At 41.5% G+C, this 288,358-nt stretch overlaps 2 protein-coding genes across 2 annotated transcripts; both read right to left on the bottom strand.

Annotated features, from left to right (window-relative positions):
* Positions 1 to 14,481: 14,481 nt before the first annotated feature.
* Alkbh3 (alkB homolog 3, alpha-ketoglutarate dependent dioxygenase) lies at positions 14,482 to 48,021 on the bottom strand. The gene is made up of 10 exons (XM_052183059.1): positions 47,894 to 48,021; positions 45,906 to 46,054; positions 45,497 to 45,600; positions 44,156 to 44,190; positions 42,020 to 42,067; positions 39,910 to 40,013; positions 38,279 to 38,367; positions 33,360 to 33,569; positions 15,587 to 15,685; positions 14,482 to 14,938 (listed from the first exon to the last, which is right to left on the bottom strand). The coding sequence occupies exons 2-10, from the start codon at positions 45,982 to 45,984 to the stop codon at positions 14,846 to 14,848; spliced, it is 861 nt and encodes a 286-aa protein (XP_052039019.1). The 5' UTR covers positions 45,985 to 46,054; positions 47,894 to 48,021; the 3' UTR covers positions 14,482 to 14,845.
* Positions 48,022 to 70,417: 22,396 nt separating this feature from the next.
* On the bottom strand, positions 70,418 to 205,873 carry Hsd17b12 (hydroxysteroid 17-beta dehydrogenase 12). The gene is made up of 11 exons (XM_052183061.1): positions 205,658 to 205,873; positions 159,366 to 159,412; positions 156,833 to 156,908; positions 123,340 to 123,447; positions 107,537 to 107,601; positions 106,690 to 106,734; positions 91,508 to 91,542; positions 84,635 to 84,716; positions 83,223 to 83,288; positions 71,646 to 71,795; positions 70,418 to 71,372 (listed from the first exon to the last, which is right to left on the bottom strand). The coding sequence occupies exons 1-11, from the start codon at positions 205,815 to 205,817 to the stop codon at positions 71,268 to 71,270; spliced, it is 939 nt and encodes a 312-aa protein (XP_052039021.1). The 5' UTR covers positions 205,818 to 205,873; the 3' UTR covers positions 70,418 to 71,267.
* Between the last annotated feature and the right edge of the window lie 82,485 nt (positions 205,874 to 288,358).

Consider the following 288,358-nt stretch of genomic DNA (forward strand, 5'->3'; position numbering starts at 1 on the left):
GATGTCAAGAAAGGGTGGGGCTTGTGGGAGGCCTGTGGGGTTCGGGTGAAGATTTCGAGATTCATCAGAGCCATCCACCTTGGAGACCTAGGAAAAGACTCTTCAGGACAGGCCTATGCTAGGAGAAGGGCTCAGGACAGTCAGTGAACTGCTTGCCAAGCAAGCATGAAACCCTGAATTAGAGCCATAGAACTCATGAGAAAGAGCCTGATGGGGTAACGTATGCTAGCAATCTCGGGACTAGGGAGGTGGAGACAGACTGACGACTGGTCGCTGCTGAGTGCCGGGTCAATGAAGAGCCCTGTCTAAGAGATAGAATACAACAAGGCAGACAGCTCCTGAGTAACCAGTCTGGGTTGCCGGACGAGCTACACGCCAAAGAGAGAGACCAAGATAAAACGTCAGAATCTAAGAGAGGGGTTCTCACAGGACGAGAGCCCAGAGGCCTATCCTAGCCTGGTTCTACCGTAAGCCACTGTGTGGCCTGACATAAGCCACCTGTTGGCCAAGGCACAGCTCCAATTGCCACCTCGACAAGGTGAAGCCTTTCCTGTTCACCTTTCTCAAGGTGGCCCCTTGGTCCCCCTTTTTACTTTGCAATGCACCCATCTCCACGTCAGAGCTCTTCACATTTGCCCTGTGTGTTGTTTCTCCCTGGACTTTCAGCAACGGTCACCGCCTTTCTCCAGCACGCAGGACGGAGCTGGCACACACAGGGGCGCACAGGCGGTTGAATGGACAACCACTATGCTCACCATTTTCTGGGGCTCCCAGCTGGCCATGCTGTCCCTGCCAAGTCTTCCTTTCTAACAGGAAGCTCTCCTGGCTTCAACTTGCTAGCCAGGGGGCAGCTGCCCTGGACTGTCCCTCTCCACTCTCAGATGGGGATTTCCTGAACCCAGCCCAGGGCAGCGAGAATAGGAAGTTTGTGCTTCACGGTAAGCAGCCCAAATTAGCCACAAGGTCATCCTCCTTGCCTGGGCAAGAGCAGAGAGGGCAGAGAGATGGAATTTGCCCTCAAAAACTGAGGGCTGTTGTGTGGCTCAGTAGCAGGCTTTGCCCAGCATGTTTGAGTTACGGGGCTTCATTCCAGCACCACCCTAACCAAACGGTAAGAATAAAGTAACCACTAATCTGAGCTCCCACACTGCTGGGTCACCTGACCTGCACTGACCCATCTCGTCCATAAGCCTCTCCAGTGCAGAGTGGTTCAAGAACCAGACCCATCAAAAGTGGCCTTTTTGCATCTCTGCTCCACCCATAAGAGCCTGCCAAGAGTCACTGTCAGGTTTGGAGGAGACACAACTACATTCTAGGCCATGGACAGGTCACTTTGATTCCTGGATTCCCACCTGGGAAGCTTATGTAAAGTCTGGGGGCCGATGGTCTAAGTGAGCAGCACCTCAGAGATGCAAACGTGTTAGCATGGAGTCAAAGCCCACTTTGCCCTTATGATCTCATGCCCGAGTCTTCCCAGCTCCCCTCCCCGCCTTGGTGGAGCATAATGTCAGGGATCTGGGAAACCCCGACTCCACAGGACACCTAGGGGCTCAGTGTCTGTCTGTCTCTCCCTGCCTGACTCACAGCTTCAAAGAGGTCATATTAAGCCACAGTGAGCTTGAAGTTGGATTTCTAGGTGGGAGTCCTGATGCTGCACTGAGGACACAGGATAGTCATCATCTTGTCCCAAAGGAAGGCCCAGGAGGCCACTGGGGACATTAGCTCAGTATTTAATATATTCCCATCTATCCACCTTCCACGGGTGAAAGGGAAAGGGCCTTCTGTTTGTTCATGAATTTTTCTCCACCTGCCCTGCCCTGGAATTACAAGCAAGTGCCTCTGTGCCAAGCTTTTTGCATGGATGCTGCGGATCAACCTCAGGTTCTTATCTTGTGGGGCAAGCATTTCACTGCCTCAGCTCTCTCCAGCCCACTTTGGTTTTGATACGGGATCTCATACAACCTAGACTGGGCTCAGAGCCTGCTGGAGCAAAGGATGACTTTGATCTCCCGATCCTCCGGCCATTGTTTCCCAAGTGCTAGGACTATAGACATGTGCCACTGTATCTGGCAAAGCCTTCCATTCTGTGGTGACCATGGTGGGGCAGACAAACCTGGGGGCGGGGGCTACATACTGGAGCTGCTCAGGCGCTGGATTCCTGCTGTCCACTGGGCTGAGTTTGTGGACTTTGGGGCATTATCCAATTTTACACATGGCCTTGCCTGGAGGCCCTGGGTGGCGGATGGCCACTAAAGAGGACGCAGGATAGTCATCTTGTGGTCAGGGCTGCAGCCATAAGTATAGAGGGCCATAGCAACGTGCTCAGTAGAGCCATTTGCCCAGTGAAGACTCTGGGCCAGGTGTACTCAGTGTATCACCTCACTAAACAGCCCCTGGACTCCTCTGCAGGGTCCTCACACCATACCTGCTCTACACACGTGACCAGGGAAGCTTCGTGTTTTGCCATAGCCACCCAAGTCCTGAGGCAGGAGCCCCAAACCAGGTGTATTTGACTCAAGAGCATGCTCACCTGTCTCCTGAGGCCTCCCTTCTGACCGAACCAGAACCAGACCAGAAGTCAGATGCCTGGATGTCTGAACCCACTCAGTCACTCACAACCTGTGGCCTTGAACCTGCCTTACTTCTCAGAAGCCCCAAGCTGCAGTGACCTATCTGTGAGGCCAGGAGGCCACTCCTAGATTCTCTGGACCCTCTGAGTCTGCAGTCCTGTCGGGGGAGGGTACAGGGTTAGAGAGAACTCCTTATGAGAAGCAGGTGCTTCCTCTCAGGCAAGAGTGGTCAGCAGGCCAGGCTGTGGCCGAGGGAGAGGGCCCAGTCCACATGGAGCAGATGGAGTAAGAGGATGGCAGCACACAGGGGAGGCTTCCTGGCACCACCTCCTCCACGGTCCCCTCCTACACTTTAGCTTTTGGGCAGAGCCAGGCTTTAAAAAAGCTGTCATTAATTCTCCATCTATGCCCATAGCTCTCTTTCAAGGAGGCCCCAGCATGCTGCCCCAGTGTGGTTGACAGCAGGATGTGATGGTATCTTAGGAAGTCAAAGTCAGGCGACACATCAGCAGGAAGGAGGACAGGATGACAACTCCCAGGTCCCTCCTCTGGTCTCCCTTGATTTGGGTAAGAATGTTGGGTCCCTCCTACTGGCTTCTGTACTGTACCAGCACAGACCTACTATGATCTGTCTACATAGCCATGATCAGTTAGCTACTGTAGCCCCCGAACTTACCCTAATGCCTTCCCAGGGTGGTTTTCTGGGATCTAGATATGCATGAGAGGTGCTATTTCACATGAGTCAGTCTGTACTTTGGGTACTTCTAACCCAGCCTCTTGAGGTGTGTGTGTCTACGTACATGTATGTGTTTGTATGTGTACCCTATCCATGTGTATATTTTGTGTGTGTATGTGTGTGTGTATGTGCGCGCATGTGCATGAGTTTCTCTTTGTGTGTATGATGTGGAAGTAAGAGGAGGCAAAGGGAGCAGACAGGCACCGGGCAGGCTGTTTCAGGCAGCCAAACCTCCTCCTCCTGCTCACACCCTTCTCCCCCACCCCTACCCCCCCCACCCCGTATTGACTCCACCGTGCAGCAGCGGGCCCTTGGCACAAAGCCCTTGACTCCAGCATCCTACCAACTGCTTCTCTTCACCCAGAATTAGCATCTTGTCTGGAACAATTGGGAGCATAAAAAGTGCCTCAATAATTTGGCTGGAGGGTTGCCATGACGATCCCCAGCAAGCTCCGGGGTGGGGGAGGGGGTGTTAGTGTGCACTGAGCAAGGAGCAGGCTAGAAGGAGAGGGCAGAGAGGCACCCTGAGAGAGGCAGGGAGGAGCCAGGGAAGGCCTCCGGTCAGAAGCTCAGTCTACTGTGGTCTTCTTCAGGCAGCCATGAGCTCATTCTCTAATCTGGGCTGCACTGTCCCTTGGGCAATAGGACACCAGCTGCTGATAGGCTGCAGGGCTAGTGTGGCAGGGCTGCTCCCATCAGGAGGAGCCCCAGGGACAACAGATCCAGGTTGAGAGTTGGACACTCTTAGAAATCCAAGAGACCCTCTTGAAAATCCTGTCCAGCCTGTGGCCCAGCCATGCTTGAGGAAGAACGTGTCCCTGCCAAGGGCGTCTTCTCACCACAGCTCCCCAGCCCAGGTTCAAGCCTCTGTGTTTCCCACAGGTCTGAGTATCACTGTGTCCCAGATGAAAGGCTACACATTCTTGTTCTCCTCTCCTACCACAGCAAGGCAAGGGTGCCTTTGCAGTCTTCTGAGATGAAGCCAGAGAAGGCCAGAGAGGAGAGGGGTGAAGACCAAAGTCACACAACTCAACACACAGGGAAGAGTGAGGACTGAACCTAACCCCACACTCATTGTTTCCTGGAACACAGGCTCTCTGGATTAGATCCATCCAGCTCTACCCCATCTCTGCAGATGGAGATGCTCAAGCCCTGGACATGCCTGCACCTCCTAAGACTCTGCTGTTGTTGGACTACGAGCCAAAAATATGTATTCTGTAGAGCAAGCCCTAGTGACATTTTTGTCTCCAGATGAAAGAAGTCACCCCTCAGCAGGCTGAAGCAGAAGATCACTCCAATCCACCAGGCTGGGACAACTTGGAAGACATTTAAGATCCAACTGAAAGGATCCACGAGAGGTGTGTGTGGGGGGTGGGGGGGGAGTGGCAGAGCCTCTTGAGCAGAGGACAGCTGGAGCCGGGAACCATAAAGGCAGACAGTAGAGGTTCTCTCGAGCAGAATCAAGTCTCTGTTGTCCATGGCAGCCTTGAAAAGGGTCCGTGTCCCCACTGTGGGACCTTGCAAGTGACCTGGGCTCTCAGAGCCCCAGGCCCTACAGTTGTCAAAAGCCAATATAAGAGTATAGCTCTTAATCAGGGAGCCCAGGTCTGGAGAGGGCAGGCCTGAACCAGTAGTCTCTGGATGACAGAGATGTTCTCAGTCCACAGCCGTCTCTAGCACAAAGGTGGCAGCATGGAGGGCCTTGCAGACACCAGTGAGCAGGACTTTCAACGGCTCTGGTCCTGGGTCAGAGCACAGGGATGAACAGTAGCAGCTCAAGACCACCGTCTGCATGTGCTGATTCTAGAGCCTGCTAGAACTTTCTTCTGACTACCTTGAGGTTGTGAAACCTCATGCCGATTTCATCCTTGTGGGGGCATTTATAGGGATCAAACTGGGTAATTTATAAGAACACACTGTGTTGAAACCTGGGCCCTTATAAGGGTGCACATCTTAATGGCGTCCACAAATTGGGGTTGCAAAGATGCCTTGCTGCATGATGTGCTAGGCTGACCCTGCCATGAGATACTTGACCAGCTTTGCACTCTGCTGATGACACATCTTGGGGGCCCAGAGCCCCTCTTCTTCAGGTCTGCATGTGCTTTACTCAGACTGTGGGTACCAGCAGAGTCTGCTGGGGTCAGGTCTCTGAACTTTTAGGATGTGCCGGGACATGGACCGCTCTCAGAACACACAGCTGGAAATGGCTACTCCTGAGGCAGAAGGCATGTTCTTCATGAATTCTTCAAGCAGGAACAGTTGCTGTTACTCCAGCCAGTCCTTTGGTTGGATCTCAATGTTTGGTTTTCCTAAGTATTGATCTCAGACCCTGGTTCCACTGTAGAACAGTGTGTGCCTATCATGTCCCCAGAAATATGTCCCCCCAGGTAAAGAATACCACCCTCAAGCTTTTGTTGAAACATCCCAGAGGCTGCACAGCCAGGCAGAGGTGGGTTTGGGGTTTTGAATGCAAGTCTGTAAGTTCTGAAAGTCTTGTCTGCATGGTGATAGCTGGACCTCCCCAGGAAGGGAGTCTGTGGAAGGTGAGGTAAAAAAAAAAAAAAAAAAAAAAAGAGCCCACTGGGCCTAGGAAAGGTTCTAGAATCTCAACTGTCAATCAACTGACAGTACTTTTCTCATAGTAAGAATGAGTGTTTTCACTGGTACAGTCTATAGTCCTAAGTGCAGGGGAGAGGAGTTGTACAGACGACATCCTTGCCTACTCCTGCTTCCCCACAGTAACAGAAATGGGCCCAGGGTTTACTCACACTCAGCGCTGGCAGGCAGCCACCTGGCAGACAGCTGAGGAATCCTGGGGACACCAGACAGTGAATTGGGATAGAAGAGTAGGCTCTAGGGACAGTGTACCTGCAGCTACTCTATCTGGGGAAACTGAGGTTTGAGGTAAGAAAAGGCTTCACCCAGGAGCCAGAGACAGATGATCACCTAGCCAGCTCCTGCAGTTGAGTCACAGGCCTGATTTCTCACCGTCTGTTCTGTAAAAACTATCTGACCTATTAACTGTGGTCCTGTGCTGTTCCTGGCCTAAATGGGGAGAACCCAGTTGGGCTGGATTTAATAAGGTGGGAACAAACTTTGGCTGCTGTGACAGAATGTTCTCGAGCATCTTCCTATCAGGACTGTTCCTTCCCAATCTCTGCTTCCCAGTCACTGCTTTTCCTTCTCTGTGGGAACACTTGGGTTTAATCCTCTCTCCACTTTCTCTCTGCTGGTATCCATGATGTACCTCCCCCGTCCCCTGCTGTGGCCACACCAATCTCTTTTCAACAAACTGGGTCCTTGCTTCTCTGGTCTGTTCTGGACTTGCACAAATAGCAGCTGTTCTGTGAGGATGAGCCTCACAAGCTCTGCCCACCTTGCCCCATATCACTCACTGGTCCACAGAATTGCTGCTGGCACTAAACAGACACACCATGTCTCTCAGTTCTTGCAACAAGTCTGGTCCACATGGACAGGAGCCGCCAAGACCTAAGAGGGTGGTGCAGAGCTAACTTTATTGGAACTCTACCTGCTAGTAGAGTTTGGGAGAAGCACTCTGTGCAGTATGGGGGACCTGCCCTCTCTGCCCACTCTACCCTTGCTACCACAGACATTATGTACATTATGAAGCACTCAGCTCCCAGAAGCTCTCTGAGGGAGAGTTGCCTGGAAAGAGCTGTCATCCACCTTCTAGAAGCAGGGCTTAAGGTACTTTCCACCCAAGGACTTGGTGGGGCAGCTGGCAGTCCTGTGGCTGGCAGACCCTGCCACTTGCAGAGTGGTCTCCATAAGGGAGGGTGAAGTTTGACTGGCCATGGGTAGACTCCAAGGTCCCCACCCAAGTGCTCTCAGGACTAACACTGATGTTCTACCTTCACGGCAGGAGTCTCAGGTCTGCCTTTTCTCTTGCTCCATGGAAAGGATGCCTGGTACCTCTCCATCCATCCCAGAAGCCACACGGGTACCTAGCTCTGCCTACCACAATCTCCACAGATCTTCCTACATGATACTGCATGGCCCACCTCACTGCACCTTTATCTTCGTGACTTGTGTTACCCTGCCATCAAAACACCTGACAACTTGGGTGAAGAAAGGTATATTTGGGGTCCTGGTTTCAAAGGGGCTTCACTCCATCGCGGTGAGAAGGGCATGGTGGAGTTCATGGTCGTTGGAGGGTGTGGCTGAAACGCAGTACATCCATGGCAGACCAGGAAGCACAAGGCAGGGGAAACGGGGCAGGGTTTTATAACCTTAGCAGACTGACCCCAGGAATTTCCACCAGCTTGACCCACCTTTAGGTGTTCCATAGCCTCTCAAACAGTACCACCAGCAGGGAACAAGAATCCAGAACAGTCTGTGGGAGCCATGAGAGTCAAAGCACATCAATCCTGATAGGGGTGCACTCCTAAAGTACCCCCAAAGTCCTCAGAGGCTCCCCATCACCAAGCCCCTGTTCAAGTAAGCTCTCTGCCCTATCCAGGTCCATCTTGCCCTCTCATTACCTCATCCAGCTCACTCTCCACACATGGCTTCTCTAGACACAAGTTCCCTAGGGCTCTTCCCTGCTCGTGAGCTTTGGGCTGTTATACAGCCATTTTCTAAGCGCCTCCTCCACCAGGCAGACCTCCCTGACCACAACCCCACATTACTCTCCTGCCCCCAACTGCAGTGATCCCTAGAGCCCACTGCTTCATGTTTACCCTACTTCTGTGGTTCCTCAACAGTTCTCCAGAGTGGCACAAAGAACACTGGCCATCCTAACACTGGCTGTGATGTCCTACAGTCCTAAGGTCAGGGGCAGGGCTGCCTCTCCTTCAGGCAGGTAAGCACTGGGGAATACTGAGGGTGGGACCTGGCACACAGCTGGAGCTTACTGCCACCGACAGACTCAAATCCTGTGTAGAAGAACAAGCAGCTGGGTGAACCTTTCCGGAAACTACTTGCATTCTGTATTCTGGGCCTGAGAAACAGACACAGCCTTCTATGTCTAAGCAGCAGCCTCACTTTTAAAAGATTTATTCCGAGGAGTGATTATAGATATGCTCAAAGCTTGCAAGAGGCCGCACACAGCTGTGGCACTAAGGGTAGGCACTGTGCTAGGTTTCTCCTGCTGTAAAGTGGTGAGAACAATAGCATCTTGGATTCTGGGAGATGCTCAGTTGGTAAAGAATCTCAGAGCTGGGAAGACAGAGGCATGGGGGTTCATTAGGCAGAGGCCGCCCAGCCCAGCCGAATCAGCAACCTGAGGACCAACTAATGAGAGATTTTGTTTATATATATCAAGGACTCATGGAGGATGAAACCAGAGGCTGACATCTGGCCTTCATATGCATGTGCATATATGTGCACACACATGTATAATAGTACCTCATGGATGCTGAAAGGATGAGTAAGTCAGGGGTTGACATGTCTAAGGCATGTGACCCATGTGAACATATACACACACTAGCACCTCACCTATGAGAGTGACGCATTAACATGTAAAGCAATTCACAAGGTGCCTGATGAAAGTGTTACCTGCTGTTGTTGTGTCTGAATTGAGATCTCAGTAAGACCAACATCTGGGCTACAGCTGCGCCACCATCTTGCCTCTCAGTGTCCATCCTCACCATTTCCAAATCAGAATCAACCCATTGGAAAAACAGCACCCATATCTCCTCGGATCTGCATGCCCCGTGCATTGCTACTATGCGAGGACTACATATCCCATACAGCCCAGCCCCTGCACGGTGTGACCACTCAGCAATGCTGGAGACAAGAACCAGTGTCTCACACCAAGGCACAAGACTAAATTCATTGTTAAAGCACAGAGATGTGCAGAGAAAGTACTGGGAAATGTGGGCTTGCCTTATCCAAAGTTACAAGGATTTTCTCTTACCCTTTTAATTTCTTACAAAGGACACACACTCCTTTTGAGGTAAGGGGAAAAAACCCTAATTTTTGCATAAGAAAATTCAACTCCCCTTGGTTGCTTCCATTTGTGGTAAAAGAGATTGTGTCTCCTTTTTATCTGCCTGCCACCGCATCCAACAGTGCCCGGACCTAAAAGCCCAGTTGTGAACATGGCCCTAAGCCCAGCAGTCTTGCTTCCTCTTCTAGGCCAAGTCTTTCAGTATAGGATGTAGAAAGGCCAGCCAGTAGGAGAAGAGAAAGCCACGTGGGGGTGGGGTACATTTGTTCTGTACTCATCAGTGGGTGACCTGGTTTTGGGCCTGGCAGATATCAGAGAGTGATCTCAAGGGGAGAAAGCAGTGGGGTCCTGGGCTCCAGCCATAGGTGTGTGCTAGCTAGCCCGATTACCCGGGGAGCATGTGGTAGGGCAGCCGATGGCCAGCTGAGCGCCAGCGCTAGGCCACTTCAGCACCTGAGAGCTTTCTGCAGCTTCAATGTCTGAGGGGGATTTAATTCAAGTGTAATCAGTTTTTAACATGATTAGCCCCACAATGTTTGCTCTGGCCATTCTCTGGAAAGCCTCCCCACCCCCAACCTCAACGACTACAACAGCAGCGTGTGCAGGGTCAGAGAACACCCAGGGAACGGGCATGGTCAGAGGGCCTTGGATCAGAAAAGGACCACCCACGAATAAGAGTCAGGGCTAGGGTTAGCAGGGCATGGGAAATGTCAGATGTCAGCCCTTTCGAGACCCGTGTTCATCTCATGGCTGAGGAGACAGAGGCTCAAAGGTTGACTGGCTGGCTGCTCCTGGGTAACTCTGGAAGGGCTGAGCTGGGACCCAAGCCCAGGTCTGTATGACTCAGGCCAAAGCTCTCTCTACCTGACTCCCAAGAGCTCTGCAGTGGTTCTCCTTATTTCTGCCCCGCAGGCAGTTCTGTGGCTGAAAGGGAGGTCTGTTGCCCTGCAAGGCGCTATGAAGCCACCTGGTTATAGCAGTATGCAGACTGTCAACACCAGCCCGGCAAGGCTTCCTCACAGGCCCAGTGCCCCTTCAGGAGGCTGCTGTGCAGTCCCTCACTAGGTTACTGGGAGTGTTGGTTAAACCTTGTCACCTCCAGTGTTGCCTTGTTCCCCTGTGTGCTTTTTGTAGCAGTCTTCTAGCCTGCTCAGTGAGGACAGTAGTCTGACCTAGACCAGCAAGGCTGGGACTCTGAAGGAAACTCTTATGAAGGGCTCACAACTGTTTTGTTTCACCTCCCAGCAACCTCAGTGGCTTGTGATTTCTCCTTCCCTCTCCCTGATAGCGAGGGGAAGCTTAAAGCTGGGGGGTAAAACCCTGCAGGCCAAGAGGCAGCACCCCAGTAGGCTCTTCTCCAGTCCTGCCTGGGTGGTCCTGCGTGGGAACGTCCCTGGGTCCAGTTTGGAAAGCCCGAGGTCGCTCTTCACAAACTCTCCCACAGTTGCTCCTCAGTCTGGGAGAATACAACCTTCCTCTCAGAATGGCTCCCGCGGGGGCTTTTCTTCCAGAGTTAGTAGTGAGGCTGGTGCCCCATGAGGCCAGGGAGGCGGGGCGCCGGTTCCCTGCAGCCTCTCAGAAGGACAAGGTATTACGCGCTCTGGTTGGAGACCCTGGCGGGCGGCGGCGAGATCGTCACCGCACGCCCACAGCCTTCCTGCGGTGGGAGGCTAATTGCAGCCCTGGTCACGTGGCCCTCTGGCGCTTCCGCGGCCCAGCGCTTCCTCTTGCCTGCGCCCAGAGACTCCTCAGCACGCCCAGGGCAAGGACCAGCAGCCCCAGGAGCTCGGCTGTCCCCTGACTCTGCCAGCACACAGACGGGAGCCAGGATCCTCCAAGTCCTCTACATGCTACGCTTCCCCAGAGCATTTACGACACACGAGCAACGAGCAACGCACAGAATTGCTTTTCCTCAGGTCTGAAGGAATGTGCCCAGCAGCATACTTCCTCCCTGGGCTCCCATCCCTTTCAGACTATAGGATTTGTCTACAGAGTCAGTCCAGTGGGTGGAACTGGGGACCAAGGCTCTGCTTGAACAGTGACACATCTATACTCCTGGAAGCCACTTGCGAATGGGACTGTCCCTATGCTGAGTGACATCATCATTCCAGTGAGAGGGAGTGACAGCACAAAAGTCATCCTTTTGATGATGCTAGTTACAAGTGCTGCTTCCTAGCTGGGTGCTCTGAAACTGCCCAACCCCCAAATCCTACACAAACAGCCTAGCCCGACTCCGGGTTCTGCTTCCAGGCAGGGAAAGGCTTTGTAACAGCCCAGGCCTGTGACTACTAACCCAGCTGGGGAAGCACCGTTAGTTAGTCTTCCACCCTGATACACATCTAAGTCATTTTCTAACCAGATCCAGGGCTCTTATCTAAGAATGGACTCCTAGAGTTCAACTCTGACAGCACCCCCACCCCCACTGTGTGTGTGTGTGTGTGTGTGTGTGTGTGTGTGTGTGTAAGAAAATAGGAAGCTAGGAGAAAGGGCAGTTGTGAACTAGTCCCTGGGTGGGAGCTTGTAGGTGGAATCATATATAAGGACTTAAACAAACAGAATGCATCACTATGGAAACAACTGGCTTTTCAAAGGAACCGTTAAAAAAAAGTAATCAAGACTTCAGATTCAACACTCTAAGTGTTTATGACCAGAAAAGGCAAAGTGGGTCTTAGATCTCTGTGGCCAAGAAAAAGCTGCCAGAACTCAAGGAAGAAATATTCCCAGCAGAGCAGGAACCCATCATCTGTCAGGTTTTCCCCTGAAACAGTTAGAGGGGGGCACTGTGATCACTGCAGGCTTACTTAACTCTTTCAGGGTTGCTAAGACATGACTCGGGGCAGCCTGGGCTCTTTTCTGATGCCATCTAGACAGGCCTGCCAAGCACCAGAGCAGGAGGAGCAGGCTCTGGCAGTGCACAAGCAGGCAGTGGAGGCAGCGGAAAGGAGTCTAGAGGACTCCTTCACATAGGAGCGGTGGCCCACCTGTGTCAGAGAGCTGAGCTCGTGAACCCAAAGCCTTGTGGCTAGAGGCTAGCTGCACTTCCGGGGGTAAAGCCCAGCTCACCCACTGTTTGTTGACTGGAGAAGCAATGCTTCATACAAAGTTTACACATTACCAGAAGTCCCATATGTACTAAGATGCCAAAAGACACCAGAGGGGGAAATGCACACACCTGTGAAAGTTCTGAGGCACATCTGCTTAGCTACCCTCGGGGGCCACTTGCTAGGGATGTTGTCCAAGGCTGTTTCTGAATTCACAGCAAACTGAATTCTACCCCCAACCCTTGCCAAAATTAGTTTCCCCAGTTTAATGAACCTGTTAGTTCAGTGGGCCACAGAGCTTCTGACAGGTGCTTATGTTGGTAAGGAGATATAAGATGCAGGCCCTTGCCTTGATGAAGGAGGATTCACCTGCAGCTGGCTATGGTCAGCAGACTGATTCACCCCAGTTCAGCATGGATGAGGAAGGGCACAGCGACGGTAGAATTAGCCTTTGAAATGTGTCTCTTCCAGCACAAGTGCACTAAAATACTTCTTAGGGACTCAGCTTCTCACCTCTACAGTGGAATCAGTATGGGGACCATGAGGCGATGAAATAGAAGCTCTCAGGACAGCCTGCAGGCAACCAAAGCTCACAGACGACAGCTAAAACAAAACCTGCACTCTGCTCTGTTTCGTGTATTTTTGAGTCAGCAAACAGTTTTCCTCAGTTTCTGGGCAGGATCTGCAGCAGACTGGTGCAGTAACTGAACATCACTCTTCCTACCAACATCTAAACTCTGTAGTTCTGCTTTATGGCAAGAACCTGTTTGATACTTGAGAAGGCATGGGGTCCTAGCGGTGGAAATATCTGGCACTGACTGCACATGGGAGTCTTCAGTAAGGGCAAGAAACAGAAGTTATGACTGCTTTTGGCCCATAAAACCCAGATGGAGGACCACAGCCTCTCAGTGGTCTGACAGACGGGCTGTAATGAGTGCAGTGATGCAGTGCGGTTCTAAGGCAGGGAGAGATGAGCCCCTACAATGGGGGCTGGGTGCTGAAGACCTGGAGCCACCTGCCAGTCTCCATTTATAAGGAAGAGAGGAGGAAAGTCCAGCATCAGTCATCAAACTCCTAACTGAGGCTGACCAGGCCAGGCTTTCTTGGCTCTAACCGGGGAACAGCTGGGAGATTAAATAGAGGGCTTGTGTTTATGGTGATTCATACCTTCTTCCTAGGAAGGCTTAGTATGATGCTCAAACTGTATACAGATTTAGGATTTCTTACAAAAGGAGCTCTACACGTTTTTGAAAACCAGACTCTGATACAAGGGAACCAGAGTCTCTTTAGATTGGTTCCATACTTATTCCATCTGAGCCTTGGGTAAGCTTGTCCAGCCTCTAGCACCTTCCATGTCATGGGGACCATCCATCTCACAGAGTGGAATGGAAACAGGCTTATAAACCAAGACAGTAAATTTCCCTGCAAGACAAGGGAGAAACTCTAGCTCGTGTCCCACTTCCATCCACTGACACGCACTCTCCTCTGGGTCTGAGTTAATCTGGTATACTTCTCCTGAGTCAATGGCAACGAGTCATGTGCTTTTCTGATGCAACAAGGGGCAGCTACCCCACTCTGTTTTGGAAACCTTGGTGACATCACAGGCTAACCCCTGAACTCAGGCACCCAGTAAAAGGGAACATTGAGTCAGAAGAGCCTTAGTCACAGGCTTCTGAAATCTAAGGCAGCAGATCCATGAGGTCATCCAAGCTATTCCCTGCAGGGCTGCTCTGATTCTATCTGGCCTGAGTTTAAATGACTCAAGGAATTCTCTAGGGGAAACTAATCTATTGGAACAGCTGTTACTAACAGGGCATTTGCTGTTCTTCAACCAAAATTTCAGCCTGGTTCTCCTGACATTCTCAGTTATTCGTTGCTTCCAGGATACAGCACTGTCTTTCCTTATGAGGGGGTCCCAGGTGGGTGCCTGGGGTGTGGATGGGAGCATGCTGCCTTCTCTGTATTCAGAGGTCTGCAATCTAAGTGTGCCCCAGGAAAACTGACAGCTGGGAAATTCAGCTAAATAAACAGTGTCCCTGAACACGAAGCTTTCCATTGCAATAACATACAAGCCAAGATGTTAAGGAGTCAAGGAAGACTTCAACAAAGCCCAGAGAAGCCACCTTTGTTTGGGTTTCAGCAGCTGTCTGCCTGTGGAAGGCTCCAGAGTCACTGACACATATTTATATCTCCATTTTGCTAGCGTCATAAGGAACAAACATGTTCAGATCTTTGCCAGAGGCACAAGGCCATTTGTATTTCTTCAAATTAAAGGGGGCAGGGCAGGAGGAAAAAAGCTTTTGGACCAAATCATCTGTGAGCACAGCCAGAGCAGTTTTTAATTTGCCTAATGATAACCCTTATTTAAGAGTTGTCTCAAAGTAACCCTTCCTGTAGTAGACATGTTGACATCATGAAGTGCTGGCAGCTCTCATTCAGGAGGAGTAGGACCTGAGAAGCAAACACCACCATTTCCAAACAGCCACATCACGGAAGTGCATGGAGCAGCTTCTGGAAGTGCTTCTGGGAGACGGCGAGGGGCTGTGAGGTGCACAGCCCTCACCTCAGTGGCGACTCTGCAGACGTGTCACCGGGGAACTCCTCTTGGGTCTGGATAAACGGTCCGAAAGGTTAAGTTTATTCTCCGTTCTCTGGAGTGGTATTCCTTGGGCACTCGGTGCTAAATGGAAATATAGTTGTTCAGCATATATATATATATATATATATATATATATATATATATATATATATATATATATATATATATATATATATATGCATTTTTTTATTAGTTCAATGTGATTTACAACTTATGTCTCATTCTATCCCTGTCTAAATGGGCAGCACTGGGTGCTCTATAGACCTGTGGGAAAGGGTTTCCACCTCTGAAATGAGTTCCCAGCGGATCCCAGCAGGCTGTGCCAGCGCCCTGGTAGCAAGGCACATCTACTTTTCAAACTGTTGCTTTACTTTAACTGTTTGTACTTAATGAGACCTCACCCACACTGATCTAGAATAGTTTGTGGGGCTGTGACGCCCACGATGGTAGCAACTGGGGTTATTTGCAGGTAAACTGTGCCAGTCACTTTCTAAGTGGTCAGCAGGTACAGTGGCTCGTGGCTGCAATGGCAGCACAGTTGTGGATTCCTCTGTCACTACAAAAACTTCCACCTCTGCTGAGAGGTCTGTTTTGACCAGCTCCTTAGACATGACATCATTTTATTGCTACTTGTTCAGTATAAGCACTTGCTTCTGTGTAGTCTGCAATGGCTCCTCGGCCAGGGTAGAAGCTCACCAGAGTGCATTGGCGGTACCTGCAAGCCCTCACCTGCCAGTCAGCTTGTGTGGCTCCTTCCATGATTAGCAAGGCCCCGTGATCCAATGGTATCTTCACTCTCTCCACATATGTATAGTCTCCATTTTCTTCCTAGAAAACAGCAGCCATCCCACTGAAGTTTTTAAAGTTTTTATTTATATGGTCATAAAGCAAGAGAAGCTGGAGGCAGTTATTCCTGAGCCAGACTGTGGGGACTTGCATAATGCTCTGTCCCTTGCCAGCTCCTTGGCCTTCAGCCAGCTATTTTACCTTTCTATTCCTTAATACACTTATTTGTACCATGGAAATGAAGACAGTAACTACTACCCAGGGCCAATCTGTGTCTCAAACGGTATGTGTAAATGACTTGGGAACTGGCAACAGGAAGAACTGTGTAAGAGTTAGCTGTGATTACTGTTCCCCAGAGAAACCCACCCTGTCCCAGGGGGAGGTAAGACTCACCTACCTCTTTTATATAGTGCTATGATTCAGCATCATAGGAAGAAAACAGCCTTTGACCAAGGCATGTTTCACCTGGCTATAATATGCTAATTCAATGATTGGTAATTTCTTTAGACCAGTGGTTCTCAACCATCTAATGCTACAACTCTTTAATACAGTTCCTCATGTTGTGGTGACCTCCAGACATAAAATTATTTTTATTGCTACTTCATAACTGTAATTTTGCTAATGTTATGAATCATAATGAAAATAACTCTGTTTTCCAATGGTTGTAAGCAACTCATAGAAGAGGGTGTTTGCCCTCCAAAGGGTTACAACTCACAGAAAATCACTGCTCTAACCCCAGCTCTTCCATTGGCTAATCTAGGTGTTTGAGAGATGCATTCCTATCTCTTTCCAAACAGGAATTCTAGTAATGATAGGAATATCTCAAAGACAGGAGCTCTGGCTTGATTAGACCATCATTGTCTATGAAGCCTGGTTGTTTGATGTTTGTGCTTTAGAGAACAGATCACAAATCCTGGATACTGTAACCTGGACAGATACTGGACCTGGACAGCTTGGCTCAGAGCCTGATACTGTCACCACAGCACACCTGCATAAAGGTCAAGAGATGGTTTGCTCCTCCTCAGAGCTGTTGGGTGCATCGAACAACCTTGTGGCTTCCTAGCTCAGCTACTAGGAGCTCCCTGGGTGAAACTTGGACAGACCTGAGCTTTCTATTTTCTTCACTTTCACTGTGGGCAGAGACAATGGGCCTATGTGTTCATCTGCCTCCCTTCCCATGCAACAGTTACATTTGGGTTACTGCAGGATTTACTGTAGTGCAAATCTGTTTATGTTTATTGCTGCAAAGGTCTTTCTGAGAACTTAACTGTTTACAATGATTTCCCCCAGGAAAATCTAAAATCAAAACAATACTAAACTTGTATAAACAGTCTAGGTTCCAGGGCCCAGCCCTTGGCAGTGACTTTGTCAAGGACAGCCAGAATTCCTACAGACAGAAGACATAAGCAATGTTTGGAACAACTTCTGATTGGCTGGTTTGTTCTGTTTTGTGTCTGCCACTTTTTCTCTTCCAGGAATCAGTAAGCACCAAAACACTGACCTCTAACTGCTCAGCCAACCAGAACACACTGGGAAGTGACCTGGCCCAGGGAGGCCACACCTACCTCCACACTCACCTCCACTTCAGAAGGCAAAAGCCAGTGCTTGGAAAAAGTATGCCAGAAGAGATGAATGCCTGGCTAAGGAATAACATCAAAAGGGGCCCATCCTCCACGACAGCAGAAGGCTATAAAGGCTTAACAGACTGAAAGGCTGGTCAGCTCAAGTTGAAACTGGGCTGTAGGCAGAGGGATCTTTCCTGCTTTCAGGGAGGACAACATGGCGTGGATCTGTAAACTGTGCAGACGTGAGGATGAAAGTGAAATGATGCTCAGAGGGAGGTATCATGAGCACACAAGGGCAATTCTGAGATTTAGAAGACCCACAAGCCCATGGGGAGGTAGAGGTGGGACAGGAGAGCGATGTGACTCCATCTGGAACCATGAAGCAGGAATGCAGCTGAGAGGCAAAAGAGAGTTCCGCAGACAAGAGGCAAGTATCAGCACTGGCGGAAATGAAGGTAAAGGTCTCACATAATATCCAGCATAGCCACTAACCACACCAAAAGGCAGACTCTGTCGGGTGAGCAATTCAGGTTGTCCCTAAGGAGTGGTATAGATAGAGAATTGCTCACCCTAACAGATGGTATGAGAGGTAATATCATTTCTCCCTGGCTTGTAATTTATTTCTCCTAACACCAGTAACTTTGAAAACACATTCCTAATTGCAGGAGATGGACAGTTAAAGAAGGCAAGGGAGCCTCCCAACATGATAGAGCACACTGATGGAGCAATCTGCCTTAAGAAAGAGCAGCCCCTGGAGGCAGTGACTCTAACTTTCCACCTAGGAGGCAGATAAAAGGCCAGGGGGACTCCCGCTATATGCAAAGACTGGGGTGATGTGGGTGAGCAGGGGCCACACTATCAGAGAAGGCTCAGTCATGGCTACCAATGCTTATATTACCAAAGTTCACATCTGTGACCCTGATATACTCAGGCAAGTAAAACACACATGCATGCATGTAAACATGCACAGACTCCAATATGCATACATGTGTAATACAGTGCTTAAGAACTAGCTAAAAGAAGCTTCTAAGGTAACAGTCAACCTATGGGGAGTGAGTGGTGACTAGATGTTGAAACCTTATAAACAGACAGAAAACTACAAATGGCCTATTTTTCTATCAGTGCTGAAGAGTACCCCCACTCTCAAGTACAGCAGTCTATCGCGGTGCTCACGTACTCGCTCCTAAAGAATGCTGAGACTTTGCACACTCCTGCTTCCACCCTACCAAGATGCTACTCTATTCAGTTTCCTCAGGAAGACAGTACTTAGAAGAAAACCCTGGATGTTTACTGCTATGTCATTATGGTCACCACAGACAAGAAACTGGGCAAATCCCTTCTTGGGAAAAGGTAATGCACATTCTGCAATCTGAATTTCTCTGGTACTCACCCCGTTCCTGTCCTAAAATGGTGTTAGAAGTCTCACCCATCATCACTTCAAACCCTGCATATCTTCTCTCTATAATCCACAGAACTCATGTAAGGGTACAGGGTTAACTTTAGGTGTCAGCTTTCCTGCTTACAGTCAGGGTTGGGAATAGGCGCATGCGGCTGCTTCTTAGAAACACACTGACTAGGACATGTAGACAGATGCTAGTAACTCAAGAAAGTACTCAAAAACAGACAGAAACCCACTCTTCCTCCCTTCCAGGGTTCACAAGCAGTTCCATCTATACAAGCATAGCACTTGGGTGTTTTAAGTACGTCACAGTTCAACAATATTGTCATGTCCTATTCCTGTGCACGAGCACATTGTTTTCTTTAGGCTCTCAGGTGCATTTGACTACCTGTGTGTCAGACAGTGTGCCAGTGCTGGGGTCTAACAGTAAAGAGCACCGTGTGAGATGTGTCAGACAGTGTGCCAGTGCTGGGGTCTAACAGTAAAGAGCACCGTGTGAGATGTGTCAGACAGTGTGCCAGTGCTGGGGTCTAACAGTAAAGAACGCAGTGTGAGATGGAGATTTTGATATAATGGGATTCCTGACTGGTTGTTGCTGTTGTTTTAAAGGAATAGGGTTACTGCAGTAGACTTGTGGCGAAGCATCACTAAGCACAAACATCTTGGACAGCATATTAAAGATGGAATTCTGGACAAGGGTCTAACCTTTAAGGTGTTTGATTTCTAGTGCCAAGCTGCTTCCTTCTGCTTCCTTGCAAAGCCTCCAGCAATGTGTAATTCCATGAGGGAAGTATGCCAGCACCAATCTGAGGTCTCTGTATCTGTCTCTCTGCCCACTGTGCTGTGGGAATGACCCCTTTCCTAACTCTTGACCTCAGACCCTGAGCTGGCAAGCAGTCCCTTCGGCATAAGTCTTGGAAGTTCTGCTTTTGTTTTTCTATCTGCTCTTCAACTGTCATTTGATGTTGAATAAAAAATGTCTGGACTTGACTCCACTGACCTTTCTTTGACCCCTTTCATGGATTTTATGCTTAGAAAGGCTTTTCCATTCTGAGGAAAGTTAAATATACAACTCCATTTCCTTTAGTTAAAAAAAAAAGTTGACATTTTTCAGATTTAACCCTTTTAGTCTACACAGCATTTTTTTTTCCTTTGGACAGTTTTTGTTTGTTTTCCATACCTCTGGGGATATGGGGGAAGGGCGACTAGGTTTCATGCACAACAGGTAAGCATCCTACCACTGAGCCACCCTCTAGACCAGTGGTCCTCAACCTTTGTAATGTAACCCTTTATACAGTTCCTCATGTTGTGCTAACATCCCACCATAAAATTATTTTCATTGCTTCTTCATGTAATACAACATGTATTACATGAACATACAACAGTAATTTTACTACAGTTATGAATTGTAATATAAGTATCTGATACATATGATACTTAATATGAGACTCCTGTATAAGGGCTGTTTGACTCCCAAGGGAGACAAGACCCAGTTTGAGAACCACTGTCCTAGACTCAATGTTTCTCTCCTAATTACTAAGTACTTAATGGAAGGCTTCCTGCTGGGCTTGTGACCTGCTTACTGTGTTGGGACCATGATGAAGGTGCCATGTCAGATATACATATATCATACACAGCCAAACCCACAGGGAGATGCTATCCATTCCTCATGAGCACAGAATGAAAAGCTGGCAGGAGACCAGGTAGTGGGTGAGCAGAGACCTGGGAGTACTGCTTCCACTGAGGGGTGAGCTCTGCTCCTCTAGTCCCGCCATACTGCCTCCTCATGACATGGGGCATTCACCTTGCTGAAGGGAACCAGCCATCAGCAAGAACATAAAAGAGAGGTGTGGCCAGGAGTTACACAGTGGGCAGTGGGAATCCTGAGGAGCCAAGGGTCTGCATATAGGGGTGAATGATGTTGGGTGAGTGTTGTCTCATCCTCTAGCTTTTCTGAGGAAGGAGCTAAGTGAGGTTTTTATAGGAAATTTCAAGTTTTAATTAAGGCCACAGCCAGCTCAAGGTGTTCCCAGCAGAAGTGTCCTGCTCCTATCCCAGTGGCCCAGTTAGCCTGTCATTGCTGCTTTTCCCTGACCCCCTCACTGCTCCACATGCTACTGTGTCTTCAGATAGCACAGTCTTTGCCTCCCTCACAGCAGAAAAAGCTGTCCAAACAAAATATGCTTCCCTGCGTTCTTTGAGTTAACAGCAGTGTTTGGTTCTCTGCATCTCCCTGAGCCTCAGAAGAGCTATTTAAGAAAACCCCCATCTTGTTACTAAGATCGCTATAAAAATAAAACATAACTGAGCAAAAAGGGCAAGGGACACAGAGCGAGTGCACGCCTGCTCCGTTTCTCCTTTGCCAAGCTCACAGGAAGCACTGGGCACATGTCAATCGCTAGTGTCTGTGCGGGAGGCGTCAAGGGAGACTCACTGGCTACTGCAGCCCTGGAAACCCAGACAGGACTTGAGTTAAGCAGGAAGTGCTAAGCAGGGAATGAGATAATTCAGGAGACTAGAGCAACCAGACAAAGGATAGTGGGAACCTTGTCAGGCCAGGCAGAGATAATGTCCACCTGATGACCTGGTTATGGCTTCCATCCTGCCCACTGTTCCAGCACCAGCAATGGACCTTTCTGAGCTACTAAACTAAATGACAGAAACAGACCCAAGGTTGGGTGTATGCTCCTTTCCTTTGGTTCTCTTGTCCTGGATAGGAATGTGCCAATCCCATAGCTTTACACAGTATTCATTAATAAATTATTACTTTAAGTTCAGCAAATAATTTCTAAGCCATCCTATGCAGCAAGCTGATGGTGTCTGCTATTACCGTATCTACATATTACCCCATATTACAATGGGGAGAGTAGCAGCATTAACTTAAGATTCATGGCAGATGAAGGGCAAAGCTTTTAGAATGTAGACCAGAAGATAGGCAACACTCTATGATAGCTGTGTGTTATCAGCATTTTACTTCATGATGGCTGCACAATCTGCATGATGTCTCTGAGAATTAGGGCCAAGGCTTTTATGGTCAGTGGCCTATTTTACATGTGTAAGTTCCAGGCATTTCAAATCTAGCATGCAGAAAAAGAATTCCTGGGGCTAGAGAGACGGCTCGGGGGTTAAGAGCACATGACGACACTCTTGCAGACAACCTGGGCTGGGTTCCCCACATTCACATGGTGGCTCACAACTGTAACTCAGATTTCAGGGGATTCCATGACTCTCCTGGCCTCTGTGCATACCTGCTATGCAAACAGTATGTACATATACATGCAAATACTCAACACAGAAAGATAGATCGAGGGAAAGGACCTTTTGACAAAAGGACAAAATCAAATCAATAAATCCCTTTCCTCTGCCATCTGAATTAGCAGCACTACCACCCATCAATCACTCAAGCCAAAAATGTGGGAATCATTCTTGATTCTTTCCCCATGTCTGAAACACTGGCAAGTTCTATGGCTTCATCCCCCCAAAATACTTTAAATCCACTTCTCTTCTCACAACATCTGGTTTAAGGTAGCAGCTTCCCACTGGGCTACTGCTCTTCAGGTAGTCTCTTGTTCTTCCCTAACGCAATGCTATCCACACAGGGGCACAGTTATCCTTAGATATGGAAATGGGTCATGTCCCAGTCTCCATTCATTCCCACTGTGCATACAGTAAAGCCCCGCGCTCCTTCTGCTGTACAGCACAGTATCCATGCACTCCTTCTGTTGTACAGCACAGCATCCATGCACTCCTGTTGTACAGCACAGCATCCATGCACTCCTGTTGTACAGCACAGCATCCATGCACTCCTTCTGTTGTACAGCACAGCATCCATGCACTCCTTCTGTTGTACAGCACAGCATCCATGCACTCCTTCTACTGTATAGTTCCTGGGACTTCTATCTTTCTCTCCTTCAATGTCACCTCCCACCAGAGTTAAGCACAGTATCTGACACACAGTAGGTACTAAGTTAGTATATGGTTGTGGGGAGGAGGAATGCTGGAAGTGCTGCTCCTAAAGCTATTACCTGCGATTTGGACGCCAGACAGAGGGATGACATAGGTTGACGGCACCCAGGGAAAAGACAGTTTTTGCATTTGGATAAATGGTAAAGGACCCTGGGATGAAGATGTCACTGAGATGGATGGATCTTTACATATCTCAATGAAAAACTAGCTGCAAGATAGGGCAGGAGATGGAGTATGCCAATGTTCTTGAGGCAAGTGAATTATCAGTTCAAAACTCTTATTAGGCTACATAGAAAAACCATGTTTTATAGAAGAAAGAAAAAGGAAGGGGGAAAGAGGGGTGGGGAGGGAGGAAAAGGGGGAAGAAAGGTAGGTAAACCAACCTAGAGAGTCAGGACAGTCAGACAGCAACTCTAATCTCAATGGTCCAGGAAGCTGGGGAAGGGGAATCAAGAGCACAAGGAAAACTTTGGGCAATGGTATAACAAAAAAGAAAAATAAGAATTAAGATATTTCGACACTGGTTTAAATGTCTAAATGAGAACCAGTGAAAAACAAACTGAAAATGTATTAACCTATGCAAGAAAAAATGATATAATCAACAGAAGTGGATTTGTATGTAGTGGGATGGTGATGGTGATGTTTTTGGGGAAAATAATGGCTAACTTTAAAACTTAATTTGGAACTTCCATGTGCTATTCTGAAGTTGAGATATCTCTTGAATATGGAGAAAGTGATAGAAGACACTGGGATAAAAGATTGGCAAGTTATCCACCATGGAGCAGGCAAGGCTGCAAGCTCTGAGCTTCTATTTCTTACCACTGCTTAATCAAAGCACAGTGTTCTTCACTGGGGACACAGGGACAAGACAGAAAGGGGCCTTCCCATGTGGTAGTTACATCCCAGGAGCGTATACTCTCTTGAAAAGTAAGAGAATGATAACAGACCCAAAGATAAGCTCTAACATCCATAGTTAAGCCATCTTTGAATGTCAAGAAAAACTCAAAGGATGTAAGGAGTAACAAGAAAAGCACATGAATGATCCAGACAAGGCAGCATTTCAGACACTAGTAAGAGAGAAAAATGGAGTTTTCATGCCCACTAAAGGTGGGCACCGGTGAGCAATAGTGCGTGAAAACAACAGCATTCATACACTTCTAACAGGGGAGTGAAGAGCAGATGTTTCAAGAGGAGCCAAGCTGTAAGGAAAGGGAGACTGTGTAGACAGTTTATTCCACCCAAGCCTGCCTGCCTGCCTTCCCTCCCTCCTTTCTTCCTTTTCTTACCTCCTCCCCTCTTCCTTTTATTCCTGTTCCTTCTCCTTTTAAAAGGAGAACACACACACACACACACACACACACACACACACACACACGGTATGTGGACATCAGAGTTCACCATATTAAGGTAGTCAGTCTGTCTCTCTCTGCCCCTAGTTTCTGCCATTTCACTCCCTGTTAGTTGACATGTGATCTTACCTCTCACCTCTGTAGGAATCCTGGGATTACAGATGTGTATCACTACATCCTGATTTTTTTTTCCAGAGACCAAACTCAAATTGTCAGGTTTGTGTCAGAAAGTGCTTTTATCTCCTGGGCCACCACCCTGCTCAGCTGCTCTTGCATCTCTGCTCTTAGGCTGCCTACCCCACCCCCAAGGAGGGAAGCAGTATTAGGGAATTAATCCCAGGGTCTTGAAGTGCTCTACCACTGAGCTACATCTTCATCCCCAAATCTGTGCTCCATGATCAAGAACAGAACCAAGATGCTGGAACACTGACAGGAGTAAGCAGAGTTTTCTCAACATGACCACAGATACAATGGAGGTTGGTTTTGTTTGTTTGTTCCCTAGCTCTCTGGCCCAAGGATAAGAAAACTGATAAAATTGCTTGATAAGTATACTAAAACTGCTTCTTCTCCTCCACCTCTTCTTCCACTTGTTTTCTTTCTTTTCTTTTCTTTTTAATATTTGTAATGATGTTTTAACAGCAAGTGCAGCTACCTATGTAGCTACATGCTAAGGCCACATGCCCTTTTTTGACCTATCTCTCAATGCATGGCTATGCCAATAATGTCGCTTTTGTCAACATTATCATCCCTTTGAAGCTGGTTTCCCCAGGTGGTGTGTGTACTGCCTGTGAGCGCCTGTCCAGGACCAACACCGCTGCAGGGTCAGGCACAGCTGCAGGGATTCTCCAGCCTGAGGCAGTTACAACAACACCGAATGCACTGGGGCTCTTGTGCACAGTGGTGAAAAGGGAAGTACTTGGCACAGGGCTGGGACCCCACAAAATCATCTCTGTGGTAACTCTGCTGACTCAGCCCACAATGAAGTGGGCACTGATCTGAAACACATTACTTAAAAAACAAAACAAAACCCAGAAGCAGCTGCTCCAAAATGAGACCTGGAGAAGCAGAGCTTTGGACCACAGAGCTTAGTGGCTGAAAACAAACTGTTAGAAATTCACCTGCCACGTGCAACTCTTTGGATTTTTACCATCTCCCTGCCCTGCCCCTGGTTTTTGGCGTTCTTTGGGTTTGAAAGGTTCTGGTGAGTAAATGAGAAAAGTAAACAGAAAGGGCAGGTGGGCGCCAGCACTCATACTCCAGGCACACTCACTGCTCCTTGGGGAGCACCCCAGTGCCTCACTGACTCACACAGAGGAGCTGGAGGTCAGGAGTCCGCGCTGCAGGCACAGTCCTCTGCAGGCACCAGAGTGGAGTACTACAGCCCACACCAGTCCTCACAGTCCTCTGCAGGCACCAGAGCGGAGTACTACAGCCCACACCAGCAGCCACACCCCTACCCTTCCTCCTCCTAGACATGTTAGAAGTTAATGAAATCCAGAGGGAAGCCCTGGCTGATGCATTTGTTCAGAATGATTGCTGGTACAGCCCTGGGGCTGGGTGGGGTGGTCGTTATAAACCAAGGCAAGGGAAGCCCAGCTTTGCACTCACAGCCAAAGCCCTGGATGTGGCCTTAAAATCTGAAGTTAGTGATGAGGATGCCATGTTCAGAAACACACATTTCCTAGACATGTACTCCAGTGGAAATGCTATCATGAAAGAGCCTCCCCTAAGAGTGCAGCATCAGAAACCCCCTTCATCCTTGTCTTAGGGTTTCTATTGCTGCGACAAAATACCATGACCAAAAAGCAAGTTGGGGAAGAAAGGGTTTATTCATTGGCTTACACTTCCAGATCATAGTCCACCATTAGAGAAAATCAGGGCAGGAACTTGAGCAGGGCTGGAAGCTGGAGGCAAGAGCTGATGCAGAGGCCATGGAGGGTGCTGCTTGCTGGCTTGCTCTTCATGGCTTGCTGAGCCTGCCCAGGGATGGCACCACCCACAATGGCCTGGACTAACTGATCACTAAGTGAGAAAAGGCCTCACAGCTAGATCTCACGGAGGCATTTCCTCAATGGAGGCTCCTTTCTCTGATGACTCTAGCTTGTATTAACTTGACACACAAAACCAGCCACTGCGGTCCTGTAAGACCAGGAAAGCACATCCAGATACACCTGGCATCCAGCTAACCACTGTCACCTCAGAGGTAACCCAGTACCAATGCTGGACAATAGCTGATCACACATAGCCCGCCTCTTCCTGTACCTTTCATCATATCCTTTGGCATTCCTCAACCTGAAGGGGCCCTCTTCCTCTTCCTTCTAACTGAAACCTAGCTGTCTCCACAAATTTGAACATCCCCTGGAGCCTTCTCATGTGGAAGACGGTAACCTCTCCTTCTAGTAGGGTAGAGTATCCTTCCCCCTTCCTGTTCTCAGGCCTCCCTACAAACTCATGCTCCCTTTAACTCTGGTGATCCAGTGTGCTTTCTTCTCCTTTTCCCTTGGTCCCCTCTTTGGTGCCTGGCTCTGCCCTTGCTTTCTAGTCTAGGCTCCACAGAGGAACAACACTGACCTTTAACAGAGTCACCCAGGCCAAGCTCTTCTGTTCCACAAATTCAGTGGCTTCTTCATGTTCTGAAATTTTCCTCTTTGAAATTCCCAAGTGTCTGGAGGATTTAACTTTGCCCATCTTCCTATCTCTTCACCTGCTATACTCCTCTCGCTGGCTCACTGAGCCCCAGGATGGGACCTCCTACTTCTTCAAAAATACATAATCCTTTTCTACCTGAGCTATCTAGCCATCCTCCAAGAGAGATGACAGAACCACCAGAACCCCCAGGAACAGGTCTCAAGAGTATTGCAAAGGATAGGAAAAACTCTACTATTCTCATAGGGCTTTAAAGTCAAGTTTGCCAGCAATCCCCATACTTAGCAGTGGCATACACAGAAATACAAGACATTATTTTGGAAAATGTGGATTTAAATCCAGAAATAGAGGAGGAGATGGCTCAGTCAATAATGTACTTGCACCCACTATAAACATGAGATCCTGAGTTCAGATCCCCATTATCCACATAAAAAGCTGGGCAGGGCACCATTCTGAGCACTGGGAAGACAGACAGGAGGATGCTCCGGGGTTGCTAATCACTCAGTCTAGCCAAATCAGTGAGATCTACATTCAGTGGGAAACACTATCTCAAAAGATTAGGTAGAGAGCCATCAATCAAAGAGGTCATCCAGAGTCAACCTCTGATTCTCACACGCAAACACAAAAGAATACCCTTCCCTAACATTAAATAAAATGAAACAAACCAACTAAACCTAGGGTTGAAAAGATGGCTCAGAAAGTAAAGGCCCCTGTCATCCAGCCTGATGATATGAGTTTGATCCCCAGGACCCAGATGGTGGAAAGAAGAGAACCAATAAACTCCTATAAGATGCTTCTGATCTCCATATGGGTGAAGTGGCACATGCATGCTCTGACACATACACATATTATACCTATGCGCGTGCACACACACACACACACACACACACACACACACACACACACGCATAATCAAATATACAAAAGCTGAGGCAGGAGAATCCAAAATTCTAGGCCAACCTGAGCTACACAATGAGATTCTTTATAAACAAACAAGCAAACAAAACCTTGGGAGTTAATTATTTCCTGAACACGGCAGGACACTGATTCTGCTGGATCTTGCTAGTAAGGAAGCAATGGCAGTCCCCACTCTCTGGGAGTTCCATGTCTTACTGCATATCTGTATTTCCTTTCCACTCCTGTTATAGTCACTCTCCTCATTGACACCCTCACCCTCCAAGGAGTTCAAACCCCTCACCATCTGTGACCCAGTGGTCCCCCCCTTCCCAAGATCCCACTGCATTCTTATCACCGTTTACTTCCTTTCTTGGCTCTTGATAAAGCAACCAACAGACCATTTACAACACTCCAATCCACTGATTACTCCAACTATGTTCTTGGGAAAGCAATTCCAAGTTCCCTTCAAGTCACTAACCAACGCTCATTTCCCTTTATGAGAAAAGAGTAAGCCTAAAGCGTATGTGGAGGCACTGTTTTCTAGCCCAGGGGCAGAAACAGGAAGCAAGGCTGATCTTCACTTTCACTGGAGGGTGTTTGAGAAGACATGGTTATCAAGAACTTCTTTCCATTTGTCTAAGAATTTCATGAATTCATTTCTTAGACAAAAGGATGGAATTAGAAAATGTCACCCTGAGTGAGGTAACCCAATCACCAAAGAACACAAATGGTATGCACTCACTGATAAATGGATATTATCCCAGAAGTTTGGAATACCTAATATACAATTCACATATCAAATGATGCCCAAGAAGAAGGAAGAACAAAATATGGATACTCTGGTCCTTCTTAGAAGGGGGAACAAAATTCCCACAGAAGGAAATACAAAGACAATGTATGGAGCAGAGTCTGAGGGAAGGACCATTCAGAGACTACCCCACCTAGTGATCCATCCCATATATAGTTACAAAACCCAGACACTATTATTGATGCCCATAAATACATGCTGACCGGAGTCGGATATAGCTGTCACCTGTGAGGCTCTGCTAGTGTATGACAAATACAGAGGGGGACACTCTCAGTCAGCCATTGAACTGAGCACAGGGTCCCCAATGAGCTAGAGAAAGAACCCAAGGAGCTGAAGGAGTTTGCAGCACCATTGGAGGAACAACAATATGAGCCACCCAGTACTCCCAGAGCTCCCAGGGACAAAACCATCAACCAGAGAGTGCACATGGAGTTATCCATGGCTCCAGACACATCGGCAGCAGAGGATGGTCTTGTTAGACACCAAAGGGAGGTGAGGCCCTTGGTCCTGGAAAGACTTGATGCCATAGCATAGAGGAAAACCAGGACAGGGAAGTGAGGGAGGGTTGATTAGGGAAAGGGAGATAGCTTATAGCTTATGGGATTTTCGGGGGAAGGGAGAACCAGGAAAGGGGACAACATCTGAAATGTAAATGAAGAATATATCTAATTAAAAAAAAAAGAAAAAAAAAAAGAACTTCTTCCAAGTGTTTCTTGTAAGCTCTCAGGCCACACACCATGATCAGACAGTGTAAGGAAAAGGAGGGAGCCTAAATGGTGGTCAACTGCAATTCTCTGGAGGCTGATCCTCTGGAGGCTGTTAGCTTCCGGCCAGGGTGGGTAAGTCAAGTTAGGTGCTGGCTCAAAACAAGTAAAAGGATGGATGACTTGAAAACCAAAGCAGAGGGGGCTACTGCCTGAGGTAGAAGGTTTGTCCCTAATTTTGAACTGGCCTGGCCTGTTTCCATTTAGTATCATAATACTTTAGATCTCAATATCTTCCTTCTTTCTAAACTCCTGGTTGGGGGGGGGGGGGCGGGAATCAATATTTATGATCAGGCTGACTTTTCAATACTCTAGTATTCCCAGAAGTATATAACAAATCATTTAGCAATGTGTTCTCAAAGACTCAACCAATAGTCTTGTTTTTACTGCCACTCCCTTGGCTCAGAGAGAAGCCCCTTTTGCCTCAACTCAATTATCCGGGAGAGGAGAGAAGCCCCTCCCACAGGCATGATGCAGCTGATCAGGAAAAGAGCTCATCCAAGGTAATTTGCTACAAAAACAAGGCTTTTGGCATCTAACCCTCCAGTGCATCACAAACTGCCTGCTATTATCTAATAACCCCCCAGCCATCACTGTTTCCACGGTAACCGACAGAGAAATAGCAGCCTGCCAAGCAGCTTTTGTAGCTTTCTTTTCTAGTTTGTTCTTCTGTATAGAATTAGAGTTAGATGGGGGAAAGAACCAGGCTAATCTTTGTAAACAGGGACATGATGTAGTTTAGAAAGTACAACTGGGCTTAGGATAAGCAATGCAGAAAAGCTTTCATAAACCCACTCTGACAGGGTACAAAGATCTGTTGACGAGTATTTGATAAGCTTTCCCTGTCTTAGGACAGGACAGACTGGCACTGGCTAGTCTCTGATTTGACCCACACAAAAGACGGGATCAGGTACAAAACAAGACCAAAGAAGTCTACCGTGCCCCTAGTACCTTACTGTCGCTAGAGGAAATAATAGTTTACTCTATAAGCAAAATACATGAGACTCAACAGGCTTCAAGTGAGAGCAGTGTAGGAAGGATGGGTACCTTGACATTCCACGGCTAATCCTGACAGCTCCACTAATCAGAGGGTGGATAGGACCTGAGCTCTCCTATCATCTCAGCATGGGAGACTGTTTGAAAAAGTGTGTAGAATGGGGGCAGCTTTCAAAAGATCAGCAGCCAGACTGACAGGTGTCAGACTGCAGTACAAGAGCTGCTACAGGGGCGGGAGAGTTTGCATTTGTTAATTTTGCTCTTGCCAAGCATGATGGTGAATGCATTTCCAGCACTGGGGGAATAGAAGCAGGAAAATCAAAAGTTCAAGGCCAGCCTTTGTGACGTGAGAGCCCATCTGAAAAAAATAACAAAAAGTCTCTGAAAGTAGCCCCAAAGGCTTGTCTCAAACTCCATACCTATGTGAAATACAGGGAATCTCCTGCCCTTTATCTGCTTCAGATAAGAAACCAACTGGTCAGGCAGGCGATAGCCTCTCACTGACAGAACAAAGCTGATAGGAGTGTGGGGGACTCTCTCCTACAGCCTCTAACTCACTCACCTGTCTTGTTAGCAGTCAGGAAAACTACAACCAGTAGTGACATTCAGAGAGTCAGTCCTCCAAGGCCCACACAGAGGAGCAACTTATCTGTTTAATGTATAATTTCACTTTGGGTTAGGAGTCAGGAGTCTTACTCTCTGAGTTAGTACCTGAATCTAGATAGAAAAGGAGACAAAGATTTGTATAGTGAGTTTTCTGGAATTCTTTGGAAAAGGGCCCATTTGCAATAAGATGTATATCCTGAGAAATGTTTCCATGGCTGTCAACTCAAAGAAGGCTTCTGCATTTGGTTACATTTACGGGGCTCCAGAGTTCTGGAATCTGTTAATGAAGCCTGAGTGGTCCTCAAAAGTTTAAACATGTGCTGTGTTTACTGAAGAGTGGAACTTCTAAGCTGTAATCACCAATGTGTGATTATAATCTCAAACACAATAACATTCAGCTTCTCCATCTTAAACAAAAGTCAAAATAGAGAATATGCACAAGAACTGTGCCAAATTCAATCAGTTAAAATGAGGCCAGAAGCCAACATTTACTCGAGCCAGTAAGTAACCTGGGGTACTGATTGTTTATGTTTCTTCCCAAACTCATTTCCGCAGCCAACTTTATTTCAAGACCTCAGATAAATTTTCTCACTTATGAGATGTATTATGTTCCATTAACACAGCTGGCACAGTTGTAGTTCAGGGACATGAGGGACCTGACCTCTTTCACTACTCCATGACCTATACTTTCCCAGGTTCCTGAAAAACAGCCTTCAGGAAGCCTGGGAAGAGACAGCCTCAGTGTGGGTAGCTTGTGTCTTAAACAGAGATTTGTTCCACACGCTCCTACGCAGAAACAATGCTGTGTGTGCTGTCTGCTGACCACACACCAGCCTAAACATAACAAGTTATTACCAATAAACCTTCCTTGTTCACCATCTATTGGGCGTTGGTTTGGTTTGGCTGTGGTGCTCTTAGAACCCAGGGCCTTGCATATGCACTCAACCACTGAGCTGTAGCCCCAGTCCCTGCGACAGGTCTTTCTAAGAAGGAATGAAGGGCTTCTGTGCAGGGAGGGGAGACAGGAGAGGGTATTTCTGGACATTAACACACTGCTCATGTTTAGTGATTGGGAACTGGATGTACATTGAAACTACCCAGAAAGCATACTTTGGGAATTCTTAAGTTCCCATCTATAAATAGGTTCCTACATATTTTTCACAAGAGAGTGGCACTGCATGTATGTAAAATCGCCACTGAAGACTTAAACATTTGGCAACAAAGCAAATAACTATGAAGAACCACGAGAGGGTGATCTAAAAGCGCAGGCACTGAAGCTGGCAGAACCAGAACCCACTCTTGCTTACTCACAGGCTCACCTAACCACTCACGTGCTTCCTCTACAACCCCAGGACCAGCCTAGAAAAGAGCTGATGTTCCATCTGCTGCCTTGAGAAGTGTATCTGAAAAAATATCAGGCACACAGTGTTCCTCCACTATCTGTAATATAGAAGTCTCACAAAGGCAAGCACATCTCTTCAGACATGTGGTGTGGGATCCTAGTACTTGTATCCATGCATAGAAGTATAACCATGCCTAAAAGACCCCAGGGAAGGCCAGGCAGTCTGGTGCTCAACTCCAACTCTCTAGTCCCCAAGAAAGCTCCTGGACAATGTGCTCAGGTTCTTACACTGGTTACTGAGAATGCTTTACCAACAATAAGCAAAGTTTAGGTGGAAACAAAAGCAAAGCAAACTTGTAAAAATGGAAATTACACCAAGAAATGGAGCTCGATGCCATATGTGCCACATAAGGCCATGTGCTATAAAGCTGCATGCATGGAGACCCAATGGCACTGCAGGAAAGCCACCTGCATGGGCCTGGTAACTACGTTCTTATGCAAGTACCTGATGCAGAAGAGACAAGTGGGAGGCCTGAATTAGCTCATAATCAAAACACAGCCTGCTGGCCTTCCACATTTGCTGGGGCCTGGTTTAATGATGCAGGCTGAATAAGCAGGAACTCTGAAATCAAGATGACTTAGTGAGTTTCCTTTCTTGGAATTTCTTCTGGCTTTTCATCATTGTTCTAAGGTTCACTTTTGACTCAAAACATTAGGGCTAGACTTAGGAGTCAAATCCAATGTAATCTAAATGAGAGTCAGGGTGAAAATCTGAAATTCACGTCAGTTTGGTCGCCACTTCCCAACCTCAACTTAGGCACACTATTGCCTGATGGTACAGCTTGAGCTTCTTCTCCCTCAAGAAGCCACAGGCTTATACACCTTTTAGAAGGTGACTAAGAAGGGTACAAGGACCTGCATGATGCTTCCTCATAGAACAGTGGCATGCACACAGGTGCACAGGCAATGACAACCACTTCAGAGGCATCTTTCTGAGTTTCTGGAATCTCCCTTCTTGCTCCCACTATTCCAAGTCACCCTTCTGTAACTCTTCAGTTACAGCATGAGTCACAGTGGCAACCACTTAAATGCTTTCTCTAATAAATGCCTTGCATAGGGTGAGGACTGTCTGTCCTGTCTGTCAGTGGTAACAGGTCCACAGGACCTGGCATTGGGCAGAAATTCTTGTTGGGTAAGCAAATGCATGAGTGACTCTTTGCAAGCCATGTTTCCCATGAAGGAAGCAATTGGTTGAAAGTGTTTCACCAATATCATGTATTCCTGAATTAGCTAATCCTGGCAGCAGTGGCTTTTAGGAGGCCTGTACTCCCCACAGATTAGGAGGTATGGGAAAGTGTTTAGGGCAGAGAATACTTACAGGTGGGGGTTTCTTCCTCATCTCAAAAGTCCGAGTGGCACCAAAACTGAGTGAAGCAATGACGGGGCAGCTCCCCAGGGAGAGTTCATCATCACTGTGCCAGTCTACACTGTCCTTCTCGTCCCGGTAAAAATTACACAGCAAGGAGTTGAAGGTGTGGCCAGTGTTCTCCTCAATGCGGCTCTTCAGAGTCCACAGCACAGGAAGCCACTACCAGCAAGCACAGGGACAGGCGTACAAGACACAGTGGGATGCCATGAAAAAACAGAAAGAAATACGAGGTCAGTGGAGTTCTGAGAGGGCAACAAAGTGAACCGAAGGCAGAGGAGTAGCTTCGTCTCCTCCCTCTATCTCTATGCTGAAGCAAATCTGAAGACTGGTGCTGTCCACCACCTCCTGTTTCTCTTGTGGTGCACATCCTCACAAAGAAGCTAACGCTAGTATGTTCAGGGTGCTTCTGGAATGTTAGTGCTGCACTAAGAGGGGCAGTGGAGCTGCCGTAGCTCATGGGTCCACACACCCAAGCTCGAGTGAAGAACTTGAGAATTCTCAACTGGGTGCCTTCCTGTCATTCTGTTCGTATTTTATTCTAAACAACAAAATTGCTTTCTTGAGAAATATTTAATATTTAGAGTGGCTAACTTCATAAAAACAGAATCCAAAGTCTGACATAGTGCTATGTGCCAGAAATCCTAGCACTTGGGAGGCTGAGGCAAGTTTGTGGCTATCCTGGTCTTCAGTATGCTGATGAATATGTACTCTTTTCTTTTCTGTAGAACAGGACCCACTTAGAGCTATAATATTATGAACGTAATCATACTGCACAGCACTGCCTGCTATCCACATGCAGTTTAGTGACATAGTGTACACTGTGCAGCCATGTACACAGAAACGTCAGTACAGGTTGTGTGTACTGGCTCTCTACAATTCCGTGTCTCATTAAAAGTAAGAGCCTTTAGAACGTGGTTTTCAAACTTTATACTATCAAAATTATTGATGTCCTCAAAAAACATTTGTTGAATTTTACTGTTGTTGTTTGAATCAGGGTCTTACTATGCAGTCCTGGTTAACTTGGAATCTGCTATGTACAAGAGGCTGGCCTTGAACCCACAGAGATCTGCCTGCCTCTTCCTCACTGGTGCTAAGATTAAAGGTGTGCCCCACTATGCCTGGTTTGAACCTTTGTTCTTATAGGTTACAGCTATTGATTTTTACTACAGTAAAATTAAAGCTGAAGTGAGACTGGCAGTATACGCTATAATGCCAGGGAGACTGAGGCGCAGGAGGACAGAAAGTTCAAGAGCAGCCTGGGCTATGTAGCAAGATCCTGTGTCTTTGGTAATTCATTCAAAATGCAACAACTATTCTGTGTAACTTTGTATGTTCAATACCAAACTGGGATGAGACTGGCCCTGTTTTACAAACTCCACACACTCTGTCTCCACAACATGCTCTTCCACTTCTGCATTTACTCTACTAAATCTGTGCACAGCCCTGCTGGATGGATAGCAGGCTCTGTGATTGCACCCAAAGCTCAGCCTGTGCTGATCCTTGAGTTAGTCCCAAGTCAGAATTTGATGCAATCTCAAGCTTTTCCTGTTCTTTTACATTTAAACCATCAGAAATCAGAGATCAGAGGACTAATTTTCAGGGGTCAGTTCTCCCCTTCCACCACGTGAGTTCTTGGGATTAAACTCAGGCCATCAATCAAGCTTTGGGACAAGTGCTTTTACCCATTGAACCGTCTCCTGGGTACTAAACTCTGCATGCACACACTCTTGGTGGAAGTGCTCAGTGGTGAGGAGCACTGAGGTCTCTGGCAGTTTGACTGATGGTGCTGAGATGTTTCCCATTCACCCATTTAGAGCTCTGCAGTATAAGAATAGATGCCAACGGCTACCAACACACACTCTTGCATATCAGCACAAACATACACACAGTCTCTACAAAGGCTTCCTGGACCCATGGTTGTCCTTTAAGAAGTACTGCTGTGTTCCACCTGGTGGAGACAGGATGGGTGCTCAGAAAGGACATCACAGTCCTGAGCTTAGCCCTGTTTCTGCCTCAGAAACACTGAGCAGAACAGCTTTTCTGCAACGTGAAGCCAGAATGAAAGCTGGGTCCCTTTGTGGTTATCAGCATCACATTTACTATGTAGAGGCTTTAGAAAAGAAACGGAACAGGTCAATAAAACAAACCAAACCAAAACAAACCTGTTATTAAGCTGGCCCTTGAAATCCCAGCCAGCGCCTGGGTGAGCTGTGCTTCCTGCCCACCTCCAGCTGTAATCTACCTCCACAGTGATACATCGGAGGCTAGAATCGCACACTTAACAAGAAAACAAGAATGTGCAGAAGATGGCTTTTCCAGAATGGGGCTGAGAATCTCATTAGCACTTGCTAGACTCGCTTGGGGCTCATCGCTGTGACAACATCAGGTTTGCATTATGTTTCTAAGTGGGTATATGTTTTTTCTTGACTATTTTGGGGAGTAAAGTATAGAGAAAGGGAGATATGGAGTGGGTAATGGAGGATTAATTTAGACACTTTAACCAATTCTCTAAATAGAGATCCTTTAGAAGTAAATGTCTAAATTAGAATTCAGCGTCATCTTGCTGTTCAGTGAAGGCATTCTATCCTTAAAAGACATCTGAGGGAACATGTGAGAATACAGAAGTCACAGAACAGGCTTCAGTGTTAAGTGTGGCCTCAGTGCCACAGAGCTGGGTCTGGGTCTACAGAAAGTGGTCAGGTTAGTGGGACCTGTAGACAACAAATTTTTAATATATTTTATACATGGAGTCCACTATCATTCAGTTTGTACAAAGATACACAACTAAAGCTGGGCATTGTGGCCATGCCTGTAACAGCACTGTGGACAGCCAGGAAAATAGGATTTTGAGATTGAAGCCATCTTCAGCTATAGAGATTTGGTGCCAGCCTATTTAACAAGGCCATCTTAAAATAAACATACACACACACACACACACACACATACACATGCACACGCACACGTCCATAACAGGAATTGTAATTTGAGAATCCTTTGTGTGTGTGAATGTGTTTACACATGTACATGCTTAGAGATCAGGAGACAATTTCTGTGTCATCCCAGTGGTGCAGTCTGGTTCTTTGTTTTTTGACACAGGACTATTCACTTGCCTAGACATCACCAAGTAGGCTAGACTAACTGGCCAGCAAACTTCTCAGCACTGGGATTCCAAATATGTACACTTATACTGTTCTCCCTGGGTCTGTGGGCTTGGGGTCTCAAGCTCATAAGGGTCCTCATGTTTGTGCAGCAAGCTGAATAATCTCTCTATCCGTACTTTGACAATTTTAATATCCAGCAAGAGGCATGTGCTCAAAGACTATGGAATATTATATAGGTATTAAATTGATATAGACTATTTACTGATACTAAGATTTGTTAAGATATACAGTGAAGAGAAACATACATAGGTAATTTTTTAAAGTTTTATTCATTTTATGGGGTTTGTTTTGGTTGGTTGATGTTTTATGGTGCTAGGAACCCTTGTGCACAAACCCAGGGCCTTGTGCACATGAGGTAAGCACTGTTCAACTAAGCCACATCACCAAGCCAATTCTGTTTTTCCAGGGAAGGGTCTAACTATTTCAAACTTAGAGCCCTCTTACCTCTTTCTAATGCTGAGACTATAATTGAAAAGGCTTGTCATTGAAAAAAAATATTCTGAAAACTGTTCAAACAAACATGCCTCAAATGAAAGACAATATTGAGCACGGCTACGACCTCTGTGTTCTATAAAAACGTCTTTTTAAGTCCAAGAACTGTCCCCAGCAGCCACATGGCAATATCTGACTGAGAAAGCTGAAGGATAAGCTGGGACAAAGTGACAAAGGACCTGCTGACAGCCTGCTCGGCCCCAGCTCTAGTGCTGTGGCCACCGCCGAGCAGGTAAATGGCTGAGACAGAGCCAGGGCAGCTGAGCTGCTGCTCCCTCAGTCTCCAGAACTACTTCAGAGGAAAGGGCTTTCCCCTTCTGAGGCTTCTTCACCCAGCCCCAGGAGTAGAGCCCTTCAAAGCAGCAGGCTCGTCCTGTGACAGCCTGTCCTGTCCTCCTGAGCCCAGGTTGTCCCTGGGCCCCTCGGCACACAGGGGTTTTTACTTCCATGTTGCTAGGACTCTCAAACATGCCGCATTTCTGTGTCCAAATGAATAAGCAAAACTGCATTTCTTCAAAGACTCTTTCAATAAAGCATAACATTTTTGTCAAAGGCAAGAGTCCAAGAACTAAACAGGGAGCTATTTCTTGGACCTTAAGTCTAGCCTCTGGACAAGCTTATTTATATACTAAAATATCTTTGTCTACACGGATTTTTTTTTTTTTTTTTATGAGATAGGGTTTTACTGTGCTGTTCGGTCTGGCCTTGAACTTACAGTCCCCGCTGCCTCAGCTTCCTGAATTGCAGGGTAACAGGCACATACTACTAAGCCCAGCTGTCATGGAAACCCTCAGAAACAAAGGCATCAGTAGAAACAGGCCCAAGTGGCAAGAAGTTGGAAGTCTGGAAATTGTACCCACAGAATGAATACAAAGCTAACAAACCCAGATGCTTCACAAGTAACAGGAGAGCTGAGAAGTGGAAAGGCTCTCTACCCTCACGGCCAAAGACAGCAGTGTTCATGGAGGAGGGGTCGGGAAGAAACAGCTCATTCCCCTGGGACCCGAGCCTCTAGGCCCAATTCACTGTTTCAGTTTCCTCCCGTCCTGTCCTCTGAGCCCATCTACAAATCATGGGCACAGATAGGACCAGAAGCAGGTTTTTGAGCCCAGGGGATTTTCTGAAGCAGGAACTACCATGTGCCTCTGTGAGGAATTACTTCTAGTACTGAACACTGAGACTAGAAAGCCACACCAGTGACATCGTTGCACATACGTGAGGATTTGGTTCCATAGTGACTCTTGAGTAAGTGTAAGGAAGCTCTCCATACCATGCTGTGAGTCTCGGCTGCGGATAAGTTATATCTGAGAAAGAAAACATAGGGCTCTTGAGAGAGTTGCTGCTGGTCAAGGTGCGCCTGCTGCCAGCCACTGTGTGCCTGCGCTGTGCAAGGAGCACGGGGAACAAAAGGAGAGGAGGGATGACCCCAGTCCCTTCCTTAGACAGGAAATAGGAGGTGGCTAGTAGAACCTGGAAGAGCTACACAGGAAACAAGGCCTGCTGACAGGGACAGCCCGGGGAAAGGCTCTGGGGAGGGCATGAGTTCCATCTGTTTGTTTCACTTATGGCAAAACCCAGAAAGTCTCAAAAGGCAGAATAAGGAGCCAGGACCTCATGAAAAAGACTTTGTGGTACCAATAATTCATTTGAAAGCAAGAGAACCCGGTAGCCCCGTGTCCCAGTAATACTGCGCATGCTCTTTTGATCTAAAAAGTGTGAGCCACTGAACCACAAACAGTCACACGCCTGTTTTTGTCACAGTGCATGCTATCTAAACTGTTTTAGAGAGGTTAAGGGTTACCATCTCTCCTCAACAGACACCAGTCACAACAACAACAGATCAAGCCCAGCTTGGGTACACGTGGCTCAGTGCTAGTGCTTGCTAAGCCTGCACAAGAGCCTGGGTTTGACCCTAGAACTGCCAAAGAGGGGTAGGGGAGCCAAGGCCAAACACACACATACACACACACACACACACACACACACACACCAGCCAGCGTTCTGTTAAGCAAATATTAAGCATTTTTAATTTGCTTAATTAACACAAGAATCTTATACTTTATGTACTATTAAAGAAAACCTAGAATTACAGAGTCACTAAAGTATAATTTGCTCAAAATTAACAATTACTTGGAATGCTGAAGCAAGCAAAGCCACACTGCAGAAACTCCTAGAGTAGGGAAAGGCTTCCCCAAAAAGGGTGGCTCCTATTCTGACACCTGAATTTTCTAAAAAGCCAAATTGCATTCACTTTGTCTCTTTACCAGCAGTTCAAACTCTTTCCTTGCCCTAGAGTCTAGGTCACAGCATAGGTGCCCCCTAGTGGTCATGTGTGGCATCGCAGGCATTGCGGTGTTGGGAGAGCTTCAGGAAGGAGCAGATCCCAAGAAGCTAATCAATTCTAGTGTACCTTTACAAGCTTAGGGATGCAGACACTGAAACTGCAGGAGTCTGGCTGACTCCAGCGAAAGGAAAGAAAGAACACAAAGTCAGTAAGAAGGGCTTCAGAAAAATGTGTGCCAAATGGATTAGCAAAAAAAGAAAGCTCTAGAAACTTCTGTGAAGAAGGAACTTGGCAGCATCTGTTAAAGCGAAAGTGTCAGCCACAGGCCAGCTAGTGAGGCGCTCCTGGCTCTCTGAAGTCTTGCCTCTCTCTTGTCTGCTCTCCCTGACCTCTGAGCCTCAGTAGGGTATGGCTTCGGCCTGGCATACCCTTCCTGTCTGTGCCTTAGGGAGTCTTGGTTTTTTAACCTGTTTGAGTCCAGCTGTGTTAAACAGATATAGGGAACTCAAAAACATCTGAATGGTGACCAGGCAGCATCAACTGTGGCCAGAGGCCTCCTTACCTTCTCTGATGCCCATCCTCTGTTTCCAGGGGACATCCTGACAAAGCCGCTCCAAGATCCAGTCAGCTTCCTTAGCATCCACAAAGCCAGGATATAAGCACACCCTTAATGCAGAAAGAACCGTCAATAGCTAACGTACACAGAAAGGGCAGACTAGAGTAACTCCTGCTGGATCAGCTGAATCATCTCAACACCTCTCTCCCACATGATCTTTACATAAAATAAACTCTTTTCATGGTACCAGTAAAGACACAGGAGGGCTGGAGAGGTGGCTCAGTGGTTAAGAGCACTGACTGCTCTTCCAGAGGCCCTGAGTTCAATTCCCAGCAACAACATGGTGGCTCACAACCATCTGTAATGGGATCCGATGCCCTCTTCTGGTGTGTCTGAAGACAGCTACAGTGTACTTACATATAATAAATACATAAAATCTTAAAAAAAAAAAAAAGTAAAGACACAGGAAAAGTACAAGGGCTGCATGAGGCGTTTACAGAGTGCTGCTTCAAACGGCATTCAAGATTCTGCCAAGGAGACAAGTGGCAGAAATGATTAGCATGATGTGTCTTCAAAACCAAGGGCAGGCACCTAATGCCTCTAGGTTTCCCAAAGTGTAACCCAAAGATGACATATGTCCATTTCATGCTGTCCCCAGAAAGAGTAACTAGTGCAGCGCAGGGGCCAAAAGACAGTTTTTAAAATAACACCAATTAGAAGGCAGAGGCCATCATAGCTTCCAAAATAAATATACCCAAATGATGCCTCATCTTACTAATATAAATATATCCTTATCCTGACACAGATTCAGCTGAAAAAAGACAGTTTGAATCCCTTTCCTAAGGAAAGTTCTGGAAGCCGGCACCTCTTGAGCAGTCTTGACAGCATCGAGTCCTCAGAAGGTGCATGCCATTTAAAAGATCCAGAGGGTGTCTAAAGCTACCGAGTTAAAACATGATGTGCTCAACCACATTTTGCTTTAAAGGGTCTGGGTTGGTTGGTTGGTTTCGGTTTTGTTTTTTATCTTTTCCTTCTCCACATAAACCAGGGTCATTCAGAAAGAAGGAATCTCAGCTGAAGGACTGCCTTTGTCAGATCAGCAAGTCTTGATTGATGATTGAGATGAGAAAGCCCAGTCTACTGCAGGCAATATCATCCTGGTGAGATAGTCCTGGGGTGTTTAACAACACAGATATTGTAAGCCAAGAGGAACAGGCCAGTAAGCAGCATTCCTCCATGGCCTCTGCTTCTGCTCCTGCCCGACTTCCCTCAGTGATGGATTGTGACCTGAGAGTTGTAAGATGAACCCTTTTCTCCCCACATTGCTTCTGGCCATGGTCTTTATCAAAGCAATAAAAAACAATTTAAGACTGAGAGGATCCAGAGATGATTAAAACAATGGCCACACCAGCCAATTTTATAGTGTGTTTCATATCTAGCAGAAGTTACTATACGCAATTTTTATTTGTCATTTCTAATGGATTTTTTAAAAAAAATCTCATTGGTTTACAGTAATAATATATGTGTATATTAAGATATTTTCAAAATATTTTTAAATAGTGACTAAACTTAATATATGACTTAACTATACTGCAATTCTCCTTGGTGTGGCAATATATATAACATTGAATATATACATAGTTCATGAAGTGCAGCACTAATACTGAAGCACTTGCAAAGACTAGAGGCAGCTCTGGCACTGAGTCACTGTGAGTGGTGGGGTGCGGACAAAGGACCGTCTCTCTGGGCCTCATTGCCTCATTGGACACTGCAGTCACAATAGTATATAGTATAAGTAACCGGCAGAAGCTGTGAAAATATTTTGATGCTAGAAATACTTTTTTTTTGGGGGGGGGGGTTTGGTTTTTCGAGACAGGGTTTCTCTGTGTGGTCCTGGCTGGAACTTACTCTGTAGACCAGACTGACCTTGAACTCAGAAATCCGCCTGCCTCTGCCTCTCAAGTGCTGGGATTACAGGCATGTGCCACCACACCCAGCTGCTGGAAATACTTTTTAAAAAGGAGTTTTACCCAAGTCTTGTTCCTTAATAAGACAAGTTTAAAGAAATGATAACTCAAATGTAGCCCCAGTCAGGTTCCAATGAGGATTCACTTACCTAGACACACCTGTAGGTGACAGGCTGATTTCATACACACCCTCCCTGCTAAAGAAGCAGAGAAAAAGAATTATTAGTGGGAGGCAAAAACAATCTACCCCATTTCTGCCTTGCCAAAGAACCATTTCCTACAGAAAACACTATGGGGAAGGCAGGCATAAGCTCCACCTCCGTAACAGCAAGACAAGGGACAAATGGTGGTGGATCCTTACTGGTGCTGGGAACAGAATCTGACAGGCTCAGGCCATGAAACAAAAGTGGGAGAAAGCAACTTCTGATTCCTCCTGGGTATGTTGCACCAAGAATTTAGGCTGATATTCCAAAATCTATCACCTAAGGAAAGTTCGGAGGACTCTCCAGGGGGCAAGCACATCTCAAAACTTTGAGCTTCCATTACTTTCAAAGACATATGTCTAGTGAGCTCTTTCTGAGTAAAAGGCCTTCAGTGTCCCCATAACTGTACTCATGGTCCCTGAGACCTAGACCCTCCTCTGCCAACTCCCAGTGTCACCATCCTCAGCATCATCTGCTTGCTCTTAACACAGCACTGCAGGCTTTTCAGTCTGTCTCTGAGTGCGGGACTACTTCCCTACCAGTCAGCAGCCCATATCCGACTCACCTCCTAGTATGGCCAAGTGAAAACTTCTGACTCCCTATCTTTAAACCCTCCTTGACCATTAATCTGCAGCAGTAAAATCACCCATCACATTCTGGGTTAGTATTAGATCTTTCATACAGAAGTACAAGTTCTTCACATAACTATTTTATTCCCTGGACTGTGGGTTCCTTATGGGGCAAGTAGTGGCTTATTCTCACAGCCTGCACACAGTGGATGGGTAATAAAAGTTCACTGAATTTTTAATCAAAAACAGAAAGGTACAAAACTAAAGATATGCAAGTGAAAGTTTCAGTGCAGCAAAGCAACAGAGAAGACAGGTCATTTACTGTTTTAACAGGTTTTCATATCACCTCTCTCTTCAGGGTTCTACTCGGTGGTTCATACCTTTGAGCTAGGCTCTTAGGCAGCTGAATGAGCACGGCTAGTACATATTTCACAATGACACAGTTCTACAGAAGTCATCTATACAGGCCCTAAGGTATGACCATTCTGTTTTAATGAGATATACTGACTGGCCTGTATGTAGAAACTGTCTCATGTCAGACATGGGGAATGTTTCTGGGAACTGGCAAACAAAGCCTGGGAGAGTTAACTTTCAATTCTGCAAGGCTGAACTGACAGAGGTAGATGCAAACTTCTAATTGCAGCCCCTCCCACTTAGGCCTCATTCACTCTAGCAGTGGTGGAGAAAATACTGCACAGCTACTATGCACATAGACCTAGACTGGGCTTAAGTGATTAGAATACAAACCCTTAATATATGGACAAGGAAATCAAACTCTAGGGAAATAGAACTCAGGACTAGTTAAATAGCTACCTTGTCACAAAAAGGAGACTAGATATTTCTTGAGACTATGGTAACATCTATGTTAACTTCCAATTCTTGTAGAAGCCAATCTACCAATATCTAAATAGCATAATAGACTGCTTATGAGCAGAACATCCACCTGATGTTAATTGCTAGCATAAAAGGTTAAATAGTTCATACTGATGATTTATTTACATCAGGTGGAAAGTGAGAGGCAGGAGAAAAGAAGCCAAAGTTCCTCTCACCAGCTTCAGAGAACATTCAGACACAGATCAATACAAGAGAAGAACATTGAACATTGCTTAAATTGCTCAGGCACAACCTTGCGGTTTTACTAAATGGGCTGGAGGGTCACCTAGGTTACTGAAGCTCTCATTAGGCTGCTAGGGAATTGGTGATGACAGGCTTCTCGCCAAGCTGAACTCCAGTGACTTAGGAAAACGCCTTTTTTGTTTTCAGTTTACTCTTATAGACAAACAGGGCCAGAAAATCTACCCCAGAGGCAAACTTTAATGAGCAGAGATCTTGTTGTGTTTTCTATCCTACCAGCAAACCCAGAAAGTCTCCTCAAAAGACCAAGTTTAAAGACTGAGGTAGGACTGTTCATACCAACTAAAAATTTAGAGTTACCGAGCCATTTTCTTTAAAATAGGAAGATGGTGGAGGGAGTGATCCCAGGCATCCACTTTACGTGGACAATGCTACTTACTCAATCACTCTGGGTTCTGGGGCTGGACGAACAACCTGCAAGGAAACAGGTAGATCTGAACTCCAGAACGTCTTCCAAAGGTCAAGATGTCCTGTCCTCTCATTTTGAGCCAAGACAAGCCAAGTTTAAGCTATCCTGTTTTCAGCCCTGTTTCCACTCCAGCAACAGAGCTTTGTGTCTGCAATTCCCAGAACTATGTCACACTGGCCAGCTGACAGAAAAGGAATACAATTAGAACTAATCAACTTTCTTGTTGGCTAGAAACAGTGCAAAACCCTTTTATTAATAAAGAAAAGGTTTTAAAAGTAGAAGATATATTCTAAGAGGAGTTCTGACACGTGTGTGTGTATATACACACACACATATATAGTATGTATTCTATATACATATATATATATATATGTATTCTAAGAGTTCTGACATATATGTCTATATATCATTACTATAACAAAATGCCTAATTTTTAAACTTTTTCCCCATATTATTTTTTTTAAGTGAGAGCTGAGAAGATGGCTCAGCTGATGCAAAAGTATGAGGGGCTAAATTCAAGTCCTCACACCCACATAACTGCTGAGTGGTCACAGAGGCTTAGCTGCAGAGGCTTAACTAAGTGGCAGAGCTCAGGAGGCAGAGACAGGGAACTCCCAAGGCAAACTGGATAGTCAGACCAGCTGAATTGCAAAGTTCTAGATTCAACTGAGATGATCTGACTCAATATAAGGTAGGTATCAGTTGAAGAAGATACCTGACACCATCCTCTGGCCTCTGCATATACATACACATACCTCTGAGGGCACATACACATGTGTACCCATACATGTGAACATGCATTCACATAACACACACATGAAAATAAAATAAGATTGGGCTCGATCCCCAGCCCTGCAGCCCCCTTGTCCCTCCAAAACCGAATCTTCTATTTTTTACATGCCCCTTGGGGTGGCTAAAAATCAGGCATTTTGCTAAAATTTCACAAGGATTTCTGTAAGAGCTCTGAAGAGAGCATCATTATAGAACTGTTAGACCTTAGCTAGCCCATGCAAGGCCTTAAGCTGGTGGTCATGGCTTAAGTAGAGCTTCCCTGACCAAAAAAAAAAAATAAATAAAAAATAAAAGTGGGGTGTGTGTGTGTGTGGAGGGAGATATGGCCATAAAATAAATGGGGCAGAATACAAAAAGTCTTCAGGCAGACAACTGAAATATTTCACATTTCATTATTACTGAATCCTTTGTTCTGCTACTCACAAGTAAATTTATTCAGTCACTATTGGAGCACCTGCTCAGAAACATAGCTTTTATGGGTACACCTTCATTACTACTGAAGAAGAAACGATGATTTACCAGCTGAGGTTCTTTGAACACGAACTGTCGGTCACATGGCTGCTGTTCATTGCTCCTCCAGGCTGGCCCTGCTGTCTGGGAAAGACGGCTCCTGGCAGGAGTAGCTGAAACAGGAGAGACCAGGCTTAACAAGAGGCAATAAAAACTCCTTGAAGATGACTTGTGACCTCAAAATGTAATAGGCAAAGAAAACAACCAGCCTCAATCCACTCTCACTGAGGTACTGACTAAATACTAAACAGGAGAAACCAAGTTTGTACCCTTAGCTCACCATCCACAGACAAAATGGCAGTCACAGAAAAACTGTTAACAACCCAAGTGGGAGCTCCTGATAAACAAAGCATATTCAAAGCATATAAACAAAAGAAGACGGCAGCTGCGCACCCCGCACAGCCCCTGCGGTTCTTGCCTGGTCTAGCGGCAGACTGGCTCTTGGAAGGTGTAGCCCAGGCTCCCTGCACTCGGGCTCGCTGTCTCTTGTCCTCCATGTTGAAGAAAAAAGCGCTGTTCTGAGATTTCAGAAGATTTTGTTCCCCATTCAGACCATGGAATGGTTACCTGTTTTCAAAACAAAGCAAGTGTTTTATTAAAGGCTGTGAGCACCTGGCCTGGTAAAGGGTAAGTACAGACTATAATACAGTCAGAAGAGATGCTTTATCAGCAACCAGCTTCCCTGCCAAGGGCTGGATCACGTGGACTACTGGCTATTAAGCCCTTCTACCACAGGAAGTCTACCAGAAACCATGTTAGTCATATTAGTCTCAAGGGCAGAACATGTGCAACTGTAATACTCCCATTGTCCACAGCATGAATATTGAAAAATAGGCCAAGACCAGGCTTCCCAGTGCATGGCTACTTCACTGGCTGTAGAGAACTTCCCTAGAAGCTTTTAAAGCATCCATGACAGAGAAACCTGAAAGACTTGGGCCACATGAGGTAAGAGAAGCACAGAGACATCAATGCTACATGACCTCCCACATAAAAACTTAAGAAAGCTGAACCCTAAGAGTAGAATGTGATTGCTTGTGACTAGGGAAGGGGGGGAAGGGCATGTGGATCCAAAGTACAGGGTTTCCCTTGGACAACAATAAGCCTTACTGACCTGCACAGAACAATGATCATAAATACCAAGTCACTGGATATTTCAGTTACAAAGAGTAGATTTTAAATATTCCTATCACAAAAGGTATTTGAGGTAAGAGATGTATTAATTTGATGCGCTCATTCTATATCGAAAGTATGTATCCCATAAATAGGAACAATAATTTGTCAACTTTAAGTTTGAAATGAAAATCTAATGTACCACTTTTAAAACTATGATTTAGGAAAGATCCCATTTCTATGTTTATAACAAGCAGCAAAGGGTAAGATATGCTAGTATGTATAGGGATCAGAAGGTTTAGTGACTTACAAAGTCACTCAAGAAATCAATACTGATGAAAAGTTTAACTCTTACCAGGTTCCAGCCTTGAGCTAATCAAACCCCCTACATTTTTGCCCAAAGTTTACCCTGTAGCAAATACAGAATTCAGAAGGGTCAGGCCACATGTTGTGAATCTACGAGCCACTTCTTTATGGGTCTAGGAAAGCTTCTAGTTCACAAAGACAGTTCACTCATATTACTGCTTACACCACAGATTCCCAAGCCCCCATCTCCTAGATCTTCTGATCCAATAGAACAGATCTGGGCTCAGGGCTCTGCTTAAATTTCCTTGAGAGTTAGAAATTATAGTTTGCTGGCACACACCAGTAATGCCAGCATTCAGAGGCCTAAGGTAAATACTGAGGCCCCCGTCTCATCATCAACAACCTATCAAGTGCTTATCATTTATCAGGTAGGGACTTAGAGAAGCTGTCAATTACCCCAAAGAGTTAATGACACAATCAAATCCAACTCTCCAGGCTTATGAAAAGTGTGACGGAAGCCCCCCTGTATCATAGTCTCTTAGGTCCTAAAGGCATAAGACTAGAGGTGGTCAACGAAGGCCTCTCACCCAAGGCAACTGCTGAAGATAAAATTTCCAGAGTGCTGTCTGAGACATACTCAGTTCGTGGAGTCCCAGAACTTATGTACTAACCAAGGTCCCACCACCCTGGCACTCAAAGCCTGCAAACCTTAAAAAGAACAAGGGCTCTGGCGGCAGCGGGAACTTGCTTGAAATGCAGATCTGTCCCCGTCCCATCTGCAAACCCTGACACCACCATCTGAACTCCCAGTCGAGGCAGAGGCAAAGTGAAATGGCTAACAGCAGACTAATGGGTAGGACTGGGTTCCTTTCCCTAATTCAGACCAATTCTCTTTCAGTCGGTGGCCCAGGAACGGACCCTCGGGCAGTCCTCAGTCGCTGGACCCCGGCTCTCAGTCAGCAAGCCAGGAGCTGCGCGCACCGGACCAACCTGGCTGGGCTGGAGAAAAGTTCCCGAAGCTCCGAGCCCGCTCAGCTGTCCGGACGCCGGGGAACCTTCAGAGTGAGGCACCAACTCTAGCAACTCCAGCCACCGGCCTTCGTTACACGTACTTCCTCTTATGTTACACACCGACACCGCTTCCGGTGGGTAGCCGGGAGTCCGGGTCGCCCCGCAGCCCTGGCGCCTAAAGGGCCGGGTGGAGATGCTGAAGGGAATAAGGTTGAAACTGGGAACGGGAGTCAGGGGCTGATGCGGTCCTGGGGAGGCGGAGGTGGGAATGAAGATGAGCCTCCTAGGCCTAGGTCCTCTGGATGTAAATTCCCGAAACTAGTGCTGGCTTCTTTGGTCTCTTGTGCAAAGGGCACCCGCACTCTCCCGGAACTTGTATTGATCCGGGAGTGGGGAGGACTTGGATCGTGCTGTGTTCTGCTATAGACTTCGCCCATGAGGATCCTAAGGTGCGCTTGTTCTCAACGTAGCGTGCCGGTCTTTTCTACACTGCATTTACGGTGGGACTCATATGAGAGCATGCCTTATTTGTCTGAACTCCTCAGTGCTAAGTAAACTTTTCTTGAGTCCACAGATCTGTCTAAATTTCATCCCAATGCCACCACTTGGGGCAAGTGCTCTGCTTACTTTTTTAGTGGCCATAGCTCTTGTTAGTGGGATTAAATGAGATAACAGTGTCTGAAACACTATATAAATCTACTAATTCAAGATAGCTCAAAGTGTCATCTCACCCATCTGACCTCTTCACAAGCATCTTTAAAGAGGTCATGTTAAGCCATGTCTCTTACAATTCTAACTATAGCACCAAATCAACTATTTTCTGCAAGTTATTCTCTAAAATTTACCAAGAAAACCCCACGATCATTGTGGAAATCTTTCAAATAAGCCTAATACTGTCAGAATACCAGTAAAGGCTCCTTAAGAAAAATCCCCTCCTGGTCAAAGAAATAGAATCTGCGTCCTGAGTGGAGACCTGACATTGCTCTTGGTCTGGGTCAAAGGACTACCCCTAGGAAGGTAGGCTTACCTTAAGCAACACCAAAGAGATAAGTGGACTAATTAGTACTTTAATGAGTACTTACCTTCTCAGACCTAGCTGTGTCTCTTACTGAACATGACCACGCTGGTTCTAAGTCTTCCTGCTTTTCTGAATTATCTAGAACAACAACAACAACCAAAACTAAAAACAGCAACAACAACCATAGCTTACCTTTCTTGCTGTGTCTGCTCTAAGCATACTTCTCCTAAGACTTCAGGCTGCTGTCAACATTCGATGTTTCCTTACTCTTTCTTTGATGCTTCCCTCTTTCATGATGGCTGTTTGCCCATTTAGTGTCTGACCTCCATGCCCACTTAAACAGCCCCACCCCTCCATTCTCTTCCTCAGGGCAGCTGCCTGCAGTTTACCTTCCCGCAGGTGTTTGGTGTGTTTTTCTTTTAAACTAATAAAATTGTCCTGATCTTTCCATTTGAGTCCTTCTTAAATCCTTTTCTTAATGGAACTAACAACTCCAGGAGGCAATCCCAATTCCCCTGGTACTGTTACTAACTAGCATTCAGCTGTAGTAAGCTCAATGCTCCTGATCAAGGCACCTCCGATACTGCTGCCACTGTCCAGTCCAATTTTCACAGCATCTGTTTTTTGTTACATTTCGTGACATTGAAAGAAAAATGATTTATCCCAGGACTGAAAGGAGAGCGAACTGGACTGTAATTTTTACTTTTTTTTTCTCCATCATCTAGTAATCGTTTGATGTCTGCTTTGGGCTCGGGAACATTTGATATGTCTCCTAAAGGGTGTTATTTCTTTCCTTTTGGTGATTATAGCTTGGAGCAGCAATACAGATGCCTGGAATGAAGTGTTCCTAAAAGCAGTGGTTAACACCTAGTGAGCCTCCAACAGAATGCTTCAAAAGTCAGTCCATGGCCCGTTGGCATCTGAAATCACAGCACTTTTTCTTATTTTTATAATATTTTTATTATTTAAAACAATTTTTAAATGTAAATATATTTTGATTGTATTCTTCCCTTCTCCCAAGTCCTTCCCTCATCCCTTCCCATCCATTAAGTTCTTTCTCAAAAAACAAAAACCCAATACAACAACCCTCATAAACCAAGAAAACTCAATAAAACAACATATACACACACACACAACAAACAAACAAACAATAAAACAACCATCCAACTGTAACCAAATAAAAGTAAACACACAGAAAACCCTGTGTGGGTTCATTGTATGTTGTTTGACTCCTCTGAACAAGAAGCCTGCCCTGGCTGGTTGATACACCCTCTGTCACTCCATCAGAGAAAATGGACTCTCCCTCTTCCAGCAGGTATAAATGACAATTCGATTAAGCTTTATCCAGATAGCTAGGATTTTATTCACTCGTTTATTTAACAAACAATTTAAAAGAAAATATAATAAAAACTAACAGATGGAAGTTGGACAAGAAATTCCAACAGAAGGAAAAGAGCCTAAGAGAAGGCACAAGAATCAGACACCCATTGATTCACACAGACCAGAGCAGACAAGCATATCATAATAACACTGAACCCAAAGCCATAATGTATTTGCAGAGGACCTGGTGCAGATGCCAGCAGGCCCTGTACGTGCCGCTTCAGCCTCTGTGAATTCATGTAAACTTTGCTCCTGTTGATTTAGGGGCCTTGTTTTCCGTGTCCTCCATCCCTTCTGGCCCTTCTCCTCTTTCACAGGGTTCCCTGTGGGAGGGATTTGATGAAGACATCTGATTTAGGGCTGAGTGTTCTAAAGTCCCCCACTCTCTTCATGATGTCTGTCAGTGGTCTCTGTATTTCTTCCCATCGGCTGCAGGAGGAAGCATCTCTGATGATGGCTGAACAAGGCATGGATCTGTGATTATAGCAGTGTGTCATTAGGAGTTATTTTAGCACTATTTTCGTCTCTATGTTTAGACCAGTATCATTTGGTTTTATCCGATGTCCTTGCACTATCTAGCCTCAGGTTCTTGGTCACCTCGGCCGTGTCAGGTATGGGCTCCATCTTGTGGAGTGGCCTTAAGTCAATCAGCTACTGGTGGCTTACTCCTACAAGCTTTGTGCCACAACTGCCCTAGCCAATCTTGCAGGCAGTAGAGTGTTGTAGTAGAAAAGGATCTGTGGCTGGTTTGATGTATGGGTTTTTTCCTTTGATAGCCTGCAGAGTACTCTTCTGTACTGAAGACACTGGAACATAGGGTTGATGATCTTTAGCGATATGACAGGTGTAAGAATCCCAAAGTAGTTTTGATTTGCATTTTCCTGATAGATAAGGATGTTGAACATTTTTAAAAATGTTTTTCAGCCATTTGAGTTTTTTTCTACTGAGAATTCTGTTTAGATCTGTACCTCATTATAAACTGGGTTACTTGTTTTCTTGTTATCTAGTTTTTTGAGTTCTTTATATATTTTGGACATTAGCCCTTTATTTGATGTGGACTTGGTAAAAGTAATTTCCCATTCTGTAGGATGTCGCTTTGTCTGAATGATGGTGTCCTTTGTCATGCAGGCCTTCTCAGTTTCATGAAGTCCCATTTATTAACTATTTATCTTAGTGCCTGTGCTAATGATGTTCTGTTCATAGTCTTTTCCTGTGCCAGTGACTTCAAGGCTATTCACTTCTCTCTCTCCTGCCAGGTTCAATGAGTTATTTTTATGTCGAGGCCTTTCATCCATTTGGATTGGGGTTTGTGCAGGGTGAGAAGTATCTCGGGGAAATCAATTTATGTATGTTGAATCATCCCTGAATCTCTAGGATGAAACTTTCTTGATAATGGTGAATGACTGTCTTGATGTATTCTTGGATTCTGTTTGCAAGTAGTTTTGCATCTATGTTCATAAAGGAAATTAGTCTGTAACTCTCTTTCTTTGTTGGGCCTTTATGTGGTTTGGGTATCAGGGTTACTGTGGCCTTGTAAAATAAATTTGGCAATGTACTTTCTGTTTCTATGTTGTGGAATAATTTGAGGAACACTGGCATTAACTCTTCTTTGAAACTCTGGTAGAATTCTGTGCTAAATCTTGCCCTGGGCTTGTTTGTTTGTTTGTAAGACTTTGAATGACTGCTTCTGTATTTTACTAGGGGTTATAGGTCTGTTTATATTATTTATCTGATCTTGATTTAACTTAGATAAGTAGTATGTATCAAGAAAATTACTCATTTCTTTAAGATTTTTAAATTTGGTGGAGTACAGGTCTTCTTTCTCCACCTTTTAGTTAACTCAAAGAAGGATCTATTGATCTTACTGATTTTCTCAAAGAACCAACTCTATATTATTGATTTCAGCTCTGAGTTTGACTATTTCTTGATGTCTACTTCTCTTGAGAGTGCTTTCTTTTTGTTCTAGAGCTTTCAGGTGTGCATGATATATATATATATATATATATATATATATATATATATATATATATAGTCACTTAGTTCTATGAACTTGTGTCTTAGAACAGCTTTCATTGTATCCCATAAGTTAGGGTATGTTGTGCATTCATTTTCACTCAATTCTAGAAATCTTTAATTTCTTTCTTGACCCATTTTTCATTCAATAGAGAGTTCTTCCATTTCCATGAGTTTGTAAGCTTTCTGTTGTTTCTGTTGTTAATATCCAGCTTTTAATCCATGGTGATCAGATAGGATGTTATTTCAATTTTCTTCTATCTATTGAGACTTGCTTTGTATGTGGTCAATTTTAGAGAAAGTTCTATGATTTGCTGAGAAGTTATATTCTTTAGTGTTTGGATGGAATGCTCTGTAAATATGTTAGGCACACTTGGTTTATAAATTCTAGTTCCACAAATGTCTGTTCAGTTTTTGTCTGGGTGACCTGCCTATTGGCAAGAGTGGGGTACTGAAGTTTCCCACTAACAGTATATGAGGGTCGCTATGTGATTTAAGTTCTAGTAGTGTTTCTTTTGAAAACTTGGGTACCCTTGTATTTGGAGCATAGATGTTAAGAATTAAAATATCCTCCTGATGGATTTTTCCTTTGATGAGTATGTAGTGTCCTTCCCCATCTGTATTAGTCCAGATTCTCTAGAGTCACAGAACATATGGGCAGTCTCTATATAGTTAGGGATATATATAGATAACTTACAACCTGTAGTCCAACTCTCCATCAATAGTCAGCAGCAGCTGTGGATGGAAGTCCAAGGATCTAGTAGTTGCTTAGTCCCACGAGGCAAGCAGACAAGGAAGAGTGAGTCTTCTTTCTTCCAATGTCCTTATATTGGTCTCCAGCAGAGGGTGTAACCCAGATTAAAGGCTACAGATCTCCAGCACAGGGTGTGGCCCAGATTAAAGGCGTGTGCCACCGAGCTTTTAATCCCAGATGTTCTTGAACTCAGAGATCTCCTTGTCTTAATCTTCTGGAATTCATAGCCACTATGCTTCAAGATCTCCATGCCAAGATCCAGGTCAGAAACTTATATCTCTGAGCCTCCAGATTAGGATCATAGGTGAGCCTTCCAAATCTTAATTGTAGTTCATTCCAGATTTAGTCAAGTTGACAACCAGGAATAGCCACTACACCCATTTCTTCCATAGTTCTTACTTGAGTTCCTAATTCATTTTTCATTTCTCTGATCATGAATTTCCAGATTTCCTTCCATTGGGTTTTCTTTATTGGTTCTATTTCTATTTTCATTTCTTGAATGGTTTTATTCATTTTCTTCCACTGTTTTTATCCCTTGTCATCTTGTCTAACAGGCAGAATGCTACTGTAGGGAAAATAACAGAGATGGGTCCAGGCCCTTGTTCCTTGATCCAATGTGAACTCAGGTAGTCATGTCCATGCACAGGAGGTTTTTACGATCATTAGATATAGTGACATGTTCTATGAGTGGTAGCCTCGTCTCAGGACTCAATTGGTTGTCAAAGCATAGCCACTATGGAAGAATGCTTCCATGCATGGTGGCCAGCAGAGTCTTACCAATTATGTTAGTTGAAACAACTTGTAGGTCTAGAAGGCAAAAGCTTGGCCTCAGTTGTCACAGTAAACAGAGGTGGTCTGTCACGTAGTTTTTAGACTTAAGTCATCACATGTCCAACCTCTTGACTGAGGAAGACTCCTGCATTGTGGACACAAATATATATTGTCAATTGATCTAAGTGATTATAGTTAGTTAGTTAAATGATCATATTTTTGAAAAATTAAATTCCCATACATTTTAAGGATTATTTGGACATGGACTCAGAACTGAAGCATAGTCCATCAAGATGGGTGATTGGGAAAAGTACTTGCTGTGCAAGATTGATGACTGAGTTTAATCACCAGAATCAATGGAAACGTGGAAGGATAGACCATCTACACTTGTCTTTTGATCTCCATATATACACCTCTACACTCACACACACACACACACACACACACACACACACACACACACACGATTTTAAAAACAAAGAATTAAAGTGATTTCCTTAGAACCCAGACATCCACTGTGGTCCATTGGTAAAAGTTAGTCAAAGTGAGAGTTTGTGGTGCTCATGTGAAAACTGGAACCACAAGTTTGACTCACAGTAGGCACAGAAAGTTCTATAATCTGCTCCAGCTACCATCACCTTAGAAGATTTGGATGAGGATGCCTAGTTCATTCCCATTTAAACCATTATTTGCTACCCACTCTGTTGTGAGAGCTTGCTCTACTGAGTCATGAAGAGAGGATGTTGGGTTTCTGGATAGTCAGACACTTGATCAGGAATGGGAAGTCTTGTGACAAGGAAGTCTGCAGGAAAGGAAAGTGGGTAGACAAGTAGTGAAGATGTTTGTGTCCAGTATGAATATTCAACAAAGGCATTCCCACTCCCTGCACAGGAGGTTTATACAATCCATAGACATAGTCACATGCTCTATCAGTGGTAGTCTCTTCTCAGGGCCTGTCCAACTGATTGTCAAAACATAACCACTATGGAAGAATAGAGGTTATGCATGGGCTCAGGGACATAAATCCCCTGCCAAACCTGAACTGTTGATACCAATCCAAACCTAATCTGCGAATGCCATGACCTACCTGTTATGGAGTCCTCCATATGGCACCATGCCTCAGGCAGCCACCAAGGGACTTGGTGACAGAACGATTACATGGCCCGTTTCCATCCTGGAGATGGTACAGACTCATTCTCACTGGAGTGTAAACACACTCTAGATATCTTCCTGGCCCATACTGCTTTGGCCAGCAACACCATCTGTGGACTTCCAAATGTCTTATTCACTAATGGCATCGCCAAGGCTATTTACAGCTCCTGATCAAGAAACTCACTTCACAGCAAAGGTAATATACCAGTTGGCTCAAGCTTATAGGATTTAATCCCCACTACCTGAAAACCATAGGGTTATCTGAAAATAAGTTGCTTTTGTAGGGGAGTAAAACAAGATTCCCATTGAGTTGGGATATAAAATTGCCACCTAGATCTCTTGGGTTCTTTATATTACTGAACCAAAATGTGAGGAAAAACTTTGTTCTTTCATCTGGGATGATTGGTCCCAATTACCAAGGGGATGAGTTGCTGCTATATAACGGAGGAAATAACTGTGTCTGGAACCAAGGGCATTGCCTGGGCACCTCCTGGTACTTCATGCCCAAAGCAAGTGGAATCAGAAAACAACAGCACCAGCATCAGTGACAACACAGTATAATCAATAATTCGCATCTTTAGGAATGAGGCTCTGGGTCACTCTGCTAATAAAAAAAAAACCAGGCAGCCATGGTTCTTGGCTAAAGGCAAGGGAATAAGCAGCCATCAATGTAGACTCTGGTTTCACAGCTAACAGCAGGAATGAACGCTCCAGCCTCACCCATGTCCTCCTTGATTATTATATATGTGTGTCCATAGCCTATTTGTGTATGATAGCCACTGTGTGTGTGTGTGTGTGTGTGTTTCCGGAGGTTACTTCTGTAATTTTGGTTCTTAGTTAACAGATTACTCAGTGGGACCACTGAGCTGGGAAGTCATAACAAAGCAGTAGACGGAGTTCTGGAGCTTCATTTCATTCACAGAGAAATGATGAGAACGCCACCAGTTACCCGAAGGATACCTCTGTCTTGCTAGGTGAAAATGGAGTATGACATGAATGTGTATATAGGGCAGTGTCTCCTGAGAATGGGACTTGGCTGTGCCAGTTGTCAACCCTTTGCCTCTCAGCTCCAGAACCACCATTCACTGTCCCGTGTGAACACTTGAGTCCTCCCTGCTACCTGACCCAGGACTCAGCTTCACTGGAAAATGGGCTTGCAGGGAGAAGAGGCTTGTTACAGTTTGAAAGTGAAATGTCTCAACTGGCCAGAGGTTCCTGTGTTTGCAAACATGATCCCCGTTGGGATGCTGCTTGAGAAGTTGTGAATCCTTTGGGAAGTGATTTCTGGCTGGGAGACAGAGACCACTGAGGCTGGGCCATTGAGAGTTATTCCCACCTTCAGGTCTGTTCTAGCTCTCCACCCGTGGCTTCAGAGGTGTAAGCACGCCTCTGTTCATGCTCTTACCACTATGGAAGGAGTGCCTCAGTGGCCACGCCTTACCTGCAATGTTGGACGGAGACCCTATAAACCAGAAAACTCAGCCAGAATAAAGCTCTCCTCCCTCATTTCTCTGTCAGGTACTTGGTCACAAAGTGAGAAGACTATACAGGGCTCATATAGGGCTCTTCTCCCTGGTTCCTGGTTCTCCTCTGTCCTTGGTTGAAAAGTGCATCCCCTAAATTCACTCAAACTTGTGAGTGTGATCTTATCTCAGAATAAGATATCTGCTGAGGGATTTAAGATGAGGGTCTATTGGATCAGGATGGGTCCAACCCCATTGACTGACATTCTTATAAGCAGAGAGAGACCCAAGAGAGAAAGTAAGGTCCCTTAGGGTTACCACTCATATGATAAAATACAATGACGAAAAACAACTTGGAGAGGAAAGTGATTATTTTGATTACATTTCCACATCATGGTCCATCATCAATGGAAGTCAGGGCAGGAACTTGGAGGCTGGAGATGCTGCAGAGCTTTGTGTGTGTGTGTGTGTGTGTGTGTGTGTGTTGCTTACTGGCTTGCTCCTCATGGCTTGCTTAGCCTGTTCTTTTTATACACCCCAAGGCCTCCTGTCCAAGTATGGCACCGCCAACAATGGACAGTCCCACATCAATTACGAATTAAGACAATATTTTCGCAAACTTACCATAATCCCATCTTATCAAAGCATTTTCTCAGTTTAGTTTCCCTCTTCTGAAATGACTCCAGCTTGTTTCAAGTTGACAGAAAAACTCACCAGCATGCCATGGGAGACAAGAGAGGATGCTGTGACTGCCACAACCTAACGCTGCAGAAGCTGGGCAAGCAGAGGAAGAAGCACACACCTGTTCTGGCCTCTGGAAAGTTCATTTTTCTTGTTTCAACTTCACCTTATGTAGTAATTTGTTTCAGCAACTCTGGCACGCCAGAACCTTCCTTGAACTGGTTCTGTGGGGATCAGTGGCCCATCCCAAGTACACCACGCATTTCCAAGGCCCAATGTCAACAAACTTCTCTACCACCCAGCAAAACCTGGCTACGTTATTTCCAGTGAAGCTTAGGCCTTCATCCCAGAAACTGGAGTAGAATCCTAGAGTGTTCCACCTGCTTCAGCCCTGTGTGTTCTTCCTGCATCCAGAGAGGATTCCTGTCAGCTTTGTTGGTAGCCCCTATTATGGCTAATACTTCTTCTGGTGTCTGAGACAGGTTCATATAACCAAGGCTTTGGCTTATGTGATCAGTGGAGCAGCTGGGACAGAAGTCTTCCTGCTGCCATTGGCACCAGGGAGCCAGGAGACTCCACAGCCTTCTGTGCACAGCCAGCCAGGAGAGTGATCTCCCAGCAGTGCTTTCACTTTTGAACTCAGAGTAGTAAGGACACAGGCTTACAGGCCCACAGGAGGAACAAACTCCAGCCAGAGGCAACAATACCAACTAGCACCAGAGATAACCAGATGGTGAAAGGCAAGCACAAGAACCCTACCAACAGAAACCAAGGCCACATGGCAACATCAGAACCCAGTTCTCCCACCACAGCAAATCCTGGATACCCCAATACACCGGAAAAGCAAGAGTTGGATTTAAAATCCTATCTCATGATGCTGATAGAGGGCTTCAAGAAAGACTTAAATAACTCCCTTAAAGAAATACAGGAGAACATCGGTCAACAGGTAAAAGCCCTTAAAGAGGAAACACAAAAATCCCTTAAAAAAATACAGGAGATCATGGGTCAACAGGCAGAAGCCCTTAAAGAAGAAACACAAAAATCCCTTAAAGAATTACAGGAAAACAAACAATCAAGTGAAAGAACTGAACAAAACCATCCAGGATCTAAAAATGGAATTAGAAACAATAACGAAATCACAAAGTGAGACATCTCTGGAGATAGAAAACCTTGGGAAGAAATCAGGGGTCATAGATGCAAATATCAACAGAATACAAGCAATAGAAGAAAGACCTCAGGTGAAGATACCATAGAAAACATTGTCTCAACAGTCAAAGAAAATGCAAAATGCATAAAGCTGGTAACCCAAAACATCCAGGAACTCCAGGACACAATAAGAAGACCAAACCTAAGGATTGTAGGTATAGATGAGAGCGAGGATTTACATCTCAAAAGCCCAGAGAATATCTTATATAAAATTGTAGAAGAAAACTTCCCCAACCTAGAGAAAGAGATGCCCAGGAACATACAAGAAGCCTTCAGAACTCCAAACAGACTGGACCAGAACACAAAGTCCTGGCACATAATATCAAAACACCAAATTCACTAAACAAAGAAAGAATATTAAAAGAAGTAAGGGCAAAAGGGCAAGTAACTTATAAAGGCAGACCTATCAGAATCATACCAGACTTCTCACCAGAGACCATGAAAGCTAGAAGATCCTGGGCAGATGTCATACAGACCCTAAAAGAACACAAATGCCAGCCCAGGCTACTATTCCCAGCAAAACTCTAAATCATCATAGATGAAGAAACCAAGATATTCCATGATAAAACCAAATTTACACAATATCTGTCCACAAATCCAGCCCTACAAAGGATAATTGATGGAAAATGCCAACACAAGGAGGGAAACTACACCCTAGAAAAAGCAAGAAAGTAACCTTCTTCTGACAAACCCCAAAGAAGATGAAAATAACATAAAAAATAACAGGAAGCAACAATCACTAATCCCTAATATCTCTTAACAACAATGGACTCAACTCCCCAATAAAAAGACAAAGACTAACAAAATATTTCTCATGTAAATCTTCAATTTTATCATAAATTGTTTATAATTCCCCTTTTAATTTAGTAATGTTTTTGATGTCTACCATTTTATCTGCATTATTTTTCATGATAATCTTCAATTTTAATGTCTTTCTATATATGTCCTCTATTTTATCACAAATGTTTTCAATGTAAACCTTTGATTTTATCACAAATGTTTCTAATTTCACCTTCAATTGATTTAGTTTTTATATCTACCATTTTACATGTAAAATTTTCCATGAAATAGTCAATTTTAACGTATTTGTCTATTTATTACTTGAATTTTACCAGAAATATTTTCCATGTAAATCCTCAATGTTATCTGAAAATGTTTATAATTCTACCTTCAACTTAGAATTATCTTTATGCCTATCATTTTATCTACATAATTTCCATGAAAATATTTAATTTTAACATGTTTTTCTATATATTTCTTCAATTTTATCAGAAATATTTTCCATGTAAATGTTCAAGTTTATCAGAAAATGCTTATAATTCCACTTTTAATCAACTTAGAAATACTTTATACCTACCATTATTTTTTTATATAAAAATTTCCATGATAATCTTCAATTCTAACATGTTTTTCTACAATTTTATCAGAAATATTTTCCACGTAAATCTTCAATTCTATCATGCTTCTATCCCATATTTCAATTAATTTAGCAATGTTTTACATGTCTACCACTTTAATTTTCCATGAAAATTGTCAATTTTAATGTGTTTATCTGAGATAGTTTCCATGTAAAACTTTAATTTTATCATAAAGTGTTTTTATTCTGCCCCCCCCACAATAAATATTTCAACAGCACATTTGTTTTTAAAGAGTCAGGAATTTTGCCACAATTACATTGTTTATACAAAAATGAGTCCAAGAAAGAAAAGTGTCAAGTGTGCATATTATGTAAAATGTTCAAAGTTTTCATAATCTATTATAAAGTTTAAAAATGAGAGTGTAAATAAAATGTTTAATGGCAACAGAAAAAAATAATCAAGGCTTTGGAACTCGCTATGCAGGTCAGGATGGCCCTGAACTTCTGATACACCCACTTCTACCTTCATAGTGCTAACAATGCTTGCCTATGTCATCACACAGTTTATGATGAGATCAAACCCAGGGCTTGCTCTCTAAGGACTGGGCTATACTTCCTAGTCCCTAGAAAATAATTCTCTAATTTCATTGTCCTGTCTGGGGTTCCCGGTGGCTTCTACCATCTGTTTGAGTCTTGACTGTTGACAATGAACTTGGTCTCAGAGTTGGAAGAAATGATTAATGTCTGGACCAGGCTGGTGATTGCAAGTAACCATCTTGTCTGTGGCTGGGCCCCACGTTCTCTCGGCCCTTCACTCTATGTAGCCTTCCATTTCTCTCTTCACTGCGACTATCCTGGTAGGACATTTTCCTTCCTGCCTTGACCTTTCTTTGAAGCCAGTTTCTCCCCATGTGGCTGGAAAACCATCCACACCAGGGGTTGTGATAAAAATGCATATTATGGGTTGGGGAGGTTGATGGCTCAGCAGTTAAGAAAACAAACTGCTCTTCCAGAAGACGAGAGTTTAATTCAAAGCATCCGTGTCAGGCAGCTTACAACTCCTTAACTCCAGCTCCAGAGGCACTTCATACTTCTGTGGGCACCTACACATATGTGCACATATGCACACACAGACACACGTGTAATTGAGAATAATGAAAATACTTTCAAAATCCATATTACCCCCGACTCCTGACCCGTACATGTGGAGCTAATGACAGATAATGACTGTCGAGGGAGAGAGGATCATTTTTCTTTGGGGGTGCAGACCCTAGCAGATTACGCTAGTCTTGGCAGATGTGCATGTGGGCAGCACAAATTGAGTTCACTGGGTTTGATTAATTAATTCATTTGTTAATTAATTAGTGACAAGATGGGTCTGGAGGACTGGGTCAGCTGTTAAGAGTTACTGCTCTTGCAGAGGACTTTGGTTTGGTTCCCAGCACCCATGTCAGATGGCTCACAACTGCCTATAACCATAGTTCCAAAGGATCCAGCACCTCTGCACATACTAGCACACGCATGGTGTACATGTAAGCATGTACAAATACTCATAAATAAAAAAAAAGAGTAGCAAGTATATTTCTGTAAGTTCAAGGCTAGCCTGGTCTACATAGCAAGTTCTAGGCCAGCCAGGGCTACAGTGAGAAACCTTGCTTCAAGGGGCAGGGAGGAAAGGTAGACATGTGGGGTGTGAGGGAGTGGGAAGGGGGGCTGGGGATGTAATCAGGACACATTGGATACACGTATGAAATCCTTTCTCACGGAATACATTTTTAAAACTTCAGAAAAAAATTGCATATCCCAGGCCCCATCACAACTTTGGTCAGTAGTTCTGGGAGCACTCAGCAATCTGCATTTCTAACACCTTGCTGCAGGTGTAGTGAGCACCTGCAGAGTGCACTGTACCCTTTGCAGATGCTTGGTTTCTGCAGGGGACCCCTCTTCACTCAATCATTATCCCTGGCCCTGGCTGGCTAACCAGATAGGTGCTTTAAGGGCTGCTGGCTCTTACATATGGTGCTGAGTGAGGTACATAGAAGCCAATTTTCAGCTGCTGATTTTCACACCAGAGTCTTGGCAAACTTCCCTGTTTCAATCACATGAAGCACACGGAAGGCTGCTGCTGTATTCCTGAGGAACTCCAAACCAAGGAAAATAATAGCACACCATGCTCATAGCTGCCAGGGATAGCTGTGCATGGAGAGCGCCCAGCCTCGCTGCCTGAGACTCAGCAGTCCCCAGCTTGAAGGACTCTAGGAGGGGACCTTGCTGGCCCTGGAGCATCATCACCAAGAGGCTTTCAAGTCTCCACCAGTTCCAAGCAACTGTGAAGGATTGAGGGTGCTTGTCCGGAGTCCAGCAGGGACTTTGGACCTGGCAGTGCTGTCATGACTGTAAATGCTGAAAAGACATAGCCCCAAACTGCAGGGAGCAGTTAACAGTCTCACTGGAGAGAGACTACAGAGGGCAGACAAAAATCCAGGGAACCGCGAAGACTGAGCAGGAAGTGTTCACTAAAGGTTTTGTGGAAGTTTTATTTTTATTCAATTAATTTTAATTTATTCAACACACACACACACACACACACACACACACACGGAAGTCAGAGGCCCACCTGTGGTAGTCTGTTCCCTTCCACCATGTGGGTCCCTGGAATTATCCTCAGGTCACTAGGCTTGGCAACAAGTACCTTAACTACTGAGCCCTCTCACCAGACTTAAGAAGGTTCTAGAATATGTGCTCCTAGGATGACTCAGTGATTACTAAGGAAGATTATGCCCTGAGAATTCATGGTCACTGACCTCATTTTACATAGGCTTAGGGACTAAACTAGTATTCACACCAAGGTCCCACTCAGTTCCCACTCAAACCTAACAACTGTACTATGAATTTTAGTTGAAGGGAGATCAGAGTTGGTACCCCTGTCTGAAGATACTTAAAGTCTTAAATAATCTTTAATTTGTCTCTGACTTTCTACGCTTCAACTTATTCTTTTTTAAACTTGAGAATGGTACAAAGTGGCACACACACAGAACACAAGGTACTTTGGATTCTAAATTTTTATTCTTTTCAGGACTAGTACATGCAGTACAGGATGTCAAGAGGTTAAACAGGGGTCATGACCCACAGCCATGTGATTTCAAGGGCAGACACCCCACAGTTGATAGCACCCAGGTCAGAAGCAACTGAGATATCCTTCAGTAGCTAAAAGACTAACAAATGGTGGGACATCCAGAAAGAGCAACATTACTCTGTGAGACAAAGCATGGCCTCAAAAGACAAGAAGCTTTGATGCTCATTCATAGAGTGAAGGAGGCCAGGCTGAAAGGCTGCACACTGGAGGGTCCTGCCAACCTAACACGCCACAGAAGGCAAAAGTCCGGAGAGAGTAAAGAGGGCTAGAGATGGCTTCAGGGTTAAGAGCACTTGCAGCTCATGCAAAGGACGCAGGTTCTATGTCTCACATCCACATGGCTCAAAACTATCTGTCAACCCCAGTTCCAGATGATCTGATGCCCTCCTCTGGCACTGATGTACAATTCTGCAGGCAGGCAAAACATCCATACACGTAAAATAAAAATAAATCTTATTAAACATTAAAATTATGAATGCAAATAAACCTTTCCTCTTTTTCAGTTGATTGCCTCAACTATTTAAACATTTTTACAGTAACAGAAAGAGGCTAGCAAAACATCCAAACTAAGAAAATGAGGAGGGCTAGGAAGGAGGGAGGGAGGGAAGGAGGGACACAAGCAGGGGAGGGAGGAGGGAAGAGGAAGAGGAAGAGGAAGAGGAAGAGGAAGAGGAAGAGGAAGAGGAGGGCTCAGTGGCAGGGTATCTGAGCTTCATGGCAGTTAGGTGGGAAGCACTGAGGGCTCAACCCTGTGAGTGCCAGCCGGACCCTGCTTGTATCAGACTAAATCCTATTAAAACACAAAACAAATCATTAGACCAGACCCAACTTTCTGCACAACAGATCTGTTAACCCTCTGAGCATTTTAATGCAAGGCTAGAGTCACAAGAAACCTGTTAGATCTCTAAGGGCCAGAAAACTCACAAATCAAAAGGGGAAAACATACTGAGCTGTGAGCAGTGAGCAGGGAGAACGTGAAAGGTCCCCCTTGAAGATAAGGCTGAAACCCAGTGTGGGCACAGGAGAGAAATCACTGAAGTCTCTAGAAAGCAGAAGCTGAGCGGAGACAGACGCCTGGCATGGGAAGGGAGTGCTGCCAGACCATCAGAGTCCCTGGGCTCAGGAAAGGAGGAAGAAAGCTTAGATCTGCAAAGGAGTGTTCCAGCGGAGCCCTCGGAGTCCTCTAGAACAGGGCAGGTACAACACAACTTCAGAACAGAAAATGACAGGGCTGGGAAGATTATGACTCAGCCAGTAAGGGAGTCTGCTGCTCTTGTCCAGGACCCAAGTTCCATTCCCAGCATTGACACCAAGTGCCTTACAGTCACATATAACTTCTCCTCTAATCCCTGAGGGCACCAATGCATATGTGGTATGTGTACATGTGCATGCATGCACAACACACACACACACACACACACCGAAAGAACAAACAACTGAACCATTAAGATGGCTCAGCAGGTAAAGGCATTTGCTAAGCAACTTTGGTGACCACAGTTCAATCTCTGGGACTCACATAAATGTGGAATTGAACAACCAACTCTATAATGGCCTTCTGACTGCCACACGTGCCCTAGCATGCACACCCACACATACATATTATGCATGCATGCATAAGTGTACACACACCCACACTTTTGAAAAGAAAATGATTACATTTGAAGAAACAGATTACACAAAAGCAAACAACAAATAAAACAAACCACAAGAAATACAAAAGCTGTATTTAGACATGGAAGAACAAAAGCCCGTCAGGGTAGTGAATGTCTATGACTCTGGAGTTTGAAACCAGCCTGGGCTACATAAGTGAGTTCCAGCCCAACCAGTGCCACATAGAAAGAGCCTGCCCCCAAAAGCCAAATGCCAACAACAGAAATGAAAGCTGTTAGACACGGACAGGAAGAGTGCCAATGCATTAAGCTATATATGCAATGTACACCGAATTGCGTTTGCTTATTAACTAGTACTTTGTGTGGTGCTGGAATGGAACCCAGGGCCTCATCGATGTTAAGCAATGCTCTACCACTGAATTATATACTGATAGCCTCCTCCTGACCACTGAAGGTTTTAAAATGCAAAAATAAAATTATTTAAAAATTGTATACTATATATTTTGGTAATATTATATTCTTGGTCCATCTAATTTCATGTTCTCTCTCTCTCTCTCTCTCTCTCTCTCTCTCTCTCTCTCTCTCTCTCTCTCTCTCTCTCTCTCTCTCTCTGTCTCTCTCCCTCTCTCAAAAAAGAAAAACAAGAAAAATCAAAACACATATTCTCCCCCCCAAAAGAACAACAACAATAAATACCATAAAAACCCCAGGATTCATTTTGTGAGCGCGACCTTTAAAATGAACAAGCAATACAAAGTTGTTGGCCTAATAAGGAAGGGGCATGTGGGGGAGAATCAAACAATTAGAACCCCGGTGACCATAGCTGGACTGAAAGCTGTGTGGGTTAGATCCAATAGTGACAGGGGATCTGAGAACGTGTGAAACATCAGCAGGATGGCGAGCTGGCGGTGAGCAGGAGTCCCAGATGGAGACAAGGAGATAAGGTCTTATCACCTTTCGGAAATGAAAAAATAGGACATGAATCTGGAGACATTTCGAACCAAGCCAATTAATAAAAGTTGTACAGTCTGATCCATCTGTATAAAACCTGGGACCAGAGAGTCAGGAGGTGTCACCTCTGACTCGACACCACCTGCTACTGACTGCTGAACACAGTGGAGCTGGGAGAAGTCCCTTCTTAAGATGTCATCCATTCTAAGTCACACCACTATTTGAAATAATAAAAATAGAGAAAAAAAAGTGATGCCAATTAACAAAAGATCTTGACTGACATGGGAAATGTGAGGAACTGGTAAGCAAGTGACTTATTTTTATGCACTTCTGAGGTGGAGTATATGTTTTTAGAGGCCCAACAATCTCAGGTGTCAGCTTCAGGAATACTGTCTATCATCTTTGAGACAGGGTTTCTCCCTGGCATTGGGCTCACCCGAGAACCTATATATCCTGTCTCCTCAGCACAGGGTGACAGGTACATGCCACCACAGCTGGGTACTTCTACGCAGTTTCTAGGGGGCAGACCCTAGGCTGGTCATTTCACACACACACACACACACACACACACACACACACACACACACACACACACACACATGTGCATAAAAGAACCATGAAAATATCAATACATGGGATTTTTTAAAACAGATTAGAAGTTTAGTTGATAATCATATGTGATCAGGAGTGGGTTGCTTCGAGTGACCACATTCTTAAGTCCTTAAGATAATGAAAGAGGGCATCCGGGACCAGAGAATTTTCACTTGGATTGGGCTCCAAAAGGAGATCAGGAAAGTGCAGGAGGTAACATAGAAGATACTACAAACAACTTTCAAACTAGCAGACAGAGACAGGGAGCCAATAAAAAGTAGCACACATAGCTCTGCTGAAGTCAGCACCAAGCAGCAGAAGAACCCCACACAGGAAGGCTCAGCAGGGAAGGGGGCTTGCTGCCAAGCTTGAGGATCTGAGTTCAATTCTGATAACCCACATGCTAGACAGAGACTTGATTTCTACCAGTTGTCCATTGACCTTTACACAAGCACTCTGGCTTATATGTACATATATATGTACACACACACACACATACCCCTGCATGTATTACATGTAAAAAAAAGCACGCACACACACACACACACACTCACACTTACACCTGCATGAACATGTAAAAAAAATTAATAGCTCAAGATGATAGGGGTAAGTATGTTACAGGAATACTAAGTGCAAATGGAAGGAATCTGCTCTCAGAATGTGGGAATTGTCCAATGAAATTGCCAAAGGTTCATTTGGTTTACAAGAGATAGAACTTAGCATGAACTTGAGAGAAAAAAAATAAGGAAAATGGCTGACAAGCAAAGGCAGGGAGCTATTGGTGTCATCCTTCTTCAAGTCTTGTTTAGGCAGTCATGTTGGTGAAACTTCATGATATAGCTCTCCATTTCTTGGAGACACTCTCACAGCCTGTTCCTCTGGCTCTTAGACTCCTTCCAGACTCTCTTCTGCAATGACCCCAGAGCCTTTGGGGCAGGAGTTGTGTCACAGACTTGTCAGTTTGAGCTGGGCCCCACAACTTTGCATTTTGATTAGTTGTGGTAATCTGTAATGGTCTCCATCTGTTGCAAAGAGAAGTTTCCTTGATGAGGGGTGAGAACTATAGTTATCGGTGTGTAAAAGGACAAATATTTAGAATATAGTTAGGGACTGTGCCAGTTTAACAAAATGGCATTCTAAGTTCTTTTCCAAGATCCATGACTTCACTAGCCCCAGGTTTCTGGTACCAAACATGATTTCCCTCCTTGAGAGGGTCTTAGATCCAGTTGGTTCCTTTGCACGCCATCTTTAGTAGCCATGACAGCTTTTCCTCAGGAAGACTTTTAGGTTGGGTCCAGCTGGTATCGCCTAGGTCTTGAGTCTAAGGTGCATGGTGTCCTCAGCAATAGGGACTTATTCTTCACCTCTAGAGCTAAGGACAATAACAATAGTCTATAATGTTTTAGGACATCACAGACAATCCTGACCAGCAACTCAAAAGATTTCTTATTCCTAGTGTTGGGAGTTTTTGTTAGATAGTTTATGACTTCTGGGAAGAGCATTGTTAACCCAGATGGGAAAATTCCATTTCAAATATATATGCATATGAACAGACTGACAAGCACTATCAACTTTTAGGTAGTTAAGACTGATTCCTTGCAAACTTTTCATTCATCCTTACTGTTATTCAAACCTCCCCTTCCCAAATACAGCTTCATATAATGTACTTTGATCATATCCTCTATTCTCCTCATAAGCCTGTCCAGTCCCGCTGAACTCCATCTTCCCATGTTCCCTTCCTAATTGTATATCTTAGTGGATCACTAGGTTTAATTAGGGTCACCTGCAGGAGCACAGGTGGGGGGCATTTATTTGAGCAAGAACAGAAAAATAAACCCTCTTAAAGTGCATTTGGGACACTTAAAATAATTGGCCATATCTGGATACAAACAAGATTCAACAAGTGTCCAGTGGGCAGAAATAGATGGCAGACACTTGTATTAGTTTTCTAGGGCTACTGTAACAAGTGATCACAAAGCCAGTCATTTCAAACAACAGAAGTGTATCATTTTATAGTTCCCCAAGGGAACTAGATATCTATGTGTGTATGCGTGTGTATGCACACACATATGTATATATTCAGGGACACACATAAAGACATAAAATTAGGAGGGGAGAAAGGGGTTCCACGAGACTGGAAAGGCCTAAAAGAATAATGAGGAATGTGATCAAAATAGGCCACACATCTCAAACCAGTGTTACTATTCAGAATTTAAGTTGTTGGCATATCCTTTGTCCTCCAGAATCCCTGGGGAAGAACTCTGTCTTCCTGTGGCTTGTAGGCAATCCAAGGCATCGTTGTGGCTTGTAGACTTGTAACTGTAATCATTACTTCCATGGCCTTGCTGTCTCCACCCCCGTCTGTTAACACAAGTGTCTCTTACTGCATATACTCTGTGCTTGGGCCCATTCAGACAATCTCCCTCAGCATCTCTGTCCACCTCAAGATTCTTAACCACATCTTCAAAGACCCTTTCGGTGTAAGGTGACTCATGGTAGGGCAGTGCCTGAGGGCTGTTATGCAGCACAGTACAGCAGCAGTACTCTATACCAGGCTGGGCCCCAGTACTTCAAAGGTATTGTTTGGTGCTTGTAAGACAGGAGAGAGTGCTGGTTCCGCCTCCCAGGTGGCTGGGCTGAGCCAAGGGAACCAAGAGCCCACCCGAGCGTAGCAGCTTGCAGCTAGATGGGTGTTAGCAGAAGCTATTCAGATTTCATTCTGAAATTCCTGATTTACAGGGGAATCACAACCGGTACAATAATTTACAGTCAACTTTCAGCAAGCCTTTCTACATGTTAACACTGGGCTTTGTGCTACCACTCCTCTGCATGAATTTTAGTAGTTTTTTTTGGTTATCTAGTCGCACAATGGTCCATTTTGCCTGAAAAATATCATAGCACACTTAAAAAGGGGGTGAGGTAGGGGTGTTTTAATAAAATTTTACCAAAATATTTTTATCCAAACTTGGGGAGCTAATTTATTTACCTTTACTCAAATTTTATCAGTGGTCTTTTATTAAACTAAAAAATAACAGATACTGAAGACACTCAGCTGGCACATGTCACTTGAATGTGAAACTTTTGACAAATAAAGGCTCATGAGACACCATCGCTGAATGTGCTCCAGGCTGGCCTTGAACATGGAGCCTCCTGCCTCAGCAGCCCACGGGCAGGGATTACAGACGTGTAAAACCATGCTCCTGCTGAGGCTCAGAATGTGGTAGAATATTCCTTGACTCGGTTTTTTTCTGTTACTTTTCTTTTTCCTTGCTACTTCTAATCAGACTCAGGTTATGCGTTTTGGTTGGGGTGCTGTGTAGGGTTACATGTCTTTGTGCACCACAACAGGAGGAACAAACAGAAAATTGCCTTAATGGGGGCTGGACAGATGGCTCTATATGTCCTTTGCTGGCCTCAGACTCACTCTGTAGCTGAGGATGTCCTTGGTCTTAATCCTCAGGCCTCTTAACTCACAAGTGCTGGCGTGAAAGGTATGGATACCTCCTGGTTCTCGTAAGATAACTTTTTATACCTTTGCTCTTATCTTAGGATACATGAGACCTAGTGCGTGAGAACATAGAACACAGAAGGTTGTCAACAGAAAGCTGAACTTTGTGACTACAAAATATGCTTGATTGTTCAATGACCTGGAGCATATGATTTCAGTAAAACTTTTCTTTCAAGGCACTTACTTGAAATGTATGTTTTCTTGTCATTGGCTTCACTGAGTGTTAAACACAAGAGAACGTGTGACACATTACAGCAGAAGGCCAGGACAGGGAAGTTTTGAAGCCGCTGAAGGGCCTGCCGGCTAGGATTACAACTACCTTCTTACTGGTACGGGAAACAGATTTTGCACCATGCAGCAGATTATGCTTGTAGAGAAATCCTTCCCCTCCTTGTCTATAGGTGAGAACTCATCACCTCTCAACCAAAGCTATCAGACCAGTCAGAGTGGAAGCACACAGAAGATACCAGTTCTATAGCAAAATGATAGGGGACAGGGCAAACAAGTGCTTTTCAGAAAGCTAAATGTATCCATTTAAATGGCTACCCTATATTCTGAGACTATGTACTCCTAATTGGGGACTGATAGACTAGTTTTGCCTAGTGATTTTGGGAGCAGATAGCATTTTGTGTGTATATGTTTGGGTGGTGAGAGCTGTTTTACTATTTTGTGAAATTAGTAGTTTGAAATACTTAAATACTTCCATCAATTAAGATTTTAAATAGATTTGGTGGTCTTTCAAACTAGGAATTGATTGCAACCTATGCACACAATGACTGTCCAACTGAACATTTCGCATAGCTAATTCTTCTTTGTGCATGCTTTAACATCTATAGTCAGCCTTAGCTTCCTTTAAGGCAGTGTAACTGGGGCTTTTGCTTCCACCATCAAAAATACACTTTTATTTCAACATCACAGTTACATCATCTTTTATTAAAAGCAGATATGTGAATTCCAAATATAAGACACAGACTTAGAAATAACATGTTTCCATGACCCCTCGCTACCACAGGAGTCTGCCATCCTATGTGTGCAATTCAGACATAAGGAATGCTGGGTGTCCACACAGGTTGCTTTCCTGGATCCTGTGGTACCAGAGGATGTTGTTGGTTGACGTACACTTTGGCCCACTTAACTTTACATTTCAGTCACACTATATAGTATTCAGTATTTACATAGATCTGAACAGAGCAGACATAATGTATGTTCCAAGAATAATATTTTGTGGACTTACGTGTTAGAAAGAATTTCGTGTTTCAATTCTCTTTCTGTCTTAGCTACTTTTGAGAAAACCAGTTTCATATAAATACATAAGCAGGAACACACATTTAGAAAAGCTTACAGAAATCGATGTAAACTGCACTGTATCCGCTCATAACAAATTAACTAAGCCCTGTTCCCTCTAATTCTAAAAATAAAAAAGCAGCTAGCCATTACACTTTGTAATAGGCTCCAGACCAAATATACCATGATCATTGGCATTCTGGGCCAGATGGGTCTGTGTCACCTCTGTCATTCTGGGATTTGTTCCTTTCTTGTCAAACTGTTCTATATACATTTGCCAAAAACATTTATATTAAACTTCAAATTACTCCAGCTGTATCCAGAATATATGTTAGGAGCCTCTAAAAGGAATTTGTTTTCTGCCAACTATGCCATGTTAGTAATTACTGAGCCAACAGCAGAGACAGGGGACAGGCAGGTGCCCGGTGTGCAGGCACAGGTCAGGCATCCGACCAAGGGCTCAGTGACTCAGCAGGACTTAGTTCTTCTTGGTTTTCTTCAGATGGCGATTCCGCAAAGACTTGTTGAAACCCATAATTATTTTAAAATAAATCCAACGAGGCAAGATTGAGTTTATTGAGGCCTAGGGAAAGAAACGGGGAGAGATAAGCCTAGCTCACAGCTGAGCTGACCTTAAGGGAAGCCTGTCTGCCACCTCCCATCTCTACACCGTTGTTTACAGAGATTTTAAAGTTCTCAGGTATACAGTTTGAAATAAAATATAAATGCCTTTTTTAATATTAAAGATGTGTACCACTTTGCCTGGTAAAGTATATGTCTGGATGCTAAGAAATCATATAGAAAGAAAAGCCCAAACTGGAAAATATGGCTAAGAGTTAGAAATGTGTATACATACCATGAGAGCGTGGATCACATATCCGGTGGTCCGGGTCTGCAAACCTACTGTTTTGATTGCAGACTTCACAAATGTCTCAGCAGAGGGCTTATCCAAAGTCGGCTTCCGTATTTTTGCCAGTTTTGTAGCTACAAAGTATGGCAGGACGCTCTAGAAAGCACCGACCCATACAAAAAGAGAAAAAACAAAGCATGCCATTGATTAGAAAGGCTCAGAACTGAGCGTGGTGCCGCCGGACTGCCGGTGATAGTAGAAGCATCCGCATGATATCTGGAGTTCGTATCTTTAGATTAGTGGGAGAGACACGCTGCTATCTAAAGCCAACTTCACAGAACATATAATAGCAAAACCGTGAATGGAATACAGTGATGATGTATGGGTAAAATAGAATTGGAGGCTGGGAGAATGAAACAAAGCACAAGCAAGCAGTTCTGAATCTTTAGAAGGAAAGAAATGGGCAAGAACCTGAGGGGCTGAGGCGCGGGATGTCCTCCCCATCCCAGTCAAGAGGGACTCTGCTGGGCACTCAAGCAGTGTGAGGTTTCTGGTGTCTCACAGGAACAACTTTGCTCCATCACGCCTGAAGAATTACACTTGTTCTATGAGCTTTAGCCCTTCACAGGGAACATTCCACCTCCCTGGCCTTTGGTTACCACTTCTCTTCCTGGTGTTTTAACATCCTGCTCCTGAAGTTTTATAAACTGCTAATGCTAAGATGGGACCACATTGTTTTTTTGTGCTCTTCTGTTTTGGGAAGAGATAATAAGAAAATAAAATAAGACAATAGCCTGGGTGACGAGAAGTCACTTGGCAGGACAGATGTGGGTGGTGAATCTAAACATGAGCTTCTCCAGGCATTTCACAAATGTGAGGTTCTCTACTGCATATGCACCATGACACAACACAGAACACAAAGAACCACATTATAATGAGTTCCGGGAGTCATGATGAGAGAGGTCCTCCTGTGATACAAAAGACCCAGGTGTACATCAGCTCACCAAACCCTTGCTCCTCTCACAAGGGTGAAAAGAAGGGGCGAGGTCCACTGGCACTGATATTTAAGAAAAAGAAACATTTCAACCTGCAGTTGAAATGAAAAATAAATGCTCACACTACAAATAAAGCTGACGTCTCTCCTCAGAGAGAAGCCTTGACTGCACAGCAGAGTCCCTCTTCACCTGGATAGGAAGGACATCCCAAGCCTCAACCCCTTGGGTTTCTGCCCATATCTTTTCTTTTAAAGATTCAGAAATGCTTTCTTTCCTGCTGAGACTGGAAGGAAGAGCCCCACATCTCTTTGGGGATTTGTTTATATGTGTATTTTTTCACACATAATTTTGTATTCTTCTCACTCCCAAGTCAAAGAATGCAGCTTACCACCCTCACTGTGGGACTTGAGCCTTCAGCCCATCTGTTCAGAGTCTACCTGGGGCCAGCCTCTACCTTTCTCACCCGATAGGAGGCGAGCCCACACTGAGTCACTAGAGCACCAGCAGCTGGGGTGACTTTGACTACATAACTTGACTTCTGAGGATATAGTTATTAGGACTGTCAGTATACATCACTTTTTAATGAGAAAGGTGTTTTGTCAAGTCTTCAGTCCATTTTGTTCCATCAGTATGAAGGCAGTTTGGGAAAGTCTCAGGTTGACAGAGTGAACTGTGGGGTCCAATCGTTACCTTGTTTGTTCACTACCTAAAGAGCAGAGCAGGGCAGAGTGTGTGTCAGCTCTGAGAGCAGGCACAACATGCATGCACACAGCATTCCTCATCTTTTCTGGCTGCATGCTTCCTGGTTCTATGTAAGACAGAGAAGGCCTTCCCAGGGAAGACAGTCTACAGGGGGTGCTTAGGAGTCTTGGGCTCCAGAGACGACCCCACTGTGTAACTGTGCCTTTCACTCGTGCAGATGCTTTGCTTGGTTCTTTCACCTATCTTTCTGCTTATTCAGAAAATATAAGCAGAATAAATTGGACTCTTGATATTGCAGCAATCAGTTGCACTGCCTGACTGAACCACATGGTGGCACCACAAGATAACTCATGGCTTTAGGGTTCAGCTAGCTTGTGGTGGGGTTCTGAAGGAGCCTCCAGCTATTGGGGGTGGGGAAAGACATGCGTACTTGGGAATTGCTAGTCAAGTTATATTTTCCCAACTAAGAAATGGAAATTCTAAGCTGGAAGGCTGTGTACATCTACCCTGGATAGAAAATCAAGGGGCCCAACAGTGGCCTACAACGGCTTCAGAGTGAGGCAGGCTTTGGGTGTAAGCCCTAAGAAAGCTGAGGAGTCAGCTAGGTACCAAGATAAAGGAACAGCAGCAGCAGGGAAGGGCAGCGAGGAGCGAGGCATTTGCAGGAATTTGGTATAGTCCAAGCACTAGGCAAGTTCTCGAACACAAGTTCAAGAAGACAGACAGTCTCGGTGCTAAGGACAGCATGAGGTACACGGCAGGGCAGTGAAAATCTACTGAATGTACCAAGGGCAGTATATTCTGAAGGCAGTATGGACTGAGGGGCAGTATGGACTGAGGACAGTATGGACCGAGGGCAGTACGGACCGAGGGCAGTATGGAATGGCAATTCAGATGTGGAGCATCAAACAGTACTCAGGACCTTCCCACTGAATTGCATTTTAAATATTTTGAAATTGAGGCAAGGTCATCTGCCCCAAGAAAGCAAACCTGCTAGGCAGGAAGGGTATTCAGAGGAAAATGTGAAGTTTATGGAAAAAATAAATTAATCTTTTATGTCAAAAGCCATCAAAGTAAATAAATACCCAAGAAACAATAATTAATCCATCCTCTGCCAATGCAGGAAAGCATTATGAGAAACAAATCAGAAATATGTCTATACTTTTACAGAAAGTTTTCAAAGCAATAAAACTTAAAAATCACTTACACCCAACAAGTCACCATTACAAGTTGTACTGGTTGGTTTTGTGTGTCAACTTGACACAGGCTGGAGTTATCACAGAGAAAGGAGCTTCAGTTGGGGAAGTGCCTCCATGAGATCCAGCTGTGGGGTATTTTCTCAATTAGTGATCAAGGGGAGAGGGCCCCTTGTGGGTGGTGCCATCTCTGGGCTGGTGCTCTTGGGTTCTATAAGAAAGCAGGCTGAGCAAGCCAGTGGAAGCAAGCCAGTAAGGAACATCTATCTCTCCATGGCCTCTGCATCAGCTCCTGCTTCCTAACCTGCTTGAGTTCCAGTCCTGACTTCCTTTTGTGATAAACAGCAATGCAGAAGTGTAAGCTGAATAAACCCTTTCCTCCCAACTTGCTTCTTGGTCATGATGTTTGTGCAGGAATAGAAACCCCGACTAAGACACAAGTTTTGCCCCCGCAGAAACAACCTGACCCTGACAGCCACAACTGTGGGCAAGTATCTTGATTTCCAAATTTAGAATCTCAAACTGGAATTAGGCTATAAGGTAAAAGCTGATGATGCTATATCTGTGCTCAGCTTATTAAATAAAACAGTCCCAGATCACAATTTGGTATGTTGTTCTCCTCTTATCTACTGGAGTAGATTGCTTAGACTCTGCTCTGCGCAGAGCATGTGCTGTGAAGTCCTGATTCAGGGCAGGAAAGACACTACAACTGGACGCCATGCAGGTGGGAAGGATGCCCGAAGACCCATGGCAGACGTGAAAGAATCAAACACCGAGTCTCAGAACTTCATTCACACGGCAGAGGCAGCTAGGAACTAAATATGCTTCTCAAACCTAAAAACGACCAGACCTTTCCATCTTGAGCAAGGTTCTACCTGTGGCATCTAATCTTGTTAATGTGCCCTTCTCTAGATTCGCTTGGTCCCTCCCCGCTTTCCCATCTTTCTTCTGATCCAGCAAAGTAAAGAGCAAGGGAAAGTCAACTCCAGGGCAGTTTCAGCATTAGGTTGACAATAGTTAGCACACAGTTGTTTGCTTTGTTTTCTTTCTTTTCCAAGGTGTGTGTGTGTGTGTGGTGTAATTGTTAGATGGCTGTATGTGTGTGTGTGCATGTATGTGTGTGGTGTTACTTGCCAGATGGCTGTGTGTGTGTGTGTGTGTGTGTGTGTGTGTGTGTGTGGTATAATTGTTAGATGGCTGTATGTGTTTGTGCATGTATGTGTGTGGTGTTACTTGTCAGATGGCTGTGTGTGTGTGTGTGCTTGTGTGTGTGTGTGTGTGTGTGTGCTTATGTATGCATGGGGTGTACTTGCCAGATGGCTACGTTTTCAGGAGTCTTTCTTTGATCACTCTCCACCTTTACTTTTTAGAACATTTAAAAGAAAATTCTATTTTGGGGACTTGTTGAGCCTGAAGCTGGCCAACAGGCTCCAGGAACCTCCTTGTCTTTCCTTCCTTCTCCAGCACTGGGGTGAGAGGCATACACACAGTTTTTCTTCACACCGACAGCTCTCTCTCCAGCCTGTACACATTCTTAAGGCAAAGGCTGTGGCTCTAAGAAACCACTTCTTTTAAGTCTGTGTCTTCATTTATCTTCATTTAGGTTCTGAAGTTCTCCCAAGCACATGGCTAACTAAACACATACATTATAGCTTTGTGGCTTGCAGTTCTCTACTTGCAGACTATGAGTCTTTCCATAAAAGCCTCTTGATTAACTCAGGGGTTACAAGAACTCTCTGGGTGACTACTACTCCTACAAAGACCCTGCCTTCAAACATATGGAATGTGTATGTCAGTATTTACAGGAAAACTGAGCCTACACAACCCCCCAATCTAATTATTTGAATGTATCCTAGAAGACGTTTAGGTACTTGGGATACAATCATGTAAACAACAGACCCTGATTTTACAGAGGGGTGTGGGCAGAGTATTGATGATAGAGACTATTTCTGCAATTAGGCTTAGATAAGGTCATATATAAGCAGTGTCCTGACGGAAGGGATGGAAGCTTGCCCTGAGATATCTGATTGCAGAGGCTTATAAACTGAGGAACAGCCAAGGGTGGAAATCAAAGCACCATGGGTCATAGAACTCAAGGATTTTCATCTGAAGACATGAGAAGCTTTGGTGGAATTTTAAGCAGGGAAGTAAAATGACTAGATTTTGCTTTATCAACTCTGGCTATAGTGAGCAGACACTAGGGCTTATCAGCAAAGATAGCAGTAGTGGGTGCTCTAGTTAGTGATACTACTGCTATGTTAAACACTATGGCTGTAAGTAACTTGGGGAGGAAAGGGTTTATTTCAGCTTATAGTTATAGTCGATCCATCTTCTGGGGAAAGTCAGGATAGGAACCCAAACCTGGCAAGTCAGGAAGTGAAGCCCAGCATGGAGGAACACTGCTTAGTGGCTTGCTTCTCATCACCTGCTCAGTCTGTTTCCTCATAGCACCCCACACTGTGAGGTGCCCTCCCTCCCTGACCCCATCAATCAAGAAAATGACCTACAGGCCAATCTGGTGGGGGCATTTTCTCAACTGAGGCTCCTTCTTCCCAAATGACTCTAGCTGAGTCCCACAGAAAGGTGATTATGTAGCAACAGGGGGCCAAATAGATGGTCCAGAATAAGATACAAGGGCACCTGAGATTAAAGTAGTGGCAGGGATGTCATGAGATGTAGCCAGTCTGGACACATCTTCAGAATAGACTTGATTCAGTACTGACTGCAGGCCTTTAGCCTTAGAGTTATATAAGCCTGGATCAGTATATTCCCTATACTTTCTCCACCTGATGAGATGTATAGCACTGTCACTACAGGGGGCCACTGTACTCCTGTTTTCTTGTACACTGCATGCCTTTCTTGCTACCATATTCCCAACTACGATACTAAAAACTACACTCTACATACTTCCTGACTGGAGAAATGTGAAACAGTACATAGGCCTCTTGTTTAGGGTTCACTGATTGATAGTGGGTTTAAATATCTGTGTGTCTTGATGCGGGGACCTTGAGTTTTTTGTTCCCCTACTTCTGACAAATGGAGATACTGACTTTCGACAAGTCATACAAATGTTAATTTTATTTCCCAGTCTAGGACATGGGGTCAGGTTAGTATCAAGCTCAAATGAGGCAACAGTGAGTGAGCATGGGGCATACTGTAGGTGCTCCATAAATGCACACTGCTGTTTCTCATCTCGCCTCTATATGGACTATCACTTCTTAGTTTCTGATGCCTTTACATAGAGCACATTATTCATCTCATTTGACTTCAGGCATCAGAAATTAAGGAACAAAGCCACAGAGAAATTTTGCACAGGTCAGATGACCACTGAGGGGTGACAGCAGAATTTATAATCTTGGTCTGTTGATTCTGAGCTTAGTGTCCATTCCTCACTATCTCTAAGCACACAGGCAATGAGGTCTGCACAAAACCTGACTGGACCAAGGGAGAACTGAAGTCTTCATGCTTTCATCTTGATTATGGCTTTGAAATGACTAAACTCCAAATGGGCTATCTCTTCATATGGTAAGTTTGTGAAGAAAGCACATTGGGTATTAAATTTCAGGTAAACTGTCTATGAAAGTAGGTTATTTGCATAGTTTTTTTTTTGTTTTGTTTTTTTGTTTTTGTTTTCGAGACAGGGTTTCTCTGTGTAGTCTTGGCTGTCCTGGAACTCACTCTGTAGACCAGGCTGGCCTCGAACTCAGAAATCCGCCTGCCTCTGCCTCCCAAGTGCTGGGATTAAAGGCGTGCGCCACCACCGCCCGGGCGATATTTGCATGTTTTAAGGAGTCTCCCCACTGATGGCTTACTAGTGCAACAGAAAGAGACTCCTGTCTTCCCATGTGATGACCTAAGAAGGACACAGCAGTATATCCCTCCTGTTGTGGGAGGAAAAGCACAACCCGAATCTAACTGCAAGCACATGTCAGATAAGCCCTAAATGAGGGTCACTCAAGACAGAAGAGTGAGGAGAAGTGCTGTGTTCTTCCAAAACATCAGTAGCAAAAAAGAGTGAGAGTCCAGATTGAAAGAAACCCAAGAAATAGGAGAATGGAATACTGGATTCTAGAACGAATGCTTTGCTGGAGAATAAAACAGTACTGTGAAGATGGCCTGGAACGCAGCTCAGTGGCAGAGCACTTGTCTAGCACTTGCCTAGAGGTTCTACAGTCAATCTCAGCACCAGAAAACAAAAGGAAACTAAAGAGTGTTACAGAAGTGGGTGTGGTGATGCATGCTGGAAAGCTCAGCATTCCAGAGGCAAAGGCAGGAGAACTGAGCTCAAGGCCAGTCTAGGCTATATAATGAGACCTTGTGTCAAAAAAGTAATATGGGACATGGGCACAGGGGAAAAGTTCCTGAATAGAACACCAATAGCTTATGCTCTAAGATCAAGAATAGACAAATGGGACCTCATAAAACTACAAAGTTTCTGTAAGGCAAAGGACACTGTCAAAAGGACAAAACGTCAACCAACAGATTGGAAAAGGATCTTCACCAACCCTAAATCTGACAGAGGGCTAATATCTAATATATACAAAGAACTCAAGAAGGTAGAACCAAGAGAACCAAATAATCCCATTAAAAATGGGGTACACATTTCACAGAATTTTCACAGGAAGAACTTCGGAGGGCTGAGAAGTACCTTAAGAAATGCTCAACATCATTAGCCATTAGGGAAATGCAAATCAAAACAACCCTGAGATTTCACCTCACACCAGTCAGAATGGCTAAGGTCAAAAACTCAGGAGACAGCAGGTGTTGGCGAGGATGTGGAGAAAGAGGAACACTCCCCCACTGCTGGTGGGATTGCAAGATGGTGCAACCACTTTGGAAATCAGTCTGGCGGTTCCTCAGAAAACTGGGCATGACACTTCCGGAAGGCCCTGCTATACCACTCCTGGGCATATACCCAGAGGACTTCCTGGCATGCAATAAGGACACATTTGTAGTAGCCAGAAGCTAGAACCCAGGTGTCCCTCAACGGAATGGATACAAAAAATGTGGTATATTTATACAATGGAGTACTATTCAGCCATTAGAAACAATGAATTCATGAGATTCTTAGACAAATGGATGGAGCTGGAGAACATCATACTAAGTGAGGTAACCCAGTCTCAAAAGATCAATCATGGTATGCACTCACTGATAAGTGGATATTAGCCTAGAAACTTTGAATACCCAGGACATAATCCACATATCAAATGATGTCCAAGAAGAATGGAAGAGTGGCCCTTGGTTCTGGAAAGACTAAGTGTAGCAGTATAGGGCAAAACCAGAACAGGGAAGTGGGAAGGGGTGGATGGGGGAACAGAAGGAGGGAAGAGGGCTTATGGGACTTTCGAGGAGTGGGGAGCCAGAAAAGGGGAAATCATTTGAAATGTAAATAAAGAATATACCGAATTAAAAAAAAGTAATAAATAAACAAATAAATGAATGAGTGAGTGAGTAAGTGAGTGAGAGAATAGGTAAGACAGTGAGCACAGACAATATAATCAATAACATTACCTCAGCATTCAACCGCACACTGTTAGTGCTATTGTAGTTACCTAAGAACTAACTTTTGAGACATGCACTAATGAATCTGAGGCAAAGTGAAAGACTACAAGCACTTCCTCTCTAAGGACTCTAGATGGATTTAGACAACGACAAGGGAAAAGCGGGTAAAGGGATGAGGCTGCTCTTCCTTGTGCTGTCTCGAGGCCTACAGCTGGTTTTGGTTTGTTTTTTTTTTTTGTTTTTTTGAGACAAGGTTTCTCTGTATGGCCCTGGCCGTCCTGAAACTTGCTTTGTAGGCCAGGCTACCCTTGAACTCAGAGATCCACCTGCCTCTGCCTCCCAAGTGCTGGAGTTAAAGTGTGAGCTACCTACCACTGCCCTGCTCAATCAACTTTTTTTTTTCCCCTAAGTAGCTTTAAAATTATCTCTAAATAAAAATGACTTAGGAAGGAAACCAAGAGGACTGTGGGAGCTGAGGTGGCTGGGCTATTCCTCACTTACTCAGCATTTACTGACTGCTAGTGAGCACAGGGCAGACTTGGACCCATTCTCCTTACTTAGATTTCATGTGAATTCTGTTCTTTGATGGATAAGTTCCTTTTGCTCCTCCCCACATGTCTTCAGTGGTTGACAGACAGACAGACAGACAGACAGACAGACAGAGAGAGAAAGAGAGAGAGAGAGAGAGAGAGAGAGAGAGAGAGAGAGAGAGAGAGAGAGAGGGAAGGAGAGAGAGGGAAAGAGAGAGAGACAGAGACAGAGAGAATGAGAGAACATTAACAACACTGAGATAGTAAACAGCTTTGTCAGAAACACTGCAGTCTGGGAGTGGTGGTGGTGTAGGGCTTTTACCCAGTAGGCAGGAGGCAGAGGCAGGTGCTTTGTAAGTTCAAGGCCAGCCTGGTCTATACTGTAACATACTTTCAAGAAAATAAACAAACAAAAAGCCACTTGGTAAGCAGGCAGAGGCATGTGAAGGAAGGTTCAGGGAAGAAGAAAATCACAATGCCGTGTCTAAGGCCTGAGGTACGGACTCAGGGAGGATGAATTGGAACCTGAGCCTTGAAGATGGACTGACTTGCAGCACTCAGGGACAAGAGGAGCTTGGAGGCAATGTGAAACAGTCCTGAAGAGGTGCTGTGGAGTGGCTTCTAGTCATATCAGATTCCTATCAGGCAGGGAATCCAAAGAAACTAGCTTTGAGGAAACAGGCGTGAAAACGTGAGTCACGGGCACTTCACAGGGCAGAGCCCACAGAGGACAATCCACAGTCCACTCTAGCCTGAACATAAGTAACAAGAACACTGACACCTTTTGGGGTCTGAATTCAATACTAAGCTTCAGGTATAGCCACCTAGGGCCAGTGAGAGAAGCCCTAGAACCAGTGCGAGGTTACTTGATCTGTCTGTTAATAAGATGACCCAAGAAACATGGGATGGAATAGAAGGTGGAGCCAGCCACTCAGTCCCCCAGTTTGTAATCTGGAAGACAGAAACACCACCCAGAGAAAAGCAGGTAGGTTTCAGCTCAACATGGACTCTCTGCTCTACTCAGTACCCTGGGATTATTTTCACAGTAGGACAGCCATGGTTTTCTTCAAAAATATGAATTTTCCTTTTCTTAGTAATTCATTCTAAGTTTAGACCTCAAGTAAATCTTAAATCTTACAATGATGGATGACAAAGATAGATGAAATTAAATAACTTAAAATTTATTAACGGAGATGGTACAAGCTCATCAAAATAAAATATTTCAGAAGGCAAATACTAATGTGCTTTGGGATGGTTTCTAGTTATATCAGGTTAATATCAGGCAGAGAATCCAAGAAAACTACCTTTGAGGAAAACAGGCTGTGCGAATGAGATGGACAGCCTCGGAGACTACAAGGACTGCCTTCTGTGTTCACATGGCAATGCCAGCTGCTTCATGGCACCGGAACACAGGTCCTTTCCAGCCACAGCCTCCAGGTTACCTTCCGGTGGACATTTAGACTTCCTGCTGAGCCTCACTGGGCTATAAATGACTATAACAACAGATCCACTAGAAAGACAACAGTGTAACACTGAGTGGCACAGGAGCCTTACCTCCCACCAGTGTTACCTGGCTTCCTTGTTACCAAAATCCAACCTAAGGGGGATTTTCCTGGTATCATCATAGGCATGAAATAGAAGATTCTACAAAACTCTGTCTTCTCAGATGTAAATACAGGGAGCTGAAAATTACAAAATACCAAGTAAGTGGTCAGTGGATACTCCTAGGAAGGAAGCTAAGGAAAGGGCTTGGACGAAGTAGGCTTTTCGTGGGCCCTAAAGATGAGGGAACACTTACCTTATCCTTCCTGTGATGGGTGACTTAGCTCCAATACTACTGAAAATAATAAGGCTTAGGAAATACAGCTAGATAAACCTTAGCCCCATCTTGATTATCTACTTGTATAACCTAGAGTGGTCACAAGCAGCCTAGCACTTTCTGGCTTCATTATTTCCTGAGCACAATGGGTTCAGTAACCAATGGGTAGGAACAAGTGCTCTAATAGCAAACAGACCTGGATCTGAGTTCTGATCAACCTGGGAAAATGGGTTAACTGTCTGAACCCTAATCCCCACATTGTGCCATGCAAAAAGTGCATAAGATACTATACTAAGTGATCTGATTACAGAAGACCCAACACTGAATGGACTAAGAACAGGGAGACAGAAAATAGAATGGTCATCGCCAGGAGCTGGGGAAACAGAAGGGAGAGTTAGCATTTAATGGAGTTCAGTTTCAGTTTGGGGAGGTGAAGGAAGTCCCAGAAGAATGGAGGCAGTGACTGTCCAGCAGTGAGTACACTCATGCCCCTGAGCTGCATGCAGATATCCACAGCCTAAGTTCTGTGTTATGTATTTTTCTAGCACAATTTTAAAGAGTCAGATTGTCTCAAAATAAACTGTGAGCATTTACAATAATGATGCTTCAACAGTTTACATTTAGTTCTAGTTCAGGTATTCTAGTTAAAAATTTGAGGGGCTAATTTTTAAAAATCTAGACCTAAGAGCATGAGGGAAAAGAAACCATGTCTCTAAGGCAGTGCTCACGTCACAATCGCTTACTGAGGAATGTGATTTTCTTTCGTTGCCAAGACAGCAACTGTTGCTGTGGAAACCACACAAAACCAGGGATACTTAACTGAAACAAACTCCACTTACCTGCACAAAGATGCCCTTGCTCTTATACTCCTCATGGAGGCACTGAGAGAAGAAATCTACAAAGGCCTGGGAGGGGGTGGGGTGAGAAAGAAAACACATCTATTACATCAGTCTGCCTGGAGTGTAGCCATGGAAACAACAAAATAATAAATTAACCATTTAACACTACTGTTTCTAGTCATTCCTTTCACTTCAAATGCAGAAGAGATAAAAAACCTCAGGAGGCTTTTCTGCTACAAATGACATTATCTTACCAAAAATAACATTTGCCAATTTTTGACTTAATGAGAAAAGCCTCCTCCAAATTATTTTCCAAAGAAAGGAAAAAAATGTTTCTTTCATTATGTAACAAAGGATTTAATCTCACTTCCTATTTGCTACTCCAAGAGAAATCCAGAGTGAATTTTGTTCGGTTCTGTTTCACTGCTGGGTCCTGTGAGCTCGGTCTGAGAAGTGAGGGTGAGAGCCCATCTGATAACCAAGCTGTAAACCCACTAGAAACCATGTGGCTGGTTTTCTAATGCAGATTTAGTATGAGGCTTAAAATGCCAAGTTCAATGACAATCCAATGAAAGTCTCCACTGGCAAGACCTCCATGGAGATTTTCAGATACTGGAATCCTAACACAGATGTTGATTAAACATGCTGACAATATGTTTCAGCCACCAAGCAAGCAGGTATATCAGGGGACTGTGGGGCTGTGCAGGACTCAGAAGACAGTAATGACAGAGTTTTCTCAGTGAAAAGGTATGTTTTGCACTTTTCCTCCTCTGACATAGTATACACTCTTATTATGTATTATGATTTACTTATTTTCCCCTAAAGGCTTGCTTAATTTCAAAAACTAAGATGGTCATTCTTTAGAGATGTGTCCACGCCTCAGTGAAGTAACTGAAGTTGGAGTGACTGGCCCACAGACAGGAGAAGTTCCAGTCTGAATTACTATTCAAGCAGTAATGTGAGGAGGTAAATAACAGTGTTATCTGATGACACAGAGTTCTGGGAAGTTCTTGTCATACTCTAGACATGACAGTGTCTGCTGAGTATGTCTGTATTACTGCCAGGATATATACTTCCTTACTCTGTGAAGGTCATGTTCATGCCACCAACATTCCCACCTTAGGTTCTAACCAACTGGGTGGACTGGCTTAGGTTAGGTCTCTGTGGAAAGCATAAGTGTCCCTGTTAAACTCATTAAACTACCAGGGACCAAAAATCAGACCATGTGGGTATGACACACTGGCACTCTACTTGTATATCTATTTTCATCTGTGACACTCCAGAAACCCGTGTGGGCCACCTACCTGCCCGCAGTTGGCTACAAAGTACATAGCATTTCAACAAAGTTAATGCCCAGACTGAAAATCACCCCTCCATCTTATGTCGACCTAATTTACTACAGTGCTCGTCACCTTGGTTGCTGAGTAGATTGTCAAAAGTGGAACCGGGAGCATGCCACTGGCAGAGGAGATGTTGAGTATCACCCCTTTAGATCTGGAATTGAAAACACACCACATACACTGAGGGAAGTCATATGCACATTTGTTTGTGAACTCCAGTTAGGATAGAAACAGCAACAGGGCTGCTGATCTAACACACATCTATCTCCCTGCCTCTCATGAGCATTTGGTATGTCTGGCCAGTGAATGAAGCATAATTCAATGAACTAAAAATAGCTCTTCTTTACGATGAGCTCATTTTCCAGTCTTAGTAATACAATGCATGACTGGATCAGCTAGATAGTCTCCTTTAGTTGTCCCTGTACTTTCTAGGTTCCTCTGTGGCCACAACATCAGAAATCCCTATTTAGGTGGTGGTGATATATTTCAGTTGTAGAATGCTTGACTCGTGTGTGCAGGGCACTGAAGTCAATGTCTGCAGAGCAAAAGCCAACTAAGCCCCACACAGACACATCTCCTCTGACTCATCATCCTGCTGTCCACGCCAACAGTGTGTGTAAACAAGTCCCTCTCAACACAGTCTGGGGCCTCTAGACATCAGAGCCCACCTTTGTTCACATGCAGTCAAGTCTTTCATAAACCTTTAGAGCAATGGGCACCATCCTTATAACTTTCCTGGGCTGTGAGTATTTGGGCAAAGAACTGACTTGAAAATTACACAAGTCTGTACTTCATTAACTATTAGACTGCCAAAAGACAAAGTTCAACTTTTTCCTGTGACTTTAAGAGATTACTGAAAGTTAAGTCAGGGAACTACCAGAAATTTCTGCTTCCACAAATAAATAAAAATCAGTTTGCAAAAAGCAATGCAGTAAACACCCAAGTTTTATCAAGCATGAAGTTCAGCAAGGTATGGAATTATGACTTTAGAAAATACAAAAACCAGGTACCAACTTGTTCTCCCAAGTTCATGCTTCTCAAGGCGCACTATTATTCTTCTTTTTAACAGCACTAAGAATGGAGCGCAGTTCCTGCACCAGGCACATGCTCTACTCCTGACACAGCCTCAGCCTGGCCTCTTCCCCAGACACTGAAATCTGACCCAGACACCTCTGGCTCAGTCTCCTTTCCTTCTGCAGTCTGCGGTCATTCTCTTTCTGGATTTCTATGTCTAAGTCCTGTTTTGTTTGTTTTTCACTATTTGGCTGTGGGGGGGGGGAGGAGGAAGAACCCAGAACCCTTTTATGTAAAATAGCACAGGAAACAAGACTAAATGGCATATGAGTTATTTTAGACATAAATCTGAAAAGAAACAGCACTCTATGGTGGTCATTCCATCTGCCGGCCTTTAGCGAGATGCCTACTGAAACCAGCACAGGGAAGCCTGGCTTCTGCCTCACGGGCATCACAGGAGTCTTGTCAGTTGTTTATAAAACATAAGTCCTTATTAGTAATGCACACTTTCCTAAGCAGTGAAACTCACTAACATCTTGGTGATCAAAATAAAATTTCAAAATTAAAAATGGTATTAAGAAAATTTAAAGTTAGAAGAGGCTAACATTATCATTATATTGGTATCTTTTTTCTAAGGAAAAAATAATAACTTTTATCAGGAGTTACCCAACCCTTTTAGATTAAAAAAAAAAAAAAAAAAGGTAAGTTAGCAATAAATACCTAGTCATTTCACCTTCTAGACCTATAAAAATATCTTTGATGAAAGTGAAACAGAACAATCTCTTATTATAATCAAAGAGTATTCCTTTGGCAAAAACTGAATAAAAACATCAAAAAATTATCATTTTAGGGTGCTGAAAATATTCCCCAATTAAACTGTACTGACACCTGTCCAGCTCTAAATATGCTGAAAATGATTGAACTGCACAATTTAGACAGGTGTATAGTTTATAGCATGCAAAATAAGCTAACAAATCTGTAAAATACAAGAAAAATTTGTTTTTATTAGAACACAAAGCCTTTAGGACATTCAATAGCCTATTAGAACACCTAATGAGGTGGATGCACAAGGCTGTGGCTACTCTGGCAAACCAAGCTTCCTGAGAAGCAAGTCCAACCTCACAATCACTCCACATTAACCTTTAGCCAGGAGCTGCTCTACTGTCAAGTGTAAGGACAGAGAGGGCCTGTCTAAAGTAGATGCAGGCAGTGCTGTCCCTGCAGCTGCAGCTTGTCATCACTGCTTAGAGCCAGACTCTGCTCCATTACAGTCATGCTAGCTAGAGTGGCTGCAGATGCCCTTGAAGAAAAGTCACATTTTTCTTTCTGTTACAAATGAAATATAAAGTAGAAGGTAAAGGTTAAAGTTCAGAGCTATGACTTCAACGGAGGAAAAGTCCCTTAAAGATAACAAAAGCTCTTTTCTTATTTTACAAAATAATACCAACAATCTAGCATGTCACAATGACGCAGTCATTCTTTTATTTATTTACTTCTTGAGGTAACAAAGATCTTTATTTCTCAAATATTCTACTCGACTATAAGTTTCTAGGAGCTGGAGAAATTGCACACTAGTTGCTCCTACAAAGGTCACACAGCAGCTCACAGCCATCTGTAACTCCAGTGCTAAAGAATCAATGCCTTTTCTGGCTACCTGAGGTGTACAGGCTTATATACAGGAAGCATATCCTTGTTTATAAATTAACAATACATAAAAATCCAAAAGAAGAAGAAAAAGAAGAGAAAAGAAAAAAACTACTAGTAGGTAGAGCTACTAAGTCAAAAATTTCAAGTACTTTATAAAAAACAAAGTATTTATATTTCAAAATACATCAAAACATAAAATTAAAGGCTGTCCAAATGCTATATAAAATGAGACACTTTTAAATGTACCTGACAGCAGAGAAAGAGCCCCACCTACCAATCTGTCCTGCTGTTGAGAACATACATGTGTCTATCAAAGACCTTTCTACGACCCCTCCTGTAACAGCATTCAGATCTGTCTTCTCTAAGGAAAAAATATTCTATTTTGTTTGCATCCCAAATTGAACACTAGCATGCTCTGCAATAATCTCTCTAATGTATCTCTTTAAGTGAAAATACAGTGAACATTTGGACCTGGGGCCACAAAGGACTCATCTTTACAATCAACTACTTTGTCTAGCTCTAATCCTCCATCTAAGCAGAATTAGTGACGTCAAACGGTTTCCATGGCACAGCCCGGCTCATGACAATTCTGTTATATCAAGCAGAAGGGCAACATAGGCTATGCTTAATTGTGCAGAGACAAACATAAGCCAAGCTGGTTAACCTCTCATTTTCTGGAGACTTGGGGACAATGGAAGCACATTAAGAATTTCTGCGGAAGTTCCGTTATTGAAGACCCTTGCTGCTCATACTTCAGCATATTTCTTAGTTCACTGTGACATCAGATCAACAAATGAAGCAACATTTTCTGTGATGCGTTATTTGTAACTGAGCTCACTACTTACTTGCTAGCCTTCTGGGATGGTGACTTGGAGGTACAGGTTACTGAGGGTCTACCAGAACTAAAATGCAGCAGAAACAAACAGAACAACCAGCGCCACTTCAGGACGCCGCCTCACCTCCTCGGTCACTTCCTTTATTTGTCCTCCTGGAAGCCAATCAACAGGCTTGTCCAGCCCTGTGGATGCCAGCAGCTCTCAGTTACAGTTCCCTTACAGCTATGCGCTCTAGGACTCCCTTAGATCTGGACAACTCCCCAGGAGACTCCCTTTAATTGTCACCTGGATTTTTTAATTTGCCAAGTTTTTGTTCTACCAATGCCTCACAGTATTCTGCTGGGCTCTTGTAGCATCCCTGTCCTCACCTCTACAAAAATACTGTTGCCCTGGAGGAATAATAGTATCTTTTGAAAGAAGTCACTGATTCTGGCCTTACTCAGGAAAACTCTGCATCACCCCCACCCTGCAGCAGAGGAGAGAAAGGAGGGGAGCCAGAGGTCAGTCAGTGCAGAGTGCTAACCCGACAGAGCTGTGAGATACAGACTCCATCCCAGCTCTTTACATTTCCACTACACACGAGGGACGACTGAAGTGCACTCTTGCAGGGTCACTAAAGAGTTTCCTAGGCTTAGGTGGTAAACGGAAATTGGTGTAGACAGTCCTCTAATTGACTCCTAAGAACACAGAAAAACTATCAAAACAGTGTTCAATGTCAGAGAAGGAATTATGGAACACAGGGTCAGGCATACAATTAGAACCAGCAATCAAATTCTCACACTACACAAATATTGCTTTGTTGAATAAAGTTTGCAAACATTTAGCACAAGAAAGAATTACTTGCCCTAAAACGCCATAACATGTCATAATTCTACCTTAAGCAGTACAATATGAAAGAGGCTATTTTTAGCCTTTCCATGGTTGTTATGGCAACCACCTCCTGGCTCCAGCTGTACACAATGTTTATAATTCCAGGGAAGTAGGGAGAGCAAGTTTCCTGATAATGTAATTATGCACTTTCTATATGTATGGTGACAATACCTTGGACTGATTATTGGTACTTGTTTAGTGATAGTTGGCTATAGTTCTACAATGTTGGAAAAATCTCACACATCAATGATAGAACCACTGAAAGGGAGGAGGGAGAAGAAACCAATAACAAAGGCTCTTTCTAAAGGACACTGCTGTTACTCAATGAGAATACCAATCCTACGGAAACTACCATAGAAATAGGTCACTGTGGGGAGGTGTCGAGAGCAGCTACAGTGAAGTCACTGACAGGTGTAAGGGAGAACACTTCCAGACAGCTGTTCACAGGGAGCCTTTCCTTCCTTTTGGCAAACCACTAACATTGCTGGTCTCCCTTGCTAGCTTATGACAGGAGTTCTGGACAAGAGAATGTCATCTACACTCTTTCCAGGGCTGACCCATGAGACCTCCTCTAACATCATCCTGAGTGTCTTCTTTTACCTGTTAGCTAGGTGAAGAACTCTTTCTTAACATAGACTTTAAAAATTTATGCCAGAGCCCATAGATAGAAGGAGCCTGAGATTCCTCAAGGACAAAGTAGAGAAATAAGGGGAAAATAAATCTTTACCTCGATAAGCCATGTAGGTATGGATTAATCTATTAGTGCAGTTAGCACACCTTGAGTAATATACATATTAACTCCTAAAGTTCCATTGGACATACATGTCCCTTCTTCTAACACAAAGTACTAATTAACAAACTCTACATAGATGACCTAAGTAAGCGCCCCCATCCCCATTTTCCTATGACTCCAGCTTTCCACAGCTTCTGATGGCTTTCTACCAGGCTATTTCTCAACCTCAGCTTAAAATCAACTTGATTTCTTGAACTGTAAGGATTGAACTCATGTGGACTCTCCAAGGCGGGTTCCACTGGATAAGCATGGATTCCCCTTCACACTGTCCTTCATACCTGCATCAGCGCTGACTGAGTGGTGCTGCTGGGTCTAGTGATGGCCCTAAGTCCATATCTCTATCTCTGCATCACGCTCTTCACAGCATCTCATCTCACTAAGCTAGGGGTTGGGGTTACTTTCAACTAACCGAGTACACTGTGCTGGGCATTCTATGAATCCAATACTTTCTGCTCCAGGAAATGACTTCATTGCCATTATTTCCTTTTACACAGTTTTCACCAACAAACTTTAAAAAAAAATTCTTTCATAATACTTCTATGGCTGACAACTTTGATTCCTTGTTCTGTTTAATTGATGGAGATGGAACCCATGGCATGCTAGGCAACTGATGTAATACTGAGCACCTACCCCAAGGCCAAAGATTTCTTTATAATGACATTTGCAGATGTCAAAACTCAGATTGAGACAGTGACCCAAATATCATCCTTATTGGACTGTACTCTGTCCCTATTCCTAGAGTTCTAGTATGACCACTGGTTTGATCACTGCCAATTTCATGTCCTATCATCGGAGCACACCCCCTCCCCATCAGTCAATACTCTGCTGGAAGGGTTTAAAGGGAAACTACTAAAATAAGGCAAGTAGAATACACAAATCAGTACATGTAAAATACAATTACAACTAATTTTGCTGAAAAAGTTTCTCAATCACTGTACATGATCAAAAAATGGACTTCTGAGCCCCATTCCCTCACATTCCACATGGTCGAATTAAGCAGAACATATAGATGGATTCGATATGCATAAACTGCTTTCCTTCCTGGTCTTTTAAAAGAAGTGAATATTTGATTCTTCCCCTATCAATTGATGAAGCTTGAAATTAAATGAACAAACTGGCCCAACATTCAAACCCAGCTCTCTTTGGCAGGTTTTCTTTGAAGACCTAAGCAACATCTATAGATTCTTCTGATAAGGAAACAGAGTTTAGTTATATTTTACATTCAGTGCTATCTCCCATGTGGAAATGTAACCACAAATTTCTCAACAAAATGAAAACATTTGGAATATTCTACTGGCACCCAATTCCAACTGGCCCTTTCCTCCTAGAGTTAGTTTGACATGTGGTCACTTCCCATCATGCCTTAGTCCATCATGTGCCTGTTACCCCAGTAAGAATGAAAACACCAGAGGAAGGTACATAGTTTCAGGACATTCCACTACTGTAGGCTCTGAGTAGCTGTAGCTTTAAGGAGGCATTCCCAGGAATATCCCAGGAACTCTATCCACCCCCTCAGAATAGCAGGCAATTGAGTTAGTGATGGTGACTCAGGCTGGCTTTTTAATCCTGATCTAAAGGAACCACCACAACCCTAGAGAAGGAAATAAAAAAAACCAGTGGAAAGGCCTCCTCCACCACTGACTCACGCTCCACTGTGTGACTCGCCTGGTGCTAAGACAGAGTTAGGCTCATTAGTCATTTTAATGAAATTCTCAAAGAAAGGATTCTCCCTATAAATAATAACGAGCTCTACAGGCACGGTGTGTGTATGAGTGTGTGACTCACCTTTCTACCATGCCAGGCAGCACCAAGCGTGTCACCTGCAAAAGAGAAAACAAAACACTAGTGATGGCTGAGGACACAAGCCACAAAAGAGTGAAGGACACCCACACACACCAAAGAGAAGGGACTCACGAAACGAGCCACCATTCTATAGAGAGAGGCTTATCTTATATGTACACTGTGTTAGGAGTACATAAAGAGAATGCACTGGCAAAGTGAATGTGGCTAAGATTAGCCTTGTCTGAAAAGTAAGGCTGGCATGGGCACCTTCAGAGAACTAGGGCTCTATGGTAAGTGGACATCTCTTCAGTCCTTCCTAGAAAAGCCTGAGTGTGAGTGTGCTCCACTATAACATCCCACCTACCAGACTGATTTAAGCGTTCTCATCACATGGGCTCAAGTCATCTTTTGACGGCAAGTGAGATGTAAGTAAATATCAAGTGCATTCATTTCTTCTGAGGGCCACAGTTGTGAGCAAAACACACCAGAAACTATCTGTGGCCTCTAGTAACCCACCATGAAAGGTGATGTGTGCAATTCAGCAACTGCATAATCACAGGCCAAAGACACAGTGTTGACACAGGCGATCACCAAACTCTTTTGGGGGATATTATTTTTCAAGAAAAGTTAGAAGTGCAATCTTTGTCAAGATGACCTCACAGTTAAACAAGTCTTGGTTCAGCATGTATCAGCTCTCTAAGCAACACAAGAAGTTGAAATGCTTGCTAAGTGTAGACATTCTAAGCCTTTTTATCTTGAATAACATCAACCACCAATTAAAATGACAGCATTTGGATAAAAGATTGTTTTTCATGAAAATATTCAGGAGCAAAAGATCATGAAGACTTTCTGCAGCAAAGTGTGCTATGTGAATGTCTGAGTCCAAGATCCACTCCCGAGACAGTGCATGCACTTGCCAGTGACCAAGCGTAAGTTGTCACCATCGGTAAAAAGTGTGGGCTGACACATCACCAATTTCAAATAAAGGAATATCCTCAGAGTTTAGGGAAAATACTTCACCAGAAGATGTGACCAAATCTCCTGGCCCAGACGAAAAAGGAGAAACTGTAAGAGCAAGTATAGGGGGAAGCTTCCCATATCCCTCCTTTTATACACATCTGTGCTTTTACATAACTCATCCTAATAGGGTGACAAAGCAAACTGCCAGCTGTCCTTTGCTCTTTCCTTGCAGAAGGTTCAGAGCACATAACCTCTTTCCCATAAAAAAAAAAATTACAATTTCTCAACTGCACATGGCCTACAACTATCTAGTTCATAAGAAGTAGGACATACAATGTCTTGGCTGTGGACTTGAGAAGAGGAAAACAGCTTGTCTTCTCCGTTATCTTTCCCTTTTCTTTGTAGGCAGAATGTAGTAGACTCGAGAGGAGCCACTGACCCCAAGGTGAATGTGATACATAGTGGGATGACGGGATAAGGGGCCGATCCTTCTGATAGAGGAGCCACTGGACAGCACACTGGGCACCTGCTCCACTAAGCACCCTGACTAACTGACCCATTTTGACTTTGTTTAATTTGCGACTATATCTCTGTTATAAGACACAACCAATATTCTGCTTGTTTTGCATGAACCTTGAGGCCCTTTGCCCATATTAAGCAGGTCTGAGCCACTGCCCTAAGTAACCAGCCTTTTAACCAAAAATTCTAACTAGTAAGATTAATCATTTGTTGATAAAGACTGTTCCATGCTAACATTTTATAACCCCTCTCTCCAAAAAGAGCAGTCCCACAAGCAACATACTAAATATTTTACAGCTTTGAAAAGACTCTTAATTTTCAAACAATTCAACAATTTCAAACAATACAAGTAGGAACAATTCAAAATGTTCCTACTGGGCTTCAAATTCAACATGATGAAACCAAGGCGAAGTAAAGGCTAACGTCACAGTTTATCTTTCCAATAGTCACCTCTCTCTCCTCTTCAGGTTAAATACTAATTTCAACTTTGCTAATATATTTCCCAAGATTTGTCTTTCCAGAGGCAAACCGCAGCTGTTTAGTTGATAACCAGTGATGTAAGGCCACTGTGGTATGCACTCACCACAGTTCTAGTTTCAGCTCTTCTTATAGCGGTGTGACTCTGAGCTAAGTTCTTCTTCTCCGAAGTCTTAGTATGTTAATGAAGACTTACATTACATGTTACTACATTCTTAACTTGGAATGAAGGTGTGTGTGTGTGTGTGTGTGATCCCAAAGATGGCATATCAGAGGTTTCTGAAGGGACACCCACACTCACACTGCACAATCCTTTTAGGATATAGCACTATTGAAGCCTCAATGCTACCCTCGAACATGGTATGTCCCACAATTTAGAGCCCAGAACAGTAGTAAATTGTGAGGTCATCCATGTCAACTGACCATAAGGAAGTTTTTGGATAATTCTTTCATTATTTTAAAATGTTTCATTTGGGATTTCCTTGGGGTACTGGAATAGTTCTAAGATTAGACTGTAATGATGATTAAAACTCTTTATATTTACTCCCAAACAAACAAAGCAACAAAACCTGAACACTCAAAGCAGGAGAATTTAACAAATTCATAAAGTTTTAGGAGACTTCTCTATATAATATGTGGATAGTAATTAAGGAACTAAAATCACAAAGTACTCTGGAAACCAAGGAACTGAAATCACAGTTTACCAAACTCAGGAGATAAAAAGGCATAAAAATACTCTCTGCATGTCAACTGAGAACTGGGAGCAACACCTTAGAGTAAGGAGCCATCCTTCTGTTCTATGTGCAGCCACTAGGCTGGGAGGGAAGAACTCAGGACCCATAAGGAGATGCTCCTACGAGCAGACAGGGGGCACTGGTGCTAAGGAAAAGGAGCACTTGCAGCTAGAAGCCAGACAGAACTTCCTAGACTATGTTTTGGTTAGGTTATGAAAGCATAAACAGACGATCACTTGGCAGCAAATAAATGCCAGAAGGAACAGAATGCAAAAAAAAGCAAACTGTGAAGAAATAAATATTTTCTATTGAATTACTAGACTTCTTTGATGGACTAAAAGAAAAAAGAGATGGGAAAAAATATGTACAACTGGTTAGATGCACCATGTAACCTGCATCTGTAGAAGACATCAGGGTTAGACATTCACACAGGTAAAACAGGCATTCTATGGAATATTTCATTGTAAAGGATGAATTGTATGCAACCTTAGGAGTATCTGAAAATGGTCTGCATTTATGAGCATTACACTCCGACTAACCAAGCTAACCAGCAAGCCAACTGTATCTGAAAGGGGCTTCTATTAGCACATTTCACCAGGGGACCATAATGCTTAGCTAATATATTAGGAAGTCATCTCCAAGCATTTTCATAGAAGTTATTACTCCGTTTCCCAAAGCCCTAAGTTCACCAAAACCAGAAGTGAGGAAAATGAAAATGAACTTTAAAAGTGTTCTTACTCATGTGTGCCTATGTGCATGCATGCGTGTGCCCTTACATGTCTACTGATCTGTATTAAGGAAGTAAGACTTGTTAACTGAAGAGTAGCTAAGTGGAGCTCGGAAGAGCAGCTGGCTAGTGCTTGTAGTAGCTTCTCTATACAAAGGGGAGGAGAATGAATGAGATTTGCAGGCACCAATTGACCTGGGGAATTACCAAGCAAGAACAACCACAGTTTAACTTTTGGTTAAAATACTGGGGAAATATAAACTAGAAGCTTATATTTTCTTTTATGCCACAGCATGTTTCTGCTCTGAGTGAAAAGTTATCCAGAAAATGGTCTGACAACGTGAAACTTCACATGATATAATCATACCTACAAAATTATATCAGTAACATGTTAAGACTTAAATGCCTTTTTGACTTTATATGTACTCACATGACCAAATATATTCTTTATAAATATAAATTAAAATGATAAGCTTGAGTAACTGAGGGCAAAAAAATAAGAGTGCTTTGGTGGCTGGTGGCTAAAGAGCCAAAAATATATATTGACTACTCAGTCACCAGACAACACACCAGCAAAGACAAAACCCTTATAGGTAAAAGTGATGGTCTTTCTTTTTTTTTTTTTTTTTTTTTGGATTTGCTTTTTTCAAGACAGGGTTTCTCTGTGTAGTCCTGGCTGTCCTGGAACTCACTCTGTAGACCAGGCTGGCCTCGAACTCAGAAATCCACCTGCCTCTGCCTCCCAGAGTGCTGGGATTACAGGCGTGTGCCACCACCGCCCGGCTGATGGTCTTTCTTAAGGTTTACAGATTCTCATATTACCATGAAGTGGAAGCTCATTAAAAAGAAAAAATTAAAAAGTCAAACAGGAATAACACTGAAAAGCCACAGGAAGATAATGTGAACTCTTCATGTTTTTATAAAAACTAAAATTTTCCTTAATAACTTTCCTGATAATCAGATTCTCGGTCTTAAATCCAACACCAGGCCATCTGTTTTTGGGCATGTGTTTACACATCATCTTAAAATATTCAACATATAAGTAGACAGACTTAACTGTGCTCACACCAAATTAAATTCTCTTTAACACCACACTTACATAGGACATTTAAACTAAGTTAAGTCCCATTTGACTGTGCATTTAGTGACTAGTATCTTAACATCTGGGTATTTAGACCCATACACCAAGTATTGCCAAGAAATTTCCCTGTGCATCTACACTGCATTTCACAGCTCACATGGTGTTTCTGGAGCTAATTCAATATGCTGTTAGGCCATCTTCACGTGATAATTACTATGCCAGGAAGTTTGTTGCTTCTCTTTACATATTTCTAAAATTATATTGTCACAGTTTGCTCTGGGTGTGGTTCAAGATGTGAACTCTTAGGCTAAGAGTCTACTACTTCAGCTAGGCCTGCAGCTGTAAGCCACACTTTTCCACCATAATGGACTCTTACTCCTCTGGACCCAGAGGTCCAAACACTGCCTACAAACAGAAAAGCAAGTAAGACAGTTTTCACCCAAGGAGGTTGAAGCCACCACAACAGAACTTTTGCCATAATGAGAATTTCAAGGTTTTCAGCAAAAAATAAGTGTTTTTTTTTTTTTTTAGTAATGTTTTCATTAATCCATACCACAAGAGAAACAAAGACACTTTAAAATCTAAAAAGTTAATCTACATTGCTGTCTCATATGTCACCTCCTGAGCAAGCTGGCCTACAGCACTCAAATGTTCATGGACACATGAATGGCTTCATCACAGCTTAAACCAGAACTCCTTGGAGGAAACCACATACTCATTTTCAGGGACACTATTTACTGGTACAGATATGTATATTCTAGTTAGGAAAAAAGTACGAAGTTCATTTACCACATACAAAATCACAATCAGTATTATTACATCATTTAATTGAGATACATAACTCAAAAATAGACTGCCTGGCCTAGAAAATCCTTGAAAATGTTGTATTAAAGTGTAGCCATCTGTGACCAGAATTACACAGAATTTATTTTCTTCTTAGTGTTCATATAGTTTTCAAATATCTTTGGCAACAATCTTGCATTGCTTTTATAATTAATAAAGCCCTCACAATCTTATTTCTTTAAGAAAAACAAACAAAACCAAAAACAAACACCACCAGAAACAGAAAGGAAGCCACCAAAGCCTCCTCTGAGTACTCCTTTACTTCTGCAGTGGTGGTCACTGCTGACAGAAGGAACCCAGGTCCCTGTCTAGGTGGTCCTACTCTTTGGTATAAAAATTGGTATTTTTTTCCTTTGTCATGTAACTTCTGGTACCTGACCATTTATTCCAACACTGTTATAATGCTCTAAGGTTCTAGTGAAAAGAGCCAGACAAGGCTCCGCCTCCCTTTAATCACAGTACTAAGTTAGGAGCCTGGTTCACACTGGGTTCCTTGCCAGCCCAAGCTACATAACAAGGACCTACCTATCTCAAGAAAATTATCAATCACTCAAACTTAAGATGCTTGATTCAGTAAGACCTGTGCCACTCCTACCTGTGACTAGAGAAGGAAACAGAACAAGCCGCCCGGAATCCAGCCTCAGCTTCAGAAATCCAGGTTTTTCATGAGCAAAATCAGAACATGTCCCACAGCCAATTGGTTCACCTATGCCCTAATTCAAGCCTCAAAGAAACATGCTGAAACCAATCAAATCTAGATTTAGGCAACTGAGAAATGCACCCATACAGTTTAGAAGGATACAGTTTCTTACAAAATCTGAAATACAAAAATCTGAAACAAGTGTTCAACTAAAATAAAGGGCATCTTAAAAACAATCATAGTATGGACATGAAAAGAATTAACAACCATGTTCTACAATGGCCCTTCCCCCTTTTGAGAAACGACAAAAACTACTGGAAGCCACACCAGAATGACACAGCACACACTTCCTTTGGCAAACAGTATAATTTGAGCTCCAAGGAGGTGAGGAAGTGAGAACTTAGCATAATTAGAAGTTCTTACAATCTCACCTGCATAGCTAACAGTCTTTACTGTACAAGGGTGGAAACCTTAGTTAGCCACAGTTTTGAGAGCACTCTGAGATCTTACAATGCTATTTGACTTTGCCTTTTCTTGGTGCTTAAGTCATTGAAGAAGTTGAAGAGTTCTCTTAGTTTGGAATGTTTCCCCAGAACACAAACAGAGCTTTTCCTTGTCTAATACATTCTACTTTGATCCATATTAAGATAATATAATAGAAAAAAAAACTTTCCAAAACACAGAAATGCTTATCAATGATGCCAAACCTAAGCCCCTAATTTATACACTCCAAAGAAAGCTTATTAAGAGTAATGAACAGAGCATCATCTGGTGTTTCCATGGTAAAATGTCTGAGTAAGTGCTTCTATTATCTTTCCTCCCTAAAACAAAGTGACAATTTCTCAAAAGTGACAGATGTTGAAAAGAGAAAACAATTCCTAAAGTTCAAGTCCCTGCCATGTTTTCAAACATATGAAAGACATTTTCCTATAAGCTAGGTTCACGATGAGCTAAAGAGAACCCCAAACCCTGTAGAGAATCTACAAGGGTGTCTTTATTTTCAGAAGAAGGCTGTGGAAAAAGCTCTGCCCTGTCTTTGGAATCCTGCCTCTGCTGGGTCTGAGGCAGCCTTCTATTGCCATCCCTAAGGGCTGAATGTACTGCTTACTTGAAAAAATTTTAGTAGCAGAGGACAACACGTGCTGGTAGTCCTAGTTTCAAAATGAATTGACTAAATATTAACTTTGAATATCCTCACCCAGAAAAACCTTAGATGGGAGAATCTGTGTTGAAGGACACATCCTACTTGGGATTTCTTAGTTTCCTGAAGTTACCTTAAATCGTGGAAGCAGAATATGAGGATATATTTCTAGCAACTTCCTAAATTCAATCCAATTAAACTGAGGCACAAAACTCTCTTCATAGATTACCAAGCTAATCTGAGGCTCCCCCTGCTGGTACTGTGTCATCTGCCAGAGGTGAGTCCATGAAAGGAGGAGAAAGTGAATGCTTTGGTACTTTCCACCCTTTGAGCACTCATCCAAACATTTAGATCGTGGGCAAGGCACAGCATCAGGCACTTTTGCTAACCACCTACAATGAAGGAAGGCATGGTGATACAGGAGAAAACTTGGCTTTTGAAAAGTATTGTAACAAGTGCTTTGAGGGTAGCAGGCAGGTCAAGCAATATTGTTTTGATAGCACTCATCTGAAAATGAGAGAATCTCCCAAGGTTCTATGTGGATTTCAGAGAACACCAGGAATGGGAGATGACCTGAATGCTGTGTTCCCACAAAGCTCACAGGTGGAACCCCAATACCACGCTAAAGGTAGAGACTCTGAGGAGATGATTAATTACACCACAAGGATAGGGATCTGATAAAGCTGTTCATTTCCCCTTCACCATGTGAAAAAACACTGCAGTGGGCACAGGCTATAAGGAACTGTTCCTCTGCACAATGACTCCCCTAGCACCTTGATCCTGAATTCTCCATCCCCCCCACGCTGTGAGAGATGCCCGTTGTCACATCAGCTGCAAATGGACTAAGACACAGGAGGATGACTTGGTCCAAGCCAATCTAATCTTTCAAGCTCCCTGAGTTTGAGTAGACAGAAGACTTGGAATCACTTGGAGGGGAACTCACACTCAGATTATCTAGAAACACTGCTCAAACACAGAGCAGCAGGGGCTGCGTGATCTGGAGAAGCTGGGCTCATATACTCAGCTGCTACTCAGTTCCTGAGGTCTGCACTGCATGATTTTCAGATTTTTTTTTCCCAAGAGAAGCTATAAATCTGAATAGGAAAGTTTTAGCTCTTAAAAACTGAATTGACCAACATGCTAGTAGTCCTTATCCAGCCACAGATCTGTAAACCTCTGACCTAAGAAATCCTTCCAATTTACTTCAACTAACCCACATTTACCATTGTAGGGCCACACTTAGAATCACTGTGATTTTAAAGAATGAGAAGTTTTAATTTTTAAAATGCATTTATCTGTTTGTAGAAAAGATACTTGGGATAAGGCAAGTGTCAATGCTCATGGTGCCCACACTGTGTAGACAGCTCAACACTAAGAACTGCAAAGTGAAGGGAAGCCATGCAGAATGCCATGGGCCCACAGGAGTCCAAGCCTGATCTACTCTAGAAGGGACAGATACCACCTTGGCCCTAATAAGACATGAAGTTTGGTACATAGAAAAAGCCCAAGCCACTGGACAAGATTGAAAAGTCAAGCAACCACTTACTGCTCTTGTAGGCTTGGCTCCTAGCATCCACATGGTTGGTTGCTTACAACCATCCATAATTCCAGTGCCAGGGAATCTGATACCCTCTTCTGGCCTCTGTTACTGCACTCATGAGGTACACATGGATTCATGAGGTACATGTGCAGGGATGGTCACACACACACACACACACACACACACTAAATCTTTTGAAAATGAAGTATTCAGCTAGAACCATATTGTTGAATACCTTGGGAAAGCTGTTTACAATTACACATCAAGAGTCTGTGGCCACAATTGCTCTGGTTAATATTTCTTCCCTAATATTCTCCTAGATCACCTCTTTGTCTGTGATAACCTGAAATTTCTTTAAGTTCAGGATTATTTTACTATTATAATGTGGGGCTTTCATGACATTTACAAACACCTGGCCTACTCACACAGGGAAGAAGCACATGGACCTTCCAACAAGATTCTGGGGGCTACATTTAATTTTGAGCATGACCCTAACTCACAGGGCAGGCTGATCTCACCATCATCTCCTGGTACACTCCTGATTCTCCGGCATATCATTTGGTGAAGACATACACCAGGTGAACCTAAGGGTAAAGAGAGACTACTCTTCTTCTTATTTAATCTTACTTAATACATTTACTGGAGCTTCAGGCTAGACACCTGTGCCTCAGTTCCCCTGATGCCCAAACACCATAAAACATTAGGTCCTGTAGCCAGACCAGCTTTCATTTCCTTTTCTTACCCCAAGGTTCCCGCAATCACTGCTACTGAAAATGTGGTTCTGGCCTTGGCAACAAAATGCCATCAGCTAAAGAATGATAGGTACAAGTCATCAAAATACTGTCTGGGACAAATCACATCAGAAAAGCTTAAACTCGGGTTTATCACACATAAAGCTTCACCTAGGGGAATGCCTCTCCTCGGTATCCATAAGCACACACATGCGACAGGATACCAGCTGCCATGTCATCCTCGCTCTAGCACTGTCTCACACATACAGATTCTGCAGGCTCTCTACAGTTCTCTACCTGCTGAACACTCAAGTTCCTGTACAATCCTGACCTCACAGCATCTTCCGCCTATTGGTTTACCGCAGTTCATCAACCACTCTCACTGTTTTCACACCTGCATGGTGCCTCAGAGGTCATGTTATTGATCTTACCCACAGTACATCAACCCAAACCAACTGTGCACCATACTCTAAGGGCCAATGACATCATGAACCAGGACATCTGAATTGCTTTTCCATTTAAAGTTTACATAACAATGATACAAGTAAATTTAGATCCATGCTTAATACTGACTAAAGGATGCTTATTCAACATATCGAAGAATTATTTTAAATAGTAAAATCCCTTAGTGCTTTGAAAATAGGATTTGGTCTACCAAAGGCTTGTATAACTTTTAAGCATACATTCAAATATTCTACTGGTGATATGTCCCTTCAGTATGTCTCAAAGTATTTAAAAAATGAGCATCTGTGTCCATGAACTGTGTTCCAGATTATAGGAACCAGTTTATAAACACCAATTCAAAAAGAGAAAGGGGAGGAGGAAGAATGAAGAGGGGGAGAAGCCATATCTAAGATGATAGGATCAGGATGTCCTTATTCTCCCCCCTCCTTTCCCCTTTTCTCTTGAGACAGGGACTCAGTGTGTAGCTCAAGCTGGCCTCAGACTCCTGATTCTCCTGCTTCAGTCTCCCAAGCCCTGGGGTTAACAGATGTACATCATGACCTCTAGTGTTTACCATCATCACTTTAAGAATGGGCTAGCCACTTTGCAGAGCTGTTAGGTTTGTGTTATCTTATTCATCACACACACACACAAACACACCAGCACTATTTGGTATTTAAGCAAGGGTGAGATGGATCGCACGTTAATCTGTCCTAAGAGGCTGTGAGGAGGACACGGTCTGTGGCCTTGGAGCAGGACAAGCTCCAGGATTAAATCAGGACCTTGGCCTTTTATTATTAGTTTAGTATTCTACAGATGGCCAGCCAAAAATTCATGCTTGGGAAATAGAAGGCCAGCATTTTAAAGCAAGGCCAACAATGAAGTTTTAGCAAACAGGACTGTAAAAGACTAGGATCCAGAGGAAAACCCTACTCAGCTGATCTGATGAGGAAGGGAAGATATCAGGAGACAAACCTACAGCTAGTATTAAGAACTCTACAACATAAACCTGATGCTCTTGAACAAGGTTTTCTCATTAACTTAGGACAACATATTGTGAAATACCTCACACTGTCCTAACACATTATTTTCAAGCATTTTGGCTGGTTACACCAAAAAAAAGAAATCAGAGTAACAGTAAAATCATTAATTTTAAAGGAAAGTCCATCAAGACATAAAACAGAAGTTATATTAATTTTTATTTAAAAACTTTATTTTCTTAAAAAATATTATTGCATGTATTTAGTAAAACATTTTTATCATCTTTGAATTTAATAGTAATAATAACATTTTTAGAGTATTCTTGTACCTCCCTCCCCCTCCCTCCCTCTCTTCTCACCTCTCTGACCCTCTACTCGGGGTCTTGTGTAGTTCAGCCTGGCTAAGCATGATCTTAAATTCCTGATCCTCTTGCTTTTCCTTCCACTTCCTCTAGCACATGTGATCATGCCTAGTATTATGCAGTTCTAAGGTTCGAACCTAGGGCTTCATGTCTACTAAGCAAGAACTCCATTTACTGAGCTGTAGCCCCAAGATATAGAGATTACCTTGTTCCATTCAAACAAGTCACTGAGGTAAAGAGATATATTATCTTCAATTTACGGATGAGAAGTAAAGTAACAAGTAATTTACCCCAAGACTAATAGAAAATGGTAGTTCCTTAATTAGCCGGAAATCAAACAGGGATAATTAGAGGCTGAACATTTATATAAATCTGGTATAAAAAAAAAGCGCCCTTAAAACTATACAAGATGTTCCTATTCGCTACATTAGAAACATCAGTCTCACCAACGTGGGCCTTGCTCTTTATCTACTCATATCTCCACTGATGACTCCTCTGGTCACTTAAACTTCAGTTTATAAAAGCCAAACAACAACAACAACAACAACACACACACACACACACACACACACACGGGGAGGGGATCCACAGACACCTTGATTCATAACAAGGAAGAAGATACAGTGTAGTAATTATTTATTTGACAAAAATATTTGCCATTTTATTACATAATACATTTGAGGTGGCTTTTAAGTAACAAGCTAGACAGTGTTCTTTATCTGTAAGCACTGAATTAACACATCCAAACATTTACAATACCCAAGGAAAAGCAAAGCCATACAAGAAAAAATCAGGCCAGGTGTAGCAGTGCTAGGTTCTTGGTCTTAAACCAACCATGTGAGGGTCATCCTTCATTTCTCTTAGACCTTAAAGGCATAGGGATAGTTTCTCTTGAAAAATCCATAACAGAGAAAAACACAAAGAGCCCACCACAAAGTGAAACATTTAATTCTTATTTAAACGTTTAATTTATAATTTATATTTATATTATTTTGAAGAGTTCTGACTTAAGCAATTGTACTGACTAGTTTTGTGTGTCAACTTGACACAGGCTGGGGTTATCACAAAGAAAGGAGCTTTAGTTGGGGAAGTGCCTCCATGAGATGCAGCTGTGGGGCATTTTCTCAATTAGTGATCAAGGGGGGAGGGCCCCTTGTGGGTGGTACCACCTTTGGGCTGGTGCTCTTGGGTTCTATAAGAGAGCAGGCTGAGCAAGCCAGGGGAAGCAAGCCAGTAACAAACATCCCTCCGTGGCCTCTGCATCAGCTCCTGCTCCCTGACCTGCTTGAGTTCCAGTTCTAACTTCCTTTAGTGATGAACTGCAACGTGGAAGTGTAAGCTCAATAAACCCTTTCCTCCCCAACTTGCTTCTTGGTCATGATGTTGTGCAGGAATAGAAACCCTGACTAAGACAAATTGGTACCAGCATAGTGGGGTATTCCTGTGACAACCTGATCATGTCTTGGGGAGGATTGTGGAAGGACTTTGGACTTTGAGCTAGAAAAGCTGTGGAAAGTTCTGTAGGAGCTTGGAGGACAGTGCAGAAGATGGAGGCCTGGCTTGTGAAATTTCAGAGGGAAGATTAAAGACTCTTACAGTGGCCATGTTTTGATTGTGAAGATTCTGTGGTTTTGGTTAGCTGTGAGTAACAAGATACCAGAACCACTAAAGCAAACCTTTGTGTTAACTGGGACTACTGATGCTGGTTAGCTGGAGCTAAGAAATTAGCGGTGATTAAGAAAGGACCAGCATCACTGAAATGAAATTTTTTTTTTTTATATGTAAGTACACTGTAGCTGTCTCCAGATACTTTTCTTCCTTCTCACTCTGGTCCCACTTGCTCGCTGTAGCTATCTTCAGATACCCCAGAGGAGGGCATCAGATCTCATTATGAATGGTTGTGAGCCATCATGTGGTTGCTTTGAGCTCACAACCTTCAGAAGAGCAGTCAATTCTCTTAACCACCGAGCCATCTCTCCAGCCCCCTGAAATCTTCTTGGAAGTGTTTTCTGAGAGCACAGAAAGTGTGTTCCAGAGATAGCCACAGTTGTATTTTGTGCTGTGGCTGGACTTGGTACTGTGTAAGAGTCACCAGATGGTACTGGTTTTGAAGGCATGAAGGCGTCATGAAGAGCAGCTAAGGCTCTTGGCACAGTGAGAGGCCATGGAAGGCCATTGGTGAAGGTGCAGCCTCAGTTGCAATAGATGGCCCAGGACGTGAATGGGTCATGCATAGGAGCAGAGGCTTGTCACCATGAAGAGAGCCTATGAGAGGCTATTGGTGAAGCCTAATTACAGTAGAAGTCAACAGTGTTTTGGAGATGCCAGTACCATGCGATGACCACCAAGAACAGCAGCAGCAGTGGAGTACAGGCAGCTGGAGCCTAGAAGACAAGCTGTGTGCTACAAAGGGCAGGACTGAAGAAGTGACCCAAGCCCTTGAAGGAGCCTGGAAGATTGTGAGTTGGATCCCAGACATTGAACCATTGGAGTTTGAGTTTTGCTTTTGGTTGTGACTGTGCCCTGATATGTTTCCCTCTTGAAGGAAGAAAGTATTTTAGTGGAGCCAACAGTTAAAAGACTTTGAATTTTTAAAAGACTTTGAATTTTAAAGATATTGGACATTTTAAGGTGATTGAACTTTTAATATGTAAAGACTGTGGGATTTTTAAAGTAATTTAGATCTTGGGGATGAATAAGAAAGTAAGGGTTGAGGCTTAATAGTGATGTGCTTGTGTGTCAAGTTGACAAGGGGTCAATTGAACTGGCTAGTTTTGTGTGTCAACTTGATACAGGCTGGAGTTATCACAGAGAAAGGAGCTTTAGTTGGGGAAGTGCCTCCATGAGATCCAGCTGTGGGGCATTTTCTCAATTAGTGATCAAGGAGGGAGGGCCCCTTGTGGGTGGTACCACCTTTGGACTGGTGCTCTTAGGTTCTATAAGAGAGCAGGCTGAGCAAGCCAGGGGAAGCAAGTCAGTAACAAACATCCCTCCGTGGCCTCTGCATCAGCTCCTGCTCCCTGACCTGCTTGAGTTCCAGTTCTGACTTCCTTTAGTGATGAACTGCAACGTGGAAGTGTAAGCTCAATAAACCCTTTCCTCCCCAACTTGCTTCTTGGTCATGATGTTGTGCAGGAATAGAAACCCTGACTAAGACAGCTATTTCCTATTTCCTTAAATAAGCTAGTATATACAGGAGTTATTAAAAGTGCAGTGGCTTCCGACAAGAATTTTCAGCTTTAAAGTGTCACACACTATGCATGGGGATTCAGTCTCTGGCCATCCTTCCGTGTGGTGTGTTACGTACACCTCAGCAGTAACTTCTAAGCTCAAGTTCAAGCAGAGCTTATACTCTACTCTCTGCTTTCGGCGGAGTCATCGTGTACTCTTGTGTGACACATGAGTAACACCACAACACGTTTAGCAAATAATGAAAAAGCCAGATGTCTGTGTTGTTCTTAGTTTTTGTTGTTGTTTCTTTGTTTTTTGAGACAGGGTCTCGATCTGCAGCCCTGGCTGGCCTAGAACTCACAGAGCCCTGTGCGCCTCTGCCTTCTGAGATGGAAGACGTTTGCCACCATGCCAGGCTCTTTTGGCTGGTTATTAGGTATCTAATAAAAACGACTCTCACTGGTTTCTAGACTCTTGACTTCCCATATAACAGTGAACCACTAGGCATGTCAAAATGGAAACAAATCAGTCACGAGCAGCAAACGGCTCAAGTCAGTTAGCCGTTCACCTGAGCCAGGTTCTGCAGTCCTGTTACCCATCATGTTGAATGTACATAGAAGACACATGAGAATTGCTTATTATGTTGTTAGGAAGTAAGCTAAGACAAGTGTGTTTGGTGGTCAGCTTTCTACTTCCTGGAAACAAGGAGACAGACCACATTTGGAATACACATGGTAAATAAGAGCTGACAGAAATAAGCCAACAGACTCTATCAGTGTTTTTAGATAAAAAGAGCACCCCCCCCAAAAAAGAGATTTATAACAAAGCTGCTTACCTTGCAAACGGAAAGCACATTAATATTTATCAGTTTTTTGATGGTCTGCAAAAAGAAATTGGATAATTTAAGTTCACTAAGAAAGTAATGATGTTACAAATATCCTTTGGGGTGACACACCTGAAGCTTCTGCAGATATCGCAAGGGACTGGAAATACAATAGAGTTGGGTCTGAGAGGTAGACATCAGCTTTCTCTCAGTGTTGTTTTGTAATGAAAGCAGTAATTAATACGAACATGAAAAATGTAAGGTAAATGTGCAAGTCAAATTTGACCGTGAAGAGGCACATTAAATCCAAAATAAAACACTCAGGAGTTTCCTCTCAACTAATAGAGAAAGTGGAAATGACTGACAGCTTCAATTGATTTCAAAACCTGACATGGTCCTTCAGAGATGTAACTTCTTAGTTGTCGGTAAAGGATTATGCATGTATCAGGGCTGTAGCTCCCATTTTGGTAAAGCTAGGGTACTTGAATCAACTGTGCTGCTACATATTAACATATTTATGAGTTTTTAAACTAATTTTTGATGCCCCAATACTTAAAATAGAGCTATCTTAATCAAATAAAAACAATAAAAATGAAATTAGAACTATTATTGAGCCTGGCACTGTCTAAATGACATCATCATAACTTCTTCCTTCAATCCTTCTAGCATCCCTACGAGGCTGCCTATTTCACATTGAAGGGTGAACAGACACACTAGCTACAACCAGGTTCACCCCACAGGGGCCAAGCTCTGAACTGCAGACAGCTGGACTCCGACCCTCGGTCAGAACCACTCTTTCAGCCTCACTTACACGTTCATGCATTCTTTGTGCTACCATATTAAACAAAGAAACACTCACGCTGTCCAAGTCGGGAATTTCCAAAAAGTATTCCGGATACTCGTATGACATGCCCACGTTGTTCACTGAAAGAAGACAAGACTATTAGCTAGCACGTTTATTTTCTTGATGTACTGAAATGTTGAGATTTCCCTACTGAGACGAAAATGATACACATAATTCATAAACTATAATTCCCGGCGAAGGTGCGGCCTTCCCCAAGTTTTCTATCTCAAATCCTTCTTACGCAGGTTAAATGCTTTTCCTTCAAGGAGCCTTTCTGTACTTCCCACCTGCACGCCCTCCCTGTCCACGCGCTCTCTCTCCGGAATGTGTTCCTCTATACTGGTCATCTACAGAGAATGCCAACCATTCCTCTGCACCTTACACCTTCATGTTGTAATAGAAAGAACACAGAGCTATAGTGCAGGAGACTGGAAACTTGGGTTTTAGTTACAGTCATGGCATAAAAATGTGTGACCTAAATAAGTCATGTCCAGTTTATGTCTCAGCCTGTTCACTGCTAATGTAAGAGTTTACTCAGTCATGTGACAAATATTTGTCACATCCTTGTAGACCAACCATGTGCTGCTAGGAACTGCAAAGGGAAGAAGGGAAGGATTCTCATATGGTGGGATTTATTATTCTAGTAGGAAGAAAAAGGTTCCCATTTCAAACAATATTTTACAACAGAATGTCCAGCGTCAGGATAGTCTATTCCTAGAGAGCCAGACCTGAAGGCTTTCTTGGGATAGCCTGGAGGGCTGGTGAGACCAAGTATCTGATGAATGATCTGTGGCAGGCTGAGGTCATAGCTTAGCTTACCTGAACCCTCCCTGCGTAATCATTTAACGTCAGCTTGGCACCGATACACTTATACAGAATAAGCCTTTTTTTAAAAAATAATTAATTTTTTTGAGACTGAAGGCAGGTTTATTTTTTCCCAATCCGCTTTATACCATTTTAATTTGAATACTCCATTATAGGAGGTTTTTCCAGACCCAGAAAGACAAAGAAACACAAAATAAGGAACATTCCCAAATGTATAAAATACCCCTGACTTTACATAAACTAATTAACTCACAGATTGCATTATCTACTTAGGTACATTTAACTGCCACGACAAGCCCATTAGGTAATTTCTAAATTATGCCCTAGAAACTAAAACCCACAGTACTTTAAAAGTAGCCCAATATCACAGGACAAATCATGTTGAAATTCAAACTCAGAAGAGCCTCAACTCTAATCACTAAGACTGCAATACACCTTCACCTGGGAAGAAAGAAAGGAAAAGATTCTTATATCACTTAGGAAAAGTGGTCAGTAGAAACTGGATAATAAACAAAACACTAATAGCAATGTTTAACCAAACCAAAGCACTAGGAAAAAAAAGTTTAATTTACAAGAAAATAACAAAATTATGGTCAGTTTGCTATGGCCAGATAAACCTGATAGGAGTTCTTTGTCCAATAGACTAAATTAATAGTTGGAAGGAATGGAATACCTTTTTATATTTAACACACACAGTGGGCAGGTACCAGGACTCTTGAGTCCTCTCTGCTTTCCTGTGTGCATCTTCTGCTGTAGACTCCAGTCTAGATAATCAGTTCTGTGCTGTGAACAACTGTTGCTTCTCTCAGCTCATAGCACGTAATAACTCCAATGACAGTATCTTTGGATGCTGAAATTCTATATCCAAGCACTTTGGAATAAGCAGATTCTGGGTGAAGTTTTGCATTAAAGTCACTGTCTTTACTTAAAGACTTAATCCACTAAAGATGGGCAGGGTCATCTTCCACCTTCTTACTGAAAGCTCCAATCACAGATGAGACTGGAAGTTAGGCATCATGCCCATAGCTGGAGGGATTTTATCACAGACCATCATCTCTTCTCTGTAGTACTTATCACTACTAAAGTCATTTGCTATCCCTCTCTCTACAACTACCTACATTCCTCCTACACTCTTGTCATATAGGGAGGGTGGGAGGTTTAACCATCTGACTTTAATTGCCCATCTGTGGCTCTTGATGTGCATGTGTGAGTTAACAAATCTGTCGGCTGTTTCTCTTACTTTTATTATCAGGTCATTTCAGCAGATTGTACTATTAAATCTTCTGAGGCAAAGTTGGAGTGCTACTACAATTAGGTTTAGATATTTTTTTAAAAAAAAACTACTTTAAATAAGGGTTTTTAAATACTTTATCCCCCTTCTAGCCCACTGCCGAAAGTAGGGGAGAAAAGATGGTAAATAGGACAAGGAGATGTAGGCCTGTTTAGAAGTAGTTTTTTTTGGGTAATTCCAATCTCCATTTGTCAAGAAACCAGCAGTCTAGTTTAGTAGTGCTGCCTCTAGCAGCTGGTCGTGATAGAGGATTCTAGGCCCATGGAGATCAGTAGCACATAAACTTGAAGGAACAAAATCTTTTGAAGGAGTATGGCAGTTTTAGTGATTAGAGTTGAGGCTCTTCTGAGTTTGAATTTCATCATGATTTGATGAAATCCTGTGAATATTTGGCTACTTTTAAAGTGCTGTGGGTTTTAGTTTCTAGGGCATAATTTAGAAATTACCTAATGGGCTTGTTGTGGTAACCTAAGTAGATAATGCAGCGTGTGAGTTAATTACAAACACAAACCAGCAGCAGTGGCACAATCCAGCAGAAACCACCAGGTCTCCACCAAATCCAAATGAGTCAGCTAAACCCACCAGGATGCCAGAAGTTCTCTGCAATGCCTTTTTCAACGAAGTGAAGATCAGGGAAGATTCGAGACAAACACATTCTATTTATACTCTCTCCAAATATCACGGGTCCTCCCACGGGTCTTGTTTCAGCAAAGCACGTGGGTTTGCATCAACCAGAATCTTCCACTTCAACTACACTCTTCAATAACAGTTTCCAGTAAGTGCACAATACTAGCAAACTCTTGAAGAAAGGCAAAGCCATTGCAGTTTTATTTTGAGACAGTAGGTGACAGCAATAGTCAAATAGCAGATTGGAAGCTTCCAGTGAGTATCTGAAGGGAGGGGGAGTGCTGTGAGTAGGAGAGAAAGATGGCAATATTCCCATTACAGTTTAATCTCATTAAGGATGGATGTGAGCAGTGCCATTGCTTTATGTACTTATTACACGATGCCTTACAGGATCCACAGAAACAGTCTCACAAGTTGTTCTAACTTTATTCAGAAAGTTGACCATCTCTTCTAACAGGTGATTTGTTTAACATTAAACCTGCACTGCCAGTGAGTTTTGTAGCTTTTTCCTCCAGAAACCATGGTTCTGTATTGCTGCTCCCACCCCGAGGGCCTTCAAAACTCCTTTAGTAACGAACACATCATCTCATTCTGAAAGCAAAGCACAATTGCATAACTTCAGAATTCTCACTGTGCCAGTAATCAGCACAAGGCCTTGAACAGTGAAAAATTTCCCAATAGTCCTTATGAGGTTCGAAGACTGCAGAAGCCTGTCTTTATTTATTTTTTTGTCCCATTGCTGTGATAAAACTCCCCGATAAAAGCAACTTAAGGGGGGAAGATCCATTTCAGCTCACTGTTTTAGGCAGTTTCCAGCACAGCAGGAAAATGTGCAGGCAGGAGAGCTGAGGCTGCTGTATGTACTGCAGGCAGGTAGGAAGCAGCCTGGTGAGCTCAGCTCAGCCCATTCTCCTAAGCAGTCAAGGGCTCCACCCACTTTCAGGATGACTCTCCCACCTCTATCCACCCCCCACCCCCTCCACCCCCCACCCCCCCCCCCCCCAAGAGTGCCCAGAGGCTAACTAATCCTCTAAGAGTATGCTTGACAGCTTCTCTGCTAGGTGATTCTGGATCCCACCTGGCTGGCAGCTGAAACCAACCATCACAGAGCCCAATAGAACAGCTGGGACGGAGAGAGAACAGAAGTACAGACAGACCAAGAAAAACAAGGAAACAGAAGGGCATTGGTAGTGGGCAGAGATACCATCCTCATAAACCCATGGAGTGCATCACTGCAGGGAAGGCCAGTAGGGAGGTTGCTTAGCTACACTCTGAGGGCCCATTCTGAACCACAAAGATTACTACTGTCAATATGATGCTACATTGAGAAAGAAGACTAGGAAAATCCAGTGTAATTTTGGGCGTTTTATTAGTATTTTAAATAATCTAATACTTAAAATCATTTCCACATCTCATTCTTTAAAACAAAACAAGATTTTGTTCCTTTAGAGCTCATGTGCCCCTGATTTCCACGGGCCTAGAATCCTCTATCACAACCAATTGCTAGAGACAGAATGATGTCACAAGAAAAATAGATTTCTGGGATCTGGGCTGAGCATGAGGGTGGAACACACAACAACAAATTACTAGAAAATAAAAATCCATTCATGCACTAACTCCACACAGACCACTTCCAACTAGCTTCATTTTTTACATTAAGCAGAAACATAAGAAATTAATGTGGTTTAAAAATACTTTGCCTAATGGCTGGGCTTCCAAATATAAATCACACAACATGAAGTATTCTCTGTTTCCTTCTTATGACAACAAGGCAGAAAAGATAAGCTTACACTTCAGTCACATTCATAATTATACATAGGAATCCACTGTGGCACTGAAAACTCATTAGTAAAACCTGTTTCGAACACTAATGTCATTTCACTGTATTTTGAAATAAACTTTGTTTTTGTTTTGTTTTTCTAATGTGGACTTCTGGAATAATGAACATATCAAAAGCTCGGAGAGTGTGCGTGAGTGAGTGAGTGAGGTGTGTGTGTGTGTGTGTGTGTTGGGGAATAACACTTTCTGTCTTACATTTTTGTAAAATGTTTGGGATTTGACCTTGGAGGTAGAGTGCCTGGCATTTTGGGGGACCTGAATTCGACCTCCAGCACTACAAAAGTACAACAGAAAAAGGCTACAGCCCTCAGAATCCAGCAGAGCTAGGGTTCAGCCCACTCCATCACCACTGCTTCTACAGCTGGGACATAAAATAAGCCTGTTTCCTCACTATTCTTCATACATGAACTGGAACAATCATTTCAGCAAAGGATATAGTCACAAATTCACTGTCTGAAGCAGGCTAAAATGTCAGTAAAGGAAGAAGCTGCTGCTATGTGGCCATTTATCCAACAAACATTCACTGCCCTCCTACTCTGTGCCCAATACCTAGAATCTTGCTTTTATTATTTATGACCAGTATCTACACAAACAGAAGGTAGAGCTCAGGTTCATACTGCCTCGATTTATCCAGTACCTCCTCTGCCCTCTTCACCGCGTCAATAGACCTAGTCTCACAGTTATAGGGAGATAGTGACAGAGATGCAAAGAAATTTCCTTTTTTGCTTTCTTAACATATTGCTGGAGCTAGCACATGTTCATACACTGACAGATGATATTTGGAACACGATGTAAAACATTTTGCAAACTTTACAGTTTTCATACATTTATAAGTAGCAATTTCCAAATAAAAGAGAACTTATAAGGCTTTAAATTTGCAGTGCTTTTAATCAGAAATTGAAAAATTAAGGTTGAGTCAGAGGCAGCAGCACACACCTTTCTCTGTTTAATTACAAACCACCACGTGACTGATGCTCATTACAAAGTTGGTAAGATTTGGCATACACAAAATCAAAAGTGAGGATGCAGCAAGAAGAACGCCACAAGGCTGGTGTTAAACATTAGCTAACGGGATACTTATCAATTTCTATTTACGTTTCTGAAATCATAGAACTAATTACACAGATTTAAGTTAAAGGTTCTGCTTTAATTAACGCCATTAGTGGTGTCAGAGTATAAGAAAGTAAATCTGAATTTTAACAGTCTTGTGCTCACTTTAGAAATCTAATCTCAGTCAACATGTTTAGTTTGATGAAAAGGCACTTTCCTGGATGATGCTCCTGCTGAGTGTCCCTAAATAAATGAGCTTCCAAGTCTATTCTGTTTCCACAGAGCCCTGTAACTGGCCTCTACCTCCAGTGCAAAGGGTCACTGCTGGCGAAGGAGGGATTCCCACCGGCTACTGGGATCTGCACGAACCTTCTCTCAACTTCTCAAGCTAGGATGGCTGCAGGTGAAGTCATCACTTTGCTTTATAGAATTTTGTAGAAAACTATCTCCCTGTTATTCAAGATAAAACTTGAAAATTGCTATTGAATGGTTATCTAATTGCAAATGCCTTTAACCTCTCTCCATTTGTTCCTTGCTGTAAAATTGGCAGAATAGTTTGTTCATTCATTCAGGAAGGGTCTCCCTATGTAGCCCAGGCTGGCCTTACACTGGGATTAAAGGCACGTACCACTCTGCCCTGCCTGGGGCACAGAGTGCTCAGCCTTCTCTGATCAACCATTTCCACCCTCTGCTGCTGCCATCCTAATAAGCTCTTCACCATCTTGGAATAGCCTTCCTGTCTTCCTTCTTGCCTTCTTCCGAGAGAAGTCAGGAGGACTTCCTAAAAATATTGTCAGTTTGTACTTAAAATCCTACTGTGACTTCCCCCAAAAGTCTGTTAAACTAAAGTTGGCCTGAGGATCTATGCTTGTGTTCACTCCTACCTAAGAAACTACAATTTTACTTCATAAGGAAACTAATTGAAGATCTAACTTATGTCAGGCCCAAAAGAAACGGGATGAATGGCTAAGTGCAGTGCCCATCACCATGAAGCACACGCTGCCCTCCAGGCTGTCTCAGTATAGCAAGCGTCTGCTATTACAGAGCCCTTGCTGGCCGTGGGGCTCCTTCTCAGCTCTTCTCACTTGCCCCCTACCCTAAAGTCATCCAGCTCGTGGCTTGTCTTCCCCTAGCATCCCATTCCTAAATAACCCTGCCATTTCAGCCAAGCACTCCCTTAGTCCACCCCCACCTTGTCCCCACCCCCACCCATTTGCCCTTGTCTCTTGGTCCTTGCTCTCCCTTCTCAGTACAGTATAGTCCTCCAGTCATGGCTATTCTACTACCTTCTCTCCATGATGCCTGCCTCTAGGTGTACTCGCCCTCATATCTACAATAAAAACCTTCTCCTCAACCATACCTTGGAACACACTTCTGAGACAGACACGGTGAGCATCAATACAGCAGCCAACTCAACCCAGGCCAGCAGTGGCTATGACCATGCTCAAACAAAGCAAACTTGGCAGAGAAAATAAGCCATCTCTGTACCTCACCTCCATTTTCTGGCCCAAAGTTCTACCTGCCCACATCACAGAGCAGAATTGTGAGCCTCTTTGTGTTCTCAAGGTGGCCTGAGGTATGAGTGGTTCTTTGCTCAAATACTGTTGAGTATAGTTCATCTAAAAGTTTTTCCTTTTACGACTCCATATGTATGACTTTAAGATCTGGCTCTAATTACCACTCTTTTGTTACAGTACCCTCTAAAACCCTTGCTTTGCTCTAGGTTTAAAGATCATCTCTCATGCCCTCCAAAATGCTAAGTATACAGACATCAAGGTGCATGATGTTCCCTTTCCTGGAACCCTTCCACACCTCTTTTCTTGCCCTTTGGTTTCGACTTGAACATTAATTAATTAGATATCTAATAAAAACTACTCTCATTGGTTTCTAGACTCTTCCCATATAACAGTGAACCACTAGGTATGTCAAAATGGAGACCATGGATGCTGCAAATTAACTATCTCAACAGCCCCCTCTTTCTCAACCACTTGCTCAATGGGTATCTTTCATGAAAGTGATGATGTGTTTTTCTGTCTTGTCTACTGATATTGCTCTAGAATTTTAACAGTTTAACAAATTATCATCTAACTGGTTGAATGAATCAATTAGCAAACAGGCAGCGAGAATCAAATGAGGTTAGCCAAAGGTAAGGCCCGACAGAAGAAAGGGAGGATGGAGAGAATAGCTAAGACACAGGAGTGCAGCTGAATGGGGGAGAGCTTGTAGTAGTGTACAGCAGAGCAGGGTGACTATAACTTACAACTTTCAGTAGTATATTTTAGTGTAACTAATACAATTTTCAGTGTTCCTAACACAAAGTAATAATAAATGTTTGCGATGACAGAATTACCAATTACTCTGAGAGCACACTCTACCAAAAATATGTTTTAAATACAAGGAAAGGGTTATTACATAATAAAGATATTATCTAGCTTTTTAAAAATAAAATTTATTTTTACATGACTGTATTTTATGTATATGAGTGTTCTGCCTGCACATATGTCTATCACGTGTATGCCTAGTGCCTGTAGAGGGTAGAAGAGGGCACTGAACTTCCTGGAACTAGAGTTATGGATGGTTGTGAGATAATTTGGAAGTTGAGACCTGAGTGAGCCACAGGAACCTAGAATTTATAGCCACCTGTCACAACTGGCCTAGAGAGAGCCAGCTTGCAGTCGGTATCTGTCAGGGAAAGCATGTTGGGAACTGTTTGCGTACCTGAGAAGGACTCTGCTGGTGCTGTGTGGCTGGGGACAGGGTGAGACTGCAGCACTACAGAAGGGAAGTGTCACCTGTCCTTATATCTAGAAAAGAACGCTGTATCTTGGCAGTGCTACAAAACAAATCTAAGCTTGTTTCCTCCCCCATGCAGTCTTCCTCTTACAGTTCTGAGATCCGTCCCTGAACTCCTGTCCAGCACATTTCAGGTCAGAGTTCCTGCTCTTTCTTAAGCCTCAGCCATAAATTTGAATGCCTAGTCACCAGGGAGTGACACAACTCAAAGGATTAAAAGGACAGGAGGTGTGGCTTTGCTGGAGGAAGTATGTCACTTGGGGTGGGTTTTGAGGTTTCAAAGCTCATGCCAAGTTTCTCTATCCCTACTTATCGTGACGTAGTCTAAACTACTGTGTCAGCACTTGCAGCGTGTCACCATGCTCCCACAATGATGATAATGGATTATACCTCTGAAATAGTAAGCAAGCCCCCAATTAAATGTTTTCTATTATAAGTGTTGCCTTGGCCATGGGTGTCTTCACAGCAATAAAGTACTAACAGATAAAGCTAAAAGTACAGAAGTAATAAAATGAGTAACTAATCCCAATAAAATGGAAATGACAAGCACCACTGGACCTCTACAGATATTTACACTTCAAAAGACAATTTAAAATAGTATTTTAAAGTACCCAAGAAGAGCAGGAAGATAGGCTATAACATTATAGATTTCTAAACCCTCTAAAGACGTTAAGACTTTTTTTAACTTCCTTCATTAAACTAGGACTATAGAGTCCTTCCATGCAATTCTACAGCTTTCCCCAACACACTCTTATGAGTGGTCCTCATTTAATGTTCTGGGGATTGAAAGCCATCTCCACTTACAAGTTGCTTTTCAGAAGTTAACTAAGTAAGTACTCTGGTCTTATGTTAAGGAACTTGGAAAGCTTAGGAATACAGACAGAACTGACTGATATTAACCTGTTAGATATTTCTTTTGAAACTGCCTTTTGGTTTGGCAAATAAAACATTAATATTTGACTATCTCAAAACAGTCTAGGAAATAGGGGCTTTGGGAGAGAATATTGGGATGTGGTTACTTCTTAAATTTTGAGGTTTGAGGAATTATTTTTATTTATTTTTAGTTTGTATTCAGTTGACTGGAAGGTTAAAACACTAACAAATAACTCCCACAACACAACTGTGTTCATGCAAACAATTCTAATTACAGTCAATGGGTCTGGGTCTGTCTGTCTCTCTCACACACAAAGACATTACAGTAGAGGGGGATAAGCTGGGAAAGGGGACTTAGAAGGAAGTGACAGGAGAAGGTAACTGGGTATGAATATATCATTTACATGTACAAAATTGTTAAAATAAATTTTAAATGAAAGCTATCTATAAAAAAGCATCATCTACATTAGTATTCACTTATAAAAGGCATAGGAAAAAAATAAGGTTCAGTCCAGCTCTACTATGTTACTATGTTATATGGTTACTAAAATGAGGCCACTTAAAATAGGGACCAAGTATATAAATAGGACGCACAGTCAATGGGTGTTAGAGATACCAGAGCTTTAACCACCAGTGAAGCCAGGATGACACACCTACCTGGTACCAGATGGTGCTCCTTACCTCATGTGGAGCTTACACAAACCATAGTTCCATGGATACACAGGAGTCTGAAAGCATTTGGCATGAGGGATGTCTTGTCTAGGACACTCAAAAGCCATAGTATCTGAATCACAGAGTAACTAAATTTTCCCCAAAGGGCCATTCCTTGCCCTTGCAAAGTAAATAATATCACTTTTATAAAGTTAAAGAAGACATAGTGATGGAATTTGGAAAAAAAACTGTCTGTGATATGTTTGAAATCCAAGGATATTCCCTTGGCCTCAGCAAATTACACATCTGAGATGTTTAGTATAGAGTCCACCGAACTGATTAGGAACACATATGAGAACCTCCTCTAGATCAAGGATGCATTAAAGCAATCAGATTTTGTTAACCAATTGCTTTCTTAGTCAAGGAAATAGGACATAATTTTCTCTAATGGTGCTTGTTGGATCTGCACTTGTTGGCATTTCCCTGGAAGACAGCAGCAGCTGCTTAGGTTTTACATAACAGATTATGGCTCTAACTCCGGAGCCTATATATCATTCAGTCTCATCAGTTTATGGTGACCTTTCAGTATAAATTTGCACGTTTCAGAGCTGTTTTTTCATTTATCTTATTGAAAACTTAGTGTTTCTTTCATGACAAAAGCTTTAGCATTTTTCTTTGTAATTTTGAAAACATTAATTTTCCTTATTAAGCATTGATTACAGTTTTATGCTTAATGTTATTCAAATAGAGTATATCCTATTGATGTTTATATTTCTACTATTACTAATTATAATTAATACTCAGTAGGCCAAAAAACCTTCCTCTAACCTAATATTAATTGCAAGGTCTTGGGGACTGGGAGATGCTCAATTGGTAAAGTTCTTGCCATGTGAGCAGGAGTACGGGAGTTCAATACCCATCACCCACATTAAACAACAAGCACCAAGAACCCTCGGCTCAGCTGCACAGGCCTTCCATCCTAGTACTGGAAGGCAGAAACAAGAGATTTGTTGACCAGGTGAACACCAAAGTCAGTAACAGACCTGTCTCAAAAAGTAAGATAACAGCAATAGAGGAAGACACACCTACCCTACACCCACAAATACATGTATGTGCACAATTTCTGCTTATTAGAATCAATTCATACTTAGAATATCTTAAAGGATGCTATCAAGATGAGATCTGTATTAAACAGAAAGGAGAACACATGAGATGATTTGGGCTTTACTAGACAGAGGTGGAATATGTGGACAGAGATGAGAAAAAGAAGAAAGTGAAAACTGCCATGAAAACTAGACAGTCATGAGAAAGCAAACATAAAATGAAGCACCTCACCAGCTCTAGAGCAGTAAGATACAGTCCAGCTTACAAAGGTGCTCTGCTAGTGACTTCAAAATTACAGTGTAATATACAGGTAACACATGTCATGAAGGGTCAGTGGCCAACAAGACAGCTGTGGTAGAATACAGGATACAAAGCAAACTGAAAGCAGAGCCCAGCTGGTAAGACAATGTGTGGGTGAATGCTGAAGTGAGCATTCAGTGATTATGGAAACGCCAGCTGCAATTACTTTTAGTACTGATCTGAGTTCATCTGGAAATCAAAACCAAAGCAACAATTCAAACAGCAGCTTTACTGCTTGCTTTGTGTGTTCATTCGTGTGAGAGCAGGCATACGTGTGGGGGTCAGAGGAACCTCGGGTGTCCACGCTCACCTCTCACCCGAGAGGCTAACTGACCCATGAGCGCCTCCCAGAGATTCTCTGGTCACCATCTTCCATCTCACAGTAGAAATTCTGTGATTACAAATGCAAACTACCAAATCTAACTTTACACCAGTTCTGAGGATCTGCGCACAGGCCCTTAGGATCATTCAATAAATGTTTTACCTACTGGGCCATTTCTCCAGCCCTGAACCAGTAACTTTAAATGGGGGTTTCTTGGCTTCAGCTGTACTGACACTTCAGGCCAGTCTGCTTTGTTGTGAGATGACGTCTTCTACACACACTGCAGTATGCTCAATGGCAGCCTTTGACCTTGACCTACTAAGAGTCAATACAATTCCTTTCTCCTCACTTTGAAGTGGCAATCAGACATGTTAAACATTGCTTTAACTGGCAGCAATAGCTCTGCAACCATAAGAAAAACCTAGAGGTTGCATTTATGGCTCTCTCATTATAAAATGAGAATAAAACATGGTAACTGAGAGCTGAATGCCTTGTTTAGTAGCCATTAGCAAGAACTGAAATACACTGTAAAAGGCATTTAAGATGATCAAGTATTTAAAAGAATGTAAACTATTTTGGTAATTTAAAAAACAAACATATTTTACTGATTATTGTGTGTGAAAGTTAGCATGGGCATGTAAGTGTCACAGTGTCTATGTGATGATGAAGGACAACGTTCAGAAGTCTGTTTTCTCCTTCCACCATTGGATTCGATAGTCAAACTCATCAGGTTCCCAGAGGAAGAACTTTTATCCACCGATCCATCTTGCTGACCCTAGATCAATAATGTTTAAACTAGTTACAAGCTAATGTATTAATGTTCTGGATACAGTTAAGTATAAATAAGAGACATTATTTAATTAAGTCTATCTGTTTATTTTTATCCTACTCTCTGGTAGGTTGATCAAGCTCTCAGCACAAACTGGGCTCAAGGGATTATTATCTTTCTTTCTTTTTTGGTTTTTTTTTTTTTTTTGAGACAGGGTTTCTCTGTATAGCTCTGGCTGTCTTGGAACTCACTCTGTATACCAGGCTGGCCTCGACGTGCGCCAACACCCCCCCCCCCCCCCCCCGCTGATTATCCTTAAAAATACATAAGAATGGGAGGATGAGGGAAGTAAGGATAAGATAAGGGAGTAATTAGGCAAGGAGAGGAGTAAGCGGTGAATATGATCAAAATACACAGCATTTTGTAAATTCTTAAAATGTGAGCTACTTACTAGAAGAGTTAGCATGTGTGGCTTGTATCACAGCTCTACTGAACAGAGCTGAAGTCAGCAGTAAAACTCATGCTTCGTACCCCAGCAGCGCCTTAGATGAAGGGAGCCACTCCACAGGGCTGTCTGCAGCATCCCCTTGGATTATCTCAGTCTCGTTGCACCAATGAAGCCTGGATATGCATTCCCAACTGTCTACACTACCACGTGGATCTCTTAGAGCAGTGGTTCTAAACCTTTCTAATGCTGGGACCATTTTAATACAGATCCTCATGTGACCCCAGCCATAAAATTATTTTTGTTGTTACCTCTTAACTGTAATTTTGCTACTGTTATGAATCATAATGTATATATGTGTTTTCTAATTACATTTTGGGGTTCATGACCCACAGGTGGACAACTGTTCTCCTAGAGAAACCACAAACTAAAATGAGCATAGCTCCCAAAAGGTTTCTCCGCAATAGTTCACTTTAGTAAGTGGTGCTTAATAAGTGGGTGCATCATCCATAGATTTTCTTCTCTGAGCTATCTGCAACCTCTCAGCAATTCCTACTTCTTTTCTTAAATATTTCTGGAAACTTATCTTTTCTGACCCCAAGTCAGAGTTAAGTCCCCTTTTACTCAACTCCCTCTAGCTCTTGTTACCATAAGCCCTATCACAGATAAAAACTTTGCTCATTGTTGCCTTTCCTATAGAACATCATACTAGGGAAGGGCACACTTAGCGTCCCTTATTGTTAGAATTCAGCTTCACTTATTCATGGATTAACAGTTGAGTGATCAAGTACAAAGTACTATTCACAGGTTTCCACTTCCTAAGGAGCTGGATTATAAGAATGACGATTCCATAGCATGTGAGGCATGGGGAAACATCTTTCCTTGTGTACAAGCATCTGTGCACATCCCAGTGCACATGTACTGGGAAAGTACTAGAATTCTAGAAAGGGTAGCAGGAGGAGGAGAGGCAGGGGGTACTTAGTGACCACATGCCCTGGACTCTTCTCTCTTAACAAATCTATCATGCCTGAACTCAAATTGCAGCCTTTCTTCAACTCTGATACAGTTTGGTTCGGATACAGTTCTGGATAAGGAAAGAGCTCCCACACAATATGCGCCCCCCCACCCCCCGCCCGATGCCCAACAACTCCCATCTTAGATTCCACGATCTTAGAGTATCTACTGTTTCACATTTATTCATTATAAAGTAGCTGAAGTCTATAAAGAACAACAGTCATGATAACACAAACTACTCCTAAAAGTAAGCCATTCTTCCACAATGCAATGACTGTTCCCCAGTCTCCTTTCATTGGGAATTATCAACCACCTTCCTGCCTAAGATGGCCTTCATCATTCCCTAGTCCATCACTAGTCTAAAGGTGGAGAAGGCCATGAGATAAACTGTAACAGCATCTCTATGGACAAGCAAGTTATAACTGCTCTCTGGGAAGCTTAGAAACAATCAGAACTTTCCCCCGTTAGTGGTGATATAGGGTAAGGAAGAACTTATAAAGACTCTTCCCAATGTATAAATTTATAAAAACATGTAGACACAAAGGCAAAAACTCGTTCTGTGTTTTGATTTTGTACCAACTGGTTCTACAGACAGTGAGGTGGGAGTAGAGTCCGTACAGATGGGACAAGCATGAGGATGCATGGTACAGACCAACAGGCCAGGTTGGTTACAAATACTTAGTGTGATTACACTTGGGTAACTGACCCTACACACTGTCTTAAAGGAGGAGGAGTGTTGTAGCACAAACCTTTAGTTCCAGACAAAGGCAGGAGGATCTCTATTAGTTTAAGGCCAGGCTGGTCTACAAAGCAAGTTCCAGGATAGACAGGGCTGTTAAACAGAGAAACCCTGTCTCAAAAAACAAAAACAAAACAACAAAGTTTAAAAGGCTTTCTATGGGGGCTGTGAAGAGTGGTCAGTTATTAAGTGTTTGTCTTGTATGCATAAGCAACCAAGTTCAATTTCCAGCATTCAGTAAAAAGACAGGCATAGTGGTACACAACTGTAATTCCAGCATGGGGATCTCTAGGGCCCAGCCTAGACTAACCTGGGGTCCCAGGGATAGGCCATCTTTAAAGACAAAGTGGACAGGGAACAGAGAAGCCCAGGTTTGACCTCTGGCCTTTCCATGCATTTGCACACAAAGGCAGTATCTCATGTCCTACCCACGTCCCAATGCTCTGTGTCCTCCTCCAGCCCCTTTCCCTCACTTCACTGGATCTTTTCTTTCTCATAAACAGGTCTTCTTCCAAAGCAGTTAAATATTCCCACATTTCAGCAAAAACATTTGATTCTCCTGTAAGAGCAAGCAGCTGAGGTATAATAAATACATCAATAGACTTAGAGAAAACAGAAAACTCAGACGGCCCCTCAGTCCTATTGCTTTAGACAAAAAAAATCGCAAGTCTCTTGACAACATGCATTTTCAACAGACATTTATGTGTCCAAAGCAACGAAACATGAAGCATATGTGGAAGAGTTCTGTTTTTGTGTAAAGCATAGATGAAAACCACCTTTCTGTGGTGTTAACATTTCTCGGGGCTGAGTTTGTTAGTATTATCTACATACAAAGGCTCTGCAGGGAATAAGAGCTAACTTTCCCAGGCAGGCCTCCATCTCCTCAGCCATGACCATTCAGTATCAAGCACCTTATGAGTGCTGGGATTACAGGTGTCACTGCCAAGCCCAGCCTTTCATTGTCAGTAATGTATACAGAGAGACTGGGACTGGAAGCAAAAACCCTTTAAAATCACTGATCTACAAGACAAAGCTTCAAGAATGCACAGGTTAGTATTTGATACTGACCAACTGGATCAGTGACAATCTTATCACTGAACACCTAACCTCCAGAGAGAAAATAAAGACATTCAAAGAATGAAGAAAATGAGTCATAAATGGGGCAAAAATACAAACCTAACACGCCAATCTCAAGACCAGACAGGCCTGTCTTAACTTTATCATAAATATCATCCAATGAAAAGTCGACAGCAATGGTCCTTGTTTCAACGTTGAATTTTTCTTCTGGAAGGAGAGAGAGAGAAAAAAAAAAGACAAATGATGAGCAAAAGGGAAAATTAATACATGGCAATTATGATTAAATCTCTGGATAACATTATCCTTTCAGACTTTCTACCCCCAATTTGATATGACATTTAGAGCAGAATAATTTTAAGCAATCATGAGACTATTTCTAAGAGATGATAGAGAGTCAACAAAACAATAGTTCAGCAATTAAAAGTCCCATCATCATCACCCGGCTGCCTGAGAGCACCCTGTCAATTCTCCCTTGTAAATCAATAATGATAACTACTTTTTCAGACTCAGGCCCAAATAACAAAACATGATTCATATCATAATACTATATACTCTTTAAATACCACTGCCTTTGTGATTTTAATTGCAAATTGATGTCTTTTAATCTCAGGAAGAAGTCTTTATATTTGTAAAGTAGCTTTTGTATTATCAATTTATTCTCTTATATATTACATACTGCCCACAGTTTCCCCTCCTCCTCTGCTCCCAGTCCCTCCTCCTTTATCCCCCTCCCAATCCACTCCTCCTTCATTTCCCTTCAGAAAAGGGCAGGCCTCCCAGGGCTGTCAACTAAACATGTCGTATCAAGCTGCAATAAGACCAGGCACCCCCCCCCCCCGAATGTTAAGGCTGGATGAGGTAACAGAGTAGGAGGAAAAAGATCCCCAAAACAGGCAAAGTGTCAGAAACAGCCCACATCCAATTACCAGTCCCATAAAAATACCAGTATCTTTTATTTTTGAGATTTATTTATTTATTACATGAATTGCTGTTTTGCCTGCATGTATGTCTGTATGAGGATGCCAGGTCACATGAAACTGAAGTTATAGTGAGCTGCCATGTGGATGGATGCTCGAAATTGAATCCAGGTCATTTGCAAGAGCAGCCAATGCTCTTAACTGTTGTAAAGTGTGATAGTTAAAAGAAAAAAAGTTCATCTTAGTAAAAATGAATGTGGAGTGTGATCTGACTGTAGTTTCTGGCCTGGTTAACAGTTAAGTCACTACATTTAAAGAGCCACACAAAGTGACATAGGAAAGACCTTGATGCTCTCGTTTTCTCAAGACTAAGAGCTTGAGTCCAAAGAGCTGGGGATGGAAGTAAGAGCTTCTGATATAAGAACAGGGAGAAACACACTCTTGACGTCAGCATTCAACGGTCACTTCCAACTTCATGACCCAAACCCCTTGAAAAGGGTGGGATTTGAAGTCACCCAGACAAAGGTGCTAATTTCATCCCCATACTTCTTTACAGGATGACTATGAGCACGGCAGACATCATACTCTTCTGACAATGACATAACCACTACCCAGCTCAGACTACTGGGCTCTGATGATGACCACTGGGACAGGAGGCACTTCACAAATGCAAGGCCTCTCCCTCCTCTGCCACCTGTCCTCTTTTCCCATAACAGGCTAAGGATGCTCTTCTTTGGAACTTAGGATAATTCAAAAGAATTCACTTAAAAAATTCTGCTTCCCAAAATAAACCTTTCTTCAGTGGAAGTCACTGTGAACTCATCATGCAGTTTTCATGATTAATCCTCACAGGAGTGTCCTTTCTTGATCTCAAAGGATTTATGGCTAAACCTAGAGCTGGTCTGTGACAGATTTGATTTTTAGTTAGAGTCAATGAAAAATATCGACCCTACATAGAATTTCATGCATAACCTGGAGAGAAGAATTGACCAAGAAATCCCGTTCCTGGTGTTAAAGGTAAAGACTGTTCTGCACAGTCAGTAATGTGTGCTCATGTACTGAAGGTGAACTGTGGCTTACTGCTGGGCCAATTATGTATTACTAGAAAATGCCTCAGAATTCCCCACTCTGTGTAACACTGACTTTAAAGTAACAATCCCAGATTAACATGGAAAAACAAGCTCTAAACAAAACTGAAAGTTAGCTTGTATTCAATGCAAAATGTTACGTGAGAATAAGATACCTTTAGCTGTTTGATTTTATAACAATGCATTCTCTCCACATGAGCACTGAGTACTTAGTAACTATGTCTAAAAACAAAAGCCTCAAACTCAGCCTTCTTATCACATAGGATTTGAGGAAGGCTCTTGCATTAGTGTACATCACTAATGTATCACTGGATACACATGATGCTAAATGCATCTGATGGACTTTTGGAAAGAAGGTTCTCCATGCAAGAAGAATGCATGAAGCTCTGTGTTCAGACACCGCACAAGCAACATGGCTCCTGTTGCTAGATACTCAAGATAATTAAAAGTTTTTAACGTATTCCCAGGCAAATCATCTTCACGTCAGGAAAGCAAAGCTTCTTTTTCCTTTTAGGTATTTTCCACTGCCTCTCCTAGAGGCACCCAGTAGAGAATGACCAGATCTGACTTTATGCTAGAAGACTCATTTAGTTAAAATTATCAGGGATCCTGCACAAATAATGGTCTCTTCATTGTCCTTGAAAAAAAAATACACTCATGATATTTTTAATCTCTTGTGGAAAGACCCACTTTCACAGTCAAACCCAAAAAAAAAAAAAATTAATCACAGCTCATTAGGATTTTATCCCCAAATAAGCATTTCTTTATTTGAAGGCAAGGTCATAGTATTTTATTCAATCTAGCACCTATGATGAGAAGGAGCAGTGGCAAAGAAGACTTCACACGGGCTCGCCCCACCCTCATGACAGCGATATGTCCAGTCTCTGAAAGCTGAGCTCTACACTTGCTTAAGTCCCTCTTAAAGAAAATTCCTGAAAAAGATGCTTATTTTCTCCACCTAAAAACTTATCTGCCAATGGAAATGCCTGAATTATTTATTTGTTTGTTTGGAAAGGAGATTAAAAAAAAACAGAAAAAGAAAATCCCATTACTGTGCTTCAGGTTACAAGATGATACTGTCAGGAGCACAGAAACAGCTCACTGGGGAGGAATGAGGCGCCCGTGGAAGCATGGAGGTGGGACCTAAGGCTAGCTCCAGTGGTGGTGGACAGAGGCTTTAGCTTTCACTCCATCTCTCGGCCTGTGAAGCACAGGTGATGCTGTCCATCCTGCACAGTTCCTGAAAAGATGCCCTGGGGTAGCGTGTTGAATATGCCTTATGAAACTCAAAGATCAAGTGCATTCTTATGTCTACATAAGATGATGCCAATGTCTACAAAGATGGTGTTCTATTGTATAGTTGTTTCTTTCTTCCTTACTAGCACAGGCTGCTGTAGGTATTATTTATGCTGTAACCCTGTAACAACTTACCTTATCCCCCATGCTGGCCATGAACATCAGACTCTACTTTTAAAAGTGATTTATTGCCAGGCGGTGGTGGCACACGCCTGTAATCCCAGTACTCTGGGAGTCAGAGGCAGGCGAATTTCTGAGTTCGAGGCCAGTCTGGTCTACAGAGTGAGCTCCAGGACAGCCAGGGCTATAAAGAGAAACCCTGTCTCGAAAAACAACCAAATAAAAAAAAAAGTGATTTAATTTATTGTTATCACCTATGGAATCCACGTCACAGTATTCTATTTTGGGCTTTTCAAACTAATGTCCAACTAGTTCTTTGACTCAGTTTGCTTTATACTAACCTTTGAATCATTGTATTTATCTATTCTAAAAGTACATTTTTATTCACTTTTGATTTTTAGAAGCAGACTTGATATAATTACACTTGATATAAATTTTCCTGATGGCAAGTTTTGTATCTTAGTGTTTGTCTTAGTCACTGTTCTATTGTTGTGATAACACACAGCACTTATAAAAGAAAGCATTTAACTGGGGCTTGCTTTAGTTTCAGAGGTTTTGTCTATTACCATCATGAAGCAAACATGGCATCAGACGGGAATGGTATGGGAGAAGGAGCTGGCAGAGAGAGGTAGGGGTGGGGACGAGAGACAGAGAGACAGAGACAGACAGAAACAGTGACTGGACCTGGCTTGGGCTTTTGAAACCTTATAGCCTACCACCAGTTACACACCTCCTTCACCAACTTCACACTTCCTAATCCTTTCAAACAGTTCTACTCCTTAATGACTGACTAAGCATTCAAAAATATGAGCCTATGGGCTATTCTCATTCAAACCACCACAGTGCTTTGAATGTTGATGACTGCTTTGTCATCAACAGTGCCTCAGATCTGATGAAAGAAGCCCAAGACATTGCTGACATCCACAAGACTGCACTAAGAACACATCCCAAATACAAGATTCTGGACATCTTGAAGCTTAAAGTGGTCACCATCACTACCGATGAAGGAAGTCGAAGATATTACATGTTACAGCCATGACGTGAAATTAAAGACAGGCTATCACTCATGTCTACAAGAGGCATGTGTGGCCAGCAAAGCACCTGCTGTATGTAATATGAGCTCTGATGTTGCTTCATCTTTGTCATTTAGGGTCCAACAGAACCTGCTGTATGTAATATGAGCTCTGACTGAATAAAAGCAAGAAACATACTGAGTGGCCCCCACATGCCAAGCTTCACCTGAGGATGACTGATGCCTTCAGTGGTGAAGGGGACAGATGCAGAGACAGCAACATGCTCATGCTGAGTGCAATTTTTATATAGGACATGACATTTGCATGGAGTTTTTTTAAAAGAAAAAAACAAGAACCAGTCATATAGAAAGTAGAAAAAGGCATAAACTAGAGGGGGTAGCAGGAAACCCGTGATAAGAACTTCTGTGGAGATCATGTGTGTGCACAGGGAGACCTGGAACGGAAGAAAATCAGTGCAGGAAGAAGCCAGTGGAGGCCAGATGTCAGGATAACAGGCAGAGTGGCTTCAGAATCTGCAGAAATAATGTAGAACCCTAAGTTAAAAAATGACTTAAGATTTTCAAGATAGTGAAAGCAGATCATTAAACAAGAATGGGCCATTCAAGGGTGGGGCCCTGTACAAACACATCTGTTAGGTACCTAGAAGATCATCCTGTGGCAAGGTAAAATTTACCGGGGTTGTAAGCACTTAGCATCCAGTGTGTTCTAACTAGTAAGCTAGGAAGTGACCAGACCACACCTGCTTTTCAGGAAGGTCATGGTGTGGCAGAGTAGAGGACCCACCGCTTATTATAAAAAGCAACAGATAGCAGAGAAAGGACTAAATACCCGATTCATTAATTCCCCAGAGAGGAGGGATATGAGCAGCGACAGCAGTGGGGACAGGAGAGGGGCCAGTGCCTGCAGGATTCCACACTATTAGCTCTCGAGCTTTAGAGAAAGAGAACACAATGGTTTTATCCATTTCTTTACTTCAGAAAGCTAGTTATTATATCTTCCAGCCAAAATAGTCCTCTTGGTCTTACAGATATTGTGAGTGTATCTCAGTGTTTTCTTAAGTCATGTAATACAATGTTTCTGTTATGTTGTAGTAGAATGAGTTTTTCCTTCCCTTTGTTGGCCTGAAAAATGAGATGAGATGTGAGCCATGTAGGATAACAGAACTAAAATCAAGTTAGAAGGCCATAACAGTTGTTTTCTTAATCTTCCATAATGTCCCTTCTCCTTTTTAAAGCTTAAGGATTGATAAGCAGAAGCCAGATATGCGCAGCACCATTCTTCTGAAACTGCTGGTGCTAATGTTCTAAAAGTAAGCTGTTTTTTACTATCATCGTTTGTGAAAGGTTCCGTTCTAGTTTTGTGAAATCTTGCCTGGAGATATGCTTTTCAAGCTCTGAATCTGTTGCTTTGGTTTGGGGGATTGGTCAGTAAGAGGTTATTTTGTTTTATAGTATGTGGGATGAGGGTTAGGAGAATAGAACCCAGGACTTGGCAAAGACACCATTCTAAATTAAATTTCTAATTTCATCTAGGCATTCAGAAGTAAGATACTTAGCAATTGCTTTTCTGTGTGTCTGTTTGATTTTGGTTTTTGAAAACAAGTTTCATTGTGTAGCTCTGTTTAATGCCAGCACTCAGGAGACAGAGGCAGGCAGATCTCTGAGTCAATTCTTTTCTTATTAAAGAAATTTTAGAAGAAAATAAATTTAATCAAAATCACAAAGCTAAAACAAGTATTTGTTATGCTATTACAATTAACTCAGTTTTAGAATATTTTTCTTTAAACATTATGGAATTCTAAGTAGCTCAGGGTGTCTTAGAATTCATTGTGTAGCCAAGAAAGACTTTGATTACCCCCTTTCCCCTGACTTTCTAGAAGGGTCTCACATGTAGCTTTGCTGACCTGGAACTCCCTATGCAGACCAGGCTGGCCCTGAACTCAGACACCTGCCTGCACTTCTTAAGTGCTGGAATTAAAGCCATTCACTACCACATCCAGTTGACCTTGAACGCACAGTCTTCCTGCTCCTGCCTCTCAAGTATATAATTAATACTTTTTAAAAATTAAAATTAAAAAATAAATAAATCATTTTATATATTTAGAAACTGTGTATGGCCTGGAGAAGAGGGCAATTTGCACAAGTCAGTTCTCTTTCCACTATATAACTTTTGGAGAATGAACTAAAGTCATGATGTTTGGAGGCAAGTACCCTTACCTGCAGAGCAGGTTCACTGGCATTTTGCTAAGAGCTGAACCACCTTTCTGGTCAACACAGAGCATTCCCAATACCCATCCTCCTTTGCACCATTAAGAGCACTGCTTCCATGTAGGAAAGCAAACTGAAAGCAAAGGTAGCTGATGTAGTCTCATTCTTCAATACCAAGAATACGAACTGTGATCACAGGATGCCCTAAAGGACACACTGTACCATGTAAAATGCATGGGGCTAAAGCTAATATCCTACTACCAGAACAGCAATATTACAGCAATTGGTTACCTCAAATTAACTATGTGCCAAGAACATTATGTCATTCATTCTGTACAAGACTTACTGGAATATTTCTAAAGTTTGCAAATGATTATTCTCATAAATACCATTTTCAATGTTTGACAAACCACTATTTATGTATTTTTAAAATAATCTCAAATTAAATACTGTACAGTGACTGCTATGACGCTCAGCATCCATAAGTATTTGTGAACGCAGCACCCATCCTTCAAGGTCCATAGCCAACGAAAACCTAAGTCAAATTCCTAAGCAAGGCACTGGCTGCTGACTTCACTGGCTAACAAAGAGCAATGGTGGGTGAGGCCAACCAAAGCAGTGATGCTCAGCGCTCTGGAGGTCACAGCATCCTTCAAGTACTCATAGCAAAAAGACAAAAGTCAATTTCACTTAATAATGCTCCCTGAGCAAGCACTAAAATCATTAATTTTACTACATGACCGTCCTTTGTACACATATTTTTAAAGTTCTGTGTGATAAAATGGATTGTATACATTTTTTTCTATATATCTAATACACTGGCTGCATGGAAGTGCTGCACGTGTGCTGAACTGACTCCCTTGTCACGGAATATGATTTAATTGTAAGAACAAACAACAAACTATTCAGATTTTGCAGATACTGTATCAAAAATGAATGAGTGAATCTGCCACTTCAAGGAAAGCAAGCAACACTATTTGTTGTCCATGATAAAATTTAAACGTTTAAATAAAAAGCACAGTTTTGGAAGATTTATACCTACTACCACAAATCTGAGAAAAGATTTTTCTGATAAGAATGGGGTTGCTATTAACATTTGTGACAGTCCATATGTACTAACATTCTGGAGCAAGCTATAAAACTTCTAAATCAACATTTCCCTGAGCCTAAAGAGATAAAATCTTGCCAGATACTAAGACCTATTCCAAGTATAAATAGACAATAAATTTTAATGTGACCAACTACAAAGATTTCATTATTATTATTATTTCCAGCCTCATAATGGAAGACACTTGTCAGACACTCTACCTTGACAGACTTTTAAAAATGTGTGTATATGTGTGAACACGTGTGTCACAGAGCGGCTGTGCACATCAGAGGACACCTGTGGGAGTGAGTTCTTGCTTTCTACTATGTACCACCTGGGGCTCGAACTCAGGACATCATGCTTTGTAGCCCACAGGCAATCAACTATCCACTTTTTATGTATCAAAAAAATACCCAAAATTACTTGAAAGAGGATATTAAAAACTTCTGCTACCTATCTATTTAAAGCTAGATTTTCTTCTTCTAACTAACAAGCTATAGACGTAGATAAGCAAGCCATCCATTGTTTATTAAGACACTAAAAAGACTTACAGAAATGAGCATACTGTTCTGCTCACTCAATCTTGTTTCAAAAGTTATTCCCTCAGCATTTTCCATACATGTAATACATTTACTGTTATTATTTTAAATGGATGCTTTTAAATCTCCCATCTGACTAAAGAAGACAATAAACATTAATAGCTGCACTACACTAACACAAGCTTTTGGATCCTCAATACTTCCAGAAGTTACAGTAAGGGATCCAGTGACTATATATAGTATTTAAGAATGCTTGCTTAGTATGTATGTGCTGAATGAAGATAGTCCCCTAAAAACCAACTTTCCCAACAGCCTCCTCCAATCTGCTGTGGGACATATGGACCCTGACTGACACAAAAGAACTGGTGAGGTAGAGCATGTTCAAACCCCAGAAATCCCAAAACTTGAGACTGGCAGGAGTGGAACTAGCTCTCTCCCTGTTTCTGCGCCAGCCTCAGAGCACATAACCAGGTGACCCCCAAGCAGGTAGCCACAGGTAGTCAGTAGTCAGCAGCTGCAATGCTTCTACATGCTAATGAGGCATCTAATATCTTAGTTTCAGCCAATGACCTCTTCTCACTGTGGATATTCTCACCCCAAAACTATATAACCCTTGGTTCACCCTGAATAGAGTATATGAATTCAAACCCACACCAAATAAAAAAATACGAACAAGCTAAGAGCGTCTCAGAGAGTTGCTTCATTAAAGATCTTTGAGAAGGCATTATCTACAAGAGCCCAAACACAAAGGGAGAAAGCAGGAGATGCAGAGCAGTAACATTCATCCCACACCCTGCTTCCCACTGCTGGCCTGGCAAGCAGTAGTTCGCCGGGTCCGGCAGTTAGATTAAAACCTTTTCTTAGTAACCCTGGGGAACCAAACAAGGGTCCCGAGCTCCACACCACCCCATCGCTTCTCCTCTGGTGAAGACAGTTCATTAGGTAGGACCTATTATTCCGTTTAGCTTGACTCTTTTCTTTCTCATTTGAAAACCTAAGTGATCTTATAAGGCATATAAAATCTTAGTTGCTAGAACTATTACACAGTAAAAGTCTGCTGCTTACTGCCAAAGAACTAAGTGCAGCAAAGTAACTTCTCATACTTATAGACTAATGTGACGGTTCTTAGATAAAATATTACCATTGGTATTCTTATCTCTAATATGTGAGTAAGTCTTTAAAACAGATTTTTATTTATTTTGTATATATGACTGTTTTGCCTACATGTATATATGTGTGCCACATGCATGTCTAGTGGTATAGAAGTCAGAAGTCTTCAGAGGTCAGAAGACAGCATTGGATACCCTGGGGCTGGAATTATGGATGGTGGTGGCCACTGTGTGGGGACTGAGAACTAAAAACTACCCAGGTCCTCTGCAAGAGCAGCAAGTGCTCTTAACTGCTAAGCCATCTCACCAGCCCCATGTTTCCTGGCTTCTTATAAAACCAAACATAAACAAAATATAAACCAATAGTTCTATACCTCACTATGTGTTTATGTAGACACTTCTATGTGGCATTATAATAACTTTAATTGTAATTCTTGAAAGAATAATGATATCTAATTGGTGTTAGAAGAGTAATGCAATATACAAATATATGGCACAGCAAACCACAGGTGTATTCAAAATGGGGGAGGCAAAGAGGATTTTGAGTTAAGGTCTTGGTATGTAACTTCAGTTTGACATGGAACTAGCAATCCTCCTGCCTCAGCTTCCTGTGTGGCCTCAGGACTCAGAAGAGTTGCACTGCCTCGAAATGGAGTTATAGATAGTTGTGGGCAGTTATATGGTTGCTGGGGCTCATACCTAGGACTTCTACAAGAAGAAGTGCTCCTAACTGCTAAGCTATCTCTCTGGCCCCACAAGCAAATCTTTATAACTTCTTCACTATGCTTAATAAAGTAATTTATATAGATTACCCAAGTTTATTTTGGGATTATATAGCATAAAGGCCAGATTAAAAACATAGTCAAAACTAACCAGGTTAAACCAGGTGTAGTGGCTTGTCCTTCTAATCCCAGAAGAGCTCAAGGCCAACCTAGGGCTAGTGAGTTTCAGGACAGTCTGGGCTACTGAGTGTGCTTTAAATTAAGTACTGGTTCAGGAGCTGTGTTTTTAAAAAACAAAATGTTTATGAAAATGGTGAGATTTAGTTAGGGCAACCAAGCCAATCAACCAACCAACCAACCAACCAACCAACCAACCAACCAACCAACCAACCAAACCAACCAACCAACCAACCAATCAACCAAACAAACAAACCAACCAACCAAACACACAAACACACACCAACCAACACAACTACCTTTTGGTTTTCTCTTTTTAATTCACAAGAATGTTGACATTTTGTGGGATTAGCCACTGTCTGAAATTTCATTCTGCCTTAAAATTTCAAGTCATTATTTGTTAGAACATGTCCACGAATAGAGTTGTGTAAGGGGAATTGTTAGTGCTTGTGAGAAAACTCCAAGAAAACAAGGTAAGAGTTCTTGTGACCTTATTTTCTTAAAAACAAAACAAAACAAAACCAGAGTCAGTTGATCTTGAAATCTGCTTTCATACCCCTCCCAGTTGTAGCAGATAGAGATGAGTTTCTTTAGAATTGGCTATTGTTATTTGGTTTTATGTCTCTATGGAAACCAAGTACTTGCTACATGTGGATTGCCCACCATATGTGGCTTGCTCTTGTGATAGCATACTTTATTTATGTGACTCTTCTTAACCCTCAGACTATATATTTTTGCTCTAAATAAAGTTGGCTATTACAAGAGACTTTAGTCTGCCTCATTTTTAAGCACCATTCCTGCAGGTCCCACCATTTCACTTGCTTACTTAACAAGTTATAATTTGTTCTATCATTTCTATTTTAATATTCTATTTGTCCAGACTTAGCTAGTAAGGGCCCTTCAAGCTGTGTCTTTCTGATACATACACTGTCATCATTCTTTGGATTTCATTTACTGGTTTCTGTCATAAAGAGATGTTCGAGGTTCTTCTTATCTTAGCATGGAAAGTGGCAATCTCTTGCACAAGTCCTGGTTCCTTAGCTGGGAAACAGTGCTGAGAGCATAAGGTGCAGGTGTTGAGTCTGCTCATTGTGATTAGGGTGCCACCTCTTCCCAACAACTCCTAAGATCTCGTTCTCATCTTCTGCCATAACAGAAGATCTGCTATGGCAGATCTCTGCACCTTTTATTCAGATACAAGACACACTGGTGGACCCTCAAGCCAAGAGGTGCTCACTAAGACATTAGTTGGGCTCCCTAAGAGTAACTAAAGATATGATGAGTAGATTTACAGTTGCCCCTAGTTTGGGAATACATCCTAAATAAAAAAAGTCACGAACTGATTTTTGATATGTCATGAAAACAGGCTAGTAAAAGACTATATTTTAGCTGAGCAGTGGTGGCACATGCTTTTAATCCCACTTAGGAGGTGGAAGCAGGTGGATTTCTGAGTTCGAGGGCAGCCTGGTCTACAGAGTGAGTTCCAGGACAGCTAGGGCTATAGAGAGAAACCCTGTCTTGAAAAGCAAAAAAACCAAAAGCCTATACTTTAAACCCCAAATTAATGAGCAACAGTTTTATTTATATGGAAAAAGGTCTAAATACATATTTGCACTTTGGCTCCATGGTTCATTTCTCACACTCATGACCATGATCTAAGTGGGTCTTTCAACTCATGCCTAGTACACAGAAGTAGAAGATGGGCATATGTAGGAAAATATAGTTTTGAAGACATGTAAAGCTAAACTTATAGAAATAAAAGGGTAAAATGTAAAATACTGTTTTGCTGTTTTTAATTAGCTCAAAGGCTACGCTAATTAATCAAATGCAGACATAAGTAGTGCATGTAACAAAACTTAAGACCTAAATTTATCCCTTGCTGAGTGTTGTGCACTGAGGCTCAGTTGGGGATTTCAGGTGATAATGGCATGACAGCACAAGTTCATCAGTCAGTACAGTACTCTGGTCAGATTCAGACTTCGATCTAAACTGGGAATGGGAGCACCAGACAAGGAAGAGAGTACCAGGCACTTAGATCTAGATTAGGGGGCACCAGGAATATGGCAGATCTCTGTACCTTTTATTCAGTTTTGCTGTGAATTCAAACTGTTCTAAAAAAAAAAAAAATGTCTGTTTTAAAAATACGTATGTAGGAAAATTGTTAAGCCTCAAACCCAGGTCAACCTGCTGAGATACCTATTAACATATCAAAAATGACCTGACAGGCCAGATTCTCCCAGCACCCCTTAGTCCTGACCTGTTACAGGGTCCTCCTGGCTCCCATACCCAGCCTCCTACTCTGAATTCTTTAGCCCAGCTGTTTCCCCCCATATAATGCAGCCATTTGGATCCTTTTACCCATTTTCTTTAGGCGTCTCTGCTTCCTAGCTCTCCCCCTTTCCCTCCCTTCCCTTTATATGGCTTAGTTCAGGATCACATTCACTCTGGACTCTTCTAGACGCCTCTAGCGATGCTCACCTCATATCTACACTAAACCTCCTCCACCGTATCTAGTAGCAGCCATGCCCTACTTTGTTTGTTTGTTTTCTTCATTAAAAAAATTCTCAAAATCTACTAAACAAAACTTTCTCCACAAAGAGATTGAGAGTCTTATTTTCCTTCCCAGTACAGAAATAGCCTATCTTCCCATGGGGCTTTGTTCTGCCCAAGAAATAGTAATCACTACCACAGATTTATTCCCATCCACAGAGGGTCACAAACTAGCATTATGGACACTTACCTCTTAGATACATTTCCATTCTTCAGATTTTGTACAGCAGTACTTCATATCCCTCATCTGCCATGAACAGTTTCCTTGCACAAAAGTCCCATATAATGCCTAGCTAAGTTAAATGATCACTAAGCCCTTTTAAGTAAAGTCAGTTTATAATCAGAACAAGAAAATTTAAATTAATAGCACTTTAGTATTGTATATGAATGTGTAAGCAAAGACACAATAAAGAAACTGTGGAAATGGGCACTCCATTAGGGGAAAGTTTTTTTACTGTAGGTAAGAAAGAATAACCAGAGGCATCTGAAGTCAGTAACTGACAAGGAGGAGGAAGGAGGAGGAAGAAGAGAAGGAGGAAGAGGAGCTGCAGCAGCAGCAAGGCTAGACATGGCCAAAACTATGGAGAGAGGAGACGAAAGAATAGCAGAGAACAGCAAGAACGAAAATAGCAAGAATCTTGCTTCACAGAGGAATCATACAAGTCATAAGGAGGATGAGCAGCTGCAGGAGGGAAGCCTCAAAACTGGAACAGCCTGAGTTTAGGGAATAGGAGGAAGTGAGAAGGGCCAAGATGCTTGTGTGGGCTTTGAGATGCATAGCAAGTACAAGGGAGCAGAGACCTGTGGAGTTTGCAGACTGTACATGTCAGTAGGGAGCCAGATGCTTCATCTGTTAGAGGAGGAAGAGATAGGCAAGTGGCTTTTCCTGGGAGCCTGAAATTGTTTCACAGGTTCCTGAGGAATGCTGAAAGTATTTACCAGCAATCTTATAGTTTGCTGAGCCAATACTGTCATTTTGGACTGAGTCAGTGGGCCTACCATTTTGAAGTACTTGGAGTTTTCCTTCAGACCTAACAGAATGGTTGCTGAAATAAAAGCAATGCCAAAAAAATAATAAAAATATTATAACTCACGATTTGTTTAAGATGTATGTTCCGGCCGGGCGGTGGTGGCGCACGCCTTTAGTCCCAGCACTCGGGAGGCAGAGGCAGGCGGATTTCTGAGTTCGAGGCCAGCCTGGTCTACAGAGTGAGTTCCAGGACAGCCAGGACTACACAGAGAAACCCTGTCTCAAAAAAAAAAAAAAAAAAAAAAAAAAAAAAAAAAAAGATGTATGTGCCAACTTCTATCATCACACATCCGTTCTATGACATTTTCAAGAATGAACTTGTAAGTACAAAATAGAGTGGGACAAAGGGGATTAAAGGATGGCTAATTTTCTAGTTAATGCTGTAATGTGCACCATATTCAGCCTCTTGTGGTTAACATACTCTTTAAGATGTATTTCTAAGTCCCCTTGCTGTTTGGTGAGTCAGCACTTTGAACCATGTCAAACAAAGGAAGGCATCCCTGTGAACCAACTTTACAGGAGGAAAAGTTAAAGAGGCTAGCTGTGAGCTTTTGAAATATTCATATCCTGATGGGTTTGAAATTCACAAAAAAGTACCAGAAGACATGGAGATGGACTCAGACAACATTGTTGCTTTGAAGGTGACTGTACACAGGAGATTTAAGGTACAGGAGTAATTCCAGCTTACTGCTGCACTTGCACAGCAGGACCTTAAGCACTGCTTTGTCACCTGTGTACCAAAGAACCCATGAGAAACAGCAGCAGGACGTTCTTAAGAAAGATGCTCTCACTATGCTTCAAGAACACCAGTCTACTCTTAGGGGAAGTAAGAGCCATCAGAACTGAACATGTCGCTCCTAACCATAGACGGTTACTGTTAATAGCACCACACTGGAATGAACTCAAATGTCAGCAAAAAGAAGTCTAACTAAACTATGGCCTATCTGTAAGTGAATAAAATAAATAACTATAGCTACTTGTGAAGATAAAGAAAATTTCAGAAACATGCTTCTTGTTAAAGCCAAACTTCAAGATGAAAACTACTGCATCATGCAATGTGTTATGAAGGTCAAAGAAGCTGAAGTTAAATGATAATATCAGAAACTAAGGCAGCCATTAGGTTTGGGGAAGACAGCAGGAGTGATGTCTAAGAAGAGACTGCCATCTATAACCATTCAGTGACTGACGTACACATATGTATTCCACAGGTCTACTGTATTCTAAACACATAGGGTATTTGTATTAACATTTCCAGGAATGGTCCTATTATGACACAAAAACAAATTAATGGAGAATGTGTATACTATATCAAGATACCTGAGTTAGGGTTCCATTGCAGTGAAGAGACACCATGATCAAGGCAATCTTAAAAAGGAAAACATTTACTATGGGCTTGCTTAGAGTTTCAGTGATTTGGCCTATTACTATCCTGGCAGGAAGCATGGCAATGTACAGGCAGGCATGGTGCTGGAGGAGCTGAGAGAGAGCTCTACATCTTGATCAGAAGATGAGTGAGCTTAGGAGACCTTAAAGCCCAGCCCACATTGACACACTTAGTAGTGCCACACCCCTATGAGGGTCATACCTATTCAAGCACCAAAGTATCCCACTAGAAATGGAACCAAATCTGATTCAGACTATTGAAGTAACAGAACTCAAAGAAATGGCAATCTTTTTGGGAATCTAATGATGGGAGAAAGAAAGGGCACTGAAGGAGAACTTGTCTCTCTGAAAAAGATTTCAGTTATAACAACCTATCAGACCACATTACGAAATGAGAATGAAATCAAAAGAATGGTGGGTCAGAAATGGCTGAGACCACACCTTCACAGGCCTGCTTAGAGTCTATATTCATATAATCTAAACAGATTAGTTTATTTGTCTCTCTATTTAAACTTTCATCTCATTTAAGGACTTGGAGGATTCGACAGATCTCTTGGTCCCACTTTCCAATACAGAAGTATTGAAAAAAAATCTCTTTCTACTTTCCACTGTTAATTTGGTTCTTTTGATTGGCTTATTAATAATAGGTGGTTGGACCTGATTAGTAACACAGGTAGTAACCCCAAGTTCAATTACAAAAGAAATACATCTCACTAAAAATAAGGTAAATAGCCCAAATGTTCATGCCATGCAAATGCTCTACACTGCCTTGTAAGCAAAGGTGAATTTCTTTCTATGTATGCCAGAGACCTCGATGGATAAGAGGCTGCACACTCATTGTCTTCTGGGCCCAAGTATGCTACTGAGTAACATTAAGTATGAGGAGCTACAGGAAACCTGAAGTGATCATCCCATCTGAAGGACATCTTCAACATATTTCTAGCTAATAGTCACTCTGCAGGAATGTTGGGCCCACCCAGAAATTCAAGATCTTTACCTTTTCAAGAGAAAAGTATAAATTAAAATTCATATAAAGATATAAATTACCTGATTTAAACAAAACGCAAGTCATCTACTAAATATTAGCGATATAGCAAGTCCCCAAGGAACTAGGAAAGAGATAAGACTGAGATGCCAACAATAGGCTGGCCTTTTAGAGAGGACTTTCTCTGAAGAGGGGTAAAGGTAAGATATACACAGACACATGTGGAAGAAAAGTAGATCCTTGCCTCTTGATGTTTCAGTTTGAACTGTACCTTTAAAAGTTACCAGTTACCAGCTACCATATTTTTAGTTTCTATAACAACACTGTGTAACAGGAAGCACAAAATCAGGAATTCTGCCACCAACTTGGTCTTTCAGACCTGATTTCTTGATATATAAAATAAATTACCTAATCAGAAGTTCCTAAAAGAGAGAATTTTAAAAATCATGTGAGGAGGGGGCTGGAGAGATGGCTCAGCAGTTAAGAGCACTGACTGCTCTTCCAGAGGTTCTGAGTCCAATTTCCAGCAAACACATAGTAGCTCACAACCATCTGTAATGGGATCCAATGCCCTCTTCTGGTGTGTCTAAAGATGCTACAGTGTACTCCTATATAAAATAAATAAATCTTAAAAAAAAAAATGTCAGACTGGCAGGTCTGCTGACCTGAGACTGATCCTGGAACCCACATGGTGGAAGAGACCAATGCCCCCAAGTTGTCCTCTGTCCCCCAGACATGTGTGCATATTCTCACAAATAACAATTTCAAAAAGCATTTATAATCATGTGATGAGTATGCTCCCAAACTACACACATTTATAATTGGGTATTCTGCGATGGTGATATAGTTACACTGCAACTTAAGACTTTTTCAGACACTCCAGTGATTCTGCTGTAGATCTGACATTTCTATTGTTTTAAGTGGAAGGGAAGCACAGTAAAAGCTTGTTCCATGTCTGTACTGCTCAGTTGTAACTAGTTGTTTTTATAAATGAGAAGGAACTAAACAAATCAAAATGTATGAAAGGTTCTCATGGTTTTAATGAATCCATCTCTTTGAAATATTGCATACTGGACTAGGTCCTTTAAATCATTTCAATAACTGATTTTAAGATTAGTATGTAGCAAAAACTACATTTAATAAGTAACGGGCAAATGAGATTACCAAGCCAACTGGTAACTGCCAAGAACATATATAATTTCATTTTAAAATGACCCATTACCATAAAAGTTTCAAAGTAGTTTCTTTTTCTGATAAAAAAATTAAGCAAGCCCCACATAAAACTACTACATTCTATGAACATTTCAAAGAATATGCCTTTCTACAAATTCTTTTTAGGTGAAGACCATACAATTACAATTATCCACTGAGGGCAACAAGCAGCAGCCTACAGGTGGGAGGCGAACACCAACCATCCACTTAAATGGTGCACAGTCACTTCAGGGAACCTTGGTCCACACTGCCCAACCCCCAAATGGGGGCCTTTTTATACAAAAGTCACAGAACCGACTATAATCCAATTGCAAAGACCACTCACTGTTTCACAGAAACAGAGGCAAGCATTTTAATTAAGAGGTACAGCCAGTGTCTGGCCATGGTACAGGGCACTCCCACATGCCTCATGCCAGCTGTAGAAAAGCAACATTCAAACAGCTGACTTCATTGGAAATGCAAACTAGCACATTCTAATTTGGCTGCACCAACTAATTGGTAGGTATGAACATTTCTAACAAAATACCCACCCATGTTACAGATGTTGTTCTCTACAGGAGTACAGGACTGGTAACAAACATACCGAAGCCGAAATAAACTACGCTTAGTAAGATCGACTACTTGGGCAGGGTCTCACACTAGCTTAGACAACTAGATCATATGTGCTAAAACTGGAAGACAACTAAATAAATAGCAAAGCATCTTCCTGTGCAAATTTATGATGCAATGAGCTCCTCAAGAGCTACAGGGTCAGCAACATAACACTGGAGAAGTGGCCATGTTCCTCTGAACGAGAGCAAGCCTGCTGCAAAAAATGCAGGACTGGGGCCTTCTCTCTTTAGAATCTGATGCAAGCCAAAACATGTTTATCTCTGTGCAAATCAAAACACTACATTAATCAGAAAAAAACAAAACAAAACTGTGAATGGTTGAAAAAGAAAAAAAAAAGAGGGTGAGGGTAAGTACATCTGCTGCCTTCTACAGCTTGAGACCAAAACTATTCTTTTGCTTCCAACTGAAACAACTGAACTATATGAAGCAATGGTTTTCACATGTAATAAAAGACAACACAAGGCAGTAGAGAAATGGCCCAAGTGGGTGAGCCCTACAACTGTCCTGCTAGAGCCTGCAGAGATTCTTAGGGGTGAAGAAGTGAAGAAAAACTGAGTGCCTAGCTCTCCTCAACTGAGAAACCAGCACACAAAAACAAGAGTCATTACAGATATTTTATATGCTTACGGAGGTAGATGAACACTTAAGAAATAAAGATAAAATAATGATCTATTAAAATTATAAATTTTTATGTACAAGGAAAAATACAATGTCTGGATAAAAAACTCACTGTTACAAAAACACATTAGTCATTGTAGAAAAATGTATGAATATAAATTCACATCAATAGCATTAGCTAAAACCACATCATAGAAAAACAAACAAGTAAAACACTAAATATGCCATCAACGAAAACTTCAGTATGAAATAAAAAAATATTTAAAGAACTAAGGTTCCCTATTATGAAAATCATGAGCCTAACAAACTACAAGACAAACAGAAAGAAAACCACACTAAGAGAAAGAATTTATAAAGTAAGCCATTTAGAGAGAGCAAAGGGGGTAGAGGTTTCTGCACACTTGCCGTGGCGAAACAGTAAGAAGGATGGCAGGTATTTTTGTTAAATTTTTGTTAAATTCCAGGTAAAGTTGTTAGAAACAAGGAAGCCAACATGCAGTGCTGACAAATAGAGCCACATCCCTGTCAAGCTAGATTTTTTTTTTACCCAGATTAAAAAGAAACTGGCTTCAAAACAAAACAGAATTTCACAAAACAACCTACAAAAAATCCTGGATGTGACACAGTTAAGAGAGTGAGAGGACTGCCCACGAGCCTCCTGACTGAAAGCATCTATACAATATCCAAAACAAAAAACAAACAAACAAAAAAACACCCGATGCTTACAGCTAGTAAACCAAGCGATGAAATAATAAAAGGCATATAGTTAATTAGAAACACGGGTAGGAAAAAAATTGAGCGCAAAGAACATGATAATCAAAGAGTGAATTAATTGATAGACTGTAACTGTAACTCAGAGTGGGTTTAAATTCAGATTGTTGGCTCCTTTAAATGTAAAAGAGAATCTGAATAGTTTATAGAAACTAGTTATGTGCTTACTTAAAACTAATAAAAGAAAGTGAGAATTATCAGACAGAATCAACAATTCTAATGCCTGAAATGAGCTTGCAAACCCAGAAAAGTCATTCTTTATAGAAATGGACGAGCCAAGTTGGACTACCTTAAACCTGCTGTGTAGCCCAGGCTGCCCTTGAACCTCTGGTCTTCCTGCCTCAGCCTCTTTCAAGTGCTGGAATTACAGGGATAAACTATCACACCCTAATTTATCAGCTGACTCTAAATTCCAGTGCCACAAATCACTTAAATTGGTTAACTTTCACAGCCTGTGGAGAAATCATGTATCATCTGTTTGACAAAGTTGGTGCCAAAGAGGATTCTGTTGCTCTGTAATGTCAACTTAAATAGAATCTCTATGGTTCTTGAGTGACAATAAAATATAGCACACATCATAGTTAAATAATGAAGCATCATGGTTATGTGGACAAATTGTAAAAATTAAAGTTCATTAAAAAAACTCCAATTAGGATGGCAAACTCAATGTGCTGTGTGTACCAGCTTACAGCAACACATTAACATATTTTAAGGCGAAATTGGAAGTACTAACTTGTCTAAAGTTATATAAAACTGGGATGTAAGACATAGACATAAAAAAAAAAAAAATGCTCCTGAGCTAGAGAGATGGCTCAGCGGTTAAGAGCACTGACTGCTTTCCCAGAGGTCCTGAGTTCAATTCCCAGCAACCATCTGTAATAGGATCTGATGTCCTCTTCTGGTGTGTCTGAAGATAGCTACAATGTAATCATACACATAAAATAAATAAGCAAATCTCTTTTAAAAAATGCTCCTGAATTAAATAGCCTGGAACCAGTTGTTGAGGGGATAATTCATCTTTGAGAATATAAAATATTGTCCTGTCTCTCCTGGCAAGCAAAAAGCTCCTGATTTCTCCAGAACAGTCCTTTCCAAAATTGTCTGCTAACTTTTATGAGCTTTTATTTTGATTTCTATTTCTTGCTGTTGAATATTTTTTTAAAAATTAGTTTCAGAAGAAGTTTGCTAACGACAGTTGTTCTTGCAGCTGTGCTTTCTTTTACCTCGGTTGCTTCACTCTTAACTAAGCCTGAGGCCATTTCTTGGCCACCTATGACTTACATTTTGATAAAACTAGTTTCCTAGCAACTGGTTTTTTAAAAAATATTTTTAAAGGATTTATTTATATGAGTACACTGTAGCTGTCTTCAGAAACACCAGAAGAATGCATTGGATCCCATTACAGATGGTTGTGAGCCACCATGTGGTTGCTGGAAATTGAACTCAGGACCTCTGGAAGAGTAGTCAGTGCTCTTAACCACTGAGCCATCTCTCCAGCCCCAATTCTTTATGTTTTTAAAATGTCTTCACCAATTTGAGCCTAAAGCTACAAATAAAATTATTAGTTAGAATACATTTTTGACCAAGAAATATGGTTCTTCCTAGATAGGCATCAGGTAGCACCACTGAGCAGGATACCCACATATGCAGGGCATTCTCCATACTTCTCTTTGGCTCTGCTCTGCTGGGAGCTGCTCCATTACATCAATGAAAGATGGTCAACATTCCAGTCAGTCATATGTAGGCAAGGTGTAACTAATAATGAATACAATTTGACATGCCATACTTCTGAAGATGGATAAAACATATCTGTGGTCCTGTCCCTAAATATAGTGTACTCTTGTTATATGGCAACAATTTAAAAGCATTCTTTAAGGTGTAAAGAGTTTTCAGTACATTGCTATCCACAGAAGGCTCGTGCCCTTAAGATAACCATTGACTAAATCATACTAATTTGTTTTACATTATATTCTACCCTGACTGTGCTAATTACAATAATAAAATGTGAAAGTTAAGTGTTCCTATTTTCCCTAAGCACTTGGTAGAGGTTTAAACAAAACAAAACAAAACAAAAAAATCTGAGTTTCAGGAATAAACATGAGAAATGTTCAGTGGATAAAAACACTAAACTATTATTTCCAAGGACCACAAGTCCATTCTCAACATCCATGTTAGGCTGCATACAACCACCTGTAAACTCCAGCTCCAGAGGACTAATACCTCTTCTGCACCACCACCACCCACAAACACAGACATATGACATATATTTAAGAATAACATTAGTAAGAGATGAATCTCTTGGCCATGCTTGATGCTTCAGGGAATGAACTCCTAGATGAGATTTTTCTACCCAGTGTAACACAAAGCTGGCACCAAGAAGAGAACACCAGGTAGACAATACCAAGACACTGAATCAATATTTAAAAGACTGTATTGCAAATTCAGACACTACGCAAGACCAAATGAACCTAAATGAGCAAATTATTATTTTCTTTCTTAATTTTTCACTAATTCTTCCAGAATAACAGCTAGTTATATTTGAGGAAGCTGAACAGAATACTATGAGTGTTGTGTTCCTCTAGGTTCCTTCTAATCCAGCCCAAATACTCTTTGAGAAACTTGAGTGTAGCTTCCAAGCAGCAGCAGGTTGTCACTTCAAGCTCAGATGGTACTTTCTGACAGCCATACATAGAAGTTACTCACTCAGCATCAAGTGGAATCCACTGCGACAGAGAGGGAACAAGAAACAGATGGGTAGGGAATACAGCTGCAGGATTGGCAGGGTACAGCAGTATACACTCAACACGCATGCATAAAACCTTAAAAATAAATGAATTTAGAGTTCATGAAGAAAAACTGTGGCATAGCTCAGCAGTAAAGCATCTTCTACTTGTGAATGAGACCCTGTAGTTGACCTCCTACCCCCACCGGCACCCCAGCAATAAGGAGAAGAGTAGAGAGGAAAAATTTTGTCTCACGACTGCTTTGATGAACAGAATATGGTAACTATATGCATTTCGAGACAAGGTCATAAAAAGACAGGTATTATCTATCTGTTTCTCCTGAAGCATGCCTATATAAGAAATCCAGCTACCCAGTTGACCATGCTGCATGCACTCTAGATAACAGTCCAGCCTTCCAACATCCTGCATGGCATCAGACCTGTGGAGGACGTTATCGTTTCCATACCAGACCATGCACCAGCTACACTGAGCACCAGGAACAAAAGAATCATCCACCTTAGGGCTGGCAAAATCCTAAGTACCAGGACTTAAGCAGCATCTGAAGTGGCTGACTTACTATAGTTAAACTTAAGCTGCTTTGTTACAAAGTGATACTGAGACATAAACTAGTAAACCAATGTGTGGTTATAAAGGAGATCGGATTGTGTAGAAAATGACATATTCACTGGCTTGGTCTGTAAAACCAAGGAGAACAATAGCCAAATATGACATAATATATCTCTACTGAGTTACTTTACTGAACGTGGCAACATCTTTATTTGCATTGGCTAGTAGAAAACTATCTTCCTTCTTACCAGAACATAATTAGCTAGAACAAATTTATAACCAAAACCATGCCAAAAAACTCATTTAGTGTCAAATCTCAATGTGGTGTAACAAGCCCACTGGTAAAGAAAACAAATTTCAGTCCCATATGTGGATCCTATGCTAAGAGAAGTGTAAAGAATCACTCTTGGAGGGAGCATGAACTCCACGTTCTAGAAAGCCAGAAAACTGACACATCGGGAGATTTAAGGAAGAAGGTATTGTCATAGCTCTAAGTATACAGACAAAACGAGTGAAGACAAAAATGCATGGATCTGATTCCTAGCCTTGAACTGTATATTCCTGGCATTGCAGAGCGATTTAAGACCAACTCTAGGGCATATGTATTTCCTCTCCCACCATGACACTAAACAAAATATGAAGGGCTTCATGTGCTCACTGCTGCCTCTTGTTGCTCTTATGTAAACAGAACAGACAAAACAGCAAAATGTAATCCGACATCAAATTATTGAACCTGTTACTACATCAAAGAATTCTGGAACTGTGCTGAGATGACCAGTTAAGGGCACTGCAATCAGCACTGATGGCCTGGGGTGAGCTCCAGAACAAACATGGCTGAGGGGAGAGAGCACCAACTCCCACAAGTTGTCCTCTTATTTCCTCACATGCACACACCAAATTAATTAACTAATTAATGTAAGAGAAATAATTTTTGAAAACAATTATAATTTAGAGCTTTCAAGACAGCTTGTCAGATAGAGGAGTGTGCCACCAAGCCTGAAGACAAGAACCCACACAGTGGGTGAGAACTGACTTCTTGCAGGTTGTCCTTGCACCTTCACACACTCACCATGATGGCACATGTACACACACACACACACACACACACACACACACAAGAATAGTAAATAAAAATGTCAAACTTTTTTGTCAAATCTACATCTTAGTTGCACTGATATAATCACAAATAAGGTCTAAAAAAAAAAAGAAACTAACAATCTTATTCCTGTGTTGACTAGAAACCGGGAGAATTTCCATTTGTAAAAACGTTTGCAATGGAAAGATGAAGTCATGGAATCAGAACTATCCTAAAGCTTCAACCAGGAAATAAATTACAAAACAACAACAAAATCGCCTTTGTTTGTGTTTCATCAAAGCTGATTAAAGTGCATCCAATCAGAAGAACTGACTGCCTCAGAATCACCTGAGCTGTAAATGCCACCAGCTCCAACTGCTATGAGCTCAGGTGCTCTGTCACTGGTCTCTGTGATGTGCTTTACTGAAAATACAAATCTAGCTCAGCATCTAAACGCTGGTAGGACTTTTTCTTTGACAAATCCAAACTGGCAAAAGTGGTTAACAAATAAATAATCCTGGCTCACAATGATAATGAAATAAAAATATTACACAATCACGGCTCTGACATAGGTTCCTTTTCTGGAGATACCTGCAGTCCTCTTCAACTATCTAAGCCTTTACAACTGAAAAACTTTTACATTCATGAAGAACTGCTTATACAGGTATACACACCAAGTCTGTGTGGTAATGGAGGATAGACAGAAGCAAGAAAAGCACCCCCCCCTTGCAGGCAAGGCTCCCCTCTTTCAGTCACAAGAGAGTGAGAGGGTAGACTCTGTGCCTTGTTTAACTTGAGTGACTGATAGAGAATCAGCCACAGGAATGAGTGGCTGTGTCCTTTGAACATAGAGCAGAGCTCCTTCTCAGTGGGAAACAGAGAAGCTAGGCCTACTGAAAAGGTGACTTAGGGGACAAAGCGCTGCCACGTTTGCATTGGTAGAGTGCACAGGCCTGTGGCACGCTGTAGCATCTTCCAGGTGCACTGGAACACTTATGGAGGAAGTGACAGGGTGAGCCACTGAACTTTCAAGTCACAATTTTCAATTTTCTATGCTGAAAAGGCTTTTGTGTCTCATTGCCACAACACTTACCTGGTTAGCAAGCAACTTAAAAAGCCAATCGCAGGGTGACAATACAAGATGAGTATGTCTCATGTGCAAAAGGAAGGCACAGTGAAAGCCAGATTCTTAGAGTGGGGAATCTCAGAGGAACTTGAGATTCTCAAAGCTAAAGCTATCTGACTCTTCCCAATCCATGACAGTGCCGACACAAATGGCCTCATCAGGCCTCATGACAGTGGGGTTCTCTGCTTGAAGGTATTATCCACACAATAATGGCATGGGTGGTTTCCTTACAAGGGAATTGTCTCATGATTCAACTCAGTCATCTCTCACCTCCATAACAAAACAGGCTAGGCTGCAGCATTCCTGGGAGGAGAGCCATTCACAAGATTGAGGCATAGGCTAATAATTTACACACACACACACACACACACACACACACACACACACACATACACACACACACACACACACACAAAACACAAAACTTTATCCCTTTGTATAAGTAGAACAAGAAATAAGTGTGAAATGGATTTTTAATATTACACTAAGAAAATCGGAATGAGCCAAGTTTCTTTGTAAGACTCTCTTAGAAGAGAACTAGGAGTAGATGGTTAGCTCATATACATGGGTGGGGCTTGTTATCCCTGTGGGCTTACGGAAACATGGGTGCTATGACAGCTGCACTTAATGGCATAAGAGAGAGGCATGGACTAAAAACCTCGAGAAAATCAGAATGAGGAAGTTGACTTACCATGTGCACCTTATGCATATACAACCCTGCTATCATTATATTCCCAGGAGGGCCCAGGGGACGCTTCCCTCACCAAGGCATTGCTGTCACTTACTGGGGTGTTAATATAGGGCATTAGGTATCCTGACAGTCACAAAACTCACCATACAGAGTAACTTTTCTGTTGTTTAATTACTATCCCTTTGCATTCTCTGTGGGGCTTAGTACAGGTTACTTATCCGTTTGGTGTGTATTTATTTAGGTTTGTTTTTTAAATCATTTGTTTTCACTGTCTCTTTCACTAGAATGCAGAAGGACACATCCTATTTGTTCATCACTGTCTCAATTGCTTACCACAGAACCAAGTACACAGGCATTCAAAAAGAGAGATTCAAAGTATAACCAAAAAAAGACAGTTTGTCTGTCATTGTCAATATGTGGTCCTGGTCCCTTTATTCTTCTGGAACTAACACACTCACAAAAACATCATCCCCCCCAAAAGAAGATTCACATGTCAGATAAAACTTGTCATAGGGCTAGAAGTGTAGCTCAGTGGGCAGAGTATTTGCCTAGCATGTAGTAAGGCCTGGTTCAGCTCCTAGAACCACCTTCACTGGGTGTGATGATGAACAGTAATCCTAGCATTCAGGAGATGGTGACAGGAGGAGCACCCTTAACTATCTGAGGAGCACTAGGCCAGCTTGAAATATATAAAGCATTATCTCAAAAACATGTATTTCTAAATTCCCTGGAATGTATGTATACTTTATCAGCCTATGGTCTGCTGCTCTAACCTCTATTTAAATGCTATTTTCTTCAAAGAAAAAAACCAAACTATTCTTTTTAATAAAGGTCAACTGAATGGATATATTTTCTTCCATGAAAAAACTTGAACAGAATCACATTTTGCCCAAAATTCATGTCACCTCAAATTGTAAGTTAACCAAATTTTCAAATATCATCAACTTACATCTCCAGACTCACTCAAATTCTACACAAGCTGGCATACTTGCTAAGACTGCCCTAAGGTAGCTTTCCTTGCTATCAAGGAAACTGAATTCACTCCTATCAACATTTCAAAATTCAAAATTATATTTAATCAAAGCTTCAATTTTCTGACTATGAACCTTTATTTGTAACAACTAGCAGTTGCTTTCATTGAGACTAAATTCCTATACACTCTTCTGAAAATGATTAACATATAATAACTAAGTACTCAAGAAAGAGATAGGACCAAGACCCAAGCCCTAGATTATACTCCTCCCCCACTGTGGCCACCTCGGGTTCACTGGTGTTGTGTCTCCACTCAAATTCATATTTCAGCAAAAACTGCAAATCAGTCCATGCCTTGATCCTTTGGAACTGCATTCACATAGTTGAAATCTTAAACATGAAAATGGCAAAAGATCTATTGAATTCTACACATTAAATGCTCAGCATATAAAGATTTGTACTCACATTAAGGTTCAAAAATGATTTGTTATTTGAACTCTACATGCTTAACATCAAAAGTATCCAACTATCTGTACCACAGAGCTAAGGCTGTCCCACAGCACTCCACACCAAACCCCACCAGGGAGAGAGCTGGTTTCCCAGGTATGCTCTCACTCATAAACTCAAAGGTGAGATCACAACTTTGCTCAAATAACTATCCAAAGAGAGACCCACCAGGAGCGCACAGGGCACAGGAACAGCAGAGCAGCAGGGAACAGGATCCTTCCACTCGCCCAGAGCTAAGGCTGTGCCATAACCTTCCCCACCCAAATTCTGCCCAAGACAGAGCTGGTCTCCCTAGGAGTGCTGATAACCTAAGATCATAGGCTAACAGGCCCACAGGAGGGACAAGCTACAGTCAGAGACAGCAAGACCAACTAACACCAGAGGTAATCAGATGTCAAGAGGCAAGCACAAGAGCCTAAGCAACAGAAACCAAGGCTACGTGGCATCATCAGAACCCAGTTTTCCCACTACAAAAAGTCCTGGATACTCCAACACACCAGAAAAGCAAGATTATGATTTAAAACCACATCTCATGATGATGATAGAGGATTTTTAAGGACATAAATAATTCCCTTAAAGAAATACAGGAGAACACAAGTAAACAGCTTGAAGCCCTTAAAGAGGACATAAAAATCCCCTAAAGAATTGCAGGAAAACATGACCAAACAGGTGAAGGAATTGAACAAAACCATCTGGGATTTAAAAATGGAAATAGAAACAATAAAGAAACCACAAAGGGAGACAACCCTGGAGATAGAAAATCTAGGAAAGAAATCAGGAGTTATAGATGCCGGTACCACCAACAGAATACAAAAGATAGAAGAGAGAATCTCAAGTGCAGAAGATACCATAGAAAATACTGACACAACAGTCAAAGAAAATGCAAAATGCAAAAAGCTCCTAACACAAAACATCCAGGAAATCCAGGACACACGGAGAAGACCAAACCTAAGGATTATAAGTATAGAAAGGAGTAAAGATTCCCAACTTAAAGGACAAGTAAATATCTTCAACAAAATTATAGAAGAAAACTTCCCTAACCTAAAGAAAGAGATGCCTATAAACATACAAGAGGCCTACAAACCTCCAAATAGATTGGACTAGAAAAGAAATTCCTCCCATCACATAATAGTCAAAACACTAAAGGCACAAAACAAAGAAAGAATATTAAAAGCAGTAAGGGAAAAAGATCAAGTAACATATAAGGGCAGACCTATCAGAATTACACCAGACTTTTCACCAGAGACTATGAAAGCTAGAAAATCCTGGGCAGATGTCATACAGACCTTAAGAGAAAACAAATGCCAGCCCAGGCCTCTATACCCAGCAAAACTCTCAATTACCATAGACAGAGAAACCAAAGTATTCCATGACAAAAACAAATTTACATAATATCTTTCCACAAATCCAGCCTACAAAGGATAATACCCGGAAAACTCCAATACAAGGAGGGAAAGAAGCTACACCCTAGAGAAAGCAAGAAAGTAATCTTCTTTCAACAAACCCAAAAGAAGATAGCCACACAAACATAATTTCATCTCTAACAACAAAAATAACAGGAACTAACAATCACTTTTTTTTATTATCTCATAACATCAATGGACTCAATTCCTCAATAAAAAAATCATATACTAATGGACTGGATATGTAAACAGGACCCAGCATTTTGCTGCCTGCAGGAAACACACCTCAGTGACAAAGACAGATACTACCTCAGAGTAAAAGACAGGAAAAAACTTTTCCAAGCAAATGGTCCCCAGAACAAGCAGAAGTAGCCATTCTAACATTGAATCAAATTAACTTTCAACCAAAAGTTATCAAAAAAGATAAGGAAAGAAACTTCATATACATCAAAAGAAAAATCTACCAAGGTGAACTCTTAATTCTGAACATCTATGCTCCAAATGCAAGGGTACCCATATTCACAAAGGAAGCTTTACTAAAGCTCAAAGAACATATTGCACCTCACACAATAATTGTGGGTGACTTCATCACCCCACTCTCATCAATGGACTGATTATGGAAACACAAACTAAACAAAGACACAGTAAAACTAACAGAAGTTATAGACCAAATGGATTTAACCAATATCTATAGAGCATTTCAACTTAAATCAAAAGAATATACTTTCTTCACTGCACCTCATAATACCTACTCCAAAATTGTCCATATAATCAGTCACAAAACAGGCCTCAACAGATACAAGAAGATTGAAATAATCCCATGCGTTCTATAAGATCACCACAGACTAAGGCTGATTTTCAATAACAAAAACAACAAAAGTCCACATACTCATGGAAGCTGAACAACGCCTTATTCAATGATAACTTGGTCAAGGAAGAAATGAAGAAATTAAAGACTTTTTAGAATTTAATGAAAATGAAGGCATAACATACACAAATTTATGGGACACAATGAAGGCAATGCTAAGAGGGAAAATAATAGCTCTGAGTGCCTCCAAAAAGAAACTGGAGAGAGCATACACTAGCTCTTGACAGCACACCTGAAAGCTCTAGGACAAAAAGAAGCAAATACACCCAAGAGTAGTAGTAGCAGGAAATAATCAAATTCAGGACTGAAATCAACCAAGTAGAAACAAAAAGAACTATACAAAGAATCAACAAAACCAGGAGCTGGTTTGTTGAGAAAATCAACAAGATAGATAAATCATTAAGCAGACTAACCAAAGACAGTATCCAAATTAATAAAATCAGAAATGAAAAGGGAGACATAACAACAGAAACTTAGGAAATCAAAAAAAATCATCAAATCCTACTACAAAAGCCTACACTCAACACAAATGGAAAATCTAGATGAAATGGACAATTTTCTAGACAGATACCAAATACCATAGTTAAATCAGGATCAGATAAACTATCTAAACAGTCCCACAATCCCTAAAGAAACAGAAGCAATCACTAAAAGTCTCCCAACTAAAAAAAGCCCAGGACCACATGTGTTTAGTGCTGAATTCTATCAGACCTTCAAAGAAGACCTAATACCAATACTCTTTAAACTATTCCACAAAATAGAAACAGAAGGAACACTACCCATCTCGTTCTATGAATCCACAATTATGCTCATACCTAAACCACACAAAGACCCAACAAAAAAAGAGAACTTCAAACCAATTTCCCTTATAAATATCGATGCAAAAATACTCAATAAAATTCTTGCAAAACGCATCTAAGAACACAACAAAACAATCATCCACCATGATCAAGTAGGCTTCATCCCAGGAATGCAGGGATGGTTCAATATAGGGATATATCCATCGTCTTAGTCAGGGTTTCTATTCCTACACAAACATCATGACCAAGAAGCATGTTGGGGGGAAAGGGTTTATTCAGCTTACAGTTCCAAATTGCTGTTTATCACCAAAGGAAGTTAGGAATGGAACTCAAGCAGATCAGGAAGCAGGAGCTGATGCAGAGGTCATGGAGGGATGTTCCTTGCTGGCTTGCTTCCCCTGGCTTGCTCAGCCTTTTCTCTTATAGAACCCAAGAATACCAGTCCAGAGATGGTACCACCCACAAGGGGCCTGCTCCCTTGATCACTAACTGAGAAAATGCCCCACAGCTAGATCTCATGGAGGCACTTCTCCAACTGAAGCTCCTTTCTCTGTGATAACTCCAGCCTGTGTCAAGTTGACACACAAAACCAGCCAGGACACCATCAATGTAATCCACTATATAAACAAACTCAAAAGAAAAAACAACAACAACAACAAAAAAACCCCACATGATCGTTTTATTAGATGCTGAGAAAGCATTTGACAAAATTCAACACGCCTTCATGAGAAAAGTCTTGGAAAGATCAGGAAGTCAAGGCCCATACATAAACATAGTAAAAGCAATATACAACAAACCAGTAGTGAACATTAAACTAATTGGAGAGAAACTTGAAACAATCCCACTAAAATTAGGGACAAGACAAGGCTGCCCATTCTCTCCCTACCTATAGTGCTTGAAGTTCTAGCTAGAGCAATTAGACAACAAAAGGAAGTCAGAGGGATACAAATTGGAAAGGAAGAAGTCAAAATATCACTATTAGCAGATGACATGATAGTATTCTTAAGTGACCCCAGAAATTCCATTAGAGAACTCCTAAACTTGATAAACAACTTCAGCAAAGTGGCTGTATATAAAATTAACTCAAACAAATCATTGGCCTTCCTCTACTCAAAGGATAAACAGACTGAGAAAGAAATTAGGGAAACGACACCCTTCACAATAGTCACAAATAACATAAAATACCTTGGTGTGACTTTAACCAAGCAAGTGAAAGATCTATACAAGAACTTCAAGTCTCTGAAGAAAGAAATCAAAGATCTCAGTAGATGGAAAGATCTCCCGTCATCATGGATTGGCAGGATTAATGTAGTCCATCTTGCAGAAAGCGATCTTCAGATTCAATGCAATCCCCATCAAAATTCCAACTCAATTCTTCAGAGTTAAAAAGAGAAATTTACAAATTCATTTGGAATAACAAAACCCAGGATATCAAAAACTACTATCAACTATAAAAGAAGAACCTCTAGGGGAATCAGAATCCCTGACCTCAAGCTGTATTACAGAGCAAAGGTGATAAAAAACGGTATGGCATTGATACAGAGACAGGGAGAAAGATCGATGGAACAGAATTGAAGACCCAAAAATGAACCCACACACCTATGGCCACTTAATGTTTGACAAAGGAGCTAAAACCATCCAGTGGAAAAGATAGCATTTTCAACAAATGGTGCTGGTTCAGCATGAAGAAAAATGCAAATTTTCCAAAGCTGAAGTCCAAGTGGATCAAAGACCTCCACAAAAAACCAAATACACTGAAACTAATAGAAGAGAAAGTGGAGAAGAGCCTCAAACATTTGGGCACAGGGGAAAATTTCCTATACAGAACACCAATGGTTTATGCTCTAAGATCAACAATCAACAAATGGGACCTCATAAAATTGCAAAGCTTCTGTAAGGCAAAGGACACTGTCAATAGGACAAAACAGCAACCAACAGTGTGGCCCAGTGTTCTCTCCTCAGCAGCAAAACCCAAACCTGACCTGTTTTCCTATGTAAAGACAAAATCTAAGGTACAATCTGCTCAGCAAGACTAGCAAGAGCTGTAGGAATGTAACAAGTGTGTGAAGTTCACAAAGAGCTGCGGTCACAGGAGAGGACACATGTGAAGGCTTAGACAGCACTGTGCAATGCTAAACATGGGAGACTGGCGTTAATAACAACCTACTCTCATCTAAATGGAACTCGCTGTTAGCTGCTTTCTCGGAAGTCATTAAAGCATGAATCACAGTTAGAAAGAGGCATCGTAACAACTTAACTTTAAACCAACTATATATGTAACTCATTCATTACTCCTCTTTGGAGGGGCCTTGTCTTGAGAGTGGATCTTTGCTTCCTTACCCAGATGCCATCTCTAGCTTCAGCTTCAGTTCTTTTAAGGCACCAAAAACAAAAACAAGGAGAAATGGTATGGGAGGAGTGAGCAATAAGGGTAACCAGGAAGGGTTTCATTCATTTGAAATATAAACAAAAAAATGATTAATAAAAACAAATCCAAAAAAAAAAAAAAACCCCACAACATGGTATGATACAATTGAAACCAAATTTCAGTAGATTGTACTTAATCTTAGATGTGAAAACTGGAAAGCAATTTCTGAAAGAACTCATTTTTTTCAGAGCCAGCAACAGTTTTTAAAGAAATGGCCCTCCCTTTCACAATACCTCATCATTACAAAATATCAACCTAGCAGAAGTTCAGAGACATATGAGCATCATACATCACGTCAAGAAGTGATGCTAATTTATACAAGGAAAGGACAGCACTGACTTTCTCCCTGCTCAGTTAAGTCTGAGCAACAGCAGACTGGCGACATGTCAGAATTCAGGCCCAGAGCTGAGTACAGCTAACAGGAAAGACTGCTGGTTCCTGTCCCAGTGGCTCTCATCATTGGGAATTCAGGAACACTGAAATTCAAAAGATTCCAGGGTATTTTAAAAAAGTTTATTTTAGTAAACCACATTAAAACAGAAATTTTAACTCTTATTTGAACTAAATGTGCCGTTAAAAGGCATTGTAATCAAATCACAATAGTTGTAAAATAATTCCATGACATTTTTTCTAAGAGTTATAAAAATGTCTTAAAAAAAAAAAAAAAAAAAAAACAACCAAAAGTCATAATCTTAGCATTCAGGATGCAGGCACAGGAGGATCCCAATTTCAAAGCCAATATACTATGTGACAAGTTCAAGGGTGAACATCATGAAGCTGCCGCAAAAAAAAATAAATAAATAAATAAAAATAAACCCTTTATTTTTATATTACAAATTTAAGATGTGCCATTAGCAGTATAAAAGGTAGTTTCAGCATTTACTTAAAACCAAAGGAGTGTGCCACTGGACACTGCTTAAAACACGACTTAGAGTAGTTACTGTGGTGATCTAAGTTTAAAATGTAAGAACTTACTGATGTTGTTGGAAACCTGATTCAGTTTATCCTGGGACCTGCTGATCAGGACAATCTTCATTCCACGCTTTGCTAACTGAAAACAATGAGAGATCTGAATCACATCTCTGGAGTTTATTCTTAAACATAAATTAGATGAACTCCCATTTTAAGAAAGACCTTACTTTTAAGAAAGAATTACCAGGTGATAATTCATTCACGTGTGTGTGCATGTGTGCATGCATGAGTGTGTGTGTGTGTATGTGTGTGTGTTATGTGTGTGTGTGTAATCTAAAGTGTACAGTTTTCAAGAGATTGCACAGAACCTTAAGTGTCTAAGCAAGCATTTAAATCTCAAATCATTTTGAAAGGATGGTACCTTCCACTTTTTATTTTTGGCCTATCTACTTTTTACTTATTTTTTTATATTGTTATACATCTAAGACTTCTGTAAATCCAAGTTTAGGATTTAAAAAGTTGTCATAGGCTAGATATCCAGAATTATCAGTGGGTCAAAAAGGAAAACTACAGTCAAAACGTTAGGAGTTTCTATATCAGTCTTAAAATTTGCACTTGGGACTTGTGGTTAATCGTTACTGTTGACTGGAAAACATACTTCCGTGTGTATGTGTATGAGAATGACTCTAGAAAAGTTTAACTAAGGACTGAAGACCCAAACTAAACATGAGCTTCATCCATGTGGTCCTGGGATCACTGTTAAGAAGTTGAACACAAGTACAGCTATCTTAACTGCATATGAGATAATCGTCCACCTACAGGTCTTACAGCCATAACTTCTTTCCCACTGAACTGGAAGTCAAACTAAGCCTGACTTGGGTTGTTTCTGTCACAGTAGTAAGTAACATGGGCATTAAAATTAAATTTTGGAGAACCAAAATAAAGCACATTAACTATTAATGAATAATAAAGAATTTCTTGAAGAGAAACTTTTACATACATATATACACAATACTATATAATGTTGCAGAGTGAAACACATTCACAGCAATGTGTTGTCATAGACACAAATAAAAAGGCAGAGAAAAGCATTAATAGGCTAACACTTTGCACTGAAGGACCAGACAATTTACAAATGAGCAACACTCTGGATAATGTGAGGTGTACGTTATTCAGTAAACTAATTCCCAGTTATAAATCCTAAAGTCAGCTTTTATTAAGTAACAAGTAATATTGCAAATGAGGCTGTGGAAGATCATCTTTTATAAAAATAACAAGGCCTGGTAATTTGCTAAATTAATCTACTACAAAAGCACTAAAGAATCCATTAGCCTATATTGATACTTTAAGAAAAAAGAGAAACACATTAACAAAGGAGGAAGGACAGGAAAAGCTCTTATTTATAGAAAACACCAACCAAGCATGGTATTTCAGGACTATAATTCTAGAGGAAGGACTACCATGAGCTCAAGGTAAGCCTGAACTACATACATAATGTGTTAGATATAGTCCAGCTTAGGCTACAGAGGAAGAGAGAAATTAGAAAAAACACTGCTAAAACTACAGTAAGGTAATTCAGGCAAAATCTTCAATGGGTATAAAAACCATTAGACTAAAAATTAGCTAGAAAATGGGGTATATATAGTCCCAAAATATCATGTCACATACCCCTATTACTTTTACAATAAAGAATTTTGTTAAACAAGATCACAATAAATTATTTGCCTTACATCATCATCAGTAATGGAGCACACGGCGATTTTTGCCTCTTGATAGGATGAGGTCGGGAGGATTAATATCACTTTTATTACCATTTCTTTTTAAAATGTTTACCCTGAATCTAATCGTGAGACAAATTCAATTTTGACTGCAAAATGACTGATTGGCATTCTTAAAGTGCCACTTTTATAAGGAGCTGAAAGAATATATGTCACTAGTACAGTTTCTCCCTAGCACAATGACTGGGGCCAGCAGGATGGCCCAGTGGGTAAAGCTACTTTTGCTAAGGAGCCTGATGACTTGAGTTCGATCCCCAGGACCCACATGTTGTAATGAAAGAATTCTCCGTCTCCACAAGTTGTCCTCTGATTTTCATATGCATGTTGTGGTGTGCATGCATCAACAAACATACATACACAAATAAATCAATGTGGACTAAAGAGATGGTGCACTGCTCTGTTCTTGCAGAGGACCCAAATTTAGTTCCTAGCACCCAAGTCAGGCTGCTCACAACTCCCTATAACTCCAGTTCCAAGGGATTTGATGCCCTCTTCTGGTTTCATCTATAGCGTGTGTGTGTGTGTGTGTGTGTGTGTGTGTGTGTGTGTGCGCGCGCGCGCGCGCGCGCGCGCACACACACACACACACAAACACAACCTGAAAGTCTTTAAAAACATGTATGTACATAGGAGGCCAAGAAGTTTAAAGCCAGCCTAGTCCACATATAGTTCTAGGTCAGCCAGGACTACATAGTGAGACCCTGTCAAAAGTAAAAATAAAACAAAAGAAATGTAATAAAATTTTAATCAAAACTACTATTGAAACAGATTATTCTATTTTTTTCTTATTTTTAAAACAGATTCTGAAAATCACCTACCTCTTCTGCATATGATTTTCCAATTCCATCAGTGCCACCTGTAACAACTGAGACACAAGAGAAATAGTTTAGTTTAAGAAGTGGTCCATCTAGAGAACCCAACGACACCCAAGAACACCAGTACAACATTTACTATGAAAGAGCCATATCCAGGGCTGTTGTGTGCAGTTTAGTGATAGAACACAGACCTTCCCGTGCTAGTGGCCCTAGGCTCAACTCCCAGTAAACCTAGGATAAATAAATACAGAAATAAGCAACACCAGTATTCAAATTTAGAACTACCTAATACAACAATTTAAATCGAAAAGAATGAAATACCAAGTGTTATGATTTACCAAATGTTGGTGAGGATATAAAGAAACCCTCTCATTCTGTGATGGGTATAGCAGAAACCTCCTTTTCTTCACCAGGAACTCTAGACTATATCCAGACTTCTTTCTGCTGGGGTTTCTCTTCACTAATTGGCTGCCACAACATAGAGCATGTATGTGAGCACAAACCAATACTTACCTTCTTCCACTATCAGTTCTCAAAACTGGCTGCCTAGTAATTTCAAAGATGAGCAATGTATTTTATTGTAATAGTTTTCTTTGTGTGTGCTTTTACTGTAAAAGTTTTGTTTGTAAAGAAAACTCACTCATGGATTCTACAACAAATGTTTAAAATGATCTATACAAAATTGACCAGTATGTGAAAGTCTCCTCTTGTCTCTGGAGACCCCAAGAACCAGATTTCACCCAGCACTCTCTCCTTGACACACCAACACGCCACAAGGTGGGACAAGCACATGCTGGCTAGATATTTTCAACTCTCCCCTTTTCTTCTCTTTCAGACTCTTCTGCTTTTGTCGAGATCCCAGACTCTCATTCCTATCTTGTTCCTTTCAGAGCCTCGTCCAGGTTCCATCTGGAACTGCACTGCTCCAGAATACTTTAAGCAAAAGAAACCTTTTCCTGTCCTCTGATGCCTACAAGTACTCTGCAAAACTGAATGCCTCCAGCACTTTACCACCCTCAACTTTGCATTGTGCTGTCATATTTTCTTGTATGCCTTTATTGTGTAGAACACTGCAATACATTCCTTATAGTAACCAGAATTTAGGACAAAGCTGAGGGTGTAGCTCAGTGATAGTCTCTTTGACCAACACATGAGACCCTGTGTTCAAGGCCCAACACTATAAAAAGAAAAATGGGTTAAGACAAAGGTAGTATCTCTCACAGGTTGAAGGCATGGGCCTCAACAAGACTGCCCTCACTTCTGACAGACTCCAATTTCAAAGGTCTCTGCTAGCCTAATCAACTGGCTATAATTTGGAGTGGAGATTCCATTTCTACAACTACCTCAAGTTGGATAATCCAAAATTCATTAACTCAGACTACTCACTAATTCACTTTATTACATAGCATAAAAGTCAATACCAACTGAAAGTTAGACTGGGTTAAGTACAGTGGGAGAGGGTCCCACATGCAGAGCTTCCATCCCACCCCAGTGAACTCAATTAGAGTAAGGTCACAGCCTCCCAGAGCATGCATGGCTTTCCCAACTAGGACTTCCACTCAAGTTCAGGTTGTACTATAGAAACACAGGAGGGAACCCAATCTTTAACTCTCCTCCCCAAACTAGAGATCAGCAGGTTGGGCCATTACTACTAGACTCAGATCTTCAACCTCTAATGACAAATTCTTTCTGACATGAACAGTTCGTTAGCCCCAACTACCAAAGATTCACCTAAAATAACAAAAACTAAAGCTTTAGGAGTAGGCTCACACATGGCCTCTCCTCTATCCCCACCTCTCCCTCCCCATTTCTAACCCCTCTGGAAACAAAACCAGGCAAAGTCCTTGTTATACAATTATTATGGTTAAATATCCATATAGAACCAAACACTAGACTATAATTACATTTCACTTCCCACTCAACTTTCTATCTTTCCTGAATACAAATTTGTCCCTCGACTTTCTATGATCTTTAAAATCCTCTTAGACTCCCTAAAAGTCCCTCACTTTTGCTGTTGCTTGCTTCTTTACAACAGGGTCTCATGTAACCCCAACTGGCCTCCCCCAATATGGGAGGACCTTCTTTCTCATCCTTGAGTTTATATTTCCCTCATACTGATATTATAAATATATGCAGCTTTCCTGTTTTAGCAACATCTTGATATAATTCTCCACACAATCGACCCCATTTCAGCTCTTAGGCATGACCTTCCCAGAGCATCCTACCTCTCTCCTCATACTGCACTCTGTAAACTACTTATTCAACCTGTTATACCAGATGTTGGGATACCATCTTGAAATTTTCCTGCCTCCCTCCTGTGTTGAAGCTCAGGTTTTTAGATCAAGTTTTCCTGTCTCAGTATAACAGTAGACTTGACAGTAGCTTGCCAAGGGGGGGGGGGGGGAACGCACAAAGACACTTTGATAAACATTTAAAAAAAAATTTACTTTTAAAAAATACTTTTTTTTATTTTTCAGATAGCTTTATATGCACATTTTTAAAAAGTGAAGCTAGTACAAAGAGGTACCACTCTTCTTAGCCCCAGTTCTCCTGTTAACACCCTACACGACTATGCCACACTTGTCACAATCCATAAACCAACAAGGCATCTACACTCCATACTTTAGTCAAACTTCCTTACTTGTCAATGAATGTCTTTTATCTGTCTTAGCATACCATCCAGAATAAGATTACAGTTCCTTATCATGTTCCTTAGTTATGATAAAATTCAGTGGTCTTACTTATCTTTCATTAATTAAAAAAAAATGGTGTGCGTGCATGCGTGCATGTGTGTGTGTGTGTGTGTGTGTGTGTGTGTCTGTGACAAAGAAACTAGAAGTGGTGAGCAGCTTCTACAAAATTAGAGAAAGGTTTTTCTTTTTAATTCTTTTTACTATTTTTTTGTTTTGTTTTCTTTTTACTGTTAAATTTTTCAGTCATATGCAGGCATTGCTTTTCCAAAAAGCAAGGCTCTTTACTGATATGCATACAAAGTTAGCAAAACTGTCTTTCATCTCTCACACGGGATCTCCTAAAACAACTCCTAGTGCATTTGCATCTCTTTTTTTTTTTTCTTATTCCTCCTTTATTCACTCTCCTGGGCCAAAGTGATCACTCCATAGTACAAATCCAAATGTTACTCCCCTGCCTAAAACTTGTCAGTCATGTCTGTCCCCACAGTCAAACTGCTAAGCCAGTGACTCCAATAAAAGATGATTAGTAACGTTTTATGGATGAATGAATGAGTGAATGAATGAATGAAAGAACTCCTCCTACCCTCATTCTTTACTAAATCCTTGGCATGTTGTCCTTAACCTTACACCAGTCATGCTGGAATGTGTCCACTTTCTGCAAGGAAACTCTCTTCACAAACACGATCCTCTTTATTCTCAATCTATAGTACGCTATGGTTTGAATTTGTTCTTTGTAAAATTGAGGTGTTGAAATTCGATGACCACTGTGATAGTAGGCCAACATGGGGCCTTTAAGGAGTACTTAGCCACAAGGACAATACCATTTTGCATGGTATTATCACAGAAGCATTATCTTGGACTCTCTAGCATGCAGACCATGAGGACTTAAGTTTCTGCAGATGTTCTGGCAGCTCAAATGGACTGAGACATATTCATGGCAGAGAGCTGCTTCCATCCTAGAGGTTTTCACTTGAACATCTGCTTTCCTTGCCCCTTCCTTGACAACTTGACTATCAAGCTCTCACAATTCTCTATACTTCTCCTTATGACATTAATAACTTAGAGTTCCACAGGACCTGGTCTGTCTGGGTCTCCAGAATCTAACTGCTAGGGCAGTCACTGGTTTAAAAAAGAAAAACAAAAAGAGAATTTAGGCTGGAAAGGCAGCTCAATGTTAAGAGTACTTGTGATTCTTGCAGACAATCTGAATTTAGTCCCAGCACCAACATGATGATTTATAAACCATATATAATTCCAGTTCAAGGGAACCCAATGCCGTTTTCTGATCAGTGGACACCAGGCATATACATATATGCATATACATATATATATATACATATAAATGCAAGTAAAACCCTTACAGACATAATATGTATGTATGTATGTATGTGTATGTGTGTGTGTGTGTGTGTGTGTGTGTGTGTGTGTGTGTGTGTATGTGTATGTGTGTGTGTGTATGTATATATATATATATTTGGTTTTTTCGAGACAGGGTTTCTCTGTGTAGCCCTGGCTGTCCTGGAACTCACACTGTAGACCACGCTGGCCTCAAACTCAGAAATTCTCCTGCCTCTGCCTCCCAAGTGCTGGGATTAAAGGCATTCGCCACCACTGCCCGGCTAAAAATAAATATTTTTTAAAATTATCTTAACAAGATGATTCTTGAGGTTTTGCTGAAGAATAGATGGCTACATGAATGAATGAACAAGATTATGAATGGAAAGTTGGCTTCTTGGAACTAGACTTCACTGCTCCATTCACTCCTTATTTGGAAATAACATACTGCACCTCCTCAACATCATACAAGAATCAATCATCTAAAATGAGATATTTAAAAAATGTAATTCCAAGATGCTTAACTTGTTTATCATGGCCTTGTTAGATATATACTTGTTTATAATGACCTTGTTAGATCACAGGGGTCTACGGGTTTCCTTGAAAGGAGCTGGTCTTCAGTAACCCATTCCAAACATAATTAGATGAGGAAAAGTACCCATTTTAGATTAGTAAAGGACTCTAAGTTCACTATTCTTGTCCCTAGGGTTTGCTTCCTGGGTTAACAGTGGGTATCCTCAGATCCATTTGCTATGGAGTAAGGGGATACATCTGGACAACTTTCCAGGACATATACAAAAGAGCTCCCTCGTGAGGTGGGGCGGTACAAAGGATGGCCATGAGTGGACTGAGGTGAGAAAGGAAAGGAGATGGGGAAAGGGGACTTCTAAAAGGCTTATGTCTGCACGGACAAATATAACAGCAGAACCCACATTTGCAAGCGTCTGAGAAGATGAGAACTGACAACTATAAAGAATATCCCAACTTGGCATCCAGAAGTGTTTCGCTTGTTACAGATTACATAAAATACTGGCAACTGACCAGAGTTCTACTTCCAAATTTTATACAGTCAACAAAAAGTACTTTAGCTTGTATAGGTTAAAAATATTCTACTCTTTTTGTCCTCAACTTGCTAGGAACAGATATTTTTAGTAAGAGCCCAATCAACCTTATCAAAATCAAACATCAAAAATAGACTAGAGAAACATTGGAAGCAAGCGTGCTATTTTTAGCTCTCCCATCTTTTCCCTGCCTCTGCCCACTAAACTCTGACTGCAGAGCCTATGTATATGAGCTTAGTTATTTCCAAGCAGGTTCCTTTTGTGACTCCCCACTCCCCTGCAACACCTGAATGAAGAAAACACTCGATTGATTAAAGATTAATACTGCCACAAACCATGACAGCTGCCTTTCTGAGTGCTTGGGGTGGTGGGAGGGATAGAAAATGACAGAAGGCTTGCATCAGTATTCCTCCTGGGGATCTATTGCATGGGAGGAAAATTGCTATTTCAATTCCCTTTTGTTGCTAAAAATAGCAGTCTCCATTGATTCAAGCAAACAGTCTACAGGCTGAGCAGGGCTGAATTTAGAAAGCACTGAAGTCCCTCAGAGCAAATGCTAACGTAGTCTAACATATGCCAACTCATATTTAACCAAGAACAAAGAAGAGAAGCATGCAGGGTGCAGGGTACAAGTTCATAAAACACCAGTAACTTCCTGCATTTTTATTAAAAAGGGAATAGTGAAAGTGATATAAAATAAGAACAGGCAGTAGGAACCTTTTCTCCCTAGTCATAATTTAGTTAAAAATTTCTAGGAAAAACTAAATTTAGGACTAAACCTAGACATATAGACGTTTTCCATAACTCCAGTTTGGGGTCATATCCATTTTTTCTCTTCACTATAGAATGTGGATATCCACTTTACTACAGTCCTAAAGCAATATAATCTTCCATATCTCTCAAGCAGATCTTACAGGTTCCCACAAGCAGCCCTCTCCTACTTCACTCTTCACTACCCCTGTCTGCAAGATACTGGGCTATAGTGTGCCATTTAAAAACACTGACCAAACTCAAACAAGCAAACAGAAAATAACCAAGCACTTTGTATTACTGTGCCCATAGGTCTGGAACAGAGACAAGAACTGAAAAGTGGAATCCTTTTACAGAGGTGAATCCCAGGCCAACTTCAAGACAAGGTTGCTGCCTGATTTTGTCACTTTGCGTGGTTAACTGAAGGCCTTTCCAAACAATGATTCATTTCATTAATGGCAAGTCCTCTTTAAAAATGCAAACACTATGTAAGAATTAAAAGGCTATCAATTCTCATTAAGCCATGTGATTTCATAAAGCCAAATTGTTCATAGCTTTCCTTACCCAAAACATGAGAACAGAGCAGTGGAGGCTGCAGAGAGCAGGGGTCTAAATAGTTATCACCTTTGAGTCACAGGACTATTAAGACACCATATGCAAAAGGCTTAGGCTTCTGTTATTTTAATACATACATACCCAGTAAAATAAATCACTAAGCTCATGGGTTCAAACCCCAAACCTTGCCCATTTCTACTGTTTGTTTCTTGATTTGTAAAGTTATCACTGTCTATCTCACAGAATCCTGCTAAAAATTCAACAACTGTTGAGTAACGACCATACTAGACTGGGAAAATATTAAACAGGGCAATGTATATCATGTGTTTGCCCAAGTACCCAGACATAGTAAATTCTTAATAACTGTTAGCAATGAAATGAAGAATATTAAGAGAGAAAAAAGGAAAATTACTATTAATACTCCTTTTCTCATGGAAACTGCAGTTAATCTTGCTTCATGGTCTTATACGTTAGAAGTAAACCAGTCAATGCATCAGTCACTGTAAAGTAGTGTAAACTACTCCATACTGTGAAGTCTGTACTTGGACTGTTCACGGCTAGAATAGGACTTTTATGTAAGCTGGAGTTTCCTGAGTGTCTAACATGTGTCAAACAGTAGCAAACACTTTACAAATACCATCTTAACAAGTTGTTTCAGCAGCCCACAGGGTTTAATTGTGAACTGCCCAGACAACCCCATGAAAAGTACAAAAAGAAAAAAAAGGGGGGGGGGGAGAGGGGTTGGAATAGTATCTCATTTTATAGATGAACAACTTGCCAAAAGCCACACTGTGCGAAATCTAATCACTAGAACATGAATCTCCTATACTAGGAAATTTGTCTTATGAACCTGCACAGATGGATTTAGCAACATACTACATGAATGCTCCAATGTCTTTCTCATTAATCTCATGATGCTAAATCTCACTTTATTTTTCTCTATTCCTTACACCAGCTCCCCTCTGGCCAAAGTGCTTCCTGCTTCCTAAATGGAACACAACAGGGAGTCAGCTCCATGTGTGCCTGTTATTCCTTGAACTGACAGAAACATTCTTTATTCTCCATCCACACCAACCACTTTTAATAACTTGAACTTCTAAGCTTTATGGACCACAACAATCATCACATGTGGCTTCTAGGAGTCCAATCCTAGAATGTGTTCTCATTCAAAGTAGACACACGTTCTCTAACTTGCTAGTCTGGTTCTTAACACTAATTATTAATTGCATCATAAAATATGCTGGAACTGGGACCACACCTCATTTGATAAAATGGTGGTCAAAAGGACCTAAGTTTTCACCCCAGCTGGGTGTGCTATTGCTTAGTGCTGCAAAGCAAAGACAGGAAGATCCCCAGAACCAGAGTCTCCACTGAATCTTTCTTTAAGGATTAAATACTGCCACTCACATAGTTACTTTGTGGACCAAAGTCAGGAGGTCATACTTTCTTGCAAGAAAGGTTCTGGAAATGTATTCCAGACTGAAATACCATCTAACCACCTGCCTCTTTATTGTCCTTAAAGACAAATAATTCTGGTCTATGTTACTTCTCTAACCTAAGTCCATTTGTCTATAAAAATAAAACAGTGGTAGTGTCGGGTAACAAGTAAAATATCAGCAGAATTAGAGGATCATGAACTGTAGTTCTCCCTCATAGTCAACAACTTGCCAAACTCAGGCCTAGAGTGTCAGGACTCTTAATTAATGACCAAAAGAATCAGATGGGACCTGAGTTCTTTCTCTGGCCTGTGAGGAGATGTGACATGTTCAACTGCTAGGAAGGTCATTAATTGGCAACTATCTAAACCTTACAACATTACTGCCTGGCATAAGGCTTTCTGATAAAGAACAAAGGAATACCACTGCCCCTTCCATGGACCTGTCAATCACAGAACAGGAAAAAAAAAAGGATCTCAAGAAAGCTGTCCAGGGAGCTAGAGACAGCATAGCAGTAAACAACACTTGCTGCTCTTTTCCAGGACCTGAGTTCCATTCCCAATATCCACATCAGACAGCTCATAACCACCTGTAACTCCAGTTCAAGGGGAAATGCTCTCTTCTGGAGTCAACTGTTTGTTGTACATAGCTTTAGAAATAGTATAGACTACCTAAAATGTATAATATTATAATGGTCTCTGTGACTACTGCCTATGCTCACCTTCTGTGTTCTGTTCTGCATGAGTTCTATAGTGACTGTCTATCTCAATCTGAGTGTCCTGCCCTCCTAAGAGTCCTGTAGTCACTGTCCACTCTCATCTTGAGCATTCTGATCTGCAGTGGTCCATGAGGCCACAATCCACTCTCACCCTGTTCTGCTCTACAGTCCTATGGTCACTGCCACAGGACAATGTGTTTTTTTAAATCATCTTTATACATTTAGAACTGCATACTATATATTAATATCAATATTTATTACAATATTTGTTATAAAGAAACATGAAAATTTTAATTTATCAAATTTTATCAAGAATTGTAGATTTGTGACTCTTGACTGCTTAACAACTGATTAAAAGTCATTTGAGATGGTAACTCCATTCTTTTTTATAACTTTTCTGTGTTAGTCTTCTGCCACCTAGCCCACACCCTAAAACCATGCTGTGTGGCCATGGTCTAACTTAAATAGGTTCTCCTGTACAAAGCTTTCTACAAGCACACCTTCTAACACCACAATAATTTTTAGGTTTTTTTTAATCTCTCTAACTAGATCATAAACTTCATGAAAGAGGTAAAGTTATGCTTTTACTGACAGATGAATCCCCTGTGCTCTGAATAGTAACTGCAAAGCAAATTATCAATGAATATTGAATAAACAATGTTCAACCGGGCCTACCCTGGCTTCTTTGATGATGAATAAATTCTTATCTGTTTAAGCCACCAGTCAGTTGTCCCAACTTAAAACTGGAAAATTCCTGACTGCTGAAGAATTACAGAAGACTCAGAACACCCAGCCCCGAAATGTGATATGCTCATTGTCTTAGTCAGGGTTTCTATTCCTACACAAACATCATGACCAAGAAGCAAGTTAGAGAGGAAAGGGTTTATTCACACTACTGTTCATCACTAAAGGAAGTTAGGACTGGAACTCAAGCATGTCAGGAAGTAGGAGCTGATACAGAGGTCATGGAAGGATGTTTCTTACTAGCTTGCTTCCCCTGGCTTGCTCAGCCTTCTCTCTTATAGAACCAAGAATACCAGCCCAGAGATGGTATAACCTACAAGGGGGCCCTGCCCCCTTGATCACTAATTGAGAAAATGTCCCACAGCTAGATCTCATGGAGGTACTTCCCCAACTGAAGCTTTCTCTGTGATAACTCCAGCCTGTGTCAAGTTAGCACATAAAACCAGCCAGTACACTCATGGTGTTCCAGGTACTAAATGTGGTCATGGCCAGGTGGAGGCAGGGGTGGTATTGCTTTCTGTTTGTGTAGAGGTGTATGGATTTGGTTTTGAGTCAGAGTCTCAGTATGTAGCTCAGGCTGATATTGAACTCTCAATCCTCCCACCACTGGGATTGCAGCTATGCAACCTGAGTAACATTAGGTATTTCCTGCACATTGCTAAATAAGCAACACCTTTTTTTTTTTTTACAATAACTTCTAAATTATCTACCAGTTTTATAGATGAAGTTTTATAGGTGGGTCTCAGAAAATCTAACAAAATAAAAATAAATTTGCCCAAGGTAACAAAGATAGAGGATCAGTGGCCAAGTAAAAACTTTAAAGCCCACAGTCTGGCTTAGAATGCTATATTATCACCAATGTAAAATATCACATTTAAGTCCTGTTTCCCAAGCTACTGTATCCAAAGCAAGTAAACTAATGTACACAGCCCTTAGTTACTACTCAGTAGATATATGTTAAACAGGCAAGTGAACCCCAATCCTAAATTGGAAATCTGAACTTTTATAAAAATGACATAGTGAGCTGAATATGGTTGCTTGCACCTATAAACCCAGCAGATGGGAGATTGAGAAAGCAGAACTGCTCTACTCAGTGTGAAGTCAGCTTGGCCTACATAATAAGCACCCTTCCAATGTGGACTACACAGTGAGAGCACATCTCAAATAATAATGATGATGATGATGATAATAATTAACAGCTATATTTAAGAGGATGTAACCATTGTCTTCTCATGATTGCACAGATTGCCTTAGGTTATTTACTATATCACTCAAGTATCTAGAATTGAAATTCAATTCTCTAGAGTCTGAATGCTTTGTGTCTTTTAAAATTTGCATGCATGTTAAAATGTCCATTCTTGTGGTCAGAGTATTCAGAGGTAGCCCTTTGGAAGGGGATGAAGACATCAAGACAAAGCTCTTATGAATGAGTGAATGAATGAATGAATGAATGAATGAATGGAAGAGACAAAGGAGCTCACTCATCTGCTTCTTCTTTCATGTGAGGACACTGAGATATCCTCTGTGAGTCAAAATGCAGGCCAGGAAGGCACACCTAGGAACCAGGACCCAGGCTCTAGGACCTCTACAGATACCATGACTTTATCATGACCCCACAGCCTTTAGAATGGTGGGAAGTAAATTTGTATGTCTAAGCCAGTCAGTTTGTAGTAGACTTTTGTTAACTCTAACCCAAACAAGATAAAGATAGATTTGTGCTCAGCCTAAGGGCAGCAGATACTGCCTAGAACAGTGCCTACCCAGCTTGTACAAAGAGGATGTACAAAGCTCTTGATCTGACCCTAAGCACCATTAAAAGGCAAACTGAGCTAATTTCAAGGCCAAGTGTGAGAGGAAGAAAAATAATGAACATATACATATATACATAAAGCCACACATTTGGAGAAAGTAGTCAAAAACCGCACGTAGGCAGAGAGCCCCTTCTGCACACAGCTCTCTTCCTGACTTCCATAATGATCTGCGACAGCTTCCCATACTAAACAATAAGCAGAGATGAGTAAACAGCCGAGCGAGATGAATGAACTGGGTGATGCTGAAAATCTCTCAATTGAAGTATCTAATAATGAATTGAAATAAAAACCTCTTCTCCTCCAAACAGCTGTATGAACAAATCAAAGAGAAAAGAGGAGTTGGGGTGAGATGAAGAGCACAATCTGGTCTGGATGGCACATTTATAAAACTGATGGCCTGTCAGAGATACTGATGAATATTTCTGCAGGATAAAAATGGCAACTCAGGTCTAAAAATAGACCAGCGTGCTGCAGACCTGTCTGGTTCAGCTACACCACTAGAATACAAACGCCTGGCTCACCAGGACATTTTAACTCACAGCTTCACAAAAAAGAAGAAAAAAATCAATCATTTTGCTAGCAAAAGTGTATATGTTTTTAAATCAGTTACATTTTCTATATAGTATATACTAAATTTAAGCTTAAATGCTTTTCATTTTCTAAAACTATGTAAAATAAATGGTAAAAGCAATTATAAACTCTTAACACACCTTTTATAAAAGATTATTTTCTCCCAGTCCCATTATAATAAAATAGACTAGTATTATCACCATCTCATGATAATTTCCTTTTAAAATAAGAACTTAAAGATAAATGTAAATTATTTCTAAGCCAGATGATTGGGGTTGTTAATCTAGGCAGAATGTTATCTCCATTCAAATAACTTTGAAGAGGAGGCAAAAAAAAAAAAAAAAAACACCCAACAACAAACAAACAAAAAAAAAAACCACCAAACCTCTCATTTGTACCAAATTTACAATAAACAGTTAATGGCTAAAATACAAATATAACTAAGACTTCACAAGCAAAATATTCATTCATAAAATTCATTCAACCGGTCTTACAGTTATGATTCTCATCTTAGTCAAATGGTGGGTTGAACTTTGCCTATGCTGGTCTCAAACTGTTTTAAGTCATTTTTTTCTGCTTCAATCTCCCAGGTACTTGGAACCACAGGCACACATGTGCATGCAACCATTTTTAATAACAAAACTGAATTAACTCTCCATAACAACAAAATACAAATACTGATTGTACTTGACACTTTATAATCATATCAACTGAAATAGATAGAAAGCAAGTCACCATGCCAGGCCTAGCCAATAGAATAAAAAGCCCTTCCTAATTCCTAATGGTCTTCAACAGTAAACAGCTGCACATTAAATATAAACATATCCTCCAAAATATAGCCATGTGCTTCCTCCACTTACATACTTTGCTAAGGTAAGAAAACATATTAAGGGTTATAAAATAAACAACTTCTTCGTGAGTTTTTACTGTTGATCTTATTTGTGTAAAAGTTTGCAAAGTAAATAATGATCAAGATAATGTTCTTGCTTCCCACTTCAAGGTGCCAAAAGATGCCATAGGACATCTACACTAGTCAACAGTCCCAAAGCTGTCCTTGACTCCTGTTCCCATATGTCATATCCAATCCATCCGCCATAAGACCTGTCTAGATCCTTTCACCTTCCCACCATGTACAACAATGTCTCATCCTCACAGCATCCAAGTCAAAGCACCACTATTCATATTCCCTTATATGACTGCAAGGCTCCTATATGTCCACCCTGCTTCCACCTTCAGACGGTAAAGTCTATTCACAACAGAGCAGCAAAAAATAAATAAAATCACCACATCACCGTGTCTCCTGAGATCTTTTAAATGACTTCCAATCCGCAGAATGAATCCAAAGACTGTGTACCTCTTGCAAGCTCCTTCACAACTCTGCCTATGGCCACCTTTAGCTTCTGCCATCACTCTCCACTTGTTTACACCTTGGGCCCAGATACACTAAGCCCAGTCCCTCTTTTCACTGTCCTACTTTCTGAAATGCTGTGATCTGATTGTGTCCAATGAATGGCTCTTCCTCCCCTCTAAGGATTCTACCCAATAACTCTTCAGGACAGTCACAGTTTTTAAAACCTCAACTCTACCATCACATACCAGTAACTCCCTGTCCAGATCTTTGCTTTGTTCCATCTCTAATTCTATCACTTGTTCATCTAGTTGACCGCTGTCCATCTCCCTGCCTTGTCTTACCTAACACAGCTAATGTGTTCAATCTAATCCCTTAAAGCAGCAAATAGTGGAAACTAAGATACCACAGGGATCAGCATGGTACTACGAGTATACAAAGCAGGCAATTTCTAGTTAGATAGTAAAGAACGCCCAAACAAAAGATTAGCATTTTTCTAAAGAGGAAAGACACACAACCTCCTGGATGAAATCTTCCAACTGATTAGTTGAAAAGGCACTGGTAATTGTATTTGTATAGGTAAAGCCCTATACAAGGCAAACAAACCATATCTATGAGGCTGAGAGATGAGAGGCACCTCATCTATCATCTCACTTATTAACTTCTCACCTATAGTAAACCCCCAAAGTTTATACTTATTGGTGCAACAGATTACTCTAAAAATAACCATAACAATTTCTCCCCCTCCACATGCCCTCCTAGAACTGTAAAGTTGCCATTTCTCCCATCAAAAGACAAAATCAATTCTACCTAGATGTGTAACTAGCTTTGATCAATGTTTCGGTTCCTCTAGTCTGGTCCAGGCTTTAAGAGGCCACATAAAAAATTCTCATTCAAAGCAACTGAATAAAGTTGGACATGGTGGCTCAGGACTGTAAACTCAGCAAGCAGGAGGCTGGGGCAGAAGTATTACCATGAACTCTGGCAAACCTGGCTTCACATAAGATGTTATCAAACCAACTGAATGAGAAGCCTTTTGGAGGGAAGTCAGAATTTCAAACATAAATAAGGCCTTCTTAGGTCACCTGGCAATCAGAAGTAGTTCCCTCAAAAGTAGGGTCCTTCCCTGCCTCAGCAAAGCCATCTAGGCTGATTCTATATGGTACAGGGGTGAGGCATCTTTGTGAGCCCTGCCCAATTTTTTGACCCACCGCATTGCAATGAAATGGTTGTTACTTTAAGCAATCACATTCTGAGTGTGTAGGCTGTTTTTCAGTAGCAGTAACTGAGACAGAAAATGATATCTAAATAAGAGAGGTACCAAAACCACCATTTATTCAAGCATAGTAGCACATCCTTATAACCTCAGCACTTAAGATATGGAATCAGGAGGATCCTGAGTTCAAAGCTAGCTTCACCTATATACCTAATTTCAAGGCCACCCTAGTCTACATGAGACCCTACCTAAAAAACAAAACAAAAAAATCCCAATCTCTTGAAACATGAAATATCAAACTTCAAGACTAAGAGAGACTGGAAAAATGGTAAACACATTGTTAGCAAAATCATAAAAAAACTGCTAAAACAGAAAGCATAGGTCATATAGCACATAGCAATAGGAGTCAGGTGAGACTACTCCAAGATGGAACACCTACCTACCAGGAATGTTTATTCCATGTAGAACACTGAAAGTGGCAATTGGCTTATCTCTACATAAAAACAGGAAGAGAGAAATCAATGAAAAAGATAGCCTTAATTTCTAAGCAAAATTAAGAGGAAGTGCAGGTGCTGCGGATAATCTCTTCAACTAGCAAAGATTCTCAACAGGAAAAGCATCCCCAGTAAAACTCAAAAGAGAGTTTGTCCATTACAGTTTCTTGTTGAGAACCTGAAAGGACTTAAGGTGCTGCCTAGAACTTACCCATCGTACATAACTGACTTCTAAGAATCTCTAGGACCGTCTACAATAGACTAACAAATCCAAAAAGTCGTCTGTCTTGGAAGGGAATTATGGATGTGAGTTTGGGGAGATATAATCAACTCCTAATAAAATTCACAGAAAGTTCTCAAACCCTTTAGGAAAAGTGTGTCACTCAAAGTACTACCAACTTGCAGTGGGACAGAAGAAGCATTTCAAATGATTACAAACCGAACAACAAAAACTTCAGGGTATCAAAACGTATTGCTTCCTATAAGCAAAAACATGGAAATGCACCCATTTCTCATGAAAAAGAAAAGCATTAGCAGAGCAGGAAGCTCACATGAAGAGTTAACAGTGTCTGAAAACAACACTAAGCTAAGAAACACTCCTATGAGAAAAATGGCACTGATGGAGGGACATTCTTGGTAAACAGAGTGGAAGAATCACTGGCACATGCCCTGTGAGTTTCGAACTTGCTGTGGACCGATGATAGCTGTGTGCTTTCCGTTCTTGAGTCGGACTGTCCACTACTTTCTTGTTCCTGCCTCACCACTGTATGGAGGATGTGGGTTAAATTGTCTTTAGTTCCAACTACTACATAAGAAGCTGTATCATCTGCACCTGGATTTCAGTTAGATGATTAGGATACTAGACTCCACGAGGACCTCATAATGTACTAAGACTTCTAAGGGAGTGAAGTATGCACATGGGAAAAGTGTGAGCAGACTGTAGCAAACCATTTCCAAAGATGGCTCTAACAGTAAGACTCATCTTTTCCCACTTTACTATGAGAATCTATCATTGTCCCATCAGTCCTATCAAAAGGTGGTATCTTTCTATTCACTTAAACCTGGGTTGATTCTGTCTCCATCCTTCAGAATGTAGTAGAACTGGCTTCTGCCCTGTGCCTGCATCAATGAATGGCAGTGAATGCAGAGACCCATGGCTGCCCCAAATGCTGAAAACAAGTGCTGTTTGAGGGTTCAGCTCTAAACAAGGCATTTGTACTACAGCAATCCCTCTGAAGTTCAGAGAGCACCATGGAAGAGGAGGCAGAAAGTATTTAAGAACCAGAGGCTACAGTTGAATGGCTCTACATCCAGCACAGCCAGTGCAATCAACAACTCTAAACAACTATGGTTACCTGTGCTGAGCTGGCCAAACTGGCCCTATTACCTATTAGTCATAGCTGGAGAAGAATTTACAGGACCTGACCCTTACTGCTGAGATTTGGGATATTGGCAGATTTGGTTCTTGAAAGAGGGGCAGTCTTGTCTTCACATGTGTCCCAACTGCTAAGCTCACCAGGCTCCAACAAGAGAGACTCATGCAGCAGACACTGATTAAACTTAGTGGATAACAAAACATAATGAATAGAAATGAATGTAGAGAGATTTATAGAAGCAGGTAGATGGGTAGTAAAGAGACAGAAGAGGATGGTGGGTGAGATAGTCAGGTATGCATTAAATACATGTGAAACCGTCAAAGAACAACTGTAGCTAACTATAAAAGGATGTGGTAGAACTGGCATGCTACAGTGTCCAAAACCAAAACCTTAAGATACTTTACAATGTTTGTTTTCACTCTTTCCAAAGAGTCTCAAAACCACATAAGGATGCTAGCTGGTCTAGTAAATGAGCAGAGACTTGAAAGTTCCAGGTTCACTAGTCACAACACCTGCACATGGGGCTGATGCAAAATGAGTCTGCTAGCCTAAGAGGGGCTATCCATCCTAGCCAAGAGACCAGGGGAAAAGTGTCTACTCCTGAGCTGCAGACTCATGATCTATAAAGAAAGACTACAGGGGATTGCTTCTAAACACTATTTGGGAATCATTTATTATGCAGCAATAAGAAGCTGAGACACTAAGCAAGACCAATCTAAAGAACAGAAATGTCTGAATTCTTGACCCTCGCAGTGGCTTTTAGAATAATAATCTAGGATCCATCCTTTCATTCACCTTCACCAACTATATACTGAGTTCCAGGTACTAAGCACTCATTAGGTCCCGAGAAAACAAGAGTAAAAACAAGGGTAGAGCTTCTGGAGTTTCCATTTTCATGAAGGAAATAAGGGTAGACCACTATTGATCTGCTTTAGTGAATAAGATGCTTTTCCAGTTTCCCAATATTCTAAGAGTTAGTGTTTTTCAAGCAACTAAATCTGGTTTAAATTTTCTCCTTGAAATTGTCACTTGATGCTTCATCACTGTGCCAGGAGCTATTTTTAGCTCAGCTTTTTCTTCAGACTGAGCAAAAAGAAAAACAAGGTCAGGATGATATAAGACCACTGATAAATTTGGTGCACCTGAATCTTCAGACCTCGTCTATGCCCTAACTAGTGCCTCTGCTTACCTGAAACACAAACACTTTCTTCTTTTCCCATACCTTCCCTTAAGAAATGTACTGTGCTTATCCTACCTTCTCTACCTGAGAACTCCTGACCACCTTAGGTCTTACTGCCACACCAGGTCTCCCTGCTCGCCTGCATCTACAAGACAGTACATTGTGAGTACACTGTATTCTAGTTTTGTGTTCCATTGTTTAAGTGCCCCCACTAGATTATTAGTCCAGGGAAGGAACTATTCTTCCAACACAACATAAAATTCTACATACAATTTTAAGTGATCAACAAATGTTTGTTGTCTAGAGGAACCCTTAAACCTAGATTATAGCATGATTCTCTCTCATCAATAACATGGATAACCCAAGAAAATGGAATTATAACTTCTTCTGAAAGCATAAAGCACTATTTTATCATTATTTATCAGACATATGCACAAGCTGTTTCCTGTTAATAGTCAAGTTACTCTTAGAGTATGAAAATCTACTTGCTACATTTAAGAACATTTGGGTTGGGTACATGTAAATACTGTTTCACTGATGTTTTTACCATATTTTCATTGGTCACTTTCTATATTTTAATTCAAAAGGACCCTGGAGGTTTTAGGTTACCAAAGAGCAAACACAATTTGTAGGGTTTTTTTAAGTCCTAGGAGTCTATAAATCAGACTTACCAACTCAGTTCCCAGGACACCCTGGTTATTTAGAAACAGGACCATAAATGCACAGAGGGTAGAAGGGAAATGCTCACACCTTTTCATAGTCAGAATTTGATCCCTTATGATCACAGCACCTTAATTAAAAGTCAATACTACATAATGTCCAATATGGTAACCATAAGACACATGTGATTATCAACTTAATTTTCAGTCAAAATCAAAAACTGAAAAAAAAAAAATCACACTACCCACACTCCAAGTGCTCAGTGGTTCCTAACTACCTGCACAACACAGAGATAGTATTTGCATCACCACTAAAAGTCTTACTGGCCAATAGTGCCTTCAGTGAATGGAACTGTCTTCATATCAAAATACTGAGAGAACTTGAAAAAGCCTTTCTGCCTGCAATAAGGAAAGCTGTGGTATTTCACAAAAAAAAAAAAAAAAGTCTGAAAATACATCCACTTTTCATAACTTGATTGAATGTGGCTTCTGTTAAACTTCAGTGACATGACTAATACTCCAATTAAAGACAATCCATTGTATTTCTCACTGGAACAGACTTTTGTCTCATCCCACTCACCTCAGCGCTGCAGCTGGAAACCATGGCTCCCTGTGCCAGGCTGAATGCTCAATGTAAGCCTTGCCCTGGGCTTAAGAGCTCTGTGGCTGCCGGGCGGTGGTGGCGAACGCCTTTAACCCCAGCACTTGGGAGGCAGAGGCAGGCGGATTTCTGAGTTCGAGGCCAGCCTGGTCTACAGAGTAAGTGCCAGGACAGCCAGGGCTATACAGAGAAACCCTGTCTCGAAAAAGCCAATAAAAGAGCGCTGTGGCCATTTTTAGTATCAGCACCTTTGCAGTCTGAATTAAGGAAGAAATTTTTTATTTTACCCATTTTAAAAGCCTGAATATTTTCTTCAGATTAATACGCTACACCTTAGTTTTAAAGTATTCAATCTGCTAAATATATCACATGTTACTTGGGACTCTAAGAGCTATATACTAATTTTATAACATCTAACTGCAGTGCAAACTTTAGTAGCTTTTTTATGAAGACAAAAATCTCCGCAAAACTAAATTTAAAAGGTATTATTACTTTATTAATAAGAGTATAAAACCAGAAAATTTCTGTGAAATATTAGATGCTTTCAAAAAGATTAAAAGATGTCTTAGGGTTTCTACTGCTTCAATGACACTATAATATCAAGTTGGTGAGGAAAGGGTTTATTTGGTTTACACTTCCATATTGTAGTCTATCACTGAAGAAAGTCAAGACACGTACTCAAATAGGGCAGGAACCTGGCAGCAAGAGCTGATGCAGAGACCATCGAGAAGTGCCAATAGTACTAGCTTGCTCATCATGGCTGGATCTGCCTGCTTTCTTATAGAAGCCAGCCCAGGGACAGAGACCACCACCCACAATGGGCTGGGCCCTGCCCAGCAATCACAAATTAAGAAAATGCCCTTCAGGTGGGTCTTATGAAGGCATTTTCTCCATTGAGGTTCTTTCCTTTCAGATCACTCTAACTTGTGTGAAGTTAAAACTAGGACAAAATATGATTCATGGAAATTCCACAAATCCAACAGAAGCTTTAAAGAATGTCAACGTCAGAGGTAAGTTATTCAATTAAAAAAAAAAAGTATTTTTGCACTGAGCCTTTTGTGAGAGCAAAATATGTGTTTATTTCTAAATACTACCTAAAATCTAAATAAGCTTCATCTACATAGAAGTCATTGTCAGCATAATTTCTAACAGTCTCCCATAATCAACAGCACTCTTTAGAGTATATTATCATAGTTCACCCAACCTTAAAAGCAAAACTCATCATGTGAATAAAAATACAAGTAAACAACTTTTTGTAACTGAAACCAGTCTTATTAAGCCTTCACATCAAGCCTCCTTTACTGAGCCAGTTCCCTCTCCCTTCTAGAAGACACAATGTTCACACCACTGTACTGTAGAATTCAACATCCTCAGACCATGGCTGCATGTGTGCTAGAGCTGATTCTGTCAGGGACTCAATCACCAGCAGACACTGTTCACAACAGTAAGTCCACTGTCACCAGGGACCATGCAATTACACCGCTCTTTATCTTCAGAACTGGGAAGAGTAGTAGTCAAATGCCCATATTCTAAATGCGTTGAAAAAACAAAGTGCAGCAAAATGCAAAATGTTTCTTATTTGTAACTACTAAATAAAAGTATGGTTTTTCTTTGGTTACTAAAGTTACCATTTGAGTTCATTGTTGAAGGGGAAAACCCTTTCTCCTCTTATTAGAGTTAAGTAATCTTTCAGAAACTGGGTTGTAACTCAGGACAAAAGGCCACAATTCCCTATGCAAAAAATGTCATTTCAAAGCACTATCAGTCTCTCTTTGGGAGTTAACAAACCACAGAAATCCTACCATGGTATTCTGGGATGCAGCAAGCAGTCACCTGCTTGGCTGGTATGTGATGTGTTCAGTACTCTCCTTCCCAGCACTTGTCACTTGAACTATTTCACTGCCCTATGTTTTCTCCACTGGAGGGCACAGTGAGCTAAAAGGAAACTTGGCTAATCTGTTCCGTCATCTCAGGAAAGATAGGTAAAAAAGGTTAGAGCTGCTGTTGGGAAAGGCGTCTGATACTTAAGAATTTCACTTCTGTTCTGTTGAAAACCACTACAAAAGGTGATCTTTAACTGACTAGACCAATTACGGTCCAAGCACCATTATCTATAAAATGTAAACAAAGGATGAGGGAAAACAAAGAGAGATAAACATTATGGCAGACTTGAGCAATGTCAGGCATGAGAACAGCAGCCTGCAGTAGCAGATCTGTGAGCTCCACCAGCTGCAGCTGTGCCAGGAAGACACAGCTCGGAGTGCTGAACCACTTCGTTTTCTCATGAAGGCATGTGGTGTGCTCAGCAAAAACAAGGTTTACTTTTATTTTTGTATAATCATTTTAGAGTTACACCAGCAGTTTGATGCTCAGTACTTCAGAGCTATGTTTTCTTTATAAACCAAGTCAATTTGGTTTATAAGGAAATGTACAGTGTAAAATATCTTCCATATACTTAGGAAAAGATAAGCAGCTAAGCACATAAATACTATACTCGCACACAGTCAATAAGTATGCAGTTTTTAAAGAAGCTTAGGCAACAATATACCCTTTTATTCTTTTTTTAAAATGTGCTTTAGAGGTTGGGCTTGGTGGCTCCTGCATATAAGGCAGAAGCAAGAGAATCTCTGTGAGTTCAAGGCCAGCCTAGTCTACTTAGCAAGTTCCAAACCAGCCAAGGCTACACAGTGATTCTGTCTCAAAACACACAAACAAACAAACCTGCTTTAGAATAAAACTGTTTCTAGACTTCTACTTAACCACAAAATTTTCCAAACTTTTCTTTTTAATACAATGTAATGTGATCCGGATACTGGGCTTTATTAGTCCAATTGACAGAATGCTACAATATATGGTTTCATCTCTCTATAAGTTTATATACTAAAGCTTAAATCTGAAATGTGATGACCTTGAGGGATGGGACTTGGGGAGATTATTAGGTAGTAAGCCCTGAATGGGTCTGGTGTCCTTACATGAAAAGGACACCAGCAGATGGCCATTCATTTGCCCACTCGGAAGCATGCCGGCACCTGACATCATCTGCCGGGATCTTGGGCTTTCATGTCTTCAAAGCTGGAAGATAAATGTCTGCTCTCGAAACCATCCAGGCAAGTGTCCTGTTAATTTAGCCCAAGCTGAAGATGATTTAGTTTTCTGTTACAGTTAGTCCAAATTATTTTTTGTGAAGAAGCAATTGAAACAAAGTAATTTCAGTGGGCTCAGTCTTCAAAGAGATCCAAGTACCATGTATATGCATGTGATGGGCCTCAATTCAGGTGCATTATTTTAAAATTATTTATCAAAGAAACGCAAAGGTCTCAGTTGGGATTCTTTTTGTAACTCAGAAGCAGTCAGATTCATCCTTTGCCTTCTAGAAGAATTCCATTTACCTGAGAACAGCTGACCATAATCACTCCCCTGACCGCCACCCCCGATTTTATTTAAATCATGGCTACCTATTAAGAGTACTCCAGGCAGAGGAATAAGCAAATACAAGAGTTAATTTGTGCTACAAATTCATTAGAACAATAATGAGTCCAATATGGTTGGAAAGGGGTGAAGAAAGTTTCATTTAGATCTCAGTTTAGGTGTCACCTGAATGAGAAAGGCTGCATCCCTGTGTAAAATAGCAGGGATATAAACTCTCTTCCCACCCTCCCCATTACTCTATCTCTACCATGATGAATTTTTCTCTTATTACATCTCACTAGACTTGCAAATTATTCATTTATGGTCTGTCTTTATCTATTATTATGTAAGATCTATGAGAACAAACACTGTCCATTTTGTTTAATGCTATACTCACACCATACTGCAAAGCATGACACACCAAAAGCAATCAAATACTAGTATATCTTATGGCGTCCAGTTTAGTGTTTTTATGGGATTCCTAAAGCGTGTGAATAAATGCATCCCTGACTCCTGTGACTTCTCTTCAGTTTTTCTATTTCTCTTGTTCGAAACTGATATGATAGTTGTTATTCTATTATATTTCATTTTCGTTTTATTTTATTATTGTAGGTACCCAAGGCCTGCAAAGCTTGTGACACCATACAAGCGACAATCAAGACAGTGTATAGGTCTGTTGCCAAGGCAACAGCTGCCATTTACCCAGAATTCCATTGCCTACCTTTACCTGTAATTATGTCACCACCGGTATATAACCAGGCAGCGCTTCTTCCTCTTTCTCTTTTCTCTTCCCTCTTCCCTCTTTCTCTCCTTCCTTCCGACCACTACCCCTTCCCGATCTTAAATAAAGCCCCACGTGAAACTATTTGGCCTGGCGTGTCTCATTGCGACTCACAGCTCCACCGCATCCCCGTGGTGTGTGCGGCGCGCGCCTGAGCGAGTGCTGCGAGCAGACAGGACTTTTGAGCACAGAAACCAACAATTATCTCTTAGGATCTAGACGGGAAGAGAGGTGGGAAGGAACTGGAAGGAGCAGAAAGAGGGGAACCATAATCAGAATTATGTGAGAAAGAATCTATTTACAAAGGAAGGAAGGAAGGGAGGGAGGGAGGGAGGGAGGGAGGGAAGGAAGGAAGGAAGGAAGGAAGGAAGGAAGGAAGGAAGGAAGAAAAGAAAGGAAGGAAGGGAAGAAAGGGAGGGAGGAATGAAAGAAAGAAAGAAAGAAAGAAAGAAAGAAAGAAAGAAAGAAAGAAAGAAAGAAAGAAAGAAAGAAAGAAAGAAAGAAAGAAAGAAAGAAAGAAAGAAAGATGTAACAAGCACTTAGCACTCCCAGGGGAGATGGTGGGCTAGAGTGACATCCATGTCAGCTGAAGGGAAGAGTGTGAACAAGAAAAAATAAAACCAAGAGGGAAAGCTTCAGGAGTCACAAGGTAGGTGAAAGGGCACCTGAAAAGTGAAAAGGACAGCAGTTCAGCCCAGATCTGGCTGGATTCCAAAGCACTTTGCTTCCTGCTTGCCGAGGTCCTGGGAACCAAGTGTTCAGGAGCAGGCTGCCCAGAGATGGAGACGCTGCTCTTCCCGAGGACCCGAGTTCAGTCCTCTGTATTCACACGGAAGGTCACTGCAACTTCAAGAGATCTGATATTCTCTTCTGGCCTCCTTAGGCACCAGACACACATGTGGTAGACAGACAAAGATGCAGGCAAAACATCCATATAAATGAAAATAAAATAATTTTTCAAAAGAATAAGCTGCTCAAATAAAACCAGAAAAGACGGCCAAGGGTATGGACACATAAACCACAACACAGAAGCCCAAGAATCATGAAAAAGAAAGGCAAGGGGTCTCCTTCAAACCTCATATTCTGAACTCAGTTACTGAACTCAAAAATAGTAAAATAGATAAAATGCCAGATGAATATCTCGAAAGTTAACTAGTAAAAATTATCAGCAACCTGAAGAGAGATCTCCACAGTTAAGCATGTGCTCTCCAGAGGACCAAAATTCAATTCCTAGCACACAATCAGGTAGTTCACAATCACCTCTAACTCTAGCTTCTGGGGACCCAACACACTCTTGGCCTCCATGGGTACTGGACAAATGTTCATTCAGACACATTCATATACATAATTTAAAAACAAAGCATACACACAAGGATATGAATCAAATGCATGAAAAAATCAGCATAATTGATGAGTCAGCAATATAAAAGAAAAACAGCAAGGAAATTAAAACAAAAACCAGAAAAACCTGACCTAGATACAACAAAACTTAAGGACTCAATGAATCAAACCAAAAATAAAATAAATACTCAAAAAATAAAACCACAGTGGAAAGCATCACCTTGGCTTATACAATCAACAGAAGGGATATCAGGAACAGAGAGCAGGATCACTAATGCACTACATTCAAACATCACTAAGGAAAAGGACAGCCACAATCCAGGTCGGTTGCATTTCCTGCTACTATGAGCAACACAGTATCGAACACAGGCTGGAAGTGTCTGTGGCACAAGGACTTACTGGTGCATTTTTTGATAGCTCTATGTTTAGTTTTTCTGAGATTTCCGTACTAATGTCTGTAGTGGCTGCATGCATTTGCCCACCTACCAGCAGTGAATAAGAGCTCTCCTTTATACAAACTAGCCTGCATTTCTTATTTGCTTTCTTGATGGTAAGCATTCTGAGTTTAGAATGAAATCTCAAAGTAGGTTCACTTTGTATTTCCATGGTGGTGAGAAATAGTAAACAATTTCTATTTGTTGCCTGTCTTTAAAGTTTCCTTTGAGAACTGTCTATTCAATGCATTAGCACACTTATTAATATGAATTTTTGGTATGAATCTGTAGTTGCTTGTATGAATGTCTTGTCTGATGTATAATTGGCAAACTCCCCCACCTCTGTTAGCAGGCTGTTTCCTCACTCTGATAGTTCTTTCTTTCTTATTTTACTTCTTTGAGTCTCACCTGTAATTCTGACTGGCCTGAAACTCCTTTGTGAAGGCCAGTCTTGAGCTTACAGAGGTCCACCTGCCTCTGCCTCCTGAATGCTGAGATTAATTAAAGGCGTGCACCACCATGGCCAGCAATGTTATTTCTTTACTGTTCAGAAGCTTTTTAATTTCATCAATCTCTCTGTCGATTTTTGGGATTAATCCTGTGGTATTTAAGCACTTTTACAAGTCCTTAAAACAATTTTTAATTGTTTTTTTTCTTTTTTTAAAAGATTTTGTTTATTTGTTTGTTTGTTTTATTGATATATTTTTTATTTAATTGTTTTACCTTAGCAATTTCTCTAGCAGTTTCCAAGTTTCAGGTCTTAAGGTTTCTGATTCATTTTGAGTTGACCTTTGAAGATATGAACTAGTTTCCTTTTTCTACACATGGAAACCAGTTTTTCTAGTAACATTTTCTCCAACATATACTGTTTATTCCTTTTGTCAAAAACAAGGTGGCTGTAGTTACAGAGGTATATTTCAAGGTCCTCTACTGGTTCTTTGTGCCTGGTTTTTTGTTTGTTTTATGGATTTGTTGTTTTGGTTTTTTTATTCCTACCAATACTATGCAGTTTCTGTTACTATGGCACAACAGTATACTTTGAGATAATGTATTATGATTTCTCCAGTGCTGGTCTTTCCACTAAAGATTGCTTTGGCCATTTGCACCAGGGAGCCGAGAGACTCCACAGTCTTCTGTGCACAGCCTGCCAGGAGGGAGTGATCTCCCAGCAGGCTTTCACTTTTGAGCACAGACCTTCTCTCTGGAGGGGACCCAGCTAGGAGCACACAGGGCCTAAGATCAGTGGAACAGCTGGGACAGAATTCTTCCCGCAGCCATTTGCACCAGGGAGACTCCACAGTCTTCTGTGCATAGCCCACCAGGAGAGAGAGAGAGAGAGAGAGAGAGAGAGAGAGAGAGAGAGAGAGAGAGAGAGAGAGAGAGAGAGATCTCCCAGCAGTGCTTTCACTTTTGAGCTCAGAGGAGTAAGGACACAGGCTTACAGGCTCACCGGAGGAACAAACTCCAGCCAGAGACAAGAATACCAACTAGCACCAGATGACGAAAGACAAGCACAAGAACCCTACCAACAGAAACCAAGGTCACATGGCAACATCAGAACCCAGTTCTCCCAACACAGCAAGTACCAGATACCCCAACACACCAGAAAAGCAAGAGTTGGATTTAAAATCATATCTCATGATGATGATAGAGGGCTTCAAGAAAAACTTAAGTAACTCCCTTAAAGAAATACAGGAGAACATCAGTCAACAGGTAAAAGCCCTTAAAGAGGAAACACAAAAATCTCTTAAAGAAATACAAGAGATCATGGGTCAACAGGCAGAAGCACTTAAACACTAAAATCCCTTAAAGAATTACAGGAAAACACAAACAATCAAGTGAAGGAACTGAACAAAACCATTCAGGATCTAAAAGTGGAAGTAGAAACAATAAAGAAATCACAAAATGAGACAAGTGAGACATCTCTGGAGATAGAAAACTTTGGAAAGAATTCAGGAGTCATAGATGCAAGCATCAACAACAGAATAAAAGAGAAAGAGCTGGGTGGTGGTGGCGCATGCCTTTAATCCCAGCACTTGGGAGACAGAGGCAGGGGGATTTCTGAGTTCGAGGCCAGCCTGGTCTCCAGAGTGAGTTCCAGGACAGCCAGGGCTACACAGAGAAACCCTGTCTCGAAAAACCAAAAGGAGAGATAAAAGAAAGAACCTCAGGTGCTCAAGATACCACAGAAAACATTGACTCAAAAGTCAAAGAAAATGCAAAATGCATAAAGCTGGCAACTCAAAACATCCAGGAACTCTAGGACACAATGAGAAGACCAAACCTAAGGATTATTGATAAAGACTAGAGTGAGGATTTACATCTTAAAGGCCCAGTAAATATCTTCAACAAAATTGTAGAAGAAAACTTCCCTAACCTAGAGAAAGAGATGCCCATGAACATACAAGAAGCCTTCAGAACTCCAAACAGACTGGACCAGGACAGAAAATCCTCCCAGCACATAAAATTCAAAACACCAAATTCACTAAACAAAAAAAGAATATTAAAAGTAGTAAGGGAAAAAGGGCAAGCAACTTAGAAAGGCAGACCTATCAGAATCACACCAGACTTCTTACCAGAGACGATGAAAGCTAGAAGATCCTGGGAAGACCTCATACAGACCCTAAGAGAACACAAATGCCAGCCCAGGCTACTATACCCAGCAAAACTCTCAATCATCATAGATGGAGAAACCAAGATATTCCATGATAAAACCAAATTTGCACAATATCTGTCCATACACCCAGCGCTACAAAGGATAATTGATGGAAAATGCCAACACAAGGAGGGAAACTACACTTGTCTCTGGCTGGAGTTTGTTCTTCCATGTAGAAGAATCAAGAAAGTAATCTTCTACCAACAAACCCAAAAGAAGAATCCCACACAAACATAAAAATAACATAAAAAATAACAGGAAGCAATAATCACTATTCCCTAATATCTCTTAACAACAATGGACTCAACTCACCAATAAAAAGACAAAGACTAACAAAATATTTCTCGTGTAAATCTTCAATTTTATCAGAAAATGTTTGCAATTCCCCTTTTAATTAATTTAGTAATTTCTTTTATGTCTACCATTTTATCTGCATTATTTTTCATGATAATCTTCAAATTAAATGTCTTTCTATATACTTTATTTTATCAGAAATGTTTTCAATGTAAATCTTTGATTTTATCACCAATGTTTCTAATTCCATCTTCAATTAATTTAGTATTTTTACATCAACCATTCTTTATGTAAAATTTTCCATGAAATAGTCAATTTTAACATGTTTGTCTATTATTTATTTATTGAATTTTACCAGAAATATGTTCCATGTAAATCTTCAATGTTATCTGAAAATGTTTATAATTCCACTTTCAATCAACTTAGATTTATCTTTATGCCTATCATTTTATCTATATAATTTCCATGATAATCTTTAATTTTAACATGTTTTTATATATATTTCTACAATTTTATCAGAAATATTTTCCATGCAAATCTTTACGTTTATCAGAAAATATTTATAATTCCACTTTCAATCAACATAGGAATACTTTTATGCCTACCATTATTATATCTATATAAAATTTTCCATGATAATCTTCAATTCTAACATGTTTTTCTATAATTTTCTACAATTTTATCAGAAATATTTTCCATATAAATCTTCAATTCTATCATGAGATGTTTCTATCCCATATTTCAATTAATTTAGTAATTTTTTTTCTTCTTTTTTCTTTTTTTTATTCGATATAATTTTTTATTTACATTTCAAATGATTTCCCCTTTTCTAGCCTCCCACCCCCCGAAAGTCCCATAAGCCCCTTTTTCTTCCCCTGTCCTCCCACCCACCCCTTCCCACTTCCCCGTTCTGGTTTTGCCGAATACTGCTTCACTGAGTCTTTCCAGAACAAGGGGCCACTCCTCCTTTCTTCTTGTACCTCATTTGATGTGTGGATTATGTTTTGGGTATTCCAGTTTTCTAGGTTAATATCCACTTATTAGTGAGTGCATACCATGATTCACCTTTTGAGTCTGGGTTACCTCACTTAGTATGATGTTCTCTAGCTCCATCCATTTGCCTAAGAATTTCATGAATTCATTGTTTCTAATGGCTGAATAGTACTCAATTTAGTAATGTTTTACATGTCTACCACTTTACTCCTTAATTTTCCATCAAAATTTTCAATTTTTAACATGCTTATCTGAGATATTTTCCATGTAAATCTTTAGTTTTTATCATAAAGTGTTTTTACTTCCCTTTACTGCCCTTTTCAATTAAAAAAGACTGCTTTGGGCAAGGTCTTTTTCCCTTTTCTGTCCCCCAAGAGCTAGGATTGCAGGTATGGCCCATGAATTCTGGTTCATAAAAGTTATTGATTTTTATATCTAATTTTGACCAACTATGAAATTGCATTCAAAACAAAAAATATTCCTTCCATTTCTCTTTAGTCTATAGCTTAGGAGATATCCAGTAGCAAGAAACAGAACTCCTTTTCAGGAAAGAGGGATTTGTTATCTCAAAGTCAGCAGTAAGGTGACAGCATGAATCAGGTCAAGGCTTGGTCTCAGTCTCCTAGATCCCATACTTCCCACCTTCCTACTCTACAGTCAAGTCTCAGGTCTTTCCCCAGTCTGTTTCCTCTAGGCCCATGGAAGCCTGCTGACATCACATTCTCACACAACTATACTCTCTCTTCAGACTCTCTTCTAGGCACAGGAAGGTGTTCCAGAAGTCCTTCTTCCAACACACTCACTGCCCATCCCTAACCGATACCCAAGGCCAAAAGATAAACAAAGCAAGCATCGAAATAACTGAAATGTAACTCCCATGGCAAAGAAAAGGGCCAACCACCTCTGAAGTATTCACTTCCTTCTCTAAGTTAGGATTCTATCAACAAGCAACCACCTCTATTTGCTACAACTTAGCTAAGAGTTGTAGTTACCATGTAGAGGACCAATAGAAATCATTTCCCATATTATAAATCAGCACTGATTACAAAGAGAGAAAAGGTTAGCTCATATGTTTATCACAAACTTGCAAGTCCAGTCAATGGCCACCAGTATTTACAGAAAATTTTAATAGGGTAATTTACCAACCATCACAATATGATAAAAGCACCATTCAACCCAAGACTGTAATATTTATCCACTTAAGCTACATTCTACTGCATTTATTTTATCTACAGGAATGACTTCCCCAATCTCAAACACTGCTTTATTTAAATAAGATAGGACCAAATGCAAATATTGTGATGGTTATTACAGCTAAGTTGGTGGTGTTCTGCCCACAACCCCTCCTCTCTGACCATCCCATGAAGCAGCACATTCTGTTGGCATGGCTCTACCCATGGACTTCCTCTGTGGCTACACCCAAGTGCACACTGAAGAATCGTTCTACCGAGTGGATACTCTTCCAACTGAGAGCTTCAACTAGCTTCACCATTGACTGGCGGCCTCTAGTATAAATGCAGTTACTTCCTGCCTCTGCTGTGCACTAACTGACCTCTTGAGCCCTGTATTGTTGCCAACACTGCAGTGACATTAAGCTTCAGCTGCTGTCTAACAATGCTCTAAACTGATTAGATTTGCTTCTCTTGTACCCCACTAGTGCTTCCTAGGACTATCATACAAACCAACTAGCTTTCTCAAAAACTGCTTCTAGGAGAATCTAAAACACAGAAAGTAAAGAATATTTCACACACAGTCATATTAACAAATAGTGTGTATTAGAAAAAGAATTCACCCCTGGGAGGCAGAGGCAGGTGGATTTCTGAGTTCAAGGCCAGCGTGGTCTACAGAGTTCCAGGACAGCCAGGGCTACACAGAAAAATCCTGTCTCGAAAAAAAACCAAATCCAAAAAAAAAAAAAAAAAGAAGAAGAAAAGAAAAAGAAAAAGAATTCACAATCTCCAACAAATATATTGTGAAGTAAATATTTCTAAAAGGTTTGATAATCTTCATATATAATCCTAATCTTATGACTTAAAAAAAAAGATTCAAAGCAAATTTTGAAAAATATCTCATTTCAAAGATATTTTCTCTTTGTCATTCTAGGACTTGAACCTAGGCCCTCATACATGTTCATCTACCACTCAGTTAAATCTCTGGTCCAAAGAGTTTACTTTTGCTATAAATAATTACTGTTAGGTCATAATAGCATAATTCTAAGAATCTAATTTTGAAATAAGAATAAAAATCTTAAGAAGAATATTTCCACTTAGCCTAAGATGGGAACAGTGGGCTACTGAAGGAGAAATGACGTGAACCTCTAACAGTCTCTTATACTAATGTCTATAATAAAATCATGGGAGTTATGTCAACCACAAAATCTTCTAATTATATAGCAGTTGAAATGTCACTGCATTAGTAATAATTTTACTATATTCTTAATTAATTTCCACAATTCTTATGCCTACTAAGATCAAAGCTTAAGGTTAAGTCTTTAACACTGTGATTAAACTAACTGAACTTTTAATTCAGAAATAGAGCTTACGTTAACAAAATTGTAGGGGGGAAGTCTATTTTAGTTATCTTCTAAAATTGACATGTATTAGATAATCACATCAAAAAGAGAATCAGGTGTTGATCATGACAAAGCTGCAGCAGAACCCAAAATAAACCTTGCAGTGATCTGAACCTCACACAGTTTGATTGAATCATGGGACAATTCTATTTTTAGATATCTAATTGAATATGGAAGTGGGGAAAAGGCCTGAAGTCCAGAGGCTACATAATGCTTACACGTCTACAATGCTGTCAAGATGTTTGACATCAGAAGATGTACAAAGTGAGGGGGACACAGAGCAGTTGACCAAAATGTAAAACTGGGATACTGATTCAGCTCTTGCATATATATATACTGTATATACTTCTTGTCCAAAAAGAAAACGGTAGACTGATTTACCAACATACAGCACAAAGTACTTTGGGAGATATACTCAGACTGATCAAAAACAACATTCTCCAAACAATAACAACAATGTTCTCTCTCCCTTTCCTAAAACATTATATGCTGAGCCTCCAAACTCTTCTCGACTATAAACTACAGAATACAATGCTGACACTGATTGTCAAACCAAAGAAGTCACACACAGAAGGTAAAGCACTGAGCTCAGACTGGTGTTGACATATGGTTGGAGTGTGTGGATATCATTCAGAACCTGACAGAACAGTGCTTGTTTTCTCAATGCTGCTCCTTCTTTTTGTATTTTGTCAATGCACAGACCTCCAACACTTAAGTTCTCTGAACTTTGCTGTCTCCCTTACCTCCATGAACATATATTTACTTTAAAAAAAGAAAATGGCTTATGGTCTTTGCTTCCTCTCTCACCTGACTTCCTTTCTCAAACCCCACCCCCTCCTTTAGTGGACACCACTATCTCCTACAATCCCCTGATTTCACCCTTAGTCTCATAAAAATTTCAAACAACAAAACTAGCAGGGCCGAGATAGCTCACTTAAATCCTAGCAGATGGGAGCCAGCGTTCAAGGTCAACCTATGCATGAGAGAGAGAGAGAGAGAGAGAGAGAGAGAGAGAGAGAGAGAGAGAGAGAGAGAGAAAGAGTGAGTGTTAGTTCAAGGTCAGCCTGTTCTACAAAGAGAGTTCCAAGATAGTGAAGGATACCCAAAGAAACCCTGTCTTGAAAAAACAACTAACCAACCAAACAAAATAAAGTCTAAAGGAAAAATATTTTTAAATGCCACCAACAGTGCTATCCTGTTCAATCTACTGCATTTTTGTTTGTTTGGTTTTTGGTTGTTATTTTTTTACATAGCATCTCATGCAGCCCAGGCTGGCCTCAAATTTATTATGTAGCCAAGGACAATGTTAAGCTTCTGATCCTCCTACTTCTACCCTTCATATTGACTCTTTAAAGGATCAGCGATGGCTCAGCAGTTTAGTATATATACTGTTCTCACAGAGGAGCCATGTTTGGATACCAGCACTAAGTTGGCTTCCGTAACTCCAGTTCCAGGGGACTTGGTGCTTTCTTCTGATGTCTAGGGGCACCAAAAATATACATGGTACACATTCATATATGCAAGTCAAATACTCATACACATAAAATAAATCTAAAAAACAATTTTTGTTTAAAGAATCACCATGACAATTTGGGGAGATCATTCATTCAGTTGGTAAACTGACAGACCCGAATTTAATCAACAAAACCCACATTTAAAAAGCCATGAGGGCAGTACACACTGTAATCCCAGTGCTGAAGAGATAAGGAAATACCTGGAACTTCCTAGCCAGCCACCCTACTCTACGTGGTAAGCCCTACACCAATGAGAGACCATGTCTCAGAAAACACACACCTGCATCCACAAAAGAGTCATCATGTAATCCCAGCCCTCAGAAAGCTGAAACAGAAAGATCGCAAACTCAAAGGCTAGCTTGGGCAACAGTAAAGATGTCTCAAAAAAATAAAACAAGCCAATCAGTGGCAGCATTCCAGAGGCAGGGGCCAGCCTGAGCTACATCAGCCAAGGCCACTTGGAGAAACTTTCCTCAAAAGTAAATAGAAAGAAAAATAAAATAGAAAAAAAAAGAAGCTTCACTAAGAAGTAACTCATACCAATTTAATTTCGCAATAGCCATATTTTAAAAGATTTATATTTTTAATTATATCTAGGTAGAGTGTGCACAGGAGTGCAGTGCCCAGAGAAGAATTGGATCCCCTGGAGCTGCAGATGTTAAGTAATTATGATCTATTCCATGTGGGTGCTGGGAACCAAACTCAAGTCCTCTGGAAGAGCACAAAACACTCTTAACCACTGGGCCATCTCTCCAGCCCCACAAAAAAAGGAATTTATAAAAACCTACCCATAAGAAAACAGACTTAAAATGACAGGCATAAAGATAATTCTAAATTGATTGAAGGTGGAATTATAAACATTTTCAGGTAACACTGAAGACTTACATGGAAAATATTCAAGAAATAAATAGACAAAAATGTTAAAATTGACTATTTCATGGAAAATTTTACATAAAGAATGGTTGATGTAAAAAACTCTAAATTAATTGAAGGTGGAATTAGAAATATTTGTGATAAAATCAAAGATTTACACTGAAAACATTTCTGATAAAACAGAGGAAGTATATAGAAAGACATATTTAAATTGAAGATTATCATGAAAAATGATGCAGATAAAATGGTAGACATAAAAGAAATTACTAAATTAATTAAAGGGGGAATTGCAAACATTTTCTAATAAAATTGAAGATTTACATGAGAAATATTTTGTTAGTCTATGTCTTTTTATTGGGAAGTTGAATCCATTGTTGTTAAGAGATATTAGGGATTTGAAATGTAAATAAATATATCAATAAATTAAAAAAAATAAATAAAAAAATAAAAAGAGATATTAGGGAATAGTGATTGTTGCTTCCTGTTATTTTTATGTCTGTGTGAGTATCTTCTTTTGGGTTTGCTGGAAGAAGATTACTTTCTTGCTTTTTCTAGGGTGTAGTTTCCCTCCTTGTGTTGGCATTTTTCATCAATTATCCTATCTATATAATTTCCATGATAATCTTTCATTTTAACATGTTTTTCTATATATTTCTACAATTTTATCAGAAATATTTTCCATGTAAATCCTCAAGTTTATCAGAAAATATTTATAATTCCACTTTTAATCAACATAGGAATACTTTTATGCCCACCATTATATCTATATAAAATTTTTCATGATAATCTTCAATTCTAACATGCTTGTCTACATTTTTCTACAATTTTATCAGAAATATTTTCCACGTAAATCTTCAATTCTATCACGAAATGTTTCTATCCCATATTTCAATTAATTTAGTAATGTTTTACGTGTCTACCACTTTACTCCTTATTTTTCCATGAAAACTGTCAATTTTAACGTGTTTATCTGAAATATTTTCCATGTAAATCTTTAGTTTTATCATAAAGTGTTTTTACTTCCCTTTACTTCCCTTTTCAATAAATAAAAATAATTAATTAAAAGAAAAAAAAACAGACTTAAAAGTTTCTTTTCTCTAACTATAATAAAAAATAAACTAAGATTATTGAGCCAATAAAATCAGTCACCAATAGAAAAAATAACAAACACACTATTTTCTCAGCTCTTTACTGTTAAAATTTCAAAGCATTCAGCTACGTTTCTGTGGACCTACCTAAGAAACAAAATGAAAAGTTCTCTTTGCCCAACTCCCCTCTGTCCTCAATCCCAGCTTCCAACAAGGGACAACTGGGACACAGCAGAGGTGCTCCTATAGCTCTGAGCACAGAGCAATGCACTGACAATCAAATGTTTTCCTCTGTCTTTAATCTATTTCAAACACACGAACACAGAATTGACCAATAAAAGAATCTCCATTTAACTGTCAAAGTTATAGGTACACATTAAATACAGAAAGTTTTAACACCGTCAAAAATCAAGCCCTGGTCTCAAAAACAGATACAAGAAAGCCTACATAGATTGAGGCAGCTGACCATAATAGTTTCATAAAATGATGGCATCTTAAGAATACTCTCATTGAAACTGAGCACATCACTTCTGAAAGATCCTGCTATACCACTCCTGGGCATATACCCAGAGGACTCAGCATGTAATAAGGATATATGCTCCACTATGTTCATAGCAGCCCTATTTATAATAGCCAGAAGCTGGAAAGAACCCAGGTATCCCTCAACAGAAGAATGGATGCAAAAAATGTGGTATATATACACAATGGAGTACTAGTCAGCCATTAGAAACAATGAATTCATGAAATTCTTATGCAAATGGATGGAGCTGGAGAACATCATACTAAGTGAGGTAACCCAGTCTCAAAAGATCAATCATGGTATGCACTCTAATAAGTGGATATTAGCCTGCAAAACTGGAATACCCAAAACATAATCCACACATCAAATGAGTTACAAGAAGAATGGAGGAGTGGCCCCTGGTTCTGGAAAGACTCAGTGTAGCAGTATAAGGCAAAACCAGAACAGGGAAGTGGGAAGGGATGGGTGGGAGAACAGGGGGAGGGAAGGGGGCTGATGGGACTTTCGGGGAGTGGGGGGCCAGAAAAGGGGAAATCATTTGAAATGTAAATAAAAAATATATCAAATAAAAATAAATAAATAAAAATCCTCCCAGCATAAGAAAAAAAAAAAAAGAATACTTTCTTTAGGGAGAGGGGAGGGAGGGAGTTGAATGTATGTGGATATGTGAATGCTTATTCCTAGCCATGTGCCAGTTCCTTCTGAGGCAGATTCTTTCCTGGTTTCTCTGCTAGGCTGAAATCCTAGTAACCCAGTGAAAGCTGTCTCCACCGACCCCATCCCAAGAGCTGGGGTTGCAGGTATCTGTGGGAACATCCAACTTCTTAAATCAGTCTGGCTGTTCCTAAGAAAACTAGACATGGCACTTCCAGAGGACCCTGCTATACCTCTCCTGGGCATATACCCAGAGGATTCCCCAGCATGCAATAAGGACACATGCTCCACTATGTTCATAGCAGCCTTATTTATAATAGCCAGAAGCTGGAAAGAACCCAGATATCCCTCAATGGAGGAATGGATACAAAAAATGTGGTATATATACACAATGGAGTACTATTCAGCAATTAAAAACAATGAATTCATGAATTTTTTAGGCAAATGGTTAGAACTGGAAAATATCATCCTAAGCGAGGTAACGCAATCACAAAAAAATACACATGGAATGCAATCATTGATAAGTGGATATTAATTAGCCTTGAAGCTCTGAATACTGAAGATAAAATTAGTATATCAAATGATTCCCATGAAGAAGAAAGAAGAGGGCCCTAATCCTAGAAAAGGCTTGATCCAGCAATGTGGGGGAATACCAGGACAGAGAAAAGGGAGGGGGAAAGATAGGAGAATGGATGGAGAGAAGAGGACTTATGGGTCATATGGGGAGGAGGGAATTGGGAAAGGGGAAAGCTTTTGGAATGTAAACAAAGAATATAGAAAATAAAAATCTATAAAAAAAATTGGTGCTGGGGTCTGAACACTGGTTCTTCTAATTACAGAACAGGTGCTCTTAGTTGCTAACCCCTCTTTAATCCTTAAGAATTTTTATCTGTGACAAAATGGCTGAGCAGGTAAATGCATCTGCTGTCAAACCTGACAAGGCAGGACTCCCACAGTGAAAGAAAACTAGCTCTTTCAAGTCCCTGATTTCCATAGGCACACTGTATCATGTGTATACCCTGGCCCCAAATAAATAAACGTATTAGTGTTGTTGTTGTTGTTTAAGAATCCTTTATTGATTAAAAATAAATTTTCAGGACGGGGAGGGTAACACATTTGTAATCCCAGTATCTCAACAGGAGGCTGAATTCAAGATCAGCCTGGATCACCTAGTGAGCCTAGACTGCACACACATGCGTGCGCATACACACACACACACACACACACACACACACACACACCACACACACACACACACACACACACACACACACACACACCACATTATTTTCTTAGAGCTTTGGACTAAATAGGTCTGTAGGAATCCTAGAATTTATTTTGAACAAGCACACCTGATTCGTGTAAGCCCTGCAAGTTTAGATATAGCCATGACATGAATGGACCTTTCACATTTAAGCAACATTTGAGGAATGTTTCAACTGTGAGCTCTTGCGCATGTATTCCAAATTGCCTTAAAATCACCCTTACCCAGAAACTCTGAGTAAATTGGAAAGAGTATGGAAGTAAAAAAAAAGAAAGAAAGAAAAGAAAATAGAAAAAAAAGAAACCAAGATTCAATTTTTCTGACATTTGCTAGCTGTATAACCCTTACTTACACCCACCGCTGTACTGCTCTCTGGGACTGGTATATTGTGTGGAAACAGCAAACCAATGCTAACCTGCCTCACAGGGTTGGCGTGGAATCACTTGAGAATACCCAAAAAGGACTCTGCAAATAAAGATGTAATAAATAAATAAATAACATCTTGTGAAGTCAGTGTCCCCTAGTTCAGAATGTGAGAATGTTGCTGATGTGGAACTGTTGTTTTTCACTCTCTTCACATTATCTACAGGCATCACTGCCTCCTTCCACATGAGAGGCAACGCTAGGTTCTGGGACATATGCACGTTCCTGTTACATACCCAAATTCTAGGACTGTATGTGCAGGGTTAGGGAGCTTGGTTATCACTGCGCCAGCAACTGTTTACATGACAGGACTGGAGTCTCGGCTGTCATTTGAGCTTGGATGGCAGTATTTCTACTTGAAGCTAGCTTAACTGTGAGCAGTTAATGCCAGACATTAGAGAAAAACCAATCTAGAAAATGAATTTTCCACATGCTGTAAATGCTAAGGGAGCGTTAAAATTGATTATTTAAGTTTCTAAAAGAAACTGTATCCTTTCCTGACCACCTTGAGAAGCATACACTAAATCTATGCAATATCTCTTTGGCAATTCATTGTCATCAACAGAATCAGTAAAATCAGGGTTATGAGCACAGCTAAGTGAGACTCTAGAGATCTTGGATCCACTAACTTAGCTTGCAACACTACACAAAATAAACAAGTGCCCCACGCCCTCCCAATGCACCACTCTTAATGTATAGGTGGGGCTAGGAAGTGGGTGGCATGATGGTGCTCTCTAGAGCTCAAGGTCCCTTTGTTTTCTTTACATCTTCAGGTTCTTGCACAAAGAGAGCCATCTTTTTTCTCATACAAGTTGGAGGAATGCATAATAAAATGTGTTCTCACCAGCAATTTCGTTGTTACAGATCGGCTATTCAAAGTGTACCAGACCAGAAGGGTTTCAGGATTTGTTAGAGTTCTTTAAAGTTTGGAACATTTGCATAGACTATCAGCTGAGTACTAATCGACAAATCTAAATCATAAGCTCCCAAATCTAAAATTTTGGGGGTGTCACATGCTTGAGGGCAATGAATTTAGGGTACATTTTAGATTGGAGATGCTTGCTGGGCACAAATCATCTCTGCTCTTAAAACCTCTAATCCACCCCAAGCATTTTCTTCACTACCCCGCTATCACAGCCGGCTGTCCGTGCTCCAGTTAGTGCTCTTAATCTACAGAGCTGTAAGTAACTATCTGCCTTTGGACACTCCACTCTCTAGCTTACCTGGCCTTTCTCTAAACATGCATCATCTTGATTGTGTAGTTTATTTTTCCTTGCTATGACCTGACAAGAACCAACTCAGTGGTGTGTTTAGGTTTCTTGCAGTTGCTGTTTCTGTATATACAATCTATGTCTTTACTACTAAAGAAGTTTTCTAAGAAATCTGGAGCTGTTTCCAGTATTATAAAATAAAAGCCTAAAACTTACACCAGGCATGACAACACAATCCTGCATTTGAGATGTGGGGGGTGGAAAGATCCAAAGGGCAAGAACATCCTTGGCTACACAGTAGGTTCAAAGTCAGCCTTGGCTATATGGGATCCAAACAAAAAGAAGTTCTTTCAAAAAGAGCTAAAAGTTCTAGAAGGCTTGGATTTATTTAATCAGAAACTCAAATTCTTTTAAGAAACTATTTTTGCTAAATAAGCTAGAATTTCAATTTCTACAAATCCATCTTAGCTTTCCCAATTAGCAAGATTTTATTCACTTTAATTGGGAGGTGGGAGGAAGAACCTTTCTAGCTAGAAAACCTATCCAGAACATTTTTACAAGGAAGATCTGAGCACGAATAAAGGTGTTGCCAAGATTCTATTAAGTATTTACTAAATGTGGCACTGTACACCTCCGAAACCACAGATGAAGAAAGGTTAGCCTGTCATCAAGCCACTCAAGGAGTGACTATATTTCACTTTCAAAACTCGTAGAGTCAGAGGTAGTGGAGGACTGGTACACAACAGGGCCACAAGACACAGAGCCCCTGCAGCTCCAACTACATTCACAAGACCTACACAAAATTCAGCCAACCAAAATTCCAGCTCATGAACTTATAGCATTAGCTGAGAAACTACTAGGAATTGACAGCTTCTGGAAAAGGAGGTCAGTTTTCTTGAGGAATGCAGTCTTTGATGGCTGTCAATGCTCCATTGGGCAACCATGTCTTAGTGTGCTTTCTAATGCTGTGGTAAACACCATGACCAAAAGCATGCTGGAGAGAAAAGATTTCAGGTCACAGTTCATTATCAGAGGAAACCAAGGCAGGAGCTAAAACAAACCATGGAGAAATGCCGCTTACTGGCTTGCTCCTCATGGCTCGCTCAGCCTGCTTATACAATCCAGAAACACCTGCCCAGGGGTCACACCACACAGTGAGCTGAGCCCTCCATAGCAGTAACTAATTTTGTAACCAGTCTTTGTCTGAACAGCCTTAGTTAACTTCAATCTAGCTTTTCAGAGGTATGTGATACTTGCAGTTTTAAGACCAAGAAGGGGAATCTACAAATTACTTTGCAAAATGCAAAAATAAGGCTAGATACCCACTACCAAACAAAGCATGATATTCACTAAATAAAAGTCTAATGACCCTTTAGAACCGTTTAGAACAAAGGAAGTAACTCATTCATTCACCTGGGTGTACACATGTCACACATACAAGCCTATTACAGACACAACTAAGGTGGCAAATAAGCAAACACTCATAGAAAGCATTGTCATAGCTCCAAAATGTACAGTGACTTTTGTATGTGTGGTTCTTGAAGAAAAAAAAATCACAATGCTCTAAAAAGTGAATAGAATTTATCAGAAAGTGTGAAGATGAATGTGAAACAGGAGAAAGACCATCTCAGACAACAAAATCAATATTCAACACCTGCTTAAATTTGGTACACAGTAAACCATGCATAGAAAAAGTAAAGAAAACATGCCAAGAGCCTGGAAAGGTTAAGAACATTGACTGTTGTTCCAGAAGATAGAGGTTGGGTTTCTAGCATCTGTGAGATACACACACACACACACACACACACACACATACACAGAGAGAGAGAGAGAGAGACAGAGAGAGACAGAGAGAGAGAGGGAGGGAGAGAGGCATGTGTACACACAAAGATTGTATTTTATTTTATGTGTATGGGTACCATGTGTGTGTCTGGTGCCCATGAAGGGCAAATGCCCTGGAGTTACTGATGGTTGTGAGCCACCATGTGGGTGGTGGGAACTGAACCTAGTCCTCTGGAAGAGCAGCCAGCGCTCTTAATTGCTGAGCCATCTCTCCAACTCTCTATCTATTTTAAAGAATGTATAAAGAGATGATGTCAGAAATACACAAAGCAGATCAAAATATGCCAATAACTTGATGTTCATGAAGGTAAATTCTGTGCAAGTGTAAGGAGAAATTTGACTGTGGGGTTTTATGCAACAGTAGATTTGTACAAAGTGTTCTAGAGAGAAGAGGCACTCAGGCAACACTGATGAGGAGGAACTGCAATGGTAGATTTCATAAGAGCTAGCAATCTCTAGTCCAGATGCTGCAAGGACATTGTGAGTCTAGCAATTGAATATAGGAAGCAAACTGGCCACTTGTTGAACTTTGTCTACTGGTCCACAGAAAATTTTGAATAAGACTTCTGATAAAGATCATTGCTAAAGGGCAATGGTAAGTGATAGGCAAATCCAGCAGGCCACATCTGGTCCACAGGACATGTTAATATGCTGAAGGTCTATGGACTCAGAAACAAGTGCAGCTTCAGCTATTTCAGGGAACCCCCAGAGCTGTCCATCAAGCAGTCAGTCCCTCTGGGATCCTCAAACTGATATCATGACAGCTCCGGGTGTGCTAAATCTTCCACCAGCCTAGGGGAGAATGTAGTCCAGCCTTTGACACTCAGAGAAGACTCAAGCTCCCAGCACCCGCAGAGAGCCATGGAACCAGTTGCCAGAAGCCCTGATTGCCATGGCTCTTGCTCTAGGAGTCTTTTCTTGAGCTATGAAAGCTTCAGAAGATCCTTAGATGACTGGCCCACCCACAGCCACCCTGATCTTACTGTCCTTACTCTGGCTGGAGAGGAGCACCTCCCCCACCCCTAATAGCTAATACACTCAGGAGAGTGGTGAGATTGGAGCAGCAGCATTCTCACTGGCTCTAGATCATTACCATGGTAGACGTCTGAGCAGATAACACAAAAGCAGGCATCTCAGCACTAGGCACACTAAGCAGAGGTACATTAGCAGAGGCAGTTAGTTAGAAGGTAGCTGAAGAATCCCAGATTAGAGCCAGGAGCAGAGACTGCAGTGCCGGGGCCGTGGGGAAGCAAGAGTTGTGAAAAGCCACCACAGCAGTTGCAGACACCACTGAGAACCACTAGCTCTAACGTTCTAGTGCTGAGCAGCCACACACCGACAGCTGGCAGGCCCAATACCCCGAAGCCCAGGCCTGTGGCAGGAAGAGCTGAGTTCCTCATGCCATAACCTGAAGCTACACCAGTGGCTGGGTACGGAGTCAGTAACACTGAAGGCTCAAGAGCTGCCCAGGGTCCCTGCTTATGCCTTCCATCTCACAGGAAAAAGAAGCAGAAGTGGATACAAGCTTTCCATGGCCCGTCTGTAGAGGGGCCATTGGGAAAGCACACAGAAGACTGATTGTTAAGGCTTAAAAATGAGAACATCTGAATATCTTGAAATTTGAGTCAAAGGAATTTCCTAACAGATTATATTTGAGAAGGATCAAGGATGGCCTCAAGGTTTTCCAAATGTACTTGAAAAACTGCACATAACTGAATCTGTCTAAGTCTAACCTAGCTTTTACTTACTAAAGAGAGCCAGACATAAAGAACTGCTTAGTAAAATTTTACAAAGTACAGAATTCTCCTGTGGCCAGGCTCATTACCTCCCAATGATCCTTTTATAACTTCAGATGGTTAACATGAAGGTGGCTGCTTCTTCATTCCAACAACCCCTCTAGTCAAATAGATGTGCTTTGTATGAATAAAATATTATAAAGGTTACCCATGAAATTGCACAAGACCAGAAACTAGAAACTTATTTATGTCACTTAAAAGATGAAGTTAGACTTAGAGGTTACCTAGCTTTGTTCAAGGTCACTTAGTGAGTAAAAGTTTGCCTCTGCCCAGATGGCTCCAAAGCCAATCTGTTAACTATACTACAACGTAAAACCCCTGGGAGGTCCTCATCGTTAAAGTCCTTAGATTGTCTAGCCTTGCCTCCATCCTCCTATGACTAGGTGACTGAAATAGTAACATCACTTAATGATGGTACAAAAAACTTTTTAGAAAGCAGAGTATTGAATTCCCTGCTGGAGAGAAGACAAAATTTACCTTGTTTTGTTAGGGCGGAAAAAAAATTAGAAAATAAAACAAAGCTGTCCTTCTGAGAGGCTTTTCTATTCACACTATGGTATTACAGGCTTCCTTGAGACAATTAATAACCCAGTACTGGGCCGCTCAACAACCTTATCACTCAGACCCTAACAGAATTCTCACACCCTGGTGGCTTGGTTTTTTCTTTCCCCAGAGGAAACTGTCTCTGCAAGCTGTTCTTCCCTCTGCTTTCTGCCACTCTTCAGCAGGCTAACACAGGCGGGCTCTCGAGAACTCAGCTTGGGAAGCACTTCCAGAGACAGCGCCAATTTCCCTCACACTCCCAGAGGACTAAGCACACTGCTTTCCCACCATAATCTACTCTTGAGGTTCCCATTTGCCATCTCACTGGCCCTTACTGAAACAGATACTTAGAAACTGCTTTTACTAAACAGCACTGGCTCCCCTCCTGGGCCCACATGGTAACCAAAGGCCAGAGGAAAGCTTGGCATCTCTTCCTTCTTTCTGTGCCTGTCCTTGTTCTTTGGCTGCTGGAATCATGTAAATGTACATTCTGAAATTCCAGGAAGGTCGAGGAACAAACCCTCCACCCCAGGAGTTGGCCACTATCCACAAGGGCAAATAACATCCTGGAACAGAACTGATCAGTCTGCAGGAACCACAATGGTCCCTTCAGAGAATGACAACTAGAGGAGGATGACAGAGATGAACAGATACACTTCTCATGCCAGCTGACTGGATCAACACCGAGACAAGGAAGAGTCAGTAACAGTCAAGACCACACCCTGACCACAGCTGCTTAACTATGCATACCACTTGCCCTTTGCCCATTTTTTCCTCTATTTAAAGTTTTGGCTGAAGGCACACTTGAGATCACTGAACTCTTTATCTATTTCTCTCCCAAAGTGGCCAACTGCAGTAACCTTCCCTCCATTTTCACCATTACTTGGAAACGGGTAGCTGAGCCCAGCCTGCGGAGGCTGCTAGAGCAGGGTGATTTTTGCCCTAAAAATTCACATTAGATTACTAGTATAAGATACATGGCCCCACCCAATAGTGTTACATCATACTAAGAACAAGAAAAGAAGCAAAATAAAATATTAACTTTCCAAATGTATACGTATCTACAAATAGCATTTAGTAGCATTTGCTTATACAGTCTAAACTTATTAATTTTATTATACCATTAATTCTGCAATTATGTCCTAGCTTGCTTTCAACTTCTATAATAAAGACCATGACCAAAAATAACTTAGGGAGGAAACAGTTTATTTCACTTGCAACTCCAGATCACAGTCCATCATGGAGGAAAGTCAGAGTAGGCAGGAACCTGGAGACAGAACTGAGCAGAGGCCACGCAGGAAGGCTCCTGACTGCCTTGCTCCTCCTACCTTATGCCTCTTGCCAATACAGTCCAGGGCCCAGGGATGGTTCAGCCTCTACAGCAACCACTGATGGGCAGAATGCCCCCAATCTGATCAGGGCATTTTCTCAACTTAGATTCCCTCCTCCCAGATGACCCAAGCTTATGAAACTGAACCACGACTAATTATTACAGAGTAAACTATTTATTTAACTGTCTATAGAGAGGAAGATAAATTAACATCACTACAGAAATTACACAGAGCACCCTAAGAATGCTTCCTACGAGCATTGATTTAAAGATCACACATGAATGATCGATCCTATAAAGGAGGAGCAATGTTACCTATGTATGAACATTAACCTAATATCCCAGCTCTCTCCAGATCAACGCCTAATCACAGCTGGCCCCAAAGGCCCTAAGTGCTGCCTCCGCTTGTCTGTTTTCTAAATTGTACACTGCACTCCACCCACCCAACCGCTTCGAAGAATTCATCTGAATTCTAGTTCTGAAATATCTGAATTTGAAGAGTAAGCAAGTGCTTAAAGATCTAAGCTACATACAAATGTTACAAGTTACAACTGACCACTTATCCTACATTTTTTCTGAGGAGGTGTTTTCTGTAACAAAGCATTCATGTGGAAAGAAGTCAGAGGACAACTTGTTGAGTCAGTCTCTCCTCCGCAGATAACCCTGAGCATGGAACTCAGGTTGTCAAGTGTAGGTGCCTTAAGTTGCTAAGCCATCTTGCTCACCATTTCTTTTGCTTAAACATTAAAAAATAAAAAATAAATCCAAAATTCAAGTAAATTGACCCCAACGATACCTCACTTCCATTATGACGCCATGGTTCTCTCTCATATCCCTATGTTCTAGTTCAAATTTCTTTTCTAAATCTTACATAACCGCTCCCCTAACTTACCAGGTTCCCTTCGTCTAGATGGAGCCAAACCTACCTCAAACGTGGCAATGTCCCAAACTCTTGACTTTCACTCTGAGCTTTAGACTGTATAAACAATTTACAATAATAAAGCCAAAGCAACACTGGGCTTTCTTTGCAAGTTTCATTTTACTGGATAACTGATTTCCCTATGAGATTACTGTCACATTGGCATTAAAAAAAAATAAAAATAAACCAACAAACAACTTTTTCCAAGCTGACAACTGACCCAAGTTATTGTGAAATTATATAATCTGCATCTTAATCACGGTGAGCACTTTTCCCCCAGAGACTATGAAAAGATAACAAGTGATGTTTAAAAGTTGTTTTAAAATCACTGTTTACCCCACATCGAGTAAAGGGCTCACAAACTCATTTCTGCATGAAATATTTTCTCCAATTATTAGGTTGTTGCCCCAAAAGATTACCTGTCATGTCTTTCCTGCTAAGTTGTTTAAATGTTCTTTAACGAACAGACCAAACCTGAAAAGTAACATGATTTCCATCTTGTGTTTAGTCCGTAGGCAACTGCACCCCAAAATTCTATAAAATGTTTGAGACGTGAACACAGAACACCAGAGAAGCATATATACATCAGGATTATATATTGTTGTTAAGAGCCCTCCTCTCAAAAAAACAGAGGTGAGAGGGCACAACCAGGACTTTCTCAACTTCTCTGATAAAGACCTTCGTTCTCATTTTTCAAATTTGACAACTGAAAAGAACAAGGTTCTCGTGTTTTGCTTTTTGTGAAGACACTTTTTCTCAAACTCTTGCAAAAAGTACTGAATACGATATGAAGACGTGCCGTTTTCCCAGAACAGCGCTCCTTAGTTATTGAAAATTCCAGAATAATTTACCAAGATTCCCTCCAACACCGCCTCCCCCTCCCCGTCAAAAAAGGACTTGTTAAATTACAGGAAACAAACCCAACGCAAGTAACTGGAGAATCAAGTTTCCCAAGATCAGGACTTCTGAAATTCGTTGTCCCTGCAACCCTTCTTCCCATCCTTCACCTATGTTCTCAACCATACATAGCACAGGGCCAGTTTTCAAGCTAAGTGAAAAAACTTTATTTAAAAACAAAACAAAACACTCCAAGGAGCACAGCGGACAAAGCGCCTGACTCCGGCCGCCTACCCAGAATGACTCCAAGCCCACCAGGCTGCAGGTCAGATCCCCCAGAGCCCGCCTGTGCGCTCAGGGTCTGGAGAAGTTTCCGCGCTCCAGAGCTGGCTCGCTCAGTGCGAGCGGCCAGGGAGCGAGGGCCACGCCGTGGTCGCGGCTGTCGTTCCACTCACCTGCCCATTCTCCGAGCCGCGGGCCGACCCAGGCCTCGTTGCCCACGCACCATACCTGGAAGGCCCTGAAGAGCGAGTACAAGGCTCGCAAGGCCAGATAGGCAACAGTGCTCGCGCCCACCCAGTATAGGAAGCCGGCCGCCGGGAGAGCGCGCTCCATGGCTCGCGACTAGGCCTCACTACTACGGTGAATGGGGGCGGGGGGGGGGGGGGAACAAAAAAAAAAAAAACAAAAAACGAATGAATGGAACGAGGAGGCGGAGCCGACCGTGACAGCGAAGACGCCGCGAATGGACGCCGCTCTTTGAACGCTTTAGGTCTAAGACCCGCCTACATAGTCATATCCATGTGGCCATTGGTGACTTCTCTTTCCTGTGAGAGTATTGTTTCTCCCATTGGTTAGCCTCCGTTTCGGAACCCCGCCCACATACCCCTTCGGCGCGCTCTGCGCCGCATTTCCGTATTAAGACAGTGGCTCGCTCACAAGCCACTCAACGTTTGGCTCCGCCCACAAGCTTACGTCGCATCACCGAAGCGCAAGGATCTCTCATTGGCAGAGGCGGCCCTTACGATTATGGAAGGCTGCGCGCTGATTGGCCAGTGATACCTAACCTGGTTTAGCTTACATTTCAGGAAGGAATGGAACCGGAAAGGGAATATTGTAGTAGAAGTCCACGAGGATCAGTGCTTATGTTTGTAATAACCGCTTTCGGACCCTTGTTAATTCCTCAAGTTTTTCAGATGAATGCTTACTTTTCCCCTTTGTCTGTGCTGCACGCTTTCGCTCCACTTTCTGAATGACTGTCTTAACTCCCACAATGAACTTTATACTTGTCCCCAATAATTTGGAATTCCAGAAAACTCTGCTACATAGTAGCGTTAACAGTTGTAAGATGAATGAAAAGTATTCTACAAGAACAGAGTTTGTGGAGCAATTCTGGGAAACTCTTAGTTTTGTTTGTTTGTTTTTTTTACTGGACCTGGTCCAGTAAAAACCAGAATCACTTTATTTTTGTTTTATGGGAGGATGGCAGGAGTAAAGATGTGTTAAAGAGATATTTGTGTCCTTTACGTTGACTGTAAGACTATCAAAATCATGAAATCAAAACTGGAACCTATCCACCCCCATCTAGGGACTTCATGCTGGGGTAAAAGAAAACCTAAAACGTAGGCGAACTCTTCTAGAACACCTTACAGGGGAGGCAATGAGGGGTCAGTGGTGGGCTGGACCACACTTTCACTTGCTTAGATATATGTTACTCTGGCCCATTCTTAAACCATAACTGCACATCAGAACCTAAAATATGGCTTTGGTGGGAAGTAATGGTTCTCTTTATACCTCTTCCCAAATGTTTTTTTTTCTTTCCTTTTCCTGCCGTTCTTCACTTTTAATTCTGTTATTTTGGCGAACTTATGGAGGACAGGTGGCTGAAACGCACTTGTTGAAGCAAAAACTGTGACCCTGAGTCTGATAACAGGCCCTATGCTTGAGCAGCAAGTATTTACCCACCAAGCAATCTCCCCTGCCCTGAAGTTTTAAGGGGGACACAAAAATCTGATGTCTGGAAGAGCGTGGAAGGACTTCAGCAAAGTTCCAGGGGGCAGGGAGACAGACACAAAAAGTAGACAAATGGAGTCTCTGTTCAAGCTCAACTTAGAGGTCCAGGTGCTAATCCAATACCTCCACTCAAGCTCAATACATTTATTGCTTGATTTGATTTTGAGACAGGATGTCAAATACCCTCAGCTGCCTCTTAAGGTTTGGGATTCTCGGTATGTGATAATATGTTTTTTTTCTTAATTCAGTGCTGGGGATTGAACCCAGGGCTTTTTACATGCTATTCAAGTACTGTAACAACTGAGGTCCATTCTCAACTCAAGCTTAATATATTTAAAAATAAAACTCCACACCTGCCCTCATATGCCTCTTCTAGTGGCTTGAACAGCAATGCTCCTCATAGGCTCATATGTTTGGAGGCTTGGTCTCCAGTTGATAGAACAGTTAAGGAAGGATTAGGAGGTGTGGCCTTGTTGAAGGAGGTGTGTCATCGGGGGTGGGCTTTGAGGTTTCAAAAGTCCATGCCATTCTAACTTAGTGCTCTCTCTCTCTCTCTCTCTCTCTCTCTCTCTCTCTCTCTCTCTCTCTTTCTCTCTCTCTCTCTGCCTCTTGTGTGTGGATCAGATGTGAGCTCTCAGCTGCTTCTCCAGAGTCATGCATGCCTGCCTGCTGCTGTGCTCCCTACCATGATGGTCATGGACTTGCCCTCTGAAACCATAAGCAAGCCTCTAATTAAATACCTTCCTTTATAAGTTGCTTTAAGAAGAACATGTTGTCTCTTCATAGCAATAGAACAGTAACTAAGACACATCTTTACTTTTTCTTCCCCATCTCCTTAACTGAACCACTATTCATATTTCTCTGAGATACAAAACCTAGGGGTCAACCTTCTTTTATATTAAATTCTCATAACCAGTTCTTCAACAAGTCTTATTCTCTCTGTAAACAAAATATACAGATTTTGTTTTGATAGATTTCTTAGCTCTGCTGATGCCAACTAATGCAAATCTCAAGTGTTTTTATCCTAGAATATGGTAATCGTTTCATTATTAGTCTCTCTGAAGCTGTCTTGGCAAACAAATATTGTTGCTGTAGAATTTCTTTAAAGCAATGTATAAGAAGCTGGGCATAGTGTTGCATGACTTTAATATCATCGTTCTGGAGCCAGAGGCAGATGGATCTTTGTAAGTTCAAGGCCAACCTTGTCTCCATACCTAATGAGCTCCAAGCCAGCCAAATCTGTACAATAATAACTTGTTTGGAAAGAAAGAGGGAAAGAAAAAAAGAAAGGAAGGAAGGAAAGAAGGAAGGAAGAATGGAAAGAAGGAAAAGAAAGAAAGGGGAGAAAGAAAAGAGAGGAGGGAAGGAAAGAAGGAAGGAAAAGAAGACACATGGAGAATCAGACACAGCCACACTGGGACTCCAGAACCATTTATTTAAAAGATTTAAAGTTGAAAATATTCGTTAATGTAAGCACAAAATTTCCATTGACGTTCATTGGCAGTTTTTCTACATTTTGATTCAAATTTCTACAAATCCATATTCAATTTTCAAAAACCAAGAGTACTTCACTGTATATAAGAAATTTTCATAATTAGGGAACTTCATAGAAGTTGGGTGTTTTTAATAATAGCATCATAGCTTAACAATTGAGACAAGAGCCCAACCCTTCATTACCTGTTCTTAACAGCTCTGTCATATATTGCACTATCCAATCTTCAGTTGAATACAGTCCAACACATTAGGTTTGGGTTTTTTTTGTTTTGTTTTTTTTTTTCTTTCGGCAGGGTCTCATGTGCCTTAGGCTGACCCTGAACTCCTACACCTGAGAGTCTGGTCCTCTGCCTCCAGCTCTTGAGTGCTTGAATCCCAGGTGCGTACCAATAGAGCCAGTTTCCTCTGTGTTGGGGAAGCACTCTGCCAAACAGCTGGACACAATGAGCTTTGGTTCAGTTCTCACATCCAGTTGTCAAATTCTGGGTTGAGGAGAGAAAAAAAAAGTTCTGTATGAACTAACTAATTTCAAACAAATACTTCCTTTAGCATTAGGTTAATTAGAAGTCAATGTTTGGATTCCTTAAGCAGTAACACATGACCATAGTAATAATGTGTTTTCATGTCAAGTGTTTTCCTGTGCATCACTGCTTTCAGACACATCTGTCCCACTCATGTCACAGAGAAACCAGCTCTCTAGTAAACCTTCTTCTGCAAGGACCTCTAAACGCCGTGGTCTAGCTCAAGGAACACATCATCTTGAAAGCTCATCTGAAGATCCAACAGGGGTGGGCAGCTGTTCACAGGCCTTTGACTAAAGTCAGACCTACTTGGCCTGCCCTATTCTGAAGGGAAACAGAGGAGGAGTGTATCTGAGAGAGACAGAAGGTAGGGGAGAGGGTCTGGGAGAAGAGAAGAGAAAGGAAACTGCTGGTCACTATGTAATATACAAGAGAAGACTAAAAAGTCAGACCTCCTTTATCAGAAAATGTCATCTTCGTCCATCCATGCCCACAACTTCTGGGGGGAAGGAGAAGAGAACATTAGCCTGGCCAACGAGGTCAGCTGGATCCACGCTGGCATTCACTGGGTGACATGTCACAGCCACACCACTCGTCTATCCTACAAGACATTCTGCACCTAAAAACTCCAGGGCTCTTTCTGCTCAAACAGAACTTGAGCTCAATACATGGTCACTTCTAAAAACACAGTTTTCAGATAAAACTGAGATCAGCCCATTTGATACAGCTTTAAAGAGAGAGAGACAGCTCAGTGGGTAAAGGTGCCTGGCACCAAGCCCGGTGACCTAAATTAGATTCCCTCAGACCCACAGGATGGAGAGAACCATCTCCCTCAGACTGACCTCTGACCTACACAAACATGCCACATCTCTCTCTCTCTCTCTCTCTCTCTCTCTCTCTCTCACACACACACACACACACACACACACACACACACACACACACACATACACACACACACACACACACAAATAAATAAATAAATGTAATAAATAAAAATACAGCTTTAATAGCTTCCTTATTTTTTTCAATCCACAGACTCATACAGACTTAAATAAAACAGAAAAGTGTGTCAAGCCATTTACCACCTTTCTAGCTTGCTAGCTGACATATCTGACATATCAGTATTACGCAGTAATCACTTTACTATATTGCAAAACCAGATTTAGTAATCACTCCAGCTATCATCAAAAAAAAAATCAGTGCCATAGTTAAGCCAGCTTCAACTAGGTGAAGGGAAAGCGAATTGTGATACTTTATCCATGTCTTGCTGCCAAACTTGCAAATATTAGAACAGTTCCACAAGCAAGCACAAAGAATGTTGAGGAATGTATATTCTTCGTTTTCCTTCGCCTAAATGCTCTTGTTCACAATGGACTCAACATCTGCTGATGGATTGTTTTTCCCTCCCAAAGAATCCTGTTAATTTGATTTCTATTGCTTTTGTCTAGTTCTTATTTCCTCTCTTTATTTTCTTGGTAAATATATTTGATGCATACAAAGAGACTGCAAACTACAAACTAGTTATACATGGGCATGGTAGTGTTTGCACAGCACTTAGAAGGTTGAGACAGAGGGGTCCAGAGTCTGAGGAAGCTTGAGCTAGATAATGGACCTCTGTCTCAGACCAAAAGGAAAATGCTATTTATAAAGCCAACTCTAATGGGGAATGGCAAACTAGCCACCCAAGAACTGTCCTAAACACACTTTATCACAAATACATATATTTAGATGTCCATAGAGAGAGATACAGATATATAACACTGCTTAATTTGTTTTATTTTTATGTTCTACTTCATAAGCATCATATAGTGTATACTGGGGCATCAGTCTCCAGCTCCCCCTTACAGGACTAGGACATTCGCTCTCCCATTAGCCAGAGTGCTGGTTGCAAAGGCCCAAAGCTGTGTCCCTCTGTGAGCATTATCCTCAGCCAGCAGAGCTGCCTCACCTCCTCCTCCGTGACTGGCAGATGCAGACAAATTAACCCTTTATTTTGTGTATAGATTCTTTGGAAAAGGCCTCCCAGCTTCAGGGCTCCCTGTCAGATTGCCTGAGGCTTCCATTGTAAGTGGTCTCAGTTCAACTGCTTCTGCCTAACCCTTCTTCCATCCCTGACTTACAGATGCTGTTCCCAGAGCACTCCATAATAGATCTTGAGCAAGCAAATCTTAGCCTTAGAGTCTGTTCCCTGAAAAACCTGTCATCTGTTGCAACATAGCTCCTCAGAAGACTTAGCCACCTTCCAATCTGTAACAGATATCCCTATATGGCAATAAGGTCTTTAGAAATATAAAGAAGTTGTGATGATTTTCTACTGGGTGTGGATAGCTTGAAATCCCACCAGCCCTCATGGAGAGAGTCAGATATGGAGCAATGCAGAGAGGTAGAGAGAGAAAATCCAAGTGGTATAGAGACTGAGTACAGAGGAGCAGCCTCAAGCCAAGGGGTGCTAAACATTGTTGACAACTGTAAAAGCCAGGAAGACGAAAAGAAACCTGTGTGTGTGTGTGTGTGTGTGTGTGTGTGTGTGTGTGTGTGTGTGTATCTGTAAGTACATGTCTCTGTGTCTCTGTCTCCCTGATTCTCTGTGTCTGTATCTGCCTCTGTGAGTTGTATGTGTGTGTGTGTGTGTGTGTGTATGTATGTGTGTATATCTGTCTCTGTGAGTACATTTCTCTGTGTCTCTGTCTCTCTCTGATTCTCTGTGTCTGTATCTGCCTCTGTGAGTTGTATGTGTGTGTGTGTATCTGTCTCTATAAGTACATGTCTCTGTGTCTCTGTCTCCCTGATTCTCTGTGTCTGTATCTGCCTCTGTGAGTTGTGTGTGTGTGTGTGTGTGTGTATCTGTCCCTGTGAGCACATTACTCTGTGTCTCTCTCTTGCCTAACAGATTATTGAACAATGGCCTATTGGAACTATTCACTATTGAAACAATGGTCACCATGAAATTGGGTCCATCCCTGGAATATCAGCTAGAAAGAAAAGGCAGATGTGTGATGGCTATCAAAAGGGAACTCTTCTCCTAGGACAAGTTGCCAGACAACCTTGCAAGAGAGACTGGAGCAGAGAGATGATGGGTCAGAGGCGGATAGGACCACACCTTGACGTGAACTGCTTAGCTATCCATACTTCTTGCCATCTATTTAAACCTAACCCTCAGTACCCCAAAGATGGACTTGGAGGGTCAGCTAGACCACTTTGTTTCTCTTTCAAATAAGACCACATCAGGTGAATATCTTCTCTGCTCTTCATAATTGCTTGTCTGTTTAATGGAAGTTGACCATGGGTTGCTGATCTTTGCTTTGTTGGGGATGCCAGGACCCTGGTGCTCTGATCTGAACACTCTGGTAATATAGTAAGATTAATGTTTGAATATAGTTTTCCCCAAAGTGCTCTATGCAGACACCTTGATTTCAGATTACTGAGACCTATGCTGGGTTTCTAGTCTCTAGACCTGTAATAAGCATGTGTGGTATTAGTTTAAGCCACCGATCTCTGATCATCTGTAACTTCAATAAATTTGAATGTCCTATGTGTTTGTGTGTACAAATCATAGGGCCCTTTCTATGAGGTACCCAGATTCCATTCTATGACAAGATTTCCTTTTCTTAAAGATGCTCACACACACAATTTTTTAGTGTATGAGTGTTTTACATGTGCATATGAATGTGTGCCATGCCTGTGCCTGGTGCCCCAGGAGATCAGAAGAAGGCATTGGATCCTCTGGAACTGGAGTTACAAAAAAATCGTGAGACACCGTGTGGTGCCAGGTCTTGACTTAGAGTTGACCAGAATGGGAAACCTATACAGGGCTTTGGCATACTCATGTTATAAAAGTTCAGAAGGAAAGAACAATACCAGTACATGGACAACAGCTGTTAGACATCTGGAAATAAAATGTCATCGCCTCTGGTTCAGTCAGAGAGGAACTTCCTTTTCCTCATGTTTATGTGTGCACTGTATATGCACATGTGTGTGGATGTGCGGAGGTCAGAGGTCTACGTCCTGAGTCTTCCTTCATTACTCTGCACCTTCTATATTGAAGCAGGGTCTTTCACTTGAACCCAGAACTCACTGATTTGCCCTGTCTAGCCAGCCCTCTTGCTCCAGAGATCCTGTCTACACCTCCCACACACAGGGGTTGGCGGGGGGAATCAAGCTGTGGGCCACCACACTCACTAAGTATTTCTGTGGCTGCTTGGGATCAGGTCTTCATACACACTTGAACACAAGTACTTTAACTGCTAAGCCGTTTCCCCAACCCCTAGAAAAACTGGTTTTTTAAATCAATATTTAAGTGATTCTGGGGTATTGGTTTCTATTTCCAACCTATGTACTATCTCAGATATCACTCAGAAATTATCTTATTGGTGACTAGTTCCATATCTCATTATCCCTGCATATCATGTGTATTTATTAAGGCTACAGATGAACACACTTTGGGAAAATTCCACAGCATGGATCTATTTTTGGTCTGATTTACAAGAAGAGCAAGAGACTTAGCGTCAGTGTTTTCACCAAGTCCTTCTGAATAAGCTACTCACTCGTCATTTCATGAGTGAGATATTTTAATCATTTAAATGGTAATGTTCAAAAAAGATTTGCTTTCCAAAGACTACTTCTTATTCATAGAAGAGGTGAGATAAGTTGGTCTTAACATATGAAACAGTGCTGCTATAGAAATCTAATTCACTGCAAATTTATAGAGGGGCAAAAACAAAGATTGTGGAAGGATCACAATTTTGAATAGAGTTTGAAAGTACATAGAGAACATAGCTCAGTGGATATATATGCCTGCTGCAAAACATGAGGAATGAGTTCAAAGCCCCACATTCATATAAAAAGCATATACACATCATACATATAGCCACAAAAATAAGAATGATAAATAAAAATCTACTAAAAATACTTCTTTAGTTTCAAAATTTTAGCTGATACTCAAAAAGATTTCCAATTGTTTAAATATTTCCTATGCCATTTAGATTCCTTCTTGCTTTTCTGGAGTCTGCCAAAGGGGGGAAGTCATCACACTTGCTTAATTCTGAGACCATAATCTCTTGATAGGAACACAGAGACAAATCCAAGAACATCCCAGGCTTTTATTGTCTGTGGACTGGCCATTCAAACCATATGCAGATACTTTTCTTTCTTTGCCTGCCTTCATGTGAGAACATTCAATGAACCGTGTGGTATATATACTCCCGAACACCTGCTCAGGGGTAGCTCCACCAGTCAACGGGAACATTTATCTGCTTACTGAATGCGACATTCTGACCTTGTCCATTACATTCCCCAGGGAATCTACTGTGGCTCCAATTTAAATTTAATCACATTTCTGCCCTTGTTCAAACCTCATAGCCAGTATCCTCTGCTTTAAGATATAAACTGAGTCTTAATCTAATAGGAGGAGAAAAAAAAATTTGAGATCATCTCACTAGTAGCCCTGGCTGCCCTGAGACCAGGCTGGTCTTGAATTCATAGAGATAGACCTGCCTCTGCCTCCCAAATGCTGGGATTAAAGGCATGTCACTAGTTAAAAGTTTTATATACATTACAGTGGCTATTTTTTAAATTTTTTTTAAAAAATACACCATTTATTATGCTCTTACACTAGTCTAGGCCCTGAATTTAGTGCTATGGAAGATACAAAAACCAAGAATCACCATTCTTTTTATTTTTATTTATTTTTATTTCATATGCATTGGAGTTTTACCTGCATGTATGCCTGTGTGAGGATGTGGAATCCTTTGGAACTGGAGTTACAGAGAGATATGAGCTGCCAATGGTCCTGGAAATTGAACCTGGGTCCTCTGGAAGAACAGCCAGTGCTCTTAACTGCTAAGCCATCTCTCCAGCCCCTAGAGTGGGTTTTATAATAAAGGAAATCAATGATCTTGTTGCTAAAGAATTTGGGTCTAAAATTTTAATCTCATCCATTTCCCATGGGAAGAAAATTATATATTGATGTACTATATCTTTAAATATTTATATATTATCACAAAATCCCACTTAATTCTTATTTATTAATGAGAGAATAAATTGTTTATTAGTCTCTGCTAGTTTGAAAATAAATAGAAAAGCAAAAACTAGGTCTGGGGAGAAGGCTTAGTGATGTGTCTGTTTGACAAGCATGAGAGTCTAAATTCAGATTGCCAGAGCACACAGAAAAGGCCCCTCAGTGGTGCACATCTGTAATCTGTAAACTGGGGCCACTGGTAGAGACAAACAGGTCCCTGAAGCTCGCTGGCCAGCCAGCCTGTTTCAAAGAGTGAACAAAACTTTTAATTCCTTTGGGTAAGAAATACAGAATAGCAGGAAACAATGGGAGGAATTCCGTAGTGTTTACTCTTATGAGAAACTATCCAGTGTCCCCTAGGTGCTGGTGCCCTTTCTCTAGTCACTCTGCATACACGCATCTTGGTGCTGTCAGTATTGTTAGCTAGTTGCTGTGTAGCAGTATTTCAAAGTGCTGGGCAGGCACAGCTCTGTGAGTTTGAGACTAGCCTGGTGTACAAAGCAAGTTCCAGGACAGCCAAAGTGGAAATTTAAATTTTTCAAAGCATATTTTTAACGATGGCTGTTAAATGTTTTAACCTTCCTTCTAGCCACCCACCCACCAGAGGTAGTGGAAAAGAAAGGGTACAGGGGAAGTGGACCTGTTCAGAAAGGGTTCTCTGGAGCAAATCCCATCTGTGTTGTCTGAAAATCAGAAGTTCAGTTCACAGATTAGTGGCAGCAGCTTGGTCCACTAGCAAACCCTTCACAGACACACCAGCAGCCCAGCTCAGCACAGTCAGAATAGCAAGCATGAATCAGCCACGGTGGACTACCTAGCAGAGACAGCCGGGCCTCGGCCTAGTCACAAGTCAGCAGGAGAGCCCAGCAGGAATGCCAGGAAAAGTTCTCAGCTGTGCCCCTCTCATCAAATTGAACATCAGTGAAGACCTGAGACCAAAAAGCCCTGCACAGCCATCTATCTCTGTAAGCAAGGCAAGCTCGGCCTCCCTCACTGTCCATCGAATTCTTTTTATTCTCCCTCCAAGCATCACGTGTCCTCCACAGGCCTTGCCTCAGCACGTGCCTCTGTCTCAGCTGATGAGATTTGCCTTATCACTCTGCCAATCAGCCCAAGTCTGAGGAAGCAGCAAGAAGCCTTAGCACACCACCAGAAGTTTCTTGGTTCATCTCTCTATGGAGTCCCAACGAATGGAGCTCAACTATGCAATGTAAGGTGGATCAATACATGTGTGTCAATAGTGCAGAATCCTTCATCATATGTCCTTCTATGTGCTTGTTTGAGCAGAACATGTCCACTTCAGTGAAACATTCCTTCATGTGTTTGCGCTAGTAAAACACCATCCAACAAAACTGACTTTCCAAAGAACCTGAAATTTTCCACTTCACCAGAGCTACATAATAGAAACCCTGTCTCAAAAAAAAAAAAAAAAAGGAGGGAGGGAGGAAAAAAGGAAGGAAGGAAGGAAGGAAGGAAGGAAGGAAGGAAGGAAGGAAGGAAGAAAGGAAGGAAGGAAGGGAACAAAAGAAATCAATTCTCACTATTCCAGCAGCTATCAAACACCAGCATCTCCTCAGCTGGAGGAGGGGTGTCTGGTCCACTTCTCTCTCTATGCTGGGGCCTGAGCAGGTCTTTTTGGATGTTGTCACAATCCCTGGGAGTTCATATTGCAACTACCCTGTTGTGTCTCAAAAACAGTTTTCCTGATACCATCAACCACCTCTGGTTCTTACAATCTGAACAACAATTTTCTTTTTTCTTTTCTTTTTTTCTCAAGACAGGGTTTCTCTGTGTAGCCCTGGTTGTCCTGGAACTCACTCTGTAGACCAGGCTGGCCTCAAACTCAGAAATTCCCCTGCCTCTGCCTCCCAAGTGCTGGGGTTAAAGGTGTGCGCCACCGCCGACGCCCAGCTAATTTTTGTTTGTTTTGTTTTGTTTTTCAAGACAAGGTTTCTCTGTGTAGCCCTGGCTGTCCTGGAACTCACTCTGTAGACCAGGCTGACCTTGAACTCACAGAGATCTCTGCCTGCCTCTGCCTCCTGAGTGCTGGGATTAAAGGTGTGCATTGTCACCCGAGTTTGGAAAATATTCTTTATCAGATAATTTTCCGTATGTGTGGTTTGCCTTTTATGTTCTTAACAGAACATAATCAAAACATAATTTTGATTGTTTTTAACTTTGATGAATTTCAATTTATTTTTTGCTTCAATTCTTGCTTTCTATGTCTTATTGAAGACTTTGCATAATTTAAGTTTACCAATTTCTAAAAACTTTTAGCTCTTATAATTAGCTGTGTGACCATGTCAAGTTACTCTGTGAGTACATCATGAAACACAGGACAGGGATCTTTTCTTCTCATGTGGACCAAGTTTTTTTGGCAGCTTTTGTTGAACAGGATTATCTTCCCCTGCTGACTTGCCTTCAGGTTTGGGTGAATTCCTGTGTCTATCTTCGTTTTGTAACGACCCACTGATTTATACAATCACCATTTCGTAAGAGCCACAGTGTCTTGATTACTTCAGAAATTAAGTTTAAAAGAAAGTCTTAACACCAGGTAATGTTAAAGCCTCCAACATTGGAGGAGACTGTGAGCTTCTACCGATATTTTAGAGTCAGCTATTTTATTTCACAAAAATATGTAGACCAAGAGACATTTTGATTGGACTGTTTATGGGCCTTTATAGATTCATGTGAAAAAAGCTTCAGGCTGCCCAGTGTTGGGTCTTCCAGACCAAGAGCACGGTATGTCTTTCATTACATTGGTACTCATTCCTCTTAGCAACTTCATACTTTCACAGTACAAGTCACATGACCAAGGCAACTCTTATAAAGGACATTTAATTGGGGCTGGTTTAAAGGTTCAGTCCATTATCATCAAGGCAGGAGCATGGCAGCATCCAGGCAGGCATGGTACTGCAGGAGCTGAGATTCTACAGCTTCAGCCAAAGGAAGCCAAGAGCAGACTGTCCTTGGGCAACTAGGAGGATGGTCTCAAAGCCCACACCCACAATGACATACCTCCCTCAACAAGGTCACACATCCTAATAGTGCCACTACCTGGGCTGAGCATATTCAAATCACCACACTGAGGAATTTTATACTTTTTAAAAGAATTCTTTATTTTATGTATGTAAGTACACTGTCGCTGTCTTCAGACATACCAGAAAAGGGCACTGGATCCCACTGCAGATTGTTGTGAGCTACCATGTGTTTGCTGGGTATTGAACTCGACCTCTGAAAGAGCAGTTAGTGCTCTTAACCACTGAGCCATCTCTCCAGCCCAGAATTTCATATTTTTATTGGTGCTATTTTAGTGGTTTTGGTTTCTTGTAAGAATAGGAGCATTTTAAAGGCCTTGATACAGTCCTCGGTAAAGGTTGTAGCAATTTTCACATCCAACAGAATGAACATCTTTGGCCATGCCTTTCCTTCATAGCTGTCCATGGCCTCTGTGCAGCTTTTCCAATGTGTCTGATATATCTATGGGAACAGTTTCTTGTTGAATATTCTTATGTATACTTAAAATGTACACTGATATTAAACAATTGATTCCATTGTTTATCATTTCTGCTACACACTATTTTTTAAAATAAATACCTTATCTATACGTGTGGACCTGAGCACACCACATATATACCACATGTACAACACATGTGTGCAGGAATCAGAGTTACAGGAAGTTGTGGGCTGATATGTGGGTGCTGGGAACCAAACCCAAGTTTTCTGGAAGAGTTGTCTGTGCTATTGACCACTGAACCATTGCTCTAGTCCCAATATTTCTAAAAGGCCATACATTGTGAATATATATGGTCCTTCTACCAGATGCATGGTACTATATACACATCCACTCTATGTGTATCTATACATATAGGGTAAACATCTTTATATCTATAAAACTCCACCGTGGAGATCTATGTCAGATCTAAGCCTCTTCTGTCAACACTGTGATGCTTATCATTGTATTTGTTTCTTTTTCCTTTGTTCATCCTCCACCCCACCCCCAACAAACTTCCCTCAAGAAAGGGTTTCTCTGTGTAGCCCTGGCTATCCTGGAACTCCCTCTGTAGACCAGGCTGACTTCTCAGAGATCCATTTGCCGCTGTCTCTCGCTCTGTCTCTGAATGCCGGGATTAAAGACATCACTACTGCCTGGCAGCATTTTCTTTACACATTTCATCTAGGAGCGATATGTGTATCTATTGTATTCTGCCAGGCTGTCCTCAGAATGACTTTACTTTATTCATAATTCCCAAAACTTTTCCCTCATTCACCTATCTTTTTAATCTACTGGATGTAAAGAATATTGTCATTTTAATTTGGGATCCTCTGATTTCTAATGACTGTGAGTATATTTTTTTTATGTTCTTAGCTCATTAGACTTTCTCCCCTAAAAATTGTTTGTTTATAATCTTGGGCTATTGTTCTGTAGGGACTTTTATTTAGTTATTTTTATGACCTTGACATTCTTTGTCTCATGTAAATACTAGTTAGTTGTCAAATTTAGAGGTAAAATATACTCTCACAATGTTTTCTATTATAAAATATACAATCTTTACACCAGAATTTGTTCCTGTTATCTGCTGCTGTAAACAAACTGCCTTACAACTGGGGCGGGTTCCATTGGTCCCTCAGACTCACACTGCAGCACAGGGCACAGGTGCTGACTAGCTTGCTGTCCATGTCTGCGAAGTTACTTCCCCTCCCTCCCCACATGAAACCCTCTGGAGTCTTTCCAGGGCACCTTTACATGACTCTGGAGCTCTCAGTAGTGATTCCAGGGGGACAACATTTCTTACACAGGGGTTAGCTTTCTATTGCAAGAAGCAGTTATGAGTTAAGTAGAGAGACTCCCGTTTGCTTGTTTGTTTTTGAAGGTTGGGGAAACTGAACCTGGGCATCAAGCCTAAGTACATGCTGAACCAGTGAGAACCACCAGCCCTTTTCTGATCAAATGTCATGTTGCTGAATGGCAGCTGAGCCGGGAGGCAGTGGGGCTGCTATCTTCAGAAGACACAATCTGCCACACTGTCGTTTAAATTTTATACTTTCACTAGTGGTCAAACCACAACTGTCCCTTTCCATACTTTCCTACTGATTTATGAAAACTATTATCTTAGGCTCAAGCCTCTCTTTTTTTCCCCCCATAAAACTGTGTTTTTTTTTTTTTGTTGTTGTTTTTTTTTTGAGGCAAGATATCTTGTAGCCCTGACTGTCCTAAGACTTGCTATTTAGACCAATCTGATCTCAACCTTTCTCTGCCCACAAGTGCTGGAATTAAAGACACACATCACACACAGTTGTATTGCTTTCTACATTTAAGACAGTCTCACTCTGCAGTCCAGGAAGGCCTATGTAGAACACACTATTGTAGACTAGGTTGGCCCAAGTGCAATCTACCTTCCTAGGCCTTCCAAATACTGGAATAATAGGCATGAATCACTACTGAGAACCTTCAAGTTTGTTTTGGTGTATATTTAATTTCTGTATATAGGTGTTTTACTTGCAGATGTTTGTGTGACATACATGTGCTACCCAAGGAGGTCAGAAGAGGGCACTGGACAGTTGTTAGCTGCATGTAAGTGCTGAGAAGAGAACCTAGCTCCTCTGGAAGAGCAGCGGGTAAGCCATCTCCACAGTACCTCTCCAAGTTTGTAGAACACATCTTCAAATAGATTAGAGGAGTTAAATGCATGTTGATTTACTTTTTAAAATGTTATGCTAGGATAAAAAAAAAATCATGTGCCTCAAAAATTGGTATGTAACCAGCAAGATGCCTCAGCAGATAATAAACATTGGCCAGAATTAAATCAACAGAACCAAAAACAAAACAAACAACAACAACAACAACAAAAACCCACTGTGGCATGGACCAGAAGTTCCCAGCATTCCTAGGAGATGGCGGAGCCAAGAGAAACTGCAGGTTTTAAGTTCTGTGGACCCAAGTACAGGTGGCCATGGAGGCCAGAGGAATTACAGGTGGCTCCAAATGACCCAGTGTGGGTGTCTGAACGCCAGTCCTCTACAAAAGCAGGATCTGCTTTTAAGCAGGAGCTGTGGCTCAGTCTCACTCACAGATTTAAATTTTACTTTAAAAACTTATAGGCCTGTGTGTGTGTATGTGTGTGTGTGTGTGTGTGTGTGTGTGTGTGTGTGTGCATGGAGGTCAGGGAGAAGAAGCTGTGAGGCAACTCTATCCTTTCATCTTGTGGTTGCACAAACTGAAATCAGATCATCAGGTCTGGTAGCAAGTGCTCTTATCTACACTGGGCCATCTCAGTGACTAAGGTCATGATTTCTTACATCATCCTAATACATTTCCACAATCTACTTATTTCATGGGTGTTAGGCAAGAAGTTCTTTCAGATTCTTTGGATGAGTGTGTGGCAAAGGTGTATGCCCCAGTAGGGGAGTGGCGCACCTGTCCATGCGGGTCCATGTGTGCAGAGACAGGGTGGGATCTTTCAATTAACCCTCAGTTCACTATTTCAGATAAACTGGTTGTGAGTGGGCCCTGGTATCCACCTGTGACTGGCTTTATATGTGGATGTTAGAAATCTGAATTCATCTTCCTGCTTGTGCAGCAAGCCCCTTACCCCATGAGTCCCCACCACGGCTAGGTCTTTAGACTTCCTTTGAAAAAGGCAAGCTGTACATCTGTCTTCACAGTGCAATGTCTACACTGCAGAAAAGGAAACGAAAGACAGCTTTCTATCCCAAATTTTCTTTCTTTTCTTTTTATAGACCAAACTCTGGTAAGACTTAGCTAAGTCACTGACTCATGTTTTTTTCCTAGAATAAAACACTTAAAGCCTTTTAAGTATAAAAATATAAGAGCATGAGAATTCCTCATTAATGTCGTCATGTTCCTATGACGAATGCTTTTAAGCAGTCAAAGCACATGATTTGGGGGAAACATTGATTTAATAAAATCATAATAAATATATCATCTAAATGCCATTTAAATGTTGTTTTGTGACAATGATACACACTGTAACCCAGGTAGACCTCAAACTTGTGGCAACCTTCCTGCCTCAGCCTCTAGAGCTGGGATCACAAGTGTGGGACATCACACCCAGTCCTCATTTAAGTTCTGGAACCCTAAAACTCTACTGAGGTAGAAAGTTGAAAGGAAAAGTCAGTTAGGAAGAAACAAACAAAATTGATCATTTATTGTCTCTGACACTATAGGACATAAACCTCCTCAGTGGTAATACAGATGCATGCCACCTCACTTTCTTACCTATGGGAAAGAATCAGTATCTTTTATCTACATTCAGTGTTTTGAAAGTAACTTGTTTTGCTCTATCCTGCCCATTAAAATTATGTAATACTTTGCCTTTAAAAAATAATAAGGCCTTACCTAGAAATGGTGGTGCATGCCTTTAATCACAGCACTGGCAGGAGAGGCAGGAAGATCTCTGAATTTAGGGCCAGTCTGGTCTACAAAGCACGTTCTATGACAGCCAGGGCTACACAGAGAAACCCTTTCTCAAAAAACCAATGATGGTGGTGGTGGTGGTGGTGGTGGTGGTGGTGGTGATGATGATGATAATGATGATGATGATGATGCTCAGCCAACCAAAACTAATTAATTCTGTTCTGGAAATGCATATTGGAGAACCAACAAATGAAATGCATTAGAGAAAGCTTGAAACAAAATTATCTTCAGGCTTGACCAAACATTTGATGGTAATGTGATTCAGTGCTGTCATCTACAAAGTGCACACTCAAGAACTGCACAATTGAGTTACCAAAAAGAAAAAAAAAAATCTGCCCAAAAGCCCTCATACAAGGGAGGAAGTTGACAACACTCTCCATTTTCAGAGTACTACAATCTAGGGCCAGCAAAATGGCTCACTGGGTAAAATGCTTGTATAAGCCTGGTGACCTGAGCACAATCCGTGGGAGCCACATAAAGGGAGAGAATTGACTCCACAAAACTGTCCTCTGACTTTCATGTGTGCACATGGCACATGTAAGCCCACCACCATATACACACACAGAGATACACAGAAAGACAGACAGACATAGGCACACACAGACACAGAAACACACACACAGATACACCTACAGACAGACACAGGGATATACACAGACACACACAGGGACACAAACATACACACAGACATACATACCTACAGACACTGACACACAGAGAAACAGACAGACAGGCATGTAGGCAGGCAGGCAGACAGACAGACAGATACACACACACATTTACAAGAGTACTGAGATTGTAAGTCAAATATGTTAAACTTAAGAAATCCATTGGCAAGAGGCAATCCATTGTACAAGTGGATAACCAACTATTTTTCAAATAATATAAATGAAAACTAAGATCAGGTTCTAAATGGGTGACACATGATCTTGCTATGCAGTTTTGACACTCATATTCATAGATGGTCAGAGGGGCTGGTTCGGCGTTTGCCATGCAAGCTGAGGGCCAAAGTTGAGATTACTCAGAATCTACAAGGTGGCCTGCCTGCAAACCCAGTGCTCTAGGGACAGATACAGAGATTCGAGGGAAGCTGACTATCCAATCCAGGGAGTCTGGGGTTCATATTAGGGATTCTACCTCAGTATATAAGGTAGAGAGCAATGGAATAAGACATCTTACAACAACATCTGGCCTCCCTACATATGTAAGCCCACATATTTGAACGTGTGTACACACCACATGCAAATAAAAAATGTTCACTGAGCCACACACACTAATAAACTACTTATTCTCAGAAACGGGAACTACTGCACACAGGAAGACACAGCTGCGGGCCCCAAACTGCACCACTCAAACCCTCCCTGCTGCCCGTCCATCTTGGCTAGAGCAACAAATGGAAAAACTGAGTATTTGTCATCCTCAAAAGTTTGAGTTTCTTAAGGTTTTACTTTTTAAAAATCATTTTAAAAATGTACGTGTGTGCATGTACACATGCCAGTGTCACATGAAGACAGATCCCTAGAGAGGCCTGAAGCATCAGAGCCCTGGAGCTGGGGTTACGAACTGTCCACTATAGATGCTCGAAACCAACCTCAAGTACTCATGTCTTCTGCAAGAGCAGCAAGAGCTCCTAGCTGCTAATTCATCTCTTCAGATCCTGTATGTCTTAAAAAAAAAAAAAAAAAAAAAACCAAAAATTTTCTAAAGCTTACATTTATAAGATACTGGTTAGGAAAATTACCCTTTGAAGGCACCAATAGTTCACTGAGTGAGGATGTTTGCTACCGAGACTGATACCCTGAGTTTGAACCCTGGTACCCATATGGTGGAAGGAGAGAACTAACACCCACAGGTTGTCCCAACTCTGCTCTGAATGAACACACACACACACACACACACACACACACACACACATGTAAAAATGTAACTAAATATATTAATCTTTGGTGTTATTTCACACTAAGAGAAATTTTGGTGAAGCCATATAAAACTTTAAATTCCAAATGATAAGGGTTTTTTGTCACATCTATCAAGCAAGTATGTATAGCCTTAAGAAATGTAAATAAACAAAAAGTATAAGTAGGTCTTACTATATTTTCTTTTCTGAAACAACTAATGCTGCTACTACTGAACAATACAGAAAATGTTTCCCAGCAGTTATAGAGCTGGAGTGCAAACCGTGGACAATACAGTACCAAACAGAGGCCTTGGGGATTAAATGCCAGGATTCTGGGGTATACAAACCTCACTGCTTCAGAGGCAAATCTTATCTATTTACTTACTTAAGTATCCAGGCAAGCTCTATGCTAACACAAAAATTAAATTCAGACCCAGCCTTACTGAAGTAAGGCCCTTGCCCTTCCCTAAGTACCTTTGGAATGCTTCCTAATGCGTTGTTTAGCAAGCCGCAGGTAACTGTAACTTCTTTCAAAGCAAATTAACACTGTGCATGTGATAGTTTGGAATGCCCCTGCTGACCCAGCTACTCTAGACATTCTGCCTTCCCAGACACAAGTCAGTTTGCCAGCATTCGGGCAGTATCGATCGATCAGTTAAAAAGACATTTCTCAATCCTCACTCTACTGGCAAGTGAGTTAAGCAGCAGACTCAGGACAAAGGGGAGGAAGTTGACCATGAGCCAGCAAGCAGTGAGTCTGTGGATATGTGACTAAGTCACTTTAAACAGAACTGCACATACGATCCTAGCCGATCTCTCTCTCTTTTTCTGTTATTCAGGTGGCCAGGGACAAAGCAAATGTAAAGATGAAAAAAAAAAAACCTCACTCACCACACACACCGAAACATTCTTAAACAATATACAAAGGTGATTTAGCACAAAAACAAAGCAACAGTTTTACATGTTAGAAAAATACCATTCACAATGCAACTTTTTCCCCCTTTCCCTGTAAGTCTTGTCACATGACTCCCTTTAAAACTAAAAATTGGTATTGGGGGTTCCAAAACCTTATTGCAAAACCAGTCATACCTCAGAGGTAGATAACTCCAGATTATGGAAATAGACAGAATGTATGTAAGAGTACATACTGGCAGTAACACTGGCAGAGACCCAATTCTGTATGGACAGGTAAGACAGGTGCTGACATGCAATTCTGCATGCGCAGGTAAGACAGGTGTTGACAAGCTCAGCAATCATGTTATCTTAATACCCTAAGATTCTGAAAGCATGCCACTTCATGTCAAAACATTTTAACATTTTGCCTCAAGTGTTCCCAGGACCCAGTATCAAAGATACTTGGCCTGCAGAGGAACACTGTGAGCCAGATGTAGCATAGGTAACAACGAACCTGGGTTCCCCAAAAGAATTCAAATAACTTCTCAGCACCAGGAAAGTCAAAGAGCTTTGCTCCCTAAGGATAAAGGTACTTGTGGTCCTGCCACCAGCGTTCACTGCAGAGTTGTACATATACCTATCCACAAACAACTAAAAACACACTCCTGGGGACACTTGCAGAGGTGTAAGAACACACCCATGCTAACAGGAGGATTTCACAAGCTGGAACTGTTTGACAAGCAAATTTCGCAAACAAGGTCAAAGTTCAGTACGGGCAAAAGACAAATACATGCCCACATCCATGCTGAGAACTCATGCAAGTTCTGACACCCCAAACCAGGCAGACAACACCCACATAAACACATCTGCTAAAATTCTGGCTCTCTCTTAAGCCCCACTATCCCCTGAAAAAAAAGGCCCAGCAACACCCGGGTCCTGTGCAACCACGATTACTGAGTGTGCTAAGTGTAAAACAAGAGGATGGAGCAGAACACAAACCCGAACAGCAGAGAGCACACTCCAGACACCCAGGCACAGGCCACACAGTTCAAAGGCAGAAGGGCAGACCACCAGGAAGTGGCCGCCTGCGACCCCACAAGCAGTCACATATCCCTGAGGCCTCCTGGCTCATAGAAACACTTCAAACCCAGCATGGACCCTCTCAGGCCTCATGTCCATGCCCGGGACAAGATTGCCAGGGCCTCGGCCACACCAAGGGTCTGCTAGTGACCTTCTAACAGAACAGACAGTCCCCCAAGACCCTCAGAAAGCAGAAAACTTCTTATCGCCCTGTCGGAGGCAGCCATGACAGCAAAAAGGAGCGGATTTTTTACGACAACTCCCACAATGCACGCGAACTACAACTCCCAGAGTGCAGCGGGCGTCCCTGCTGTTAACTCTGTCATGGCTACAGGGCTGGTGAGTCCTGTACCCTTCCTCGTCCTGAAACCTAACTGTTGCACCTACTTTCAACCATCACAATCAGAAACTAACTTCGGAATTTTTGACAAACAACTACAGTTACGCTATCTCGACTCTTTCCCTTATCATATAAATAAGCTTAGCTTCACAGAACATTTTCCCTGACAGAGTACTTTTTGTTAATCTCCAGAGATGTCACATAGTCAAATATTCATCATTGCAAAGATACATTTAGGTTCAATTAATTTTCCCTTTAACCTTTACAGTTCTTTCGGCATTTTTCTAAGTTATCATAGTTCAGAGAAATTTGTAGTTAACGCTATTAATTTAAAATACACTTTAAAAATTTCGAGGAATCAAGAGAAAGACCATCCTATAACTGTTACAATGTTCTACGTCTCTCCATTTAATAAAACTATTTTCTTCAAATACACTGACTTAAAAACTTCATGTAACTTCAAGTGAGTCTTAATAAGAAAAATTAACTGTGGACAATATACGTTTTCAATTTCAAGCTCAAATTTTAGAAAGAAAACCTCATGGGATCACAGCACTTCCCCTTTTACACAGAAAGACTATCAATAATAACAGCATATAATGCCAATCTTTTTTCCTGACTTAAAAATGTCAACAAACAACAAATAAACATTCTTATAATATTTTAAAAACTATCCAGAGAATTTATTCTTTCGAGAAACTGCACAATTGCATACTTTACTCATGAATAAACTCTTTTAAAGTCTGTTTCAATTTAATTAAAAATAAGAGTTTTAAATGTATTTCTTTCAAATATTTTGACCATAATTTCAGTAAAGATTAACAATCCATTTTTAGAAATTGTTGTATCATCAATATGACTTAAAAGTCTGTGATATACATACACAAACTAACATGCTCAGATAGTAACTGACTAAGGGTCAAAACAGTTGTTTGGAGTTTGATATGTGCACTAAAATAACAACTAGTATTCTTCCAAAATACTTGCTGTTTTTCCTAGTCCCAAATATAAAATCTAATGTACACAATGATCACTTTTTTCAGAGAAGTATTTTGCAATTTGTAAGGGCATTCAAAAGATATCATGCATTTTAGATCACAAATCTCAGAAGTCCTTATGCACATATATACCCACACCAAAGCCTTCCTATATCGATCGATACTTCTATATATTATACAGTAAAATTCTTCAAATTCTATTTTAAATGATTCCCTACCTAATGTTACAGTTTATTACTATGTTTCACATCTAGTAAGGTACAATGAGAAAAATCCTTAAATATCTTTTACTTTTTCCTTACTTCAACTTGTACTTTCATAATTAACAAATACTATACTACATATATTAAGATATAAAAATTATAAATATGTGTGTCTTTAAATTTTTAGGTTGTTATACTATTTTAGATTTTTCTAATTTTCACTTGGCACTTTAGTTAGCATTTAACCAGGCAAAGTTTCATTTCCTCCCTATTTTAAATAACTATCAAACAAAGACAATTGATGCATATTTTATATATTATTCTCTTGCTGTTAAATATTTGATTTATAAGAAGGGCTCAGGAACAATGAAGAAATGAAACTGATCTCATATATGTATATATATATCCAAGCTTCTAACTTTTCTGTCAGAGTTATAAAACAATATTTTCTATTAGGTAAGTCATACTTTCTTTTATTTTATTTTAACTGTTACAATAAAAAAATTAAAGTTATTATATAAAAGAAATTTATATAAAATTATAATAGAAAAAACTTTTTAGTTTTTTCTAGTTAACATTTTTTGAAAATTAATTTAGCCCAACATTTCTTGTCTAAGTAATTAAAGTAAGCCTTAAATTATATATTTGATATTAATAAAAATATCTTTATAGGAAGAGAGTAATTTTATTGAGGAAATGAATTGTTTAACTTCATGCCAAGAAATTTACTATTTTCAACCAATATGTTTAAATTCTAATTTACTACATAAATTTTAACGTGGGTTTTTTTGAAACCTAAACTCTCTACTAAATTGTTTTCAAAGTATTTACATCTAGCTGTATTAATGTATTTGAAATTACCAGATATCTTGTGTGCTTTGAGAATACATAGCTGCCAATTGTAGATAAACAAGGAGGCATTTCTTTTCACAAATGTGGAGCTGGTTATGCGCCTAAACTATGCAGCCCTGCGTAGTTAAAAATGATTCTATGTGTAATTTCTGTAGCCACTTACTTGTTCTAATTTCGAACAATACTTAACAGAATCTTAGACTATCTGTTTAGATATTGAAACTGCATCTTTTAGACTGTCTGCTTTTAAACATCTGCTGTCAGTGCATGAAAGTTATATCACCCGTGCATATAAACCAGGCTAATAAATGTATTAGTAGAAGGAGAATGTGTTGCTGAAATTACCATCTGCTCAAGAATTAGTCCATCTCTCTTTCCCTACGCCACTGCACAATTACCAAACCTGAAAGGGGCCACACATGAAGAGCAGGTTTTCGTCAGATTAAACCAATTGTTTATATTTTTATCCTTACCCTTTAAAATAATTATTTACTATTATGTATTTAAGAATCTTCCTTGGAATTTTAGCTTAATTACTCAAAGCTTAATTAATTTGAATTTCTTGGCCTGCTTCTGAAGCAAGGACCAGTCTTGCAAATTCACCCAAATAGTATTTTTTATCACTGGATTGCTTGACATTTTTATTTACAATAATTTATCTTAAAAAAAAAACCTTTATTTATGACTTTGTATTGTAAATAAGTAGAACTTTCACTTTAATTTTGTCATGTTTTAAGTACTTTTCAAAGATTATGAGAATCCCTGTACTGGTAATCTATAACAAAAACCAAACAAAATGCTCTCTCTCTCTCTCTCTCTCTCTCTCTCTCTCTCTAATTAATTAATTACTTTCACTTAACTTAATATTCCTTTCTGTCATTTTTGTTCTCTTTGTCATTTAGGATGAGCAAAGTGGAAGTACTTACTAATTGTTACTCAGGCTAAAATGCTCCACTGTCAGCTAATGAATAGAAAATATTTTCTTGCCTAAAGAAAAATAGTTTGAACGTTAAAAAATATTTCAAAAAAAGAAAGAAAAAAGATAGAGAGAGAAAAGAAAATCCCATGGTTTTTTAGGAGGTAAAATGTGTGATGTTTTCCTACAGGGAAAAAAAAAACCCTAAGTAAATGATTATGGTCACTCCTGCCCTGTGATAAATCATAATGGGACAGAGGATATTTGAATTTCTGAGTTTTAATGTTAGATGGCAAAGGTTGCAAATAATTTAATTGATACTGGTTTTTTTTTTTCTTAAGAAAAATCGTGTTTTAAATTTTGTCAAAAAGCTGTCACAAATTTGCAGTTTCTTATAGATGCAGCTGTTCTGCATTTTATCCTACCATGAAAATGTTTGGGGGTGAGAAGGTCTTATTTATGACTCCAGTTTTAAAATCCTCTCACAATATTTTATCATTAACTAACCTTATCTGTCTTCACAAGTTTTCTAATAAATAACAATGTCTGTCTGTTTAAAACATAATATGTATAACTTAAACTTCAAATAAAAATGAAATTAAAAAAAAAGATCTCTAAAGCCTAAAATGTCAAACTTTTCACTGTCTTTCTAGCTCCACATCAACCCATTCAAAATGAAATCTTCAGAACGCTGCACTGTCTGCGGTTGGTAGAGATATTCATCGATTATGACTTAGTCTGAATTTTAGCAAACAAGCATGCTGCTTCTCCGGCCTCTCTCAGACCACAAAATTTTCTCCCTGATTCAAATTAGTCACTAACTCACCTGCCTTCTGTGTGAGAAAAAAATTTGCTTTTCAGAAAACTTTCAAATCCCTCCCCTGTCTGGAGAGGCATTTTCTGGGATGCGCCTGCTCTTTCAAATTCCAGGGAGGGGAAACGGTCTTTCTCGTGGTATTTTTCCCTCCAAATGAGGTTTCCAGGACTTGCTTTATCCCTCTTACCTCAGTATGACTGCACCGCCCACCAAATAGAAAAACAAAATTTGCTTAACAATTCTCTCTCCAAAACTTGATGGCATAGTCTCTTTTGGTTTGGGGGTTTAGATGTAAAATAAGGCCTGACCAAGATTCTTTCTCCCTACTCTGAACAGAACCAGTTTCCAGTCCCTGGCAATTTCTTGTTCACCTTCTCTGCATTTGAGGGTTCTTATACAGATAAATGCATGAGCTTGGGGAGCACAGGTGGGGAGCACCTCAGGAACGAATGCCAGCCACAGCCTTGACCCTGCCCGCCACTGAAAGCATCTTGCTCAGCACTGACTTAGATGATTCATGAGCCACCTAGAACATGCGAATTCTATATAACATAGATGAACATGAAAAAAAAAATACTGTTCCTATACCTCACTCTTTGCAACCTTTGATTATCTCAGCTAACTTTTCCAAAGGATGTGATCTTTATGAAATAATTCTGCATATGCACAGCAAAGGGTCTCTTAATCAAGGGTTGGCCATACACAGACCCAAGCAAGGCCTCTGGCTGAAGCAGTGGAACTCTCCAAGTCTCTGCACTTAAAACGCACACACTTAAGTCCTCTCACTTCTGTTGTCTGGTCACATGCTCATGAAAGGCAGAAGGGAAACCCTGAACGACACTGTCTCCATTTCTTCTTCTCTGATTTATTCCATCACCCAGCACAACAAGCAGACCCTAGACTAAGAGCATTCAGGGAAGACACAATCCAAAGTTAGGACAGAGAACAACTAAGCTAAGGTGGCATTTATTTCTCGGCTCTGTCCATTTTCTCCAGCCATTCTTCCTACAGTGGAAGTAGGCTTTGCCCTTATACAAGGCTGAGGGGTACAATATGGAGAGCTTCCAGTATTCCCAAACTTTTATAAAGTGCCAACCATCAACTAGTAAGACATTGGTGCAATATTATTATTTTTAATTTTAAAAAATGCCAAATTAAAATCCTCTTTAATTTTTTCAGACATAGTAGGTACACACACACACACACACACACATATATATATATACATATATACACACATATATACATGTAGGTAGGTACATATATATATGTTTATATATATATGTTATATATATATAAACAAAGAATAAGACATGAGTAGGTACAGAGCCACAAAAAACTCTTCATGTCTTCCTCAGAGCTACCAGCTTCTTCTCTAGGAAAATAGGCAAACTAGGCAAGCAGACTAGCACATTGGTCCTCATTCAGGAGGCCAGTGCCTTTGTAACTGGGGGGGAACAGGCACGGTAGGGAGCCTTTCAACCTGCAGAGAGATGCCTTCCAACCCAGCCCAGGCCAGCATAATTGTACAAGGAATTCAGCAAAACAATCCTAACCTCCTCAATAGATTCTGCTCTGTCCTCTGCTCCAGACTCCACACCACATTAATCTGACTCATTAATTCCTATCGAGGCAATCCTCGATTTAAAACAAAGTACTAAGCATACACTTAGTTAAGAGCAATTGCTTAAACAGCCAAGTCAAACCCATCCTAAACAGTAACAGAGTAACACACACGACTTACCAGGTCCAGCCCCACTTGCCAATCTTCATTTGCTTGATCCAGCAGAACTGCCAAATTCTCTCCCAAACTTCCTCTCCATGCAAGAAACGAAGTTCCTAGAAATAACAGGTTTCCCTTATTAACTTTTAAACATAAACTACAGATCTAACCTAAGATTTTGAAGCATAAAATTAGACAATTCCTCCATCTCCCCCCCAAATTGCTCTTTCAATTAATTTGGCAAAATCTACTCTACTTTCCAAGCTAGATATCACTCTGAGAAGGAAGGATACCATCCCTCAATACCCTGACGCAGACACAAACCCAGACACACACATAGACACACACACAGACACATAGACACACACACAAACACACACAGGCACACACACACACACACATAGACACACAGACACACACAAACACACACACAGGAACACAGGCACACACACACACAGACACACACACAGACACACACAAACACATACACAGGAACACAGGCACACACACACACACACACACACACTTTCTTCCTCCCTGAAGATCCTCTGTTCACATACCCCCAGCTTCCCTGGTTCCACTGTACTGCAATCTTGGCCAATTTTCACAAGGTTTCTAGCCTCATAAAAATGTAAAATGTAAAATGAGGGGGTTGCACCGGACAAACTCCAAAGTCCCATTTAGCTCAAACATTCTATAAGTGGCTGTGACGATCCAGAGAAACTGGAGTATTTCCACATAAGCACCCACATTTGGACGATGTTCTATATGTGTTCCCACTGTCTCTCTTCATTCTGCCTTCCCTCCCCCTCCCAAACAGTGATGATTTAGCAGGAGGCTTCGCTGAAAATTTACTTTCTTATTCTACAGAGCCCAGACCTATGGTATCTCCAGCTATAGGTGTACAGATCCTATAAATGTACCGAGAGAGAGCACATTTGGTCAGTCTTGCTACTTACCCTTTATCAACCAAAATTAACCTTCTAGACATAATCCTGGCCCCTATCCGTGATGCTATTTATATAATAATTAAATTATATAATAAATAAATAAATCACACATTATTTAACTTTCACAATGTTAAAAAGAAAACATGCAGTTGATGAATTTTGCATTTTGCATTTCTGAGAAAATTTTGCTGGGTCATAGTTTACCATCCATTTTCCCTGCACTGAGCCCTGCTTCGCTTCCCCCTTCCATCTAATTCATTTCTTCCTCCAAGAAGCCATCCAGCATCGCTATGAAGATAACTTCATTCTTTCCTTGAAGACCAACGTGTCCGATGGCACGGCAGCGCACACTATCTAACTCAATTTGCCCAGGAAGACAACGACGTTAGTAGTTAGAGGCAAACACAAGATTGGAACCTCGAAGTAACACAGCTCTTCTATGAAGAGCACCAGTTATTAACAACACCCCAGTTCTGGAGCTCGGCTTGAATGGAGGATGCAACGCTTTCCTTTCTCTAGCGCCCAGCGGAGCTTTGCCGCTGCCAGTAGATCAGCAGTTTGGGAAGAGCGAGATTACCAGATCAGGTGAAACCATCTCCCTGTTGAGGACAAGTTTAAAGTCTTTTCAGATGGTAGTTCTGAGTTGGTGAAACCGTTTCTTACCAAATATAAGCTACTTCAAAGTAAGCTCATTTTATATTTATTACCCGAAAAGTAAGCAAGTGTCCAGAAAACCACATCTTCTTCCCTGTGGAAACCGAAGCGAGGCTTTGAAGGCTACCTGCCTGCCTCAGCTTTATGCAGGTAACCTCAGCTTTATCTCCCACCCCAGTCTTACACATAGTGGGTCTGTGCTGTACCACTGAGATGCATACCCAGTCCTAATATTTTCAATTTTGTAAGTTTGGGCAGCATCATGTTACTGCAAGGAATCAACAGCATAGAATATGAAGTCTGCACCGGAATATTACCCCAAAATAACACACACACACTCTCTCTCTCTCTCTCTCTCTCTCTCTCTCTCTCTCTCTCTCTCTCTCTCTCTCACGCACACACACACACACACACAAACACATACACGTACACATACACAATTTCTGATACAACTACTCTATGGCTTAGAACATAGCTAGTACAGTAATAACTTTTCAAAACCCAGAAGAGGCACTTTACAAAGCACATTACTCTGGTAAGTCAAAGGATGTTATGAGCCACATTAACTCAGGACTCTCTCTTTTCACAGCTCATGACCATGTTTGTTTCGTGATACCTCAGCCCCTCCTGCCTTTCCTCCCCCTCTATCCTTCCCTTCTTTATTCCCTTCTTTCTTTCTTTTGAGGCAGGGTCTTGCTCTGTAGGCCTGGCTGGCTTGAAACTCATGGTGATCCCCCTGTCTCAGCCCCTGGAGTATTTACAGGAGTGATTGCAGGAGTGCCACCAGATTACTGGGTTGGCTACTCTAATTCCCCTCTAAAGTTCTCATCTGTGAATCTAAGACCCTCAAATAAATGAAATATGACCTCAAAAAAATAAAAAAAATGCGATCAGAACCCCAAAGTCTTTCAGTCGTTACCTCAGTAAAGATAACGATTCTTATTCTACTGGTTTTGTTTTGTTTCTTTTTCATTTGACTCATTATGCTTTTCTTACAATTTTACTTCTATAATTGAAAAATGTAATAAAAATAAAATGAACAGTCATTTTTCTTACATTTCCATTACATATTCACTTATAAATTACTAGTCTCCTAAGAACTAAGGCCCTGCTCATGAGTCCAGAGAAACTTTAAATCTAAGCACTATCTAGTATTTGCCTGTAACAGGTCATCCTGGTAAGATTTTATAGATACACGTGCAGTATTTTAATATTAAAATGGCATATCTCAAGGTTTTAAATTTCTCACTATTTATTACAGACATTTTCAGACGAAATAAGAACAGTATAATAAGCACCCAGACATACATCACCTACTCAAATAATTACCATTTTTTGCATATTTGCCCCATTGGTTTTGTTTTAACTAAAATACTCTAAAGGAAATTACAGATATCTTTTTCTCCAAAATTTTACTTTGCATATGGTTCAAAATAAATATCTTTTTTCTACATAGCCACAATTCCATCATTATACCTACTCAATTAGCAGTAATTCCCTAATCCTAGAACCACTTTCCAGTGTTTCTTCTCAGAACTTGAGTTCTACAGTGACGCTTCTATGCCTGTTCTGTTGTTAGTGAAGTAGCCAGAAGCAGCTCTATGGTGAGGTTCCAGCTCATTCCACCAGCTATAGAAGCCTCCCGGCTCAGCGCTGAGCAGAACCCTGCCACCCAGCACAGCAGCCAGGCACACACTTATCTCGGCTGCCCTGAAACACGGATGAGAAATAGACAAAGGAAAGTGTCATCTCAAGTAGATCGGTTCCTTAAATAACCACTGTTCACCAAGGAGCAAAGAGCAGGAAGGGGACCACAGAACCTAAACGGAGTCATGCGAGTGGGCGTGTCCCCCTGATATTTCAGTACCAGTCTATGTGATCCAATTACACAACATAAAAAGATAGTATACAGAGTCAAATTCAATGAATCTCAGATATGTTTTAAGTTCACGTCACATTTAATCCTTTAACAGATTCCTAAAATATGATATTCTTGTAATTCACAGCAATGAAATGCCTGGGTTATTTCAAAGTTAAGTAGAGGGTAGGTAGGATTAGAGATTGACCAACTATAAAGTTTAAATAGTGTTCCAAACAACACTCCAACAGACCTAGGTTTATATATACAAAAATAAATATATAGAAATGCTTATGTTGCTATCAATAATTTACCTACAAAAAAGACTATCTAGAGTCAAATTGAACTACCCTCAAAATGAGACGGGGTAGTTCTAGAATTTAAAGACAGTACTCAGTATTTTCCTTGAGTCACAAAAAATATTCCAGAAAAAAATTAATAACTAAGTTCATCATTGGCTAGTTTCCTGAATAATATCTGAAGGCAGGACAATGGCAAATAAGCCAGGAGTAAAAAAGACCATCAGGGATTTGAGATCCCCGATGACCTAAAATCTAAGAGGTCCACCTTGATCATCACTTTGGCTGGAGTGCCTCTTGACAGGCGAGTACATGGACAGATGGGTTCTGCATACTTCCCTGCTGAGATGATTAATCTGATGCAGCCTGCCATCACTCAATAACAGTCACAAGAAACAACAACACCACACACACACACACACACACAGAGAGGATTTTAAAACGAGCCTCAAAAGATGACCTTACCAGTCTGCACTGTTCTGTAGTGCCATCCTTTGTTGGCATGCTCCCCTCCAGGATGTAGAATGCCAGTAGCATCATTTATTCATCTAATAAACAGTCAGCTATGCTCTCTACCTGCAGTAGATATGTTGGTCCTGAAGTGAGAAGAGTCTTCAGAGAGCATCTAACTCAATTCATGAGGACAAGAGAGGTGAAGTCACATGGATTTTTGGATTCTCTTTTAAAATATTCAATGGAGGAAATTGCAAAAGTATAAACCAGGAGCAAGCAAGAATAACTACCCAAATAAAGAGAGGCAGAATTGTTCTTTTGTTTTCTGAGGCAGGATCTTGTGTAGCCCAGGCTGGCCTCAGACTCCCTGTAATCTGGAGGTGATCTTGAACTCCTGATCTTTGTGCTGTTACCTCCAAATACATATGTGTATTATTATACCTGCTTTATGTGGTGCTGGGAGTTAAACCCAGAGCTTCAGACATGCTAGGCAAACATTTCTACAAACTGACCTATACCCCTCACCTAAGAAGTATACTTTTGGACAATTTTTCAGACAAAGGGAGTTAATCTGAAAATTTGTCCCTAACACCAAGCACATTCCCCTGCCTTCGTCACACATTGATGGGCATTAATAAGTCACCTTCCAGTGTCCTGAAGAAACCAGCTGGGCTTAGATCAGAGGCATGGGAATGGAGAGAGCAGGGCTCTGCCAGGACAGGATGAAAGCTGGTCAGTACAAAATCCAAACCAAACCAAATAAAACAAAACAAAAACAAACAAACAAAAGCCTTTAGTCAACTCTAAACTAAAGTTGTTTTTTTTTTGTTTGTTTGTTTTTGTTTGTTTTTTTTTCCGAGACAGGGTTTCTCTGTGTAGCCCTGGCTATCCTGGAACTCACTCTGTAGAGCAGGCTGGCCTCGAACTCAGAAATCTGCCTGTCTCTGCCTCCCAAGTGCTGGGATTAAAGGCATGCGCCGCCACCACCACCCGGCTTAAACTAAAGCTTTTCTACTGGGATCTGGAACTCATTGCAACAGCTGAAGAATATCTTTAGGCCAGAGCTGCTAAAGGCTGAACAGAGAATAAATCAATGAAAGAAATGAAGAGAAGGGAGTGGGAGAACCAGATGTTTTTTCCTCCTTGTCCTCCTCTGCCTCCTCTGCCTCTTCCTCTTCCTCCTCCTCTCCTCTGTCCCCCTCTCTGTCATCCTCTCTTCCTCCTCTTCCTTTCAGGACTTTACTTCAGGATTAACTCTGCCAGTCTCTCCTTTCCCTTTTTGGGTCCAAAAGTGCCTCTCTGGAGCCCATATTAGCATCAACAGTGCTCAGGATAAATTAAAAGATACCTTTAGGAATTTTGAGGCAAAATGTTTAGAAGACCCTTTGCTAACTTGGAGCTAGCTATCCTAAGAAGGGGGCACCCAAAAGCCCTAATTTCCTGCCCAAACTGCATTTGCTCAGAAAGCCATGCAGTTTTTTTTTTGTTTTTTTGTTTTTTTTAATTTTGGCTAAACCGTTACTACCAATTTTCTTATGACACCAAACTTTAAACTCCTTGTGAGTCTAAGTCATACATATACCCAAGCAACCAACAACTCCAACTTTGTAAGACAAAATTACTTTTAAAAGAGAAAGATAAAGAAGTTTAAGGTCATTTGAACTACAAAGCAACTTGGTGGGCTGTCCTGGACTACATGAGATCGCCTCATAATTAAATATGACTCCTTTTAAAGTCATTAAAGAAGAGGTGACATACTAATGAAGGCAGTGCCATCTCAGCCACCTCAGTCCTTCACGCTTTTTACCCTTTCATGACAGAGTCACACAGTTAGGCTCTTGGAAGATGAGGAACTTTATAGGTCCTCAGAAGTTGAGGGCATTGTTAGTCATTAAGATTAGGGTGACTCTCAGATACCTAAAGGTACTTTATCTCATCATGCTCCGAAGTCCCTTTCAGGGACAAAGCCATTGAGGAACCAGCCACACAAGAGGCAAATCAAGGTAAGAGCTAACCTGGATCACAGAAAAAGCTTCATCTGCACGGAGTGCAGCACCTTGTAGACAACAGCACCTGAGGCTTGTCCTAACACCCACCAGCAGCCCAAAAGATGGGCTGCCCAAGCTACAAGAAGTCCTAAGCACCATCGTAGTCAATTTTAACATTTTGTAAATAAGAATGCTGGGGTCCAGAGAAAGGAAGTGATTTGCCTAAGTCATTAGACAAACAAGCAGAAGATCCAGCCTTCTCTTACAGCTTCTTTACCTATGGACTGCAATGCTACCTTTCCAAAATGGCTACCCACATGCCACTTTACACGCAGGATAACTAATTGTCTTGGGGAGAGTAGAGAGAGTACTGATACAGTTTTCTAAATTAAAAAAAAAATAGTATAGAAAGTTAAACCAAGAGCCACTGCCACACCCAGAGGCAAAGGTGGGTCTCCTAGAGATGGATGTTCTCCCAGCTGATGTAAAAACTGCATACAACCACGACCACGTTGGGTGGGGTCGAGGAAAAGACTCCACCAGACAGGAATGGCCAGCTCCATTGACAAACTCAGCCTCTGTTTGCACTGTCCATTATTTTTGAGTGATTTTTCTTTAGTAAACAAGAAAAATTAACAACAAAAAAATGAAATTGGAGATCAAAGTAAATATAAATGATACTTTGGAAACCGTGATTCTAATGATGTATTCCCCCCCACCCCCAACAGTTAAAAAGAATGGAGATCATACTGATTTATACATTTCTTTCCAGACCAAACATCAAGTTTTTACCATTTCTGGAAGTCCAAGCTTAGGCATTTTCTATTTGGTCATGTAATACAGAATGGAAGCTGCAGTCACTAGTAATTCACTAAATGGAGTGAGAGCTAAATTGCAGAGAGCCTGAGGCCAAGCCAGTACATCTTCAATGCAGTGAGGAGGAGACCTCACCAAGTAGGCTCAGTCAGTCCACAAAGGAGACCACCAATGGTTTACCACCTACCATTAGAAACTTCTAGGCTAATCCACCATCAGCTGTGTTGGTTAGAGCCCACTCAGTACACTCGAATTTAGAATCAGAGAAAGCACAACAAGGGCAAACAAAAACATAATAACAGCTTTTTGAAGATCCATTCCAAGGTAATGAATCCTCTTGCTGTTGTCACAAAAAAGAATACAGGGTGGCCACACCTTGAATACCAAGCCTCCACAGGACCCAATCAGAATCATTTGACACCAACCATTGGAAAACGGTGATAACTATTAAAAACAAAAACTACAGCACATTCTATTTTGCCTATGGGTCTGCTTCCTTCACTGCAAAGGGACTCAACCATTATAAAGAGTTTGGGTTTTTTGTTTGTTTGTTTTTTCTTTCCATATTGCGTAGCTAGAGAGGAATAAGAATGCTTTTCAGAAAGGCCTACCTTGGGGTAAGTGACCTTCCACATCTGTCAGCAAGAACAAAAAACTTCGTAAAGACAGGAGGGACCATGTTTGGCCACTTAACTGCTTTGTACTAATGACAAACAAACCTAGAGTCTCAGTACCGTTGGGTTTCAAAATCACCAGTCCGTGCAAGGAACATTTTGAAATTGCACTTTATCCATCCATCCATTCAATGATGCTTTAGACAGAGCAGTCAAATGACACTGTGAAGTCCACATACTTGATTGGAAATTACTTAGATGAGTTTCTCAAATTTGGGAAACACTATTTTGTGTGTGTGTGTGTGTGTGTGTGTGTGTGTGTATTTCTGTTTTTGATTTGTAGCCCAGGCAGGTCTCTAACTGATCATCTTACCTTGGGCTCTTACGTGGCTGGGTTTCAAGCAGATACCACCACACTCAGTTAAAAAATATTTCTTTTTTAAATTTAAGCACAACTGACAATAATATTGATATTTATGGCAGATATTATAATGCTGTGCAATAGCAGGTTTTTAAAGAGAGGCTAGGGATAGCTAGATCAGAAATATAATGTCACATCACAGTTTAGCAACAGAAATTATTAGAATACCATATCAAACCCTAAGTACAGGAAAGAATGGTGGTTTCTAATTTTTGGCTGTTTTTATGATGCAGGTTTTCAAAAAATGTATATTTATTTTTATTAAAATTTTAGCATACAGAATATGGGTTTTATTATGGGATTTTCATGATATGCACCGTGCTTTGTTGATGAGATGATCTAAAAGGCTACCAGATCCCCGTGGGTCAGTGCTCACTTCATCAAAGCTGCACCGGGGTATTCGTCAGGAGCCCCAAATCTGTGGCCTTCCTGTTCCTTTTTAACATTTGCATCTGATCAAAAAAATCCTTCTGGATTGCTGATTATTTTCTGTCTGTAAGTTGTGAGCAAAATCTCATCTGAATGCCTGGCAAACCTTGAGAAGTAAAAATGATGCTGAGAGCTAGCCATCATTAGTGACAGGCAAGCACCCAGGAGCAGAGGGGCTGGCGGACGGGCTCGGGGCTTTCTTTTTATTTTTTATTTTATTTTAAGTAATAGCTGGAGATTAAAAAAGATAGAGTTGGACGCTGCAAAGCAAGACTGACCACAAAGTCACCAGGATGCTTAAATTAACTGTTTTATTCTGAGTGGGTCATAAATAGAAAGCTCTTCAGCAAAGTGGGAAATAGCCCCAAAAGCAAGACACGGGAAGCCAACAGAAAATAGAAAATGAAGAAAAAAATTTTCTTTATAAGGGGAAAGTAAGTTTCATAAAGTTGTAGATAAATTTCTCTAGTAATTAAAATAGTCATTACTGAGTAATATTTATTTTATTTGGTATGCTATAAAACATGCTAAGCTATAACTTTAAATTTCTTGTGTATATTTTGTAAAAATAACCACAAAGACAAAAATCTATAGACAACTATTGAGAGTTTAAAAAATCAAATTGCTACGTATATTTAAAGTAAAAAAAAAAAGAAAATTTCCAGTGCATTTTAATTCTTTCTAGTAGTAATTTTAAGACATAAGAGAGTCACAATATTATTCAAAATCAAAACTTTAAAAAGATTTATTTACGGTGATCAAAAAATTAAAACTCAGCATTAGACAAGAATTCTTTGATCAGGTCTAGAGAAAATATCATTTTAAATACTCAAAGATCTATTTTATGAGAAGCTACAAGTTTAAGCTTTCATTGATAATACCATACTACTTAAAGAGATCAAAGGACAGATTTTTCTAATATTAGGGGTTTTTTGAAAGTTAATTAAAAATTACATGGTCACTGATGATCTAACATCATCTTTTATAGAATACTTTTAATATCTGGTGAATACCTAACAGTGAGCTGTAATAAAATAGCAAACTGCCATTTTAGTATCCATCTATTGCACTTTTAGATAAAGTAGCACTATCATATTTTTGCTAAATCAAGTTGCTTTTATTTTTACCTCATAAACTTTTTTGCATCTAAAATAGGTAGGTTTTAAAATATTTATTTTTAATGTACTTTATTGTATACAAGTTCAAAAATTATTTTCTTAAATGTAGTTTGCTGTAGTTATTTATTTTTTTTAATTAGAGGGTATATGAGTAGAGCATCTCTCAGGATAGGTAACAAATCTGGGAGACAGTGGGGCTCATTGCTAAGATTGCTTTAAGGGCAGTATAGTACTGAGTATATCATCAGTATGATCACTAACACTGTTTTAATGTCAGCATAGGACTGTGCATACCATCAATATGAAAGCAGTCATCATGCCCTCTCGGTGTCTGCTTGTCTGGGTGATGTTCTGGCCACACACAGGGTTCTGCTGCTGTACATGCCTCACAGTCGGATGCTTGTGAATGTGAGGTACAGCTGAGTCATAGCACCTCGTGTCTCCTTCTAAAACCAAGCTGACCCTCCTTTACTCTCAAATTTGTGAAATTAATTAAGTAAAGCAAATGCACCTACTTATGGATTGGGAGATCTAATAATTGTATTAAAATGCCCTTTGGTTTGTTTCTTTCTATAATAATTTCTCCTTCCCATCTAATAATCTCTGTCTCTCTCTCTCTCTTTTTAACCAACTCCTTAGAATATATGACATTTATTCTATATAAAAATAAATAATTAGTTTAGTAGAATATGATCATGAACTAGTTTAATTACATTTTGAATCAAAATTGTAACTGGCAGTAGCTGTTTCATTCTAATCTAGGACTTGACAAAATGGAAAGTTGTAGAGAATAAGATTGTTTTTCTTTGAAGGTGTTATTTAAGATGCTATAGGCGTAAGACAAATTTTAATAATTCCTTTTCTTAAAATCATTATGTTAGAACAACAAAACAAAACAAACCCCACTTGAATGTGCTACTTGGTTTCTGTATTCTCCTACTTCTGGTTCATTTATTCATATGGAAAAATAAAGATGCAGTATTTTTTAAATTTTATATTAAAATAAATTATATATAAATAATTTTATATAATAAATAATATATATATAAATTATATATAAACCAACAAATTAGTATGTGACAAAGCCTCAGTCTGTAGTTGGGGTTTAGGATTTAGAAACAAATTCATAAATAGAAGTTGCTTATTCCAAGGAAAAGATAGAGAAGTCTGAGGAATCAAAGACCAAATCACCTAAGTGGCTGGTATTGAAAGTAAAATTTTTGCTATCTGCATTACAAATCTGAAAGGAGCTTAACTAAGATGATTGAAAATTGTAATGTTTACTGAAGATTGCTTTTAGATTTTAGAAAATGCTCTTAAATACTGTCTCTACTTCCTCTCTGTCTTGCAAACAGATTCAAATGTACAATTTTAAAATTCAATATTTTTTAATTTTAAGGAAAATCTTAAACAACAAAGCCCTTATTCATAATTTTTCCCTTTCATGGGAATAGAATTTTTAATTAATGAAATTAACATTTCTTTTAGTACTGCAAATGCAAGTATTTGATCATATATCAAGAATTTAAATTGTTCTCAGAATAAGAGTTTTCAAATGTCTAAGTAGTTGTATTTCTAAGTACAAATATCAAAAAATTAAAAAATTTCTACTTTAGAATTGAGAAATTGACAATAATTTACTGAGAGAGAAATACAATTGCTTTCTTTAAAAAAAAGCATCATAGGGTAAGTGTTAAAATGCTTGCTTCTTTTCTTTTCTTTCCTTTTTTTCTTCTCTTTTCTTTTCTTTTCTTTTTTTTAACATTTTTCTAAATTATGGACCCAGATCTGTAATCAACTGGCTTTCATCAAAATACTCCTACTTAGTAACAATCTAAGCCATATAACCTGCAGGATAATATAGTCATCATAAAATTTTGTCCTCTGTCTCCTTTAAAAAAAATAAAAAAGTTTCATATAAACAGAACAAAATATGTTATATGCTTACAATATTTTACAATATTTATTTTTTAAAATTTTAAACATCTGCTTTTTTTCCTATCAATTGCCAAATTGTATTGGTAATAAAAGCTTTAACTTCAGATTATTCTAGAATTGTCTAGTTTTGCATTAATTCTTAAAAGACAATGAAAACATTCATGTTTTTCAACTTCCCATGTTTTTATGTGTTAAACTGCTAAGTGTTTTTTCACAGGACAGCTAGCTAGCTTAACATCTAACATTAAGGCAGACTGTTGCCACAGCCTTAGGTTAAGCTTAAATCATGTATGGATGCCTTTTTAAAAAAAAAATCAAATATTACAAAATTGTAAGGAATGTTTTGAAAAATTAAATGTGCAGAAAATTTAATTTTTGGTTTCATTTTTAGTTTTTATGTCAGTTTAACTCCATAAAATTTCAGATTTTCAGGATGAGGTAACAGCATAGGATATTTGATATTTGAAGACCATATTTTAATAGCTTTGTTTGTAGAGAAATTGTCCTTTCAATTTTATACCTGAAGCTTCCTTTAAAAGCAATATTTCAATGAATATGATTCTGCTGGATGTATTGCACCAGTCTACAGTAAACTACATTCCAGATAAACACTAAACCTCCTTGATAAGTTCCTACAATTAGTCATGTTCTAAATATTATACTTCTAATTTCCCAATAGGACATAGGACAGGTTTCAGCAGTAATAACTTCTATGATGAATGCCTTTTAAATTTTGCTGTAATTTTAATATCTGGTCTATTTAAAGGACCATACATCTACCTGGTTTTACCTTGAAGTTTGCAATCCAGTTTAATCTTATGTGACTATTTACTTTTAAAAATTAAAAAGTGTATATCATAATGTTTTTAAAATAATGGGTTTTCAAAAATATCTTCAAAAGGTCCTCTAGCTTGAGCTCAGAACTGATGTAATTACTTCTGAATTTTAGAACTTTATAACTTCATAGCTTGAGTGTTATTTTGAGATTTATCAGCAGCTACCCTACTGTGAACAAGATAGGCAGAGAATAATTCCTTCCTTTGTTTAAACTGTTGGATTTATAGAAACATAGACACATGTGATCTGCACCATAACACATCATATCCAGGACACAGGCAGCTTAATGGGTCTTTTTTTCTTGTTGGTTAAGTCTTGTCACCTCATCTGAAAAAAGAAAAATGCTTAGAAGGTTAGTCTTCAAAAAAGACAAACCAGAAGGATGGAAGCAGCCACTGCCAATACACGGACCTATCCCTTTCCAGAACAACTTCATATTTTTTAAAGATTGATTTTTCAAGACTCTTTTTTCTTTAAAAAATTATATACATTTCGTGGAGGTTGAATGAAGAAGGAAAGTAAAATAAAGAAGAGGAAGAGAAGAAGGAAGAGAAAGAGGAGGAAGAGGAGGAAGTTTTCACAAAAGTTTTCCCTGGCTCAAATCTTCTGTTTGTCTTCAAAATCCGCAGCAAAGTGCACTTATCTAAGGAACTGGCCAGTGGAGACAAACAGTCCAGATGATTCTGACTCCCCAGGTGCTTTTTTTTTTCTTTTTACTGAGATTTCCCCCTTTGAATTATCCAAATAATTGCTTCCCCTCTTCAGTTCAATTTGCATGTCTAGACAGATAACTAGACTGAACCAGGCTGGGGAGTCCGGGGCTCTCCAACTGCAGCATTCTATCATTAACTGTCGTTCTTGCTGTTTCCCACGGACAACCTCACGGAGCAGCCAGGAGTCTCAGAACCTCACAGGATTTTAGACATCAATCTAGAAGTTCAGGCACCAGGGGTAAGCTTACTAGGGCCCTCTGTTCTTTCTTTCTGAAGTCCATCACAGATCCTCCTAACTAGGTAATCACATACAGGAAAATGCAAGCTATCTCAGTATTCATGAACACACACACACACACACACACACACACATATGTATTTTTAAACTTCCATCTTACAAAAACAAAAAGCCAAACAGGAAACCTCTGTTTTGTTAAAGACAATGATGAATTACTCTTTCAAAGTACTTTTTTTTTTCCAAAAAAAAAAAAAACCAACCAAAAAACAAAAAACTGGACACATGAATGGTTGAATTTGTTAGATGTAAGATTTGTTCAATGACATAAATCTTAAACATTTAATGATAATTTCACAAGACAAATCTCTGTCTCTGTCTCTCTGTCTCTCTGTCTCTCTCTCTCTCTGTGTGTACCAGTTATATGTACCTTCTTTAAAAATCATATCATTTGAGAAATATAAAAGAAAAAACCTTAAAGCTGTGTTAGTAATTCTCCCCAATGCTGGTGGGTAGACTAGCAAGAGGTTGAGACAGATTGACTTAGCATCTCTGATGTTCGCTGCTTCAGCAGTTACTGTTGATGTCTCCGTAAGGAAAGATTGCAAGGACTCCTTCACTTTCAGGCATTTAAATGAATTATATTCACCATTCCTCCAGATTAAAATCTGGGAAGTAAAGTTTTAGCCACCTGATTAAAAATTAAAAACCAGTTGAATTTTATAAATCTGCTGGGCTTAACATATTACTTGGTAGACATTATTTTTCTTCTTATTGTTACATTGTTGTTGTTGTTGTTGTTGAGGGCCATGCAGTGATTACTGGGAAATTTACTCTTTGGCATTACAAAAGGGCTTTGCTCACCATTAATCAAATTGAACAAACAAAAAGAAAAGAAGGTTCAAAAGATTTTTGTTTTTAAACCATGGAAAACTACAGACTCTTTTCCAGGGCTGAAGTACGCATGATGGCCACTCCTTCAGTCACTGGTTAGGGCTCACTTGGAAGCGTTCTGATAACACCCCACAAAACCAAACCAGAAGCAAACTAAAACCAAGACAAAAGACAAAATGGAGGCATTATTTTTTTTCATCTCGCCTGTGGCGGATCCTCTCTTCCTATTTTCCTTCCTTCTGAAAATGTTTTTACAGTGGTTCACAACCTTAATGCTGAGACCCTTTAATACAGTTCCTCCTGTTGTGGTGACCTCCCCATCCATACAATTATTTAATTACACTTCATAACTGTAATTCTGCTTCTGTTATGAATCATAATGTAAATATCTTATATGCAGGATATCTGATATGCAACCCCCGAATATGATGCAGCCCACGGGTAAGAACCACTGATGCATGACCATATAAATCTAGGAAAAGGGGGTTGAGCTTGTGAATCCTTGTTTAAAAACTCCAAACTGTATTTACTGGTTGTAATTATTCTCTTTATACAAATCCTGTCATGTGGCTCTCGCCGTTCTTAATGACACCTCTTCCATTTCTCTTCAAAGCAATTCTCAATACTCTGCCTCATGCAAAGAACGTGAGATGCCAGCTACACACTCTGAAATCCATCCTTGGTAGGTTTGGGACTACCACGGGCCTCTGAGAGGATCCACACTGTTTCCCACTTTCTCTCCAAACGTCGAGGAGCACATCCAGCCGGCCCAGGACCTCTTGGCAGACAGAGCCATCCATGTAGCGTTAGGAGAAGCCATTTCATAATATTTAGGGTTCAATCCCTCTCCCACTTTTGGACAAAGGAGAGAGTCTGGAGAGCCAGCTTCCTACTGGTTCAACCAAACCTGAAGCTGATCCTCTTGAGGCTCAGGCTGATCCCATCGAGGACTGCCTAGGAGAGAGGAGCCAGTGCCCTGGGCTCCATTTCCGATTTCATTCTTTTCAAATGTGGTGGAAGTTTATGACTCTGAAGGATTTTTTTTCCACATTTTTCTATTGAGCTATTGGGAGTGGCCTCAGTTCCTTTACTCCGGATCTAGTGTTTACATACACCTTTGTCTAGGCAACAACCCTCAGGGTTCTGTGGACTCCCTGAGGCAGCTGACAGAAGGAGTGTAGGAAAGACCTCCTCCTACTGTAGAGCTACCCCCCTCCCCGCACCCCAGGAGACCTGCTGGCAAAGTCCCAGCAGCAGGAGCACCTTGCTGAGGTCAGGCTTCCTTTGAGGGGCTCACTGGACTATCACCCCAGGAAAGAAATTTTTACCTTTGTGCCTCTAACCCTAGAATTTGATGCAACTTCTGAGAAAGGTCTATGGCACTCAAAGGCTTCTTGCTGATATTTTTTCTTTGTTTTAAATATAAGTCTACAAAGTTTGAGCGCAATATTTCAAATATTCCATGGGTCACTGACAAGAAAATACATTAGGAAGTTTTAAGTTGTTTAGCCCTGATCATCTCTGGCTCACAGGTGCTTTGGAGTCCTTTTCTCTTATCTTGCCCTGGGTTTTGTTTGTTTTTGTTTGTTTCCATTCTTCATTGTAACAACTAGAACATTGGGCAGGTGTGTATGAAGTTGGCACCTTACAAATAACTTCTCCTTTGACCGTTGCAGGGCCAATTATGACGCTATAATTAAGCTGCACTTCAGACTAAAGAACTAAAGCAAGATGAGGAGAATCTCAGTCTCTTCGACTTTCTAACTACAGGCCCTTGAAGGGGTATGGAAGGCTTTGGAAGTCTCAGTGTCTTCATCTGTGAAATAGGCAAAGCAAGGGTCACTCCATGGGATTGTTGTAAGAATGAGTATCATGTTTGGTTATGATTCGTGCTCAGGAGAGAGGCAAAAGATCTTTAGAGAGAAGGCAAGTGAATTATAGAGATATTGAGAAGCCTGCTGTCTTTCAGCAGGGACCAGGTTTGCTGACTTCAGAGTGAAGGAGGAACACCTCTTTCCCCTTCCCTTTCCCCCCAACCCTTGCTCAGTGGTTCTGGCCTATTTGTCAGGTAGCTGCTTGAAAGTGTGACTCAGCATAATTTCCGGCTACTTTCATCCTGGTCAAACACAAACATGCTGTTCTTTTTTAACAAGGAGACTTCACAGCCTTCCAGAGGCGCCTTAGTGAACAACTAAGCTGAGACCTGTTATGAGCAAAACCAGCACAACGGGTAAATAAAGGCAAATTTCTAAGCAGAGTGTTCACTACTGCCTTCAGCAACTGCGCATTATCCTTAAAGGAAGTTTCCAAGCGGCCTGTGGGACAGAGGGGAGTCTTGAGGTCTCAATATCAACCCCTCAGTCTATCTTTATGGTCCGCATTTTTTTTAGCAGGGATGGTCCAGCAATTCTGTTGATTTAAACATAAAATGTTATGGGTTCGAATCTTACACATGTGTTCAGAATCCCCCAAAGTGTAAATAGCAGCGTTTGTAAGTCATCACCATACACTCTCTGTTCTGAAAGCTTGTAAATGAGATTTATTTTAGCTCTACAGCTCCTTGATTTTTCTGGTGAGAGTCTCTCCCTTGAGTCCTAAGTGGGCTTGCTCTCGGAAGTGAAGTCCCTCCTTGCCTCCATGGCTTTGTTCCCTCTGTGCCTTCTGAGTCACTTCGGTTTAATTTATTTACCCTTTGGCTATACTCAATGCACATTGACTTACTGACGTTGGTGCGGAGTATGTCATAATCAGACAGGAAAACTATGGACCTCTATTTTTAGCCTTGGAGCTGATGGGGCCCGAAGCTCAGAATTTGTTTTCTGAGGCCCTTGAGGCCTACATCACGAAGCTTTTGGATGGCTCCTAGCCCTGGGCTCCTCAGGACCTGATAGGAATGGTTCCTGATTTCAAGTTGAACGTTGGTCACATGGAACTTCATCAGCAGCTTGCTGGAGGGAGGGACTTGTTTTGTTTTTCTATGAAACAGAAGGGAAAAAAGAGCCCAGCCCACACTCCAGGGCCCTACAGGAGTTGAGTCTAACTACTGTGGGTGATTCTGCAAAGAATAGCCATCTGCAAATTAGTTATATATAATTAGGTATATATGATTAATATATAGTGCAGGGTGTCTCAAGTTTTCATGTAAGGAAATGTCAGCCAGAAGTTATCTTTAATATATATTGAGTAGAAGGGTATTTTGTTTTTGTTTTTTTGTTTGTTTGTTTTTTGTTTTTTTTATTTTATTTTTGCATAAGTGGTCAAACACAATTTAAAATTCTTCACTAAACAACCAAACAGCACCAGAGGTCTTCTTCAAACACCACTAGAAAATAACTTTAACCTGGGGTCTCTGAAGAAGGCCCGTATTTCTCATGTAGAAAAAGTATCAACAAACACATACAACTTAAACTCAAGTTTGGTGTTATTAGCCTTAGAGGAATTTGTGCAGCTCTTTAGATTCTTTCTTCAGCAGAAGATTCCTTTCAAAAAGAAAAGAAAAATAATTATACACAGTCATTACAGAGCTGTAATTGGTATGAGGGGAAAGTCACTGGTTTTCTGAAACAGGCTTAGGTACAGTCCTCTAAATCTGGCTTTCCCAGTAAATAGCATGCTGTGTTTCCAAACAGAAACTGAGCCTACTTTGTTGATAACTCACTAACCCTGAATCTTGCAGGTAGAGGAAGGAACCCACAGTGGTCTCTCCTGTCTATGCAGACATGAGATTGTAGGACCTGGGAGGGTTTCTGTGGGATGCAGTCACTCCTGCAAGGGCTGGGTCCCATCATCTCTTCTGACCCCTTCCACTGCTGTCTGCCTGCTGTGTGCTAGGTGACTCAGGGGCTTGGTTTTGGCACATACGTACTCTCAGACTCTCGTCTCTGATTTTCAATGGCAGTTTAGTTAAACAACCACTGAGTTGAATATTTCATGACTCAGAAAACAACTGTATGGTGGCCAAAGAGAGGCAATATTGCCGTAACGATAGCTGGCAGTCTGCTGGCTCCTTCCTTCCTGCAGGCTGAGATCACGTAAAAGCAGTCTCAACTATCAGATCTAGAAGGGGAAACAAAAAATCCTGTAGAGACCAAATTAATGCCTGTGGTCTGGATCCATATCCACCATCCTAGTCTTTCTCACCTCTCCAATGGTGGAAGGAAAATGGGTCAAACATTTCCGGATGTGAATTAATTAGGAAAACGATTTTATTCAAACAACATGTACATTTCAAAACCGTCATGTGGGTCATCAGCACAGTCCTCTGGTTAACTCGGGACTTCCAAATGAGAAGATACACACTGAAAGTCTCCCCAAGTGACTCAGCAACTTTCTTCCATACTTGAAGGTCACCTGACCTTCAAAGGAGAACTAAAGTTGACGGAATGGAAAAGGCTATAAGAGGTCCATGGGGGAGCAGGGGATGTGTGGACCAACAGAATGCCTGTCCTCAAGTGACCATGCATTTCACCCCATGTCCAAATCCCAGGAAGGTATTTTCAGATCTCACAGACCACCATGTAATTTTCTTTAGTTTGATGTAAGGAAATGAAACGCCAGACGTCAATATCGTCATCTAATATGAAGGCTATATAGATGTTTAAAATGTACATTTTTTTCAGATCACTCAGAATTAACTCCCAATTCCTATCTATGAGTCACAGACCTTAACAGAGTTATGCCCTGTCTACCTCTATCTCAGTTTTAGAATTTGTAAATTGTAAAATCAAGTTGCAACTACAAAGGATACTGTGAGGATGAAGTTAGTTAACATTTTTGGATATAGTGCTGCATGTTTCTAATCCGGACTGTTGGTAGGCTGAGGGAAGTAGGCCCCAAGATCAAGGCTAGCCTGGGCTACATAGAGAAACCTTACCTCAATAAATGGAAAGATTTTTCAACCATGGGAGCTACATTAAGATGTATCTTAAAAAAAAAAAAAAAGATGTATCTAAAATGCAGCAAATTGCTAGTCACTTTCCTAAGTTTTTAAAATTATGTTAATGCTGGGTATTCTTTTTAAGAAATGAAAGTTTTCCAGTAGATCTTTCCTGGTTTGATACTTATTTGATCTCAAGTTCTGAAGCAGGAATTTCAGGCAGTTTCGTGCTGTCCAACATGGGTGCTTTAATTTGAACTCGAGTCTCTGCAAAGGCAGCAAGCACTTTCAACCTGCAAGGAACTCCTGCAGCCTCTGTTCTCCCATTTCCCCCTTTTCTCTTTCACACAATTTTATGAAAGTACATGGCCACACTTCAGAAGAAGCATTAAGTCAGAGTTGGTAAAAAAAAAAAAAAAAAACTGAATCAACACAGAACCGTAATCTTGGCCCTCACATTCATATGCTTTTGAGACTTCACATTTCTTGATAAAGCTGCAGGTACCAACATTAGTGATGAACTGCTAACCACAAACCACTCAGTTCTACCAACCAATGCCTTTCACGGTTAGCCATGATGAAGTAACTCCAGACTAATCCTTCTGCTAAAAGCAAATATGAACCCAAAGCAGGACTTTTTATGGTTTAAATATAGTTTAGAAAACAAAATTTATGAGACAAGAAAAAGACAACAGTTGTCTGAGGTGTCTGCTTGGAGGCTCTTCTGGACCAGTGCAAGGGACAGGGTACCATAGAGAGGCCAATGATCTCACTGAGTCATGAGCTACAAACAGGAGTGCAGGGTGCCTGAGGTGTTAGAATCCATGCAATAGGTTCTGAAAAGAAAAAAATGTCTGGAGAAACAGCTCCAGAAATACAAAGAAAGTCTGCTTGGCTGGGGAGGTATGTCAGTAGTAGAGCATCTACCTGTCTTACATGTGCAAGTACCTGGATTCCTTCCAACATCACTTTTTTCCCTTGAATTTTCAGCTGAACACAGAACTATAGATACATAGGGAGAGACAGAAAGTCCTGGCAGGGATAAAAGTCAAATCAAAACAAACAAACAAATGCAGCTAAGTGGAGTGATTGGGGGTGCAGGGTGCAGGGCTAGAAAACATGGGAGTCCCCACATGTAGTACAAGGTCTTATCACTACATACTACTACATATTCAGGGTGGAGCTACAGCTTAATAATGGTATGAGGCAAGACTGTTCCATTTCCAGACCAAGAATTTCTCTACATCATGTCTCCACAGTTTTAAGAACAAGCCCTCAAAGGATGGAGCTACTTTGTGAATAAATTAATTAGTGGGCAGGACAGAACTTAACGCCCTCCCAAGTAATGCAATGTGAAATCCAAATATGGAAAAACCTCGACAGATCTATGAAGAGAGGGGAAAATGTGACCCACAAACAAAGGGGGGAAAAGTCCAAAGAAACAGATGCAGATGTAATGCAGATGCTGGAATTAGCTTTCAAGGTCTCTAAAGCATGTCAGTTCAGGTGCTGCCTGTTGTACCAGCACTTGGAATGTCAAAGGCAAGAGGGTTATGAGTTAGAGGCCAGCCTGGATCACATAGCAGGAGTCCACTAAAAAATAATAAAAGAAAAGAAAAGAAAAAGAAAAAGAAATAAAAAGAAAAATTATAAAACACATTTGAAAGTGACCAAATTTTTAAACAGGAACAGATGGAAATTCTAAAAGTGAAAACAGTTATCTATAAAATTTAAAATGTACTGAATTGGCTTAACGGTTTGGACACTGCAGAGGAAGCCTAGACAGTAAAACAATGGACGTGTGGGAAGAAATAATGGATATATCCCAGAAAGCTGAGGAACAACGGGAAGGTTTAAGGTAGGCATAAGTGAGACCCCAAAAGAAAGAATAGGAAGACTGAGTCAGAAAAAAAAAAAGCAAAAACAAACACCCTGAGTACCCAGTGACCACCTCCCTTCAGTATTTGATAGAAAAATCTCAAACTTTAGATTCAAACTCAGCAAATGCATAGAGACAAAGTCACAACAAAAAGCACACCTTGGCACAATGGAAACACGCTTCTGAAACTCTAGAAGACAAGTCATTAAAATGTAGGCACGTGGAGAGGAAATGAAACATAGACCGATGACTAGTAGTCGGAGACAGCGGAAGTCAGGGGACAACGGAACAGCGTCATCCACGGAACAAGAGAAAATGGAGACTCTGTGTCCAGTGAAAACCCACCTCAAACAACACAAATTAAAGCCTTTTGCCTGAGAGAGGGCAGTGAGTGGGACACCGAGTGACGAGTGACCAGCAGATTTCACAGTAAGAAATGATTAAGGAAGCCAGTCCTCTGAGCTGAAGGAAAAATGATACAAAAGGGGCAAAGAGCATCCCATAAAGACACGGGTCTTTTGCAAAGTATTGATGCAAGCATGTGATTATTAATGTATGCAGAAATAAAACATGAAAATATTATACTAGGAACACACATAGATGACATGAAAGGAACTGAGCCTCGTGGTACAAGGCCGTAATCTGAGCTACTTGGGAGACTGAGGCAGGACTATCCACATTCCACAGGTCTCAGGGTTAGAGGATGAGTTTAAGGATAGCCTGACTGACTTAGTGAGACACTGCCGCAAAGTAAAAGAGAAGAGGGCTGCGGACAGACCATCTGCCGAGCATGTAGAAGGCTCTGTGTTCAATCTCTACTTCATCAAAATGCGTGGGAAGTGATCATAAGTTAGGAAAGCAAATAATGTCTACTAGGTTTCCTGGAGAGAATAAAGGTGATGCATGTACTACCGTCCTAGCTTACTACTACTTCACAGCAGGGTCACAGTGTATTCCAGGCTGTCCTAGATAGAGTTCCAGGTCCCCTTCCTCAGCCTCTTGGAAGCTGAGGTTCTAAGTGTGCACCGCACGCCCAGGTGTAGCCCTTCAATCTTTCACTCAGTCTTTCAGATAGTGCCCCGCCTTCCATCCAGCCAGCACCCTTTCTCTGCCAGAGAGAGGCCTTGAAATGCCAGCGAGGGTGTAGCCTTCTCTTCCCCCAACACCTTCCAGTGGCTTCTTGAGCTTGAAATTAACCCCAACTGCTTAATTAAGAATGAGAAAGATCCCACCGGCCCTTGCTCATTTCCTGACTGCTTTCTGGACTTCCTTACCCTGTCCTGGCCACACATGTTTCTCCCAGTTCTGTGTTTGACCTGTGTTCATCAGGGCCCTCATTGCTCTGGAGAAGACAGATTTCTTTGCTCAATCTCACAGCGTATGCTTCCACGCTGGGAGGCCTCTATTAACCACACACGCCACTCTGCTCTTTAACAGTTTTTCACAGGAGCCCTACTCTTCCTCTTCGTTCTCAACACCATCAGCCATTGCCTTTGTCTAGATAGGTGCGTAGTGTATCTCAGATGATCAACATAGCTTTGTTGAATGAACCAATGTGTTCTGTCCCTTCAAATTACACATCTTGCTTAAGTTGGAACTGACTTGCCTGGCTTCTGAGTCAACCTCAGTCAGACCCAGATGTTCCCACAGATTCACCCAACCTAATAATTAATTAAATCCACTTGTATTATGCACATATATGTATTAAACATTGCCTTCTCTGCAGGGATAGAGAATAAGATTACTACTCAACAAGGTTCCCAAGATAGATGAAGATGGTCCAACATATTCTAGTAATAATTAGTATAACAATTGTAGAAATCTAATTATTAACATGTTAATCTAACTGCAATGCAATAATTGTTATCAAAATACATAAAACTTCAAGACTGTGCTAAGCTTTTAAAGTTCTTTCCTATGAATTATATTTGAAACCATGACAGTAGCAATCTTTTTCTGACAGTATTTTCAGTCAGAGAAGAAATAAAGTGACAATGGGATTTGACATAGTGGAATGAATACAGGGTTTGGAATTTCCTGGAAAACTTACACTTATCATCTTAGTAATAATTAAACAATGATGATGTGATGATGCCGATGATAATGATGATAGATGAGGTAGCACATACATGTAACTTCATCATTCATTAGAGGATCAGGAGTTCAAGTTCATCCTTGGCCTGGAATACATGAGACCTTGTCCCAAAAACTCAAACTATTAATATTAGTAACAATAACTATGATTGCTAAGAATTTATCATGGCCCAAGAAGAAGTAGAATGTTCCATACAGTTAATTCTAACACATCTGGGAAGGTACTCTGACGTGAGCCTGAGATTCTCATCTCTGAAGGGGCAGACATTTCCGCAGTAGTTGTCAGAACTTAGGGTAATATCCAATGTGAGGTAAGCATATGGGGAATTTAAAGCATTCTCTGTGGCCTTTGGTATTTGCCCCATCAGGTACTGTAGAGGAGACAGCAGTTGCTCCCTCCTGACTGGAGCTGTTTCACTTGCTGAGAAAACCTGTCTCTTCCACAAGCTAGAAGCAAGCTAGCTCCTCCCATACACACCTCTGGGAGTCTGCATGTCAGAATTAAAACAAAGCAAGCAAAAGGATCTCAATACTGCCAACCACAAGCTTCATATAGGAAATTGTTACCTGTAAATTATATCTATTTGATGAATTAAATAATGTCATTGAGATGCTGGTCTTTGCCAAAGCCCATGTGCCCCACCTGGAATTGGGGAAAAGGAGGGCTTCATATAGGGGATATAGGGATACTGTTGGAAATGTATCTGAAAGGATGGATACAATTTGCATTGGTGGAATTTCCCATAGCTGATACAGATTTGTAAAGTACGTGAGGACACAGATAGCTGGGCTCCATGTCCACATTTGTTAAGAAGGAGTTTTACTTTTGCAGCACTTTGTTGTAGGAAGTGATGGATCATTTTTAAAAGTGACTTTAAAAAATAATTGCATTCTCTATCACTGAAAATATCTGAGAGGTCTGAGGACTGTCTTAGGTACCAGGAAGAAAGCAAGCTGGATCCATGACATAGCACCTAACAGGCTGTCTTCATGCAAATAACTGTAAACCAAATACCCTGAGGTTTGGGAAGGACCAAATTCAAACTCTTGGAACACCGAATGTCCCTAATGACTTTCTAAGAAAATGTGCTCATGGTCAGCCAGGTGGCAATTTCTGAAGTGCTTTAAGTTTGCCACGGGAGGAAAAGCACCATGTTCCCTTACACACTCTTAAGTGTTCCCCAGATGTCGTTCACAGACCGAGACCAAGGGAACACCTAATCTGTGTGTTGTTCACACAGGCCCACTGACACATCCCAGCACTGTGCCCAGCAGTGGAGACCCAACCCCACATTATGGTGGCCTCAGCTTAAAGACATCCAAGAAAGAAACTCTCCTCGGCTCTCCCATTATTGCTCATGGCACCCCTAAAGCATTCTGTAAGCCTTCTTTCCTGATGCAGAAGTCAGGTTTAGTAATGTGCCTCTACTATACGCTAGTGTCATATGAATATGTATAGGTCTAAATATATGTAGGATAAAGATGGAAGCATTAGTACACCAGTTTCCCCCTAGGGGGAAACCAGGATGCAGATCAATCGGCTGTCTGCCGGAATTTGAACCCATCTCCTTTCGTTCCTCTAGGCTTTCTTATAACTTGTAGCTTTACAGTGTCCAATTAAGACTTCCTACAAGAAGGAACTGAGTAATGTTCCATGCCTGTCCTCTCTGAACCTCTCTCTCATCACTACCTGCCTTGAATAACAACGATAATCAGTCACCACTTTTGCGACAAACATGACATCAAAATCTGGGAATGTGTAGAGTGTAACGCACCCTTGGTTTCAAAGATCACATGGTGTGCCAAAGAAACACAGTTTCATGCTGGGTCTCTGTGACACTAATTTTTTTTTTAAATATCTTTATATCTGAGTCATTGTATCTAAACAGTAACAAAACTATCCAAGCAGCTAAAAGGGAAGGGACAGACTCTGAGAGAAGAATCCTTTAGGAAAAGGAATGAGAACGATACTTCAAGTTTTCTTTCTAGGAACAGTTAGGAAACATGGACCCCAGTTAACCCCTCATTCCCCAGCAGAAGGAAGCAGATACAAAGGTAACTAGAAGTCTGGGGATCCAGCTCAGCGGTACAACTGTTACAGAGCATCTTCAGCACCAAAACAAAATAAAACAACAACAACCACAACAAAGAATAGGTCATAGAGGAACAGTTCTCAACCTGCAGGTCACAACCATCGGAAGTACATTTTTACAATGGTCATGGGAACTGAGACACTACTCAGCAGCAAAATTATAGTTATGGGGTATCACCAAAAAATAAATTCATGGTTGGTGGTTCCTACGACCACTGGAAACATGCGATTCCTGGTGGTTACGATGCAAAGGTTGAGAACTACTGCTGCAGAGCACCCTAGTTTCATATTTACCACTTTGGGTCTTCTTTCCTTCCTTTCACTAATAATTCCTGTTCTGAGAATATCTCACGGTTTCTACTAGGATCATTCTGGGATTTTGAGAATGGAAATTACATAGCGATATTGTTCTTTACAAAGTTCCAGAGAGGAGGGAGTCACATGCTGTCAAGGCTGGCTGCTCTGGGGTTCCAATGTGTCCCATTTGCCAAGGTGGGGATCCGCCTCCCTTATGTGTCTCTGCAGGAGACACTTCACTGTAGTTATCACTGATTACATGGCTAAAGGTTTCTAAAGTCCTCAAATGGCTGACTTCTCTGTAGTCTCAACTTAGAAGCTCTAACCCTCAGAGGATCCCTATGAAGACAAAGCTGAGATGCTGTCATCCCTACTTTACTGATAAGAAAACTAAATCTCAAAGAAGTTGTAAGATTTTCCCAATGTCACACAGACGGCATAGAGGAAAGACAGAGTTTTAATGGATTTTTTTATTTTCTTTTTTTTTATGACACCTTTAAACATACTTTAATGTTTTCACTGATGATATAGGTATACTTGATGTAGTAGTTTGTTAACAGTTAAAATACAATGTTTGTGAATGTACTAGTTACAATTATTGGTTGGTGTGTATAAAATATAGCGATTTTCATATGTGTTTTTTTTTTTTTTTAATTTTCACTCAACCCACCACTCTGGTGGCTCTACACTGAGCTTGGACCAGGCAAAGGGAATAAGACTCCAGAGCTGCTTGTGGAGAAGCAGCAAAATCTCACACACCTGGCCATTTCGTTAACTGAAGCAAGCCCACTTACCCAGCATTCCTCCTGGCATGCTTTAGCTCTCATTTAACTGATTTCGAGATGCTTTCCAAAGAGTACTATTTGGAACAACTTTTCTGAAAAGCCATTTGGCATTAATTTAGCCTAAGAAATAATTATGGATGCTCATGAGGATTTAACTACAGTGTTCTCACCGTTGTCTTATGTACAACAGCCAAAAAACCTTTTTGGTTTTAAGTTGAAAATCTTCCAAGACTATGGAATGGTGAAATCTAGCAGGATGCACCGGCATAAGTGGCCAATCATGTTCCAGGAGGCTGGGGATGTGGCTGAGCTGCAAGCCCGAGTGTGCAAGGCCCTGCCCCCATTCCCAGCATCCAGTGTACAAGGCCCTGCCCCAACCCCCAGCATCCAGTGTGCAAGGCCCTGCCTCCACCCCCAGCATCCAGAAAGAGCTGCAGTTTTAGACACCTGATGAAGTATTGTTCTCAGTCTGTAAGAGGAAAATGCGTGTGAGTCTGCTTTGTAAAAAACAAACAAAACTGTACACAGACATACACATCAAGATGCTATTTCTGAGTGAGGGAATTGTGGGCATTTTAAAAACAAAGGTGTATTTTCTAATTTTTGAAAAATAAAGTATTATTTCTTAAATCAAGGGGAAGTTTTGTTTTTACTTTACATATTTTCCTATTTATTGTTTTGTTTTTAAGACAGAGTCACATGTATTCCAGGCCAGCTTCCAACTCAATATGTAATGAGCACGACCTGGAATTTCTTGTCTCCACCTCCATGTATGCTAGGCAAACACTCTGCCAACTGAATCACAGTCCTATTCCTTCAGAACCTTTTCAAATTGTATGTTTAATTTAGTGTGTGTGTGTGTGAGACTGAGTGTGTGAGTGAGTGTATGAGTGTGTGTGAGTGTGTGTGCGCGTGTCTGTGTGTGTGACTGAGTGTGAGTGTGTGAGTGTGTGTGTGAGTGTATGAGTGTGTGTGAGTGCATGTGTGTGAGTGTGTGTGTGCGTGTCTGTGTGTGCTTGCTCATGCACGTGCACGCACAGCATGTAAGTGGAGGTCAGAAGACAGCTTGTGGGAGTTAGTTCTCTCCTTCTACCTTATGGGTTGTGGGAATTGAACTCAGGTTATCAGACTTAAAGGCAAGCATACTTACCCACTGAGCCATCTTGATGGCCCCTATTTTTACTTTTAAAAATGTATATATCATTCTTTAAAGGAAGGCCACTTCCTCTTCCTGACTCCCTGGCCATTGGCATGAACCAGACAAGAGCCACTCACTCAGGATGCCTGCCATGTGCAGACTTTGCTTCTACCTCACCCCAATCTCCTACCCCTGCCCCCTCTGAACTCTGCAATTGAAATCATAGGGGAGACAACAGCGCAGGGTCTGCATGAGAAGCCGAGGGCCTTTCATGTGAGTAAAGTGCTCATGCTTTTCCGAACAAACTCCAGCACTGATTTCCTCTTGGGGATTTTTCTGGTTTAACTTATGCTTTGCAGGCCTTTTATACCAGAGGGGTTCTACACAGTATTCACACACACACACACACACACACACACTACACACTACACACTACACATACATACACACAAATGCACACTACACACACCACACACATACTATATACTTTACACATTCTTACCACACATACACTACATACATACACACATACATATGCACACATGCACATCACACATATATACATACACATATATGCCATACATATGCACATACACACAATACACATACCACACATGCACATGCATGACACACATAGCAGACATATACTATACACATACACATTCTACATGCACACTACATACATATACACATATATGCATATCCTATACACATAAACACACCACATATACATACACTCTGCACTTACACACACATACACCACACATACATACTACATATACACACTTATCAACACTACCTTTCCTTTTGATTTCCTCTATGATCCATGTCAGACATTCACAAAATGGAGAAGACAGTTTAGGAATGTGATGGTATTCCAGTGAGGACATATCTGTGATGAAGCAAAGACCCCAGTGTGACAATACCATGTGTAATACATGTCGTGCATTAAACCACCTTGCCCCTGTCTGACCTAAGCACTCTCTGTATGAATTCACATACCATCCCAGCAACCATCTGAAATAGGCTTCACTGCAGTTGCTCTTTTAGAGATTCAGGAAACAGGGTCTGGAGAAGGTAAATATCTGAAACTATTCTCATGAGCTCCCCAGGTCGGGCTTGGAAGGCATAGGCTTTCAGGCTGCCCTGTTATCTTAGGTGCATGTGATTCCCAAGAAGAGGTGCAGGCCAGGATTGGCAGCAACTGACTGGCCTCCCCACCTAGAAGGATCTGGTAATCTAACTCTCTTCCACAAAGAACATGGCTATCATAATTTGGTTTCGTGTTTCTTCTTTGCAGTGACTCCACTTACACTTCAAACACCAGGTTCTTTACATTGAGCTTGTCATGGGACCCAAATTCCCCAATGCTTGAGAAAGTGTCTTATGAAACCATAATGAACCACACAAGAAAGAAGGATGATTGTTGGGAAACAATCTCCTGATACTCCAGGGCTACAGTCTGGTGCTGATTGCTGCTACTGCCACAGATTGGCAGACTTGCCCATGCCCATGACTGTGACAAATTACAGCAGAGGTGTGTTGGTTTACGAGTGTTGTTACAGCATCAGACTCCATAGAGTGAGCCGAATTGTCTATCGTACCTTCAAAGCCCCTGGACTGAAAAAAAAATCATGCTTGCATTGTGACAACAATGGATACAACCAACAGGAAGAACTTTAATATATAGACCGAGTTGATTAAATACTACAACTTCCTTGAAAACTCCCTTCATGAGGATATTTAAAAGCAGAACAGGTGTTTCTGGCTGTGAATATTTCCAGACTTTTGTCTGGTCCCAGAGAGAGGTTGAAGGGTATAACTAAAGTTTGAATGTCAAGTGTTCCTTCATAGATTCCCAAGGTAAGGACTTGGTGCCAAAGCAGTGTCATTGAATGATGCTGTAGGCCTTTGGGAAGTGGGGCTTGGGGACTTCCTGAGACCACTGAGAGCCACTCCTTTGAAGGGGACGTGGAGTCTGACCTCATCCCCTTCTGTTTCCTGGATGAAGGGTTATCAGTTAGCTGTGTTGCCATCTGGCACACCCACCAAGAGGCACAAAACAATGGGTCCACTCCGTCTTGAACCAGAACTTCCAAAATTGTGAGCTCAATGAATTCTTTAGAAGTTAAATGCCTCAGGTACTTTAATGTAATAATGAGCATAATGTATTTTTCCTGGTGTCTTTCTAGAATGTTCTGGCAGTATAGTTCATTGTTTAGAAACTTAGTGCTTCCAGTCACTCCCCTTTGGAGACTTTGGACTTCTTGGCCATTAAATCAGTTGTACTTATGATCATTATGAATAATTTCACTGCTATACTTTCAAGCATAGAGTGTTCAAAGGACACTTGTCTATTTGTACATACTTCCTACTAAAGGAGCAATGGCTCTCGGTTTCCAAAGGAAAGCCCAGGACGATTCCCTACCTATAATAAATATCTTATGGTTATGTAGCGCTTTATGTCATCCGCTATTCTCTATCCCAGTCAGCTTCAGATCAATCATGATATGAATTGGCTATTATTATGGTCTATATTTTTAGAAGATGAAACCGTTTAGCAGCTGTCTGAAGACAACATAACTTATTGGTAACTAGAACTCTACTTCTATCCCACCGACTGCCTAAGACAGGTAAGAAGGATCGAGAGATCCCAGGTAAATAGCTCGAAATGCTACTTACTTCTTCTTCCCCAAAGAGCCTAGGTACTTACCTCTAAGCTAGACTGCTTTCCTGCTACAAGGAACTCTGACCACACCAACCATATAAAAACGGGATATGTGTTCCTTGCCCTAGCTGGATTTTCTACACATAGCAGCTCCTAATGGCAAACCTTGACATTTTCTTGAAATATTGCCCTCAGACAAATGACCTGGAAACCCAAAGGAATTAGCAACCTGCTGTGGTTACAGAAAGACAGTTGTAAGCTGACTTGTTGTAGACAGAAAAAAATATCAAATCATATCACTGTAAAAGTGCACTGTAACCAAGAAGACACTATTAGAAAAGTTCGCAATTTTAAGCATTTCAAAAATCACATTTTATGAAGCAGGCAGAAGATCACATAACCATATTCCAAATTAGGAAATTCTTCTTGCATGAGGAACATATACTGCATAACCATATTCCAAATGAGTTGAAGTTCCTCTTGCATCGTGAGCTGGCATGAACCCTGGGGTCCAAGGAGCTTATGGAATCATTACATCAGACCTACTCGTTAGAACAACTCTGCATTCAGTGTCAGTAATGGATGATGATGGAAACCTTAGCTCTAACTAGTTTTCCAATTTTGTGTTTCAATTTTGACACCATTATTGTGTTAACAATGGTAGCTGCCTTCAAAATTACTTTGGGGGGCCTTAAAAAATGAGAGAACATTAAAAATCACAAAAACAAGCTAAAGCACACATTTTTTTCAGATAGGCTGACATCGGCAAAATAGCAAAATTCTAACAATAGTTACTAAATAAAATGGGCCTTTACCCATATAAACCCATTAAATCCATTAATGGCATTTTCACAATGTCCTCCTTTATGAAATAAAGAATACCTAGTTTAAATGAGACTTATTTGTTCACATGTTTTCTGAGCATCACAAAATGAACCACTGTGGGGCAAAATTATTGTCTACCTATGTATTATAAACTACTGATAATTTGAAAGAAGAAAAATAAGAAATTATTCAATATTCAGGATTATACTTTATTTTAAATGAATTCATAGTTATTTTTCATGTACAATACTATAAGATATGATGTATGTGGAAATTAATAAAATGAAACTGGTAATTGAAATGTAACTCAAAATAAGCTCATGTTATATAATAATGAATTTTAAATACAGAGGTTTCATATACTTTAAATAATTCTCAAATAGCATAACAACTTTCAAATGCTAGCCACAAAATTATAAAGTTAAAATACATCGTTAGTATATCATTGTTTCTATTAACAGGTTATATTAACATCATTAAAAGGTAAATTTGGGTTGAATTCTCATACAATTCTCATCACTGTGCTAACAATAAATGCAGAAAAATATATTGATCTTTAAAAAAATATTTGTATTAGAATGAGATAGTAAGATGAAGTTTTATGAAAACTTTTCCTATGTTTTAATAATTTATTTATTCTTATTTTATGTGCATTGGTGTTAAACCTGCATATATGTCTGTGCGAGGGTATTGGAGCCCCAGGAACTGGAGTTGCAGACAGTTGTGAGCATGCTGGGAATTGAATCTGGGTCCTTAGGAAGAGCAGCCAGTGCTCTTAACCACTGAGCCATCTCTCCAGCCCCAAAGACTTTTTTCTGTTTTTCACATGTGTGTGGCTATGTGCATGTGAGTGAGCATGTTTTTGTGTGTGAGAGTGTGAGTGTGCATGGGTAGGTGGGGAAGCAGGAAGTCAGCCTCAGGGTCTTCCTCAGATGTTATCATTTCTCTCTAGTTATTTTATTTATTTTATTTTATTTTTTGAGACCTCTCACAGGGTCTTGGGGCTCCTGAGTTAGACTAGGCTGATCCTGGAGAGCAAACAGCCCATCTCTGCCTTTCCAGCTCACGTCATTGTAAACATCCACCTCACACCCAACATTTTATATGGGTCTGGGGATTGAACTCACACCCTCACGCTTCCCTTACTGACTGAACCACCTCCTCAGGCCTAAGTCATGTCTAAGTTTTATATGAGTGTAATATATAATAATTGGGGTGCAAATGGCTTCTAATTCCAAAAGGAGCAAAATCTCAATGAGCAAAAATGAAGTAGGTGTGGTGGTGCACACCTTTAATGCTGGCACTTGGGAGGGAGAGGCAGGTGAATCTCTGAGTTTGAGGCCAGCCTGGTCTACAGAGTGAGTTCCAAGACAGCCAGGAGAAACACACAAAAAAACCAACCAACCAACCCCAACCAACCAACCAGCCAACCAATGACAACAACAAACAAAACCAAAACAAAAGTAGGCATATATTTTCATTTATTTTATTTACCTTTCCCCCCAATGCTGGGGTTTGAACCCACAGCCTGACTGATATGTTTGGCAAGTGCTCTAATCTGTAACTCAAGGTTTTTAAGGCTAATTTCAAAATATAAATGATCATTCCAAAACCACTTCCATAACCTGACATGCGCAATCTCTTTCGTCTAGCTGGCCAGCTTGTGTGTTCACCTAGAAAGCCTGTTACATACATGTCTTCGTTTTGCACCAGTTCTGCTCAGAAATGTTTTTCTCTGTCAAATTAACACAACAACAACAACAACAACAACAACTGGAGCTCCCATGCAGAGCAAAATGCGTGGGAACTGTCTGTGAATGAGAAAACTTATGGCCTAAGGGATTTGTATCTAAATTTTAAAATTAATCTTAAAAAAAAAATAAAACTATGGTCACAGGCTCTTGCTTGTAATCCTAGTCCTTGAGAGGCTGAAGCAGGAGAATTGCTAGTTTGAGGCCAGCTACCAGGTGAAATTCTGTTTAAAACGACAAAACCACTCAAATGCCAAACCCACCTACACAAACCAATCAACCAAAGCCAGCAGCGAACCGTAGAAAGCTAGTTCATGGATGTCCCCTAAGGATAAGTCTGCTTCCACAGCACCACAAAGTCTTTCCTACCCTCTTCTGGTCTCCCAGAAGAACCCCCATCCCCGACCCCGGCTGACTTAATTCAAATGACTAATGAATTTTCAGTTTCTGTCAGACGTGGGTATGACTAGGTCATCCAAAAGTTAGAATGAGAGGAAACAGGCTGAATGGCCTGGTCAAGAATTGGTCACAGGGAACCTAGGGTGCTCAGTGGTAGAGAACTTGCCTGTAATGCATATGACTCGAGGTCACTATGAAGTGTGTGTGTGTGTGTGTGTGTGTGTGTGTGTGTTGGAGCACATGATTAAATGAGGCTATCAGTGGGTAGCTCATCTAAAATGCTTGGAGGGGAACTGGGGTTGCAAATTCAGTGGCAAAGAACCTGCCAAGCATGTGTAAGGATGTGTGTTTGAACCTTAAAGGAAAGAGGAAGGAAGGAGGGAGGAAGGGAGGGAAGAAGGGAGGGAAGGAGGATAGGAAGGAGGGAAGGAGGGAGGGAGGGAGGGAAGGAGAGAGGGAAGAAGGGAGGGAAGGAAGGAGAGAGGGAAGAAGGGAGGGAAGGAAGGAGGGAGGGAGGGAAGGAAGGAGGGAAGGAAGGAAGGAAGGAAGGAAGGAAGGAAGGAAGGAAGGAAGGAAGGAAGGAAGGAAGGAAGGAAGGAAGGAAGGAAAGAAGAAAGGAAAGCAGGCTGGAATGCTTAGTTGGAGTTGTAGCTGTAGCTCAGTAGTACAGTACTTAGAAGGTGGAAACAGGGTTAGGTAGGAGTTAAAAGGCCAGCCTTGGTAACATCCAAACACACAAACTCACAGCTGGGCTGTGTGAGACCTTGTCTTAAAAGGACAACAACAACAAATAATAATAATAACAAAAGTATACTGCAGATGTTAATGTTTTTCTTCACCAATAAAACACATCTCAGAAAAGTAAATTAAGGAGAGTGAGTCCTTAAACGGAACAAACAGGCTTCCTGCCTGTCTTGATATGCTACGACTCCGGAGTTGTTCCTAGGGGGGCACAAAGCCATGCACAATCCACACCCAGCTGCTTGGAGGCCTTGATGATGAACATCTTGCCTTTAACATGAAACCTGTCCAGGCTCAGACCTGAAATGCTGACCTACACGGCTGAATCGAAACACAGGAACCTAAGGGCCCAGCTAAGGAGAGAGAAGGCTCTCTTCCACCTGCCAGACCTCAGACTCCAACTCCACCTCGTGCGATCTGTGTTCACATTGGTACTGAAACCCGCAGTTCGTTCAACCAAGCTGTCTACAAACATTCACTTCAAATTGCCCACAGCTACTCCTCCAGATCTTCTCTCTTGCCGTTAGGGTGGCAGAGCCAGTGTAAATGTCTTTCAAAACAAAAGAACCTATGGCTTGGTAGGCAGCCATTTGCTTATTCAATCAACAATGTAGCGAGTGGTACTGTGTGCAGGGGCTGCTGTGGGCACCGAGGAGGTAGCCAGAGAAGGAGTTCCCACGTGGGCACTAGGCAAGCCCAATTCCCTGCTTACATAGCACTTGAAATCTCCGAGCCATTGCCTCCCAAGACACACGAGGAAAGTTCTGCTAGATGACCCAACTATGGAAAACCAGTCTGGCGTGTGCGGGGTTATTGGAATGGTGGATTAGCATTGTAATTTGACTCTAAAGTGTGCTTGAGTTTTTATACACAGGACCACTCACAGATGCTCTCTCACAGAAATGGAAACCGGAAACTGTGGGTGGAGCTCTGTGGGGAGAGCACTAGCATAGCATATGGGGCCAGGTTCTATCCCTGACTCTGCCAAAAACAAAGTGGGGGATGGGGTGGGGGAGAAAATGGGACATTCGGTGCAGGGCACTCATATACACACATCCAGATAGAGTTTAACTGCTTACAAAGTACATGTACTGCCTTCCGTAATTAAATATGATGCTATGAAAGTTTTCACACATTAGTGCGGCCCCTCTTCCAGTTATATCTGAGAAATCGCAACAAAACAGATGGAAATAAAGGAAGCCCAGAGAAGAGCAAGAATCACAAGGAAACACTAGCATGGCCTCACAGAAAACTCCGTCCAGTTCTGAAGGAAGCATCGGCCAGGGCCCGCGAGCAGCAACTCACAAGGAGCCAGAAGCACAAGCAACAGCCGCTGAGAAGAGAAGTTGGTTCTGTGGCAGAACTGGGCAAAGGAATGGCGTAGCTCCCACTGGCAAACCCAACTGTTCCTCACACCTCAAGAGCTCTGGAGAGAAGTCAAGCCCACCCCAAGAATTCTCACTGAAAATTATAAACCCAGTGGAAAGAAAACTGCAAGGGTACGGCATCTGTTTCTACCTTCCTGCTGTAAACATCTGGAAATAGCTGCCAAGAGAAACAGCAGAATCCTACCAGGAGGCAGAGTCTAGAAGAGGGACAGAGGTCTCCAGCCAGATGTTATCTGTCCATCAAAAGGAGATAAAGCTGCCCCGGAGCCAGTGGTGCTCACACTGGCATGGGATGACTAAAACACCCTCCAAAGGAAAGGCAGGACCACGATGTCCAACAAAGACCTCCAGAGAGGCAAAACCCCATTCCCTTGTCCTTAGTTCCAAAAACAAAATAGAAATCATCCTTTTGACTATGGGACCTAAAGAAAAAGCCGGATGATGCTATGAAATGCGGTCAAAGGTCTCAAACACTGTGACGTAAGTGCATGCAGGCTTGCAGGACATGCCTATAGATCTGTGCTCCATCCCCAGAATCCACACGAAGGCTGAAGGAGAAAGCCAACTCTGAAACTTTGTCCTCTGATGACCACATACATGGACTCTGGCACACGCACCAACACACACACCATGCATGCACCCCTACACACACACACACACACACACACACACACACAAACTTTTTAAAAATAAAAAGTGGGTACCAAGATGGAAGAGAGAACTACCTGAGCATAATCATGATTTTAAAAATGGACTGACATATGCAAAGCAATATCTATTCATCAACACCACCTCTTCCCAGGAAGCAACACACACACACACACACACACACAAACATCACCTGAAAGTCCCTGGGCCAGCTAGCCTGAAGTATGTAGCACAGCCACAGAAACAAGAGAGACTCCATCCTAACAAGGTGGAGACTGAGAAGGGTGGTCTTCTGGCTTCTGTGTGTGCTGGCACAGGCATCTGCCTAAGCCATGATAAGCAGATCAAGCAGCGATAAATAGAGAAAATTCAAGAAACAGAAGACAAGTGCTTCACATGTGCATTTAACTGAAGAAGGCCCCGACACAAGCACAATGACAAAATACCAGGATGAAATGGGAAAACATAATGGATCTGAAGAAACAAACGCATGCCCAAGCAGGGTCATCTCAAAAATTAATAAAAAAAAAAAATGCCACAGAGTACAAAAAATGCCACAGAGTACAACCAACCCAGTGTAAAAGGGATAATAGTCACAGACTCATGGACTAACACAAAAATCACATCTCTGAAAAAGGCAAATCTAGTAAAGTAAATCAAGGAGGAGCCAGCAGACGGAAAGGGTAACGATGAGTAGCTTGCAACAATCGTGACAGTAGCTGTTCTTGGAGGGGCATAATCATCGAGCGAGGTCGAAAAAAGTATTAGAAGAAGTAACAAAAGAAAAATGTTCTAATAATAACAACGTTTAAGTAGTGTTTCTTATGGAGCAGGCATGATTCTACAAACTCTACTTATAATGGAGCGCAGCAGCTCTAAGTGGTACGTATGCATAGCTATGTACAGCTACAGATAAACAATTTGATCTGTTCTATATAGAATATAAGAAGGCTGCACCGTGTAGCCCAGCTGGTTTTGAACTACAAACAAACAAACAAACAAACAAACAAAAAACCTGGATTCTGGAAATATTAAATTATAAACTTCACAACTTCAAAACACAACATCAGAGCTAAAAAACAAAAAGAACTTTTTAGATATTCAGTCAGAAACGTAGATGTCCAAACAAGAGAAATTATTATGCCGGCAACCTCCTTTTCAGGAACACTCAAAGCTGAGATGCAAAAGGAAAGTCTTTGCTTCTTCTCAAACTATTTGGCCCAAGAACAGTTTGCAAATACAAAGGCGACGTCTGTTAATGAGCTCAATGAAACAGGACCAACGAGCTGTTTTAGAAGAGAAATGTGTTTACACCGAAATCTAGCCAGTTAAACAATAAAACGAAATAACTCAAGAGCAGAGAAGATGCAGTAAAATAATACAGTATAAATAATGAGCCCTAGACAATAGCTATGAATTATGGGTATATGCAAGAATGGAAATGACACGAAACTTGATAAGGCTCAAATAAAAATAACATCAATAGACATTGCTAGTAAAGCGTCTGCTATAACAACAAAAGCAGGCCCAAGAGAGGCAGGTCAGGGGAAGAACTTGGAGAGGTCCTAATTTATGTAGCAGGGAATAAATCAGTGCCCAGAGCCAACCATGGAGGGTGAGTGTCACTCACTGCACCTGTTAAGGCATTCCCGATCCCTAGGACACTAGCAGGGATCTCTTAAAAAAGGATGTGCCCTGTGGTCAACAAATGCTTACTTGACGTTTAAAACATTCTCAATCCATCTCCTCCTCGATTTTAAGTTACATCAAATGTAATATTTTTGTTTTAAAATAGCAGGACAAGAACAATGAGAGTGTGAGAGTAATAATATTTTGAGGGTCTGTATCTCTCCATGAGCATCCACTCATTTTGTGATCTGTTCTTAAGTAGTGTTTCTTATGGAGCAGGCATGATTCTACAAACTCTACTTACAAAAGAGCCCAGCAGCTCTAAGAGGTACGTATGCATAGTTATCTACATTTATAGATAAATAAATGATAAACAAATCAAATCAATTTGATCTGTTCTATATAGAATATAAGATCTGAGGGTCTGTATCTCTCCATGAGCATCCACTCATTTTGTGATCATATAAATCTAAAAATACAACAAACTATTGAACCTTCCTTCCTTCCTTTCTTCATTCCTTCCTTCCTTCCTTCCTTCCTTCGTTCCTTCCTTCCTTCGTTCCTTCCTTCCTTCGTTCCTTCCTTCCTTCCTTCGTTCCTTCCTTCCTTCCTTCGTTCCTTCCTTCGTTCCTTCCTTCCTTCCTTCCTTCCTTCCTTCCTTCCTTCCTTCTTTCCCTGGGTGATGGGAACCCAGGATCCTGTGCAGGTCCTGGATCCTCCTGGCTCCACCCCCTTCAGTACCTCTATTATAGGCCACGAATTCTTTCTGAAACCAAAATCACTAAAAGCAACATATAATAAGATGACTTCCATATAAACAAGGAATCACAGATCAGGGATCTGGACAGAATGTATTACTTGTTTTGTTTTGCACAGTATATGGAATCAGAGGTATAAATAGTCTCTCTCTCTCTCTCTCTCTCTCTCTCTCTCTCTCTCTCTCTCTCACACACACACACACACACACAGGAAGAGTCATGCAGGATAGTTCAGCTATCTTATGCTCCGTAGGTAGTCATTTCTTAGCAAGAGATTAAGCACTGCAGAAAATTATTTGTAAAAAACGACTGTGGGTTTTTAAGTTTTTTGTCTGTTGTTTTTTTTAAATATTATAGAAATAACTAACTTTCACTAATGTCAGATAAACACCACTGCAGGCTATTTTTATAGTAATATAAGAAATAGTGGATGAACTGATGGATAGATAATTGAACAGTGATATTAAACGTACCGTTTTAACAAGATACTGTTTGATCTCCAAAACTATGACATTGTCTAAAGTAACTTAAACCAATGGTAGACTTATCTATAAAAGCCAGGAATTGAGACATATAACTTAGCATCTACATGCTGATGTTTGATTGATGTCTTGAGTGCCAGCTCTGCTGGGTTAGTATGTATATATACTATCATAATTTTACCATATGGGCATATGCATGACTGACCCACCTGGTGCTATATGGAGCCTCGTCTGCACACAAAGAAGGGGGCTTCATCACTCTGACACAGAAGGAGTGATATAGGGATGTCAGAGCAAAGGAAGGGTGGATGGAGTCAGAAGGATTCAGGGAGAAAGGGAGCGTAGATACAGAGATGTGGGTTCCAGTGTGTGGGCAGAAGTGGAAAACAGGCAAACATGGACTCACAGGAAAACAAGGCTGGAAGAGAAGCCAGTTGCAGGATTCTCTCACAGCAGGATCTGTTTTTCACCATTTACAAATACTTAGGCATATGCTGTTGTGAATAGACTCACAAGGTGATGTGAGGGGGTGAATCAATCTCACTCCAATCAATTCACTAGTAAAAGGGGCCCCAAAACAAGACCGAAAATCAGCTTTTAAACAGGGTGTGGGAGCACATGCTTGCAAATCCCCTTGCTGGGAAATCAGAGACCAGAGGAAACCTGAGGCGCATGGGTCAGGCAGCCCAGCCAGTGATGAGCCCCTGGCCCAAAGTGAGAGAGCCTGCCGCAAAGAAACAAAGTCGATGACTTCCAAAGGATACCCCAGTGTGTGTGTGTGTGTGTGTGTGTGTGTGTGTGTGTGTACACGCACATGCTCATAAACACACAAACACACCTCACACAGACAAAAGTTTTTTTGAGTTTTTTGACACCTACATCTAATCCATCTGGGACAGGATGGTCCTTGAACACGTGGAAGGCCCAGGCAGCCATATGGAAAGACTCATTCTGGGAGAAGGTGACACTATTTCATCTGGGGACACAGTTCAAAAGCCTCAATAGTAACCCACCAAAGACATAAGACATATAACTGTGAATAACATTCATTATTCACATAACATTCAACATTTAAAGGCCAAACTGTAGATATTTTTCACACCAGGAGTGACGCACACAGTGCATACAATAGCAGGGCACCTAGGAATTTTGCTGACTTTGAGGGAACCCAGAATTCCACAAAGAAGCCTAACACTAATTCCTAACACAGCTCCTAGCAGGAACCCACTCAACCTATGAGAGATCCGAAAGCCTCTTCACTCTCCTAACTACACTTGAAGCCATTTGAAGAAGGAAGACAGAAGGAACAGTAGGTGAAGAGGCCAAAGGAAAGGAAGGGAGAGGGGAGGGGAGGGGGAAGGAGGGCCACTTTCCTTAATCATCAGGACCAGTTTGAATCACCTGCAGGCTCTCTGTTTCTTTTCCTTGCCCTGCCAAATGACCTTTCAAAGGCTGGCCATGTAGCTTAGTTGGTAGACTGTTTGCTTAGCATGTGTGACGCCCTGGATTTGATACCAGCACTGCACAAACTAGGCACCCATGCCTGGTGGACGGCACAAGGTGACAGCATCAGATCATTGCTGACTATATAGTGAGTTTGAATACAGCTCTGACTCCATGAGACCCAGTCTGGAATCATTCACCACTTTAATCCTGTCACTAAAGATCAAGTCCCCTGGTCAGAGGCCTTTGGTGGCTCTCGGTGGCCTTCTCAAACTTAATACAAAGTCCTTTACTTAGCATTCAGCTTTCTTTGCAAGCTGGCACCTTTGGGATCCCTTTTGTTCCCCGTTACCATCTTTGTCACTCAATGTTCCAATAACAATAGCCCCCAACATTTCCAGCACGTACCATGCACCCACCACCACAGATTATCGTGGAGTTCCAACAGCCAGACACTTTCTATCAGTGCTCATTCACTTTCTATCAAAATCCCACTCATAGCAAGCATGAGCTCACAACACTCCCCCTCCCCACCCCCTGAGCTCCCAGAAGCATCAGCTTCCCTTGGCACCAATCTTGCTTTGACTGCTAGTTAATACCAGATTCCTGTTGCCTTGAATTAACAGCCCTTTGAGTGTGTTTTGCTTTAAACCTGCCCCCGTGAGTGGAAAGCCAGTGAACATCTACAGGCCTACTGTGGGATTTTCATAGCCACTCTCTAATGGATTCTGGGTTGACTCCTGTGTTCATAAACACTTGCCGTAGGGCCAGAGAGGTGACTCAGCACTTAAAAGCAACGGTCTCCAACCCTAACCACCTGAGTTCCACCACACAGAGCCTACTGGGTGGAAGTCAAACTGAGTCCCACGGGCTGTCCTCTGACCTTTACATGCCTGCACTCACGCCCAAATAAATACATATAAATGCTTATTGTGTTATAGTGGAAAGAGGGGGCATCTGTTTGAAAATGAACTTGAGTAGATAAGAGGTTCCTAAAATATGTTTTCTTTGAGGGACTGGGTAGTGGAAATGAGAACGAGTTTAGACTGATCAATCCAATTGGATAGCCCAGAAACAAGAGTGACCGACACTGAGTCCCCGATCACCCTGTCTTAGGAAACGGCCCTAGCCAGAAAATGGCATTATCTGTTTTCCTCCTCTTTTTCTTTTTTCCCCTCCCCCTCACTGCAACTTGTCCTTGTTGGCTCCATCCAAGGACTCAGCATCCCACCTCCAGCCTGCTTAGGCTCAGTTCTCTCTAAGCCGGAATGCTCTTATGCCAGACTGGATATAAACTCAGTAATTTTCTGTGGTTATGAAGCAAGATGGTCCACTCATACTCCTCCATTTTTTTTCACCATATAAAAGAAGAACTATAGGCTAGATGGTTTGGAGGGACCTCTATAATTTCTAGAAAGTTCTTTTTTACTTTCTTTTCTTTTTTTTTCTTTTTGGTTTTTCAAGATGGTTTCTCTGGAACTCACTCTGTAGACCAGGTTAGCCTCAAACTCAGAAATCTGCCCTCCTCTGCCTCCCTAGTGCTAGGATTAAAGGCATGTACCATCACTGCCCAGCCTAGAAAGTTCTTAATAGTTTGTGATGAATGAGCAAGTGCAAAATGGGCAAAGCATTGGCTCACTCCTCAAACTAACTTGAGGGTTGCATAATGAAGGCAGTGGGGACTCTTTCTTCCTGTCCCAACGGACCTGTTTATGTCATGCTAGTGTGCTGTGGGTCTTTTCTTATTGGAGAAAGGGGAAGAGTGCTAGGAAGCTGCCAATTTATGACAGTCCATTATTAGAAATTGTTTTTCATTTATTCAAACGAGACCTACATGGTAACAAGCAGTCCTTGGTAACTCCCAACTTGGAACTACATTTTCTTTTGGTCAATGTTAAAGAGAAACTGGTGAAGATTAATTTTCAATACATAAATCTTATAGTTGAAAAATCCACAGGCCCAGAGAATGCAACAGTTAATATCAAGGAGTAGGTTGTTTGCATGACCCTCTTACATCATCCTGTAGGGCATCCTGGTCAGATAACTGAGTGATCGCAAGAACAGGGCTGCCAGATGGCTACAAGAGGACGCCAGTGACAGCAGCTCTTGGTTAGAGAATCAATGAAAGCATGCTACTAGCCAGTTGATATAAACTTTTCCAAATCAATTAGACCTTCTCTTAGACAAGGCTGTGCAGCATTTATGCAGGCACACTGAGCTTTGTCTCATGAAGTCCACGTTAGTGGTCTTCATAAATAGACACGAACCTTTACTTGATGCTGGTAGAACCCACTGCAGATCTCCACAAACCTCACAATGCTGAACCCTGCTGGATTAGGGAACTGAAAAGAAATGCAGGGGGTCTACACAGCGAGGGTCAGGCTCAGAGTCACATTCATTTATACCAGATGCTGGCCTGAGCTCTGGGAGTCCAGCAAGGCCATCTCGCCCAAAGCCATATCACAGTGGCCACAAATTAGAACTGCTACAGCAGCCCCATAAGACAGCTCTGACTCCAGGATGTTAGTCAGCCCAAAGGAAGACACACATGCCTTGGACAAAGAAAAGAATTCTTAAATAAGAAAAAAGGAAGGAAAAACCTATTCTGATCAGATATTTTGGGGGCAGTATAGGGAACAAGATGATTATGGAATTCTGAAGAAGAAGAAGAAGAAGAAAGCATTTGGAAAGGAAAGCCAATGACTAATGAATTCCACAGGGGGTACCATCAGTTTTAATGGAAACACACAAAAAAACCAGAGGTTAGGTTTTTTGTTTCTTGTTTTGTTTTTTGCAGATGTTGTTTGTTTTTTTGTTTTTGACAGTGAGGACCACTTAGCTAGATATAAGCAGTGCTGGCTCTTAAGAGGCCAACAAATCAACCAGACAGTCCAACAGCAAGCTTTGAGTTCAATGCTATTACATTAGTACAATTATAAAGAAAAAGAGCCTTTGATCCCAGCACCCTGGAGGCATAGGCAGGCAGATCTCTGTGAGTTCTAGGCCAGCCTGGTCTACAGAGTGAGTTTCAGGGACAGCCAGGGCTACACAGAGAATCCAGGTCTCAAAAAAAGCAAAACAAAAACAAAAACAAAAACAAGCAACCAACCAAACAAACAAACAAAAAATAACAAAAAAGAAAAAGAAAACCAAAATAGTTAATATTTTTTTGCTCAAAAATCTCAATACAATATGTTTAAGATTATATTTTCTCAAGAAATTGGTATTATCATTTAAAGAGGTTTTTATTCTATTAAATGCCCTTTCTAAAACAAAATACATATTTTTCTAGCATTGACTTCTTAGATATTTTTGGGAGAAATTGCTAGCTTTTTTTTTCCTGAGAGACAAACCTTTCTTGAAGATGCAATTTTTAATATTCAGGATATTAAAAATGATTGCCACTTTTCAAGAATTATGTAATTATAGAGTTATTAAGATTTTAAAAAGTTAACTAGCTTTATGATTCAGAAAATCTTTAATTATCAGTCAGAATGCACTGACCTTTCTCCTCTTATAGTTATCCCTAAATTAGAAAGAGAGAGTGAGAGAGAGAGAAAGAGAGAGAGAGGCAGGCAGATTTTTTAGTGAGTATCAGTTTGAACATTTACTGCCCCCCAAAAGGGTAACAAATTTAACAATAGTATTTTTTTAATAAACTTGGCATTAAGTTCAAATATTTTGTGCATAGTATTTGGCTTTAGGCACATTTGTTGCTTCAAGAAGATAATGGTACAGAATTTCATTTGACATATAGTCCACATGTCCAAAGTTGCCTCAAATGGTCCTCTAAATTTCACTTCTTATGGTCGGATTCTTTTCCTTTCCTTTTTCCTTTTATATTTTAGTTTTTAAAATTGTTCTAGCATTTCTCATTACCCCCCTTCAATTTCTCATTTTAATAACAATGTCATCAATAAATATTAATTGAAGGCTCCAATTATACAGTTGTATCCCCACCTGCTCTCCTGATGATCTCTAAAGAGAAGATCAATTTCTTTCTCTTTTTACAAGATTTAGAAATTTGACAATTGAATTTATTTTTAGCAGGATATCGATACTGAAATATTCTAGGCCATAGTCTGAATTCTCCTATATTCAAGACTGAGGATTAAAATTTTATTCAAAGATATTTTGGTTTAGTATTGTTAGCTACAATTGTATAATACTATAAAAAAGATTTGGGTTTTTTTTTTTTAAGACTCAGGGTTCTAGGGATTATATTAGATTTGAAGGTGACTTACTTTTGAACAAAAGACTATCTCATGTCAAAAATATGGCTAGTATATGGTCATGTTGGTGGCAGGTCTCTGCCTTGATTTTTAAGGGAAATTTAGAATTTCTATCTTCCAATTCCTCCTGGGCCAGCTCTATGCTCACACTGAACCTCCCCAGACACAAAGGTGAAATTCCATATTCCAGATGAGAAATATGAGCTTGGATCTGTGTGTGTGTGTGTGTGTGTGTGTGTTCATGTGCATGTGTGTATGAGAGAGAGGAGGCAGAGAGACCGAGACAGACAGACAGACAGACAGACACAGAGAAACAAAGAGTACATGTACATCATTGTACATTTGTGAATAAACAAAATAGTCATTATGAAATTAATGACATGCAAACCTGTCCTTATTGTATTTCCAGCATTTCCAACAAGTTACTGAGCCAAGACTTTGAGGTCAGCTCCCTGTGTCTATCTGTATTTTGTCCTTTCTGATGTAGTCCTTGGCTGATGATACACTTTCCCCTTAACCATGGGGAATTTTCTGAGACTTCAGCCTCCTTATTCTAGTCTCAGTGAAATGTTTATCAGTCTCCAAGAGTATGTGACATTTAAAAAAATGTTCTAGACCCTTGAAGAGAAAGAATAAACAGGAGTCGATTCCCTCTCTGTAAGTCACCATTTCCCCAGCAGGGATATGTGAACAACCAACAGAAAGATGAGCAAAGACTCAGGTAGAGAAAGATGGTGTCCCTGCTTGTGTCTGTGCTCAGACATGGCAGTAAGAAAGAGGGAGCAAGTTGCCAATGAAGTCGGCTCCTAATTCTCTTCCTTTCATTTTCTCTCTCCCACAGCAGAAAACACATTTAATTACAAGTGGTGAAACACATTCAAGGAATAAAAATAACAAACAATTTGTAAAATGATGGCAATAGTTCTGAGACTTAGATTTTTTATTTTGTTTTCTAAAAAATAACTTTTAAATGTATAATCATCTGTAAACATTTTTTTATTAAAACTTATTAATTCTGTAGTATGACTTCTTGAGTAACTGTCAGAATTTGGCAATTTAATATTATGAGACCTTTCCTGAATTTAGAGAAAACACAACCTCTGGGAGCAAAGCTGGAAGCAGTCACTATTAAGTGCCATTTATAAGGATAAGCATTATGCACATAACAAACGATTTGAATATCCCTGAATCAGGTGAAAAGTTAACATTTCATAGCCATAAATAAAATACTTTATTAGTCATTCGAGTTTTAGTTGAAATATAACTTTTACTAAATTATTTTTAGTATTGAGCAACTTAGGAATGCAGAAAACAAACACCAAGAAGAAGAAGAGGAGAAGGAGGAGGAAAATCCTATAGAGTAATAATCTATAAACATGAAAAGACACAGAGATAAACTCAGAGTAAAGGCATAAATTTAAGAATTATGATGTTAAAATATGTTCCCAGTTTAATATTTTATTTTGAACAAAACATTTTGATCAAAATCTATCTATATTCTTAAGCCCTGATTTTTAACTAAAACAGAAATATTGTCTTCAAATTAAAGAAATGAATAAAAACAGCAGAAAATGGCACATTTCCCTCAAACAGGCACATAAATAAAATAGCACGTGACTGCAGAAAGCTGTGTTTCCCGTGGATCGGCTGAAAAGCTGATATTTTATAGCCATAAATAAAATATCTTATTAGGTATTTGAGCTTTGATTGAAATGTAACCTTTACTAAATTATCATTAGTATTGAACAAGTTGGCAATGCAGAAAACACACAGAGAAAACAAATAGAAAAGAAAAAGAGAAAGCAAAAAAGGAAAATTTTCTTTTAAATCTCAGATTAGCAAAGAGGCATCTCATTGTGAAACAAGATTTTAAGTTGGAAATAAAACTCAATGATACAGTTCGCTTTTGAGGGGCTTCTTCCTTTAAAAAAATGTTACCTTTGCTCCAAGAATTTTAAAGCATTGAAAGAAAGAAAGAAAGAAAGAAAGAAAGAAAGAAAGAAAGAAAGAAAGAAAGAAAGAAAGAAAGAAAGAAAGAAAAAGAAAGAACATAGCAACAGCTAATCCTTAAGCAAGTGCAGGGCCTGTTTATTTATTTTTCCTGGACTACCCTTTGCTTGCTGTTTGGCAGCTCCAGGTTGCCTGACTGCTCACACATTTCACTGCAGCTAATTCTTGTGTAAAACTGGCTGAGACAGGATTTCTTCCTACAGACTACCTCAGGGGTAACTTTGGGAGGAAGCATCTATAATTTCGAGGGGTTTTTAGCTCTCAGCACACAGGAAGATCCGAGGTTGGGAATTCCTTTCTATAACATCTTTAAATGCTTTCTTAAATCTTTGTTTTATAAACAGCATGAGGCAGATTTAAATTCAGAAAATGCTACAGAAAATTGTTTTCTTTTCAGAGTTTTATCGTAAACGGTAGTTTCTGTGCCCCATTGCCTACATATACATTTTTCTTTTTTAATTTATGAACTAAATGTAAAATCATTTACTACCTGGGAATGGTTCTCCTTTTTGATTTAAATATTACTTCACTGAATAGGAACAATGTCAATGCTGGAAGGAGGCAGGACCCTGAGGCACACACCTCAGCCATGAAGAGGCTATACTATGCTAAGGCACTTACTGACCCTTCCCCAGCTGAGAGTGACAGGGGGTCTCAGGCAACTTGGCTTTGGTTCCTGGAATTTGTATTATGAAGGAATTTTTTTGTTGTTTTGTTTTGTTTGCTTTGTTTTTCCTATCTATCCCTGGCCCAGCGGCTCTTGTTAGCTCCCGATAAAAAAGAAAAGAACCTTTTTAATGAAGAAAAAAAAAAAACATTCTCCCCACCTTAAAATACATGCTGAATTATTTTTTTCTTAAAACATAAAAACAAACCAAAATCCAAAAAAAAAAAAAAGAAAGAAAAAAGAAAAAAAGCAAACAGACATAAAACAGGGTCCTGCTACTTAGCTAAGGCTAGCCTCTAATTCAAGCTTACTGCCTCGGCTGCCCAAATGCTGAGATTACAGAGCATTTGATTCTGTCACTTAGGCCAAGCAAGCTGTTTGTCTGTCTCTGTCTGTCTCCGTGTCTGTCTTTCTGTCTCTGTGTCTGCCTGTCTGTCTGACTCTCTCTCTCTGTGTATGTGTGTGTGTGTGTGGTGTGTGTGTGTGTGTATGAAGATTAAACTCAGGTCTCTCACATGCTAGTCAAGCTCTCTGCTACTAAGCTACATCTCTAGTCATCTTTTATTTATTTTATTTTTAAAACAGTCTTCAAATTTGGATCGTAGGGATGAACTGCCCTGGAAGACCATGATTACAGGTTAACTTAGACAACCTGACAGATGAGACATTAAACATTCAGTGTGGAATAAGTCATTGTGGTTTAACTAACCAGAGTCTATGTCATAGAGGCCAAGACACCCCAAACAAAGTCCCTGGATGCTACATCATTTAGGCAGCGTGGCCCAACGTACAACACTAGGGAAAGCTTGGTCGTATCCGAACCCTGATGGGGACCATGAGCTCTAGAGTTTTCTCCTCCCTCATGACATCTAATGACTTTCCAATTACTTTTCTGCTTGCTCATTCCTCATTCAACCAGTCCAGAACCTCCCCTGTACGGATCACGGTCTGGAGGGGGATCCGGCTCAACAATATTAACATACTAATAACATACTAATTGATGCCATACTGCAGGGTAAAGGTCCAGACTTTAAGTTTACTGACATTTCACCTTTCCAACAATCTCAGGAAATAAGTACTTTCAAGGTCTGTGCTTTACAGGTGTGGACATTAAATCAGGGATGCAACTAGTTCAAGCCATGTAGTGGATCAGGGCAGTATGTAGTAGGAAATCTAGTGTCGGTCTTCTTGACCATGAGACTTCCCGACTTCCTCCAGCTACTGCCTTCTCCTCCAAAAGATGCAAAGAAAAACCAGGACCACTCCTTAGGGTGTTCTTGGCATGTCTCTGGGTGTCCGTTTACAATGTACAGAAAGAAAATAGGTGGATAGAAGCAGTGGAGGGGGGTGGACTCTGGTTTTAAATGTAAGAAAGGGATAATCTGGCAAATTTATGGAAAAGATGCTGATGTGTACCCAATCTAAAATGAAGAAGGAAAAAAATCCTCAAGGCCCCACATCCCCAAGTATCCCTTTTCTGTGTTTGGAAGGTCTTAGCTGTACTCCACAGGTTTGGGGTACAAATGATGGCCTTGGCTTAGTTTTCTAGCATTAGCCAGAAAATGTAGATACTGCATTCTATTCTTCCTGTAATCACTACTAATTCTTACAGCCAGGGTTTAAAAAAGCAAGGAGAGCAAGGTACATGTGGACGAATGTGAAGAAAGCAAAGATGTGTGGAGAGGAGGAAAAGACTGTAGAAGACACAGAGATTTCTGAGCCTCTGGAGAGTGAATTGAGAAGAAGGAAATGAAGGAAACAAACCATGGGCGGAAGAGAAGAAGACGCCACTCAAAAAAGCATGGTTTCTCTTAATCCTTGATAGAGATCCCCCAACCTCTGAGCAGTTAGCACTAGCACTCAGCTGTGAGAAAAGTATGACTAGCAAGAACCTTAGGCAGACTGGCTTCTCCTGAACAAAAAGTGGTTTGGTGGTGATGTGTTTTTTAAGGTGAAAGATGGGTTTGCAAAGACAATTGTGATTAGATTCAGTCATTAAGAAACAATCACAGGAAGTTGCGGCATTAAAGGGTTAACGGGAGAGCTGAGACTGGAAAGCAGCTGTCTCCTGGGAGCACATGGAGGAGAGAAAGGCTTTCCTCTTACAAGCCCTCCGACTTGCTCCTGGCCTGGATAATCCTGGGCACTGGCAGGCTGTGGAGCAAATGGACAGATGCCTCTAAAAAAGATTATTATTTTTTTTCCGTCACTCTGGGAATAGCTCTGGTCCCATGGCTTCTGAGTCTATGGGCTAAGCCTTTGTGACATTGCTATATGTGTCGATGGGAGGGGGGGGCAACAATAATAACAGTGGCACGAACAGAAATGGCTGCCATGTACTGAGCACTCCGTAGAAAGTACTTTATATGCGTAATCTCACTTAATTCTCCCCTGATTGTGATAGCAGAAGGTGTGGGTACAAATCCCCATTTTCCAGATGAAAAAACTGAGGTAGTGAAAGCAAGAAGCTCATCTTTACATGGATTCTTACAGTTTAACTTCAACCAATTGCTTTTTTTGCTTAAGTCAAAACTCATAGACTTCACCCTACCCCCTGGCAATCTGACACAAAGCTTTTATGACCCTCATCTGGCCTTTTCAAAGATGGGCCATTTCGCATCCAGGGTCACCTCCCAGCAGTGACTCCCACTGGCTATTCAAGGTCTAACATCAAATAAGAGCATCTAACTCCTCATCCCTCCCAAGCACAGAGGCATCAACATCTGATCAATACCAGTGTCAGCAAATGACCCCTGGCCTTCCTTGCACAACGGTGCAATTCTGAAGGCATTAAAGACAGGGATGGGGAAAAAAATCTTTTAAAGACCAGAACTAGCCTGAAATCTTTGTGTGCTGACCTTTGCATGTTGAGCTGAGCCTTTAACATGCCTAGTTTCAAGCTGTGGTGCAGCTTAGTGATAAAGCACTTAACTAGCACATGGAAGGGCCAGTTACACCCTCAGCACTACAAACAACCGCGCAAACAACTGCTGTCCCAATAGCATCTATTTTCTTCTTTGAGTTATCAACAGAACTGCCTGCAGTAAAGTCCTTTGCTGAGCTCACCAACCCCACAGGCCTGGTCTTTCCTTTCAAGGAGCTCTTGAGAAGCTCTGGTGAGCTGTGACTTTACCTAGTGGTCAAGAGCATTCAAGGAACTTTGTCTTTGCTGCCAGCCCTAAGTCTGTGGCTCACTGCACAGCTTTATACAAACTTGCCTTCTCTTCAGCAACCCTCAACACTGTCAAGAACGTTGCCTAAAAGATGGATTATCTCTTTAAGATTCTCAGGACAAGGCTGGTTTGAACATGAGACTTCTCATCAGCTTCCCTCTTGTTCCACATCTACTCGGCTTCTCAGTTACTGGCTGGAAGGCTAGGGCTGTATTTGTTCTAAGCACATGCACTGTTAAATTCCAAATGCTTCTCGTAAAAGAAAGGACCAAACATCACACAGGGGTGTGGGCAAACAACAGTGCAGCTGAAGAAGCTAAAATCAAGATTTGGTCATGTACCGTAAATTCAAATTTAATACCACAGAATAAAGCCCTAAGAAGACTAGACCAACACGGGGCCCATGGAGATCAAGGGCATATTGAAATCCCTGAAACATTTATAGCATGTTTATGATTTTCTTTTCGGGGAAGCGGAGTCTTCTGATTAAAGGAAGAATAATTTACTTATATCTCCAAAGACCCAATACACACTATAGGGCAAGTAAAGCCTTTACTACAGATTCAATATCAGTGAAATCAGTGTATGGACGAGGAACTGAGGCCTGAAAGGAGCATACATGACTCATGGCCTGTGTGAGCTTCCGTAGTCTCACATGTTCACAAAGCTATTTTCATCTTTTATCTCATTTTATTCCCCCCCCGCCCCCGTCTCTTTTTGAGCACAGAAATAAATCTTATTTCCTAGTGAGAAGCTGTCATTAAGTTCATCTGCATCAAACAAAGGGGAGAAATAGCCACACCAGCAACAGACCTGAGACAGCCCAGCCATCATGGCTGCTGGTCCCACATTCTGAGCATATAGTTAAAATGGCTGTTGTTAGTGAAAATGCATGAGGCAGACAGTGAAATCAGATCTGGGAGAAAGGCTAAAAGTAAAGTTTCAAACTGACCATGGCAAATAGTGATCCCATTAGCAGGTGGTCTTCAGAATTAAGTGAACAAACAAAAAGGATGGAGAGAAAAAAGAAAAAAGATAAGAAAGAAGGTCTGTGAGCTGGCTCAGTGGGTAACAGAGCCGAGGTGAGTCCTGAAACCCACAGGTTGTCCTGGGACCTACGCGCAGCAGCTGTCACATGTGCATGCCTACATCCATATGTATAAAATAAGCAAATGCCAAAAAGACAGGGGGAAAGCACAAGAAAAACCAGACCAGAGGGAGAAGAAGCCCACAGATCTCCTGTTGGTGAGAAGGCTCCCAGGAGAATTCAACTGGGCCCTCAATGCCTCATCATCAGATCAGAATGTAGTCACCAGACAAGAATTGCTAACCAAGGTACTCTGCTCCGTGAGAGAGGAGGAGAGAGGAAGGGGCATCTGCCTCATCACGGTCCTGCAGGCAGAGGCTTTGAAAATGACCAATGCTGAGCTTCTATGACACAGCAACTTTCTTGGGCTGAGACTTGCTCAGAACCTCAGAGTAGTATGAGTGTCTCAGGGAAGAGATGAGGCAGTGCCTAACCTCCCATCTGTCCCCGGGATGGTCCTAGCTAAAGAGACTTGCTATAAACACGTCCTTGAAACCCTACATTCTAAATACAAGGGGGAAGGGAGTCGGTTATGAAATCCTGCACTGTATTTATAAAGAATCTCTATGGCTTGGTAGTGATAGGCAATATCTAGTAATTTATAAATGGACCCAGACTAGACAAAGTGGGTTAGAGCCCCAGCTGTGTGCTCTAGGTAAAAATTACATAAATTGCTTGTTTCCTGACTTAAAGAATGGAGAGATGGTGAGCATGTTTACATCATGAGTCCTTCCAATTTTTACATACCACACATTATAAGTTTGAAGTTTAACCTGTCAATAATAGACTCTTCCAACATCATTAAAACAGATCAAACCACAGGCATAAAAATCATCTCTTCCTAGTATTGCATTCTTAGCTGTCTTCACAGGCCAGCTGGGATATCAGTTAAGGGGGGAAGTGGGCTGATCTTAACATCTTAGAATTAACATAACCTGTTTCCCAATGGTAGATTCCAAAAACCTCCAGTCCTTATCTTTAAAAGGGGGATTCAAAGAAGTTAGGCCTCGCCAGCAATCGGAGGGCTCTACTCACACTTTACATGGTGGCTTGCATAGAGGATTCCAGTTAATTTGCTTTTTATTTGAGTTCTGCTCTCAAATTACAAAAATTAACAAATCCCTATGACCAACATTGAATTAGTCTAGCATGTAAGTCTGCGGTTTAAACATCTGAAGGTTTCTTCCAACGTGATGTGCCACTGCTCTTTCTGTCTCCCTCTAAGATTTAAGGCTTCCTGGGCTCACATGACACCCAAGGAATAGCCTGGTAAGTCCGTTTCCCCTTCTTGAGAACACCCCACTCCCACTACCAGTCTCTTTCACGCTTGGAACTGAATCCTCCAGTAAGATGACTTTACAACCCTGAAGCCTGGAAATCCAACTAAGCAAAAGCTCGCTCTTCCCCTCCCGAGCACACACACACACAAAATCATTAGCCTAAAAGTTCTACCCATCCTCAGCTGAGCTCTGGTGAGATGTCACTTAGCATATTGGCATCTTTGAAGAAACTGACCACAGCAAAAGATTAACTCCTCCTTCCCTTAGGTAACCAGAAACAGCTTAGGAAATGGAAAGCAAGAGAGAATTGTAGGCCTCAGTGAACAAAGCCACTGTCCCTCAGAACTGGAGGTTGTGGGAACTTCCAAACATACCCAAGTCTTGCCTCTGGCACAGGACCACAGAAAGTTTGCCTCCTTGGTACTTTCTTTCCATCTAACATCTCTTATAGATGTATTTCTTTGAGGACGGATTCCAAATGCTGGACCCCCGTGTTGCTGCTTTTTCCTCACTGTGTAAGAAGTATGTGTGGGAGCCTTGAGGCTTCCCAGTCAAGAGCATGCACGGGCTAGCATCCCTCTGCTCACCTGGGACTCCTGTGATCGTTTATCCTGGCTTATCAGCTCCTGTGACCTCCGAGACTGCCTCCCTTGGCTGGCCACTCCTCATGGTACCATTCAGTATCAGGACAGGCTTGACCACCTGAAAGATAACAAGATGGACAAGATTACTCAGTTGCCTGGGAAGGAGGTGTGAGATTGCTTGCTGGGGTATATCGCAGGCAGGCGAGGTGTGAGAGGCTGCTGGGAAGGGAAGGGGGCAGAGCAGTGTATGGGGTCAAGAGCTGCCAAGGCAGGGGGTGGTACTGGTGCAAGAGGAGACCTTTTCAGAGATGACCACAAGTGTCTTGTGAGGGCCCGGTGATAACCTGACACTTCAAGAAGTATGCTTGAAAGCAGGCCCTGCCTTTGCCTCTAACCTTGACAGGCAAAACAGAGAGACTCAGAGTAAACATACATCCTCAACAGAAGACCAAAGGAAACAGCACACAGTGTGTGGGGGATACTTTTGAAATGGGTTGGGGTGAGAAGAGGAACAATGAAGATCACAGCAAGTAAAGTGGGCCCCACGTGGGACAGCTAAGCCCTGCTTAGCTTGCTCTGCTCACTGAACACAGGGGACCTAAAGGGAGCTCTGTGGCTCCTGTGCCCGTCTTACCATCCTTCCTCCCAGACAATGACTGGTCTTGCTTTTTAAGACAGGCAAGAGCGACACTGGGTAGTTGGCTTGGGGGACTAGGTCTTCACTGCAGCTTTTTAACATCACACAGAATTCCACAGACCAGGTCAGAGGCTGCCAGCTTTTACACAGGCCCTTCAGGCTTCGCACCAGATGCAAATGCCTAGAAGTTTCCATCAGGCCCCTGATTCACGGTAAGGGGTTATGCACTAGAAGTTTAATAAGTAAAATGATTACCCCTCCACCTCCGGCTGCCTCCCTCAACAAAGGCAACCTGGTTCCAGAGGAAGAAACAGGCTCCCACTGTCCCTGAGCTGATGTTATCACCCTACACAGGAGAAGAAAAATGCAAAAGAAGCCACCGCTTTTCACTTATTGAGGAGAAGAGGAGACTAATCTTTTCACCCGCCCTCCTCAGAATGAGAGACCCTTCTTCACAGACCCCTCCCCCCCCAGCAGGACCCAAAGTGAGCAGCCTCCGCTCTGGGCTGAAGCTGCCTGGCAGTAGCAGCAGCGGCAGCGGCGGCAGCTTTGAGACAGCAACAGTTGTCTGGCTGAGGCGAGGCGAGGCAAGAGGCAAGGCGAGGCGAGGCGAGGACTCGCTGCCTGCAGCACGACGCCTTCAGCAGGGTGCTCTAGGGCACTGGAACTCCTGTCCCAAGTCTAGCCTGGGTGGGAGAGATGAGGGGACTGGGGACTCAGAAACCCCAAGCAGCCTGTATTCAGGCTATTCACGTTGTTGTCTCTAAGGCCACCTCGCTCCCAAATCTGGTGAATGGTCAGGCTTTTGGAGAGGGAAGGGCTTCCTTGCTAGTGAAAGGAGGTGGGATACAGTAAGCAAAAGACAGAAGGGTAGGTGAAGGGACACAGTGCGGAGCTATTTTTAATCTAACGTGGCTTTTCTGCCTCTCCCTCTGCAGAGCTATCGCTCCACAGACGGCCTCAGGTGAGAGGCAGGAAGAAAATCCCCCCACAGCTTTTGCTCTCTCTCCACCGCCTGTCCAGATCTTTGAGACCCTTTTACTCTTTCAGAAAATACATTCGGGGAAAAAAAATATCCTTTATCTGGGGAGGAGGACCCTGATTTAGCCATGGAGTCTGGAGTTCTCGCGTTCTGTGCCTTCTTACGTACTGAGCTAGCAACAGCTGCCTCTGTCCAGCACTCTCAACATCCGCTAGCCTTTCCTTCATTTCAGGAGGGGGTAGAGAGAGTAGAGCCCAGGTGGTCAACTATGGGACCCCAAAATGGTGGTGCACAGTTTGTTGAAAGCAGAAAGGTTGGGATGCGGGGGGGGGGGGGGAAATCAGGCCCTCCCCGAAAATGGGAAGCTTTGCAGCCCCTGAGTCTTGAGCTATCGCATCCCGAGACACATCCTCTAGCTGCTTTTCACCCCCATGGGGCATTTGCTTGTGTCTGTGTGTCCTTCTGGCCCAGTCCCTAAGGGCAAGGGCGTCTAGCAGTGTTCCTAGCTAGCGAAGGGCACGGGGCACAAAACGTGTTGAAGGCCTGATTTGTGCCACTTGTAACCGAAGTGGTCACGACTGCAAGGAGTGGAGAGGGAGGAGGGGGGCCCACGGGCTCTCCCCTTTGCAGCTTGCCGCCCTTCCCAGGTCGGGAGCCTCGAGCTGCCGCTGCCACGGCCAAACAGCTGCAGCTCGCAGAAGCTCTTTCCCCCGCAGGGTTCTCCCTAGTTTCCGCCTGTTTTATCCTCTTCTGTGCTACTTAGTTTTGAAAAAGAGGAGATGGGTGGGTACTGGAGCCTGCGATGCGCCTGAAATTAGGTTGGAAGCAGGTTCAGGAGGAAAGCTCCGGGGAGCGGGCGGTGCCTGGGTGTTTTTCCCTCTTTTTCGGAGCTACCGGATTCACGGAGGTTCATCTCACCTCCTCCAGATTCCGCTCATCCTAACCGAGGATGGTTAGGGCCTACCGCCCCTCCCTCAAGGACTTCCCCTCCCCCACATTACAGATTCCAATCCTTAGGGTCAAAAAATGACAGTAAAATTTCCTAACCTGACTCATATCCCAAGTACTGACTTGGCCCTATGGCCATGCCCTCTCCTTTATTGTGAGTGGGTTTATTTGGGGTGTGGGGTGTGGGGGAACGACACAACTTCTGTAAACTTTTATTACATTTTAGCTTCTTCTCACTTCT

Source organism: Apodemus sylvaticus, chromosome 5 (genome assembly GCF_947179515.1).
Source record: "Apodemus sylvaticus chromosome 5, mApoSyl1.1, whole genome shotgun sequence".
NCBI lineage: Eukaryota > Metazoa > Chordata > Mammalia > Rodentia > Muridae > Apodemus > Apodemus sylvaticus.

Bases quoted from the DNA above. Each gene is read 5' to 3' on its own strand.
- Alkbh3 (XM_052183059.1), bottom strand. From the start codon at position 45,984: ATGGAGGACAAGAGACAGCGAGCCCGAGTGCAGGGAGCCTGGGCTACA. The intron at 45,601-45,905 runs GCAAGAACCGCA...CTCCTGTTTCAG, and splicing joins CCAGTCTGCCGCTAGACCAG to CTACTCCTGCCAGGAGCCGT. The intron at 15,686-33,359 runs GTAAGTATTCTC...GCTGTTTTCTAG, and splicing joins TGAGGAAGAAACCCCCACCT to GAAGAAAATGGAGACTATAC.
- Hsd17b12 (XM_052183061.1), bottom strand. From the start codon at position 205,817: ATGGAGCGCGCTCTCCCGGCGGCCGGCTTCCTATACTGGGTGGGCGCG. The intron at 156,909-159,365 runs GTAGGTGATTTT...CATTGTTTTCAG, and splicing joins GAAAATCATATGCAGAAGAG to TTAGCAAAGCGTGGAATGAA. The intron at 71,796-83,222 runs GTAAGTGGAGTT...GGTGCTTTCTAG, and splicing joins GCAAGGGCATCTTTGTGCAG to AGCGTCCTGCCATACTTTGT.